At 32.8% G+C, this 241,877-nt stretch overlaps 2 protein-coding genes across 4 annotated transcripts; both read right to left on the bottom strand.

Moving 5' to 3' along the window:
- Nucleotides 1-9,700: 9,700 nt before the first annotated feature.
- Nucleotides 9,701-20,270, bottom strand: LOC143343493 (DNA damage-regulated autophagy modulator protein 1-like). 3 transcript variants are annotated; one of them, XM_076768464.1, is made up of 8 exons: nt 20,141-20,270; nt 15,261-15,355; nt 13,447-13,568; nt 13,136-13,362; nt 12,606-12,744; nt 12,383-12,540; nt 10,173-10,280; nt 9,701-9,970 (listed from the first exon to the last, which is right to left on the bottom strand). In XM_076768464.1, the coding sequence occupies exons 2-7, from the start codon at nt 15,329-15,331 to the stop codon at nt 10,212-10,214; spliced, it is 786 nt and encodes a 261-aa protein (XP_076624579.1). In that variant the 5' UTR covers nt 15,332-15,355; nt 20,141-20,270; the 3' UTR covers nt 9,701-9,970; nt 10,173-10,211. The 3 variants fall into 3 exon arrangements, with proteins under 3 accessions (XP_076624579.1, XP_076624569.1, XP_076624583.1); XM_076768454.1 differs by having other exon boundaries at nt 20,034-20,162; XM_076768468.1 differs by lacking the exon at nt 20,141-20,270 and adding an exon at nt 17,773-17,833.
- Nucleotides 20,271-28,420: 8,150 nt separating this feature from the next.
- Nucleotides 28,421-228,682, bottom strand: LOC143343082 (uncharacterized). The gene is made up of 8 exons (XM_076767625.1): nt 227,434-228,682; nt 44,272-44,457; nt 42,868-43,015; nt 41,539-41,815; nt 36,993-37,236; nt 33,824-33,961; nt 32,353-32,640; nt 28,421-29,276 (listed from the first exon to the last, which is right to left on the bottom strand). Exons 1-8 carry the CDS (start codon nt 228,680-228,682, stop codon nt 28,894-28,896), a joined length of 2,913 nt encoding a protein of 970 aa, XP_076623740.1. The 3' UTR covers nt 28,421-28,893.
- Nucleotides 228,683-241,877: the final 13,195 nt, after the last annotated feature.

Below are 241,877 nucleotides of genomic sequence, written 5' to 3'. Positions count from 1 at the left end.
TCCTTTATTTTCTTTAATATATCATCCTTCTTTATCTGTTGATCTAACAATTTTTTCTTTACATATTGCAGGTCTTTCATCAATTATAGGATCAATAAATTTTATTGTAACAATTTTAATAATACAAAATTATAATTTAAATTACGATCAATTATCTTTATTTTCATGATCTATTTTTATTACAACAATTTTATTATTATTACCTTTACCTGTTTTAGCTGGTGCAATTACAATATTATTAACTGATCGTAATTTAAATACTTCTTTTTTTTGATAAGGATATTCGGGTCGTGTGTAACCGATTACAGAAATCGACGTGCCGGGTGCAAAAATCAATAGAAAGCACGCGTCACGGAACACCGTTCTCGAAGGATCGAGAATATTCCGCGGCGCGTGCCGTGAACTTTTGCACCCGGCACGAAGAAAAATAAAATACAATCGGGAAGAGTATGCATATGCATGTACATGTATAAGAACAGGGCCCCCGATCACCCGCGTTAGTAGGGCAGAAGCGGCAAGGCGATTGGAGCGTAAGTGACGTGTAAATAAAATAAAATAAGTTATACATAGTCGCAAAAAATATATATGTATACAGGGTGTCCCGTAAATAGTGTAGGAGCCGGAAATGTGGGGTAGCTGAGACGATTCTGAACAACAATTTCCTTTGCAAAAATGTCGGATGGAGCTTCGTTTTTGAATTATTAACGAAAAACACTGACGAATCACGGCGCGTGCCTGCCGCGCGCTCAGGGCCGTCCGAACTAAGAGAGCCACCGTGTCGGGTAGGTAGCAAGATGTGCATCGGAGATACGTCGAGGAACGAATACAAATAATTAAAAATACTACCACTGCAACTGTTACCTCTGCGGATTGGATAAATCAGTCAGATAAATCGAATTTATTAATTATTTGTATTCGCTGTTTCCAAGAAAGAAGAAATAAAATGTGGGAAGATGCTCTCGGAATTTTAAGGAAATTAATTCTTCGCACCTGAGTGACGCTTCTCGCCAGAGTGTGTTAAAATTAAAATAAGAATTATTTTCAGAAAATTAAAATAAATACGGTAAGAACCATTTGTAATCGTTTGTTATTAAAAACTGTACTGGAAAAGCAGACTGGATTTGTGCGAACCGAAACATTTTTCGCATGCAAGGGGTTAATAGAGAATTAATTGAAATTCGCCTTACCCATTTACTTGCAAGTTGCAATAGGGCCAGTTAGTGCACCCCTGTCGATCATGGAAAGGTCGAAGACCCCAATAAAAATCAGCTGATGGGACGGCCCGGTCACTGCACCCGCTTCTTACCCCGAAAATGTAAAAGTGAAAAGTGCTAGTGACCGTACTGTAAAGTGTTTTCGGGGTAAGAAGCGGGTGCAGTGACCGGGCCGTCCCATCAGCTGATTTTTATTGGGGTCTTCGACCTTTCCATGATCGACAGGGGTGCACTAACTGGCCCTATTGCAACTTGCAAGTAAATGGGTAAGGCGAATTTCAATTAATTCTCTATTAACCCCTTGCATGCGAAAAATGTTTCGGTACGCACAAATCCAGTCTGCTTTTCCAGTACAGTTTTTAATAACAAACGATTACAAATGGTTCTTACCGTATTTATTTTAATTTTCTGAAAATAATTCTTATTTTAATTTTAACACACTCTGGCGAGAAGCGTCACTCAGGTGCGAAGAATTAATTTCCTAAAAATTCCGAGAGCATCTTCCCACATTTTATTTCTTCTTTCTTGGAAACAGCGAATACAAATAATTAATAAATTCGATTTATCTGACTGATTTATCCAATCCGCAGAGGTAACAGTTGCAGTGGTAGTATTTTTAATTATTTGTATTCGTTCCTCGACGTATCTCCGATGCACATCTTGCTACCTACCCGACACGGTGGCTCTCTTAGTTCGGACGGCCCTGAGCGCGCGGCAGGCACGCGCCGTGATTCGTCAGTGTTTTTCGTTAATAATTCAAAAACGAAGCTCCATCCGACATTTTTGCAAAGGAAATTGTTGTTCAGAATCGTCTCAGCTACCCCACATTTCCGGCTCCTACACTATTTACGGGACACCCTGTATATTCATATACAAGGTGTCCCGTAAATGGTGCAAGAACCGGAAATGTGGGGTAGCTGAGACGATTCTGAACAACAATTTCCTTTGCAAAAATGTCGGATGGAGCTTCGTTTTTGAATTATTAACGAAAAACACTAATGAATCACGGCGCTTGCTTGCCGCGCGCTCAGGGCCGTCCGAACTAAGAGAGCCACCGTGTCGGGTAGGTAGCAAGATGTGCATCGGAGATACGTCAAGGAACGAATACAAATAATTAAAAATACTACCACTGAGACTGTTACCTCTGCTGATTGGATAAATCAGCCAGCTAAATCGAATTTATTAATTATTTGTATTCGCTGTGTTCAAGGAAGAAGGAATAAAATGTGGGAAGATGCTCTCGGAATTTTTAGGAAATTAATCCTTCGCACCCGAGTGACGCTTCTCGCCAGAGTGTTTTAAAATTAAAATAAGAATTATTTTCAGAAAATTAAAATAAATATAGTAAGAACCATTTGTAACCGTTTGTTATTAAAAACTGTACTGGAAAAGCAGACTAGATTTGTGCGTACCGAAACATTTCTCGAATGCAAAGGCTTAATAGAGAAATAATTGAAATTCGACTTACCCTGACCTAAATCAAAACTGAAATCAAAATTGATATTTATATTAGAAACATATAAACGGTAATTTACTAAACACTATGCAAATAATACAGTTGAGAATCTGAAAGACTGACAAAAGAAGGTACCTAAAGAAATGTACAAAATCAAAATACTAATTACTCACAGAAATAACGAGATGTATACGGGTGTTCCACTACCCGTGGGAAAAATTTACATGAGCGATTCTAGAGACCAAAATAAGACAAAAATTAAGAATACTAATTAGTTTATGGAGGCTTCATTGCAAAGTTATTAACGTTTAAAGTTTCGCCTGAAACGCGGTAACTTGCGAACAGATGCGTAAGCGCGGTTAGGAGAAGGCGTGTTGGAGAATCCAAGCTTACCGACTTATCGATTGTCTTTCGTTTCTGCGTCAACTTCTAGGATGGCAAACGCATAACGTCGAATGGGATTCAACCTGTCTTATGAACATCCAGAGGGGCATATCAAAACTCGCCCGACAAGATGTTCACAGAGAGAGGGTGAATGCCTCTTTGAACACACACATTTTTTTATGGATAAAAATCACCTACACACGAGCATACTCGCATCGCGATTGTCCCGTCCGCGAATGTCCACGTGTACGCGCACTGCGATTGTCCCGACCGCAAGTGTCCACATACTCAAAGAGAACTGCACTGCCTCGCAGTAGATGCTCCACGTGGTCACCATTCTCTTGTACGCACAAGTGCATTCTTCTCTGGAAATTTCGTCGTACATTTTCCAAATTGGCCCCGTCTCTTGACTCAATAATGCCCGCTGAACAAGAAATCCGGTATTTAAGTTCTTCAAGCGAGTTTACTGGCGTTGAGTAAACTAAATTCTTCAAGTGGCCCCAATAGAAAAAATTAAGGGGGTTCAAATCAGATGAACGAGCAGGCCACGGCGAAAGTACTCCTCGTCCAATCCACTTGTTTCCAAAGTACGCGTTTAAATGCCCGCGTACTGCCAGTGTGAGATGGGGCGGCACACCGTCGTGCATGTACCACATGTTTCTGTTTACATGTAGTGGTTGATCCTCCAGAAGGTTTGGCAAATGTGTTTTCAACAATTCCAGGTATAATTGTCCTGTTAAACACTGTGGGAAGACCACAGGACCAATAATTCTATTGCCAAGTATTACTGCCCAAATATTGGCAGAAAACTCGCGTCGAGTATTTATTTCGAAAACCGCGTGTAGGTTTTCTTCTGTCCAAATATGGGTATTGTGTGTATTTACTGTACCGTAGCGATTGAATGTTGCTTCATCGGTAAACAGTATATTTGAGATAAAATCTTCGTTATCTCTAATCATGGTTAACATCCATGAGCAAACATCTTTCCGTTTTGCAAAATCACCCTCTTCTATTTGCTGTACCCGTTGAAAATGGTGCGTGTGCAGTTGTCTCTCCTTCAATACTTGCCAAACAGTCGAATTACTAGCTTGCTCGACTGCTGCAATTCTTCGCGTGCTGGTTCTGTGATTTTCTTCAATTCGTCCAACTATTCTTTCTTCTAATTGTTGTGGCTGTTGATGTCGTCCTCCAATTGGATGGGTCACGACCGACCCCGTATCTCGTAAACGCTGGAACGTTCTTGTAAATGTCTTCCTGTCCGGTAGTTGTCTGTCGGGGTACTTTTCAGCATAGATTCAGCGTGCCTGGCAAGCGTTCCTTTCTGCTTCACCATAGCACAAAATTATGTCGGATAGTTCGACTAGCGTATTATTTGTACCCGACATTGTTTTCTGTCCCGCGCCGCGCACTACACAACACAATCCGCAGACTTGCGTACTCGACGCACTATCGCACAACAAAAAAGTAAAATTGAAAAATATTTTGATTATACTTAATTACTAAATACTAAATGAAAGTTCTAGTAGAATCGATTGCAAGAGCTTTGCGATCCTTCTTCGTTGGCGGCTGCCTTCGAAATGAGAAAAGGCAAACAATGACGAGTGGCGAGGAAAGCAGACACATACTACTACAGTCCCGAAGTCGCAACCTACGGAACACGTGGTCGCGAGTTCGGTACTTTGACATCGAGATTGACGAAAGAAAAACAAGGTGAGTGTAAATCTTTCCTTATTGCTCTTGTATAACCGAAATCCGCCTGACGTCACCGGTATACGATTTCGAGTCTAATCTTCCCCAACAGTTACTAACGTCAGGAGTAAATACATTGTAATAATTTCCAGGTACGTCCTGGGTGTGCATCGCCGGAAAGAGGCAACTTTGATTAAAAAATAATTTATTATTAATAAAAGTGTTGGAAATTCCGACTCCTTCCCCCTAAACATAGGGCACGACGAGAGGCAAGGCGTCGCGTAGGCGAGCGGACCCCAGCGATGATCGCCAGGCCTGGTCATAAACCACCCCCGAAGGTCCTTGAGAGGCCTTCATCAAGAGAACTGCATGGGGACTTTTGTCAGACCAAGAAAGACATTTCGTTCGGAGCTATTAACACTAGGTTTACGGTACGCGTCAATTTGACGCATTCAGATTCTAAACTTAACGTTATAGGACTCATAAATATTATTTGTCAGCAATTTATGTTGAATTGAATTGATGTAATGATATGGATGTATCTTCTAGTTAAAAGAAAAACTGCATTTTAATGCAACTGTCAACGTAGCGAATTATAATAAAAATATGCGCAACGAGTGTCCGTAAACCTAGTGTTAACGGTGTTACATTGTGCACAGCGCAGCAGCATAGCAATATTGTTATTGTACTTTAGTCCTTTTCTTACAAAAGCCCCAACACTTTTACTTTCTGACTTATGTAGGCATAAATACGATAATGGAAAAAAAATTTCCAAAATTTTATTTACTATTTAACTATTAAGTAAAAAGAAATTTTTATGATCGGGGAGTTTTAAAACGTGTATTTCCGTAAACAAAATTTTAGAAATTTTGTAAGAAAAATGCTATTACGGCCAGGATAGTGATCGGGCGTTTTAATAAAATCAACACGAGGTGGTGTTGGAAAATTGATAAACACGGCCCAGCGGCTAAGACCCGAAGGCTTGTTTGGTGATGACAGGCCCTAGTCGACACGGCGCCAGAACCGTCGTAAATTACGGGCGGACCCATAAGGATTTTTCGCCAGCGTCGACACGAGCATGTTAGAAATGTAGAAATAAATAAATGCCTGAAGCGGGCCATGAGTTTAACTGCTTTGAAAAACGATATTTGTTTAATCTAACCGGTTTAAGGGATGATAATATTTGTTTTTCTCTAAATTATACCTTAGATACAACATTGTAATGAACAAAAACCGCATTTTTAGAAACAAATCCAATAAAAAAAACTAATTATTCTTGGTTAACCCGAAAAATATGAGCGTTAAGGGGTTAAAGGAGGATCGGCCAGGACATTTGGAAAAAGGAGGGCCGTACTGCCAAGGGTGCCCTCACGATCCCTGGTTTTCTATCAGGGTATATATATACAGAATTGTATTGGTTTTTGCCGCGGGCAGATATAAAATACAGTTTTAGAAAATCCACCTCGTGTTGATTTTATTAAAACGCCCAACCGCTATCCTGACCATAATAACATCTTTCTTATAAGCACTTTTCCCGGCCGGGAAAGGTAGTTCTTCCTGAGCATTTCACTGCGTTGCATCGTCCGGTGCTCAGCGAAAATACAAGCTCATTACCTTACTTCTTTTCTTACAGTGGACTTCCTAAAACTGTATTTTATATCTGCTCGTGGTAAAAACCAATACAATTCTGTATATGTATACCCTGACAGAAAACCAGGGTCGTGAGGGTACCCTTTACAGTACGGCCCTACTTTTTCCACGTGTCCTGGCCGATCCTCCTTTAAGAGGGGGAAACGCGCCAAGAAGAAGCATGGCCTGCTTCAAGCATTTATTTATTTCTACGTTTCTGACAATTTTTTTTCCATTATCGTATACCTATACCATTCCAGTATCGTATACCTATGCCTACATAAATCGGAAAGTAAAAATGTTGAGGCTTTTATTAATAATAAATTATTTTATGATCAAAGTTGCCCTTTTCCGGCGATACACACTTAAGACGTACCTGGAAATTATTACAATGTATTTACTCCTGACATTATTAACTGTTGGGGAAGATTAGACTCGAAATCGTATACCGGTGACGTCAGGCGGATTTCGGTTATACAAGAGCAATAAGGAAAGATTTACACTCGCCTTGTTTTTCTTTCATCAATCTCGATGTCAAAGTGCCGAACTCGCGACCACGTGTTCCGTAGGTTGCGACTTCGGGACTGTAGTAGTATGTGTCTGCTTTCCTCGCCACTCGTCATCGTTTGCCTTTTCTCATTTCGAAGGCAGCCGCCAACGAAGAAGGATCGCAAAGCTCTTGCAATCGATTCTACTAGAACTTTCATTTAGTATTTAGTAATTAAGTATAATTAAAATATTTTTCAAATTTCCTTTTGTGTTGTGTAGTGCGCGGCGCGGGACAAAAAACAATGTCGGGTACAAATAATACGCTGGTCGAACAGTCCGTCATAATTATGTGCCATAGCGAAACGGAAGGTAATGCTTGCAAAGCACGCCGTATTTATGTGGAAAATTACCCCCACAGACAACTACCGGACAGGAAGACATTTACAAGAACGTTCCAGCGTTTACGAGATACGGGGTCGGTCGTGACCCATCCAATTGGAGGACGAGATAAACAGCCACAACAATTGGAAGAAAGAATAGTTGGACGAATTGAAGAAAATCCCAGAACCAGCACGGGAAGAATTGCAGCAGTCGAGCAAGCTAGTAATTCGACTGTTTGGCAAGTATTGAAGGAGAGACAACTGCACACGCACCATTTTCAACGGGTACAGCAAATAGAAGAGGGTGATTTTGCAAAACGGAAAGATGTTTGCTCATGGATGTTAACCATGATTAGAGATAACGAAGATTTTATCTCAAATATACTGTTTACCGACGAAGCAACATTCAATCGCTACGGTACAGTAAATACACACAATACCCATATTTGGACAGAAGAAAACCTACACGCGGTTTTCGAAATAAATACTCAACGCGAGTTTTCTGCCAATATTTGGGCAGTAATACTTGGCAATAGAATTATTGGTCCTGTGGTCTTCCCACAGTGTTTAACAGGACAATTATACCTGGAATTGTTGAAAACACATTTGCCAAACCTTCTGGAGGATCAACCACTACATGTAAGCAGAAACATGTGGTACATGCACGACGGTGTGCCGCCCCATCTCACACTGGCAGTACGCGGGCATTTAAACGCGTACTTTGGAAACAAGTGGATTGGACGAGGAGTACCTTCGCCGTGGCCAGCCCGTTCACCTGATTTGAACCCCCTTAATTTTTTCTATTGGGGCCACTTGAAGAATTTAGTTTACTCAACGCCAGTAAACTCGCTTGAAGAACTTCAATACCGGATTTCTTGTTCAGCGGGCATTATTGATTCAAGAGACGGGGCCAATTTCGAAAATGTACGACGAAATTTCCAGAGAAGAATGCAGCTGAGCGTACAAGAGAATGGTGACCACGTGGAGCATCTACTGTGAGGCAGTGCAGTTCTCTTTGAGTATGTGGACACTTGCGGTCGGGACAATCGTGGTGCGCGTACACGTGGACATTCGCGGACGGGACAATCGCGATGCGAGTATGCTCGTGTGTAGGTGATTTTTATCCATAAAAAAATGTGTGTGTTCAAAGAGGCATTCACCCTCTCTCTGTGAACATCTTGTCGGGCGAGTTTTGATATGCCCCTCTGGATGTTCATAAGACAGGTTGAATCCCATTCGACGTTATGCGTTTTCCTTCCTGGGAGTTGACGCAACAACGAGAGGCTATGGGATCTCATTTAACGTACCACGTTTGCCGTCCTGGGAATTTACGCAAAAACGAAAGGCGATCGATAAGTCGGTAAGCTTGGTTTCTCCAACACGCCGTCTCCTGATTAACCGCGCTTACGCATCTGTTCGCAAGTTGCCGCGTTTCAGGCGAAACTTTAAACGTTAATAACTTTGCAACGAAGCCTCCATCAACTAATTGTTATTCTTAAGTTTTGTCTTATTTTGGCCTCTAGAATCGCTCATATAAATTTTTCCCATGTGTGGCCGAACACCCGTATACATCTCGCTATTTCTGTGATCAATTAGTATTTTGATTTTGTACATTTCTGTAAGTACTTTTTTTTGTCAGTCTTACAGATTCTCAACTGTATTATTTGCGTAGTGTTTAATAAATTTCCGTTTATATGTTTCTAATATAAATATCAATTTTGCAGATTCTGTCAGCAGACTCATCTCTTCCACTGGACCCCCAAACTTTTTTCTAGATTGTTTGATGTAACTAATTTAAAAGATCGAAGGCACTTTGTTTTCGAAGGCATTTAGTTTAAGCTTCGACGTTAATTTTCAGTCTGTATTGTACGTTTCAATTGTATCTCCACAACGTACTAAGTAATTATTGTATAAGTCGATTCTCTTTCTTTCTTTCCCTCGTTCCTGGCTTCGGCGACCGCTGTCGGCTACCATCTTGTGCAATACTATGAAGTTAAAAATACCTAGTTTCATTTAAAAATATAACAGAGAGCTTAATTTTTATCGAAAATCTTTTTGTTTTTAAATTTAATTAACTTCGATAGAAAACTTTTTTTATCAGATCATCGAAAGAGGCTGAAAAATTATGAGATCTAATTTGTGCTTCACCCTGTATATTACACTTATGTATATGTATAATATTAAATCTTGATACAATACACATATCAAGTCATACAATTATGCATTAAAAAAATCTGAAATTTTTGTTTATTTTAACATGTTACTATTTTTTAAGTCGATAGTATTTTCTATTGTAACTAGAGCAGAGATTAATTTTCGATATTTCTTTTCGTGCCATTTTGAACAAGATTAATAATTTTCAACTTTTTTCGGCTAATGTTAAGAACTTACGGTTTTTTCAAAAGAAATGTGTGGACAGGTTGGAGATTATGGGGAGTAAACAGACGCAAAGACAAATTTCACATTAATTTTATTATTTTTGGTACGTCATTTGGATAAACTTTCCATTATAATCACGCAAGAATTAAGTCAGTAAATTACTCTGTTACTGAAAGCAGTGGGTTTTCCATTTTTCCTATTTTATTGTAAGCCGTCATGTATCAATGTTTTTCTAGAAATAATATTATTCTTCTATAAATACTACAAAATTATGTAATTCGAGTCTGATAAAATTCAATTACAGGAAGGGTCTCGAACTTTCCCATAAATCAATCTCAGTGGACGTCATCCTAAAGTTAAATTGAATAATAAAATAATAGTTAGGGTTCTCATATTTGAGATTTAACATTGTTATACGTATACATAAAAGGGAAATTTTTTATCTGCAATTTAGAATTTACTTAAGGTTCTAAGTTTTCGGTTTTTTAACATTCCTGAATCTGCTTAATCGGTACAAATGATTTATAAAGGAATATTTTAAAAGTAATGTACCTCAGAATTTAGTTTTGCTTCCCAGTTTTAAGTTTTTTATCATTCTGGAATCTGTGAATCCAACTTGTACGACTTATTGATGTCTTGGTCCTTGTCCAAGTATATCAGCTGAAAACAGAGTATTCAAACATTTGTTAAAAATTGATTTCCGATTATTCTCGTTTAAATAATTTTTCACTCGATAGAGCGAGGTCAGTCTTATTTTCATTTTTTTTTACCTGGTATCGTGGTGAATTTTCATACTAGCAACCACATTTAATTTGTGGGTAATCAATAGATTGAATGCAATTGTACAAGAAAGTCGCTGTTTTTTATTTTTTAATATGCATATACTAGTTAAGGGTGAAAAGTAAAAGTCTTACTAAGATATCCGAGTACTCAAAATTTTCATTGTAAGTTTTGATTTGTGATTCTTCAAATGTGAAGCTTTTCTTATAGATGTAAATTCAGATTGAAGAAATCAAATATAAGTAAATTTATTAGTACAGGGAAACATCGATGTACAGTACTCTTACGTAAAATAGACAAATGTCCACTCAATGGCATTATTATATAATATGACATTATCTTCATCATATAATAATGACAATGGAAATTACTAAAAATTTTACAATTAGCAACAAAGTAAATACTAAAAGATCGTGTTTGTCACCGGAAAATATAAACAATCTGTTCTTCCTATATCCAAACAAAGACTTATTCTTTTCCTGTATAGAAACGTAACTAAAATATCTTGCTAAATATACAATATTTTTCGCATTCTTCGATCTTAATCATTTAATCTAACTTGCTCTCTCTAATTTGAATTCAAATGTATAATGCTTTTTATTATACAAGGTGTTCGGCCACCCCTGGGAAAAATTTTAATGGGAGATACTAGAGGCCAAAATAAGATGAAAATCAAGAATACCAATTTGTTAACGGAGGCTTCGTTAAAAAGTTATTAACGTTTAAAGTTCCATCTGTATTGAATTTTTTTTTAGAAAGTGAGTAGGAATTCGGGGGTAGGTCTATTCACCAAAAATTATTGTAAGTGACCCCCACAATCGAAAATAATTTTTCCAGAACGATTTGAAATTTTTTTTTTCGCCGAAAAATTTAGGCACCTACCCCCTGTCGATTTTGCTTCAAAATAAGTTTTTGATTTTTAGTAATTTTGTTTGGCGGCCTACAGAAAAGTTGTCTAATACTTTTTTGTAGGTATCCATGAGCACCACTTCAGAAAAAAGTTTCATTGAAATATATTCGCTATTGTAGGAGTTATGGACGTTTGAAAATTGGACCATTTTTATGGGGTTTTTTTTATTTTCCGGAGTCAAGAAACAACTTTTCGAATATTATTGGAATTTCTGCATATTCTACACTAAAATACGCGTAGTTTGCTTTTTTAAACATTGAAATCGTCCAATCCGTTCAGAAGTTATGACGTTTTAAAGATATGCATGGAATTTTAGGGAAGCATTTCTCTGGCCTCACATTAGATTTTTGGTAAACAATTTTTTTCTCGAAAATGCGTAGGATTTTGGGGATATGTATAATGACTAAAAATGATTGTAATTGCCCCCTGTAATTAAATATAATTTTTTTAGTATGATTTGAAATTTTTTAATTTCGTCTAAAAAATTTAGTACCTACTCGAATTTTTTTCTCGAAAGTAGATAGGATTTTGGAGGTATGTGTATTTACCAAAAATGATTGGAATTGACCCCCGCAACCAAAAATAATTTTTGAGAATGATTTGAGATTTTTTAATTTAATTGTTTAATAATTCTTTAACAAAGCCTCAATCAAGAAATTGATATTTTTGATTTTCGTCTTATTTTGTCCTCCAGAATCCCCCATTAAAATTTTTCTCAGGGGTGGCTGAACATCCTGTATAATAATGAACAAAGGAAGATACGCGATACTCAGATTTAGAAGTCAAGTTCGAATTATAATGAATATTCAGAGCACTGCCTGATTTCTGCCTAAAAAAATATAGTTCATCTAACTAAATAAACGATTGTAGTTTCACTAATGGTTGATTAATTTACTAACTCATTGTATATTCTTTGTACAAGTTTTGTAGATATTTTGAAAAATTGAATATGCTGCTTTGAACAATGTGAGTTAGTTGGATCTCACCCTGTTAGTAGAGGTTGCAAATTACATTTTTAGGAAGAGAATATTTGTAATTATTGTAAAGGTAGTAGAAAGTGTAACGAGTATACCGTGACCACAGGATCCTCGAAATTAATTGAACGAAATTCTGGTACAAATGTAAGGAGGAAAGCGCAGTAGACAATCGCCAGAACCCACTCGGAAATAGCGCTAGCAACGTGCCAACCCCAGCCACCGTCTGTTGGCAGCCATTTCTTGTAATCGTTGCCTGCAAAGGTACACAATCATGGATTATACAAATGTTTTTGTGTAAAGGAAATGTAGAAAAGTTACCTTGGAAGTCTAACATGGAAATATAGCCGGGGACAATTGTAGCTACTGTTAAAATTAACGTCGAAACTGAAAGGCACGCACGTACGTAAACAACGATTTTACCGTTCACAGCTGGCACCATTTTGTGACTTAAGTACGTCTGAAAGAACATTAAGCTCATTGTAAAATAATATTCAGATAAACATTAAACGGTACTGATTATATCTTCATTTCATATGTAACGTATATTCATTTATTTTTTTTTTTATAGGACAATAGAATATTTCTTTTGTGAATCTGTCGAAAAGGTCCACCTTCACCTATTTCAATACGGTTGATATATTTTATAATGAATATTACTTTGAGTAACTTTTATCTTTTTATACATATACGCTCCAGTGATATGGACCAGGAAAATTGAGCGTATATATACGCTAATGATGCAAATGGGTTAAAATGTAATTCAGTCTCAATTTGGTCGTCGACTGTCACATAAAAGCGATGGTTCTGGATTAGAGTGGGTTAAATATCTTCAGAGGTAGCTATTTTACCTGAAGGCAAAAGTAGACGGTTCCAGTCGTGAAGCAAGTCATTGCTCCGATCATGTGAGCTGCAATGACACGAGCTTCTTGAAAATTAGCCAGAATATCGAGACCAAAGCACGCTAAAGCGCCGCACCATGCCGTCGCAACAACAATCTTTTTGTTAACGAGATCGCTGCCCCTTTCGAAGTGCCATTGAGATACTTGTCGATGTCTGATGTAGACGCAACAGGCGACTAAAAGGAAACGCAAGTTATCATTATTTGCAGTTCCATGAACTTCTGGTGATTGGTTCCAACGCAAAACTTATCGAAATTTACGGAGCAGCGCGGCTATATTAAGGAACTGGGCAAATATACACGACTCCGGCGACAACGTGCCAGTTTCCGATATGTATGGGAATCCTGGCACCACGTGGTCCCACTGTACTGAAATAGTGTATCTGAAACACGAAAAATTTTCACGTGAAGAGGTATTTTTTTTTTTTTTTTTTTATTTATGAGCATTTGAAACCCTTCTGGGTTTATTTCGCTTTACAGGAATAAGTGGGTACAATGATATAGAATACAGAAATAATACAAGGAGAATACACTAGTAATACAAGTGAGTACAGTAACAATGTTCGTTAACACTAAATATGCAGATTACAATTTTTGAAAAAGGAATGAATACTAACACAAGCTTCAATATTTGACTTCGCTATGAGTGTGTCTACAAGTTATTAACAATTCAAATCGTTCTGGAAAAATTATTTTCGGTTGCGGGGGTCAATTACAATCATTTTTGATGAATACATATATCGCCGAAATCCTACACTCCTTCGAGAAAAAAATTCGGGTAGGTGGTGAAATTTTTCGGCGAAAAAAAAGTTTTTCAAATCGTTCTGAAGCAAAAATTGAAAAAGTACTTGAAACTGCAATATATTCTCTAGGGATTGACATTCAAAAAATTTGGTTTTAGTGAAAATTGTTATAATGGCAGCTATTTGTATTTGAAAAGTCGAATTTGAACGAAAAATTTGTATGTTTTTTGTTTATATTTTCCGAAGTAATTAAATCGGTTAGCTAGATCTCAGGATATCTTGCACACCGTTTTTGAAAAATTAGCTGGAAGCGATGACAAACGCAAACAAGGATCATTTTTTAAAAGAATTAACGCTGTTTTCCATAGCTCATACTATGGTAAATTGAACCACAAAAACTTATATCAATCAAATATTTATTTTCGTCTCTGCAGTTATTTATAGTATGTTTTACTTTTGAACGCGTCAAAGGGCCCTGCCCCTTTAAGAAAAATGTCAAAGCTATTTATTTGTTATGTACGATTATTTAAATAATTAGAAAGAAACGCTCACATAGTCAATTGTAAGATCACTATACAAATTAGTCTTTTAGTATCGAACTAACAGTCTCTGAATAGGAATAAATAATTTGTGAAATATCAATTTAACCCTTTGCATTCCACTGACACTGCTATGGCGACAAACATAATACGCACCATAGCTCGATTAAGGTTTTATTTATGATAACATAAATTAAATTTAGGAAATATATAAATAATATTTAAATCGTAGGTATTCATATACATGTTTGTAGAAAGAAGAGTATTTTTTTATTTTTAGAAGTCACATCACACGATTTAATTTGACATTGCTGGTCGTTCATATTAATAAATACTCTCGGTAGTGCAAAGGGTTAAAAGAACCGTTAAAGTATCTCGTAAAAGTATCTCGTCGTGAGTCATCGAATCAGTATTAAAATTAGGGGTATTTACAAAACGTTTCCCACGAAGCCTGCGTGAGGTAGCATAATGAATCAAAATAATCGTGATTTACATCATGGTAACAGAAACAAAACGCTCGGCTGTCGTAGTTTCCGATACCGTGGCCTTAATCGATCGTAAACTGATCGATGGCCATCGGTTCTCGATATTCCAATTACGGTTTCGTTTTCATCGTCAACCATTGTTCGAATTTGTGCCTCCGCCGGCAACGAAATATCTGTTCACATCGAAATTAAATGTGTATTTAAAATCTCGAAACATCATGTCCGGTTCAAAGTTTCCGACAATCCTCGAAACGAAGAAAAGAAGTGTTGTGTCTTATCGATGCTAGGATGTACCTCGTCAGACTTACGTAATCAGAAACGTCACTGGGATCAGGATGAACAGGCTCAACGGAATAACGTGCAACTTTCCGTAAGGCATCCTCGAATAGTTCCTTCAGGAGTGCTAAAAAAAATGTTCCTCTTATAAAGAGACACTATAATTAACCCTAGAACCATCGAACTGATCAAAATGACCCATTCGTAATTTCTAATACAAATTGTAAAAAATTTACTCGACTGGATTTTTGATTTCGTTACTCTTGAATTTTGTCTTATTTTTATTTATAAAATCCATACCAGCAGATTGTAATCAACAACTTGTACACAAAAAGTATACGATAATATTAGGATTCCATCAGAGTCGAGTAAATTCTATTCACGAATAACGGATAAAAACTTTAGATTTATTTGTAAACTAACTTTCATTTAAGTTTCATTCATATATTTATAAATTACAATTTATTAATAGGTTGTTTCTTAAATCAACATCCTGGCGAACGAATGTACAGCACAAAAAAAAGTGTATTCTATAAATAAAGCTAAGACTAAAATGTTCCATAACAAAAAACCCATAAATGCTTTGTTTAGAAGTTATTACAAAAATATGAACTGTGAAACTCGGTTGAGATTGAGGATATTAAAATAAGAAAAAAATTTATAATAAAGTAAAGTCAATCTTTTGTAAGCATTCGATACCGTGAATTTCTTTGCAATTTACTAAATATAAACTTGAATAATAGTTCAAAATTTTATGACAACAAAAAGTTATCATCGAAGAGAGAATGCTTCAGCATCCAAGGTAAATGATAGAAACTAAACTCTGATAAAGAAATGTTTAAATTATCCACATAATTCTACGTTAAAAATATTTTTTCGTGTCTCAACTAGCAGTTGCTCTCTTTAAACAAAATTTTTGTAAATTTGTTTGTTTAGTAACTAAACCAACATTACAGTTCATATTTTTGTTGTAACTTCTTAAAACATTTATGAATTTTTTGTTATATAACACTTTGGTCTTATTTTTACTTGTAGAAAGAACACACTGTTGTAGTGGGTACGGAGAAATGCGGAACACCCTGTATAAGAGAATGAATAAATATCGTTTTAATTTCTTTGTACAAATAAATACACCATAATTCTATTATCCTTGCATTGCATATTCTAATTGAAACTTCTTTTATAATATAGTATAATCGCAATTATTGCATCACAGTCTCATTCATTCTACGTTGTTAACAATTAGAGGGGATGGTTGTTAAGCAGTAGATGTAGAAGAAGCGATAGGTTGTCTCGATTATTGCACGAATTTTCTGCAATAATTGACGTTTCATTGTAGTAAAAACTAATTTTGATCATCACAGTCCATTATGGAACATGGAGCATCTAATAACAGTACCAAAACAAAATTAAGCAGAGCTAACCACAGAACAAGACAACCATATATGTAATTCATATGTTTAAAAATACCATATCATTAGCTAGAATGAAGACATCAAAATATTAATAATTCTAGATTGAAATGAATTCTTAAAAAGCAATTAAGACTTCCATTTTACTTTAGTTGGTAACTTTGATGCAATTGATTTATATAATAAAATTTAAATCTGTGAAAAATAATTTCATCGAAATTTACAATATTTGAAACATTATAATATATTTATTACAATAGTACTTCATTAAAAAAATATTATTAATCACGTCGGATATAGCGTTATCAGCTGAAAGGTCATTGTCAAAGTTGAAAATTATAGAAAATTACTTATGGTTGGTGATCAGTTAAGTAAAATTTTAGCTATTGTTGATTTTATCAAAAGAAGATCGAGATAGTGAATAGCTTATTTTATATTAATATCATAATGAAACTTGAATCTAAAAAGGCTACAAAATTAATTTACGGCTTATTTCAAACATGGGACATCTTTAACTAGAAAATTGTATTGATAACAATGGTCGTGTATTTTTATGTGTTTTTACCTTAAATATTGTATTATTGTCAATAATAAAATTTTGTTTAGATTGTACTTCTTATCCTATGAGCGAAAGAAACTACGTTTGCAAAATAAATTGATAATATTTTCCATTAGTATAATAGATTGTGGATATTTATGCACATAAGATATGCAAAGAACGTACATCATTCATGGACTTAAAATGTGTATTCATGCACAAAAATATATATTTACCGTGTAGAACATTGTCTAACTTATTGTAACTTGCTTTTGCTCAATTGCATATTTATTAATAATAATTTTTTTAGAACTTTCTAGAATTGGTATTTTTCTAATTTTTCAAGTTACTAAAACAGTAACATACTTAACGTTTCTTTATTGCAAACCAACGACGTGATTGTCAAATTACAAAAAATCAAATCTTTAAAACTTTTAGAAAGAACACCGTGTTAAAACTGACTGCGATCGAAATAAATTTAGATCGATGAATAAAACGTTATCACATTTTACGAAATTGTGAAGAAAATATTTTATCCAATTTACTGTAATTCAGCAACATAATATAAACTTGTAATTATAATTACTAACGTACCTCACGGCATAGAATTTAATGTTTTAATATATTATATTTCGTTCTGCGATAGACAACGATTTCAAACTATACAGGGTGTTCGGCCACCCCTGAGAAAGATTTTAATAGAGGATTCTTGAGGCCAAAATAAGACGAAAATCAAGAATACCAATTTGTTGATGGAGGCTTCGTTAAAAAGTTATTAACAATTAAATTAAAAAATTTCAAATCGTTCTGGAAAAATTATTTTTAGTTGCAGGGGTCAATTGCAAGCATTTTTGGTCAACAGACATACCCCCGAAATCCTACGCATTTTCGAGAAAAAAATTCCTAACCGAAAATATAATATCTGGTCAGAAATGTCTGCCCGAATTTTCATTCGAATCTTTAAAATGTCATAACTACTGAACGGATTGGAGGATTTTAATGTTAAAAAAAGCAAACTACGCGTATTTTGGTGGAGAATATGTACAAATCGCAAAAATATTCGAAAAGTTGGTCCTTGACCCCGCAAAATGAGAGAAACTCCATAAAAATGGTCCAATTTTCAAACAACCATAACTCCTACAATTGTGAATATATTTCAATGAAATTTTTTTCTGAAGTAGAGCTCATGGGTACCTACAAAAAAGTATTAGACAACTTTTCTGTAGGGTGTTAAACAAAATTACTAAACATGAAAAAGGAATTTTTAAGAAAAATCGACAGGGGGTAGGTGCCTAAATTTTTCGGCGAAAATGAAAAGTTTCAAATCATTCTGGAAAAATTATTTTTGGTTGGTGGAGTCAATTACAAGCATTTTTAGTCAACAGACATACCCCCGAAATTCTACTCAGTTTCGAGAAAAAAATTCGAGAAGGTGTGAAATTTTTCGGCGAAGAAAAATATTTCAGATTGTTCTGGAAAAATTATTTTCAATTGCGGGAGTCAATTACAATCATTTTTGGTGAATAGACATACCTTCGAAATCTTGCATATTTTCGAGAAAAAAATTCAATACTGTCGGAACTTTAAACGTTAATAACTGTTCACGAAGCCTCCATCAACAAATTGGTATTCTTGATTTTCGTCTTATTTTGGCCTCTAGAATCCCCCATTAAAATTTTTCCCAGTGGTGGCCGAACACCCTGTATAATCTCTTGATTTTAGAAACTAAATTTGAAACAGTTGTTGAAATTTGACATTCATTTGTCAATATTAATTTGTTCACTGTACACATGCTCCAATAGTGTTCCAATACACTTTTCAAACTTTTCGCGGTTTTTGAATCGTACTTCAAACAAATGTGCTACATATTGAGGAAATATACAGCATATTCGTGTGTAGGCCATTTAACTGAAATATGCAAATTGTATGCATTATGCAGAATATGCAGAATAAAAAATACAGTTGTAAACCCATCGAGTGACAAACCCAGTTTAACTATAAGTTGTATTTTTCTATCTACTTCCTACAAAAATATGCATTTATACGTCTATTCATGGGTATTTTGATTAATCAACAGAATTGATTTCCTACAGTACTACAATTACAGTATCGTGTGGTGTAATTGCACAATAATTAAACAGTTTATGATTACACCACTATTAGACAATTATTACTGTGTACTTACAGCGTATTAACGGTTTAATTACATGTTACCATATCGTGATAAATATAATTAGATAACATGTCGTTCGACGCTGTTAATCAAATCTATCCAGAAAAAGTACTTATTTCTGAAGGGATAAAAAAGTATGTAGAATAAGTGTTTAGTCGAACACGTGCAATTATAGAAATGAGATGCAATCGTAAAAGTATAATTTCTCCCGTGTAAAAACAAATAAAGAGTATTCGATTCCATTACATTTATAAGAATACAAATCGACTGTGGATGTTTATGCATTTATATCTCAGAAAACTACAGAATGCACTTAATATGCAAAAATATAAGAAATACTCAAAGTAAGATACGAATTATTATATTTAGGGATTGAGACAACCCGCTACAAAGGTCCCATTCCATTAATTCTATCAATAAAAATATGAATTTGCATAAAGATCCACAGTCTAAATATAAATCGTCCAATTCGTGGCTGTGAGTTTATCGTCTGATTTAATTCGAAGTAAAATGCCAGTGTAACGATCGTTGTTTACCGATTGACTGCTTCTGGAGAAACATAGTTATTCAAGTGACAAAGAGTGTTCCGAGAAGCAACGAAAGGTCGATTGGGACAGTGTTACGCGGATAGAAGCCGCGAACGATCGCTTTTAAGTCGTTTGAAAGAAGTCTGACACCTTACCTCGAGGATTCGATCGGGTCGCTGGTATCGCTTATGTGAAATAAAGTGTCTGGGGCTACGTGATGGGGCGCTTTCAGGCAACTGTCCGTCAGCAGCTCTTAACATACCTATTGCTCTACGTAACCTGCCAATCGCTGATTAACGCGTTCGATTGCGTTCCACTGAAATAAACGCACCGCGTGGATTCTATTCTGACCGCGGTTCGTTTCATTCGGACGTCGACGTCTAACGATATCCTTCCTAGGAACCATTCTTCCGAAATCCAGAATTTGGGTTCAACCTCGCGCTCCAGATCGCTATAACGAGACTTTCGAACTGGAATTTAAACACGGTGAGCAATTCAAATCGTAACCGTTAACTTGTTTTAGGGATTTTAACTGAAATGGTATTTGTTGACTTTTCCAGCTAGATTGGAATAAATATACTTTGGAGGTTTGTGAATATTTTAAGACAAGATAGACGAGAAGCAGCGTGTATTCTTGATGTTTCTAGTCAAAGGTTTAAAATTATTATTAATTCTGTGAGAACAAAATAAACTTCAAAGATTAATTTGAACAATTTCTTTCGGAAAATTCGAATAATATGGAAAGATCGATGGGTATCCATAAATCGTAGAATAAAAACATGAAAAATATTTTTATAATATAATATTGCAGATATTGCATATCTTCTCTCTTTTGCTATTACGTTCCATATCTTAAGAAGAATATATTTATTTGTGAAAGATAGAGTGAATTTAGAAATTATAAAACAAATTGGAACTTGTATAAATAAGAAATGGAGCTAAACATAAATGTTGATTGTTTATATTTACAAGCATTATTAATAAAAAAGTAAAGGAGAATAGAATTTAATATATACGAACAACATTCACATTTAATTGTATTTATATACTAAACATTCCTTATTTGTATAAAATTCAGTTTGTTTTCCAGTTTATTAAAGTTACTCTATCTTTTGCTAATAAGAAAGAAGTTTTGTATTTCGAGTATGTTTAGGTGTTTTCAAATTGAATGAAAGTTAGTTTTTAAATTTAAAAGGAAAAATATGGCATCTGTTGATTTTTTCAAAAAGATTGGAATAATTAAAAGCAAAATGAATTAATCCAATATTACTTACATCGTTTTAAACAATTGTGTTGTCTTAGACATTCCTTTTAAAAATGCTATCTCTTGATTTTTCTAGCAAAGTTGCAATATTTGTTCAATGTCAAAAAGGTAACAAAATGGATTAGTCGAATGTTACGTATAGTATGGCGATTAAATTTTTAGACATTTTCAGCATTTTGTATTATAATTATATCTGTTGAATTTTTCAGCCGAATTGTTCAACGTGAAAGACATTAAACTAAAACGAATTAGATGAATCTTAGGTATAGCAATGAAATTTCTCGACGTTTCGAGTTGCAATTGTTTTACATATTTTTTATTAAATGGTAATCGTTGATTTTCAAATTTTAAAATGATTTATTTCAATATTAAGTACAGTATTACGTTAACATTCTCTATTCTTTCCGTGGAGTGTTTCGTGAATTTTTATTACAAATTTTTAAAATGGTAAATCGTATATGCCAAAAAGGTAGCGTTTATATGTGTAAATCATGGAAGTATTGGTCAACGAGGATTAAATCGGTGTTATGGTTGGATCGTGACTAAAGCGAATTAGAATTTATCGCTAAAGTGTTGCTGATGCACAGTTGGCCGCGTTCGATAATTCTCGCATGCCAATGCGCGTAATAAACATTCGCATTCAACTATGTACATACTGGCTACCAAGGATTCGTAATTGAAATCGCATTATGGGTTTTACGTACACTCGTATCCTATTGGGATATTCGGCAACTTATTCTGTAATTCCAATTAATTTCTTTCAGCATGCTATCTATTATTTATTATAGATAAAAAATATTCTTTCCTTCTCGAAAAGCAAAAGGAACTTCTGTTCCCGTCTTTCTTTGGCGAATATATCCGAAACAATAGAATTTCCTAATTTAATTATTAATATCCTCTATACCTATACATGCAAGGTGTTCGATCACCATTGGGAAAAATTTCAATCGAAGATTCTGGAGGCCAAAATAAGACGAAAATCAAGAATACTAATTTGTTGATGGAGGCTTCGTTAAAAGGTTATTAACGTTTAAAGTTCTGCCAGTACTGAATTTTTTTTTAGATAGTAGGTAGGATTTCAGGAGTAGGTCTATTCACCAAAAATTATTGTAATTGACCCTCGCAACCGAAAATAATTTTTCCAGAGTGATTTGAAACTTTTCAATTTCGCCGAAAAATTTCAGCACCTACCCCCTGTCGATTTTTCTTAAAAATTCGTTTTTTATTTTTAATAAATTTGTTTGACGCTGTACGGAAATATTATCTAATACTTTTTTGTAGGTACCCATGAGCTCTACTTCAGAAAAAAGTTTCATTGAAATATATTCACAATTGTAGGAGTTATGGTTGTTTGAAAATTTGACCATTTTTATGGAGTTTCTCTCATTTTGCGGGGTCAAGGACCAACTTTTCGAATATTTTTACGATTTGTACATATTCTCCACCAAAATACGCGTAGTTTGCTTTTTTTAACATTAAAATCCTCCAATCCGTTCAGAAGTTATGATGTTTTAAAGATTCGCATGAAAATTCGTGCAGATGTTTCATTTTCGTCGACACCTTTCTGAATTTTTTTCTCGAAAATGCGTAGGATTTTGGGGGTATGTGTATTCACCAAAAATGATTGTAATTGATCCCTGCAACCGAAAATAATTTTTTCAGAATGATTAAAAATATTTTTTCGCCGAAAAATTTAGGCACCTGCCCCCTATCGATTTTTCTTAAACATTTGTTTTTCATTTTTAATAAATTTGGTTGGCGCTGTACAGAAAAGTTGTGTAATACTTTTTTGTAGGTATCCATGAGCTCTACTTCCAAACTAAATTTTAATCAAATCCATTCACTAATACAGGAGTTACAGCCGTTTGAAAATTGGGCGATTTGTATGGGGGTTTTCTCGCTTTACGGGGTTAAGTAATAAGTTTCCGACATTTTTGGAATTTCTTCACATTCTTCACCAAAATACGCGTTGTTTGCATTTCGAAACATTAAAATCCTCCAATCCCTTCAGGAGTTATGATATTTTAACGATTCGCATTTCAGGGAAGCATTTCTGGCCTCACATCAAATTTTCGGTAAAGAATTTTTTTCTTGAAAGTGGGTAGGATTTCAGGGGTATGTCTATTCACCAAAAATGCTTGTAATTGACCCCTGTAACTAAATATAATTTTTTTAGTATGATTTGAAATTTGTTAATTTCGTCTAAAAATTTCAGTACATACTCGAATTTTTTTCTCGAAAGTGGGTAGGATTTCAGAGGTATGTCTATTCACCAAAAATGCTTGTAATTAACCCCTATAACTAAATATAATTTTTTTAGTATGATTTGAAATTTTTTAATTTCGTCTAAAAATTTCAGTACCTACTTGAATTTTTTTCTCGAAAGTGGGTAGGATTTCAGGAGCATGTGTATTCACAAAAAATGATTGTAATTGACCCCCACAACCAAAAATAATTTTTTGAGAGTGATTTGAGATTTTTTAATTTAATTTTTTAATAATTTTTTAACAAAGCCTCAGTCAAGAAATTGATATTCTTGATTTTCGTCTTATCTTGGCCTCTAGAATCTCCCATTGAAATTTTTCCCAGTGGTGGCCGAACATCCTGTATATTGGAAATTGTATTTATTTTATTCTTTTCCATGCAATATAAAATTGTAATATAAAATTCTTTTGTATTGTATAATCAAACAATAAATTTATCAATGAAAAATCATGAAATGATATAATAACCAAAAGTTTTGGAATAGGGCTGGGAGTAACAAAGTAGGAAGAATATAACAATAAAAATAATGTTTATAACGAATAAGATATTAGTAACTTCAAGCATATTATCATTTATAATAAATGTTTTGACCTTTGATTTAGATTTATCATCAATTTTCACGCGACACCAACTAACTTCGGTTTTTTATTTGTTTCTCTTCTAAGTTTTGCGTCTCATGTAAAAGTGATCTCACCACTCCTTTATTTGGAGAGACTCCTCAAATTACAATCTTTATTTGCCATTGATAAACGAGTAACAAAGACTCCAATACTTACAAAAAAATGTAACACGCATTGCAACATGCGTATAAGAATATTTGTTTTATGGCATTGGAAAGTTGTAAACCGAAATTAAAGCTACGTTAAAATTAATGCCGGTAAAAGTGTGCTGCCGGCGATATTTCAGCTCCATCGAGGTAATTGCGAAGGAATGTACAGGTATAAAGTAGGTTAACGAAGGGAAACATAGTTGGGTTTGATGAATTTCATATAGACTGCACTACACAGTTTAATTGATCAGTGAATAAATTGTTTATTTTGTTCCATTATGGATATCACGAAAATTGCCCCTTTATTATTGTTCGCGGGAACAAATGTTATTGATAGACTGTGGATTTTTATGCAAATTAATATTTTTATTAATAGAATTAATGAAATGGGAGCTTCGTAGAGGGTTGTCCCAACCCCTAAATATAATAATTCGTATCTTACTTTAAGTATTTCTTATATTTTTGCATATTTAGTGCATTCTATAGTTTTCTGAGAATTAAAATTTCCCATAAATGCATAAACATCCGCAGTCCAGTTATTATAGTGCACGCCAGCGAATTGATTCTGTGTACGTTGCACATTTCGTTCTTATTAGCTTTTTAGGTTTTGAAGATAACGCGCAAAGAGAAAATAGTAGAACGAGGTAGTTGGTAAAATCACATTTTTGTATTAACAACGTTACAGTATTACAATATAGGCAGTTTGTTCGGTGTTGCTCGTTTTTGCTGTATTCCGCGGGATAAACGGCCATTCGTAAATTATTGTTCCTTGTACATATTTGTTTACGCAACGCGGTCGACTAGTTGTCTCGTGTTATCGTACTGGTAACGACGATACGACGAACGCAACTTAAAATGTTGCTCGTTTTATATTTTGCAAACGTGAAGCACCGTTAATTAAAAATATTTGATGACTGGATTATTTTTTTTTAAATATTCCAAATCTCCTTTCTCAATATTCACGATTTCCAATAATCTTTTTTCACGAAATTACATCGATTCCAACGAATAAAATTATTCAATTTTAAGGGTAACAATTTTTATTTCAACATTAATCCGATTTGTTTCAATTGTTTCATTTCCAATACCGAATTTCTTGCAAATTTTTCAAACATGATTAATCCAGAGCACCTTAATAATAATCTAGATCGTATTACCACACGCATGCGTATACGCTTATTACCACGTATACATATAAGTGAGTGTGTCTATGTACATGACATGTGTCTGTAATTACTAATATAAATAGTTTTATATATAAATAGTTATCTCTGGACCTTGTACCGTCCGCGGCTCATTCAATCGCCGAAGAGAAACGCTGCTCGTCGAAAAGCTCTCAAAATGTCTCGAACGACGGTACAAAGATAAATTCTTGTATCTGGCTACATACTTGTGTCGTTATACTATACCGCTTATCGTTGCATACGAGCTTCGATTGGACTAGTTTCAATACCTTCAGCTAGCTTCGCCTACATGTAAGCATCGACCTTTAATTTAACCGATCTCGCTTCAAAGAAGACTCTAGGTCACGGTTTATACATCGACAGGAATTAAACGATCACGATTTCTCATTTCAAAGTTTCACAATTATCGAGTTTAATTTCCGTTATATGACAATCGAACTCATAGTTCTTCGAACAATAGTTCTCTAATTCATATTCGATTTCAGTGTTGTTTCAAATTGCACTCAACTTACTGCAGGTTTAAGCGTAAATTAAATTAGCTATAGCTTAAAGGTCTCGATATTTCCCGCAGAAATGAATAGAAATAGAAAATATTTTTATCGGCAAAAATTCATTGACCTATAGAAGTTTTCCTTAGTTATTTCAAGACGAAAAATCAGAAATGTCCCATTCAACGATTATGCAAATAATTTATCCACAAGAGATACATTTATAATAATTTAATTGGCGAAGAAATAATGCACGTTCATCAATATGTTACAGACAACATTATTAGTCTAAAAGATATCGATTTTTAAAACTTATAAAATGACTTTTGATCTAGTACACTTAAAGACATTCTCTTCTTTGAGTATTTTATTTACAGGAAACGACGAGATTAAGAGTTCATCTTTGTCAGATTTTCTAATAAAACACACATTTTAAAATGGTATAATTAAATATCTAAATACAGGGTGTTCGGCCACCCCTGGGAAAAATTTTAATAGGGGATTCTAGAGGCCAAAATAAGACGAAAATCAAGAATACCAATTTGTTGATGGAGGCTTCGTTAAAAAGTTGTTAACGTTCAAAGTTCTGCCTGTACTGAATTTTTTTCTCGAAAATGCGCAAGATTTCGGGGGTATGTCTATTCACCAAAAATGATTGTAATTGACTCCTGCAATCGAGAATAATTTTTCCAAAACGATTTGAAATTTTTTAATTCTGTCGAAACATTTCACCGCCTATTCGAATTTTTTTCTCGAAAGTGCGTAGAATTTCGGGGGTATGTGTAATGACCAAAAATTATTGTAATTGACCCCCGCATTTAAATATAATTTTTCCAGAACGATTTGAAATTTTTTAATTTTGTCGAAAAATTTGTCCACCTACACGAATTTTTTTTTCGAAACTGTGTAGGAATTCGAAGGTGTGTCTATTCACCAAAAATGATTATAATTGACCCCCGTAATTGAAAATAATTTTTCCAGAACGATTTGAAATTTTTGAATTTAATTGTTAATAACTTTTTAACAAAACCTCAATTTTCGTCTTATTTTGGCCTCTAGTATCTCCCATTAAAATTTTTCCCAGTTGTGGCCGAACACTCCGTATATTTTTAAAATTAGAAGCTTCTATATTTTGCTTACTTTTTAAATTAATTCTAGTTTATCAGTTTTTAATTTCAACATCACCATTTTCAGCCTGTTTATTGGTCAATATCAGATATATCATAAACAAAGGATACCTATAAGAAAGAAATTATTAATTATCTTTTATTTGTAACGTATCTGAAGGTGATCAATAAATTGATAGAGAACGTTTACGTTGTCAATGAATAAAATTTATTTTCTTGGAAGACTTTCTTATTTTAGAATTAATTTAAAAATATATTTTTTGTCGAGAAAATTAAATGTATCTTTTTAAATCACTGTAAGCAGCTAATAATTTCGATAATGAACACTCCATCTTTGTTAAATCAGTAGAATTTTATTTACATTTTACTTGGTTTTAACTTGGAACTTCGCTTTCTGAATGGAAATTTAAACGAAATTTTTGCAAAAATAAATAGCGAAGTTCCGGGTTGGTTATTTATTTTTGCGTATGTGTAAATCGGTGATCGTTCAACCCGTGCATCTACGCGTGGCAGTGAACTGGCACGAAGCTTAAACAAATACGCCGACGCGAGTCGAGGTTACTCCCCTGTGGACGGAACGTTTCCGTGGTTCCTCTCGTCGAAAGCCGACGTTATTGTCCTTAATTGCACCGTGAATTAAGCGACCTTTACTGGAATCTTACGCCCTCATCGAATGCTGAACGCTGTATAGATTAGGTCGCCACTGTTCACAAACTATCGCTAATACCATTTCTAACAGTACCTTAAATCAAACAGGAACAAACAAGATGAATTTTAAAGGCAGCGCGATGATAACATAAATAAATCAATTCCTCTCGCTTCTTTCCAAGTCTAAATAATGCAACAGAGACGAACAAAATTCTGGTGCGGATCAAAATTTCGAATAACAAATAAAAGATATATAAAAATTACAATCGTATTATACGTCATTTCGAATCGTTATACTCAGTTTTCATTCATCTATTATTGCAATAAAATTCTGCCCATCTCTGTCGTGCTGCTAAATACGCGACCGGTTAATCATCTTTTAATCGGTCTTCAATTCATACTATATACTTGCACAATAATATCCTTCGTATCGAAAACCAATTCGTTCGTTGTCCAAAAATTCATGGCTCAAAATCACTTTATATATCTACAAAGTAGTACGGTACAAATTCGAAGAAAGTAACTGTAAATGTACAACTCGACAAATTAGAAAAGATCCCAGGGTTGGGAAACAATGGCCCCACTCCGTCCCCCACCATGTGTTCGTAGGGACTAGGCCTCTTTTGTACGTAGTTTCTCAATAGTGACATTTTTATACGATTTCAATTCGTATCCTATAATCTCGTATTTCCTTTATTACATGGAATTTTTCGAAATTCGAAAAGCCTGATTTAATCCGTTCCTTAGTGACTTGATTAACATTATGAAAGAGCTTATTATGAATTTAATGCTTCCTTGGTAATTCAGTTACACTTAATTGTAGAAAATGACAAAATGTAGAATTAAATGAACTTTTATACGAATAATTTGACGTATAAATTACAGAATTTAATGTTTCTTTTTCATAGTAAATTTTTCCTAAAAAATTCTATCGGTTAAACGAAATGTTTACCTTCTACTATCCAAATTATATTACGAATGTTAATAAATAACTTTTCAACTGCGTTCATTCGTGCAAAAATGCAAAAACTTGTAATTGATTTTTTTATTAATGGAATTAACGAAATCGGAGTTTTTTAGACAATTGTCTCAACCCCTAAATACAATAATAATTCGTATCTTGCTTTAAACATCCACAGATACTCAATTCAGCCATTCCCTCGGGGATCTAATAGAATTTGTCAAACTATACATTGAGAAAAAACAACACCTTCCACTAGTTACGATAGATCTTTTGGGTTCACCTTTACATCGCGATCCCAGGATCGTGTTACGCGCTGGCTTCGTCGATCACTGTGATCACCCTATTACTAGGAGGCACATTCGTGACGTGCCATTTCGGTTTGGAATTGGTTTCTTCGATCGACGGTTGAACTGCCATCGGTCGTTCAAAGTTTGTACGGCTGCCCTTGGAACGCGCCAGGGACCACCTTCGACCTCGACGATCAGTAATGATCGGCATCTCGGCGATCAGATTGTTCTCGAACTCCGAGAGCATCAGATAGTTCTCGACCTTGTTACACGAGGTTATACAGTCACCGATATAATCGAGATCCTCGAGCACGTTGTCCGGGAGATCCATGTCGGCAATTCCCTCCTCGGAGATACAGGTCAGCTCGGGTTTCTCCGGGGAAATTGCGTCGATCATCTCACCTGCGACAAAATGTTATTTGTCACAATTAAATCTTGATTTTATTTCGTCATCGTTAGAGTACGGTAACAGTTTTCATTTTGTGTTACGAGACGCAGTAGCTCCTCGATTCATGACGAAAATTAGAGCCTGTTAATCAATTCTATTTTAAAGCTAAACCCAGCTACGAAGCAGCCACGTATTAAAGAGAAAGCTCAATTTTTCAAAGATTAAAATTAATTATTACAAGTACTATACAAAACGATTTTAAGGTTAATCATTTTTTAAATCTTGGTTTTTGCGTACAGGAAAAGTAAAAAGTGTTTTTCCTGAACTTTTTAAAATTGTATAGTTACATAAAATTACGACATCCTAATATAGCTATCGGTATATGGAAACATAACGATTGAAACAAAATAGAAAGCTTTAAGTTTTAGTTCTACGTGTTTTTTTCGTTTTATAAAATATAAATATATTTTGTTCTTTTAAATATAAAAAAGATAGAAGTATGTAAAGTATTTTATATTTTTGTCGAATAGTGTAATTGCATATTTAGATAGTGATTACCTGTGGAAGGTGAAATTTCGGTTTAACGATAAGTTGTGCTTTTTTATCTACTTCCTATAAAAATATGCATTTATACGTCTACTCATGGGTATTTTGATTAATCAACAGAACTGATTTCCTACAGTACTACAATTACAGTATCATGTGGAGTAATTACACAGTAATTAAACAGTTTATAATTACACCACTATTAGACAGTTATTACTGTGTACTTACAGCGTATTAACGGTTTAATTACATGTTACCATATCGTGATAAATATGATTAGATTACATGTTGTTCGACTCTTTTAATTTCGATTAAATCTCAATTTTATTTCGTCATCGTTAAAGTACGATAACAGTTTTCACTCTGTGTTACGAGACACAGTAGCTCCTCGATTTATGACGAAAAATAGAGCCCGGTAACTGCCTTGACGCGAGGGTCGAAAATCAATTCTATTTTAAGGCTAAACCCAGCTAAGAGATAGCCACATATTAAAGAGAAACTTTTCAAACATTAAAATAAATTATTACAAATACTACACAAAACGATCTTGATTTGTTAATCTTTTTTTAAATTTTAGTTTTTGCGTACAGGAAAAGTAAAAGGTGTTTTTCCTGAATTTTTTGAAATTGTTTAGTTACATAAAATTACGACATCCTAATATTACTATCGATATATGGAAATACAGGGTGTTCGGCCACCCTGGGAAAAATTGTAATGGGAGATTCTAGAGGCCAAAATAAAACGAGCATTAAGAATACCAATTTGATCATTGAGGCTTCGTTAAAAAGTTATTAACGTTTAAAGTTCCAATATTTTATATTATATCGAAAGTACGTAGGATTTCGGAGTTATGTGTATTTACCAAAAATGATTGTAATTGACCCCCGCAACCGAAAATAATTTTTCCAGAACAATTTAAAATTTTTCAATTTCGCCGAAAAATTTCAGCACCTACCCCCAATCGATTTTTCTTAAAAATTCGTTTTTGATTTTTAGTAATTTTCTTTGACGCCCTACAGAAAAGTTGTCTAATACTTTTTTGTAGCTACCCATGAGCTCTACTACCAGACTAAATTTCAATGAGATTCACTCACTATTGTAGGAGTAATGAACGTTTGAAATTGGATCATTTTTATGGGATTTTTCTCACTTTACGGGGTTAAGGAACAACTTTTCCATCATTGTTAGAATTTCCATATATTCTTCACTAAAATACATGTAGTTTGCCTTTTGAAACATTAAAATTCTCCAATCCGTACGGGAGTTATGATGTTTTACAGATTCGTATGAAATTTCAGGGATGCATTTCTGGTCTTATACTAGATTTTCAGTAAGGAATTTTTTTCTCGAAAGTGCGTAGGATTTCGGGGGTATGCCTATTGATTAAAAATGATTGTAATTGACCATTGCAACCAAAAATAATTTTTTCAGAACAATTTAAAACTTCAATTTCGCAGAAAAATTTCAGCATCTACCCCCAATCGATTTTTCCTAAAAATTCGTTTTTGATTTTTAGTAATTTTCTTTGACGCCCTACAGAAAAGTTGTCTAATACTTTTTTGTAGCTACCCATGAGCTCTACTACCAGACTAAATTTCAATGAGATTCACTCACTATTGTAGGAGTTATGAACGTTTGAAAATTGGACCATCTTTATGGGGTTTTTCTTATTTTCCGGAGTCAAGAAACAACTTTTCGAATATTTCTGGAATTTCTACATATTCTACACTAAAATACGTGTAGTTTGCTTTTTTAAACATTAAAATCGTCCAATCCGTTCAGAAGTTATAACGTTTTAAAGATATGCATGGAATTTCAGGGAAGCATTTCTGGCTTTACATTAGATTTTTGGTAAACAATTTTTTTCTCGAAAATGCGTAGGATTTTGGGGGTATGTATAATTACCAAAAATGATTGTAATTGCCCCCTGTAACTAAATATAATTTTTTTAGTATGATTTGAAATTTTTTAATTTCGTCTAAAAATTTCAGTACCTGCTCGAATTTTTTTCTCGAAAGTGGGTAGAATTTCAGGGGTATGTCTATTCACCAAAAATGCTTGTAATTTACCCCTGTAACTAAATATAATTTTTTTAGTATGATTTGAAATTTTTTAATTTCGTCTAAAGAATCCAGTTTCTCCTCGAATTTTTTTCTCGAAAATTCGTAGGATTTTAGGGGTTTGTCTATCCACCAAAAATGATTGAACTTGACCCTTGCAACCGAAAATAATTTTTCCAGAATGATTTGAAATTTTTTAATAACTTTTTAAATAAGCCTCAATCAAGAAATTGATATTCTTGGTTTTCGTTTTATTTTGGCCTCTAGAATCTCTCATTAAAATTTGTCCCAGGGATGGCCGAACACCCTGTATAAACTAACGAGTGAAACAAAATATAAAGCTCTAACTATCAGTTTTACATGCTTTTCTTGTTTTATGAAATATAAATATATTTTGTTCTTTTAAATATAAAAAATATAGAAATATGTAAAGTATTTTATATTTTTGTCGAATAGTGTAATTGCATATTTAGATAGTGATTACCTGTAGGAGGTGAAATTTCGGTTCCAAGGACAAGCGCAGCTGCAGCAGCCCCCGCAGCTGCTACGTGTGGACCATCGTTTTCCGGTTCTTGACTGAACGATAATCTTCGGCGTTGTGGACAAGCGTCCGAAATACAGAGATGTTTGGTTCCGTTAGACCTGGTATGCTTATGCCTCGATAAGTTCCTTCTATGGAGATCTATGAAGAAGAGGGTGAAACTGCCAACGAGAACGCAGGTCGAGCTGAAATAGTATCCGGCCTTTCCACCGTACCCGACGTTTATGTATCCTGGAAAATATATGATCCTGCGTCTGAGCGGTTATACTTTTCCATAATTCCTTGTATTATTGGCAGAAAGAAAGATTAGTTTCGAGTTCAGAGGTATTTGGTACGATAAGTATGTAGAATGTGGATAACGTCGAGTAATTTTTGTCTACGCATGAGTCAATCAAAAGCTGAATAAAACGTCTGAGGCGTTAAAGACACATACGCCAAAATGCTAATTCGAGAAAATCAATTTGAAGGTTTCCATTCGAGCGATACTTAACACTTTAAACATGGAGATAATTTTGTTTTACATTCCATTTAGGCTACGTGTAAATGCACGAGCAGAAAATCTCATGTTTGTTTAAAATGTTTTAACGAAATCCATTAAAAGACTGTATGTTACATTGTATAAATATTCCATGTTAAGAGTGTATATTGTTTTATATTATATAAATTGTAAAATATTATTTTTTTAATATTATATTGCCGAGCCTTAAGAATCAACATAATGTTTAATGTGTTAATGAGAATTAATACAATTAAAACCAATTCTTTTTCTTAAGAGTATCATTCGTACTAAAAACAAAATGATTTAAAGATATAAGCTCCTTTTATAACTTTTAAAACATTGATATACATATCTTTTTTTTGTAAATCAGGTAAAATTGTATAAAAGTTAGCTTGTTTTTGTTTGTTAAATTAAGTATAATTTTATTTACTTATCGAGTTTCAAATATATATATATTTAAATAAAAAATCTTCGCAGGCTCATTTACATAGAATGTTGCAGTAAATTAAAATATATTTGTTCAGCAAGTTGGGATGTAAAATTATTTGCATTGTTAACATGATAGATTTTAGTGAATTTGAAGTATATTAACCCACGCTCAACGAACTCCGGGTACATTTAGACACATGCAGACTATTTCTTTTAAAATAGAATCCTTTAGATTTATAGAAAGACAGCTTTTTAAAATCCGTATTACCTCGAATAATAAATTAAAAAATTAAAAATTTGCGATAGAATTTAATTAATGAAAATATTCAAAATACGTCATGCAGATTTTAGCATTCATGAAGTTTGAAAATCATTCGAGAAAATTGACTAATGTTAAATGAAATTTATATCCTTCATTTTTACTTCATATGTACAATTTTTTTCTGATTGTTTTCTTTTTTTTTGTAGTGAGTCGTGTTTAATTACCAGAAATTGGAACTCCAATTGCGATCGGTATGGCTTGGGAACACTGCACGAAACCCCAAGTTCTTGCAAAGTTCCTCGCTCTCACTCTCTCGTATGTATACATTTTGAGGCTGTAGTGGTAACCGCCGCAGAAGATACCTGCAGGAAATGTACATTTTACTTTTCTCTAAAAGAATTAATATTTATACGTTAACAACGAAAATTTTAGACTGTTTTACATTATTTATATCAATGACGGCTCGTGAAATTTTATAATGGTGAGACCTACGACATTAGAGACATATTTAATTCAGGTCTAAAAGATGCTCCAATGCTTTGATTTCAATTTTTCCTGTAAAATTGTATTCTCTTGAAAATTGTATACTTTGGAAATATTTTACTCAATTCATTTTATTAAGCATTTTTAAATTTTACGAAGAAATAGAACCACACAAGTGTAAGATGCCCCAATGCTTTGATTTCAATTTTTTCTAGTAAAATTGTATACTCTTGTAAATTGTATACTCTGGAAATATTTTACTCAATTCTTTTTATTAAGCATTTTTAAATTTTACGAAGAAATAGAACCACACAAGTGTAAGATGCCCCAATGCTTTGATTTCAATTTTTTCCAGTAAAATTGTATACTCTTGAAAATTGTGTACTCTGGAAATATTTTATTCAATTCTTTTCATTATTCATTTTTAAATTAAATGAAGAAATAGAACCACACAATATGAACCTGATGAAAACGACAAATAACAGCTGTAACAACGTTAATTTCACTAATTTATTATCTTGGGTTGCAAAGCTATCATTTCAAATTACCAAAAAGAAATTACGCTTACTCACAATTTTCATTATACAGGGTGTTCGGCCACATTTGGGAAAAATTTTAATGGGAGATTCTTGAGGCCAAAATGAGACGAAAATCAAGAATATCAATTCCGTGATTGAGGCTTCGTTAAAAAGTTATTAAAAAATTTCAAATTATTCTGAAAAAATTATTTTTGGTTGCGGAGGTCAATTATAATCATTTTTGGTGACTAGACATACCCCCGAAATCCTACACATTATCGAGAAAAAAAATCGAGTAGGTACTGAATTTTTTAGGCGAAATTAAAAAATTTTTAAATCATTATAAAAAAATTATTTTTGGTTACAGGAGTCAATTACAATCATTTTTGGTCAATACATATACCCTTGAAATCCTGCGCACTTTCCAGGAAAAAATTCTTTAACGAAAATATAATTTCTGACCAGAAATGCTTCCTCGAAATTTCATGCAAATGTTTAAAATATCATAACTTCTGAACGGATTGGAGGATTTTAATGTTTATAAAGGCAAACAACACATATTGTAGTGAAGAATATGTAGAAATTCCAAGAAAATTCGAAAAGTTGCTCCTTAACACCGTGAAGTGAGAAAGACCCCATAAAAATGGTTCAAACTTTAAACGACCATAACTCCTACAATAGTGAGTGTATCTCATTGAAAGTTTTTTCTGAAGTAGTGGTCAAGGTTACCTATAGAAAAGTATCAGATAACTTTTCCGTACAACGTCAAACAAATTTATTAAAAATAAAAAACGAATTTTTAAGAAAAATCGACGGGTGCTAAAATTTTTTGGCGAGAAAAAAAAATTTCAAATCGTTCTAACAAAATTATTTTTAGCTAGGGGAATCAATTGAAATCATTTTTGGTGAATAGACACACCCTCGAAATCCTACGCATTTTCGAGAAAAAAATTCTGAAAGGTGGACATATTTTTCGACAAAATTAAAAAATTTCAAATCGTTCTGGAAAAATTATTTTTGGTTGTGGCGGTCAATTACAATCATTTTTGTTAAATACACATACCTCCAAAATCCTATCTACTTTCGAGAAAAAAATTCGAGTAGGTACTAAATTTTTTAGACGAAATTAAAAAATTTCAAATCATACTAAAAAAATTATATTTAATTACAGGGGGCAATTACAATCATTTTTGGTCATTATACATACCCCAAAATCCTACGCATTTTCGAGAAAAAAATTGTTTACCAAAAATCTAATGTGAGGCCAGAAATGCTTCCCTAAAATTCCATGCATATCTTTAAAACGTCATAACTTCTGAACGGATTGGACGATTTTAATGTTTAAAAAAGCAAATTACACGTATTTTAGTGTAGAATATGTAGAAATTCCAGAAATATTCGAAAAGTTGTTTCTTGACTCCGGGAAATAAGAGAAACCCCATAAAGATGGTCCAATTTTCAAACGTCCATAACTCCTACAATAGCGAATATATTTCAATGAAACTTTTTTCTGAAGTGGTGCTCATAGATACCTACAAAAAAGTATTAGACAACTTTTCTGTAGGCCGCCAAACAAAATTACTAAAAATCAAAAACGAATTTTTAGGAAAAATCGACAGGGGGTAGGTGCCTAAATTTTTCGGCGAAAAAAAAAATTTCAAATCGTTCTGGAAAAATTATTTTTGGTTGTGGCGGTCAATTACAATCATTTTTGGTCAATACACATGCCCTCAAATTCCTAAGCACTTTCGAGGAAGAAATTCTTTACCGAAAATATATTATGAGGTCGAAAATATTTCTATAACGAAGCCTCAATCAACAAATTAGTATCCTTAATTTTCGTCTTATTTTGGCCTCTAGAATCTCCCATTCAAATTTTTCCCAGAGATGGCCGAACACCCTGTATATCTCTCCCACTTAATCCTTGTATACATGTAGATCATGGCTTAGTGTGATTTGCATTGAATGCAACCCAGGAGATGAGTAATACTGATGCATTAATATGTACTATCTAAGATTTTAGGCGATTGATTACGAATTATCAGTTCTTCGAAGACCTTATTACAAAGAAACTGAAGTCAAACGATGTTTACAAGGTTGGACACTTGAGATCCACTAGCAGAATTATTGAATAAAAGATATAAATTTTAAATTGGCAAAGTTTAGTTTTATTTTACTGGAGTGTACCTTATTACACTCAGTATATAATTTACTGGTCTGTATCCTTATTAGTAACTTCTCCAGAAAGACGACGAGGATTATGAAAACCTCAAATCTTTGACTAGTGTCAGACAATAATATTTGCCCGTATTGGTAATTTACGTTTACGAAATTGTAGATGGATCTTTTTATCGTTTGATATTTTCAATGTTAACAAGAGTGTATATTCTACCATAAATCCACGCAAACATGACGTATCCGTGATAATTTCCTCGAACGGCGGTGAGGGCCAGGATGCAGAGTCCGCATACGAACACTGCTGCTTGCGTCAGATACTGTCGTGCTATCCTGCATTCCACGCTGCGATGGACCACCAGGAGTCCAAAGGCTACGCAACCAACGGTCCAGGCCAAACCCAAGTACGCCTGGAGCAAGATCACCGTGTCACCCAGACCTTCTTCCTCGGCTTGATGTGCCTGCGATCGAATAACACCAGTTAGAACTTGATTCGAGAGATTAAGTTTAATCTGATTCAATTTACAAGGGAAGAACAGGAACTATCCGACTTTGATTTTAACGTGCTTTTACAGAATGATAGTAGGGCGATCCCTTTTGATCCCTTAGATGTAGATATTCAATACTTTTTAAGGTATAAATAATTAAAATGGGACGATTATAAGGTCTGTGTAACCCTTGTCTTGTTTTCTAAAAATCTAATTATCTAATTAGGAACCAACAATCAGTCTTTTTCGCATTATAATAAGAGTTCCTCTGTTGGGGCAGGGCGCACAATTCAGGCAATGACACGAACTATCCGGCTTCGATTTTAACGTGCTTTTACAGAATGACAGTAGGGCGATTTCTTTTGGCGTATGCAAAATCTTAGACATAGATACTCAATACTTTTTAAGTTATAAATAATTAAAGTGGGTCAATTATAAGTTCTGTGTAACCCTATCTATTCACAGGATATCTTGTGAAATTTAATATTAATTCAATTCGTAAATTTTTCTATATATTATGCAATAGATTGAATTGTTTGTATGTGAGTTTCATTCGACTCTGGCGAATGCAATTCTCCTAATTGTTGCAGTATTGTAGCATTAATGAACTCCAACTTGGTACATATTTTCTTTCAATACAAAAATTGTATTGTATTGAAACAAAAACTTATCAACTGAATTTTTTGTGTATTTCTGTATTGAAAGAAAATATGTACCAAGTTGGAGTTCATCGATGTTACAATAGTGTAACAATTAGGAGAATTGACACCAGAGTCGAATGAAACTCACATACAAACAATTCAATATATGGACCGTTTATTTTGAAAGTGGTGTAAGTCCTTTTTTTAAAAAAAATGAGATATGATGTGATTTATGCTTAATTTAGTGTAAACTTTTTGTTTATAACTAGTTAGTATTTAATATCTTAAAAAATGCTAATGCTTTGTTCAATTTAAAATTTGCCGGTAAAAGAAATTACGTAACCATTGATTATGAAAGTGGTGTAAGTCCATTTTCCATATTTATGTTATTGCATATAGTGATACGTGTACTGGGCAAAATCGAAATTTACAAATGGCGTTGATGTGGTTGAGGGTTGTTCAGTCTTTGGAAAATAACATTGAGGTAATTGATTATCAATTTTTACTCTCCGGACATTCGTATCTTCCAAACGATGCAGATTTTGGTATTTATTACGAAAAAAGAATTTCCTGGACACACCACAGGATTATTATGACGTTATAAACCAATGTAGACGACATAATAAATTTATTTTACACGAAATGAAACGAGAGAATTTCGTTTCAACAAAAAATCTACAAAACACAATTAAAAAACAGATAAGAAGAAACACTAATGGAGGAAAAGTAAATTGGTTGCAAATATGTTGGATGAGATTCTGCAAAACTGCACCGTATACTATTTCATATAAAACATCAATGGAGGACACAGAATTTAAGACTCTAAATTTATCAGCTACATGTCGGGGAAGACCGCTAAAATTTGAAAAAATCGCCCTGGCGCCTTTGTATCACGATACCAAGCCTATTACATACGAAAAATATAAGGATATGCAGCAGCTATTACCTTATATACCTCCTGTGCATCATGAATATTTCAAAACACTGCCACATGAAGAGCATAAATAATTAATAATACCAATATCTTGTGTTAAGTTTAACAATATAGAAATATAATTAACGTTCAAAATAAAAAATGCTAATCCTATTTTATTTCTTGTTATTATTTATAAACAAAATTGGATTAATATGACATATATTTTAAGTGATATTTGTTATTTCAAAATTGAAATTAAATGATATTTACAATTGACTAATTATGAAAGTGGTGCAAGTCCATTTGCAGCCTGGAAATTGTACATTATTTTAGTTAAATTCGCCTAAAAGAAATTTATATAATTAAATTACATATTGATAAATTAGTACAAACATTCCCAGACTTCACATAATTAACCTATATTTTTTAATTGTCAGATCTGCTAACATTCAATTTTCTCGAAACAAAAGTAAATGGACTTGCACCACTTTCAAAATAAACGGTCCATATTGTATAATATATAGAAAAATTTATGAACTGAATTAATATTAAATTTTACGATACATCCTGTGAATAGATGGGATTATACAAATTTATAATGATTCCATTTTAATTATACATATCTTAAAAAGTGTTGAGTATCTACACTTAATATTGTAGGAGATTTGTATTGAATATTTGTGCCACGCTGTAGTTTTGTTAAATGTTAATTCATGTGCAAAAGGTTGGGGAGTGTTTTGTTCGAGAAGGAATGGGTAACGAGGGACAGCGAGAAAACGAGGAGTTGGAAACGAGTGATCGTGAAAGAGAGACGTGATTATAAGTTGTGTTGCCAATTAATGTGATTTGAATTTGCGTTGTTAATTGTTAATTGCTAATTTGTGTGTTCCTAATTCGTTTATTCAAATTATATTCTTTGTATATTTGTTCCTCAAATATATTTTCTCCGTTAAATCCTACAATATTTTAGTATTGTTCAATTTTGTGACACGCGTATTGCTCTACCGTAGGGGAACCCCCAAGTAAAGCTGGCCAGTCGGTCGCGGGGAATTCCCGTGCTTGTGTATTACTATCGAAACAGTTTTATAAAACATCTCTTCTTCGCTACCTTTATAATTTCGCTGTACGGTTTATTAGACCTAAATAAATTACATTTTATATTATTAGGTCGTCAAGTATGAAATGGAGCAAAAATGCACATAATTGAATTCGATTTTTTTCCAATAAAAACTTTTTATTTTTAATCAAAGTATGCACCTATATTATCGATACACTTTTGCCATTTTAGAGGTAACTCATTTATCCCTTTGCTGTGGAAGCCTGGATCACGGGAGTCGATGACCTTTTGAAACACCATTTTGACAGCCTGTGCGGAATTGAATTTTTTTCCAGATAAAAAGTTGTTTAAATTTTGAAAGAAATGATAGTCAGTGGGGGCAAGGTCTGGCGAGTACGGTGGGTGACGGAGAGTTTCCAACTTCAACTCCTATAGCTTTGACACGGTCATTCGTGCGGCATGTGGTCGAGCGTTGTCGTGCAGGAGGATTGGAGTCATCCGATTAACTAATTTTGGCTGTTTAATCGCAAGATTTCTCATCATTTCGTTTAGATGATAACAGTATACATCCGCTGTGATCGATTGGCCAGGTTCCATAAAGCTGTGGTGGATGACACCTGAGCCAGACCACCAAACAGTGACCATCAGCTTCTTCTGGTGGATGTCTCGTTTCGCACAGTGTTTTGGTGGTTCATCTTTGTTCAACCATTGCGATGAACGCTTACGATTATCGTACATGATCCATTTTTCATCACACGTAACAATTCGATTGAGAAATGGTTCGGCTTTGTTGCGAGGAAGAAGAGAAAGACATGCGTCGAGTCTTCGTTCCTTCTGTGTATCGGTCAATTCATGCGGTATTCACTTGTCCAGCTTTTTCACTTTACCGATTTGTGCTAAATGAGTCAAGATTGTTTGCTTTGATACATTGCACATTAATGATAATTCACGTGCACTTTGGCTGGGATTCGCTTCCACAGTGGCTTTCAGGACGTCATTATCCACCTGAGTCTTGGGTCGACCACGTGGTTCATTAGACAGATCGAAATCTCCCGAACAAAATTTTTTAACCCAACGAGCTACAGTCGCGTTTGTAGCCACTTGAATACTGAACACACTATTGATATTGGCGACTGCCTGCCGTGTTGTGGCTCCACGGTGGAACTCATACTTCATCAACACACGAATTTCGCTGATTTCCATGGTCTCACTTAATTGCCTATACAAAAAAAACTATTGCAAATTTTTTCAAACTGAAATATGAGTTAGAAAGAGGAAAAGATGTACCTTTCACACGAAAAACAAATTATGCCAAAATACAGCGTCTAAATGAGGTTGTGTGCGATTGAAGTAAATAACATGAAGTTTGTTCCATTTCATACTTGACAATCTAATATTGTCAGACCACAAATTTCGTAAGAGAGTTAATGGAAAATGAAAGTAAAATGATCGATCTATTCGAATGTTATAAAAGGGAAAAAGAAATGACTCAACAAAGAATTGCAATCTTATTTTAAAATTAATCGAACACAGAAAACAACGAAATAAGAGTTTAGAGATTTTTCAGTGAGCTCTAAGAGGGGTAAATGGAATATTTCTCGAACGTAAAGTATGTTTTTGGACAAGATAAACTTCCTCGAGTAGCATTATGGATTTTTTACCAAATAAAAAATTGGAGTGTTGATCCCGAAGGCGGATATTCCAGTAGACACCAACAGTATCCTGACGGTTTTGCTTTTCAGTGTGCTGAAGTCGAAGAACGGTGGCCTGTCGTCCGTCTTATTTTTATCCTTAATCTTACGCTTTTGATTTTTTAGATGCAAGATCGCTCTGCGCTGTGGATGATACAGGGATGCGCTTCGATAAAAAGTGCCCAAGATAAAAGTGAGAAAAACTACACCGGTCACCGCCTGAAGACCCAAACGCCAACCTATTTTGCTGGAAAGAGAAGCAACAAACATTTTTATGGATTTAAATCTTGAGGGAACTCGATCTTCTAATTTAACACCCGCTTGATGGGTCAATTTTGACTTGTAAAAATCCGAGGCTGAGTTAATTTTTATTTGTATTATTTTATGTCAGAAATTAAATAAATATAATTAGAGCTGGTTTCTCATCGCAGCTTTGTACTCATTTATATTTGAACTTCGTAACTAGATGTTCTTTTCATTACAATCGTGAGTTCCTAGTGTTACTTAAAAAAAGAAAAATCTTGAAGAATATAGTTTCAAAATATCAGGGTAAAAATCTAATGAGAAAGTTAATTTTTAGAATTATACATAAAGAATTGTACTAAAGATAAAACATTCAAACCACAATTTTAGAATACTATTACTAAGCGTTACGATACATTAAAATGTCGTAAAAAAAGAAAAAACTGAAAGACGATTTTCGTAAACAAAAAAAGTGTCTATATTTTTGTTATCTTTAGAAAGAGCATTTATAAATTAATATTCCTTACTTTTATATTAATATTCAGAAATTGTAAGCGACGATTTATTTTTCAACAGGACTAAATGTTAACAACGCGTTATTAAATGAAATTATTATAAAAATTATTATAAAAAGTTCATTGAAAATTTTATAAAATAACGTTTTTACGAACAGCGGACTCCGAATCCATTTTGACTCAAACTTGAACTTTATTACTTCACATTCTAGTATAAAGTTTTTGATTTAATTTTTGCGTTATTATATTTGTAAAATTCTTTATTTATTACAATCATTAATTTCACAAGCTTAATTGTTGTTTATTAATAATGTTGTTTATTAAACAATCATAACTTCAAATAGACTTGACGTTGATTGTTAATCCAATCACTACTTAATGTCAATGCTTTATAATTAATCAAGCATTTAAAACAACATTCACTGATCTGACTAATTGTATGGAATCACTGAAACTTTCACATTTTCGGTAACATATAACGATGTTCCGTTGTGAAATTAAGCTTCGCGATAATTAGTGTTTTAAAGGCATTAACGTGTACCTAATCGCTCCTTTTATAAAAGCCGACATTACAGCAATACCAAGGCCACTACCGGACACAATGAAAATCTCGACCAGCTCTCTTCTTCTCTTGAAATATTGCGCAACCATCAGCGTGCTGCAATCTCTCGTTATTCCGACCCCTATTCCTGCGTAAAATAATTAAATCCAGAGGAATAAGTTATTTATTTCGTTGCTGAAACGAGAAAATTAAATATTAGTGTTAAAAGAACTAGTTTATTGTTTTGGAAATGATTTTTATAAAGTGAAACAATTAAATATATTATCATTGACAACAATGTCTAATTAATAATTTATGTAACTGATAAGATTAAATTTGAGTGATATAAATTAAATTTATAGTATGAAAGCTCTTTTAATATGCTCAAAAGCCACCCTCTCTCAATAAGATATTTATTTCGTTGCTGAAACGAGTAAATGAGATATTAGCGTTAAAAGAACTAGTTTATTGTTTAGGAAATATTTTTATAAAGTGAAACAATTAAACATATTTTCATTGACAACAATGTCTAATTAATAATTTATGTAATTGATAAGATTAAATTTGAGTGATATAAATTAAATTTATAGTATGAAAGCTCTTCCAATATACTCAAAAGCCACCCTCTCTCAAGCGTGCAGTCATTTTAACGTCCCTCTGAAAGACTAACATCCCCTGGGGCGTTTCAGCCTTCACGTTAGAAATTGCTGCTCTAAAGCATGTAAATCTTATCTTTGTAACCGTCCAACAAAGTTGCTTCTTTCAATGTCTCTACGATTGGAAATGATGCGTGAGAAATGGCAAAAGTTGAATCATAATTGCTGACTGTGGATGAACGCAAAAAGTGACAATGCTAATAGAATAACTCAAAGTTACTAATTCAACGTATCGTATAATTTATAATCGATTGTCATCAATTATTTAATGCTTTAATACTTAATTTGTATTGATTCGTAGGAAAATAATAACACGTTATATTACGAACAGGATTCCATTAAGAGTGACATGTTAATATATTTAAATATTTTTAATAAAATTAAAACCGATGCATTTCATTTTTTCTGTATAAGGCATTTCGATTTTTTAGGAATAGTATGTAAGGTTGAGTATTTGAATACAATAAAAAAAGAAATTCATAATAATATCTAACTCAAAAATGTTTGGTCTTTTAAAAAACATTTAAAATACATTAGACTGTTTCTTCTATTTTACCAGTTAAATAGAATAAATAAGAATGTGTAAATTACTTGTACCACAAATATTTACTCTGTAGAATGAATCCGTTAATTAAGGAAACAGTTTTAATAAATCCGAACGTTTCCTTTATTTTTCTCTCGCGTAAACAGGAACGACTGGGCACAGACTCTGGTGTTTATTTGTTATTGTGGTTGTGTTCTAGCTTACCAACAACGGTGCCGTAGCTGAAAAACAACTGGTGGAATTGCGAGGCGAACGAAGTGAAGAGACAACCGAGTGCAGTAACGAGGCCACCCAAAACGGCCGTGAGTCTAGTGCTCTTCCTCCGACAAAACGCTATAGTTACAGGTGAAACCAGCAAAGCAACCCCCGTCGACATTGCACCTAACCATCCTGTGAAAAAAAACAATAGTTTCTTAATTCTTTCATCGACCAAATACCAATTAACATTTATAATATCTTATACGAATAAGGAGCAAGTATGTAATTCATTAGGTATCGTTCCTAATAACTAGACTTTTTGTTAATAGAATTATTGAACTGGGAGCTTTGCAGAAGGTTGTCCCAACCCTTAAATATAATAAATCGTATCTTACTTTGAGTATTTCTTATATTTTTGCATATTAAGTGCATTCTGTAGTTTTTTGAGATATAAATGCATAAACATCCACAGTCGATTTGTATTCTTATAAATGTAATGGAATCGAATACTTTTTATTTGTTTTTACGCGGGAGAAATTATACTTTTACGATTATATTTTTATTTGCATATAAAGAATAAAATTAATAGATTAATAGAACTATTGAACTGGGAGCTTTGTAGAGAGTTGTCCCAACTCTTAAATATAATAATTCATATCTTGCTTCAAGTATTTCTTATATTTTTGCGTATTAAATGCATTCTGTAATTTTTTTATATTATATTTTTATTTACATATAAAGAATAGAATTAATAGATTAATAGAATTATTGAACTGGGAGCTTTGTAGAGAGTTGTCTCAACCCTTAAATATAATAAATCGTATCTTGCTTCAAGTATTTTTTATATTTTCGCATATTAAGTGCATTCTGTAATTTTTTTATATTATATTTTTATTCACACATAATATATTTTTTTTTAATTTAAATATTTAATTACGTATATAATTACTATTCTAATTTTATGAACGGTATTTATTAAATGTTAATAATCGTGAAACATTCTCTACAACAGGAATTGTTCATAATAAAAGTGAGAAATCAACGGATCCAATATTTTAGCTGACGCCAGTTTTCCGATTTCGTTTCTCATATTGTCTTTCTTATTTTTCTGTTTCTCTTTTTCAGAGATCTGGTTATTTATCTAATGGACTACGTATTTAAATTCGTCATAAATGTCTTGTACCAGGGTCGGGGGAATGGATCAGAATTTATGACGTTCCCTTGAAACCACGCGTATAACGTATTCATTCCATAGAATTTCCGGTGATAAAGCTGTTTCGATGTTCGACAACCCTTATAAATTGATCGCTATCGTAATATGTATAGCTTAGAGATCCTTTCCCTTTTCATATTGATTGGCAGATTTCCTCGGGGAGTCTACTCCTGATCGATGAGACACCAAACGATCGAGATACCGAATACTATAATTCGATGTTTCGATTGGAAAGCACAGAAGCATGGAGAGACATTGATAAATATTAATTTAACGAAGATGGTGTGTTTTTATTGAAACTTCGATCAAAATGGCAGGTCAAATATTCTGTTCAGGATTGGTAAAGTGGCTGGGATTATGAGAACGTGACTTCTTCACTATTTTTGAAATTAGGAATTTTCCTGCAGATATGCAGCAATATTGTTTTTAATTAAATTAGAATTAGACTACCTGTATACTTATTAAATTATGGTAAAGAAGAAATTTATCCAAATATATAATGCAAACCTATTTTAAATATTTATTTTGTACAATACATTTTGAGTAAATTCGGACGTTTCTTTTATCTTAACACTAAAATTGAATAAAAAAGAAATTAATAATAAAAGGCCTGTTGGTTTTTCTCTTCTGAAAGAGAAAGTTTTCTTTATGTGACAAAAACCATCGACGCGCATGTTGCGTTACGCGTCTCGAAATACAAGTCAAGAGGGTGCAACTGTGTCCCTAGCCCGAGTCTGACTGCTTTGAAAAACGATATTTGTTTAATCTAACGGTTTAAGGGATGATAATATTTGTTTTCCTTCAAATTATACGTTAGATACAACATTGTAATTAATAAAAACCGCATTTTTAGAAACAAATCCAATAAAGAAAACTGATCATTCTTGGTTGACCCGAAAAATTTGAGCGTTAAGGGGTTAAGAAAAAATATGCGACATAAAAGAAAAAGAAATCTTACGTATAAACTTCAAAATACAATTTTCTATACATATAATGTAAAAATTAAAAGTACGTTACCTCGTACAAGAGAAAAAGTAAATGATATATTTGACCGGCCATGGTAGGAATGGGTATATTTATGTCGCATATTTTTTCTAAAAGCATGAATTTTAAAATTTGTACAAAAATATTCAATACTTTTACTCTAAATATACATACTTAGTACTTTAACTTCATACAGAAAATTTACAAACCAAGTCGAAGTTTTTAAAGTCGAACATACAACGCCTTTGAAAACGAATTTTGTTTCAAGTCAATATCATAGTTAATTTCGGAGAAAACAATTATTTACGAAAAAATGCTGGGTAATAATTACGAAAATATCCTGTACACAAATTTGAAGTGTCGGTAGGATTAGTGTTAAGGAATGTTAATTTGAGTTGAAGTATAATCAAGAACATGAACAAATTTATCATCTATCGCTAGATCTCTAACTCTCGGCTCTTTCCTAACTTTTATAGGGCTGTTACTACAAAGTTATATTTAATATTCTAGTTTGTTTGTACATTACCTTAGGAGATCATTCTACTTATTTAATATAACCATAAATATTTATAAATAAATTTCAAGATTCTTAAATGGAAACGAAACGTCAATGAATGATAAAGTTTATGTTGGTTTTTCTCTTCTAAAAGAGAAAGTTTTCTTTATGTGACAAAAACCATCGACGCGTATGTTTCGAAATACAAGTCAAGAGGGTGCAGCTGTGTCCCTTCTTTGGCTTGTTTAGACAAAGTATAGGACCGATTGGGTCTGAGGGTACGGGACGAATTTTTCGTCACTGACCTATTCATTCTGTATGTTCCTTTCTAGTGTTTCCAATAAAAGCTTAGTTAAAAGTTATTCCTTTTTTATAATTGTTTTTTTTTTATTTTAGCACCTATTTCCAATTGGGCCAAATATTCAATTTAGGATTGAAAAAGCGACTATTGTCGAATGAAGAAATTTTCTGCACATTTGTTGCAATATCGACTTATAATTGATTTATTAAATAAAGCAGAAACACATCATGTAAAAATTTTTCGTTACCCTCCGGGTCTAAAATTGACCAATTTTTACCATTGTCCTTTTCTTCTATCTTCAATAGGAACAGAGTACAGTTTCTAAACTCATTCTGTATACAGTTTCTTCCAAGTTCAATCATTCGTTTAGATGCAATCGTATTTTTTGAATAGTCAAATTGTAAGTAGAGCGTTTTAAAATAAAAATTTATATTAAAGTCCAAGTTAGAATACTTTCAAGAAGTAAAGAAGTAAAAATTCAGATCTAAAGTTACGTAGAGTCGTATAGGGTTAAACACGATGGAGAAAGCGTTCTTGTCTGAACTTTATTTCTTCTTAGATATAACAAAAAAATGGATATTTACGGTGCAATTACTCCTTGTATTCCTCTTCGTGTGTCACTGACAGGTACTCGCTTGCAAATATACAGGGTGTTCGGCCACCCCTGGGAAAAATTTTAATGGGAGATTCTAGAGGCCAAAATAAGACGAAAATCAAGAATACTAATTTGTTGATGGAGATTTCGTTAAAAAGTTATTAACGTTTAAAGTTCCACCCATACTGAATAATTTTTTAGAAAGTGGGTAGGATTTCGGAGGTAGGTCTATTCACCAAAAATTATTGTAATTGACAACTGCAACCGAAAATAATTTTTCCAGAACGATTTGAAATTTTTTAATTTTGTCGAAAAATTTCACACCTTCCCGAATTTTTTTTCTAGAAAATGAGTAGGATTTCAGGGGTATGTCTAATTACCAAAAATGATGGTGATTGAATCCTCTAGTTAAAAATAATTTTTTCAGAATAATTTGAAATTCTTTTTATTGCCGAAAAATTTCAGCAGCACCCCCCTTGTCGATTTTTCTTAAAAATTCGTTTTTCATTTTTGATAATTTTATTTGACGCCCTACAGAAAAGTTGTCTAATACTTTTCTGTAGGTACCTATGAGCTCTACTTCAGAAAAAAGTTTCATTGAAATATATTCGCTATTATAGGCGTTATGGCTGTTTGAAAATTGGACCATTTTAATGGTGTTTTTCTCATTTTGCGGGGTCATGGACCAACTTTTCGAATATTTTTGCGATTTGTACATGTTCTCCACCAAAATACGCGTAATTTGCTTTTTTATACATTAAAATCGTCCAATCCGTTCAGAAGTTATGGTGTTTTAAAGATTCGCATGAAATTTATGGGAAGCATTTCTGGCCTAAAATTATATTTTCGGTAAGGAATTTTTTTCTCGAAAATGGTTGGGATTTCGAGGGTATGTCTACTGACCAAAAATGATTATAATTGACTCCCGCGACCGAAAATAATTTTTCCAGATCGATTTGAAACTTTTTAATTTAATTGTTAATAACTTTTTAACGAAGTCTCTATCAACAAATTGGTATTCTTGATTTTCGTCTTATTTTGGCCTCTAGAATTCTGCATTAAAATTTTTCCCAGGTGTGACCGAACACCCTGTATTATAAGCAGGTAAATTAAGATATTAAAGACTTGAAAAGACCTTTACCTGTTACGATACCTCTAAAAATGGCTTTCTAAAAATGGCGATACTAGATAAAATATTTCTTCGTACGGCCCTGACTATGGTCTAAGGCCTTTAGCTGCTCGTATTTCTGTCAATTCATTTGTTTCGGGAGCTGAAACGTGTAAACTTTGACACCCACTCGAGTTTACGACCTCGCTATATTGTGGCCCGGACTATACAAATAAATATGTACACCATAATTGTCGACCTAACCCAGACCTAACCCAGACCTAAACTGGACCTGTTGCGATGTATGGATACTTTTTTCAACAGGAGATAATGATAAACAATTCTTTCTCAAAATTCGACATACCATTTATGTTATATGACATAACATGATAGTGTACTTCAGTAGAAAATGTCTAGGTAAAAGACGATAAACAAGTTTTACGTTAGAAGAATATGAAATATAAAGTTTGATTTGTTTCATGGATAAGTTCTATAAAGTTTTTTAGAGTTAAATCGATATTATATATTAATACAAATTCCATATAATACAAATCATGTAAATCATGTCAACTAGAAAAATGTCAAAAAAAAAACTTTGGCTACTAATGAAATTACTTCACTTGATACAATTACGCGGCACGGATTATGTTAAGATTTTACTGCACAGTATATTATTTTAATTGTATATGTTTTATTTATAAAAACTAATGAGAAGACAATAGGCGGTACGACACGTGTTACAGTACATTACAGACTGATCGAAAAATCAATACATGATCCAACAGGTGGCGATCGATTACCTGCTCTACTTTATCGACGCAAGTGAGATTTACGATTAAGTTTTGTCTTGTTACTCCTGACAGATTATAAATTCGTTTCCTAACAAAGTTGTAAAACAAACATCATTAGAATAAAATAATTGGTTTCAACAACAATCATCTAATTTAAAACAAACGTTTTCCATTGCTTCATAAGAAAGTGTTGCTGGTAGAAGATCAAAGAAAAGTCTTCGAGTGCAAATTATATTAATTATATATTTATAGATAGTTAGTCTCAATTAGAGATCCGTGGGGACATAGGAATTTCACCAAAGCAAAAATTAATTAGTAGGTAATGATCTTTGAAATTTTAACTCGTTAGAATCGTTGTTTGGTCCATTGTGCGATCGTCCAAGTCGATTTTCCACGACCGATCGGTGTTCTGAAGATTCCTATTAATATCAGTAACGTTACTAAACAGAAGTTGACTTTAGATCGAGGTTAAGACCGTTTTAATTACAGTCGGTATGAGCAGGCCGATTAGTCGGCCGCTCACGATGAAGTCGAGTCGTTTAATTAATTTTCACTGTTCCAACGATCGAAGACGCGGACGATGAGTGGGCTCGTCGATCAACCGTCCACGGAATATGCCTTCCATCGTAAAAGATATTTACCAGATTAGGTTCTTCGGATAATGGGGATTTCGAACGAGACGAAAACTGGTTATTAATCTTGCAATTTTTTCGATTATAATGAATAAAGTTTCTTTAGACTGTTGAATTTGAAAGATGTTTTTGGTGTAAAAAATTTTTTTAAACTCCTTTCTTATCGAAATATTAAACAGTCGCAGTTAAAAATATTTGTTCGAACTTTTGTGCATATTGAACGACGAATAGTCGATTTGTGAAAATAATTTTACTCTTTGAAAACCGTTTGAGAACTTCAGTCGTGTTACTTTGATTGCAAATATGTGTGATAATTTCTATAATATTTTTCTATGGGATAGATGTAAGAAATTTTACTATTTTGTCGGGAAATATTAGGGGTAGCAAACAGATCTCAAACTCAGCTCCATACAGAATTCCTTCCATAGTGTTGGCACCTAGATGGCACAAATGCTAGAATTTCGACTTTTAAAAACAGCAGATGTCTCTTGACTATTAAATCCGGTAATTACCGTAAGGACTATACAAAAAATGCTCTATAATCTACAATGCTTGATATTTATCTCTCCAAATTTAACAGTACATTCTTAAATATATATACTTTCAAACAATTAAATGAAAAAAAAATTGACTTTTTTTGAGGTCTCACATGAGACTGCCATCTTAAAGATAGTACAGCGTTCCCTTTTGATATCCATAAAATATCAGCCATAAATACTCTATAGTTTTTAAAATATAAATAGTTAAAATTAGTTTGATTTTTACTTGTTTTGATTTTAACATATTTTTGCACAACGATAGAAGAATGTTCCCTTTTGACATCTGTAAAATATTAGCTATAGATACTCTACAGTTTTTAAGATAAACATAAATAATTAAAATTATCCTAGGCCAAAATCGATACCTTTGAAACAAAACATCGATGAGATTATTAATCGCTGACGCCAGAAGTTACATTCAGTAACTTACACTGACTATAAAGAACGTGAATTGTATTATTGTTATACGACTTGGTAAATATTCTTTTAAGTGTTATTATATTTTTTACATTTATTGAAGTGATTACCACAGAAATGTATTTTTTAACACTAGAATTATCGAACTGGTTAAAATGATTTGTAATTTCTAATAAAAATTGTAAAAAATTTACTCGACTGGGTTTTTGAAAATTTTACAGTGGTTTTCTATAAGAGAGTGAATAAACATTTATTTCCATTGCATTGTACATTTCTTCAAGTATCTGTCATTTTAATTCCTTTGGTACAAATAAATACATCATAATTGCCGATAGTTTTAGTGTTAAAAAGTTGTTGTCTCCTATTGCCTGACACTATATTTATAAAATAGATAGAAAACAAAGGAAGAATTTAAGAAAGAAGGCAGTATTATAAATCAACCAAGCAAGGAAAATATTAAATAGTTGCAATTAAAAATATTTGTTCGAACTTTTGTGCATATTGAACGACGAATAGTCGATTTACGAAAATAATTTTACTCTTTTAAAACCGTTTGAGAACTGCAGTTGTGTTACTTTGATTGCAAATATGTGTGATAATTTCTATAATATTTTTCTATGGGATAGATGTAAGAAATTTTACTATTTTGTCGGGAAATATTAGGGGTAGCAAACATATCTCTTGTCAAACATGGGATGTAAGGGGTCTTTTTTACATAATACATATAACATGCACACCGTCAGACTACTTCTTTTATACCTTTCTTTGGCCTAAACCTCCACAAGGAAATTAATAGAGGAAGAAAGGAGACTCTGCTGAGAGTTTTACCTGCTCGTAACAATACCTCATTTATCAAAATTACTGGAAGGTTTCCTCTAAGCCAGTTGTAGTTTCAAAGGAAAAATAAAAAGAAAAAATATCTTTCCCATTATTTTCAGTTGAGAAAAATAATGTGTGTACTAAAAATGGTAGTGAATATGTGGCTTTCTAGACCAGAAAACTCTCTTAAAGTAGAATATCAGTGAGCATCATTCGCGCAACAAATCGACCGAAAATAAACGGGCGAATTCATTCTGGATTTGCAAATTTCAAGGAGCAGGTCCGGAGTATATTGTTGTGGCCATTATGTATCGTTTCCCATACAGTGGGTTTCTAGCCACCCTTGTCATCGATCAGGATTAAGGGGGTAGTTTCATGCGTACGTTGCAAAATTTAACCATTTTTATTAATTTTTTTCAACTAAATGTTACATCTAACGCTACAATTTATTTTCACAATTTACTTAACTATCCTTTGGGAATACAAAATAAATTTTTCAATAATTTTGATTGACTTTTCATATTTTTATTACGCAAACATGTGTTTAAACACTGGCGTAGGTGATTGCAGCTCTCAAGGTTGACTAAATCAAAAAATCAAAAAGATTTTTATTCGGTAGGTTTCCTGTTATCGCCCGTAGCAAAATAATTAATTTATGTTGAAAATTGGCAAAATGGCGAAAGCTTAAATTAAAAATTACAAAATTTTGTCATTTTTTCCGCAACTTTTTAATAAAAGTATATGATATACTCATTATAAAAATATAATTTTGGTACGGGTGAGAGCTATTAGTATGTGGAACAACGTGTAAAAATTTCAGAACAATCGAACGTATAGTTTTTGAGATTTTATCTACGCCAATTAAGAAAATTACATTTTGAGAGAAACGCATTTAAAGTCTGTAAGATCATACTAATCAATCTCAGCTCCATACAGAATTCCTTCCAGAGTGTTGGCACCCAGATGGCATAAACGTTAGAATTTCAACTTTTAAAAACAACAGATGTCTCTTGACCCTGTCGTAAACTTTTCGAAAAAGTAATGTCTGGGCTGTACAAAAAATGTTCTATAATCCACAATACTTGACATTTATCTCTCAAAATTTAACAGTACATTCTTAAATACATATATTTTGCAGAAATGAAATAGAAAAAGTTGATTTTTTTGAGGTCACACATGAAACTGCCCCCTTAATCTCCTCTAGAGAGAATTTTGAGGAAAATTACTTGCAGTCGTAGAGAAGACCAATGACTGTAGTAACATTGTAAATATCTCAAAATATACAATAAATATTAACACAAGTTTCATGTATATAATGTAAAATGACACTTCGAACACGTTCATCTATCATGCGTAGATAGGACGATATTAAATAACTGTATAACGAAGGAAATAACCTTTCGACATCCGAAAGTTAACTTACTACTTTAACCCTTTGCACTCCGAATTATATTTCAATTTTGTCACCAGCAGCTCCCAATGCTTTTGAATGTCTTATTTGAAATTTACGTTAACTACAAAATAGGGCAGTTTAAACAAATTCAATTAAGTATCTGTTTTATTTACACTATTGTTGTATTCTGTAATTTTCAAATGTATGATATCTCTTTGGTTTAGACTTGGAAAAATGTCGAAAAAGAGGGACTCGACAAAGAAGCTTCTGAGATAAAAACTGATGTTAAACAAAGGGTTAAAATTGCAATTAAATGCCCCTTTAGCTTTAAGCCTTCTTTCTTGTTTTAAATCTTCAATTTGGTGTTTCATACAGAAATGCTGATCGTTACAGAGCATTCATCAGCGTGTCATTAACGAAAATTTATAATTAAAGTTTATAAGTGCAGTCGGGGACAATTGTAACACCGGTAATCAAGGTATAAATATATCAAAATATTTAAAAGAAAAGAGGAAGAAGACAAAGAATATTATTACATTGCATGTAAGGAATCCTATAGCACAAGTAAACCTAATAAAAAATGGGTTCAATGTTGTAATTGTCAAGATCGTATGAGAAATGCACTGATGAAAACATTTGTGACGCCTAATAAAAGTTTCACCTTTTTATGTATCAAAACATTAATTTTCTTTTTTTCGTTATAGTTTCTCCTAATATCTTCATTTTCTAAAATTGAACTGTAATTAATAACTCAGATATTCATTAACACATAACAAAATAACTGTAATTCAATAATCCCAGATAAGGAGGTAACGTGTTCGTACTGTCGTGTAAGTGCAATTGTTTTTCTGTAATCTTATTCTAAAGTTCAAGTGTTTCGATGGTTATCGATTTACCCTATTGGATTCTACGCTCCTTCGAAACCGGAAGACGAATAAGAGGGAGAGTGAATTGGCGAAAGCGGAGGTCATCGACCATGAAAATCGCAAGCTTGTTTACCTAGCGTCTCTATTCAAACAGGAAGCTCGAATGTCTCGGAGGACTACCCCCAACAAATGTAGTCGAAGACGTATAATCGAAAACTCGCAAGGCCATGATATTCGTTCTCTAGAATGGCCATGGACCTCCTTCTTTTTCTTTCGAACACCTCAGACGTAGCTTCGAGAGAAGAAGAATCGACTTCTTCGATTTTCAGTGATACAAAGGTAGCTGGGGAGTAAAACTCCATTAAAGTGAGACGAATCAATTTCCTTTCTTTTAACACTTTTCCAACAGCACGTTTTTTCGAAACTATACGCAGAAACGTGGATTTATTTAAACTTTTATAACTGCTAGAATATGGAAATATTGAGAACATGAAATTTTTATAATAATACTCGACTTGTCTCTAATCATGAACAAAGTTTCTTGAAATATCAAATTAAATTTAGCTCTTGATGAATATAAAATATACATGGCTTTATAAAATTATCGAACGAGACTATGTTGTGTATAATTTTATCATTGTTACTGGAAATTATTTTTTCTTAATAAAAAAATTCATAGAATAACTTTTTTTTAAATGTAAATAAGGAATCTTGTGTCGTGTACTTAATCGAAATTCGACTTGCATAATTTTTTATTATGAATTCACTGTTTATATAAAGTTAAACTTTTGATTTAGAGTAAGCCACTGACAGAAATCAATAGGAGTAAGACTTGACGATTGCACAGGTCAAAGGACTAGTCTTCCACAGTCAGTTCACGTTTGGGAATAATTTACTGCATCGTTTGAATACACAGATCAGATAAATACTATTGACCTCCTATGTTCTGCAATGGAAAATCCGTTGTTATCCGTTTCATGTTGCGTTCAATATTTGCTTATATCTTTGGAACAAACCATTTATAAGCAACCTTCGTATCACATTTTTCTCTTACTTCCATTTATAGAATATGTTTCCATATGGTTGGAACAACTGTCGAAACGTTATGTGATTTATATTACATCATCAGAATTGAATTTTATATCAAGTTAGATAAACATTTTTGCTATTTTCTCCAGTAAAAAAGGAAATGTGACAAAATAAATAGTTAAAAAGTAAAAAGTGTTCTTTTTTCTTTGCTTATTGCAGGCGTAAAGTTAAAAAAAAGTTATTTTTCTGTGAATAACATTTTTTGAATACAAATATAATTCCTCTATTAAAAAGTTAAATCAGAATAATTCTAAAAATGCTGTGATTTGTGTGTTTAAAAAAATATTCTATTGATTATTAGTCACTATTTTCGATTAAAATATAATTAGGTTAATCATTTTGTATTTTATTTCCATATTATTTACCTGACTCAAACATCTTTAATAATGTTTGGAAAGATCCATTTTAAGGTACTTTCAATGTGTTTTTAATAATATTATATATACTTGATACACGCAAGCTTTAAATGCAATTTCGTCATTCTTGAATTTTGTTTTATTTGTATTTATAAAATCCAAACCAGCAGATTGTAATCAACAACTTGCACACAAAATATATACAGTAATATTAAGGTTCCATCAGAGACGAGATTTAGATTTATTTGTAAACAAACGTTCATTTAAGTTTCATTTGTATATTCATAAATTACAATTTATTAATAGGTTGTTTTTTAAATCAACATCCTGGTGAACGAATCTAAAACACAAAAAAGAAATATAAGGGTGACGAAATTCCGTTTAAAACTTGTGTGTATCAAGTATATGTAATATTATTAAAAACATATTGAAGTACTTTGAAATGGAACTTTATAGATATTATTAAAAATGTTCGAACGAACGTAAAATTTGTATTCGTGAATAAAATTGTCCAACTTTGGTTTCCACGAAGTGGTATATTGCCTTAAAATATCAAAAGGTTCCTCCCACTCCTAATCCAAGCGGTGGTCCACATAAACGAAGACTAAGGAGGGAAAGTGGAGCTCGTTAGCGAGTCAAAGTGGCAGCCAGTGAAAGGAACTCGAATCGCGAACAAAAACAAAACAAGTCGTAACAGGCGAAGTCGCGTTTACGGAAAGAATAATAACGTGTGACGGCTGCGATACCAGTTTTCGGCGCATTTCGTGAATAATAATAACGAGCCTGCTCCAACTTTTAACTCGCATCAGCGTTAGTTCTGTGAAACGTTAAAAGAATGGTTACAGTGATCGTTTCGTGAGCGTAAAACTGCTCGTAGGGGCAGAGTTTCTTTTCCTTTTGCCGCATAAAATATTCAAACGGTATCCGCCATCGTATTTTCGTTGGTTGCCAAGGTCTGCCGCGAACTGAACTCCTCTTGAATCCCTTTGTTTGTAACGGTACGGACCGTTTGCCATAAATTCAACAGTTACGGCCAAGAATGCGTAAACAATATAAGGGAATGTCACCTAGATTCGTATACTTTCGGTACAATTAATCGTGAAAATTGGTTGTCTCTATGCGAGATGCGTAAATCAGCGTTGTTAGAATAGGTTAGAATTTTCTATAGTTTCTCTGTGGGCCACCATTTTAGACCACTGGTTATTTTAGAATAATCTTAACTATTAACTAAATCAATACAAAATGATTCAGAAAGCGCCATTTCTTAGTCAAAAGTAAATTTTACCTTTACCTTTGAAGTTCAAAATATTACTTCTTTCAATAATAAATATTTATTGGGATAATAATTAATTTATATGTCTAAATATATACTGGGACAAACCCAGAGCGATGTTCATCTTAAGAATTATCATAATATTGCTCAAAGAGACAAACATATAGATGAACATAATATTTAATAATTTTCAGTAATTTATTACGAAATTTTTCAATCAACGTCGTACACTATCAACACTTTAATAGAATTCTTAAATACTATATAAATATACAGGGTGTTCGGCTATCCCTGGGAAAAATTTTAATGGGAGATTTTAGAGACCAAAATAAGACGAAAATCAAGAATATCAATTTTGTTGATTGAGGCTTCGTTAAAAAGTTGTTAACGTTTAAAGCTTCGCCTGTAGAACGGCAGTCTGTGAGTAGACCTTACATCCAATGTATTTTTTCTGCCCATTTTTCGGGGCTCTAGAGCTCCATTAATACGCATTGTTTGAATTTTCAATTATTAAAATCCTTGAATCCGTCCAGAAGTTATAATTTTTTAAACATGCGCATGAAATTTTGGAGAAACATTTCTGGCCACACAGTATATTTTCGGTAAAGAATTTTTTTCTGGAAACTGAAAAGGATTTCGGGATGTGTATTCACCGAAAATGCTTGTAATTGACTTCCGCAATCGAAAATAATTTTTTTAGAATGATTTAAAATTTTCTATTCCGCCGAAAAATTTAAGCACCAACCACCTGTCGATTTTTCTTAAAAATTCGTTTTTTATTTTTAATAAATTTGGTTGGCGCTGTACAGAAAAGTTGTCTAATACTTTTGTGTAGGTACCCATGAGCTCTGTTTCAAAAAAAAATTTCAATGAGATACCTTTACTATTGTAGGAGTTATGGCCGTTTGACAATTGGGCCATTTTTATAGGGTTTTTCTTACTTTACGGGGTCAAGTAACAACTTTTATAACATTGCTAGAATTTCTACATATTTTTCACTAAAATACGCGTTGCTTGGATTTTGAATCATTAAAATCCTTGAATCCGTCCAGAAGTTATAATTTTTTAAACATTTCAGGCCATACAGTATATTTTTGGAAAAGAATTTTTTCCTCGAAACTGCGTAGGATTTTGAGGGTATGTCTATCCACCAAAAATGATTATAATTGACCCATGCAACTGAAAATATTTTTTCCAGAACGATTTGAAATTTTTGCATTTCAGCGAAAAATTTCAGCACTTTCTCGAATTTTTTTCTGGAAACTGAGTAGGATTTCGGGGGTATGTGTATTCACCAAAAATGCTTGCAATTAACTCCCGCAACCGAAAATAATTTTTTTAGAATGATTTAAAATTTTTTTTTTCGCCGAAAAATTTAAGCATCTACCCCCTGTCCATTTTTCTTAAACATTCGTTTTCTATTTTTGATAATTTTATTTGACGCCCTACAGAAAAGTTGTCTAATACTTTTCTGTAGGTACCCATGAGCTCTACTTCAGAAAAAAGTTTCATTGAAATATATTCACTATCGTAGGAGTTATGGTTGTTTGAAAATTGGATCATTTTTATAGGGTTTTTCTCATTTTAGGGGGTCAAGGAACGACTTTTCGAATATTTTTAGAATTTATACATATTCTACACTACGCGACGTTTGCTTTTTTAAACATTAAAATCGTCCAATCCGTTCAAAAGTTATGACGTTTTAAAGATTCGCATGAAAATTCGGGCAGACATTTTTGACCAGAAATTAGATTTTCGGTAAGGAATTTTTTTCTCGAAAGTGGGTAAGATTTCGGCGGTATGTCTATTTACCAAAAATGATAGTAATTAACACCCGCAAACGAAAATAATTTTTCCAAAACGATTTGAAATTTTTTTTTCCGTCGAAAAATTTCACACCTTCTCCAATTTTTTTCTAGAAAGTGGGTAGGATTTCGGGGATATGTCTATTCACCAAAAATGATTGTAATTGACCCCTGCAAACGAAAATAATTTTTCCAAAACGATTTGAAATTTTTTTTTCGCCGAAAAATTTAGGCACCTACCCTTTTGTCGATTTTTTTTAAAAATTCGTTTTTTATTTTTAATAAATTTGTTTGACATCCTACCAAAATTTTGTTTAGTACTTTTTTTAGGTATCCATGAGCTCTACTTCCATACTAAATTTCATTAAGATACGTTCACTATTGTAGAAGTTATGGACATTTGAAGATTGAGCCATTTTTATAGGGTTTTTTCCACGTTATGATGTTAAGGAACAACTTTTCGAACATTATTGGAATTTCTGCATATTCTTCACTAAAATACACGTTGTTTGCATGTCGAAACATTAAAATCCTCCAATCCGTTCAGAAGTTACGATGTTTCAGGGCAACATTTCTGGCCACACATTATATTTTCGGTAATGAATTTTTTTTCTCAAAAGTGCGTAAGATTTTGGGGGTATGTCTATTCACAAAAAATGATTGTAACTGTCCCCCACAACCAAAAATAATTTTTTCAGAATGATTTGAACTTTTAATTTAATTTTTTAATAATTTTTAAATGAAGCCTCAATCAAGAAATTAATATTCTTGATTTTCGTCCTATTTTGGCCTTTAGAATCTCTGAACATCCTGTATAGCTATAAAATAAAGTTACATATAAGATTTATAATTGTGTCTTGCTCAGTGTCCAATTACTTTAACACCCCCTATATCAGTAATAATTTCTATATCTTTTTTGAAAACAGTAAAAATTAATATATTAAAAATGTTCCAGCGACAAGGTTAAACGATTTCAATAATAAACGCTGCCGAGTATAGTAAAATATTGAAATTTGAAAATCGGATCATTGATCCTTGTATATCGTACCTACGTTGACTAAGGGTTGTCTGTATCGTTTCGTTCCTTCCAACAGCAGCCAGGATCCGACAGCCCCGTGAATTCCCGTGGCAAGAATTTGCACCATAACGCCGGTTACAACGACCACCCACCCCCAACCACTCTCTGGATAGTAATGTTGTCTTACGGTACATCGTGCAATGTATCTACAGCACGTAAAAATAAGTGCCAATTGGAAAACCGCTCGCTCGTTCCAATTTATTCACGTTGTCTATAGTTATGCAATATCTTTTCAGTATGGGGCTACAAATAACAAATTTCTTAACGGATCGCGTTAAAAAATATTTCTAATTTTCGAATTCTGATTTTGATAACAATTTCTGTTACGAGAACGACTGAAAAATCTATATTTAAAAAAAAATTTACGATTTAATCTTTTCCTTTTATGTTATATCACATGCTTTTAGAATAATATTACATACTTTTTCCTATAGAAGATCAAAGTTAATTGGTTTAGATCTTGAAGAAAATACAGAAATGATTTTATCTTATAATAACTGATTGTTAAAATATTACTAGTTCAAGTATTCAAGTTTATGAGAAGGAATCTTAATAATTTCAAATAAAAAACAGCTTTTATCCCCATTTCGATTCACAAAATTATTTAAATAAACTCTGAATAAGTATGAATTAAGTCAACTAAAAATTGCGTGTTAACATAGAATAAAAACAATCACAGCAAAATAAGTTCTGTAATTCGAATAGAACAGGGACACTCTAGCAATTTCGAATGATTCTACACTATTCAGTCTTCTAAAAGTATATGTATAATCAGTTTATATGTTTCAACTTAATTTTCAAAATTATTTCAGCACTACAAACAGAAATGTTTACAAAAGAAAATTAACTTTACTTTATTGCAAGTTTAACAGTATTTTGTTCTACGTTCAGTTTTATTTAAAAAATCATGAACACGATTAAAAAGAGTTCTGTTCATCAAATTAATGGGGTGATAACTTTTGACAAGTTCATCCCTATATTTTTTGAACGAGACATTTGACGATAGGCAACACTCTTTTCGAACTCCTATACTAAAAAATTACAATAAAAATATTTGACGATAGACAATGAACTCTTTTCGAACTCCTGCACTCAAAGATTACAATATAAAAATATTTGTAGGAAAACAATTGATCGACCGCCATTGATTATGAACGTGTTTTTATGGAACGCGAGCTCGCACGATCGAACCTAGGATCTCGATTCTCGTCCTCCTCGTTTCCTATCGGCAGTTGAGGCTTTTGCGGAGAAACATTTCCCTCGGAGTCACCCTCGAACGAGTTGTCACCGAGCTCGCCGGAAACCGCGACTCCGCTGTCCTCGAATACGGGACTCTGAACGCCATTTCTTCCGTTCAGGACTCGAGTCTTCATCCCTCGCGCGGTTATTCCCACCGAAACTCACCGAAACTCATCTTTTGTTTCTCATTATGAACGTTCCCCGCACCGTTTCGATCCACTGTCGCCGCTGTAATTTATCGTTTACGTCCGGAAACGAAACAAATTGTTTTACGCGACCAGCACAGCCGTTCTCACTCGACGAGTACGAAGCGAATTAGTCGATGCGTACTGCGAATACGGGTCGATGTTTGGCATATTTTCGCAACACGTACGTTAATTAAACCATGTCGAGCGTTCCAGACGATTATCGGTATTCGATGAATTTGTTCCGAGTACTGCAAATGCAATAAGTCGATAAATGTAACACTGGTTCCTCTACGAGGACGTCGTTCGTTGCATTGCATCGTACAATGTGCAAAACGTGGACAAAATGTAATTCAATGGAATTTTCCGAGCTAAATAAAAATTAACGAGAGAACTTGAGTAAATGATTGATTAATCATAGTTTTATCACGGTTTTTATTGATTAATGATAACATTACTATTACTTTTCTCATGGTGCTTAACATTTACGATTTTGCGAACAAAAATCAGTTGACTAACTTGTGTGTGTGAGAATGAATTGATTTTATTGTGAATGAACGGTGAAGATATTTAGAAGGCGTATTTTGACGATGAAGAAATGTGTGTTTAACAAAACCAAAATTGTTATTATATCAAATATATATTGGTTATATAAAAACGTGTTATTTTATTCCTGTTCCATCTATAACATGTATTTTCACTAAAACGTGGATACACAGTAGTACATACACTGGTTTTGCATGGAAATGACTTCTGAATACGTCTATAATAATATCCAAAAAGAAAATCGTGTTTTAAATGTAAAAGACCTGTCTCGAATTTATTAGTTAAGACAGAAGAAAATATCTAGAATAAATATCAGCTTCCTGTTTAAGGGTTTATCTACTAAGACAATTTTTTTCTACAGTTAGCGTTTTATAAGCGATTCAATAATTGATTTATCGACGTTCAAATCGATTACTTTATCGATTTGATTTTTATCGATATCAGAGAATTTAATGAAATTGACATATAATGTAATTTATGATAAATAAATGGAGGTTTAAATCATCGTTTTCTTGATCTGAAAGTGATTTTAAAAATACAGGACTCTCTATGTTGGGATTATTGTCTATTCGTGTAAAAACTTTACAAATGAATTTTTCTCTTTCGAACTATCGATCGTATCGAGTTCTCTTTTTTCATCTAGTAATATTGGTCTAGAAGAATAAATTTTCTCCCAAACTGTTTTTTTATCGTGAAATATAAACATATTCTCATTTTCTAAAGTTTGGGATTAGAAAGAAATGTGTAAAATCTGGAAGAAATATGAATGTGCGTCTTGAAGCAGTATCAACGAAGAAAAGTTATTTTTACACGGCCATTTAATAAGTGAGACTGTAATGCGTTATTTTACATCAAATTAATGACATTTTGTGATCAATGTTAGGGATTTGGTGAAAATATGAGTTGGCTAATGAAACAGGGCGCACTAAGCGTCCTGTGACTGCTCATTATCATGTTAATGAAAGTACACCCACCTTAGAAAATTACATTATAAATACATTATACTCTACAGAATGCTACACGTGATACTGCCAAAAAAGCTACTTTATTAGGTCATAAATTCGATATTTCATTGCATTTGTATATTTAAAAAAGTAGACGTGTCAACGTTTGGTTAATCCCTTAGAGTAGAATGTTATATTCGAATTCTTTTAACAAAATTTGGAACAGTTCTATTGTATTATGATAGATATACAGGGTGTTCGGCCACTCTTAGGGAAAATTTTAATGAGCAATTCTATAGGCCAAAATAAGACGAAAATCAAGAATACCAATTTGTTGATTGAGGCTTCGTTAAAAAGTTGTTAACAAAATCATTAATAAAATTTGTTTACCTACACGAATTTTTTTCTCACAAGTGCGTAAGATTTCGGGGGTATGTCTTTTGATAAAAAATGCTTGTAATTTACCCCTGCAACTGAAAATATTTTTTCCAGAACGATTTGAAATTTTTGAATTTCACCGAAAAATTTCAGCACTTTCTCGAATTTTTTTCTGGAAACTGAGTAGGAATTCGGGGGTATGTGTATTCACCAAAAATGCTTGTAATTAACCCATGCAACTGAAAATAATTTTTCAGAATGATTTGACATTTTTTAATTTCGCCGAAAAAATTTCTATTCAGTATGGAACTTTAAATGTTAATAAGTTATTAAGGAAGTCTCAATCAAAAAATTGGTGTTCTTGATTTTCGTCTTATTTTAGTCTCTAGAATCTCCCATTAAAATTTTTCCCAGGAGTGGTCGATAACCTGTGTAGTTTCTATCTTCATCTTTTATATGTAGTATATTAAAACAAGGTATAAATATAAGTATTAATATTAATAAGTATTAATATTAATTAATAAGTATTAGTAAATTTATATGAAGCATATTAAAATTTATTTAAAACTACATAAATATATGTTTTTCATTAAGTAGCATTAAACAAATCCGACCTACTTGGCTTCCATTGGCTATCATTTATTAGCTTTTATGAAAGCAAAATAAAATGATCGTTATAACTACAAAATAGTTTTTAATAATAATGTAAATCATATTTAAACAAGAGGAATATAATTTTATTCTATGGGGTTCGCCAAAAATTTTCCTCTATCGAGTTCACAGGAAGGTGAAGTTTCAGAAATACTGAGGTAACATATTTTTTCAATTTTTCACTGCGTCCTTGAAATGTGCATAGATAAGTATGTGCATTTTAAAAAATCTATCATTAATAGCACTTGAATGAAAAATTCATCAAGAAACGCTGATTTTTTAATTATCTAAATTAAAATAATAAATTAAATATTAAATCTTAATGAAATATCACTAAGCATATTTTTCATATTTGCTAATGAAATATACCTTTTTTTTCGAAAGCTCAGGAACCTTATTTCGAAAAACGCCTGATCTAATTCTTCACGGAATATATTCACGACTTCCCAGATTTAAAAAGTTTCTCATTCAATTTCAAGTTTAAAAGATACGGATATGTTTACAAGTTTCTTGTCGTAGAAACAACTTTTGAATCCAAAAGAAAATCCTAGATAGGCTATTCTTTCTCGATGAAAAAAGAAAAGAAACTCGGTACTTCCTTTGTACAGTTCTTTTCCACTTAAATAGACAAGAAGCGAAAAATTCAACAGCCTGCATTTTCAAACCGAATTTAAAGTCAGCTAAAGGATATTTTAGTCTACCTTAATTTTACCTAACCTATATCATATGTAAACATTAAAATTCCTCTCAGCGAGTGATTACAGAAAGTAATTGGATGGACATTTAACAAAAAACGATGTACAATTTAATTACAAGTAATTTTTCAAATGTATACTATTAAAAATTAATATTGTGTATACTACTAATAAAGTTCATAGATGCAGTGCTCAGAAAAAAAGGACAGACTTGTTTTACGAATACTTCGTCAATGTGAAAATTTGTTGTTTTTAATACAGGGTGTTCAGCCAACCCTGGGAAAAATTTTAATAGGGGATTCTAGAGGCCAAAATAAGACGAAAATCAAGAATACCAATTTGTTGATGGAGGCTTCGTTGAGAAGTTATTAACAATTAAATTCAAAATCTTCAAATCGTTCTGGAAAAATTATTTTTGGTTGTGGGGGTCAATTACAATAATTTTTTGTCAAAACATATACACCCGAAATCCTACGCATTTTCGAGAAAAAAATTCCTTACCGAATATCTAATGTGAGACCAGAAATTTCATGCGAATCTTTACAATGTCATAACTCCTGAACGGATTGGAGGATTTTAATTTTTTAAAATGCAAACAACGCGTTTTTAAATGAAGAATATGTAGAAATTCTAACAATATTGAAAGAGTTGTTCCTTGACCTCTCAAAGTGAGGAAAACCCCATAAAAATGGTCCAATTTTCAAACAGCCATAACTCCTATAATACTGAATATATTTAAATAAAACTTTTTTCTGAAGTAGAGCTCGTAGGTACCTACAAAAAAGTATTAGACAACTTTTCTGTAGGACGTCGAACAAAACTATTAATAATGAAAAACGAATTTTTAAGTAAAATCGACAGCTGCTGAAATTTTTCGGCGAAAAAAAAAATTTCAAATCATTCTGAAAAAATTATTTTTAACTAAAGGAGCCAATTACAATCATTTTTGGTCATTATACATATCCCCGAAATCCTACGCATTTTTGAGAAAAAAATTCAGTACTTTAAACGTTAATAACTTTTTAATGAAGCCTCCATCAACAAATTGGTATTCTTGATTTTCGTCTTATTTTGGCCTCTAGAATTTCCAATTAAAATCTTTCCCAGGGGTGGCCGAACACCCTGTATATTAGACTTTAGAGTTCTCGTGCAATTATTGAAATTCTATTGCATACACAGTCATCTGTTAAAAATAATCTAAAAAAACTTTCTACATCTGTATGATTGATATCTTTGCATCAGTGGTGTCGGTTCACTTATTCTCAATAAATCTATTTTAAAACTACAGCTAAACATACTAGATAATGTGTTCCAGCAACATGAGTTTTCGTTTTTTGTATTCTTCTCTACGAGATTCTAGTTTAAAAGTTAATTAAGGTCTTCCTAGAAGAACACGAAGTTTAAGTTTTTTTAACCCCCCCTGAAGAAATGTTGCGTAATATATTAACGTTTTATTGGAATCTGTCGTGATCCTCGCTCGTTTCCCTTTCTTTTACGCGCAAACGTAACGTAAAATATACACGTTCGAAATAAACTGGGGTCTTTTAATACTCAAGGGTCAGATGAGGACGAAGATAAAAGCGGGAAGGTCGAAGATCCATCGTTCCGCGACTACTCTATAAATAAATTTATTTCAAAAATTTGTCCAATCGAAGATTTATCGTTTCGAAACTACGGTAAAAATAGATTTGTCCCGAGAATTTTTATAACCAGTCCAGAACGAAGAGACGTCACGTCCGAGACCAATGACTCCGAAGACTCGCCGAGAATGTTGTTGTTGTTTTTGATAAACGTGTATCGAGAACTACGTGGCCCTGATTTCGTGATATTTAAAATACAAAATCTATCGACGCGAAAATATATTTGGGGCTCTATTCTGGTCACGTTGAAGATTAAATTGTGTAGATCCTAGCGAACGGAATGTGGTCACGCAGATACAGTTGGAAAACTAAGTAAACTTCGGTGGTATAACTTTCTTTAAGCTGCGAGTCGCACTGGATGTACCTCGAAACAAAGCTGCATTTGAAACTAATACTAGGATTACAGAGCTGCTTTTCGAAGCATTCTTTGTACCTAGTACATGGACCGAGAAACGAAGAATAGTATTGTCTAATGCCATTTCTGACCTCCTTTCTTTCTAAATAGATTCAGAATATGTAGCTATAGCGATACTCCATAATTTCAGAAAGAATTTAGAAAAAATACTATTTTAGAAAACGCCCTGCAAATAATAATTGAACTTGTTACGCATGTTTATATTGGATCTTTGTTGTCTGTTAATATAAATAATCTACAATTATTAAATCAAATACCAGAGTAGTTAGCAATAACTTAAATTAAATGAAAAGTAGGTCTTGAAAACAGTTTTTCTATATTTATTGATGAATGAAAAATATAAACGTTTTTAAAGATACATTAGTTTTCGTACATTTCTACAAAAGTAAAAAAATGTTAATGAATATAATGAAGACAAAGAATAAATATAATAGAAAAAGTACTGAATCAAAAAAAATAGATTCTTTGCATTTCAAGTACTGTCAAACGTCCATTTTTTGCCACATTTTTTTTCTAGTTTCGATTATAATCACGTCCATACTAAGTAACATGCTTTTCGATTTTTCCCATTTTTTATTTGTAGAAGGATTGGAATTGTGGCAATCATGGTGTCACGCTTTACTAAAATATTGAATACTTTTGTATGGAAAAAATTGTAGATATTCTTCAAATATAGATCTAAATATACAGAGTGTTCGGCCACCCCTGGCCAAAATAAGACAGAAATCAAAAATATTAATTTGTTGATGGAGGCTTCGTCGAAAAGTTATTAACGTTCAAAGTTCCGCCCGTATTGAATTTTTTTCTAGAAAGTGGGTAAGATTTCGGGGGTATGTCTATTGACCAAAAATGATTGTAATTGACCCCTGCAACTGAAAATAATTTTTTCAGAACGATTTGAAATTTTTTAATTTTATTGAAAAATTTCTACTCATTCTCAAATTTTTTTCTCGAAAGTAGGTAGGATTTCGGGGGTATGTCTAATGACCAAAAATGATTGCAATTGGCTCTTCTAGTTAAAAATAATTTTTTCAGAATGATTTGAAATTTTTTTTTTCGCCGAAAAATTTCAGCAGCTACCCTACCCCTTGTCGATTTTACTTAAAAATTCGTTTTTCATTTTTAATAATTTTGTTCGACGTCCTACAGAAAAGTTGTGTAATACTTTTTTGTAGGTACCCATGGGTTTTAGTTCAGAAAAAAGTTTCATTGAAATATATTCACTATTATAGGAGTTATGGCTGTTTGAAAATTGGACCATTTTTATGGGGTTTTCCTCACTTTAAGAGGTTAAGGAACAACTTTTTCAATATTGTTAGAATTTCTACATACTCTTCACTAAAATACGCGTTATTTGCCTTTTTAAACATTAAAATCCTCCAATCCGTTCAGGAGTTATGACATTTTAAAGATTCGCATGAAATTTCTGGCCTCACATTAGAGTTTTGGTAAGGAATTTTTTTCTAGAAAATGCGTAGGATTTCGGGGGTATATATTTTAACAAAAAATAATTGTAATTGATCCCTGCAACTAAAAATAATTTTTTTAAAACGATTTGAAATTTTTTAATTTCGTTGAAAAATTTCAGCATCTACTCGAATTTTTTTCTCGAAAGTGGGTAGGATTTCGGGGGTATATCTATTCACCAAAAATGATTGGAATTGAGCCCTGTAATCAAAAATAATTTTTTCAGTATGATTTGAAATTTTTTAATTTAATCACCCATTAAAATTTTTCCCAGGGGTGTCTGAACATCCTGTATGTGTTGAAACTTGATACAAAATTGTTTTACCGTTTCCCCTAAAAAATTCCAAAGATCTATAATACTTAAAAATGGCATCCTGGAATAGAACAGCCCTTACGTTTTAAAAAGAATCGACAAGAACATTCGGAACGTAGTAAAGAAAATATTGCGAAATGAAATGTATTTCCTTCGTGTAGAACAAAGGATTACTCGGTTCAATCGTGTTAAAGAAATAAGGACGAGTGACTAGTAAGGAATACCGATGTAACGACAGCCAAACAGAGTTGGAGTCCTATAACTTATGTGTTTAACGGTAACACGTGTGTATCGAGGTCAGAGGCTGCTGAATTGTTTCTTCTCTGAATTAGAGTAAAAGCTCGACAAACAGAAACAAAGGACAAGGGGGTGCGTTGAGCAAAGAACTCAATGTGTAAATGTATGTATTTGTCGTCCATTGTAAGTGGAGTCCAACGAAACGATGGACAGTAAAAGTTTGCAAATTTATCGAAATCGATTTCCAACGCGGACCATGAAATTTCGAAAGTAAACGATCCGTGACAACGGGGCGGTTCAGAATCGAAAGCTTCGTGTCATAAGTCATATTTATCGATACAAAAATTCATTCAACGACGATCATTTGGATCGTTTTTATACAAGTACTAACCATACTCATTTGCAATTAAACTTAAAAGTTAATTTTCAATCAAATCGTTTTTTATTTTAATAAAGAAATGCATGAAGTATTAGGTCGTCCCATAAGTTTGTACCGTTTGATATTCTCATGATTGACTGCGATTAAATTTGTGAATTAGAAGGAAAATACAAAATTTGTCGTATTGTTTAAACATTTTTTTCAGTTTTTTTTTCTAATAACTGAAGCTTTCATAAACTAGTTAATATCTGGAGGTGAAGAATGAATTTTATACAAAAATCTTTGGGCTTTTTAGTGGATGAATAATTTAAAAATGTTAATATACTAAAGGACAGCCTTGATCAACGCTTTAACACTAGATTTACGGGCATTGATCGCACGTATATTTATTGATACCTTTCATGTTGACGATTACCTTAAAATACGATTTTTCTTTTAATTAGAATATGTATTCATGCCATTGCATCAAACAAATTCAACGTAAGTTGTTAAAAAATAATATTTACGCGTTCTGCAATTTTAAATATGGAATCTGACATCCGTCAAATTGATGGCTTCCGTAAATCTAGTGTTAATGAAAGAAAAATTAAAGAAGTTTATAGTAACGATAAAATATGACTTCGACGAAAAAAGGGGAAGGAGCCTTTTACTGATTTCTATAAAATTCCATATGTTTGAAATATTGCTTAGAAATATTAGTACAAAATGATCTAATTGAAATGAACACTCTGAAACGTGAAATTTTATTAAATATACATGTACTCGGTTTCAGGTTATTTTTATAACTTTTTATCATGCGTGAAAGAATAATAGTGAATCGATGAATTGATTTCAGATGTTCACTTGGATTTTATCCATTTTTATTTGAAATAATAGAAGAATATAAACAATCACTAATAAATAAATGAAATTTTTAGTATTTGCAAACGTATAAAACGAAGTCGTAAATTCGTCAGATTGTGTCATAAATATGTAAATTCTTTCGAGATTTAAATGTTTTGAACTTCCTGTATTATAGTTTTTCATAAGTCTTAAGAATATTACTTTTACATATTTCACGAATATATTCATCTTTAATAAATTGTGTCAAATTGTATCAAATATGATTTTATAAATATATAAAAATATAGATCTTTTTATTTAATTATTTGATGTTTCAGTTACAGGGATTTAGCCTTCAAGAAATTAACAAAAGATTAAATTAGATTAATATTAATATCAAGATTAATATACATGAACGTAAAAGACATCTGTGTTGTGGATTGCAATCAACACGAAGTGAAAATGTCTTGTTAATTACAAGTATTTATATAACATCCATAACATTATTATCGTTAATTACAAGTATTTATATAACATCCATAACATTATTATCATTAAATAAAATAATCTAAGAATTCGTCTGATTATTCAAAGTCTACTTTCGAATTAGTAAATTTGAAATGTAAAATTTAATGTTTATTAATTAATGCAATAATAATTATCGCTATATGATATAAAACTATATTATGGTCAACATCACGACAAATTATATGTATACAAAAAAAAAGAAACATATCGTATTATCGACGTTAACGTTAAATTGTTAGAAACTTTTGCAATACTAATTTCCATGCGTATTTGCACAGCATCGCAAACTATCTGAAATTGCAATTTCAAATTATATTTTTACAATTATTTTTACTAATTTAGCTAACGAATAGGGACTTTAATGTTTTCAATTTACATACGCTAATGTCTGTGCATATATGTACCTTTACTGCGCGTTCTCGGTGAATATTATATATCATAGCAACATGTGTGCGTGCGCGCGCGCGCGTGTATGTCAAAGTAAAAGCATCGACGATATCCCCACCTCAAAAAACCGGCAACTTTTGAATTGATTACTGCGTGTTTGCTTCAATATTTTCAATTTACATTTGCCAATGATTGTGTTAGTGAATGTTATTTATTATAGTAATAAATGCATTTTTTAACGTCAGTTCAGTTAAAAAAAGCCAAATTGACAGTCCTGGCAATATGACATACGGTCCAAAGCATAAACCCAATGGTTCAGAGGACCAGAATGAGAATAACAATCAAAATCATAATAAGACTAAGAATCAAAATGTGAAACAATTTTCAGGGTAAATTAACAACGAGCGTCAGTATATCTGCGTGTTACTAAATTGTTATTATTAAAATATAATGATGCGGTTCGTACTTCATTTCACGATTTCTCGATAAACAAAAATTCACGTAATCTTTATAGAAAGTCGAGTAAAAAATTTTTCTAACATTGTCCTCTGTTCGACTGGCAAAAATATACTACTCTGGCTGATTTCGTTCTGAAAGGGGTCAACGATGCTACGTGCCGCTCAACCGGAATAAGAATTCTAGAAACTGTATCCTGTACCAAAACCTGTCACGCTTTGCCACGCTTCAACTTCTCACGCTACTGGAATCTATTTTACTATTTTCATTCAAAAAAGCTTTTCTTCGTTAATCTTTTCTTTCGTTCGTGACGAGTTTTGTACTACAACTTAAAGCAATATTTTAAATATACTATGGAATTTTATGTAAAACAATAAACCCCTTCTTCTTCGACAATTCCTCCCCTTCCTTCAGCAAAACCATTGCATCGTCACTACAAAACTTCTTTGATTTTTGATTAAAATCTAGCTCAACGCTTTTCATTAAAACGTTGACATTTTAAAGTTGTTTAATAAGCCTGGAAATTGCTGTATTTTATTTCTTATAAGGTTTGGTTTTATTATGTGCTAATAAAAATATTCGTGCAATCAGGCTCAAACACGATCAAGAAAATTTCTGACAGATTTTGTTTGTTTTCTATTAAATTACAAAGTTTATCCTCGTCAGTTTTAGAATATCGAGCGACACGTTATTTCTGTTCTTTAGAACGTTGATATTTTTAAATTGTTTACCCACTAAAAAATCTGAAAATTGTTGTACAAAATCCATTTCTTATCACCAGTTATTAAGTGGTTTAAATAAAGTTCGATTTTATTATACTCGGAGAACACTATTCATGGAGTCACACGATCAAGAAAGTCAGCATGTTCCATAAACCAATGTGGACTTCATAATTCGTGCTTTGACCTAACCCTCATTTGTTCAAATGTCTATAAATTGTTGATGTTAGTGTGTTTAATATTTTTGAAATCTCCTGAACCGAGAAATTATGTTTTCTTCCCCTACTAAATTACGTATACAATCCTCGTCAATTTTAGAATGTCGAACAGCACGAATTTATGGGATGACCTGAAGAATATATTCTTCAGTTTATGGAAAAGCAGGCAAAGAATGAGTTTAATAACCCTCTATAACACAAACCTCCTATATTTCGCTATATCTCTCAATTTACGAGTGATAGTAAAACATCATTTATATGACACCGTGTACAATGTGAATTTAAATAGGGTACGTTATCAGAAAATCACAATAGGTTATAGAAGGTTAACACTAGATTGCACATATTTTTATCAAATCCCTCCCATATTGACGATTTCATTAAAACGCGGTTTTTCTTTTAATTAAGATTAGACTCATATTATTACACGAATAAAATTCAACATAAATCACTAACAAATATTTCGTCGAATTAACGGATTGCGTAAATCTACTATTAAATGAGAAAAGAGATTCAGCGGCGACAGTGTTTTCTAGTTTCCAAGTGTTCCCATAGCTGCTATTGGATCCCACGTGCAACGTAACACTTTAAAAGCTATATGTCCCGAAAGTCCGTCTGTGCGTTAAAGATCGAAGATTATTTCTGCTGAAAAATGAATTTATTTCTCTGAACTGAACTTGACTGACGTTCCCGCGACAGGAATCGCGAATTCCGAGCGTAAGGTAACAAACGACACGCTAGACGAGGGACGCGGTGCCGAGCGCGAACTGGATCCAGTTAGACGTTTCCCAGAAGAGGTTCGCGACGAGCTTGCGTAGGGGAAACCAAACGGGCCAATCCCCTCGTCCTCCGACCTCGCCACGTGCTTTCGCGGCCACACGTTCCCCAGCGGAACTCGCGGTCAACCGACGCGAATCCTCACCATTTCGGAGTCCACATTGCGCACCACCATTGTTCCTCGGCTTTATCAATTTTCCATAGGCTATCTCACAACCGAACGACATCAACTGTCTCATTTCGATTTTACAGTGGCAGTCTCATGTGTACTTTGCAAAATTTGGATAAACTTCCGAAAAGGACATGGTTTCGATTTTTTTTATACTCTGGATTCTTACGTATTTTGACGTGCTGATTACGAGTATGATAGTGAAAATTGAGGCAAATTTTATATTATACAGGGTGTTCGGCCAACCCTGGGAAAAATTTTAATGGAGGATTCTAGAGGCCTAAATAAGACGAAAATTAAGAATACCAACTTGTTTATGGAGGCTTCGTTAAAAAGTTATTAATAATTAAATTCTTAATAATTAAGTTCTGGAAAAATTATTTTCGGTTGGGGGGGTTAATTACAATCATTTTTTGTGAATACATATACCTCCGAAATCCTATCCACTTTCGAGAAAAAAAATTGGATAGGTGCTGAAATTTTTCGGCGAAAAGAATTTTGAAATCGTTTTAAAAAAATTATTTTCGGTTTCGGGGGTTACTTACAAATATTTTTGGTCATTACACATACCCTCGAAATTCTACGCACTTTCGAGAAAAAAATTCCTTACCGAAAATCTAATTAGGTGCCTACATTTTTCGACGAAAAATTAAAATTTCAAATCGTTCTGAAAAAAATATTGTTAGCTGTGGGGGTCAATTACAATCATTTTTTGTGAATAGACGTACCCCTGAAATCCTGCGCATTCTCGAGAAAAAAATTCAGTACGGGCGGAACTTTAAACGTTAATAACTTCGTAACAAAGCCTCCATCAACAAATTGATATTCTTAACTTTCGTCTTATTTTGACCTCTAGAATTCCCTATTAAAATTTTTCCCAGTATAATATGTATAATAAAAAAACTATAAAAATCAGTTTTATTTACTTCCGTAAATAAGGGGAATTTTTAAAAATACTTCAGATAAAAGTTGTAGACATCATCAAAATACATATTTTATGTTCTATTGATTTTTGTCATAAAGACAATAGTTTTTGAGAAAAACGATATTAAATGTTCAAAACTTCATACATATAACTCATCCAACACAAATCAAGTTTTATTGTTAATTTCATTAGTTAATACTAAAAAGGGATACAGAAAAGCTCCTTCCTCGCCCACGTGTTTTCTGTATCATTGGATTTTTAACTTTCCACACGTAGCGAGATCCACCCTCTGCGGAAAGCTTCATCCCCATAAGGAATAACCCAGACTTAAACTTAAACATTAAATTAAACAACTGTTCGTTATAGAAGAAATGAAATAACTTCATATAAACTAAAAAATAAACCTGTTTGTTCTAAAAAACGAAAACAAAGCGGATAGATCAATATTATGAAAACTAAAAAATAGTTTGCAATACTAAAAAAAAAAAAATAAAGTGAAATTACTACACGAAAACTAAAAAATAAAAGTATTCGTTTCAAAAAACAAAAAATTTTAAGCTCTGCACAGACAAAACAATAATAAATTCAAAATGTCCCAGGATAAACGGTTTTAATATCTATGATTAATTGTTCGAAAGGATCACGTTTTAACTTTTTCATACGATGTCGCCATAAGAACTCTGAAAGATCATTTTTTTCAGAAAGTATTAATTTTTATGACAGAAGTTAATAGGGCATAAAATATGTATTTGGATGAGGTCTACAACTTTTACCTGAAGTATTTTTCAAACTTCCCATTATTTATGGAAGTAAATAAAAAAACCATGATTTTTATGGTTTTTTCATGGTTTCCGCTATGAAAATAAAAGCCAATTTTCACTATCATACTCGTAATCAGCACGGCAAAATACGTAAGAATCCAGAGTATAAAAAAAATCGAAAGTACGTATATCCTTTCCGGAAGTACACCCCAAAATTTAACCATCTTTATTAATTTTTTTAAAGTAAATGTTACATCTAACGCAATAATTCACTTTCGCAATTTACTGAACTATCCTTTGGGAATACAAAATAAATTTTTCAATAATTTTTATTGACTTTTTGTTTTTTTTTTTTTTTTTTTTTTTTTTTTTTTTAATTCGGGTTTTACGTCGCATCAACCCACGGGTCATTAGCGACGATTAGGACTTTTATTTCATTCTTCCCTGTCCGGTCATATCCAGTGGTAAATGTTGATGTCTTTTAGGTAGTTTAGGGTCTTTTCTACGTGCTTCTTTGACGCTAGAGCTTCTGCCGATGTTATTTTATATCTTTTCCTTTGGGTGTTATATATTGTACATTCGAATAGCAGGTGGTTGATTGTGATGATCTTCATGCAGACAGTGCACATTGGTGGTTCCGTTTTCTTAATTAGGTACTCATGTGTGAGTTTGCAATGACCAGTTCTCAGCCTGGTCATGATTATCCTATCCTTCCTTCTCATATTGCTGCTAGGCATTATTTGAAAGAAGTCTTGGGTAACGTCGTGTGTTTTTATTTTCTTAGATGTGGTCCATATGTTATTCCATGATCGTTGTTCGATATTGCGTAATGCGACAATGAGGTCTTGGTGAGGGACTTGTCTGTCTGTGCTATTTGGTGGAAGTGCTGTTGCTTCTTTGGCGGCTGTATCAGCTGCCTCGTTCCCTTTGATGCCTTGGTGAGATGGAACCCAGGCTAGGGTTATTTGTTTGCCGTTGTTTATGAGATCCGTATAGGTGTCTTGGATGTCTAGAATGACTTCATGCTTGGTTTCGGGATTTGCGTTTGTTATTGCCATGAGTACACTCATTGAGTCGGTAAAAATGATGGAAGGTTGGGCATTGAGGTTTCGTATGAGGTTAAGAGCTTCAAGAACTGCCCAGGCTTCAGCTGTAAAAATGGATGAAGTTACCGGGAGATAGAATTTTTTGATTGTGGTGTCGCAGATGATGGCCGCTCCTACTCCCTGGTCAGTCTTTGATGCATCAGTGTATATCGTTTGGTGGTTTGGGTATTTGTTGCATAGTTGTTGGAAGTCAAATCTGTGTTCTGCGCTGCTTATTTGGTCTTTGGGAAGTTTTGCGAGGTCGACGTTGGTTTCTGGTGTTTTTAGGACCCAGGGAGCTGTTTTCCTGAATTTACATGGAATAGTTGCTGTTGGTATAATCACAGTGGAACTATCGTAATTGGCAATTCTTCCATAGAATGGAATTGGAAACTTGGGTTTTTTAGCTTGCAGGTGGGTATATCTGTTTGTAAATATGTTGCTGTATGTGGGATTATTTGGAGTGGAGGACATTTTGGCTGCGTATTTTAGGCTTAGGTATTTCCTTCTTTGTTCTAATGAAGGTTCTTTTGATTCAAACAATATGCTATTTATTGGACTGGTCCTGTAGCTTCCAGTGGCTATTCTTAGAGCGGCGTTATGAATTGAGTCAATTGTTTTCAGAATATTTGGTTTAGCCGAGTTATAAACTATTGACCCGTAGTCGAGTTTGGATCTGATTAAAGCCTGGTAGGTTTGTATGATGATCTCTTGGTCAGCTCCCCAGTTATAATTTGACAAAGCTTTTATGATGTTCATTTTTTTTGTGCATGTGACTTTTAAATATTTCATATGTGGTCCCCACGTTAGCTTATGGTCAAAGATGAGTCCTAATATTCTAATACTGTCTACTCTTTCGATTTCAGTATTTCGTATGTGGAGATTAGGGGGAAGTGTGGTTAACTTGCGTTTTCTAGAAAAGATGATGTATTTTGTTTTTTGCGGGGAGAATTTAAGTCCTGATTTTTCAGACCATGATAGAAGGTCGTTGATGCTTTCCTGTAAGAGCTCAATGATAGTGGATAGGTTTTTCCCGCTGCAGGTCATTGTTAGATCGTCTGCGAACAAGCTACCTTGAATTGGCGGCTTGATGCTATCTAGAACGTCGTTAATTACTATCAGGAAAAGCGTAACGCTGATTACCAAACCTTGAGGAACTCCATTGTGTATGGTGGTTGGTTTGGAGAAGGTTCCGTTCGTTCTTACTTGGATGGTTCTGTTTGTCAGGAAGTTTTTGATGAAAGCTAACATATTGCCGTATAGCCTAGTTTTAGTTAGGGCATTGATGATTGTAGTCTTTGGTATTGAGTCGTATGCCCTTTCAATATCCAAACATAGTGTGACGAGGAATTCGTTTTTCAGAAATGCTTCGCATATGCTTGTCTCTAAGTTTATCAGTACGTCCGTGGTCGATCGGTGCTGCCTGAATCCGTATTGGTTAGGTGATAGCATATTGTTTGATTCAAGGAACCATCTAAGCCTTTTGTTAATTATTTTTTCTAGCAATTTACACATGCAGTTTGTTAGGGCGATCGGTCTATAGCTTTCGGGTTTGCTTTTGTTTTTACTTGGTTTAGGTATGGGTATAACTGTAGCTTTTCTCCAGTTGTCCGGGAATACCTGGTGCGTCCAAATACAGTTGAAGATATTGAGGAGATGGTTAATGCTGATTTGTGGCAGTTCTTTTATCAGCTTGTTAGGTATATTGTCGGGCCCAGGAGCAGTATTATTCGTGGCGCGGAGAGTGTTCATTAGCTCTTCTAGGGTTATGATTGAATTTAGAGTGGATTTGGAAACGGGGTCCACTAGCTGGCTGTTGTCGCTTTTTGGGTTTGTGTGGGGCGGCAAGGGTATGTGGACTATTTCTTCGTGGCTTTTATTTCCTGAATTTTTTTGGAATGTCTCTGCAAGGGTGTCGGCTATATCCTGTGGATTAATTACAAATTTGTTATCTCCTAGATCGAAAAATTGGATTTCAGTGTAAGATTCTATTCCATTAATATTTCTGATTTTTTTCCACAGGGTATTTGTCGAGGTTTTGTTTGTGATGGTTGATATATATGATTGCCAAGAATTTCTTTTACTTTCTTCTATTGTCTTCCGAAATTTTGCTCGAAGTTTTTTGAAGTTGAGTAAGTTTTCTGTTGTTGGTTGTCTCTTTGCTTTGTTAAAGGCCCTATGGCTTTCTTTCATGGCTGCGTGACAATTTTCATTCCACCAAGGAGTGTTTCTTTTTTTTATACTTTTTGGTGTCATTGCCCCAGAGGATTCCTGCGCTGCTTTTTTAATAATTGTTTCCAGTAATTTGATTTCTTGGTTGATACTGCTAGGATCGATTTCGCTTTTTATGGCTTCTTGGAGGGTATTCGTGATTAATGTTTTGTATATACACCAGTCTATTTTTTTAATGTTCCATTTGGCCGTGGGCTTGCTTTGCAGTTGTGGGGTAGAATCTAGGTATGTAACTTTTATGGGAAAATGATCGCTGTTGTAGAGGTCTAATAAGGATTCCCATTCTAGGGATTGCGTCAATGTACTACTACAGAGTGATAGATCGATCGCACTAGTTTTCCCAGTACTTACTGTAAAATGTGTTGGGCTGCCTGAGTTTAACAGAGTGATGCCGGGGTCTACCAGTAGATTCTCAATTATTTTCCCGCGGCCGTCTATTTTGTCCGATCCCCAAATATGATGGTGGCTATTGAAGTCGCCCATTAGTATGAAGGGTGTTGGAAGTTGGTTTATAAGCGTTTCTAAGTCAGTTAGGTTCAGGGTATGGCTATTCGGGAGGTAGATGCTGCATATGTGAATCTTGCTTGGAAGTAGTACTGTGACTGCGATTGCTTCTAGGTTTGTGTCTAACGGGATTTCGACGGCATTGAATTTTTCGGATACTGCAATAAGTACTCCCCCACTTGCATGGTTATCGCAGTCTCTGTTTTTGTTGAAGATAACGAACCCTTTGAGTCTTGGGAGATGTTGTTTTTTGAGGTTTGTCTCTTGTAAGCAAATGATGGATGGATTGTGTTGGTTAAGAAGGAGCTGTAGTTGTTCATATTGCGTGTAAAAGCTATTTATATTCCATTGAATAATATGCTTCATTGTGATTAAGAGGAGTCACTACTCTCTATTTCCGATGACCAATTAGCGGCTGTTTTTGTTGAGGAGTTCTGGGTTATTTTTTTGTGTAGTCTGTGTAACCTGTTTTTCATGCTTCGTTCCTTAAGCAAGGGGTGGATTTTTCGGATCATTTCAGCTAAGGCGAGGGTGTTGGTTGTATATGTTTTTGAAATTTCTAACGGGTTTGGAGCTGTGATTGAGTTTTCTAGGAAGCTTTTAAATTGTGTGTAACTTAGCACGTGGTTGTTTCCTTGGTCTTTAATGTGGTTTTTGGCTGGTTCCAGCATGTCTTCAATTTTATCTAGCGAAAAGACAGGTGGTGGGGGCTGTTTTGTTTTCTTAGAGACTGGTTCGGGGTTTCTATGGGATTTCTTTGGAATTGCGCCTGGTAACTTGAATTCAAGATCGCTTAGTTTTACCGGATTTATGTTACTTTCTTCTGAAGTTGTGGATAACTGTCTTTTGCTTCTTACTTTATCTGCCATCGAGTCTTCTACTGTTCTTGCTGTTGGTTCTGCTGTGTTAGAGTCATCTAGCGACATTGGTTCCATGTGTTCTGGTGTATTTGGCAATTCTGTTTCTACTTCCTTTTCTTTAGGCCGATCTTCGGTGTGGGGCGACGAGAAGGGTTGAAGGTTGGCATTTTTTGGTGAGCTGGTTCCGTTTGAATTTTGATTGTTAGGACATTGCGTGGCAATATGTCCTTCTTGGTTGCACCTGAAGCATGTCTGTTTTTCCGTGGTAACAAATATTCTGTAGGTGTTATTTTCTACCGTAATAAGAAAGGAGCCCGGGATTTGTTTTGCATCTTCTGGATCTACGTAGACTTGTCTCCTGAAACTTAGAATATGCGCAAGGTCCGGGTCGACGATTCCTGCTTTTAGTGGAGTTATTTTCGAGTATAATTTGATATTATTTGTTCTAAAAACGTTTTCGATAGCTGCGTTGGGAATTATAGGTGCGATATTTGATAGTATGATTCTTTTGGCCGGTAGTACCATTGGACGGATTTCTATAGTTACGTTATTTATTGCAATTGTTTTGTGTTTAGAGGTTAAGTTTGCAACCGTTTCCTTACTATCTAGGTACATACAGATTCTTCCATTGGAGATCCTTGATAGGTATTTTATAGCTTTGGGTCCTGTTATGTTACCGATTGCCCGAGCATACTCCTTAATGGTGATTCCATCGATTGACTGCAGAATAATCGCTTGATCTTGGGTTGGGGTGTAATCATGTTTTGTTATGTTAGCGTATGAGGTTTTGGTTTCGGTCATATTGCATTTTTGGGTTATTTGGCCATTTTCTGATTCGATACATTGGTTCATGTTAGTTTGGAAAGGATACGTAGATTGGCATTCGTCATTGTATTGGTTTACTGACTGTGACATGGTGATACGCACGGCGTACGTATACCTATGTCAGAAGTTTATGTAGTGGTGATATTATTACCACTACTTTCTTATGTTTTGTTTCGGCACTCACACACTGAAAACTACGGCACGCGTGACGGCACGAGCTAAACAATAACACGTCCGATTGATTCCGCAGTCGGAGCGAGACTGACTTTTTGTTTTTATTACGCCTACAGTAAACATGTGTTTAAACACTGGCGTAGGTGATTGCAGCTCTCAAGGTTGACTAAATAAAAAAAATCAAAAAGATTTTTATTCGGTAGGTTTCCTGTTATCGCCCCTAGCAAAATAATTAATTCATGTTGAAAATTGGCGAAATGACGAAAGCCTAAATTAAAAATTACAAAATTTTGTCATTGTTTCCGCAACTTTTTAATAAAAGTTTAATATACTTTGTAATAAAACTTTTTAATATGATATAATCAGTATAAAAATATAATTTTGGTACGGGCGACAGCCATTAGTATGTGGAACAACGTGTCAAAATTTCAGAGCGACTGAACGTATAGTTTTTGAGATTTTATCTATGCCAGTTAAGAAGGTAATTTCGAAAGAAGCGTATTTAAAGTCTGCAAGATCATACTAATCAATCCCAGCTCCATATAGAATTCCTCCCATAGTGTTGGCACCCAGATGGCACAAATGCTAGAATTTCGACTTTCAAAAACAGCAGATGTCTCTTGACTATTGAACCCGGTAATTACCGCAAGGACTATACAAAAAATACTCTACAATGCACAATACTTGACATTTATCTCTCCAAATTTAACAGTACATTCTTAAATATATATACTTTCAAACAATTAAATGAAAAAAAAATTGACTTTTTTTGAGGTCTCACATGAGACTGCCCTCTTAAAGATAGTACAGCGTTCCCTTTTGATATCCATAAAATATTAGCTATAAATACTTTATAGTTTTTAAAATATAAATAATTAAAATTAGTTTGATTTTTACTCGTTTTGTTTTAACATATTTTTGCACAACGATAGAAGAATGTTCCCTTTTGACATCTGTAAAATATTAGCTATAGATACTCTACAGTTTTTAAGATAAACATAAATAATTAAAATTATCCTAGGCCAAAATCGATATTTTTGAAACAAAACATTCGATGAGATTATTAATCGCTGACGCCATAAGTTATATTCAGTAACTTACACTGACTAAAAAGAACGTGAATTGTATTATTGTTATACGACTTGGTAAATATTCTGTTAAGTGTTATTATATTTTTTACATTTATTGAAGTGATTACCACAGAAATGTATTTTTTAACACTAGAATTATCGAACTGGTTAAAATGATTTGTAATTTCTAATAAAAATTGTAAAAAATTTACTCGACTGGGTTTTTGAAAATTTTACAGTGGTTTTCTATAAGAGAGTGAATAAACATTTATTTCCATTGCATTGTACATTTCTTCAAGTATCTGTCATTTTAATTCCTTTGGTACAAATAAATACATCATAATTGCCGATAGTTTTAGTGTTAAAGACTTGTTGTCTCCTATTGCCTGACACTATATTTATAGAATAGATAGAAAACAGAGGAAGAATTTAAGAAAGAAGGTAGTATTATAAATCAATCAAGCAAAGAATTCGGAGTCTTGACAGAGAAAAATAAAGACACTAAAATCATTTGTGTAGTCTGCCTAAAAGACATACATTCTGGATTACTTTGAAGCTGTTCCACATTTATATGTCTTTTTATACACAGTTCGGCACTAGGTGTCACTTATTATTGTTTAAGAATAGCATTACAAAGAATAATGTCGTTTTTAGTTTAAAATTACAATAATGTCTCCTGTTTTGATTTATTATTTTAATTATTTGTATTACTGACATGTGATTCGTGCATCAAAAATGAATCTCTTACGTTTTTCTATTTACTCAAAGAAAACCTTAAGTGAATTAGTATTAATTGATTAAAAGAATAAAATACATATAGACAATTTTACAAATGAAATTACTGGAATTTCTCATCTTTGGTAGTATTAGAGATAGGTGAATCTAAATAAAAACCAAGGACCCAGTTTTCATTTGAGAGTATGAATGGATTTACTGAGAATATGAAATTTAATCACTCGATTAACCTTTATGCTCCATTTATTTCGATCAAATTCGTCCTCTTTTCAAATCGCCATTATTCATTCCGACGTACAGGGTGTTCCGCGACAAACTTTTGATGCATGCTTGGCAGGTTATTCTGAACTGAAAATATTGCATGCCCTGTGAGTATAGTTCTTTCCGTTGTCGAGGTACAACAGACGTAACATATTATACGAACCTACAATAAAATGACAGATTACTTATTTTGTCTTTTTCATTATTGGACTGTCCTTTTTTGTGGTTTAATATAAAGTCTAATCATACTGTTGTAATTCAAGGCCTCCCATCTATAAACCATATGTCCATTAATGTCAAATTATACATTTAAACAAGTATAATATTGCTTTGTTTGATCGACAGTTTACAAATAATCAAATATAATAAAAAAAATTTTTTTAATTCACACATTTTTCACCATACTTAAACTTGGAAAATAAATGTCTTATAATTAGTTATTAATTGTTTGCATTTTAAAGTAAAAGGTAAATTTCTTTGGAATTAAATTCTGATATGTCATGATTTAAATAAGTCATGCTTCCAAAAATATATAACATTTATTTATTACTATTGTCTCACATTTATCATCAACGAGTATTTAAAGTGGAAACAATAGACAGTAGAATCAATTGTTATATATTCTTCACATATACAAACAAATTTCGTAAAAATTATTGTTTACTTTCAAGTGTAAATAATTAAAATTTAATTATACGAAATTTATTTTCTACGTCTGAATGCAGAGAGGAATGTGTAAATTAAAAAACTTATTTTCTGTTCTTTTTTTGGTTGCATACCTTTTCGAAGACTGGAATTAATTCGAATAGTTTCTAAAACATTTTCAACTATGTATAACTAAAAATAGTCCAAACAATAGGTTTGGGCATTATTGAAATGATGCATTCGAGAAATAAACATTAAAATAATGCATTATTTTATTCCACCAGATTTTTCTCTAAAGTGTTTTGCCATTTGACACTGGAATTAAATAATTTTGCATTTTACTTTCTATTTATTATTTCAGTAAACTTTTATTTAAACGACTTCTCAAGTAATTCAGAAAGTTTTCGTATTCTAAATTTATTGTGGTGAAAACGAAAGTTATTTCATCGAAATAAAATAATAATCTTATCCCAATCAAATTATTTGAATGAATTAACTCAAATAAAAAATTATTTCTCTTATGTTATTTATAAAATAAAAATAACAAAGCACTTGAAATAATTCATTATTTCAAATTATTATTTGTCATTTTATTTGATATAAAGTTTGTCTAAGCCGGCTGGTGAAAATGTAATGAGAAATATAAAAGTTTTTATTATGCATTAGTAGCAGCCGTCAGACATAATCTGAGTTTAGAGACACTGCAGGGTGGTAAAATGGTACGCCTGTCAACAGAGTGACCGTAATTTAGAACCGGCTTGGAGAAATTTCTTTTAGGAAAAAAATTTTCCGCCGGGAAAAACCAATTAGCGGTTCACACCCAACGAGGGTATCGCTTTACGGTCCTTTCGAAACTGACATAATGAGATCAGCTTAAGACTATCGCCGCACACTAGGCTACAATTTTCAAAGTCTGGTAAAGAAGTAAATAAACTTTTTAAATTTCTACGAAGTTTAGAATATAAACATGTTTAGGGCTGCAAATTACTAATTTCCAAAATTCGAAATGACGGATTTATTATGGCTGTCTTATACGCTACACAATTTTCAGATTTTTATGAAAATTATTGATATATGTATAAGGATTTTTAATTTTGAAGTAGAAAATAAATTAATCCTATTTTTTTGTATTTTTACTTTTTTCTTGGATTTCCACTGTGTAACGTCACACTAAAAAAACGAAACAAACGGACAACAAAAATTTATTTATCACTAATGCCTTAACAAAAACACTCAAAAGTCAAAATGTCTTTTCAAGTCTCGTTTTCAAGGTACAATCGATTAAAGAGTTTAAATATGTCTTAAGATTAGTGAAAGTGAACAAAAATGTGTATAAAGGTAAATTATTCTGGCAAGTAGGGTAAAACAGAATGTCTATTGAATTATTTCACATTTAAAATTATAAACATAATATTGTGTACGAGGTCTGTTCAAAAAATAACCGAACTTTTTTAGTTGTGACTTTTAGACTTTTTTACAAATTGTTTACATCTTGTTTAGTTTCAGAGTTATTGCTATTTGAGTGCAACGTGCTTCACTGTTCGTGGCGATTTTCGCAATGTCCGAGTTACGAGAAATTTTGCGTAAAACTGGGGAAAACATTCACGGAATCGTTTGAACTTTTGAAGCAAGCTTACAGAAGTGATGCTTTTTCTCATACGCAGTGTTACGAATGGTTTATCAGATTTAAAAATGGTCGTCAATCAATTGAAGATGATTCTCGATCAGGAAGGTCTTCGATTTCAACTGATGACATTCACATTCAGAAAATCAAAGATCTTGTGTGTATTAACCGTCGTCTGACTATCAGAGAACTTGCAGAAGAGGTTGGATTATTAATTAGGTCATGTCATGAGATTTTGACCGCAAAATTAAACATGCATCGAGTTGCAGCAAAGTTTGTTCCTCGTTTGATGACCGAAGTGCAGAAGGAACATCGAGTGAACGTTTGCCAGGAACTCCTTAAAAAAGCCGACGATGATGAAACAATCATTTAAAGGATCATCACGGGGGACGAGAGTTAGGTTTATGGATACGACATTGAGACGAAAGTCCAGTCATCACAGTGGGTTAACAAAGGATCTTCACGCCCAAAAAAAGTACAAGTTCGATCCTCTGTCAAGGTGATGCTCACCGTTTTTTTCGATTTCAACGGAGTTGTGCATTTTGAATTTTTGCCTCAAGGTTAAACAATCAACGTTCAGTACTATGAAGGCGTTTTAAAAAGGTTGCGCGAAAAAATTCGCAAAAAGAGACCACAGTTGTAGCGAGACAACTCATGGTTTCTTCACCATGACAATGCGCCTGCCCACTCAGCCTTGTTAATTCGCCAGTTTTGTGCCAAAAATCAGATGACTGTCCTCCCCCAACCTCCCTTTTCCCCAGACCTTGCTACCTGCTACTTTTTCTTGTTCCCAAAATTAAAATCAGTGCTGAAAGGACGCCGTTTTGACTCAATTGAGGACATTAAGAAAAATTCGCCATAGGCATTGAAGGATGTTCCAAAAGAAGCTTTCCAGGAATGCACCATAAAATGAAAACATTGCTGGAACAAGTGTGTGAATAGAGGAGGGGAGTACTTTGAAGGAGACAAAGAGCAATAAGTTGTACATTAAATAAAAAAAATTTTATTAAATAGTTTGGTTATTTTTTGAACAGACCTTGTATGTCGCTTGTCATATTCAATCACGGGCGCTTTTGTATTTTTCAGAAATTTTACAGGAGATCTCAAAATGTGCTAAACCATGCTTTTTCCAAATATCGATAATTGATGTAGCATAAAACTATAATTCAGTCTAAAACTACATTAAGCTCGGTAGCCCACATTCCTGCCCTACTGAACAAATCGTTGAAGCAATTTAACTGATTTCCCACGTAATAATAAATCAGCGTCAATCCGGAGGAACGTGTTTATGTTGGGAAACTGAATCACTCGTTACAAGAAAGAGGGATAAGTTTCAAAAATCTGGAACCACGTATTAATGACTTCTTGATTATGATTACCAGTATTATATTTCATTTATCTTCATTTAATATATCACTGTCAAATTAACGAGTTCGCTAATTTCACTCCGCGATTACTTTGTAGCAATTTACACATTGCCACATTACGTGAAATATATATTATCTCCGTATCTGTATGTAATCTACATTTGCAGTAAATCAGCTACGTAGGAAGAAATTAATTACAAAAACTGAAAAAAAAAACGGTGAGAACGGTACAGTCGTAATTAGATTTTGATTTTTCAAGAACAGCTTCGACTGGTCGAAGATAAGAGATACAATGAAAGGGGTCGTATTAATATGATCAGCGAGGGAACCTGTTTTACAAGCCTGATAAGATCTGAAAGTTTACATGAGAATGATCGATAACATTTATAATCGATGCTGAATATCGATTTTACTGTGGTAATCGACCGCTTTAAGTTTATGTTTGAAAATGCTGTTGACTCTGCAGTGACCTATTTCGGAAAAAGCTTAAATTATAGGAGAATGCTTTAACAATAGTAATTTGTTGCAAGGTTAAAATGATCCATTAAAATGTTAGTATTCAAATTTACCAATAGTTTCTCAATACGATATTTTAGGTACAGGGTGATGTTTGTTCAAAAAATATGAAATAGAATTTATAGGCTTTTTTAAAATTATAAGGGAGGTGGAATCGAATGAATGCATTGCAATATGTTTCTGTGAACTGTTCTAGTATGCGTGTTTATGTGTATGTTTTTGAGAAAATCAATTTTGAAAATTCTATAACACAGACGATATTCGTGTAAGCATATACATATTCTTCTTTTTCTATGGCCAAAAAGATTTAATTAAATTGTAAATTTCTTTTTTAAAATATATCCAAAAGAAGTTGAATACTGACTATTCTTAATATTGATATCTATGTGGTTGAAAACGTAAGAAATCTCAGAAATTGTTGGTGTTTTGAAGGTATTTCTAGTCACACATATTTTCGGTAACGAATTTTTTTTTCTCGAAATTGCGTAGTATTCCGGAGATATATCTATTCATAAAAAATGATTGTAATTGACCCCTTCAATCAAAAATAATTTCTTTAGAATGATTGGAAATTTTTCAATTTTGTCGAATTTGTCCACATACTCGAATTTTTTTCTCGAAAGTACGTAGGATTTCCAGGGTATGTGTAATGATAAAAAATGATTACAATTAATCCCCATAGCTGCAAATAATTTTTTTAGAACGATTTGAAATTTTTTTTTCGTCGAAAAATTTCAGCAGCTACCCCCTGTCGATTTTACTTAAAAATTCGTTTTTCATTTATAATAAATTTGTTTGACGCTGTACAAAAAAGTTGTTTAATACTTTTTTATAGGTATTCATGAGCTCGACTACATAAATAAATTTCAATAAAATACATTTACTAGTGTAGGAGTTGTAGTCGTTTGTAGATTGGACCATTTTTATGGTGTTTTTCTCATTTTCCAGGGTCAAGGATCAACTTTTCGAATATTTTTGCAATTTCTACATATTCTTCATCAAAATACGCGTTGTCTGCATTTTGAAACATTAAAATCCTCCAATCCGATCAGAAGTTACGACGTTTTAAACATATGCTTGAAATTTCAGGGCAATATTTATGGTCAGATATTATATTTTCAGTAAGGACTTTTTTTCTCGAAGATGTGTAGGATTTAGGGAGTAGGTGTAATGGCCAAAAATGATTGTAACCGACCCCTGAAACCAAAAATAGAATTATTGGAAATTTTTCAATTTTGTCGAATTTGTCCATATACTCGAATTTTTTTCTCGAAAGTCCATTGGATTTTCGGGGTATGTATAATGACCAAAAATGATTATTATTAACCCTCATAGTTACAAGTAATTTTTTTAGAACGATTTGGAATTTTTTTTTCGTCGAAAAATTTTAGCAGCTACCCCCTGTCGATTTTACTTAAAAATTCGTTTTTCATTTTTAATAAATTTGTTTGACGCTATACAGAAAAGTTGTTTAATGCTTTTTCGTGGGTATTCATGAGCTCTACTACATAAATAAATTTCAATACAATACATTCACTATTGTAGGAGTTGTAGTCGTTTGTAGATTGGACCATTTTTATGGTGTTTTTCTCATTTTCCAGGGTCAAGGATCAACTTTTCGAATATTTTTGCAATTTCTACACATTCTTCACCAAAATACTCGTTGTCTACATTTTGAAACATTAAAATTCTCCAATCAGATCAGAAGTTGCGACGTTTTAAACATATGCTTGAAATTTCAGGGCAATATTTATGGTCAGATATTATATTTTCAGTAAGGACTTTTTTTATTTAGGGATTTAGGGAGTATGTGTAATGACTAAAAATGATTGTAATCGATCCCTGCAACCAAAAATAATTTTTTCAGAATGATTTGAAATTTTTCAATTTTGTCGAATTTGTCCATCTACTCTAATGTTTTTCTCGAAAGCACGTAGGATTGTAGGAGTATGTATATTCCCCAAAAATGATTATAATTAACCCCCATAGTTATAAATAATTTTTTCAGACTGATTTGAAACTTTTCAATTTGTCGTTCTACAGATCGAACTTTAAACGTTAATAACTTTTTAACAAAGCTTCAATAAGAAAATTGGTATTCTTGATTTTAGCCTCTAAAATCTCCCATTAAAATTTTTCTCAGGGGTGGCCGAACACCCTGTATGTCGGTTATTCGGACATTCCGTTCATAATCAGAACTCTACTGTATTTTATTTCCAACGTTAATATCGTCATGATGATCGAAGCGTTGTACAGATTCATTTATTGCAAGTAATATATCTAATTTTCATGCGAATATCTTTTGTTATAGGTTCAAAGGCCAAAGGAATACTATAAAATTAAAAAATAAAGACAATGTTCTTTGATATTTATTTACGTGAAAAAAATGATGATATTCTAAAATCCCAACAGTAAGAATAGATTCAAGTGAATTTATTTAACTTATTTAACAAGATAGATTATTCACAATGCAAAATATAATTAAAGCTTTAAACCAATACTCGTTTTAAAGACTAAAGAAATACTGTACAATTCACAAAGTTATTAAAGAGCGAAAAGGAAATAAATTCATATGTATTTCTAAAATCGTTTTGATTTGTTTGTCGACGATATTTGAAATCGTATTTACTCGAAGGGAAACAATTAATTTGTAGAATTCTCTTTTCATACAGTTGCATTAATTTGAATTATATGTAAGAGAGGAAACATTGATAGAGAAATAGTCGAATGTCGTCGTTCGTTTCGACAAATGGCTCTGTCTTATGGCCGTCCATTTAGTTTCGTCTAACCAATCTCGTCGAATTCGTTGAACTGTCAGGGTTAATGGTGATCTAGAGCCACACGAGGCACCAGTCGACCGACAATTGGCATAACAGTAAGTCGGAAAAGTCGCAATGCCAAGGTTCCACGAGATAGCAAACGGTGGATTCATCTGTCTGATCTGTTCCGAGTCTACGATGATGAACGGAAATCACGCACCAATCTCATTTCGGTATTTTAGACTCGGTTCAGAGAAAGCTTCGAACATACTTCGAACATACTTCATTTATGGAACAAATTTTTTGTTATTCGAAACTTTGTAACTGAATTTTTCAAACATTTTACGAAAACCAATTTTTAATAATTCGTCATTTTAATGATGGTTTATACTGTATAAATTTAATTTCTCTGGGGATATTTCACCTGTTTTTCTTATATCGTTAATTATATTAACTTCTTTTCGCTTGTTCTCAGATAGTTTAGTTTTAAAATCTTTTATTTATTTAATGTTCTTAGATGACTCGAACTTGAGTCAAAACGTTCACAAAATAAAATGTTTAAATTTATTTTTATAAAGCAAATAAATACCGCTATTTTAAATTATTTATACCCTAACAAAATCGTTACTTTACGAAATTTCTCAATAGCACCAAAATTTTAGATACTTTTTGTATTTTATTATTACATACTGAGAATTTGAAATATAAAAGTTTATATTTCCTCCTTCTCCTTGTGTTATGCAAATTTATTTGTTCCAATCCTCTTCTCTGTAATTTTGTACTAATCTTAGACGAAGTGATATTCCAAATATGTCGTATTTCTGTAAAAATTTAATATTAAATCTTATTTGGTTTCAATAAAATAAATCTTATTTAAGTTAAAAATTATAAGGTGATAATGTTAGGTGGTTCATCTTGCATGTTCCATAGATTTCTATACTGTGATTTATATATTAGGAAAAATTACATCAAATTTTGTGCTCACCAAAACCGTTCAACTTTTTTCTGAAACATTTTTTAATATTATCAACAGATAAAATAAAGTGATACGATACCAAACAAACATTTTACATACAGTAATTGATTTAACAATTATAAGGTGATAATGTTAGGTGGTTCATTTTGTACGTTTCATAGATTTCTATACTATGATTTATATATTAGGAAAAATTACATCAAATTTTGTGCTCTCCAAAACCGTTCAACTTTTCTCTGAAACATTTTTTATTATCACCAGATAAAATAAAGTGATACGATGCCAAATAAACATTTTACATAGAATAATTGATTTAAAAATTATTTAAGATGATAATGTTAGGTGGCTCATCTTGCACGTTCCATAGATTTCTATACTATGATTTATATATTAGGAAAAATTACATCAAATTTTGTGTCCACCAAAACTGTTCAACTTTTCTTTGAAACATTTTTTAATATTATCAACAATTTCGAAAATATTCAATTGTACATGGAGCATTGATGCCATTAAAGTTTTGAAAAGAAATTTAATTATTTGTGGTGTTTGTTGATCTCTATTGAGCTTTATATCTCAGAATTGGTTTATTAAAAATTTATGAAAATTGATATAGTTATTTCCATATATGCGTAGGGACATTATCTTTTTGTAAAAAAGATTAAAATAATTTTCGTAGCTTTAATTAAAAACTTTGTCTATTTGAAGTTAGAAAATTTGAATTGTTCAAGGATGTTAATCCGGAAAATTCTACAAGTATGTCAGTTGTCAGTACTTCTTTTAGGTTTTTATGTAACAGTATTTATCTATACTTTTATAAAACGACTAAGTTATTTCAGAAATATTGAGTAATTATTTCAAGAGGAATTATCAAAATAATAACACGGCGGGCATAAAGTATGCTGTTTTATTCTTTTTCATTTCCAATAATATTGACTTTCTATCTTATTAAAAATTTATGAAAATTGATATAATTATTTTTATATACGTGTAGAGACATTATCTTTTTGTAAAAAAGACTAAAGTAATTTTCGTAGCTTTAATTAAAAACTTTGACTATTTGAAGTTAGAAAATTTGAATTGTTCAAGGATGTTAATCCGGAAAATTCTACAAGTATGTCAGTTGTCAGTACTTCTTTTAGGTTTTTATGTAACAGTATTTATCTATACTTTTATAAAACGACTAAGTTATTTCAGAAATATTGAGTAATTATTTCAAGAGGAATTATTAAAATAATAACATGGCGAGCATAAAGTATGCTGTTTTATTCTTTTTCATTTCCAATAATATTGACTTTCTATCTTATTAAAAATTTATGAAAATTGATATAATTATTTTTATATACGTGTAGAGACATTATCTTTTTGTAAAAAAGACTAAAGTAATTTTCGTAGCTTTAATTAAAAACTTTGTCTATTTGAAGTTAGAAAATTTGAATTGTTCAAGGATGTTAATCCGGAAAATTCTACAAGTATGTCAGTTGTCAGTACTTCTTTTAGGTTTTTATGTAACAGTATTTATCTATACTTTTATAAAACGACTAAGTTATTTCAGAAATATTGAGTAATTATTTCAAGAGGAATTATCAAAATAATAACACGGCGGGCATAAAGTATGCTGTTTTATTCTTTTTCATTTCCAATAATATTGACTTTCTATCTTATTAAAAATTTATGAAAATTGATATAATTATTTTCATATACGTGTAGAGACATTATCTTTTTATAGAAAAGACTAAAGTAATTTTCGTAGCTTTAATTAAAAACTTTGACTATTTGAAGTTAGAAAATTTGAATTGTTCAAGGATGTTAATCCGGAAAATTCTACAAGTATGTCAGTTGTCAGTACTTCTTTTAGGTTTTTATGCAATGGTATTTATCTATACTTTTATTTTTACAGTATTTATCTTATTTAATTTAAATAAAATAAATCTTATTTAATTTAATATTAAATCTTTACAGAAATACGGCATATTTGGAATATCATTTTGTCTAAGATTAGTACAAAATTAGAGAGTAGGGGATTGGAACAAATAAATATGATTATCACAAGAAGGCAGATAAACTTTTATATTTCAAACTCTCAATATGTAATAATAAATATTCATATGTACAAAGTTCTCGATATTATCATCGACACGATCGTGATGTTTACGCTTTGAAATTGACTATAAATTCGAACAAATAAAACGATGCACCGGGCGTGAATCTTATCTATCCCTTCGCGCCACAATCGAAAACGAGAGACAATGAAGATAGGTACATTTCGAAGAAAGAGGAACAGAAAATAGCGTCGTCAGCAAGCGAGAAAAAGAAGAAGAAGGTGGATCAAGGACGAAGGACGATGATTCCTGATGGATACATGTGAGTCACTCGCATAGATTGCCAAAATGTCCTTATACATTTGGACGAATGGCGGCCGATTCCAATTTTCTAGCTTCGAATTCCCGGCTGATTTCTATGCAAAGTGTTTCTATCGCCAGTTTCACCAAGTTTTATATCTTCGAAACTTCAGATTACATCGAACATTCTACATTTTGAAGCATCACGCGAGTGTCATTCAGAAGTTCTACACGAAATGGAATATTTTATTAATGATTTATTGTTTCAGTGACATCTACGCGTGTAATTTTATCAAATAAAAAGGACCACTGGTTGGAAGTGAAGGCAAAAGCAACGAAAGACTTAACAACAATAGCAATAATAATCATGTTAATAATATGTCTTCACTGTACCAAAGTAAACGTTAAAAAAAAATTGTGAGTATAGTTATACACTCGGTACAAAGGCGAAGTATAGCTGTTATTAACCTAATCTTGAATTAAATACATTTTTTCAATAATCTTCATGTTTGTTTTATGTGAACGAGTTTTATATTTTTAATGATTTTATTCATCGAACAAATACAGAAAAAGAAAAATGTATGAAAGAACTATATCAAGCAAGGTGAAAGGCCGAAGATAAAACCCTGAAGCGAGATTCTACGTATAAAACCAGTTTTCCAATCTAACTCGACTTAATCTTAACTTGTAATCTAACTTAAACATGAATGAGAATATGTATTTTGCTATACACAAGAAGAAGATAGAAAGCCAATATTATTGGAAATGAAAAAGAATAAAACAGCATACTTTATGCCCGCCATGTTATTATTTTGATAATTCCTCTTGAAATAATTACTCAATAATTCTGAAATAACTTAGTCGTTTTATAAAAGTATAGATAAATACTGTTGCATACAAACCTGAAAGAAGTATTGACAACTGACATAGTTGTAGAATTTTCCGGATTAATATCCTTGAACAATTCAAATTTTCTAACTTCAAATAGTCAAAGTTTTTAATTAAAGCTACGAAAATTACTTTTGTCTTTTTTACAAAAAGTTAATGTCCCTACGCATATATGGAAATAACTATATCAATTTTCATAAATTTTTAATAAACCAATTCTGAGATATAAAGCTCAATAGAGATCAACAAACACCACAAACAATTTTTCTTTTCAAAACTTTAATGGCATCAATGCTCCATGTACAATTGAATATTTTCGAAACTGTTGATAATATTAAAGAATGTTTCAGAGAAAAGTTGAACAGTTTCGGTGGGCACAAAATTTGATGTAATTTTTCCTAATATATAAATCACAGTATAAAAATCTATGGAACATGCAAGATGAACCACCTAACATTATCACCTTAAATAAATTTTAAATCAATTACTGTATGTAAAATGTTTGTTTGGTATTGTATCACTTTATTTTATCTGTTGATAATATTAAAAAATGTTTCAGAGAAAAGTTGAACGGTTTCGGTGGGCACAAAATTTGATGTAATTTTTCCTAATATATAAATCACAGTATAGAAATCTATGGAACATGCAAGATGAACCACCTAACATTATCACCTTAAATAATTTTTAAATTCATTATTGTATGTAAAATGTTTTTTTGGCATCGTATCACTATCACTTTCATTCGGAAGTTAATCGAATTCTGTTGTGAAAAAGTAATAGTGTACACGTACCCTAAGGCTAATGTCTACTAAAATACTAATGAACAAAGTTTTAACGACGCAAATACTTTAACACTAAACCTACCACGACCGGTCAAATGATCGTTTTTAAAATTTCGTTTAGAATTTCTAACACACAATGATATTTTAGCGCCATTTAACTTCACGACTTTTCTTATAGTATACATACAATGAATTTTTCAATATTCACTTCTATTCTTATTGTTTGTTTACTGAGGAAAAATATGTAGTCTGTCCTGTCTACCATGACTGATCATCTGACAGGTTGAATGATTTATATCTTTTTTAAAAACCTGAACACAATTTGGTATAAAATTCTGGTCACCCTCTGATGTAAATTGAAATTTATAGCAAAGATGAAAGGAGAAAATCTTCAGTTTCCACTATCTTAGAATAGTGTAACAACGCGTATTAAAAATAGTTAAACTTTACACACACGCAGTTTCGAAGCTACTAGTGTTTTCTCTATAATTGAATCACTGTTAGAAATAGCAAGGCCTCCCCTTTAAAATGGCTTTCGATTTATGTCGATCTGACTTTTCGTTTTGGAGATATCGGAATTTATGTAAAGGGGTAATTTTTTTAATTTGACTATTTCTGTCTCCGTTTTACACGTCGGATTTCTTTCTTGCACGTACACCGAGCTGACTTATCCCAACATCGTGACTGAGAGACGTAGTATTTCTAAGAATTTACTATCTACTGTTTACTATTTACTCATGCGGTCAATGACCTCGCGTCGATGTCAACAATGAAAAGTAAACAAACGCTTCGAACACTTATATCTCCGGAACTAATTAAGTTATCGAGTTGAATGAATACTCATTTTCAAGGGCGTTTTATCTTCTATCCGATGAAAATTAAAAAATTTTTTAACATAAAAGAGAAGGATATCTTACGAATGAACATCAAAACACAACTTTCTATTCATATAATGGAAAAATTAGAAGTACCTTGCCCCGTAAAAAAGAAAAAGAAAGACTGGTCATTTGACGGGTCTGAAACAAGTTTCATTTTTCGGACTCTTCATCTTCTATCCGACAAATATATCAACTATTATTATTTATGCTGTCTTCTATATTTATTTTGACATCTGCTTTTGATTCTACCTGCCCAAAGAAGTTTCAGCAATTCCTATTGATCATACGACTGGTGGGCGATAAAACTCGATTATAAATTGTTTATTTAATTGAAAATGAATTTAAAGTTGTATACAGGATGTTTGCGTAATTACAGCAGTTTTTCGTAAATAATAGTTTTCTCTGGAACTAACTATGGTATCGACTTGAAACAAAATTCGTTTTCAAAGGCATTTTATCTTCAACTCTAAAAATTTCGACTTGGTTTGTAAATTTTCTGTATGAAGTTAAAGTATTAAGTATATATATTTAGAGTAAAAGTATTGAATATTTCTATACAAATTTTTAAAATGCACGCTTTAAGAAAAAATATGCGACATAAAAGAAAAAGATATCTTACGTATAAACTTCAAAATACAATTTTCTATACATATAATGTAAAAATTAAAAGTACGTTACCTCATAGAAGAGAAAAAGTAAATGATATATTTGAAATATATTTATAATATTTATAAATAAATTTCAAGATCCTTAAATGGAAACGAAACGTCAATGAATGATAAAGTTTACTATAAAATTTTTTTAAAGAAGCACTGTGACTAATATAGTTTGAATTTGTGCTTAATTGACTGTGGAAAGACCAACAAATTATGTTTAATATTTTACATTAAATTACGAGTGATGTATCTAATTGTCTTAGGGGCAATTAAGAATGCTATCCGAAAATACTTTCGTTTCTCGATTCTGTGGGAGAGTAACGTCGATATTTGTACATTTATTTGTCCAGTACTGACCGCCATTGTTTGGAAAGTATGTATCGATTCGATTTCAGCGCTGGCGATACATCGTGGGCTCTGTGTATTTTCTGCTACTAGGGGTTGAAACTCCGAATAAACAATCGCGCGACGTCCATTGATGGACGACCTAATTAATCATCGATATTTGACTTAGCAATTAATTATCATCGATACTTTGGAGGTTGGAACGAATATTCAAGCAATTACAATGTTTCGTACAATGACATTTTGTAGCTTAGCGAACTAAGAATTATTATCGTAATGGGATATATAAATTTAACACAATGTGTTTGTTTCTATCATTTGAAATCTGTAAATATTTAAAATTTTAATATTATCGAGATCAATGGTAAAGCAAACATTTAATATTCTTATAAAGACACAATGTAATGGTATTTTTAACAGCATTTGTACCTTCTGTGTATATTTTTTAACTGTTATATGAATATCGATGGAACGGTTAATAAATCAATGCTAATAATTCAGACTGCAGTTCGTATTTTACTAATCCATTTTTTTAAATTTTGTTAGATAATCATTTTCATTTTAGATATTTTTACAGATACTAGGTACTTCCAGTAAAATATACGACGTGCAGGTACCTACTTGGCCAAACTTGCAAGTTTCTATAGTCGATAAAGAAGGTCTCTCTTACTCGATTTCCTGCCTTCAACTTATCTGAACCAGATAAGCTTAAGGGAGAAATGCTTTACCACACGTTGGAACTTTCTTTCTTTGCAGAAAGTCAATTACTTCCATTCGAAGCGTTTCCCCTGAGGCGACAAGATCACGAAGAATTGATACAATAGAATTTGTTGTTTTGAAAATCTTGCAACATAAGAATCTACACTACCCATAAAGTTTTCATGAACGAACGATAGTCGTTTATTAATTTCTTCTATGTAAGAAAAACTAGATCAGCTTTATTTATGACGTTCTTATGTAACTTTTACTAGTAATTCAATTAATTTTATTCAACTGCTTTGTCATATTCTAAATACAACGAGTATTCAGGGAATAATTGTCTAAATATTTTATATGTAACAGTAAATATACAAAAGCCTAAAAATTATTTTAATATGTTCGATTCCACCACTCATAATAGTAAGGTTAAAGTATCTTTCAAATTAATAATTCTTCGTTACAAGTGGCGTAGTATTTTTGTGTAGGGAATTACGAGTTACGCTAATTGATATAAAATATATTTATAAAAACAACGTTAACCTTCATATAATGTATACGCGTCTTGTTTTAAAGTTTTGATTTGAACTTCTATAAAAGCAACCTCTGGTGTTCCGGTCGCACTCCTTTATAACTATACAGGGAGTTCGGCCAGCACTGGGAAAAATTTTAATGAGATTCTAGAGGCCAAAATAAGGCGAAAATCAAGAATACTAATTTGTTGATTGAGGCTTCGTTAAAAAGTTATTAACGTTTAAAGTTCCGTCCGTACTGAATTTTTTCCCTGAAAATACGTAGGATTTCGGAGGTATGTGTAGTGACAAAAAATGATTGTAATCGACCCTTACAACCGAAAATAATTTTTTAACCCAATTTTTTTCTTGAAAGTGGATAGGATTTCGGGGGTATGTGTATTCACCAAAAATGGTTGTATTTGATCCCAGAACCTAGAAATAATTTTTTTAAAACGATTCGAAATTTTTTTTTCCCGCCGAGAAATTTAGGCACCTACCCCTTGTCAATTTTGCTTAAAAATTCGTTTTCCGTTTTTAATAAATTTGTTTGACGTTGTACGGAGATTTTGTTTAATACTTTTTTGTAGATATCAATGAGCTCTACTTCAGAAAAAAATTTCATTGAAATATATTCACTATTGTAGGAGTTATGGTCGTTTAAAAATTGAACCATTTTTATGGGGTTTTTCTCATTTTGTGGGTTCAAGGATCATCTTTTCGAATATTTTTGCGACTTCTACGTATTCTCCATTAAAATACGCATTGTTTGCCTTTTTAAGAATTAAAATCGTCCAATCCGTTCAGGAGTTATCACATTTTAAAGATTCGAATGAAAATTCGGGCAGACATTTCTGGGCCTCACATTAGATTTTTGGTAAAGAATTTTTTTCTCGAAAATGCATAGGATTTCGAAGGTATGTGTAATAACCAAAAATGATTGTAATTGACCCTTGCAACCGAAAATAATTTTTCCAAAACGATTTGAAATTTTTTTTTTCGTCGACAACTTAATTAGATTTTCGGTAAGGAATTTTTTTCTCGAAAGTGCGTAGGATTTGGGGGGTATGTGTAATGACCAAAAAGGATTGTGATTGACCCACGCAACCAAAAATAATTTTTTCAAAACGATTTGAAATTTTTTGTTTGCGTCGAAAAATTTCACATCTTTTCGAATTTTTTTTCTCGAAAGTGGGTAGGATTTCGAAGGTATGTCTAATGACCAAAAATCATTGTGATTGACCCCTGCAACCGAAACTAATTTTTCCAGAACGATTTGAAATTTTTGAATTTAATTGTTAATAACTTTTTAACGAAGCCTCCATCAACAAATTGGTATTCTTGATTTTCGTCTTATTTTGGCCTCTAGAATCCCCCATTAAAATTTTTCCCAGGGGTGGCTGAACACTCTGCATATATTTTTTCCATTTTTGGGTGTCTGAGTAAGAAGCATCTATTTGATCGACGCCTTACGTACATTTGTAATTAATATCCAATATAGTTTCTAAAGTCTCAACCAGCTTAGTCGTTAATTGATAACCCACATGTCTATTTAGGAAAAATTTCTATCTGTTCTACCTCTTTTTGAAATAATTTCAATTTTGTCTGAAACATTTTTTAATATTATCAACAGTGATAAAGATATTAGATAGGCCACCCAATTATATATTTAAGATTGTCGTAATTAGTTTTGTAAATGCCGCCGGGCAGATGTCGCCAGGTCCTGGCCGCGGATTTTGTTCTTCCGGCCACGCGTGGTGTTCGGCAGAAGTCTGGCGCGCCCGCCGTTGAAGATTCGCGAACAATAAAGTTTAATTTTTATACTACAAGATATTCAGTTTGTGCCCGAAGAGGACATTTAACATGGTTCCAAATGTTGCATTATAAACTAGCCAATAATCTTTTCTATGTTTCTTATTACCAACAAAGAGTTTTTCTTTCCTCGCTAACTATTAATTTTCAAAATGTACAAACAAAAGGATAAATGTTATTAATTTCACTATTGCTTCTATTAGGGGATAATCTTTTGTGAATGACATCGGTGGTGATTTGGTTGTGGAAGTTGGCAGTGATGATGAGTGAGGAATACCGTGTGTATCGAGGAGACAAAGGAGTCACGCAGAAAAAGAGAGTTGCACAGTTGTTAAGGTTTTAGTTAAGGTGTTTTTTTTTGTATATTATTATAAATAAAGCTGTACGTTTTAAGAAAGAAATACAACAGCTTCTTTGTAAACCAAGCACGACTAAAATTGTTTTCTATCTCGACCTGAAGGTTCATGATGCCGTTAGAGCAGTCATCGGTGTATCCCATATCGTTTCGAAAGCGAAACAGCATTTTCACGGAGAAAACTCGCCGCTGACTCAAGCTGCGATTTGTTACCAGACGACCGGTTTTCACAGAAGGAAACCTCCGACTTGGAACTCGTCACTTCCATGGAAGGCGTCCGAGTCATTTGCGAAAGCAATGCCTCGAAAACAGATCCAGACGCTCGACAAACGCGATGACAGTCTTGATTGAACGTTCGCAAAGATAAAGACACCAACGAAAAAGGACCTCTGACACTTTTTTGCGTCAAATATTTTTTCTCCACGCGGCAGCTACAGTCACGAGTTTTTGCTTTGGGATTTTCGGCATGGAAACGATGCAGTGCCTTTGACAGAAGGCGTTGCTTGCGTACATCCGATGACGAAGTGGCCAAAGGGAGACACCAAGAGGAACGACCACCCCTCGACATGCCAGATCAAAAAGGTCAGCTGCGTGATACATCGACGATAACACTCCACCAGCCGGAGGAAGAAATATCATGGAAATTTTTATGGCGATCTCTTTGCGATACATCAAACTGTCGCCCACGTTTATTACACAAAATAACGCGTTCACTTTCTGTTGCCTTCCACAGAGTTAGTTCCCGGTTACTAAAATTCCAAACATAGTAGTTTATTAATAACAAGTACGGCAGTTCTAAATCACTTGAGACTATGAATAATTAAGAAAATGAATCAACAGTGAAAAACCAAATGCAATCTTAAACAGAAAACAATCAAGACGGAATTTAATAAAGAAAACTCAGCAATCACTTTCAACAGAAAAGGACAAATATTAATAAATCGTCTCAGATTTGGATATTCCAAATTAACACATTTGTATTTGATGTCGAAAGAAAAAGACCCAAATTGCAAACACCTAAATGACGTTGAATCGTGTAAAAGAATATTGAAATTTTAAAAAGAAATAGGAATATTGTGAATCTTACATAACCCACCTATTTAATGATTAAATATAAATCTTGTATAGATATTACACTATACAGGGTGTTCGACTACTCCTGGGAAAAATTTTAATGGAAGATTCTAGAGAAAACCAGGAATATCAATTTCTTGATTGAGGCTTCGTTAAAAAGTTATTAAAAATTAAATTAAAAAATTCCAAATCATCCTGGAAAAATTATTTTTGGCTGTGGGGGTCAATTACAATCATTTTTGGTGAATAGATATACCCCCGAAATCTTACGCACTTTCGAGAAAAAAATTCGAGTAAGTGCTGAAATTTTTCGACGAAATTAAAAAATTCCAAATCGTTCTAAAAAAATTATTTTTGGTTGCAGGGATCAATAACAATTATTTTTTGTCAACACATATACCCTCGAAATCCTACGCATTTTTGAAAAAAAAATTCCTTACCTAAAATCTAATGTGAGGCCAGAAATGGTTCCCCGAAATTTCATGCGAATCTTTAAAACATCATAACTTCTGAACGGATTAGGCGATTTTAATGTTTAAAAAAGCAAACTACGCGTATTTTAGTAGAGAATATGTACAAATCGCAAAAATATTTGAAAAGTTGGTCCTTGACCCTGCAAAATGAGAAAAACCCCATAAAAATGGTCCAATTTTCAAACGACCATAACTCCTACAATAGTGAATATATTTCAATGAAACCTTTTCTGAAGTAGAGCCCATGGGTACATACAAAAAACAATTTGACAACTTTTCTGTAGAGCGTCAAACTAATTTATTAAAAATGAAAAACGAATTTTTAAGAAAAATCGACAGGGGTAGGTGTCTAAATTTTCCGGCGAAAAAAAAATTTTTAAACCGTGCTGGAAAAATTATTTTTAGTTACAGGGGTCAATTACAATCATTTTTGGTGATTAGACTTAACCTCAAAATCTTATCTACTTTCGGGAAAAAAATTCAGTAAGTAGACAAATTTTTCGTCGAAATTATAAAATTTCAGATCATTGTCAAAAAATTATTTTCGGTTGCAGGGGTCAATTACAATCATTTTTGATGAATAGACATACCCTCGAAATCCTACTCACTTCCGAGAAAAAAATTCTTTACTGAAACTATAATGTCTCACCAGAACTTATTCTACTGAAATTTCATGCGTATCTTTAAAATATCATAACTCCTGAACGGATTGGAGGATTTTAATGATTCAAAATTCAAACAATGCGTATTAATGGAGCTCTAGAGCTCCAGAAAAATGTTACGGAAAAATACATTGGATGTAAGGTCTACTCGCAGATTGCTGTTCTACAGGCGGAACTTTAAACATTAATAACTTTTTAACGAAGCCTCAATCAACAAATTGATACTCTTGATTTTCGTCTTATTTTACTCTCTAGAATCTCCTATTAAAATTTCTTTCAGCGTGGTCGAACACCCTGTATACTACATATTCTATGCAGAACAAATGAACTACACTAATGTAGCTGCTAATACCTCAAAATAAATAAAAAAAAAAAAAGACAGATATAAAATAAAATGTAAAATACTCTAATGTTCTTGAAATAATAAAAATTGTACAACAAACTTAACCTTCAAAAACTCCAATGTTTACAGTAAGGTCAAAACTGTCTTCTAAGAGACCAAAATTTAGATTTTAAACAATTGTAAACTATATAAACTAAAATTTGTTTAAGTACTTATTTCTGTAACCTTGATCCTGTCTCTTATTTCCTTTCTCAATTTGGAGAATTAATTTTTATAGTGCCATAGTAAAAATTGTTAAATGTTATCGTATGATAAGTTTGTGTAACTAAAGGTTCTTAGATTTCTGTGATAATTCTGAAGTTCTGTTTAAGCGGTTCTCATACTGTACAGAGATCCTGATTTGCCGAATTCTCGGAAACTTCTTGGCAAGAGGGGCAAGATAGGCTACTTAGTCCGCCTAATCCTCTCTAGAAATCCTCGCCTTAGGATTCTTAGCGATCACACTCTCTCGATGTTTCTTCTTCGTGACCTTCGTCGCGCGGTACCTGTGGATGTAGTCGACTTAGCCAATAATGACAATTCGTGCGATTCCAAGTGCTACGGATTATTTGATTCCTCGCCAATTTACCATCTCTCCAGAGCACATGCACATATACAGGGTGGTCTATGCAATTTCTGCAGCTCCATAACTTCCAAAATATGCGTTGCCCCAAAAAATTTTGAATAAAAAAGTTGCCAAGATTATTTCTATGTTATTCATTCCTAAAGTTTTATAAATTTCACACAAAAATTTTATTCCTTTTGAGGTCCTAAATTCATGTTTGAAAGTTGTCTAGTTATTTCGAAAGCACTATGCCATTTAAAACAACAAAATTGATCTTCTAAAATGCCTTCACCTATAAAAAAGGCAAATGCACTTCTTCAAACCATGCAACTTTTTTAGTCAAAATTTTGTTGAGTAACGTATATTTTGGAAGTTATAGGAGGTGCACAAGTTACACAGACTACCCTATATAGATTTTCCACTCCAAATTAACCCTTTTATAAATCATATTCACTATAAATTAATCTTTTTACAGATCAAATTCACCCTTTAGCAAATCAAATTTCCTTACAAATTTATTTTTTTAAGCAATTGTAACAAACACAAAATCCCATGTAAAATTAAATACTTAAACAAAATATGATATAAAATGCCATGAAATTAAGGAAAAATATTTATACTAATGAAAACACATATAAGATTTATCGTGCGATGAAGAATCCCATAATTACTCATTTTATGCATTTAATTTTCATTATACAAGGTGCTTTTGAATTAACTAGACTTTCAAACATGAATTTAGGACCTCAAAAGCAACAAAATTTTTCTGTTTTATAGAACTATAGGAATGAATAACATAGAAATAATCTTAGTTTATCCCCTTTGTTGTTTTGCAATACGATTATTAAATATTTTGTTGAAACTGATGGACTGACAATGCGCGTCTGTAATTCTTTGCAGCATAGCTAGCTCGAATGGCCACATAAAAAAGTCCATTCAAGTACAGTAGTTAACATTCGAGCACTTGGTTCGCCATCTTGCAAGATTATCACATTTTCATAGTAGTCCCTTCCTAACCTGTTTTTTTTATGATTTCCATTTACCCTCCCTGTATATATAAGGTTTTAAAGTTACTCAAATTTTTGTGCTGTGAAGAGTTAAGATGAGAATTTTTCTAACGTTTGAAACGAATATCTCCTTTTGTGAATTATTGGTATTGGAAAACTTAAATAAAAAAATTACAGCGCCGAATGGTGACATTATAATACTTTTAACGAAATAATAACGATTTAGAACATTCTAATTCGTTTACTGGAAAATTATGATTTCTGAGTTACAGCATTATTGCAGTAAATGATTGGATGTCTGTAAATTATGTTAGAAAATATTGTGGCGACACAGTCCACACTCATTTTAAAAACCCGTTGATTATTATATTCGCTACAAAGATTCCAAGCAATTACCACGTTTTTGTTTAATAAAGTTTATTGTAATAAATTTTAATGAGGGATTCTAGAGACCAAAATAAGACGAAAATCAAGAATACCAATTTGTTGATGGAGGCTTCGTTAAAAAGTTATTAACGTTTAAAGTTCCGCCAGTACTGAATTTTTTTCTCGAAAATGCGCAAGATTTCGGGGGTATGTCTACTCACCAAAAATAATTGTAATTGACCCCCGCAATCAAAAATAATTTTTCCAAAACGATTTGAAATTTTTTTTTCCATCGAAAAATGTTACACCTTCTCGAATTTTTTTCTAGAAAGTGGGTAGGATTTCGGGGGTACGTCTATTCACCAGAAATGATTATAATTAACCTCCGCAACCGAAAATAATTTTTTCAGAACGATTTGAAATTTTTTTTTTTCGTCGAATTTAAGCATCTAATTAGATTTTCAGTAATGAATTTTTTTCTCAGAAATGCGTAAGATTTCGGGGGTATATCTATTCACAAAAACTGATTGTAATTTACCCCTGCAAACAAAAATAATTTTTCGAGAACGATTTGAAATTTTTTAATTTAATTTTTAATAAATTTTTAACGAAGCCTCGATCAACAAATTGGTATTCTTGATTTTCATCTTAAAATTTTTCTCAGGGGTGGCCTTGTATATGAATTATTACATTGATAAAATTATGATATTGCGAGTGTGCAGGTAAAGTCATCGTACGAATAAGTTAAAAACTTGCCCCTAAAAACGCAGACACTAATAAGCCAATCTTCGCGAAATTTAATTAACACTACCGACAATTATGATGTATTTATTTGTATCAAAGGAATTAAAACGATAGATATGTGAAGAAATGTATAATGCAATGGAAATAAGTGTTTATTAATTTTTATTAAAAATTACGAATGGGTCATTTTGACCGCTCTAGTAATTCTAGTGTTAATGTATAAAGTAATATGTCTTTATAGTTGCGACCATAGAGAATAAAATATTTGCAAAAATGACTCATTCCGGTGACTTACAGATGAAAGCAAATATACGTTTTTAGGCCTAACAGTAACATAAGATATGTACCAACAGCCCACGTGGCAAATTGTACATTTACTTAATCATTAATAATAAAAAAACACAAATAATAATGAGCGACGCGCAACATTGACAGAAAATAACTGTCGATTCTAGAGAGTAGCAGTCGTCATTGATAGATCGACTTCTCTTTTTATTCACGCGATCTACGAGAGATACGTATACCTGTCGAAACGTCCGAAACGAGAATGTTGCCTTTCAATGCCAACTGTTCTGACTCCACTTTGTATACACGGTATCCCAGCATCGGTGGTACGTTTGTAAGAGAGTGATTTTACATGAAAAAAACGAAGCGAATATGAAGAATAAAATTTTGTCATTTGAGGTTTCGTTGTCGAAAAAATCAACTGTGAATATTCACTATGGCTTAGATGAATAGATTTCGATACAGGCTTTTATTATGTTTCTTGCGCTACTATACAGGGTGTTCGGCCACCCCTGAGAAAAATTTTAATTACCTCATACCTAACGTGAAACCACAAAAATTAAATCAGAGTTCGCCGAGAACAAACTAGGAAAACAATTATTGTTCAAACGGATATTTGTTGAGGCGTGACGAAAGTGAAATTGTTGAAACAAAGCTTCCTAGTAATAGGCAAGTATTGTGTGTGTTATTTTAGAACGTACGGAAAATAAAATTGGATCTCAAGACAAATGCCACGATCGTGATTAAAGCTCAAAAACTATTAGCATTGCTTGAAACTTAGTGTACAAGAAGAACGGAAGATTATGATTGTGTACTTAAAAAATGGTTTCTGGGGTCTCCTCTTCAATTAACCCAGCAACCAAGCAGCTTTTATTAATTCTTGTAAAAAAAGGAAAAGAATCTTTTCCTAGCACGATGCAAAGCAACTTAATTTTTGGACACATGATAGTATGTGTCTCCTTGTCCTTTCAATTGTAAACAATCGTATGGCAAAACGTAGCACACCTACATTCGGTTTTAGTTTCCATAGATACGGAAAAGCCACGAATTATGACTCACTCCCTATTTTATATGCGATGTTTAATAATAAATTGAATGATAGTATTGGAGATCACACGTAATGTTATTATTTTACACTAAAGGAATTATAATTTCATCAAAAAATAGAGGTTAATATGGCCGCACGATGGCACTTTATGTTGGAGTACTGGTCGACCGTAGGGGAATCCCCAAGTAGAGCTCGCCAGTCGGTCGCGGGGAATCCCCGTGCTTGTGTATTACTATCGAAACAGTTTTATAAAACATCTCTTCTTCGCTACCTTTGTAATTTCGCTATATGGTTTATTAGACCTGAATAAATTACATTTTATATTATTATCGGACCACATTTCGAATAAAACGATACAAATACATTCGACTCTAATGCGAGATCGTTATAATTTCAAAACTTCGATTCAAATGTGGCGCGTGTTCTAGTTGTCCAATCACGCTAAAATTTGGCATAAATGATTTCTTCATCAAGCGTCATAATCTATGGGGGTGCGTCACAAAAAAAATTAAAAAAACATTTTTACCCCTGTAGCTAAGGACCACCCTATGGAACAACCCCTATTATTTTTCGCTGCGAACGATTGAAACTCTGCCTTTACTTTCGTTCGTTTCAGCCGATTAGTGATACATCGTTGGAGAAAAAGATCGTCCGTATTCGAGATCTGGATCAGCCGCGCGTACGGCTATTAACTTGTAACAATATCGTTCGATGCGTGAATCCTTCCTAACGTCGCTATTAAATCTTTCGAGTTTAAGAGAGTACTTGATAAACGAAATGATCCCCGTCGTAAAAACGGATTTCTATTCTGAACATCGAGTTTGCCGAACCGTTCGAAACGCCGATGACGCAATTGGACGGTAGCTGCGATTCGGAGAATCCAAGTTTCATATTATCGACATTTTATTCGCACTTGCCGAGTTCTTTTATAGATTGTTCGACTATCGCCGACGAAACATGCACTCGAAACGAACAGCTTCATACGAGTAAATCTTTTAGAGTATTGGGTCAATGGGCAATTTCAGCCTTTTAAAATTTTATTTCACATTGCTGTTTGCAATTTTTTTTCGATGATTACTGACGTCCCGTTTCTTTATTGCGAGATTAGTATTTCTCTCAATTCCAAAATTTTATTGTTTATCGGGACTTTAAAAATAAGATAATTTATTTTCAAGATTAGGTTTTTTTAGAATTTATTATAGTACTCTGATGAGGTAATAATGCAATAATTAAATTTTTGTTCGATTCTGTATGTAATTTAATTATAAGAAACGCATTTGTCACAGGGATAATGACTTCCGATGTATTAGTAAGATTGGTACGAATGTAAGTGTAGGTTAGGTTAGTCGTATAAGATAGATGTAATAATGAGCCGTTTATTTTGAAAGTGGCGTAAGTCCATTTTCCAAAAAAATCGAGTTAGCTACTTTAACAGTTACATTTTTACATGATCGTTTCATTCTGAAGCAACTTGTTACTAATATATTTAAAATCATTAAGATTTTGTAACACGAAAATTTACTGGTTAATGAAGTGATGAAAAAGTTTATTTTGAAAGTGGCGTAAGTCCCATTGCGAGAGTTTCAAATGGATATGGAAAATATTATGCAATAAAATTTTATGAGATCCCAGCTTTTTTATTTTGTTGCATAGTGTTATTAAAGTATTATCAATGTGCAATGAATTTGTTATAAACACAGAAGAGTGCCTGTCCACAGAAAGACAGAAACTCGACTTTTTAAAGACTAAAAAATACTGACGATGAATGAGTAAATTGGTTTAAAATATGTTGGATGAGATTTTTGAAAAGCGATCTATATAAATTATTCTACAAAACGATAACAAACGAGGATGCACCATTCAAAACATTGGATTTACTATCGCAACGGGGAAGCCCGAAAAACTTTAATAATATCAAGTTGGCAACACTATACAAACAAAATGAGACCACTCACAAATCTAAAATAGAAGGACTTAATGGATTTATTACATTATATACCATCATAATTATTTTAAATCCCTCCTGCATACACAAACTGGAGAAGACTGAATAATAATTAATAAAACAATATCAATTTTAATGTAAAAATTATTTAACAAAGAATTAAAGTTGAATATTTTTTTGATTTTATAACATAAAAGTGTATACATTTATTTTTATTTCAAGGGAAATTTAGTTTTCCTATGGACTCGTGCTCTCTTAAGAATTGAAAACGTTATTTCATTGATTTTGAAAGTGGCGTAAATCCAATCATAGCCATCAAAAACATATTATTTCTTAAATAATGTTAATTATGCTAATTGGGATAATAAATTTGACACTCTTAGAAACCCAAAAACGTTATTTTACTATGACATTTGTTACCCATGTTTTTAAATTTAATCCAACGCAAACCCTTTGATATCTCGATTCGAACATAAATGGACTTACGCCACTTTCAAAATAAATGACTCGTATAACATGAGACGTGCGTGCTTTGTAAGAATTATTAAATCATAAGGCGTAAAGAAATAAAAAGATGTGACGAAGATATTACCAAAGAGAAACAATTTACTACAACAATAAAATAAGAAAGGATATTAACAACAGTATTCGATAGGACAATAGAATTCTTCACGAAGTTTTAAAAAATAATTCCTCATGAAATAAAATAACTGACTTTGTTTGGGAATTATTTTTTGAAATTTTACATTCAATCAATACGATATAAGCACCGTTAAATTTTTGTTAAACATTACGAACGTTACAGCTGAATTAGAAGTACACTGTTGAAAATGTAAATTAAGTCGTTGTACCTTATAACCACGCACCGTATGTAATGTATATTACTACTAGAATTGATATTAGATTTTTAGTTTATCCGCATTAGAATTTGTTCTACGAGTAGAATTAAGGGATCGAAAAATTGACAATTTGTGAATTGATGTACCTTTCTAAAGGCACATTAAACAACACTCAACTCGAGCTCATTTTATAACTTGGAGTCTTTACTTTCACATCAGTGAATAGACGTTTCCTCTATAATTTTGTCACATCAAACAGCAGTGTGAAACACTATAGGTAGAATGCGAATGACGACGGGACACTTTTTATTGAAATTGCAATAAAATGACGAAAAAAAAGAATCGCATGTCAGCTTTGAAGAGGTCGTTGCGAAGGAGAAATCTCTTTTTATAACCACATTGTAAACTGAATTGTAAAAAAATTACAGAAAGAATTTTTTAAAGAAAAAGTTTTTTAATTTTTATAATCCAGGTTTTTATTTTACTCTTTGATGCATGGAAATTTTCGAAAATAGCGGCTTCAAGTTATAAAATAAGCTGAAATTTATTGTCGTGCGATGTGTCTTTGCAAAATTACAGCGGTTCAAAGATTGTCAATTTTTCGATCCCTTAATTCTACTCGTAGGACAAATTCTAATGCTGATAAACAAAAACACTAATATAAATTCTAGTAGTAATATACATTACATACAGTATGTGGTTATAAGGTACAACGACTTAATTCATATTTTCAACAAATGTATTTTTGATTCAGCTGTAACGTTCGGAATGTTTAACAAAAATTTAACGGTGCTCATATCGTATTGATTGAATTTAGAATCTCAAAAAACAATTCACAAACAAAATCAGTTATTTTATTTCGAATTATTTTTCAAGACTTTGTAAATGGTTCTCTTGTTTGTTCTATTGTAAAGAGTTGTATTGATCCATTAATTTAGCTCGATTGTATTATTTTATTTTATTTTATTTATTCGATAAACGTGAACCCTCATTAGTGTACAAAGTAGTAAAACATGGCAAAGGTAATTTTAATGTGAATTAGGTAATCAACGTAAGAGCAAAATATTAAAAATGTTTAAATACACAGTTTTTGAATGATGTGTCCGCAAAAAAAAAATAAAATTATATAGAGTAACCAATGCCGTAACGATACGGAATTTCAAGTAAAGGATTAGGTTAAAGAATTTACGTTTTACAGAGAATAGAGAATTTACAGAGAATAGGAACAGTGAACCGCTTTAACTTTGAGAAACAAGCATCGTAGTCGCTTGAGAAATCTCGTTTTACAACCACATTGTAAAGTGAATTGTAAAAAAATTACAGAAATAATTTTTTACAGAAAAAGTTTTTTAGTTTTTATAATTCAGGTTTTTATTCTTCTGTTTGATGCATGAAAATTTTCGAGGAACATGTGTTCATATGTGTGAAAATAGCGGCTTCAACTTATAAAATAAGCTGAAGTTGATTGTCGTGCGATGTGTCTTTGCAAAATTACAGCGGTTCAAGGATTGACAATTTTGTCGATAAAAATTGTTTGATCCGTTAATTTATGCAGGATTGTTCAGTCCACAAGTAATGGCGTTAAGCAATCATAGAAATCAGGCATTAGGCCTGCGTTTTTCTTTTGTTTCCGCGGCCATGATGCCCATTCGTCATGTGATGTACTAATTTGTTATCTACATTAATTATACATGTTTTTTCGACTCATTCAAGTAAACATGAGTTTTGTACTGAATAACCTCAACAATTTAGCTTGCGAGTGTATTTTCTATTTTATTTTATTTATTCGATAAACGTGAACCCTCAGTAGTGTACAAAGTAGTAAAACAAGACAAAGGTAATTTTAATGTGAATTAGGTAATCAACGTAAAAGCAAAATATTAAAAATGTTTAAATACACTACTTTGAATGATGCAATAGTGCCCGCAAAAAAAAGAATAAAATTATATGGAATGACCAACGTCGCAACGATACAGAAATTCAAGTAAAAGATTAGGTTAAAGAATTTAATACGTTTAAAGGATTTGCTCGTTAACGTATCGCAGAGAATAGGAACAATGGATCGCTTTAACTTTGAGAAACAAGCATCGTGGCCGCAAGAGAAAATAACGAATATAACCGGAAATAATAGACGGAGGCTGGCATAATCTACGTAATGTATTTCAATTTATTTAAAGATATGAGCAGCTAGGCGCATCGAGAGGGAAACTCCAGTATTTCAGTAGAAATGAACTTAATTACGCCCGGGAGGACAGACGCACTAAATATCAAGGGAAACTATATTAAAAATTATTTACGACCGACGGCAAACAGTATAATCAGCGAAAGCAAATTGAGCACGACTGCGAGAAAAAGCATAACTGTCACGGGAAAGACGAGTTCGTTTTATCATGGAACCGAACGTTCATTTTTATAGCGTTTAAAAACAGATACAAGTCGTATCGTCGCATACGACTACCAAAAGACGTTTAATTCATTTACGCGTCGTTTTATGTCCCTCATTGCGACGTCTGTTTGGTCTAGCTTTTTTCTCGTCGGACGTAAAACATAAATAATCGGCAAGTTAAAAACTAAATTTCTTTTCTTCGACAGAGACAGATCAGAAACATTCCTTTTTATACGGTTACACAAAGCATAGGCCGTTCGCTATGAAAATGGTGTAAGTTAATTTTTGGAAAAATTTCTGCGTGCAAAGCTCGACAAATATTCTGTCTTCTTTTTTTTGTATAAAAAAATTTTAACGTCGACGAGGTAAAACTTACTCATGATCGTGTTGAATAAAATTCATTTACTGAACAAAAGGGAGACGAATTTGTTATAATTTTGATATAAATCACGTAACACGAATAAAATATTAGGACATATTGGACTTATACAGGGTGTTCGGCCACCCGTGGGAAAAATTTTAATGGGGGATTCTAGAGGCCAAAATAAGACAAAAATCAAGAATACCAATTTGTTGATGAAGGCTTCGTTAAACAGTTATTAACGTTTAAAGTTCCGACCGTGCTGAATTTCTTTCTCGAAAATGCGCAAGATTTCGGGGGTATGTCTATTGACCAAAAATGCTTGTAATTGACTCTCGCAACCGAAAATAATTTTTCCAAAACGATTTGAAATTTTTTTTTCCGTCGAAAAATTTCACACCTTCTCGAATTTTTTCTGGAAAATGAGTAGGATTTCAGGGGTATGTCTATTCACAAAAAATGATTATAATTGACCCCCGCAACCGAAAATAATTTTTTTAGAATTAATCAAAAAATTTTTTCTTCGTCGAAAAATTTAGGCAACTACCCTCTGTCGATTTTTCTTAAAAATTCCTTTTTCATTTTTAGTAATTTTGTTTGATGCCCTACAGAAAAGTTGTCTAATACTTTTTTGTAGGTACCCATGAGCTCTACTTCAGAAAAAAGTTTTATTGAAATATATTCACAATTGTCGGAGTTATGGCTGTTTGAAAATTGGAGCATTTTTATGGGGTTTTTCTCATTTTGCAGGGTCAAGGACCAACTTTTCAAATATTTTTGCGATTTGTACATATTCTCTACTAAAATACGCGTAGTTTGCTTTTTTAAACATTAAAATCGTCCAATCCATTCAGAAGTTATGACGTTTTAAAGATTCGCATGAAAATTCGGTCAGACATTTCTGGCCAGAAATTAGATTTTCGGTAAGGAATTTTTTTCTCGAAACTGAGTAGGATTTTGGGGGTACGTCTGTGGACCAAAAATACTTGCAATTGACCCCTGCAACTAAAAATAATTTTTCTAAGACGATTCGAAAGTCTTTTTTTTCACCCAAAACTTTCAGCACTTACTCGAATTTTTTTCTAGAAATTGGGTAGGATTTCGGAAGTATGTGTATTCACAAAAAATGATTGTAATTGACCCCCGCAACCGAAAATAATTTTTCCAGAACGATTTGAAATTTTTGTATTTAATTGTTAATAACTGTTTAACGAAGCCTCCATCAACAAATTGGCATTCTTGATTTTCGTCTTATTTTGGCCTCTAGAATCCTCTATTCAAATTTTTCCCAGTTGTGGCCGAACACCCTGTATAATGGAATAAAATGATTTCAGTGTCAATTACGGAACCTATGATCATGTTGAATAAAATTTATTTGCTGAATAGAATAGAGAAGAATTTGTTATAATTCTGATATAAATCACGTAACACGAATAAAATATTAGGACATGTTGGACTTATGGTCTTATGCGTTACATATCCAACACGATTACATATTTCCAAACTCTTTATTGTAGATAATAATAAATAAAAACACATATTTGAATTATAGCAACAGTAAAAAGAGAAATAAATTATCGAAATTAAACGAAAGTATATTATATCGATTTGTTATCAACCATAATCTAAAATTTAAAAGCAAGCTACCTCGGTCAATGTCCGCTCAAAGTTGAGCAAATTTCAATGTTTAATCTATTGATCAAATTTCATTTTACTGAAAGAATGACTTTGAAAAAAAAAAGATTTCTATGTCCTTGCTACCATTAATTCTTTCAAAGATACTTTTTACATTTTACCTATTAAAACAACATATTTAAAAATATCCTTTAAAATTCATTTTACTAAAAGACATTCTAACTCAATAAAAGAATATAGAATTTACTACTTTCAACACTTATTGTTAAATTAGATTAAATATTTTATATAATGGATTTATTTGATTAAAATATGCTTTTTTTATCACTTCTAGATTTAATATATCACCAAAAACAAACATATATTTTTATTTACAAAGTATTCTAGTAAGCATGGCGAGGGGGTAGTAATTTAAAGAGATAGCAAAAGAAAATTTGGAATGTAGGACGATGTGAATAACTCAGATATTCCTTTTTATTAATACATTGACCATTAATGTGTCACAATAATTAGAGTATATCTTTCTTGAATCGTTTTGAATCTACCAATAATCTTGAATGTAAAAATTTTTCTTTCTTTCGACGGAACACTTTTTAAGAAATTTAAAAACCACTAGTCTATATTATTTAAACGTCTGATTAATTCTATTAATTTTACCAATATTTACGAATCCAGTAAAACGCAAATCTTGTTCTTCGAAACACAGATAAATGAACTTGTACCACTTTCATAATGAATGATTGATACTTTGCGATTAAAATTCAAAAACTTGTCTATTTTATTATTAATTTAACATTCGAATCTTCCTGTCGTTAAATTACAATTTGAATTCAATTCATCCTCTATTACAGATTCTTTTTTGCATCAGTTCGCATCGGTAGTCTAAATTTCTAGGTCACGTAAAGCAACTAAACAGCTTATTCCCTAGGCGGAATATGGTTATTAAGTTTAAAATGTGATCAGCAGTCGTCGGGAAATTGCCTTGCAATTACCTTGAAATCAATTACAATGCAGTAGCAGCTGTAGCCGTAGTTGCATTAGATTCGAGTGCAGTTAAACGTCTCCGCTATTAAATATACTCGCGCAATTCTCGGGGCAACGATACGAAAGAAAGAACGAAAATAGGCAGAGAATGGCGTAAATTTGACGAACAGAATGGTAGGAAATCCCACAGAGTAACGATCGCGACAGAAAAGATGAAGTCCCACTGGCAACATGCAAGTCGTTACGTTCCTCTAAATTCGAAGGATTTACGAATACGTTTTAAGCCTGAGCGCCTGTATCCCATAACACGGGGGAAATTTGCGCTTCTTTACGAGTCCCTCGATGAAATTTAACTTCAAGGCGACAAACTATGATTTCTAGGAAGCGTTCTTCGATTTGTTATTTTTGGATCGACATCAAGGCTTTCAAAACAAAAGATATTCTCTGAACACCTGTTTTACATAGAATGCTATGGAAAAGCTGGAATCTGTTTTTCTATTCAAATCTGACCATCTATTCATTTATATATTTATGTATTAAGTCGTTCTATAAGTTCGTGTCGTTTGATATTCTAAAATTGACGAGGATAAACATTGTAATTTAATGAAAACAAACAGAATTTGTCAGTTCAGGAGATTTTTGTAATTTTAAACATACTAACGTCAACAATTCATAGATATTTGAAAGAAATTTTCTTGATCGTGTTTGAGCCTGATTAGACGAATATTTTTGTTAGCATATAATAAAACCGAACTTTATAAGAAACAAAATACAACAATTTCCAGGCTTATTGAACAATTTGAAAATGTCAAGGTTTCGATGAAAAGCTTTAAATTAGATTTTAATTAAAAATCAAAGAAGTTTTGTAGTGGCGATACAATGGTATTGTTAAAGGAAGGGGAGGAGTTGTCGAAGAAGAAGTGGTTTATTGTTTTTCATAAAATTCCATTGTATGTTTAAAATATTGCTTCAAGTTGTAGCACAAAATTTAGCACGAACATATAAGACGACCCAATATGTATCTAATGACCTTGCTATCTATCTATTAATCTTTTTCTATTACCCATCTATTTAAGAGAATAAGGGAAAGTTTATGACAGCTATATTGCCCCGAGCACGTGACCTACAACGTACAAGATAAAAATCGTTCAAATGTTCACAGCTCAATGTTGTGCCTTTTCGGGCTTCTAAGTCCATCCACTTTTGCTCTGGGAGTTATCAATCATTCTATAAGAACTATGTCGGTGTGAATATTTGTATGAAAATGAAATTATACATTATTTAAAAAAGTTACCTATAATATAGTTGTGTAACAAAATTTATATCAAGGAAAAGAAATTGAATTGTAGAAGTGTCTTTCTTTAAATTCAAAAAAAATTTTTTAGAAAGAATGAATAGATACAGATAGAGTGTCTGCTGGTTCTTAGTTTTGTTATTCAAATCAGTTGTTCGAATAAACCTGTTAAGTCATGTTTAATGACAAATATTGTGAATATTTATTATTTTCTATTTCATTTTTATATTTTAATTTTAGCTAACAGGGATCATCATAGATCTTTTAATACTTTGAAAACTTAATGAAAAGAATTCTTTCCAATTTGATAAGGAAATTGTAAATGATTTGTGCTTCATATGTTCTTATACCATCTCGTAAGTTTGCAGAGTCATTTATCGTTCAGTCTAAATATGAATCGATTCACGAACGTTACATAAGAAATAATTTCATTACGTAATTTTCGAATAATTTAAATAAAATTCATGCAACCGAGGATTAAATGTGAAATAGGTAAATGAAATAAACAATAAGCAAAAATAGGTAGACAAAGAAGGGTAGATAAATGGAGTCTGCACAAACTGATCGAACTTCGATAAAGAAGTGGGAAAAAGTTTGACAACTCTGAAGACATTGGAACAATTCATCAAAGTCAAGTACCATTAAGATTTTGAAAGTTATTCGAAGGGATCGATTTACTCAATTTATATAATCCTTTTTTATCACTATAATTTTTAAAAACGTTCACTTGTCGTGCTTCATGCCCCCGTACATGTACAATTCAACTTTTGCTATAAGCTTCATAATAAATTAACCGCGCAAGTATTTTAAAAATATTTCGAACGCAATTTCTAAATATAATCGTAATATTGCAACAATATTTCTCTAATGTTTCGCGGTGTGTGGGCTCGAAATCCATCGTTGCTCTTCCTACAGAAATACTTTCCTCTTTTCCTTTATCGATTTGGTCGTATTCGCGTCGAACGTTCTCCAATTATTTTCGTAAGCGGTACGTTTGCCCCTTTTGGGTCAAATTAAAATAATCAGCTCGACGTCTCGCGTTACACGCGTTCCGTGCGATTTCGCGCGTTCTCGCGCTCGGAAGCGGCAACTTCTCCGCCATCTTTATGCCCGTTGCTCCGATAAATCTACCTTCTTTTACCGAACCCGACGACTCTGTTGCGTGTTTCTTCACCCTCGATTCGGCCTCGAACGTGCAACAGCCTCGCTGTTCGGTATTTTTGCACGGTCCTCTCGTATCTCTCATTACTTTATGGCGGGCAATTTGCGGCGCGCTGCTATTTTACAGTGCTCGTGGCTCGTGGTTAGTCACTCGCGCCTTTTCTTTTAATTTTTACCGATAATTCACCACTTGCACTATAAATAATTTTCTATATACAGTTACGAACAAAACTGAATGGACAAGTAATGTAAATACACTACCAAACAGATAAATAGCACACGCGTGTCAACACTGTTATAGCTTTAAAAATAAATAATATTCTTCAAAGAAATTTTCAAATTGTCGTAAATTGCTTTAATGCATTATATTCTACATTTTTCAAAATGCAATTATCAGAGGTTTTCAACCTTGGTTAAAAATAGAAAATTTATTTAATTTTTACAGTAATCTGTCATAGTTACTTAATTTTTACCGATAATTCACTACTCGCACTATAAATAATTTTCTATATACAGTTACGAACGAAACTAAATGGTCAAGTAATGTAAATACACTACCAAACAGATAAATAGCACACGCGTGACAACACTGTTCTAGCTTTAAAAATAAATAATATTTTTCAAGGATATTTTCCAATATGTGGTAAATTATTTTATCGCATTATATTTTACATTTTTCAAAATATAATTATCAGAGGTTTTCAACCTTAGTTAAAAATAAAAAATTTATTTAATTTTTACAGTAACCTGTCATAATTACTATTTCTTCTCTGTATGATACGCTTGAAAACAATTGCCAAGATGTAAAGGAATTTTAGAATATTTACATATATTTATATACAAGCTGCAGTGTCAATAATTAAAAGATGAAAAAGAAGCTGAAAATATATACAATTTTTTCAATTCGTGAAATTTCTATTTTGGTATTTATGCAGAGAAATTGACCCATTTATAGTATTTTTTAAAATTTATTTTAATATAGATACATGAAAATAACGGTTGATTGATAGTATGTGCATCATCCGACACCAATGTGTTAATATAACTGAAAAAGTCTTTAACAGGATAAAAAAAATAAACCACATCACATTTTACTTTTACAGAGTCAGAAATATTTAAGTGGGTGTATAAGATTCTCTAATAGCAAAGGCTGTTGTCATCCAGATAAACTTTTTCTTAAAAATTAAACACGTTCATTTGTGAAACATTATGTATAAAGTTTTTTCTCTTACATTTTCTATACACTTATTCGACTACCGATTTAAGAAATCTTAGACAGTAATTCTACATTCAAAAACAAGTCAAAAGTTAAGAATAACGAAATTCCATTTGAGGCCTTTTGTTAGACTCATTAATTGCTGAATATACACAAGAATAATAAAATTTTATTTAATTTGTTCCCTATTAGAAAAGGTAGAAGAAAAACTTCTTTAACTTTTATATGTAAAGTATAATTCTGTTTAAAATTTATTTCGAATACTTTTTTTAATATTTATGAATGACGATTATACAGGATGTACTAATAATCGCAGCATTTTCGAGAAAATCGACTTTGAACATTAATCGGGTTCAAGTGCAATAGAGTATACAGTATACCTCCAACTTAAGTAGAAATGGTGAATAATGGACAGACGCACCAGGGAAAATCGTATTCAGTCACAAGCATAACCCACAAACTATCAAATTCATTTATCTCGAAAACAAGGTATTGGATGAAAACATTTTATTTAATATTTACGATTAACTTTTTTATATAAAATCATCCCCTGCCTAGTTGTGTTATGATTACTGACCCGTCTTGTACATTAAGAAACCAAAAAACGAGATAATCATCCATAGATTAATTTTATTCAAAAACTAAACACATTTTAAGATGAAAATATAGAACTTATATATAAAGATGCATTAATATTCTTGTTAAAAGATACAAGTAGAAATAGATTGTGTTTTGTTTAAAAATTTATAACTTGTTATTTAACAGACTATTAGACTGTTTTATATGTATAGACAATTATTTTATAAAAACTTGGGTTTAAGATCATCCCTCTTTATTAGCCCTCTAAATTGAAAGTTTACTGTAACTGTTTTGTGCCATTGCACATTACTACGAAAATTCAAAGTTACGAGTACTATCAAGAAAATAGATATTCTGTGATGCATTAACTTAAATCAAAAGAAAACACAAATCTAATATAATAGATTTATTAACCTAATGTAAAGTCGTTTAATTAATAGAAATGAAAATGTCACAATACTTTTTTACACACTACTTTAATACTATATATTTTAATTTTAACATTTTCATGTTAAAATATACATTTTTCAGTTTTCATTATTGAAAGTGTTACAGGTAACATCGTATAAATTTGATCAGTGACGTCACGACGCTACTTTTTGTTACTGTTAATATTTACGGTTGACAGTAACGATGTCGTGCATCGTGAGGCGTAACGGGGATAAAATAGGCCAATATTTCGACCGTGAAAGTAACTCTGAACCGAAAATAAGTTCGACCGGTTGTATACTTAAAGGTCTGCTCAACGTTTTGTTTGCCGTTTCAATAGCTGAATCTTTGTAAAGTCCCCCCCCCCCCCAAATGAAACATTACTTTTGTAACCAATGCATTATATGCTTGTAAAATGGTAGTGTTTTTTCAAATAAATGATTGTACGAAACTATTTCTTCTTACACTTTTATCTTAACAAGCAGCATTACAATTTATTACTCCATTTTACATGCAGACTCTATCGCGAAAATTCTTTTATTTACTTTAAATTTTCTTCAACAATTATTCTATATATTATTATAATTAGTTTATTTATTTAGAGTAAAGTAAGCATTGTTATCTTGGGCATTAAAAAATTTAAGCATCGTACTGTATGCACGTCGCAACTATGTAGATAAATCAGTTTTTTTCCAAGAGTAATAGTCTGATGTACGTTATAAAAAGAGCGTATATAGCCACAATCTTGGTATGTATTTGCGATCTTCATGAAAATGTAGTATTTCTTTATGCTCGATACGAAACGATGGCATCAAAAAGTTCTCCAGAAATAGCATCGTGTCTACGTAAACACATCGAAAGCGTTGTTGGTAATAAACACAAAAGTTAATTATTTGTAATGACACATGCTTATGTTGGTCATAATTATAACATCCTATTATCATTGACACAAGTAAAACTAGTTCAAAGTGATGTTATAACAACAAAAGCCATAGAACTTATTTTTATCGGTATATTTTTCTACTATTGACGTTACTCAAGATTCTATCTATTGTATAAAACCTACTTCATATTCCAAAAAGATTATCTTTGTGAAATGGAAAAGAACGAATTCCTTTCAACTAAACCAGTGTTTTAACACTGGATAAGCATAATCTCCAGAGAAAGGGCAGTTGACAATCTTCAGGGCATAGATAACTTAAAATTTTTTTCTCTTAATATTTTATTTTTTTATCAACACAGTTTAAAATATCCTTTGAGACTAGTACTCTTGAAAGAAAATTAATAATCTCGAAAAATTCACTAAATCTACGGTTACAAATTTTTATAGAAATATAAATAAATGTTGAAGAAAAATTTTCTTCTATCATTTTAAATCTACCATTTATTTTGGGGGCAGAAATTTTCTTTTCTTTTAGGCCTGTGAAAAAGATTAAACATCCCTAAACTAATTTATAGAAATGAATAATGTAAGATTCGAGGATTTATTTGAATGCGAACATTAAGAATTAATTTTCTGCATAGATTTTATAAATCAGACGCTTTTAAATTCCAGATAATTAATTTTCGTAATGCACAGCATATTAAAAAATTACTTCATCAATCTTTGTAGAGTGTACCGGAAAAAAATTGCAATGGAAGAATGAAATAAGAAAAATATGTTTCACCGATGACAAATTGTTTCATCTGTTCTGCTCAGAAAATTTTATAGCCTCAGTCAACGATGGTCTTCTAACGAGGAAAATAATACAACTTTTAATATTTCCGTAAACAATATTATTTATTCCGTTTCAAGTAAATTCTTTTAATAACTTGAAATAATTTCACTTGTTTAAGTGTTTGGTAATATGAAGTAATTAAACCAGAAAATCGAGAAAGAATATATTTTATATATTTATTACGCAGGTCTATTATTCATTGAAGACAGTATAATATTCATAAAATTCACACATGCTAATTGTGATAAAATGTCATCTCATTTACAAGAGTAAAATATTTATGCAATAATTAAAAAAAAGTGACCACTAATTGAAAGGAGACATTAATATGGACGAAATCTTTTTCCTTAGTTTTAATTTTACTTTATAAAACATTCATATTCAAAAAAAAAAGTGTAAACCACTTTATAGCCAATATTGTATGTGTAACATTAACGTTTACAATAATATAAATCAAGGTATTGTTCATAACAAAACGTTATACCCTAATACTTTCAATCGTTTTCTCATAAAATTAAAAATTTTCGTTATTTGTGTTTGTGAAATTTACTTTGTGCTATGCACCATAAAACGTGTTTTAATAACAACAATGTTGAGAATAAGCATTACATGCATGTATTTTTAATGAAAATTTATATCCATTAGTGCAGCCCCCCCCCCCCCTCCTGCAAAGGTCAGTACTACCTGAAGAGGTCACTCGTTTATTGCACCCCCTAAGCGTCTCGTTTTTTTTTCCGAGCCTCAAACTCAGTTAACAGAAAACCGTCAAGCTAAGAATAGCATTTTCGTTTTGTAAAACTGCATTAATTAAATATATACTTAGGTTGAAACTCTGTCGTATTTATTTAGCAAATAAATATTCAACAAACAGTAATAAAAAACAGCACGTTTCCCAAGTCGAAAGGTGGTAGCCTACGCAAGTAAAGTGGCTCGGTTGGATCAGGGTAAGAGATTTCTGGAGACGATTTAGTCGTTTCTACTCGGATCGATTCGCGCCAGACGTAATATCCAAAGCTGCGTCGCAAGATGGATTCCCGCGAGGATAAAAAAAGGAAGAAAATATATTCGTAACCGATGCGAAGGGTGGTTATTCTACGAGATCCGTGGTATTTCCGTCCGATTGTTAACATCCGCGAAACGAGCGTGGTTCCATCGTCGCTGATACCAGAATCCTCTTACCCGGGATTCTCTTTTCTCCCGCGGAAGCCACGTTTCTTTATCTACGCTGTTACAATAATCCTCATCTCGAACGAAAACTTCCCCAGGAGGCGTCTGAACGAAAGCCGTGTTCTTAACAAACGGGAATTTCGACGCAAAAAAAAAAAAGAAAAAGAAGAACGGAAAGGGAATAAAATGTATGGCGAGCCTCGGATCTCGCAACAGGACGATATGGCTTTTAAAAAAAATTCCTGTCATGTTCTTCTCGGGGCTTCCCGCTCTCGTATCTCGCGTTCCGCAATTCGCGCGCGACGAATTCCACGACGACGCCGCGCGTATTTCACGTCTTATCGGAAGCGAATTCCCCAGCAGACGGCAGACGCCACAGAGAAAAGAAGAAGACACTTCCAGAAACCAAACATTCTAAAGGGCATCCACTTCAAGATCCTAAAACTTATCCTCCGTACAAAGAGATCATCGTCATCTCCTTCATTTATGTCTCCCGTTGGGAATTCCAACAATTTATAGGACACGTCACTTAGTTGACTATTACTTAAATTACTTGATTTGGTAATCTGGCAATGTACTTTATGTTACAAAACGAATTGACATACTCTAAAGCCATTAAGCACACCGTACTTTGGGCCTATTCATCTGCCCTTTGGGACCGCAGACGCCCACCCTCGTACAATGCTCAGGGGGTGGGATTTTGAGTGTCGAGAGGACTGGCCCACGAGGGATGGGCAAAGTTTTGATTGGTTAATAGAATCTCTGCCTAATTTGACATCAGTACATAATCACGTTACAAGTTACAATCAGGATACTTCAAGTTACAAGAACAGAACCAAGTTACGAACAGAACACTTAAGAGTATCAGAACAGTTACAGTTACACAAAAACATTGAAATGTTACGGTCAGAACATTCAAAAGTTATAAGAACATTCACAAGTTCCAGAACAGAATCGAGTTAGAACAGAACAGTTACAGTTACACAAAAACATTGAAATGTTACGGTCAGAACATTCAAAAGTTATAAGAACATTCACAAGTCCCAGAACAGAATCGAGTTAAAACAAAACAGTTACAGTTACACAAGAACATTGAAATGTTAATTGTTAACACCTGTAGATACATTTGTTAATAAATTTAAAGTATTTGTAATTAAGTATTGGACTTATCTATTACTAAATAACTCGGCTCTACGAATCTTGTGGGAGCCTACATCTCCCTTTTCCTTCAACCGAACGTCATGCATTGCTTTTTTGTTGAAGCGTGGCTTGTTTATGTTGATATACGTCTGCCTGTGGTCCAATTTAATATCGAGGATTTTTATTATTTGTAATAATCCTGAATAGCTATCGTTAAATTGAATTACGGCTAAATAAGTTGTCGATTGGACCACTTTAGTCGTATATCGGTACATTTCATTCACACCACTTACCGCTCTAGACTAAATACTCTTGATTCACATAGTTATCTCGACCAAAACACTTCCTATTTATATGAAACCTTTACCACAGCAGAAATTGTGGTCGATAGTAATATAAAATGTAATTGATTCGGGTCTAATTAACCATAGAGCGAAATTACAGAGGTAGAGAAGAAGAGATGTTTTGTAAAACAGTTTCGAATAGTAATGCAACAAGCACGAGAATTTTTCGCGACCGACTGGTGAGCTACACTTGGGGGGGGGGGGGCTACGGTCGACTAGTACTCACAAATGCGTGCCACAATTAAAAAAATATAGGATGAATATTTTCATATCCTGGATCACAATTATTTTTAAGTTCATTAATACATGTAAATATTTCATCAATCTTAAGAGAGAGGCTTGAGATATTCATATAGGATGGTTATTCACAATCAATTCGATTATCATAATCAATATGCTCTGAATACAGAGATTCAAAAAATTCAAAACCATTAATAAATGCCCCGAAGTAAAGAGTAGTTAATTTCAAGCGTTACGTATATTACATGTTCTTCATCTGCTAAATCTTCTGTAACTTTGTCATTTTTGCGAATTTTACTTTAATATTTTTAAGAGTCATTCTTAAAATCCCAAGCGTTGAAGAGTTAGAAAAAAAATTCTAGTTTTTTCAATTTGTCACCGTGGTTCCCCCCCTTAAGGGTTTTTCTTCGCGCTCCTAAAGGTCTAGTATTATAGAACTTTTAATTCTTTACGGAAAAAATTAAAAATGGAAGTTTTATTTTAACGCTGTTACGCAAAAATCCCCCCTTAACCCTAATCGTACCACGTGTTTTTATAACGAATCATACCACGATGTGACTCTCAGTCATTTATGAGAATCATGGGAATAATGTTATTGTTTTTGTTTATAGTTTAAATTCATTTATTTATCCAAACAAGCTATATATAAACATAAAATAATATACACGGACCATATATTTTTTGATTTCGAATTATATAAAAGGATTTAAGCATTAACCCTTTGCACTCCTATGTAGAGTGTAACTCGACATCAGTTTTTATCTCAGAAGCTTCTTTATTGAATAACACTCGACATGTTTTCAAGTCCAAAGCAATAAATGTCGAAGAGATATCATACACTTGAAAATTACAAAATACAACAATAGTGTAAATAAAACAGTTTAAATTGTGCTATATTTTAGTTAACGTAAATTTCAAATAAAACATTTAAAAGCGTTGGGAGCTGTTGGCAACAAAATCGAAATATAATTCGGAGCGCAAAGGGTTAAGTTCTTTCCTAAATAATGGGCTTCAAAATAATAAATGAAATTCGCGTTGCGACAGTAAACGCGGAAAACTAAATAAATCGATAAATAAAGACGACGCGCGTATTTCACGTCTTATCGGAAGCGAATTCCCCAGCAGACGGCAGACGCCACAGAGAGAAGAAGAAAACACTTCCAGAAACCAAGGTTGGATCGTGGATTACCTTTTAATCCAGTTGCACCGAGCTTGTCTCGCGCTCTCGCAAATTAGGGGATTCTTGTAACTCTATATGACAGAGTTAGGCAACGGAGGATATTAAAAAATACCCGTTTTGTGTCTCCCAAAAACCAAAAGATATCCTTATCGCTTGTTAAACAATTAGCTCAGAGTAATAAGTGGTTTTAATAAACTTCGATTAGCGTTAGTTCTCATATGTTATTTAATTATCTGTATCGTAATATTATAGTTTCCAACGGATGAAACCAGCATATCAAAGAATCGAACAAAATATGGACTATAACCACCAGAACCAGAATCCAAGACGTATGAAAAACACTCTTACAAGAAGAGTGCAAGTCTTTCGGGTCACCGATTTAGTTGAAACTTTGCACGTTTGTAGATTTAGTTGTCTGGTTCCAGAAAATATATCATTATAGGCGCAATTGCTCAATATTTTCTGAAATATTTACGATTAAAGCCTTCTTATTGTTTCACTACAGATTTATTTTGATTAATTATCGAGTAATGTTATGACTTATAGATAACATTCGGAGATTCCTACGCTTGGGGGCCGCGGTTCGAGACCCGTCCGTAGTTTTTTTTGCAATTTATTATTTATTTTGTATTAATTTTTTGTCCGTGAAAATTTTAAATAAATTGTAAATAAACTTTCTTAATACAAAAATTTATTTTCTACGCCTTCTCATAGTAGTATACAGAGTGTTCGCCCACCAAAAATGATTGTAATTGACCCCCACAACCAAAAATAATTTTTTCAGAATTAATTAAGAATTTTTTTTTCACCGAAAAATTTAGGTACCTACCCCTGTCGATTTTTTTTAAAAATTACTTTTTCATTTTTAGTAATTTTGTTTGACGTTCTACAGAAAAGTTGTCTAATACTTTTTTGTAGGTACCCATGAGCTCTACTTCAGAAAAAAGTTTCATTGAAATATATTCACAATTGTAGGAGTTATGGCTGTTTGAAAATTGGACCATTTTTATGGGGGTTTTCTCAATTTGCGGGGTCAAGGACCAACTTTTCAAATATTTTTGCGATTTGTACATATTCTCTACTAAAATACGCGTAGTTTGCTTTTTTAAACATTAAAATCCTCGAATCCGTTCAGGAGTTATGACATTTTAAAGATTCGCATGAAGTTTCTGGCCTCACATTAGAGTTTCGGTAAAGTACTTAATTCTTGTTGATTACAGCAGTGATACTTATCGTAGAAACATGAAAGGCATAGGTCGCATCGACATCTAGCACATTGAATAAGTGCAGTATTATTATATGAACATCTGCTTGAATGGCTGATGAGTTGTTAATTGTCAATTCAAATAGCAAAATTTATTAGTTAATATTGGTGAACAATAAAATAAATTGAATCTATTTGATATCTGAAATAATTTTTGCCCAGATTTGGTCAGAAAGTTTGTCAGGGTGTAATTAATATTTACATGAGCGATAGATTTTGTATTTCCTGTATACATATGATGATAATCTATATTTTTATGTTCTTTCTGTAGTATATAAAATTATTATAGGAAACTGTTCATCTTGCATAGTATTCCTATTATTTTGTAACAAATACATACTAGTATGAGAAAGACAATAAACAATAATAAAGCTTTAATCATAAATATTTCAAAAACCATTGAGTAGTGGTGCCTATAATGGTATATTTTCTTGAACCAGACGATTAAATCTACAAACGTGCAAAGTTTCAACCAAATCGGTGACCTCGAAGGACTTGCACTCTCCTTGTTAGTTATCTGCAAGAAACGCAACTTGCTGACAAGATACAAGTAAAGGAACCAAACTAATAGGACAGTGATAACAATAATATCGATGGAATACTAAGTTGCATTTAAAAAAAAACTGTAGATCAGTATTGTGTGGATTTAGTTCCTACCTATTTGTATAACTTAATGCCTAATTCACAATTTCGTAACCGATGGTTGCATTTGAAAAAATAAAAGATCGTAACGCGTTCAATAATTCAACACCAGATACCATCAATCACAGCACGGATAAATAAACTGACATGGAATATCGATATTCCTTTGGCGTCCGAACGCAATCTATTTCCAACTTTCGACGCTTCTGAAATTACTATAAAATCACGCGAGCCAATTATTTTGCATAAGTACCTGAGCGATGCATCAAAGACTCGCGATCATTTTCACGCAACAAGGTTGCAGTGTCACTGGAAGAAGTCAAACATTTAATTTCACATTCATTCCAACAGTCTTTCGTCCTCACGATTTTAATCGATGTTCGTTTCTTTCAATCTGTTCCATTTGTCGTTTTATCAATCAGAAATTCTGTTTTAATTACACAATTTAATACGTTGAATACCATAGTGATTACTGGTGATGGACACTTCAAACTTGGAACGTGTTTCAAAATTATTTATAATGAAAGAACCCTGTTACTTGTAGAATTTTAAATTACGCTATTGAATTACCGAATATTTCTATTTGTCATATTATAATTTGAATAAATGTCGAGGACATCTCTAGATATAGTAAATTATGGATTTGCATGAACATCTGCTGTCTAGTAACATTAACTGCCACGTTACCCATATATGGGTGACATGATTTTTCACTAAAGAGCTAAAATAATTAATTCTCAAGATCAAATGTTACAAAAAATAAATCTAGATGGGACTCTTGAATTTTAACGAGTCTGTAAAAATAAGTTCAATAACAAATTATGAGTATGCTAGTTTCCAGTTGTCTGAAAACAAAGTTTCGTTTCCTTGGACAATTTGAGGGGTTTGGTCTGGCAGTCAACGTGTTAAACAGTATTTAAGTATAGTTATAATTTAAAATAAGATTAAGATAAACATCTTTATTATCTATTTTGTATCTGTTGAAATTCCCCTGTCTATCCCTGTTTATACAGCCTTTTTTATCATTTATAATAATTCTGTGATGACACTTAATATAGATATATTTCCAGTTAAATTTACTCGACTGGATTTTTACAAATTTACAATGGTTTTCTATAAGAGAATGTATAAACATTTATTTCCATTGCATTATATACATTTCCTCGAGTATCTGTCGTTTTAATTTCTTTGGTGCAAATAAATACATCATAATCGTCCGTAGTCCTAGTATTGAAGCATCGACAGAAATCGTTTCATAATTCGTATCATCGATCTTACACGGATTTGGTCTCCCTCCGCCGAGAAGTTTCGACTTTCGCGAGATCACGAGGAATTAGTTCAGGAGTGACAAACTTCTTCATCGAGAGCCACGATAATTCCCTCACCAACGCTACTAGTTAGATACCCAGCGAGCCTTGGCCTCAACTCTGCAGAATAGGTACATATAGCGGGGGGACAGCTTCTTCTACGCTTGAACAGAACAGAAGAGTGGGGAAAAGATCCACAACTGGCTCGCAAGTCACTACACCGGTTCATCACCCTTGAATTAATCAATCGATCGTTGATTTTCGCTTTGAATCGTGCTCTAGTCGGTCATGGGAGCGATTGGCCCACCTGGCAGGTGAGTGGAGCTGTGTTCTCTACAAGCGAACCTGTTGAAACGTATTTGCACACACGTTCAGTGTGAAGAGCACTTTCTCGAACGGAAACGGGATCAACGCTCGAACCTAAGTCCGTTTAGCTGACGCTAGACTCTAGTTTTATAGAACACGCTTTTAATATATTCTTAAGGGGGCAGTCTCATGTGTACGTTGCAAAATTTAACCATCTTTATTAATTTTTTTCAACTAAATGTTACATCTAATGCTACAATTTATTTTCGCAATTTACTTAACTATCCTTTGGAAATATAAAATAAATTTTTCATTAATTTTTATTGACTTTTCAAGTTTTTATTACACAAACATGTGTTTAAACACTGACGTAGGTGATTGCAGCTCTCAAGGTTGACTAAATAAAAAAAATCAAAAAGATTTCTATTCGGTAGGTTTACTGTTATCGCCCGTAGCAAAATAATTAATTTATGTTGAAAATTGGCAAAATGACGAAAGCTTAAATTAAAAATTGCAAAATTTTGTCATTTCTTCCGCAAATTTTTTAATAAAAGTATATGATATACTCATTATAAAAATATAATTTTGGTACAAGCGAGAGCTATTCGTGTGTGGAACAACGTGTAAAAATTTCAGAGCAATCGAACGTATAGTTTTTGAGGTTTTATCTACGCCATTTAAAAAAGTAATATTTCGAGAGAAACGCATTTAAAGTCTGCAAAATCATACTAATCAATCCCAGCTCCATACAGAATTCCTTCCAGAGTGTTGGCACTCAGATAGCACAAACACTAGAATTTCGACTTTTGTGACTTAAAATGTTCTGCAATCCACAATTCTTGACATTTATCTCTCTTTAACAGTACATTCTTAAATGTATATACTTTCAAAAAATGAAATAAAAAGAAAATTGATTTTTTTGAGGTCTCATATGAGACTACCCCCTTAAAACACTTTTCCGTATAGTAGAACTCCATTTCTACAAATCCAACGGAGGGACATCGATTATCTTTGTTACTTGAAACTTTTCAATTACTAGTTCTAAAACTTTTCTTTGGACTTAATTTTTTGTTTCACTGTAAAGCTTTACCGCAGAAGATTGATTTATTAATAGGTACTCCAAGAAGATACTACTTATTGTCTATAATCTATTATATTATAGATTATTTAAATAACTACAATTTAAGTACACATATCCATGTCCTAAGCTTTGTCTTAATACTTTAAAATAATAATAAAACTACTGTTTCGTTTATAAACTAGAATTTATAAATGGATTTTGTAAACTAATATTCAGGCATATTAATAAATTTGAAATTTATATTCGTTTACCACGAATAAAATTTGTACAACTCTGCATTAATATCGCATAACGATAACATAAATTTATTATGTTAGAATAAATTTTAGTTATATAATTATTACAGAAGTTATTTATTTATTTATATAGAATAAATCAGCTTTGTTATTTGAAAGTTGTTCTCTATTGTCTTATTATAATCTCAAAATACCAGAAAAGTTCCAAAACAAAATTCAATGCAGTGATAATAAAATATGATAAAGTATACTGATATTTCAAAAATTTGAAACAGATGCGTACGTTTCATCTGCGCTAGTTTTGCAAGTAAACTTTATGATAATTGAATAGTTGCCTGTTTTCCAAGTTCGATTTGGCTTCTGGTGTTTCGATAAGAGAATGCGCACTTCTGTTTCAAGAGATAACTGGGGCCATGTGTGAGAAACACCAGGAGACCACGCGCCATCTCTTTAGAATTGCGAATATTTCCTAAGGATTATTAGACCCAGCCAGCACCATCGCAACCCCGTTTAGGTTTTCCCAGTGGTTTCATCCTGACGTCAACTATCGCGTAAACTTTACCGTGAAATTTCAGTTCCTCTATCATGAATGTATCTTAGATTTCTACTGCAGACAACAAATTCATACTGAATTATTTTATAATTATATATAACACACATACTAATGATATAAATCTTCAAAATGAAAATTATTTTATTGTTTACGATCCGCTAAGATCAAAGTAATTTCAACACGAACGTAAACACTTTATTTGAAAAAGTGAATTACACATTTAGAATTCGTTACGTCTTCAATTATTAAACTGCTTAATATAACACTTGAAAAGAGATTCAAATCGAAAATAATTGAATAACTTCCAGGAAAAAGAAATACCTAACTACTTTCATTGATGGAAATACAGAAAGAATATTTATGGCACCAATTGTAGTACATAAATTACAAAGGATGAAAAGCATTTTTTAATGAACAAATGTTTAACAAAGTTAGACATGGAGGTCGTATTGTCGTATATATGTAAATAAATATGCGGTTTCTAATAAGAAACAGTGGTTTAGAACCAAATAATTGGATAATCCTAGGTTCTCATTAGAAAAAAAAAATGATACACCTACGCACGAAATTTTAGATTTTAAATGTGTAAATGAAAAAAGAACTTAATGATACGATTGATAGTTTCGGAGATAAAAATTCAATTGTGTTCTATATTCATGTAACTGTCAATCCAGATGAAATAAAGATAATTGAATTTAATAAAAGACTATCACATGAATTAAGTATAATAATTATTTTTGATAGTAATAAATTTTGAGTTTCAATATTAGTTGAAATTCTTCTGTAAAAATATGTATTTTCACACAGAATAAAAGACAAAATTTAGAAATAATAAATAAAATTATTTAAAATTTTAATATTGATATTTAGTATTGTGGGAGTATACAATTCGTCAAATGTTTTTTCTCGAATAATCATTGATATTCGATAAATATTGTTTATTCAATATAAATCAATTTGCAACAATCGTAAGTTTGACATCTTGTACTTTTTAAAATAATTTGAAATCAACAAAATTATGACTTAAACCTCCCACCTCACAATTTTATGTAGACTAGAATATATTTTAATTTCGTAAAAATCTCTTATAAAAGATATTTGCAATCGAGAGCAAAAAATTGATCAATTTCACGTGGAATGGACACATTATCACTTTGCAAAATGCATAACAATGCTGGGAAAATTGTTATTCTCTAACGTATGCACTAGTGAGTCGATTGAAAGGTATGTATAAATGACATCAGATTTTATTTACTAGGTATAAAACAATACATATTTGTTGGTTGGAGTATATGTTAAACCTCACCAGACTACTTTACACTTAAAGATCATTTTCTAATAAAAATTAAGGGGAATGTGATTTGATATTTCGTGAAGAAAATTTTCAAGAAATAAAGTGAAATTACTCATTAGTTATTAGGTTTAGGAATAATACAGATCAATACTTTTTTACTAAAAATTTGATATTTTTCCATATTTTGTTATAAAAAGTATAGTATTCCATTTAAAAAAACAAAGTTTACCTTCAAATCTCCGAAATGCCTACACCTAGAAAAAGACAAATGCACTACATAGTGTACCTCTTCAAATCATGCAACTTTTTTATACAAAATTTTGGTCAATAACACATACTTTGAAAGTTATAGAAGTGTACATTTGCGTAGACCACTCTGTATATTCGATAGCTCTAGGCTAGGGTGGTTCTTTTGCAACCAAAAATAATTTTTTCAGAATGATTCGAAACTTTTCAATTTCGCCAGAGAATTTCAGGACCTATCCCTTTGCGATTTTTCTTAAAAATTCGTTTTTAACTTTTAAAAAATTTGTTTGACACTGTACGGAAATGTTGTTTAATACTTTTTTGTACGTATCCATAAGCTCTACTTCACAACTTTTCATTGAAATATATTCACTATCGTAGGAGTTATAGACTTTAAAAATTGGACCATTATTATAGGATTTTTCTCATTTTATGGGATTAAGGAACATCTTTTCGAGTATTCTTGAGATTTCTAAATATTCTTCACCAAAATATGGGTTGTTTGAATTTTGAAATATTAAAATCTTAAAATCTGTTCAGGAGTTATGACATTTTAAACATATGTATAAAACAGGGGAATTATTTCTGGTCAGATATTGTATTTTCGGAAAAGAATTTTTTTGTCGAAAGTGTGTAGGATTTCGGGGATATGTCTATTGACCAAAAATGATTGGAATTAACTCCTGCAACCAAAAATAATTTTTTTAGAACGATTTGAAATTTTTCAATTTCGGTCGGTGTGTTAGTGGGATTGGGTCATGAAAGTCCATAAAGTGTAAGGTCTACTATCGCGTGCATGCAGCAGTTCGCATTTTGCCGTTCTACAGGCGTAACTATAAACGTTAATAACTTTTTAACGAAGCCTCAATCAACAAATTGGTATTCTTGATTTTTGTCTTATTTTGCCCTCTAGAATCTCCTATTAAAATTTTTCCCAGGGGTGATCGAGCATCCTGTATTTTTCAGCTCCAGACGCTGCATTGTATAGAATTCTAAATATAACAATGAAAATCACACTTACGTTATTGTATTAGACATAAGGAATTATAATTTCACTAAAAAAATATCAGTCGACAACTGTGGTGTAAGTTTTTTTTTGGGGGGGGGGGGGGGGGGGGCGGCGTCAAAAAAATAATCGAAAGTCGAAAAATAAGAACCATCCTAGTGTCCCAGCATCGGTGGTACAAACGTAAAGGGTGTAATTCTGCAGAAAAAGGCAAATCGAAAATAAAGAATAGAATCTTTTAATTCGAGGTTTCATTGGCGAGAAAATCAATTGTAAATACATATTCATCGAGTACTCGTGCATTTAACTATGGGATCAGATGAATGGATCTCGATACAAATAGCACCAATATGGTGTGCTGCGTTGCCTCTATTTATGGATTTAGAGAGTTAACTCATAGGAAAATTGTCCATTGTGCTGCATACACAACATTCTCTCCGAATTAGATTTCATTGAATCAGAATTGCAACATTTTATAGGACACGTCATTTAATTTAATATTATTTAAATTACTTGATTGGTAATCTGGCAAGTACTATTCAGAGATGACTTGTTGGCTAGGCACCCACAAACTGAACGGAGCAAGGGCAAGGAGAGATCTTCGCGCCGCCTTATTCCCACTACAGAGGCGCTGCATAGTAGGGTCTCCATAACCACGAGAGATACATTTTTGTTCTATTCATGGCTAGTATTTTGAGCGTACAGTTACGCCAATGCTTCTCAGTCTTGTCCTATCTTACTCTGTCCCTATACGTTTCGTTCGTGTCTTTTGTCAGGCGATGGAATTGTAGTTGTGAGCAGCCCAGCCAATAACGATAATGCGTGTGAGGACGGGTGTCGCTATTATGCTACAGCCAATCGGCGTGCCTAGCCAACAAGTCATCACTGGACAGTACCTTATGTTACAAAGGAAATTGACGTACCAGTAAGCCATTAAGCACACCGTACTTTGGGACTATACCTGCCCCTTAGAACCGCGGACGTCTACCCCCATACAACCTTCAGTGGGTGGGATTTCGAATGTCGGGAGGACTGGGCCACGAGGGATGGGCAATGTTTTGATTGGCCAAATAGGATCTCCACCTAATTTGAAACAGGTATATAATCACGGGATATAACATTGAACAGTTAGAACAGAACTCAGAACAAAACATTTACGGGTTTGATTACGTACAGTCACAAGAATATTGCAACGTTACAGTTAGGACACTTCAAGTTACATCAGAATACTTAAAAGAACAAAACGCAGTTATATAAGAATACCGAAACGTTAATTGTTAAACACCTGTATAATATTTGAAAATAAATTCAAAGTGTTGTAAATAGTATTGGAATTATCTATTACAAAATAAAACGGTTCCACGAATCTTGTGGGAGCCTACACATTCTAATGTATTCCGCACCTTTAATTCTTCAAATGCCAAATGATTCCCGTTTTTAATCAAGGAATGCATAAAATACTCTTCTTAGGATCGTTCGAGCGTCGAAAAGTAATGGAAAGTCGCAAAATAAGGACCACCCTATCCTAAGCATTACCTGACGAACGCTCAGAATGTAATGGCATTCCAGCGTGTCGTCTCGTCGGGGCGCGTTGGAGAATTAAACGGGCGGTGAGAAGGTGTCGCATATAATTAGCGCGATTCATAACCCGTTTATTAGCGGCAGCTGTAAGATTACTCGGCGACACTCGCGGCTGTTGGCTGACCGCCAAAGCACAATATAGGTACAAGCATGTTAGGTTCCGCGACGGGAAACGAGAAATTGTCGCAGGGACAAAGCGGTCGTGCGGCAACGCGGTGAAAGATGCATCGCGATTTTATCCTCGTTCCACGCGGACAGCCGCAGACATCGGGCAGCTGACGCGCTTTAATTTCACCGACAGTTCTCACGGCCGTGGAACTTTCTGTTTCCGAGTTGGAGAACGTTTGCCGGTGCTCCGCGCTCGCCTCGAAACTCATGAAAAGTCTATCGACCAAGGAACACGGTAATTTTTCTCTTGATTTTCAAACGAGAAACGATTCTTCGATCTTCTCGTTCGATGCTCGTTTAATCGTTTAACTCCAGCGCACTCTCGGAGAGAACCATCAATACGGATGTCACAAGTAGTTTTCTAAGCTATTTTTAATTTACTTAACTTGAACATTCCTTCAATAATTATTGGTAATATAATACGTCTTTTGTAGATATTGATAGGACTTGCGAGAGCGTATTTATACGTCTTCTGTATACATATATTAACGCATTACCGACGGTAATCAAGAATTCTCGTTTTATTGAAATATAGTATGTATACAGGGTGGTCCACGTAACTTGTGCAGCTCTATAACTTCCAAGATATCCGTTGCACGAAAAAATTTCGTATACAAAAATTACATGGTTTAAAAGCGTACATTATTTAGTGCATTTATTTTTTTTAGACGCAGAGGCGTTTCGGAGATTTGAAAGTCAACTTTGTTTTTTTAAATAGAATGCTATATTTTTTGTATGATAATATGGAAGAATATTGGATTCTGAGTAAAAAAGTATTTAACCTTTATTAGCCCAAAACCTAATAGCTAACGAGTAGTTTCACTTTATTTCTTGACAATTTCCTTCACGTAATATCAAATTGGAGAGTCAACCTTATCACAGATTTCTGTAGAACAGTGACAATAATCAAGGACTAAAGTGAAATTACTTGTTAGCTATTAGGTTTAGGGCTAACAAAGGTTAATACTTCTTTACTCAGAATTTGATAATCTTCCATAATTTGATATAAAAAATATAGTATTCTATTTGAAAAAACAAAATTGACTGTCAAATCTTCGAAACGTCTCCACATATAAAAAAAATAAATGCACTACATAATGTACCCTTTTAAACCATGCAACTTTTGATAAAAAATTGTTTCGTGCAACGCATATTTTGGAAGTTATAGAGCTGTACAAGTATTATAGCTGTACAAGAAACGAGTATTCTCGTTTTACAAGTATGTGTTTTTCTAGTAATTTCTCTGATAACAGTATTATTTATGACAATGGTGCATTTTTACATTTATTCTACGGATTGTAACATATATTTTGTTAGTGTTTTTCTGACAGTTGAATACATCCTAGTAGTTAATTTAAAAGCTTATTTTTGGTACAAATATATCACCCGTCCTATGAGAAAGTTTCAATAAAAAGGCTCCGTTGTTAATGTGTTAATAGACTTACAAGGGCGTTTATATACGCCTTTCATACGCGTATACCAATATTAGAACTATCAAAGTAGTCAAAATGACCCAGTTATAAATACTAATAAAACTTGTAAAAAATTTACTCGAGTGAATTTTTGAAAAACCGCAATTTTCTGTAAGAAAATGAATAAGCACTTATTTCCATTGCATTATACATTTCTTCATGTGTCTGGTGTTTTAATTTCTTTGGTACAAATAAATACACTATGACTGTCGATAGTTCTATTGTTAATAGACTTGTAAGGGTGTATATGTATACAGGGTATTCGGCCACTCCTGGGAAAAATTTTGATGGGAGATTCTAGTGGCCAAAATAAGACGAAAATCAAGAATATCAATTTTTTGATTGAGGCTTCGTTAAAAAGTTATTAACAATTAAATTCAAAAATTTCAAATCGTTTTGGAAAAATTATTTTCAGTTACGGGGGTCAATTACAATCATTTTTGCTCATTACACATATCCCCAAAATCCTACCCAATTTCGAGAAAAAAATTCGTTACCGAAAATATAATGTCTGATCATGAATGAATGATTCCCCTGAAATTTCATGTATTTCAAATCGTTCTGACAAAAATCTTTTTAGTTGCAAGGATTGATTACAAACATTTTTGGTGAATAGACATACCCTCGAAATCCTACGCACTTTCGAGAAAAAAATTCGAGAAAGTGTGAAATTTTTCGACAAAATAAAAAAATTTCAAATCATTCTAAAAAAATTATTTTCGGTTGCGGAGGTCAATTATAATCATTTTTCGTCATTAGACATACCCCCGAAATCCTACGCACTTTCGAGAAAAAAATTCCTTACCGAAAATCTAATGTGAGGCCAGAAATGTCTGCCCGAATTTTCATGCGAATCTTTAAAACGTCATAACTCCTGAACGGATTGGACGATTTTAATGTTTAAAAAAGCAAACTACGCGTATTTTGATGGAGAATATGTACAAATCGCAAAAATATTCGAAAAGTTGGTCCTTGACCCCGCAAAATGAGAAAACCCCCATAAAAATGGTCCAATTTTCAAACAGCCATAACTCCTACAATTGTGAATATATTTCAATGAAACTTTTTCCTGAAGTAGAGCTCATGGGTACCTACAAAAAAGAATTAAACAATTTTTCTGTACAGCGCCAACCAAATTTATTAATAATGAAAAACGAATTTTTAAGAAAACTCGATAGGGGGGTGTGCCTAAATTTTCCGACGGAAAAAAAAATTTCAAATCGTTCTGGAAAAATTATTTTTGGTTGCGGGGGTCAATTACAATCATTTTTGGTGAATAGACATACCCTCGAAATCCTACCCACTTTTTAGAAAAAAATTCGAGAAGTTGTGAAATTTTTCGACGGAAAAAAAAAATTTCAAATCGTTCTGAAAAAATTATTTTTGGTTGCAGGGGTCAATTACAATCGTTTTTGGTGAATAGACATACTCCCGAAATCTTGCGCATTTTTGAGAAAAAAATTCAGTATGGGTGGAACTTTAAACGTTAATAACTTTTTAACGAAGCCTCCATCAACAAATTGGTATTCTTGATTTTCGTCTTATTTTGGCCTCAAGAATCCCCCATTAAAATTTTTAACAGGGGTGGCCGAACATTCTGTATACGTTTTTCGTAGTCATTTTTCATTATACAATGATCATCGCAGAATACATGATATGGCGGAATTTGTGGTACAATTAAAAAGAAGATAAAAAAATAAGCGAATAATTTGGCATGAATCTTTTGCGTTTGGAGTTTCGTTTTCGAGAAAACGGTAATGAACATAAAAATTGCGAGACTGAGATTAAAATAATTCTTCCTTCTTCGCATTTCGTGATAGATATTTTAAATCTTGAAAATTTTTTAAATTAAAGAAAAATCCTGAAAAAAAATATCAAATACTAAACGATTTGTCTAAATGCATTTTTCGTAATTTTCCTATCATTTCCAGACAAAATTGATGTTACACTGTTTGTTTCTAAGGATGTGTAGAAATATACTATGAAAGAATTTTCTGTTCCCGATCATGGCTAAAAATCGTCGATTTTTGACATTGTCCTTTTCTCCTGGTTTCAAAACGAGAAACAATTCTTCGAGCAGTCACCTTTTTCGTTCAATGCTCGTTTAACGGACGAACGGTTTGATCGGGTCACTTTTTACTATTATGTACGATGCTCATCGCAAAATACAAGATGTGGAGGCATTCGTGGTACAACCGAAAAGAGGATGTCTCTGAGATGAAAAATGAACATATAATTTGGCACGAAGCTTTTTCGTTTGAAGCTTCGTTTTCGACGAAATAGATTTTGAATATTTGTGTGCATTGTAAACGAAACAATAATTCAAAGATGGTTTAAAAAGTTTCGTTATGGAGATTTTCATTTGGCCGATATTAATACTAAGACTATCGAAACCGATAACGATTGAAGATCCACGTTAATTGTAAGTCATCAATTAATACAAAATATTGGTAAAAAATTGTAAATATCGGAATCTAACCTTAGAAATCATTCGTATCAATTTGGTATAGTTTCTCAATTTGTTTGGAGTCTTCATAGTTTGAGTGAAAGGAATTTAATCAAGCAAATTTTAGTTTGACATTCTCTTTCGAAATGCTATAATAATGAACTACGTTTAAAATGGATATATTGAATTATCCCACGGTTAAAGAGAAATGAATTGTTTATAATAATATGGTATAAATGAAGACATTAGGTTAAGCCAGAATGAGGTCTGGTTAATACCACTCCAAAGGCAGGTTTACACCCCAAGAAGGTCATGCAATGTATATGGTGAAATTAGTACGGAATACTGTATTATAAACTTCCGCAGTCTAATCTAACCATTAATTCTGATAAGTATTGTTCCCAATTGGAGCAACCGAAGACAAATATTCCAGGAAAAACGGCCAGAACTAGTCAACAGGAAAGGAGTAATCTTCCACCAAAACTATACGTATTTTTGCAAACTTGTCAAAAATTTAAAAAAATGAATTATTTAAATGAAATATTAAATGATTTGATTAAATGATACCATTTGGTTTCAAGCTGTGCAAAATTGGAAGCTATGAAAAGATAGAATTAAGAAATTGTAAAGAAATGATTAATACGTTGTTTAATAGAATTTTCTATATTAAAAAAAAGGTTTACTGTCTTTTACTAAAAATTTCAACATTATTTTCTGACCAATTTCAATAATTCAATAGTAAACATGTTTATCACGATAATTTTTATAATTTAAAAGAAAAATTCAAAGGAAGTAATTGTATGGCACGAAGGAGCATTATAAGTAATGAACTTTGATCGAAATACAATATTAAAGTGGTTTGCGTATGTGTCGAGATGAAGTCGAAAAACATTAAGCAATCGGTACAAAACTATAGCACCATTTTCATTGTAAATATATTTTTCAAGGGTGTTTGTCTTAAAATTTTCATTTAACGAAGATTTTTATAGTTTATTTACATAAATAGTACTGGAAAACAATTTGTTGCCCTTTTATTCGTTCGAAGAACCACATTTCTTGGATGTGCCAACAAGATAATGATCTCATACATAAAAGTCGAAGAACAATGGAGTGGTTTGAAAGATTTAACATTAAATTAGTGAAGTGGTAAGTATGCTCTCTAGATCAAAATTCGTTAGAAAATCTGTGGGGTAGGTACAGTGTATTTATGCACACAATCGAGTATTTTCAACAAGGCTCTACTCATTATTAAAATTTTTCATTCCATTCACTCAAATTATAACTAAATCATTTCATTACAATTTAATATTGTTATTACATTATAATTGCATTGGTGCTATAATTGTGCACTTGTAATATACTTATAAATACCATATTATTATTACATTGCTAGATTTGTCGTTTTTTCATTACTATAATTTCATTTTAGCTCGGCTTGCGTAATACTATTAATATTTAAAAATCATTAATTGATACCCCAAAACTTTCGAAAACTCTAGTGATGCTTAACGTATAAATATTTCTTAGCGACTATACGTATGTGGGCGGAGGAAAAAAGCTTGAGTGGGGCTATTATAGAGGATTAAGGCGGGATTCTCATGTAACAGCGTTAAAATTAGTTTCCTTTTCAATTTTTTTCGTAAGGAATTAAAAGTTCTATTCTACTAGACTTTTAGGAGCATGAAGAGAGACTCTTAAACAATACGAAAATATTTATTTAGCCCATTTTTTATTATCTTTTATTAAATAGTAGTTAATTCTTTTTTGGTATAAAAAGTTTTTTTCAGGACGCTATAGTTTTTTGAATTTTTCATATGTTTTGTTTAAAATAGATTCAGTTCCAGTGGAAACCAACCAGCTTTAAGAAAATTGTTCGTTCGTTGCGTTCTGATCTCATGATCGATGCTACACTGTACACCAATTATGGTTACATCCTCGGATAGGATCAAAAGGCTTAACTCCTATTTAATAAAAGATAATGAAAAATGGGGTAAAAAAAAATTCGCATAGTTTATGGGGGAAATCCCTGTGACGACTGAAAATAAGGGCAATTTTCAAGAATATTTCTCTTTTCGTGCTCCTAAAAGTCTAGTACCATAGAATTTTTAATTCTTTATGGAGAAAAATTAAAAAGTAAAGTTTAATTTTAACGCTGTTACGCGAAAATTGTATATGTATACGTTGATAGGCACGTTGCGTTACGGACAGGCGAAGATCAGTATGTATTCTCTAAAAGAATGTTTGGGTTCACGTGTACGTCCGAGCCCCACGACCCTCAGTGGTCCCGACTGAAAAAGGACCTGACTATGGTCTAAGGTCTTTATCTGCTCGTATTTCTGTCAATTCGCTTGGCTGGGTAGCTAAAACATGTTTACTTTGACGCCTATCTGATTTTACGAACTCGCTATATCGTGGCCTGGACTATACCATTTGTGAATAACTTTATTGTTATTATTATTGTTGTTGTTCTTGTTATTTTACATTTTACATTATTTAGTTACTAACTCCATGCCCTCTCGATCTAATTCTTTTATTTTTTTATTGCGTATATTTGAAATGAACTGTTTTTGATCTCTTACCCATACATTTCAAATATACGCATAAAATCACGCAATAAAAAAATAAAAGAATTAGATAGAGTGGTCATGGAGTTAATAATTAAATAATGTAAAATGTAAAATAACAAGAACAGCAACAACAACAAAATATTAGAAATAGTTTATTTATTTAAATAATTTTTTGTCATCGCGACAACATCAGGGAAGAAAGTGTGTCCCCAAGCTGTGAGAAATGTTTTACATTCTGCTGAAATCTATGGCAGAACTGCGAGAAGAAAACCATTCATAAATAATACGAACAGGGAAAAGCGACTAGGTTTCGCTAAAACATATCCAAATAAACCGATAGAATTTTGGAAGCGTGTTATCTTCTCCGATGAGTCGAAGTTTAATATTTTTGGATCTGACGGCAAGATTGGAAGCGTGTTATCTTCTCCGATGAGTCGAAGTTTAATATTTTTGGATCTGACGGCAAGAAATTCGTTTGGAGAAAACGTAATGTTAAATCTCATACCGATTGTCAAACATGGCGGAGGACACGTGATGTTATGGGGCTGCATGGGATACAGTGGTGTAGGCCAGATTGCATTTATTGAAGGGAATATAAATACCAGGATGTACATCCAAGTGTTACGTAATAATTTGTGACAAAGTGCAGTCAAACTGGGCTTGAATGACAATTATTACTTTATGCAGGACAACGATCATATAAAAACAAAAAACAAGAGAATGGTTGTTGTACAACGTCCCTAAACAACTTACTACATCGAAAGTTTATGGCAGTTGTTGGACACAGAAATCAGGAAACGGAAGATATCAAAACAAGACTGATTTGAAACGAGTTATTCTAGAAGAATGGGCCAAAATATCATATAAAACAACTAAAAAACTACTGGAATCAATGCCACGATGATTGCAAGTTATTATTGACGCCAAAGGGCCGCACACGAAATATTAATTTTACTGTATAATTAGAATAAGCACATACATGCTGTCATAATTAAAGTGTACAAATACTTTCATGACTTTCAAATTTACGTATTTCCCGTATTATTCTTTTGCAATACATTATTAAAAATTATTATCTTAGCACATAGTAGGCTCTTAATGAATACAGTTTTTTTTAAATGAAATTTGTATCCATCGGTGCAGTCCCTTCCTTTACAAAGATCAGTACTGCCTGAGAAGGACACTCGTTTATTGTACCCCCTGAGCGTTTCGTTTCTTTTTTCCGAGCCTCAAGTTCAGTTGGCAAAAAACCATCAAGCTAAGAACAGCATTTTCGTTTTGTAGAATTACATTAATTAACACGTTGACTGTCGTGGGGGCCACCGGTGACCGGGTACGCGACGCCATGGGCAAACCACGTAAAATGCGCGCGACAGTCAACGTGTTAAATATATACTTATAGATCGAAACTCTGTTGTATTTATTTAGCAAATAAATATTCAACAGATTCATTTGTTTATATAAAGATATCATTACAAAATAAGGTGTACAAATACTTTTTTGACCCACTGTACAAAGTCGATTGACCTTTAGAGAAGCGGCGACAAAACGAACCTGATTCCGGGTACGCGTGGTGGTCAAACATCCCCGCCACCTGCTGCAGAATAACACCGCTACCTCCGTGTATTCCGTGCGAGAGGACCTGCACTAGTACCCCGACGAACACCACGACCCATCCCCAGCCACCCTCGGGATAGTAGTGCTGCTTGAGCGTGTGCAGCTGTTTGAAATCAGCCACCAATTGCTTGGCGTTGTGGGGGTGGCCCGCGGCTGGCGTGTGCTCGTTTCCGCTGCACCCGACGCCGCTGTCGTGCACCGATAACCGCGGCAAGGACCTGCTACGATACAGAGACACCGCAACAGGGGTGCTGGTGTTCTCCTGCCTCGATTCTGCCGAGACCCCCCGTACGTTCGCGTCCATATCATCTCGCGCGACCCCCTCGTTATCCAGATATCCATAGTACTTGCGCAGATAAGGTAGCCTCTCGCCGCAATTCTCGCACTTGGTTTGCCCCGGCTGGCTTCTGGCTTTGTGAATGGACGTCGCGTTGTTCGGGGATCCGACCTTGATCGTGTCCTGGCCACCCAGATTCTTCTCCTCGCGTCTTTTTATAGTCGTTTTGGACGCTGAGTCTTTGAGGGATTCAACCAGTTTACGAGGTACTTCGCTCCCGTAACCCCCGGGCAAACCGTCGACCGTCTCCAGGATCATATCCACGCGATTCTGCGATGCGTGCACCGAATCACGCGACGAATCCTCGCGCTTAGACCGACGATTGCCCGGACCGACCAATTTATAGATAATCCTGCTGGCGGAGATACTTTTGTTACACTCGGAACTATTATCCGACCTCGCGGCTGCTCCTGGTCTCTTAATCTGTACATCGTCGTTCAGACTTTGTCGATCCAGCGACCGATACTTGGATGCGTGGCCCTGCGAGACGTTGCGATCCTTGGTCTCCGCATCCAAAGTTTTCGGCTGGTCAGCAGGTTCGGTCCCTCTGCTCGCGTTATCTTGTTCGACGAACGACTTCTTTTCGTCCAGGCCGTTGCGATCCATTGTGCTCGCTCCACGAGCCAACCAACCCGCGTCATCGTTCGGTACTTGGCGATTCTCGATGAATCTTTCCGTGCCCTCAACCTCGTTGTCAGCATTCTGACGTTCCACCGGAACGTCATCGGTTTTTCTCGCGCTTGAATCCTCGGAACAAAGGATCGTCGATCCGCTGGCAATCATTTGGTTGTCGCCAATTTCCGAATCGACGCGAGAAGCAGCCATTATCCGGGTCTTTCAGGCCTCGAGGCGTCCTTCAACGTCGCGTCCTCTTCTTCCTCGTCGTCTTCGCCGTCTTCGTCGTCGTTTCTCTGCTTCCTCCGTCTCGTCTGTCTCTTCCATTTCCTTTCCACCGGGGAATTCCTGCTTCGTTGCTGACTGATCCTTTAATCGATCCAACTAAGAATCCTCCTGACCGAACCCTTCACGAAACGACGTTCACCGAAGATGGCAGGACCGTTCATTTTATTTTTCAGTAGCATTGGCTGCTACCACGCGTCACGATTCAACTTTCGTACTTCGATTGCTTTTAGATGATTCTCGGTTGTTTTCAACACTATCGAAACAAAATTACTCGCGACTCTAGAACATCATCGAAGTATGAAAACGTTAAATTCACGATTTAACGCACAATTGTAACACCATTGAAACGAAAGACTAGAAAAGATCTTTCGATGGAATAATTCCGATTTACACGCGATTTCGGTGATTAGAATTTAATTGGCAGTGAATCAGGTACAGGTATGTATCTCAGCGTGGATCTAAGGTTGTCGAGGACACGAGTGCGAGGAAGCGACCGTGCGCGGCACGCTCAGCACGCAAACTGGCCGAGAACCGCGACGTCGACGGCGAAGAATCGTGTGGCCTGTCCGCGACAGCTGCGCTTCTGGAGTCGGCCGCTCCGGATCAACCGATGCCCGAGGAAACCCTCTCTCTTTTTCTCAACTCCCTCCCAAACGGTTGTTTAAGACACTTTGTGTGTTCATGGACTGTTCAGAATTTAAATCGCTGATCTGTGATGACAGAACTCCGACGCGAACGCGTTTAACATCGCTCGTGTGCTCGAGGGAGGATTCGGAAACGTTTAAAATCACCTCCTCTTTAATTGGATTTTCTGAAAGCGCGTGCCCTACAAAATACAGCCTGAGAATTCCATGTTGATACAGTTGCCGTCAAAATTAAGTGAACAGGTAGAGAAAATTGGTATGAATTAAATTTGAAAAAAATTTTTGAGGATTTCGATATTAAATTATTGGAATGGCCGGCACAAAGCCTGGATTTGAATCTAATCGAAAACTTATGGAGCGAGAGAACAATTGCTTTAAATATTTACGATTGGCATTTGAGAATATTGATAAAAATAAATAGCATTCCACGGCGTTTAAAAGCAATTGCAGTAAAGGGTGCATATTTGTGTATATTTTGTTACCTGTCTATTTATTTTTGTCAAGACAATTGACCAATATTTTCGATAAATATACTTTATTTCAACACAAATGTAAATATTAATTTCAATTATACGTTAAATAATCTATGTGCCATAAAGATATATGTAGGAGATTTGTATTGCATATTTGTGCCGCTCTATAGTTTTGTTGAATGTTAATTTATGTGCAAAAGGGTTGAAGGTGTTTTGTTCATGAAGGAATGAGTAACCACGGACAACGAGACAACAGGGAGTACAAAACGAGTGGTTGTGAAAGACAGATGTGATTCTTATATAATATTAATTTGTGTAAAAAGATTGTGTGCTTAGTGTGTTTTAAATTTATTTATATAATTATATCGTTTGTACATTTGTTCCAAATACAATTCTCTTTATTCAGTTTCCTTTATCTGTCCAACTAATTCTGTCCACAACTGTATATAAGAAATATAGTGGATTAACATTTTTAGGATGTCAGTCTAGATTAGGCCATTCTATTATTATACAGATATTTCTACTGCGTCATTGAGACTCAAGGATTGAATAACAGTATGATATTTATACTAATACCTTTATCATATCGAAATTGATATACTACCGAATACCGAAATAAATACTGGTATTATTTTGGTACTCTGTTTGAGTAAGAATAAGAGGAATTTAATATTTAATGTAATTTGATCTAATTTGGTAAGGTTAGAAAAAAAATCATGAAAACATAATAAGAATTATATTTACAAAATTCAAACAAAACATATTACGAAATAAGGGAAGAATAAATTAATGCTAATTGTAATATAATATTTGTTGAAAATCATACTAATAATATTTATTTAAAATCATTAGGAAAAATCAGTTTTCTTTTATAAACATTGTTTGCAACTAAGAAAAATCATTGTTTGGTCATAGTTTGATGTAAAACACATAATATAAAGCAAGAATATTGCATTTGCAATTATTTCTAACAAAGTCATTCACAACACACCAAAACACAAAACTAAATAATAATCCTATCGCAACAAGCATTAGGAGGATAACCTGCTAAAAAATTTTATTCTCGCCCTGTCAAGGAATCCCTGTTAAGATTCCTGTTCATTTTTTCACGTTTTCTGTAATTTATGATTAAACTTATTTATTCTGCGCCTGCAAAATTCCATAAAAATTCGTAGAAAATAATATGTACTACGAAATAAATTTTTGTATTATTTACATGCATATTAAATTAGTATTATGCCTATTTATAAAAATACTGCTTTCCATTTGGACAAAAGAATAAATTTACTTATAGAGAATAATTTATTTAATGTAAAATTGTAATACAGACAATTTTTAATAATTAGTCGTTGATCGGTTACGTTTAATCAATTGCTAGATTCTTGTTTTCATACTGTTAAAGTTTTTTGTTAAATTTTGATCAATTTCTTCCCATGCATTTATAATTGCTATTTTTCAATTGAATGTTTTGTATTATTCCTATTGTTGCAGCCACAATACAGTCATTACAGACATATAAAAAATTTGGACATTGTTAACCCTCATTATTGTTATTGTTTTTATCGTTTGTTTAATAAATTATTACTGCAAACCAAAATCGATTGATTTGCTAAATAACTGCGAACTGATTACGGAGTTAACACTTATAAATTCGAGAAACAAGTATTTGCCAAATATTTTCTTTGGCGTTGATGTCCGGCGAACGTGCTGGCTACTTTAAAAGTGTTATATTGTGGTCCTGGAACCATTTTCGTGTGTTTTGACTAAAATGAATCGGGGCATTATCTTGCTGAAATATAAATTCATTTCAAATATTTTCTTATACATAAGAAACCAAACATGATTCTAGCATTTTTTAATATTTGCAACTATTCATTTTTGTTGAAATAGAAATAATAGGAAGCTTTCTAGAAGCACTGAAAACTCCCTGTATCATTAAACTGTCCCTTCTAAAATTGTAACCAGTTTTAAACGACGTCTTCAACCGATCTAATAACATAAAATTATCACCTTTATTTTTCATTCCGATTTGATTGCTAGTTCAACAGTCATAATTTAGTGGACACAGGATAACATTATTCTCCAAAGAGCTGTAAAATTAAGTTTTAAAAACTTTGAAAAATCCTTCGGGATACCTTTATTATGACAGGTAAAGATAATTTTACATATTATGAAAATGGTTTTGGTTCCAAGGAGTTTCTAGACAGATTGAAGTCGTTTTACTTCTCTTTAAGTTTACTTTACAACTTCCATAGATATTTCATACTAAATAATATTTCTTCGAATCGCCCATTCTTCCTACTTTTACTCTTTTCATCATAATTTCAAAATATTTTAACTTGTACGTATTTAATTATTTACATATGAATACCTATCAATTTCATTATATTTTACCTTGGATTGATTACAAAACAACCATTTCTTAGTACTTAGAAATCTTCTAAATCGAATCATTATTTTATACATTTTAAACTTATTTAAAGCATTGTATAATAATAAATTCTTGTTATTCAATAGCGTTACAAAAATTCTTACTATTCAACTTGTATACAAAATTATCCCATTACAAATAAAAAATACAGTGAAACGTATTTTATTATTTTTCACAGAAGTGGAACGGAAAGTAATGAATATTATAATTACAAAATATTAATTCTACATTTGATTTTCTAAAATGCTTATCACGGTTGTTGAAAGAACGCCTAACATAAATCCGAAGTCAGGGATAAAATGTTATTAGAAACAGAAACTATAAGTCGAATTCTCGAAACAGTCCTCGAATGTAATCTACCCTTGTCCCGTATCGTTCTACGCAGTCTTCCACAGTACTGTTTTTATAGCATTACATAATTATATACCTCTACAGGGATCGCCGAGAATTTTATCAGACTGAGGGTAAAAGGCTAAATCGCCGCGATGATCTCAACTTTTTCATTTGTGCCGAAATGCTTTTTCGTCTGACAGCGCCTTCGACGATATCCTCTCGCCCCTAAATCTCATCCCACTGTGGCCCTTCGTCTTCCCCTGCGTTATTTTCTCGTTCGTCAGAATATATGGATTCATGAACGCGCGTTTGCTTTATGCCTTTCGACGCGTATCATCAGTGGGCATTACGCGTACGCCTTTATAACGCACCACGGGCAATAAACGCCAACTAAGCACCACATTCTGTTCGTCAATCGGTCCTAACAGGTGCGAGATAGTTGTTACAACCATGCAATTTAATCGTTTCGTATTAGGATAATTTACATTTCTCGATACAAATTTAAATGCTAAGTAAATAAATTTCGAACGATACAGTTTCTGATTTAGATCGCAATTCTCATTTTTATCATATCGAATATATTCAGCATTAATTTCTGGAATTAAGCACACAAAAATCCTTTAATTCAGAGTGTCGGTTCTTTTTTCAATATTAATGATCGACGTGGTTTTTCTAAATAAAAAAACATATTTTTAACCTCTATGAGTGCAGAAATAACAATGTTACGATTGATAAAGATGGTATTGAGATAATTAATGTTTCTTAAAACGAATTTAGATATTGTATAAACTCCTTTCAAACGATACAGTTCTTGGCTTCGATTACGATTCTCATTTTTATCATATCGAATATATCCAGCATTAATTTCTGGAATTAAACACACAAAACTCCTTTAATTCAGAGTGTCGGTTCTTTTTTCAATATTAATGATCGATGTGGTTTTTCTAAACAAAAAAACATATTTTTAATCTCTATGTATTACAGAAATAACAATGTTACGATTGATAAAGGTGGTATTGGGATAATTAATGTTTCTTGAAACGAATTTAGATATTGCCTATACTCTTTTTAAACGATACAGTTCTTGGCTTTGATCATGATTCTCATTTTTATAATATCAAATATATTCAGCATTAATTTCTGGAATTAAACACACAAAAATTCTTTAATTCAGAGGTTTGGTTCTTTTTTCAATATTAATGATCGATGTGGTTTTTCTAAACAAAAAAACATATTTTTAATCTCTATGTATTACAGAAATAACAATGTTACGATTGATAAAGGTGGGATTGGGATAATTAATGTTTCTTGAAACGAATTTAGATATTGCCTATACTCGTTTTAAACGATACAGTTCTTGGCTTTGATCATGATTCTCATTTTTATAATATCAAATATATTCAGCATTAATTTCTGGAATTAAACACACAAAAATCCTTTAATTCAGAGTGTCGGTTCTTTTTTCAATATTAATGATCGATGTGGTTTTTCTAAATAAAAAAACATATTTTTAATCTCTATGTATTACAGAAATAACAATGTTACGATTAATAAAGATGGTATTGGGATAATTAATGTTTCTTGAAACGAATTTAAATATTGTATAAACTCTTTTCAAACGATACAGTTCTTGGCTTCGATTACGATTCTCATTTTTATCATATCGAATATATTCAGCATTAATTTCTGGAATTAAACACACAAAAATTTTTTAATTCAGAGGTTCGATTCTTTTTTCAATATTAATGATCGATGTGGTTTTTCTAAATAAAAAAACATATTTTTAACCTCTATATATTACAGAAATAACAATGTTACGAAAGATAAAGGAGGTATTGGGATAATTAATGTTCCTTGAAACAAATTTAAATACTGCATAAACTCTTTTTAACGATACAGTTCTTGGCTTTAATCACAAAACTCATTTTTATAATATCGAATATATCCAGTATTAATTTCTGGAAACACACACAAATCCTTTAATTCAGAGGTTCGGTTGTTTTTTCTATATTAACCCCTTAACGCTCATGCTCGAGTCCGTCTACTATGAAAAACGATATTTGTTTAATCTAACGGTTTAAGGGATGACAATATTTGTTTTCCTTCAAATTATACATTAGATACAACATTGTACTTAACAAAAAACAGCGTTTTTATATAGCTTGGAAAATAAGTCCAATACAGAAGACTGATCCTTCTTGGTCAACCCGAAAAATATGAGCGTTAAGGAGTTAATGATCGAGGTGATTTTTCTAAATAAAAATTTTCAACTTCTGCGTGTTATAGAAACGACAATGCTACAATCGATAAACATGGTATTGGGATAATTAATGTTTCTTGAAACAAATTTAAATATTCCATAAAGTCTTTTCAAACGATACAGTTCTTGGCTTTGATTACGATTCTCATTTTTATCATCGAATAGTATCTACGATTAAATATCGCGATACAGGGTTAGAGAAAATCGAATCGTTCCATCAATGTTGACCGATACCCTCGTGGAACGTCGAGAAAAGAACCAGCTGCTAGCTATTACATGTCAAGATGACGTGCTGTGGTTCACGAGACTTATAATCCCAGCAAGAAACAGCTCTAGATCCCCCCTGTGGGTTCTAGATTATTCTACTAATGATAAAATGATACAATCACTAAGATCACTCTCAGATTACTCAAACTACCAAGATTTCATTCTTATCTAGCGGTTTTCAAACTTTTTGGAAAGTACTTTTCTTAAAAAAGATCATTTCTGGCTCTAAAATTTATAGACAACAGATTTTGGTGACGTTTATTTTAATTACTTCAGAATTACAATCTCTTTCTATCAATTCTGATTGATTAAAATTGTTTTTCACTTGTTGAATTTAAAAAATGATTTAACGAAAGTCCATAACTTTTAAATGTTAAAAAAATTCTGGTGATAATAAATAAATAGTTGAAAACAGTGTGAAAAACAAAATATCGGGAATATTTGATTCAAGAGAAAAATTTGTTTTGAAGTAAAATTTAAAGCGTAAATAAATTTGTTAGGGCACTCAATGTTATTTTAATATATCGTTAGAAACTATTCTTGCTTTTCAATAAAAATTACAATTCAAAAATATTTTTAAAAAATTCCATTAATTCGTCATGTCGTTTTGGTTTTATTTATTTTTGTTTAAGTAGAGTTTTCGACATTTAAAAAAGTTTCAACATGTTTGGAACCGACTTTTAAGAAGAGAAAAGAAAACGTGTCATTATTCATCAAATTCTAATTATATGAGTGTAAAACTTACGTTCATTTAGTTGCGTATCTAAAAAGCGAAAATGTCGATTATAAAAACGCGTGCATAGTAACTGAGTCCTAAAATAAAAAAATACCTCAACTGTAGAAAGACTTTTTTTACAATAAATAAAACATTCAAATGTTTTATAAACATCTAAAAATAAAACTACAACAGAGATTTTAAGAATGGTTGATTCTTTTTCTAGAAAAAGATACTCTTTTTTGCCCTGTTATCGTCGTGTTCTGCCTTTGAGGGAGACACCACCCTGAACGTCTAAAAATAAGTAAAATTTTACAATTTTTCTTATAAGTAATTATTACACGAGAAGTTTAAATTTGTTCAAAGTACATCAAACTAACTTTTAGCTTTATTTCTCAAGTTTTTAAAACTAAAAATATTTCAAAGTGGCGAAGTTATTTACGATTTTTAAAACCTCTTCTGCTGGAATATCGATTGATCGCCGTTATTCCTGGCATACGATTTAAAGGAAATTTGAATAATTATGGAAATGGTTGCAGTTTGAAGGAGAAAAATTAATTTTAAACATTTTTTAAAATAAATTAGATATATCTTACACCGCGTCGCTAAAATAATATGCAAATAGCATATTTTTATCAAATTTGGAGAAAATCGGATTAGTAGTTTTGGAAATTCATTATACAGAAATATTGAATTATAAGAGACCCCCTTCTCCCTAGAAAGTCATAAATTAGTGTCTGTATATCAACAATCTCTTTAATCTGGAAAATGTAATACAATAATATTCAATTATTAAATTTATTTGCGATTCTATTGCAAGATCCATGCAACAAATACATATGCTACTTATTCTGGAGGTTTACTTTGTAAATGTAAATTTTTTCCACTTCCAAAGATTGAGTTTCAAACACTTCCTTTAATTTCTATTGTATTGAATTTAATTAAAATAATTAAATTCACTTGTGGATGTATTATAAACCTAAGTTTCTTATTTATTTTAATCCCCGAGAAAACAACTTCTTTGACTAGTAAAAGTTTTTATACCTTGGCTGCTATAATCTCTGCAAACGTGGCTTGCGATACTTTTTACTAATATTAACAAATATCTAATCAGAAAATCGTAACGATAAGGGATTTCGTTCGGAGTTGAAAGAGAAGAGAAGCAATTGACAAAGTCAGGTGGAGCCCAAAATCAAAATCTCCGCGCCGGAATATCGAAGTCTTGAATTTTTTTGCGTGCAACCTAATTTCCTGTAGTGCTCCATCGATGGATAAAAAAGAAACTCGTCGAAGGCAATTTAATCCGTATCGACTGTATTCTTTGCCATGGTGGTGTTGCGTTCGATTCGAACGTAGAGTGCGCTATAATATTCTGCGCGTTTGTCGGTAATTCAGACTCGAAGACGTAAAAATTCCCTAGATCTCGCATGATAATACGATGTAATTATTATTAAAACGACGTCAGTGCCTCGAAACGTCAGTCATAAACGTAATACCATAATAAAAACACTACCGCGGGCTACGAAACGTTGAACCAGTACTCAGCGTTTATTTATAGAAACAATCTTTGCTTTCGAAGTGTCGTAACATTACGCAACACTTTGATATGTTTTATTAACGAAAAGGTTATTAAAATTCTGATCCACGAAAATGCAAAGATTAAACTCTGATTACAGCAACAGTATTTTTTTATATACCTATTACATTGAACATATTTGTATAATATGTAATATTAATTTTTCGCTGCATCGAACAATAATTAAATCAGAACTTCAATATACGTATGGTAATGGTAATATTTGTAAATTTTGTAAATTATCCAGTAACAGCTAACTCTCCTAACCCCAACTTGAATTCGCAACTGTATAAAATGTTTTAAATGTCCTATGCTAAGCAAAAATTATGAAATATTCAAATTCTTATAGAGTTCTAAATTGAAGGCTTTGATGAATTAAAATATTATTAATTGAAACATAAGTTAATCTTTATTGACAAATATACTGACTGATACCAAAATGATGGTGCTAATAAGATTGATCGAGTTGGAAAACTGTGATAAATGCCTTTCATAACTGTCGTCGCAAGTTTTCCCAAAAAAAACTCTCATCTCACATATTGCCTTTAACAAAACCCTGAAAGAAGGGCGTAAAGAATAGAAAGAAAGACAAATCGTTGTAGAAGAATCGCGGAGTCGTTAAGGCTCGAAATGAAAGAAGCTTTTGTTGATTTAACCAGTTCAAGAGTAGGTCAGATGCTAGAATAGATAATTTTCAATTGTTTTAGTCTCCAAAATTATTTACTTTCATCAAACTTTTACAATAAAGTCGTGCTTATCTCTAGTTTATTCCAAGACGTGCTTAAAAAGTTATTATTGAAGAATGAAGTAACTTCTGACAGTTTCAATTCAAAGATAAAACTATAATCAACTACTGTCACTTGTGACCAATATGTTAGTCTAAATCGTTGGTTCCAACTGGAATTCGATTCTCTATTTTTACTGTTGAACTACAGTTGTGTTAGAGTTCAATTTTTACATAAAACCCAATTTTAGTTATTTTATATCAGACGATATACGAGTGAGGAGAAAGTATGGAAACTCTTAAAATGTTTATCATCGTAATTTTCATATTACTTTACATCGAAAGGTGGCTTTAACATGATCAGAAACGTTCATGTACGAAATATTATTTAAATTTGGCGACTACATGCATGGGTGCTTTCAAAACCTATATGTTTTTAAATTTTTATGTATATTATATAGGGTGTTCGGCCATCCCTGGGAAAAATTTTAATGGGGAATTCTAGAGACCAAAATAAGACGAAAATCAAGAATAACAATTTGTTGATGAAGGCTTCGTTAAACAGTTATTAACGTTTAAAGTTCCGACGGTACTGAATATTTTTTTCGAAAATGCGCAAGATTTCGGGGGTATGTCTATTGACCAAAAATGCTTGTAATTGATTCCCGCAACCGAAAATAATTTTTCCAAAACGATTTGAAATTTTTTTTTCCGTCGAAAAATTTCACACCTTCTCGAATTTTTTTCTAGAAAGTGGGTAGGATTTCGGGGGTATATCTATTCACCAAAAATGATTGTAATTGACCCCCGCAACCGAAAATAATTTTTTCAGAATTAATTAAGAATTTTTTTCTCGTCGAAAAATTTAGGCACCTACCCCCTGTCGATTTTTCTTAAAAATTCCTTTTTCATTTTTAGTAATTTTGTTTGACGCCCTACAGAAAAATTGTCTAATACTTTTTTGTAGGTACCCATGAGCTCCACTTCAGAAAAAAGTTTCATTGAAATATATTCACAATTGTAGGAGTTATGAGTGTTTGAAAATTGGACCACTTTTATGGTGTTTTTCTCATTTTGCGGGGTCAAGGACCAACTTTTCGAATATTTTTATAATTGCTACATATTCTACACTAAAATACGCGGCGTTTGGCTTTTTGAACATTAAAATCGTCCAATCCGTTCAGAAGTTATGGTGTTTTAAAGATTCGCATGAAAATTCGGGCAGACATTTCTGGCCAGAAATTATATTTTCGGTAAGGAATTTTTTTCTCGAAACTGAGTAGGATTTCGGGGGTATGTCTGTTGACCAAAAATGCTTGCAATTGACCCCTGCAACTAAAAATAATTTTTCCAAGACGATTCGAGAGTCTTTTTTTTCACCCAAAACTTTCAGCACTTACTCGAATTTTTTTCTTGAATGTGGGTAGGATTTCGGAGGTATTTGTTTTCACGAAAAATTATTGTAATCGACCTTCGTAATAAAAAATAATTTTTTCAGAATGACTTGAAATTTTTTAATATCGTCGATAAAATTTATCCACCTACCCTCTGTTTATTTATCTTAGAAATTCGCTTTTGATTTTTATTAAATTTGTTTGACGCTGTTCGAAAAAGTTGTTTAGTATTATTTTATAGGTAGCTCTACTTTCAGACTAAATTTCAATGAAATCCATTGATTATTATAGGAATTATGGTCGTTTGGAAATTGATCCACTTTTATGGGGTTTTTCTTACTTTACGGGATCAAGGGACAAGTTTTCCAACATTGTTAGAATTTCTACATATTCTTCACTAAAATACGTGCTGTTTGCATTTTTAAACATTAGGATCCTCCAATTCGTTCAGGAGTTATGACATTTTAAACATACGCATGAAATTTCAGGGAAACATTTGTGTGGTCAGATATTAGATTTTCGGTAAGGAATTTTTTTCTCAATAGTACACAAGATTTCGAGGGTACGTCTACTCACTAAAAATGATTGTAATTAGCCTCCGTAACTAAAAATAATTTTTTTAGAATGATTTGAAATTTTTTAATTTCGTCGAAAAAAGTCCTCTTACTCTCTGTTGATTTTTCTTAAAAATTTGTTTCTGATTTTTAATAAATTTGTTTGATACTTTACGGAAATGTTGTTTAATACTTTTTTGTAGGTATCCATGAACTCTACTTACTACCAAAATTTCACTAAAATATAGTCACTACTGTAAGAGTTATGATTGTTTGAAAATTTGACCATTTTTATGGGGGTTTTGTCACCTTACGGGGTTAAGGAACAACTTTGCGAATATTCTTAGAATTTCTCAATATTTTTCACCAAGATACGCATTGTTTACATTTTGAAACATTAAAATCCTTCAATCCGTTGAGGAGTTATGGTTTTATATATACATATACGCATGAAATTTCGAGGACACATTTCTGGCCACAGATTATATTTTTGGTAAAGAATTTTTTCCTTGAAAGTGCCTTGGATTTCATGGTATGTGTATTCGCCAAAAATAATTGTAATTGACCTCGGCAATGAAAAATAATTTTTTTATATTACGCACACACTACAGCTGTCTGCCCATGAATACTAATTCAGTGAAGAGTTTCTCAACTGACCGTCATTCATGAGAAGAAGACGCTAAAATCATCTCCGAATTTTCAGGTCTACTTTTCGAGGTCTACTCGTACACCTCGTCTGTGGTTCGACTTTGCCAATTAAAACAGAGCTTCTATAGAAAGCAACACGGAATTCCGTTGAAATTTCGACACTCTGTGCCATAAACAACTAAAACATCTGCTTCTCGTAAATATTGGATTAGACACTAAACCGAGCACTAACTCGCATAAAGAAGTGGTATTTTCTTTCATCTTCGACCATCAAACGTTTCTTGGTGACGAAACGGATGAAAGCAGAATTCTAATTAAACGTTTGTTGTGCCCGTTTGCGAACCAAGTGAAACAAGCATTCCAGTAACAAGCAATTTATGGGAACAACCGTCATACTGATAGATACTTCCCAGAATGATACAATGAATACTAAAATTTTGTACTTGGTACCACGATGTTACCAAAAATAAAGTGTTTCTTGTTCTATGTTTAGAAACATCGCATTTCACCGTGGACTGTTTTATGTTTTATCGCAGTTAAATGTTGCGTGGACGCAATAACAATGTATTAGCTGTTCCGTTTATTATTATATTGCCTGACAAATATTTTTGATTCTCTGAATTTCACGTTTTCACTCTGTTCAGAACACTGGTTTCTTATAAATGTATACTGATGCTATGTAATATGCAATTTCTTTAAACTTTGAACAACTAAACTTTTTGATATATAGACCACCATTGTTTGTTAAATTACACAAGCCCTATCCGTATGATTATCAGTAGTAAAATAAATAACACTTTAGTACTTATATAAAATACATAAATAATTGATCTGTTTTATTCAGTACCACTAATAAAACTTTGATGTTAGATAAAATAAAGACTACAAAAGATAATTGGGTGCTCGTTGTTTTATTATACATTCGATAAAATAAAAAAAGTATATATTCGAAATGTTTTTGATTGTAATTTCGTTTCTTAGACATATACATAAGTCTGAATGTAATAATATTTGTAAGAAGGCTACTCATATGGTGAAAACTTGAAAATAATTTTGTATTTTCGGTTTTTTTAAACACAAGAGGAGTAGATTTGTACAATTTCTTCTTTAACGAACCTTAAAAATAGTGTACAAAACGTGTTAAGAATCGTTGCAGCACGTATTCGCGTCAAGTTCGTTACCGCGAACATAAGACGCGGTACGAATTACACATTATATTATCTAAACCATAAATTGCACAAATATTGCACGTGATATCTGAGAGCATTGAATTCATTCAGATAGATATTTGTAACAACCGATTGATATTACATATATTTTGGCTACGACGATTAGTTTGAAATTTTTGTGGTCAAATATGTCAAAAAATGAACATAAATTGAATAAAATAATGGTAAATTGTCTGAATTCGGAGATCATTTTATTATTTTTGGAATAATAATTGCAATTGAGATATACAGGGTGTTCGGCCACACTTGGGAAAAATTTTAATGGGAGATTCTAGAGCCCAAAACAAGACGAGAAACAAGAATACGAATTTGTCGATAGAGGCTTCGTTAAAAAGTTATTAACGTTTAAAGTTCCGCCCGTACTGAATTTTTTTCTAGAAAGTGGGTAGGATTTCAGGGGTAGATCTATTCACAAAAAATGCTTGTAATCAACCCCTGTAACTAAATATAATTTTTTTAGTATGATTTGAAATTTTTTAATTTCGTCTAAAAATTTCAGTACCTACTCGAATTTTTTTCTCGAAAATGCGCAAGATTTCGGGGGTATGTCTATTCACCAAAAATAATTGTAATTGACCCCCGCAACCGACAATAATTTTCTTAGAACTATTTGAAAAATTTGTTTTTCATCGAAAAATTTCAGCACCTATTTGAATTTTTTTCTCGAAAGTGAGTAGGATTTCGGAGGTATGTCTATTCACCGAAAATGATTGTAATTGACCCCTGCAACCGAAAATAATTTTTCCAGAACGATTTGAAGTTTTTTAATTTCATACTTTTAATACAGAGGAATCATTCATTCATGGTCAGACATTGTATTTTTGGTAAAGAATTTTTTTCTCGAAAGTGTGTAGGATTGCGAGGGTATGTCTATTCACCGAAAATGATTGTAATTGGCCCCCGCAATCAAAAATAATTTTTTTAGAACGATTTGAAGTTTTTTAATTTAATTTTTTAATAACTTTTTAACAAAGCTTCAGTCAAGAAATTGATATTCTTGATTTTCGTCTTATTTTGGTCTGTAGAATCTCCCATTAAAATTTTTCCTAGGAGTGGCCAAACACTGTATTTAACCGTTGAAAGGTTATTAATACATTTCACTACTCGTTACATGTCACTACTTCCTTCAATACTATTGCTAAGAATGTGCATAATTTGAAAGATATCCATGGGGGGGGGGGATGATTTCGTTTTGTATAAGGCCTTTTAGCAAACTGAAGTTCTTACATTTTGAAACAGAATCGAATAATATTGTAATATTGCTCTACATTTTGTCCACTAAGTAATAAATGCGTGCAATCATTCATATTCGAATAGAGCAATTGAAATCAAACTATGTTATAGGTTTTCACTTTCTGTTGATAGAACTAATCAGCTAATGCATTGGTTTGAGAAAAATCATGAGCAAGTGGCTTGAATTCAAATGAATCGATAAAAATCACTTTGGACGATTGTTCACTTGTTCAAGACAGTTGTTCCCCTGGCGATTCCCGCCCGGTGAATCTCTTCTGAAACGAAAGGTATCTCTTCTTGCTACATGTCCATTCCAACCAACTTCGTTTAAAAAGTGGTGCACAACTCTAACATGAATTTCTCTATCGAAATCTATTATTATTTCTTGACGATTACAGTGTTCAACAAATTTAAACTTTTTTTTCCGGCTTTGCAATATGAATTGGGTGATTTTTAATTTATACTTTGAAATTCAGTCTGCAGTCGTGGCAAGACAAACTTATAATATTTGTGAAGAAAATTAAATGAATTAACAGACGACACAGAAATAATTCAAATAATTTTAAAAAAGTAACGAAACGTTAAAACATGATATCCATGCATCATTAGTTAATCTTAATGTATTAAATGAATTAGTTATTTTCTTAATTTAAATAATTACTAAAACTTGATTAGAGTACTATATGTCTTCCTTCAGAGCATTCAACTTTTATTTGAAACATTGCTTCGTACAGGAAATAATTAAGGAGTTACTTGAAGTCGTTGCGTTACGAAAGTTACTCTGTATATGAATCTAATACCAAACCAAAAATCTTTCACCACCGAGTTCTCCTAAGCCACACACCCACTACGTTCCATCCCCACAAGTAATTTGAACAGCCGTCTTAGCCAGACGCTGTAAGCGTATTAAACTGAAAACTATCCGCCGTGCACGTTCGCGTTTCAAGATTCATCAGCTCCAGAAACTGCACCCGGATGCAACCGCAAGCGATATCTATGTCAGCGTATATGTATACTGTTTCATGTATCAAACATTTCATATACGTATATTTGGTAAAATGTTAAAGTTATTACGAATAAACTGCATTTTTATTAAAGTAAACAAAACAAAGCCAGCAGCGCTTTCGTTTTCGAAGCTCGATGTTCTGAAATTTTAAGTGGACAAAATGTTATGGCACTCGAGCGCCTAAGTGTGCCAATCTGTGGAAATCTATTTTATAGAAATAAGTTATTAGTATAGGGTTTATAAATATTATACAGGAAAAGTAAGCGTTAAGCGAGGATGAGAAAATTAAAGGTTGGATCGAAACTATATGTATAAAAGTTCTCGAAAAAGAATGATTGAAATGATGTAAAAAAATAGTCCACGCATTATTAAAACATTAAGAAACAATGTAACTTTATTTTGATTCTAATATTCTTATTAGCTTAAATTTCAAGTGCCCCAACATTTTGTACATGCTGAATTTCGTTTTTCCTGAATAGATAACAAATGGACTAAAAAATTAATTTTATTTTATGGTAAGTAATACAAAAGTTAGTACTTTATTTTGTTGTGTGTTCATTTGCAAAATGATAAAAAATAATCGAGCGCCTTATCATTTTGTCCACCAGTGTAGGGTAGGCCGATGACGGTTGTAATATTTTAAATATCTCAAAATATATAATAAATACTAACACAAGTTTCAGGTACATAATGTAAAATTATATTTGGAACACGCGCTCATCTATCATGCTGAGATAGTATCCAATTGTTATTAACGGATTTTCTTGTGTTAAAAGTGAATAAAGTTCCCTTAAATTATTTAAAATTAAACGTCCTGAATATGCATTTTTAAACCATTTCTTTTAGTAGAAATTAAATCATTTTCCCCAGTTATGATTCTAATAATCGTCATTTATACGACAGAGCCCTGACACCGCGTTCGCTACAATTAATTTTCATAAGGCCAATTTTAAATTGTCCATGTTTTTGCAAAGATGTCTGTCAAGAGGACAAATGAGGCTATGTTCTCATTTTTGTTTTAATTTTTAAATATTTCCTCGGTACAAAAGCAGAGCATTTGTTTCAAACAATTGTAAAAAAAAAAAAAAAAAAAAAAAAAACGGTGACAAACAATTCTTTTTTAATCGGTACAATTTTTATTTGGTACTCTAATGTATTCCCTACAACCAGCCAAAAGCGCATTCTAATCCGTTTGTTAATTCAGCAGCTATAGTTTTTTTTTTTTAAGGGGTAGCATCCATCTTTACGCGTTTGTAACTTTAACAATTTACAAAATTTTGAAAAATCCTTTGAGGTACGTTCAAACACCGCTAAGGACTACAACATATCTACAGTTGAACATAGTTTTAAAACTTATTCCAAAAAGTGTTTGATTGCGCGTAGAATGACTCAACTAAAATATTCGTTAATATGTATGTATTGTTGGGAATTTTCAACATTTATTAACGAACCTCAGTTAGTCAATATTATATCAATTTAGCGTACACCTTATTAGTTAAATTACTTAATCAGCACTTTGGTAACTTTTTGTATCTTATGGTACAATGCAAATTGCCGTACCATAACGCCGTAAAGAAACCATACTTCGGGACCATACCTACCCCTTGGGACCGCGGACACTTACCCCTGCACCACCCTCAGTGGGTGGGATTTCGAATGTCTGAGGATTAGCACACGAGGGATGGGCAGGGGTTTGATTGGCGATTCCAAATCTCCACCTATTTTGGAATGTGTATAAAAACGCGAGGCATGAGTTTTTAGAGTTAGAACAAGTAAGAACACTACAAAAAAACTAAGAACATTGAAATTAAACTGTTAACACCTATGTAAACATTGTAAATAATATCAAGTGTGGTAAATAGTATCAAACCTTCTATTTACTAAATAAAACGGCTCTACGAACACAGTGGAAGCCTACATGTATATTAACAAAATAATTGTAATTCAATAATCCCAGATAATTAGCATGTTCGTACAAAGCACTGTCGTATAAGTGCAATAGTTTTGTAGGAATGGATGTGCCATGTGAATGTTTATTGATTGGTATGGCTGTGAAATGTGTTGAATGAATCTATTTGCAAAGCGAACGCAACGTGTTTTGGAAAGATTGGCCGAGGTGTGAAAGAACTTTTTTTCACCAAGTGTCACATTCTGGGGGGGGGGGGGGGGGGGGGGTCAAAAAGCAATCGAAAGTCGAAAAATAAGGACCTCCCTAGTGATCACCCAGGGCTCCAGTCGAACCTGACCGAATGTGTTTCTCGAATGGCTGATGACTGTGTCTAGGATGAACGAAATAAAGTGAACGAAGAATGAAAGAGAGAGTGAAAGAAAATGAATTGGAAGAAGCATATAAACTTCGAGAAAAGCGCGCAACGAGAAGAGCGTGGAGAGTGTGTTTAGCAAGTAGAAAGTATCGTTTAGTGAGAGTCGTGAGAGAATTTTCGTGGGTATTTGTGGGTTTTGTGAGGGAGTCGTGAGATTTATCGTGAGTTCCAAATAATTAATAAATAATTAATTCCAACCTCAATTCCCATTTACAAGGAATTTACTATAATTGCTACAGTTTTTATGTAATCTTATTCTAAAAATTCACGTGTAAGAAGCGTCATCGGTCTACTCTACCTATAGACCAAGTATTATCAAACTCACCAGCGGTGTGCAACGGATGATGATAGAACTTGACGGTGGCTGGCAGAGCCAGGGTCGCCGGAATTGACAGTTGCAAACCAGGTCCCAGGAGATGCACTAGAGCGCCTACGACTGTCACCACCCAACCCCATCCGCCTTCGGGGTAATAATGTCTGGATAGAAGTCGTCTAGCTTGCACCTGAGGACTGCCATCCTGCGGACGAGAGCGTCTCTTCTGCTCGGTATCTTCCTTGGGCTTCTTCGGATGGTCCTCGACGACGATACCGTTCTCGGGTCGACGATTCCGTTTCGCTGGTGCCTCAAGAAGCGGCCAAGATCGCGCTCGCGATATCGACATGATACGCGAGTTTCTGTTCACCGTCGGGCAGACTACGTGCCCGTGTCGTCCTCGCTCGGTCTTCTCGTTCGCGCAGCTTTTGTCGCGAGCGTTCGTGGCTCGCGCGACACCCACACGCTCCGATCCGTCACAAGCATGCTGACGATCCTCCCGAAGGCACCGTACGCCCTTGTCGCGCGTCTCTTCCCGTTAACGGGTTCCTCGATCTTCTTTGCTCTCCGCCGTCGACGATCCTCGCTTTTGCCTCGCGTCACAAACTATCTATCGCTCAAGTGTATCTGTCCAAGAGACGCTAATCCCTGCCCCTATCCGGGCGACAAAGTTCGCTGCGTTAACTGACAAGGAGACCTTACAGTCGTGGGCATTGCTTTTGAAATGATAGCAGGTGCAAGATATAGTTGTTAGAAAGAGGGACGAATATTCTCAGGCACTGTCCAAATGATCATCACCTGCTGAAACAAACACCATGATCTCGCGAGCAATTCCAGCTCGTCAGATTGTTCAATTACATCGCTGCGATCGTCGTCTATTACGTCATTGTATGTCTATCGTATCGTTTCTGTATACCGCATATTTGATTCGATAAATTTCTAATTTGTTCGTTAAGTGTGTCGGAGTTTATTATTTCGTATCCTGACCTCATTAACAATAGTATATACCTGGTATCAAAAAACCCTAATAGGTTTCTTCACAATGGGCCTTCATTTTCGAGATATTCTTATTTAACAAGTTTTGGGTAAGACGGAAGAGCGATTAGCTCTACGAAGCTTTTGGTAGTGAGTTCGAATCCCCGCCAAGTTACTTTTTTTTTTTTTTTTTTTTATTATTTTGGAATGCAAAAATATATTTTATTTAGTATGTATATACGATGTACAATAGTAAAATAGCATTATATGTCGCATATATTTTTCATATTAGTCATTATCAAGTAAATTTAATATTAGTCTTTCGTATCGTCTGTATCGACGTTTCTGATTTTCGGGCATATTTTAAATATAGAATTTATTTGATAATGATTATGACATACATATAATGCTCTTTTACGACTGTATTTAGTACTGTTTTTTGTATTAAAAATTTAAGGATTGTTTGTTTTAATATTTATGTCATATATACATAATAAATAGATTATACTTTTGCATTTCAAAATAATAAAATAAAAAAAGGAACAAAAATAGTAACTCGGTGGGGATTTGAATCCACTATCAAAAGCTTCGTAGCTAATCGCTCTACGATCTTACCCAACACTTGTTCTGCAGAATAAATTCAAGTAATTCTTTTATCACGTGTGTACCAAACTTTAAATACAAATATCTCGTAAACGAAGGCCCATTGTGAAGAAACCTATTAGGGTATTTTGATACTAGGTATACTATAACTTGCACCTGCTATGTTTTCAAAAGCAATTTTCATGGCTGTAAGGTCTCCTTGTGAGACGATTTTCAGTAAAGAACCATAGTAAAATTGCTCATTTTTGACATTGCTTGCAAGAAACAAATTCATGCAGGACCCTTCATAGTCTTCCAAAGAACAAACAATGTCGTCCTCACTTCCCCAAAAGACGATAAGAAAAAGCTGATAAAAATCGATCAAAAATATAAATATCATGATCGACTCACTTGTTTATTTCATCGTTTTCTTTGAATATCGAACCATTCTTAAAATAATGAACGAGGAAATCAGTGAGCAAATGAATTAAGGCTTGAATCGAGCAAATCGAAAGTACCATATAACATCCAACTGTATGGTATTTTAGGTTTGTTCGATTTCAACTTAGTTCATCTCCCTGTTGATTTTCTTATCAATTACTCCCAAGACGGTTCAATATTCGAGAAAGGAGATACTGTTTTTCAGATAAGTGATAAGGATATTTCTTATTTTTTCAGAGACTCTCTGAAAGATTCCGCATGAATTTTTCATTTACAAGCGATTCCAAACATTTTTTAACATTCCTCTTTGCATTCAAGCCGTTATCCATGATATATATGCATATATTTAAGTTCGAACATATTGTGTATCGTTCAGAGAAAATATTAACACTAAACCTACCGACGCTTCAAGTATACCCATTCTTACTATGACCGGTCAAATAACCAGTTTCTTTTTTGTCTTTTTTACAAGGCAAGGTACTTCTAATTTTTGCATTATATGTATAGAACGTTGTGTTTTGATGTTTATTTATAAGATATCTTTTTATTTCATGTCGCAAATTGCTGAAACTTCTTTGGGCGCATAGAGTCAAAGCAGATTTTGAAATAAACATAGAAGACAGCATAAATAATAATAGTTATTATATTCGTCGGATAGAGAATCAAATGCCCTTTAAAATGAGTGCTCATTCAAGTTGGCAGCGTAATTAGTTCCGAAGATATAGCAATTTTAATTTCAAGTCGATCACGTGGCTAGTTCCGGAGATATAAGGGTTCGAAGCGTTTGTTTACGTTTCATTGTTTACATCGCGAGGTCATTGCCCGCACGAGATCGTAGTAAACAGTAAAATGTAAACATTACGTCACATTACGTATCCCTTCATTTAAATTACGATATCTCTAAAACGGAAAGTCAGATCGACATAAACCAAAAACCATTTTAAAGGGGAGGCCCTACTACTTCTAACAGTAACTTAATTATTGAGAAAACACTAGTAGTTTTGGAACTGTACGTGTGCAAAGTTCAGCTATTTTTAATATGCGTTGTTAGATTGTTCTAAGACAGTAGAAACTACATATTTCGTATTTACATTGGAAGCTAACAAGAATTTGATACCAAATTTTGTCCAGTTTTTTTTACAAAAGAATATAAATCATTCAACCGACCAGATGACGTGGTAAACAAGACAGACGATCGTGGTAAACAAGACAGACTGCATATTTTTCTCAAAAGACAAATAATAAGAATACAAGTGAATATTGAAAAATTCGTTCTACATATACTATAAGGAAAGTCGTGAAGTTAAATTGGCGCTAAAATAATATTGCATGTTAGAAATTTTAAACGAAATTTTAAAAACAGTCATTTGAACGATCGTGGTAGGTTTAGCGTTAATGCTGAAAATTGGATTACTGGAAAGAAGAATAGACATTCGTGGCTCCCCCGCGTCGACTAACGGTTAAAAAAGAATTTTACGAAAAGAACGTTTTATCGTTTTAAAGAAAATTCACCGATCGAGAAGATCCTCCGGGCTTTCCCACGAAATTTAAAGTCAAAGCTCGCTTTAATCGTCTTGCGATTCACGGCGCCAAATTCGTTCCCATAAATCAACGTGTTCGATCGGTTCCGTTCGTTTCTCGGCGCGCTTCTCAATGCATCATCAACGCCAGGAACAAAATAACCAAAAGAGGAACGGGATCAGCGATTTACGTAACACCTACGTGGAAACTTTCCTCGGAAACTTGTAAAGACGGATTAACGACGTGCACGGGCCCTTTCGAAGTGGGCCATTATAAATTACATGGCGGATCTTTAACATTACGACACCGTTTTATCGTTTTACAGTTTCGACCACGTATTAATGCACCTGCCCTCGGGGGTGGAACCTCGTAATGGCCGATTTTAATAAATTTTCGGCTCATTGTACACCGCGACGATTTATCGCGTACCGTGAACGTGAATTTTAACATCGGTTGGTGTGCACCAAAACGTACCTCGACTGCATTAACACTAGATTTACAGATGTTGATTATATAACTATTTTTACCGAAGTAAGCCAATTTGACTCATACAACAAAATTCAAGTTGTTTGCAAAAAAAAATAGTCCTAAATCATGAAAACATTTTTCACGTACTTTATTTTTAAGATACATTTAACAACAGAAATTTTTTCTGATTTTTTCCAACGATGGCAACCCTACGTAATTAGATGTAAAATAAGTATCAATTGAAATACTGTTACCGCCGTGCGACGCGTGAGTAGCAGTTGGCAGCCGTGTCCGTTCTCCCCCTCTACTTTCTGTACGTTCTCTTGTCACAGGGAGAGCGGAACACCACGTTGAGTTCCTCTATGTATAATGACAATTATAGAATATAGATTACCGTGCCTTTAACCTTTGTGTTATTATATTCCACTCGCGCCTCGACTCCTGCCATCAAATACCTTTTACAAATAAATATCGAAATTACCTTGGTGGACCAAATTATTTGACAAAATATTGATTTTATAAAATTATATTATTTCACTAAAAATGCTCTGTTTACGCGCGATGTATAAATCGGAATTATGAAGGACCTTTTTCTGGCCTCAGCTAACTAATAAATTGACAAGATTGAACATGAATGTGTATGCATGAGATGTTTTTAGAATTCTGATAAGAACTTTCTTCATGTAAATCATAAATTTTATGTGTTTAAAACAATTAACTGTTAAATCATTTTATAAGTCAAATTGGCTCACAACCGTAAATATAGATATACCACATTCGATAATGCGAAATGAAGGGGTCTACGGGGGAGAGGAATCCATATTTGCATATATTATTTCATTACGTAACTAAAAACCAACTTATGTTTTAAAAAAATAATATTTAAGTTTTATATATAATATATAGTAATCAAATTTTTTATGAGTCAAATTGTCTCAGTCCGTAAATCTAGTGTTAAAGGCTGAATTGACATTGAATTTTACGACTTGATATTCTATTATCGACAATATCGATAAATCGAACCAAACCTATTCTTGATATCACCGGTAAAAAGTAGATTTCTTATGTTGAATGTGTAAGATAATGAAATCGAGAGTAATTCCAAAACTTTCCGCGTCGTCAGAGTTCTACATAAATACAATTGAACTACCTCAGTAACTGTAATTACAAAATGATTGAATCACATCGTAATTCAATTACATTTGTAATTAGAAGACAGTGATAGTGTCGTGATCATTAGTTTTATTATTGCAAAATTTAATAACTAAACACTCAAAATGTTTTAGTGTAAGTGAATTTATTAAAAAATGATATTGATAAAACTTTTGACAAATGATGCCAAATTTCAAGCAAAAGATATTTAATTTTCCTGACCTCTGCAATTTTAAATTTGATCATAAAATTTAATAATAATATCTAGCATTAATGTATTCTTATAATTTTTTTAAATCCACTGAGAAAAAATAAATGTAAAACTTATATTTTCAGATATACATAAACGGCTCCTTGTCATTTGTTAACACTTTTTCTATTCATAGATTTTTTGTCTGTAGTCCAAATTCATATGTGAGTTTGACAACACTGTTGTATACTATTTGTAACAGTTTAGTGTTATTAAATTTTATTTAATTATCAAGTGGTTATTGTTACTATTTCTTTTTCTTCGTAGAAAGAGGCAATATTTCAGCGCAAGAATTTTTTATGCAAATTAAAATTTGAACAAAAAATAATCGAGATAGGTAGAAACATTAATTTGACCTTCAGAGGGAGTTCTGTTACAGATAAGGTTGGTGAAAAGCAAGCCTCGAGGGGGACCCAAATCTGTTTTAAATGGAAATCGATTGTGAGTGTTACGATGGAAGCTAACCCATAAACGATAAATCAAGGTCCTCCAACAGACATACTATTATCATTGCGACAGTTTCTCGATACTAATATGTTTTTAATACAAAAATTGAAATCGAACTACAGTTTTACCTTACGCTGATAAGCCAATCAACTAATGCATCACATGTAAAAAATGATAAAATTCAAAGTAACGCTACCCTACGCGTATTTGACATTTCTATTCACACGATACAAATTTTTGAAAACCAAAAGTACAACATTCAAAAACTAAGCTCCTAAAATTTTAAGGACTGATTCGTGAAAATAATAGATTTGCAATTTGAAAACTTTAAACGCGTCTTTCTCAAAACGACATTCTTCAAATTGACGTCTAAGATAACTTAAAGACTAATTGATTTATCAAATCCAAACACGTCTCATTTTATTCGTCATACATTTCTTCAGTGACTGAGTCTGAAATTTTAATTTTAGTTTTCAAGTTAATTTTTCATTGAAGTACTATAAACTTTCCAATTTTCCATTTCATTATTTTGAATATAAATTCTATACGAGTGTGAACTATTTAATTGTAACAGAATTGTTTATTGTAAGTCCCAATTAAAGACTAATTGACTTATCAAATTCAAACACGTCTCATTTTATTCGTCATACAATTCTTCAAGGACTGAGCCTAAAATTTAAATTTTAGTTTTTAAGTTAATTTTTCATTGAAGTACTATAAACTTTCCAATTTTCCATTTCCATATTTTGAATATAAATTTTATACGAGTGTGAACTATTTAATTGTAACAGAATTGTTTATTGTAAGTCCCAAACAGGAATTACATTGTCGAAGGAATACACAAGACGTTAAGTAGTAAGTAACATTAAATAGCAATTAACAGGAAAAATCGATGTTAAAAAATTATTTACTGTAAATTGAAGATATCTCCTTATAACCTCAGGACAAGTTTTATCTAAGTTAACAATAGCTTTTTCAAAAAGAAATTATAAATATGAGTTAATTTTAGAGCTGCTACATGAGAATCCCCTACACGAGTATATTCTGCATTTGGGATTATAAATACTGTGACTGTCACTTCAAATCGTACACCTAGCGGTTCAGCCGATACTGTTTCAATAAAATATGAAAATTGTACTAAATTATTGAAACTCGTATAGAGGTATATAGTGTAATGTTTCTTTATTTGATACATAACAACAATACAAAAAAATCTTTAATAGTACTCAGTAAATTAAACAAAATGTGAGGTTGCGTATGAAGCTTAGCTGACAATAAAAATCGTACACTGTTAGTAACATTGGAAATCTGATGAATCCCCAATTGTTTTTTGTGTAACAATGCTTAGCAACGATTGAATCTAGCTGATTTAGCAGCATTCTGATAGTTATATGCGTTATTCTGCCAAAAAATCAATAAAAGAGACTTAAAATGCAGCAAACTACAGTAGCGGAGCGTGAATTAGTTATTTATCACTATAAAAACAAAAAAAGTTATAATGAAATTAGTAAAATTATTAGTCGAAGTAGAAGAACAGTTCAATGTATAATAAAGCGATACAAAGAAGAGGACCGTGTAGTGAATAAATTAAAAGAGGTCTAATAAGAAACTGAATATCAGGGATGAACGATGGATTGTTAGAAAAATTAAGGATGATCCGAGGATTAGTGCTCCAAACTTAGCGTTGGAAGTTGAAAAATATTTAAGTAAGAAAGTAAGTGACTGAATCATTAGAAGAGTATTAAGAAAACAGAAGTATCATAGTAGAGTTGTTCGAAAAAAGCCGTTCATAAGTTTACAAAATAGGAAGAAGAGGTACGAGTGTGCTAAGAAGTATATAAAGGAACAGTTTACTTTTTAAAACAATGTAATTTTTACTGACAAATTGAAATTTAATATCTTCGGTTCGGATGGAAGAAAAATTATTTGGAGAAAACCAAATACAGCTATGAATATTAAAAATCTCCGAGCGATAGTTAAATGTGGCGGTGGATCTCAAATAGGTCTGGGGTTGCATGTCAGCATCTGGCGTCGGAAATCTGATATTTTTATTGATAATATAATGAATAAGTGGCCGTATTTAAGTATATGAAAAAATAATTTAAAGGAAAGTGCCGAAAAAATGAGAATTTTAAACGATTTTAAATTTTACGTCGACAACGATCCGAAGCACAGTTCTTATGTAGCGAAGAGTTGGCTATTGTATAACTCCCCTAAAGTTTTTCAAACGCCCCCATAATCTCCTGATAGCAATGTGATAGAACATATTTGGAACGAATTGGACGAAAAGATAAGATTACACAATATTACAAACAAGGAAAGCCTTAGAAAAGCTTTGCAAGAAGAATAGTCGAAAATAACACCTGAATTTTGTGAGAATATAGTAAAATCAATTCCTCAAAATGCATTTGGTTACCCAACTAAATATTAATATAAACAATTTTTATTATATATTATTCTGAAACTGTATCTTATTTCCTCTGTACTATTTTGTACTAACAGCTAAGTTTTATACGCAACCTCAAATTTTATTTAATTTACCGAGTACTACTAAAAGTTTTTTTATATTGTTATTATGTATCAAATAAAGAAATATTGCACTATATACGAGTTTCAATAATTTAGTACAATTTTCATGTTTTATTGAAAAAATATCGGCCGAACCGCTAGGTGTACGATTTTAACTGACAGTCACTGTGAATATGTTTCGCCATTTTCATTTTTTATTGCCCTCTCTCTGCGCAAATGATTTAAAAACTACTAAAATTCTTGTACCATAACGAGTTAACAGATGCTCCATCGAGGGGACGCGCGATACGAAACAAGTTTTCGCGCGTGAAATCGCGGCGAGCAAATTCTTTTTCGCGGTGTAATCGATAATGCACGCGCGAGCGCGAATCCGCAGAGAATTAGGTTAATGCCGTAATTGATGGTTATCACCGTGGCGAACCTTTTCGTTTTTTAAATTTCCTCGTCACGTGAGCGCGGAGGCTGCACTCGAGATTGCAAGCCACTTTTGCTTTTAATATTTTGCGAAACGTAATTGCGGAGAAAGCTCAGGCGATTCGTTTCTCTGATTGAATCGTTGTTTCTTGCATTTCGCTGTTATGCGTGCACGATGCATGCTCGTAAACGTAATTAAATCAACGTTTTATCGCTGAAGAAAAAAACGAAAATGCACGCGTTATCAATATTAGCAGTAATCACAGTCGAGCAAATTTTATTTCTAAATAACCGATCAAAATTTGTAATTTATAATAATAATTCTGCGATAGATCGTAATTGATCAATTTATTTACGAATGAAACGTACTCAAAGAATAGTTTATGAATGAATTTAAAATTTGAATTTGACAGTAATTCGATCGAAAACCGTACGTAAAATTTTTTGACACAAAAGGTAACAATCATGACATTTAATAATGTATACTAGCAGCTTCAAATATACCAATAATAACGTCGATCGAAATTGTTATTATTGTGCCATTTTGTTCGCGTATGATGATCCCAAAGAAGTCTACTAGCAATTAATTTAATTCCAAATTGTCGAATCTCTGAATATCAAATAATACCACAATGATCATATATAACACAAACGTGCTAAAAAATTTGTTTACGTAAAGAAACCTGCAACAAACACGATATATCATTTTGTCGTTGAATGGGAAGTTGCGCGCAATCGCCAATTGAGAGATTCTAACCTCTCAGGCACGAGGTTCGTTTCGATGTCAAACGATATGATTCAATTTTTTATTTGAATTTGTATTTTTAAAAGAGTTAAATCACAGAAACTGGAACGTACGACGTATACTACACCATCCTCGGAAGATAAAGTTTGTATTTATAAATTAGTCTATATTCGTTTTAAAAGAATAACATTCGTGTGTCTACATATTAGGCCCTTTTTAATAACAAACCCGTTGACTGTCATGGTAGTCAATCTCGATATTATGAAAATGTAAATAAAGTTACTATCATTAAATATCAAGCCATCGAACTATTAAATAATTATATCCTTCGCACTATAATTGGAAAAAAAATTTCGAGAACGTCTCTAGACATAGTAAAATCGCAGTCAACGTGTCGATGTAAAAAAAGTTGTATCATGTATGTGACAGATTTTCGTTTAATTGTTTAAGATAAAGTTCGACTCGTAAGCACAAATGTACACTACAAACCGTTGATTGTTAACGAAGGTTCGTGGATTGGTACATTGTACGAACGTCGGATTCGAAGGATTAACGGAAGTGACGTTTATTCGCTCGATCTTTTAAACACGATCTTCGTAAAAACTGCCTCTAACGCGACGTTGTTTCGTGAACATGCTTGATCGCGAATCAATTTTGCGCGTTTTACGGTGCAGTGGAATCGTTTTGTAAAGTCAGAACACGACTGATAGAAATTTAAAGCGTCGAGCATCGCGCGGTACCGGCGACTGATGCTACAGCGACGACAGCCAGCCTGTCTTCCCTCACTGTTGCCGCTTTGCCCGATTCGTGTTCCGACTTTGCACGACCGCCGCCCGATTCCCGTCGCCATCCAGTGTCTATCCTTGCGTGGCCGCAGATAAACTGAATTTGCAAAACTCATCACGTGGCAATCATAGTGAATATTAACACTAGGTTTACGGACTCTCGTTGCGCATATTTTTATTATAATTCGCTACGTTGACAGTTGCATTAAAATGCAATTTTTTCTTTTAATTAGAGTATACATCCATATCATTACATTAATTCAATTCAACATAAATTGCTAACAAATAATATTTATGAGTCCTATAACGTTAAGTTTAGAATCTGAATGCGTCAAATTGACGCGTATCGTAAACCTAGTGTTAAAGGGCTTCTTTACTTTGTAGTATTAAAAAAATCGAATTTTTTTTAGCATTTTCTTTTAGTATGTAGTCTCGAAAATATATCTACCAAGTATTAAATTGAAATTCGGAAAACTAACGATATTATAGCCTGCTGAAATGTACCACGCGCAGGTATAACAACTGGACGTAAAACTTTAAAGCGGCTTTTCTTGAAACTACATTTTTCGACACTGCGTAGACAATAACATGTAAACTATTCAAGATATCAACATCAAATTTATGCAGTATCTTTAGAGCTGGCCTCTCTATTGCATGAACTAAGATAACTGCGACATATGCAATACTTTTTTTTTTATTAACAAAAAAGTAACCGAATATATGTAAATATTCAGTACCTTTTCGTAAAATAACTACTATTGTGCCATTTTCCGTTTTTTTGAAGAGATATTAGTTCACGATATAACCAAACTTATCTATATTAAAAATGCCTTTGGTTTTTGGATTTCGAATAACTTGTTCGCAAAATATTACCTACACACATGGGCACTGTACGTAACAACTGTTTGTTGATCAACAAAAACTACGTAATCAATAGATATTATGCGTTAAAAAAATTCGTAAATATAGTTAAATATACAGGGTGTTCGGACAACCCTGAGAAAAATTTTAATAGGGGATTCTAGAGGCCAAAATAAGACGAAAATCAAGAATATCAATTTGTTGATGGAGGCTTCGTTAAAAAGTTATTAACAATTAAATTAAAAAATTTCAAATCGTTTTAAAAAAATTATTTTCGGTTGCGAGGGTTAATTACAATTATTTTTGGTCATTAGACACCCACCCAAAATCCTACGCACTTTCGAGAAAAAAATTGCAGTAGGTGCCTAAATTTTTGGGCAAAAATGAAAAATTTCAAATCGTTCTAAAAAAATTATTTTCGTTTGCGAGGGTCAATTTCAATAATTTTTGGTCATTACACATATCCTCGAATTCCTACTCAGTTTCAAGAAAAAAATTCCTTACCTAAAATATAATTTTTGGCCACAAATGTTTGCCCGAATTTTCATACGAATCTTTAAAACGTCATAACTTCTGAATGGATTGGATGATTTTAATGTTTAAAAAAGCAAACTACGCGTATTTTGGTGGGGAATATGTACAAATTGCAAAAATAGCCGAAAAGTTGGTCCTTGACCCGGCAAAATGAGAAAAACCCGATAAAAATGGTCCAATTTTCAAACAGCCATAACTCCTACAATTGTGAATATATTTCAATGAAACTTTTTTCTGAAGTAGAGCTCATGGATACCTACTGAAAAGTATTAGACAACTTTTCTGTAGGGCGTCAAACAAAATTACTAAAAATGAAAAAGGAATTTTTAAGAAAAATCGACAGGGGGTAGCTGCTGAAATTTTTCGGCGAAAGTGAAAAGTTTCAAATCATTCTGGGAAAATTATTTTCGGTTGCAAGGGTCAATTACAATCATTTTTGGTGAATAGACATACCCCCGAAATCCTACCCACTTTCTAGAAAAAAAATCGAGAAGGTATGAAATTTTTCAACGGAAAAAAAAAATTTCAAATCGTTTTGGAAAAATTACTTTCGGCTGCAGGGGTCAATTACAATCATTTTTGGTGAATAGATATACCCCCGAAATCCTATCCACTTTCTAGAAAAAAAATCGAGAAGGTATGAAATTTTTCGACGAAAAAAAAAAAATTTCAAATCGTTTTGGAAAAATTATTTTCAGCTACAGGGGTCAATTACAATCATTTTTGGTGAATAGACATACCCCCGAAATCTTGCGCATTTTCGAGAAAAAAATTCAGTAGAGCCGGAATTTTAAACGTTAATAACTTTTTAACAAAGTCTCTATCAACAAATTGGTATTCTTGATTTTCGTCTTATTTTGGTCTCTAGAATCCACTATTAAAATTTTTCCTAGGGGTGGCCGAACACACTGTATAATAAATATATCCACAAAACCCGGAATTAATCGTTCTTTAATACCCCATAAAAAAAATCACAAAGAAACATCTTTTTTTCTTGTCTACAAGGTAAGAGCGTTAAAATTAAAAATTCCTTTTTAATTTTGTTCGTAAAAAATTAAAAGTTCTATTGTACTAGACTTTTAGGAACGTGAAGAGAGACCCTTAAACTATACGAAAATACAGTGGACATAATTATTGGCACAGCACACGATTTGGTATAAAAACGTTAGAAAGTATTGAAAAAATTGTTTATATCACTTCTTTTTTGTACGTACCTTTATTTACAATATCTTATTTACTTATACACAAAGGAAGAACAAAATTAATAAAATAGAAAACATATAATTAATGAAAATCTGTGTTATCATTGTCTGATACCTGGATAAAAGTATTAGGACACATTTGAAAATCTTTATTTACCAACACTGTCTTAAAAATATAGCATTAGTTTCCTGTTCAAACAAATGAAGTCGATCCCAACAGTCATTTCAATCGTTGTTTGCGAATCTGATTGTGTTTTTAATTGTTGTTTTCACGATTCTTTTGAAAATGTCAAGAAAATGGAAAGAAAGTATACCGAAAAAAAGAAAAATAATATTTAAGTTATATGAGCAAGGCAAATATTATTCAGAGGTAGGAGAAATAGTGTAAAAAAATCGTTTTACGATTCGAAGCATAATTGAAAAATTTGCAAACACGTTAAGTATTAACAATCACATACGAGACAGTCGTCCCCCGAAATTATCGGAAAGAGAGAAAAGGAAAATAATTAATATAATAAAACAAAATCCGTGAATAAATTCTTTAGAAATTGCAGAACTATTTGCAAAAGATTATGATAAATATATCAGTTCGAAAACAGCTCGCAGAATCTTGAAAATCGTACATCAGTGAAATGAATAAAAAGAAACAATTAAAGTTTGTAAAAGAATTTTTGAATCAAGATAATGATTTTTGGGACCAAGTTTTGTTCTCTGATGAAAGTAAATTTAATATTTTCAAATCAGATGGTCGGGTATTAGCATGAAGGAAACGCAATACATATCGAATTGAACGTGAAGAAGTTTCAAGTTACTGTCAAACATGGAGGTGGTGAAGTCCGTATATGGGGGTGTATGTCATCATCCGGACTTGGGAAACAAGTGTTCATTGAAGACTCAGTAGATACCAAAACTTATTTAATATCTTAAAAGAAAATTTAAAGAAAAGTGCAGAAAACTTAAAGTTACCGGCAAACTTTTATTTTCAGCAAGATGATGCACCCGCACATATGGCATATACAGTTCGTCAATGGATTGTTTACAACAGAGCACACACTTTAAGAACACCTCCTCAAAGATCTTAGTCCAATTGAAAATATTTGATATCAATTGGAACAAAATATTCGTAAACACCACATTTCGATTAAATCGGAATTAAAACAAATAATTTTAGCAGAATGGTCTAAAATCAGCAGTGATTTAACAAAGAAGTTGGTCTATTCTATGCCAAATAGATTAAAAGAATAGTGAAACGAAGAGAACGTATTATAAAATATTAAATTATAATTTAATACGGCGTTATATAAAATGTGCCAATACTTTTGTCCTGGTATCACATGATAATACAACAGATTTTCATTAATTATATGTTCTCTATTTTATTAATTTTGTTCTGCCTTTGTGTATAGATAAATGAAATATTATAAATAAAGGTACGTACAAAAACAAAGTGATAGATACAGTTTTTTCAATAGTTTTTAACGTTTTTATACCAAATCGCGTACTGTGCCAATACTTATGTCCACCATTGGATTTTTTTAGTTCATTTTTTCTTATCTTTTATTAAATAGTAGTTAAGTTTTTTCTTCAAAATGCTATAGTTTTTTAAATTGTCCATATTTTTTGTTTAAAATAGTTTCAGTACTAGTGAAAACTTGAAAAAAATTCATTTTACCGTTACGTGTATTCCTTGAAACTGTGTAACGTTGTCTTGAAAAATTTTCTTTATACAACAATAAATAAGACAAACATTTAGGTGATCCCACTTAGTCGAAACACTTTGTACAAGAAGTAAACTAGTGCTGTAAAAACGTCAAAGTTGAAATTTATATTGTATGAAAATTTTACGATTGCCAAGTTATATTTTTATTTATATAAATTCGGAATGAATCCGCCATCAACTGAACGACATTGTCTAACGTTAGACTGAAGGTTTGCTTTTGTGTTAAACATTAAATTCTGCACGATATGGTTTCGAACCAGTGACTCTTTATATTTTGAGCATCCTATGAATAAGGGACGATAAGATTCTTATGGTTGATATCTCTAAAAATAGCCTCGTATGTAAAATTTGACATAAATTCGGAGGGGTTAAATTGCGGGATTCTCTTATCAGTCCCTGAGGGAAAGAATCCCCAACCTTTCAATAATATAATACACACGTTGGTTGACTTCATATTAGTAAATCATACTATGTATTTGTATGTGTATCCTCCTCTCACGTCTTTTTCAATATAAATATGTATGTATATTTTTGTTTCGAGAATAATTCAATAAAAATTTCCCTTTAAGAACGTTTCAACTCCTTCTGATTCAAGAATTTAAGTAGCACAGAAAAAAAACAAAAAAGGAAATAAAGAATTTATTTACATTCCTAAATAAAAAAGACACTTCTATCTGCTTAAGACACATGTTTGAAATTTTCGGAAAGAAACAGTTGTTGATAGGATAATATGGAACTCTTGCAACGTGATGCAAAGTATGGAATAAATCAAACAAGTAGAACAAGTATAGAATAAATCAAATAATTGAAACAAGTAGCCACTAATGAATACAATTGCTTTCCTGGAGAGTACAAGGATTTTTAACGATAAACATCGATAAGGAAAAACCGTGCTAAAAATGTGAAATTTTTGCAAGTTTTAAATGTCTGGATAAATTGAAGAAAATCTTTTAACCAATCATTTGTTAATTACCAATCACCACCTTAAGCATTCGATACTACTTAAAAATTGATTAAATCATTTTGGCATTACATTATTATTTGATACATTTAATACAACCGTAACCTGAAGTATTTAATTAAAAGTGTAAGTCTGATTCTCTGAACATGTAATATAATATTTCGATAAAAGTATTTAAAAGATGAACAACGGTGAACCCGATTGTGAATATTGGCAATAAAAAATTTTTTTTCCAGCTACTGATAATTTTCTACCAATGTATCTATCAAATACACGAATCGTACGTAAATTCCGAATAACCAAATTATAGTTTTTTTCTAATACTGATTCCGTGCTGGCATAAAGAGTGAAATCTAAGACCGTCATGAATCGCCGGAAGCGGCCATCATCAACCTGCCCTCCTAAACTGTTCGATGTACGAACCACGACGTACGACCAGCATATTTTCTCGTCGTTTCTCCCTTTTTTTACAGCCACGATTACTCATGAAAGCCCGCGAGACAAGGTGCCAAAGATATAATATACGGCGTGTCGCTCGCGGCTATCTCGTCGATATGCATTTCCTGCCGTCAGGATAGGATTAGACGAGAATATTTTGCAATTTTATATTTAGCGCTTCTTACGCGATCGAAAAAAGGGAATCAAGTGGCTTATACGTTCATCTCGATGCTATGCCCAGCATCCATTAACTCTTTGTGGCATAAATACTTGAATAAGTTCGAGACCTTTCATCAGAGATGAATAAAATTGTGATTTAGATCAAGATTTATCAAGGGAAACCATATGCGAACAAATGAGAGAATCGTGGAGCCATAAACTTTATGAGTGGACCCGAGGTTTATTTCGTTCGATTAATTTTATTTTGAAGATAATTAATTGTGAATGTAGCGGTGATTTCTGCAGAATTGAAAGACGATGATACTTTTGTAAACAATTACAAGAGGGCATAAAACTGTGATTTAGCGATGTAATAGATACGAATGTTCCAGACTCGGTTGTAAAACTGTTTGAAATAGAAATAAACAAAGTTGATAATACCCGCTCCAGTAAAGTCTTATTGAATTATGGAATGATACAAATGCTCAAATAAGATTCAAAACTGGAGTAGACAATTTTTGGCTAAATAAATAAATACTCCCAAATTATTTTTTTATTTCATAGAATCTGGTTTGACTATTCCTTTCCAGCATTTTCCACCCTTCTAATTTTCCTTCAAACTCCGTCCACCTTCCCCAGTTCAGCTGTCCAATTATTTTGAAAATGAAAACATAAATGAAAAAATTTTACTGTTTATTTTCGATTTGATTTTCCACGTGGAAACATCCTATTCTCGGTTGTACCGTCGATACTGTAACACCCTGTATATTAAACTAGGTAATTCATAGCAATTCCTCCTACCTTCGCGAGGTTCCGTTACTTATTTATCATTTTGTCCGTTTCTCTTTAAACCGTGGCATTAATATTACAGAGAAAATGGTTACGATTATAGCGGAGCACCCTCTCAATAAAATATTCTTAATATTTCCTGTTGCACGCGACGCATGCCAATTAATCATAAAATCGTTAACGAGGAAACTAAAATTAGCTACGAGCCAGAGACAAGACGATCGCGGGCTCCCATTTATCAAGACATTCGTGTCAGTTTCGAGCCCCGAAATGCACTCATAAATTCTCTGACACCATGTTGGGAGCATCCTGTATAAATTAAACGATTCAGTCGTAAGTTTCGTCCTGTTGACGATCGCGCGACCAGATTATCAGACTGCTTCCAACATCGCGGCAATCGTTACTCAGCATATAAACGTGCCTCGCGTTGGCGATTGCCTCTCGTAAAGAAACGCGGCGGTTTTAACCTGCCAGAGAGTCGCGTCACTCTGAATCATCGGTGACGATGTCGCGCGTGCAATCGCGGTTCGCTGGATTTGGCTAGATCAACGTTGATTTGGATATAATCTATCACAGATGACAATCGAAATCCAGATCTATGTATGCTACAGCTTAACCTCATAGGCTTTCAACACATTTTTCCAAACAAAATTTCATAGACTCCAGCTGTTCTGAAATTAATCGAAACAAATTTTTAAATTAACAATATTATATAGAGTACCTGATGGGTATTTGTCGCCCATTTGAATCGACTTGTGAGCGACTGTTTTTGTTTTAAGTTCGATATTTTATTGTTATATCTTTCGTTCGATCTCTGTAGAATAAGGTTTTTGTAAAATGTATTTCTCATAAATATAATTAAGCTGAAGCAGGCCAGCTAAATATATTTTCAATTTTTAATAACACGATAATTCGTTCCTTAATTAACATGGATTCGAACAATGAATTATATGCAAGCATAATTTCTTGTGTACGGTTATTCTCAAATTTTGTCAAAGTCATGGGCATTTTTTTTATCAAGGAAACTTATATTCTTTTGTATTGCATTCGATTGACCAGTTCCGGATAAAATTCATTCAATTCTGTACAAATTTTTCTAGAGTTTGTAGCTAAGATTTCAGTTTTATCTTTTGATTATAGTATTTTTTCTTTTTTTTGTCAACAGCATAAGCTTGACATTCTTTGGAACTCGAGTTCGAGGATCGAAACATCACGAGAGATTAACCACAAACGCAAGGAATTTTTGTTTGCTTTAGAACGTTCTTGCAATAAATAAGTAAGGTGTTTCGTGCTTTAGGAATAATCCTATTCAACCGAATTTCCGAGTTATTCGTGGCATCCACGTTGCGCAAACTGCTGTCCGCAAAACTTTTTCCAAGTCGGACTTAAGTGATGCCGTAGACGAGGGGAAGGTTGCCCGATGGAATGAAGTTTCCCTCCCGACAGAATTTATCCAGCAGTCTTCATCTAAAATCAAATGAGCCGCGGATTAAATGCGGCTCGTTTTGCTCCAGCGACAGCAAAGTCGAGTGGATGGGCCGATTTGCGTTTCTCGTGCGTACTGTTTGCAATCCGCATTCCCGGTCCGCGATATTAGCCCCAATTAGGCGAAAGATTTTCCCGATTGGCAACCAGATCATCCTATTTTCTTTTTCTTTTCGATTGTAATTGGAATTCGGTTGTTTCGCAATTCGATCATGATGTTATTATAATCGAAGGCTCACGATTTCGATTAACAGTTATATTAATTCCATAAAATTGCTTAAAGCAAATCTAAAATTTTTGGAAATCGCCTCTCGAAAAAGGACGAAAATTTCTGCACGATAGATATATGGTTTAAATGGTACAAGAAAAATATATTTCAACAGTTATTATAGTGACAGTCAAATTTTGTTTCATTTTAGATAACAGACAAAATTATTACAGTGAAAAAAAGTCACAATGTAAAGAAAACGGTTTAAATGGTACCAGAAAAATATATTCCAACAGTTCTTATAATGACAGTTGAATTTTGTTTCATTTTGGATAACGAAGAAAATTACTACAATGAGCAAAAATAACAATCTAAAGAAAACATGATATTATGCATATACAGGGTGTTCGGCCACCGCTAGGAAAAATTTCAATGGGAGATTCTAGAAGCCAAAGTAAGACGAAAATCAAGAATAGCAATTTCTTGACTGAGGCTTCGTTAAAAAGTTATTAAAAAATTAAATTAAAAAATATCAAATCATTCTAAAAAAATTATTGTTGGTTGCAGGAATCGATTACAATCATTTTTGGTCATTACACCTATCCTCGAAATTCTACGTATTTTTGAGAAAAAAATTCCTTACCGAAAGTCTAATGTGAGGCCAGAAATGCTTCCCTGAAATTTCATGCGAATCTTTAAAATGTCATAACTCCTGAACTGATTGGAGGATTTTAATTTTTCAAAATGCAATTACAACGCGTATTTTAGTGGAAAATATGTAGAAATTTTAACAATGTTGAAAAAGTTCTTCCTTGATCCCGTAAAGTGAAAAAAACCCCATAAAAATGGTTCAATTTTGAAACGGCCATAACTCCTACAATAGTGAATATATTTCATTGAAATTTTGGGGGGAACTAAAGCTCATGGATATCTAAAAAAAAGTGTTAAACAACTTTTTTGTACAGCGCCAACCAAATTTATTAAACATGAGAAACAAATTTTTAAGAAAAACCGACAGGGAGTAAGGTACTAAAATTTTTCGACGAAAAAAAAAATTTTAAATCGTTCTGGAAAAATTATTTTCGTTTGCGGGGGTCAATTAGAATAATTTTTGGTGAATAGACACACCCCCGAAATCCTGCGCATTTTCGAGAAAAAAATTCAGTATGGGCGGAACTTTAAACGTTAATAACTTTTTAACGAAGCCACCATCAACAAATTGGTATTCTTGATTTTCGTTCTACTTTGGCCTCTAGAATCTCCCAATCAAATTTTTCCCAGTACTTTTAGTGAGAAAAAAAATGTTTCTCTTTGCTAATTAGATATGTTTAAAATAGTCCAGCAAAAATGTATTTACTTTTCCAAAACACATATATGCGAAAGATGTATTAAAACGGATTCAAACAAATATTAATTTCGTTTAACGAACAAAATTACGAGAGTAAATTATTCTTTACAATACTAAAAATAGTTTAACAATATATAATGCTAAAAAAATACGAAAGTCATTTAAATTGGAAAATTTGCAACTTATTAAACGACCGTTTGACTCCTCGGATCTAAACTTTATAGAAAAATGGGGAATTCTATCAACAACGATATACTGAAATGGTAACCATCATAGAAGTTAAAGAGCTTGAAGATATTGTAAGACACAAGTAAAATGGAATTCGCATTACGACGCTAGAAAAATTAGTTTGTAATATGAATAATTGGATATTTAGGATTCCTCAATTTTTTGTATCAATTTATCGCGCGTATATATCACTATTGCATAAATTTTATCCTTCAGAGTTCTCCAAAGATAAAAGTCAAGTAGCGTAAGATGTGAATAATTACGACATTTTGTTCTAATAGTTACGTACAGTAACTATTATTTTTAGTTAATATACTAATAGTATTATTACTAGTATAGTATAATAGTAAAACTATTACACTAATGGTTCTGGTAGAAATTAATAATCGATAGCTCCAATGACCTCGGATAGTAAGTGTTAAGCGGTGTAGCAGTTTGCCGCCTCCCATCATTGTTAGGCGAGGTTTATGGTAGGGCAAAAATCCTTCGACCGCATGTAAAGCCAAGATTCTTACATTTGCGTGCCAGCACACAGCCCTACCATGAACCTCTGAATTTCAAACCGAAGGAAAGTATTACCTGCGAAAACGGTTACTTTCTCCAACGCCCCCTTCAGCGACGTTTTCACTCAGTGTGGCCAGATTTGGCATAATTGAGTGCATCGACGACGACACTAGTAACGATGAACTTCCTTTAGTTCCTAACTGAGTGGTGGAGAAACTAGACACGTGTATTAGAAAAAAATTAAGAAAGAAAAAAAGAAGAAAAGAAGACTCTGCTTCTTTTTTTCTTCCTTAAATTATTCATAATATCGACATTGAAATCGTAGTATAATAATAACTTTTACTGTGATGTAACATTACTACTGGGGAGTAATCTCCACCGGATAGTGTTTCCTATCTTGTCGTATTTATTCTATACAGAAATTCAATATTTAATTCCAAACTAAAAATCCTCTGATGAAACCCGATTCTTCGCTCTCATCGAGGGAAAGACTTTTATCGAATTCAACTCGATAGAATACCGAATGCTTACTAAAACTTTCATAGACTCTAATTAAAACATACTTCAGACCTGGGACGACATCAGCATGACTCATCTCAAGAAGCAATTGACGAACCTGTCAGAATATCTTGCTCTTCTACTAAAGAGTAGAAGTTCTAAAGAGAACTCTAGTGAAAAATAAAGTGCACCCTGTATAGGTACTCGAGTACCCCGATTATTAAACAAACGCATAAGTATATTTTAAGTCCTTGTACTTGATAGTTTCCTAACGAATTTTTATTTAAAAAACGCAAATAAATGTAGAATTGTTCAAAAAACGAGGATCCAAAGCGATTTTGAAGTATTAAAAGAAGCAGACTACACATTTTTTAGTTAAATATGGGAAAGAATACCCTGGTACCAGATTATTGACAAAAGGATTAAACAAAAAATTGTTTACCTCGTTTCTATCAAGAGTTCTACGATTTTTACACTAAAATATAAGTATAATCTACGAGTGTCCTTAAGTCCTTAGAAAATCCAAAACCTGACGTTCGTAGCATCGAAAATGGTTTGTTTTTAGTAAACATCACGACTCACTAGACAACTGTCAAAGTTCCAGTTATATCCACCACATGGTTTCATTTTTATTGCCGATTGAAGCAAGGAACTTCCTCTTGCATCAAGACAATGTGCAATTTCGATGGCCAAAATCATGGAATTAAACTTCAAATTATTACAACATCCACCGTATTCACCGGATTTGGCCCCCAGTGACTTTTTTCATTTCCAAACTTAAAAACCGCCCAAACAGATGCCTATTTTGAAGACCTTTCGAAATCTTATTTTTTAGATTGCTTAAAAAAGTTGAAGAAACGCTTGGAAAAGTGTATAGAGCTAAAAGGAGATTACGTTGAAAAATAAAAAAAAATCTACCTAAAATAATTTGTTTGTCTATTTTTTTCTAAGGATTTATTGAACGACCCTCGTACCTCAACGTGTTCGTTTCATTTAATTATGATAACGATTTACGGATAAAATTCTTTCCCCGGTTTGGTAAGAAACGGTCAACGATATTCATTGTCGGAAGAAATTCCGCGCATTGCAAAGTTTTAATCATGCAACCGGCCAATTGAGGGGAGAGGGGAGAGGGGGGGGGGGAGGTCTGTTTCGTCGTGAACCAATAAGGAAAAGAGGAACGAGGAGACTCGTCTCGAGGCAAGAGTCCCTTGCGGAATGAAATACCCTGGTGGAAACGACGTCGGCGGGGCGGGAGGGGGAGGGGGGCGAATAAGAATAAAAAAAAGAAAAAGAAAAACGGCGTACGTCTGATAAGCTCCCGGCAGCCAGGGAGAACCGGGGCCGGCACTTTCACCGAATGAAAGTAAAACTCGATTCTGCGTGCACGAGCACTCGACCGTGCAACAAAAACTCTCGCGAGCGCAACGCGTGTTCCTCGAGATGTCATTAACCGACCTCGCCTTGCCTTGCCTTTGGCTTCCATCTCGTCCTCCGACCCCGTCTCGCGTCGCGATCGAGCACCCGGCAATAAAGCTTCCTGCGCCTAGCAGAGGCCGTGCTGTGCTGCTCTCTTCCTAATAAACTTTTACGACACACGGATCGGTAACGAGCAACGTCTCCGCGAATCGGCACCATATCTACACAGCGTCCGGTTTAAACGGGCGTTAGGGTGACTCAGCCCATTGGAACGGGGTGACCAGTTCATGGCTGATGACAAAAAAAATATCGGAGAGATCGAACCCGGCTTATTGTTACCCTTCCAGCAGGGCGCCCGATAAATACGTTAAGGCATCCATACTTAAAAGGGCAGTCTTATGTGTACATTGCAAAATTTAACCACCTTTATTAAATTTACTTAACTATCCTTTGGGAATAAAAAATAAATTTTTCAATAATTTTTATTGACTTTTCATATTTTAAAAATCAAAAAGATTTTTATTCGGCAGGTTTCCTGTTATCGCCCGTAGCAAAGTAATTTATTTATGTTGAAAATTGGCAAAATGGCGAAAGCTTAAATTAAAAATTGCAAAATTTTATCATTTTTTCCGCAACCTTTTAATAAAAGTATATGATATACTCATTATAATGTGGAGCCATTAGTATGTGGAACAACGTGTCAAAATTTCAGAGTGATTGAACATATAGTTTCTGAGATTTTATCTACGCCGGTTAAGAAAGTTACATTTCGAGAGCAACGCACTTAAAATTTGCAAGATCATACTAATCAACCCCAGCTCCATACAGAATTCCTTCCAGAATGTTGGCACACAGATAGCATAAACGTTAGAATTTCACAATACTTGACATTTATCTCTCAAAATTTAACAGTACATTCTTAAATATACATATATACTTCCAAACAAATTAAATGAAAAAAGCTGATTTTTTTGAGGTCTTACATGAGACTGCCCCCCTAAACTCTTTTTTCTCTCGGACCACATAGATTGTATGTCTGCTTCTTTACAGCATGACAATGTAAAAATGAAATGGTCCAGATTTAACATTTCCCCCAAATATTGCGCATAATAATAACGAAAATGGGCACGTGCATCATGAAGTTCGAATCTTTCTAGGTTTCTCTGTTTCACTCACTCGCGAAAGTTCGAAAGTATAAAGGGTGAAGTTCTTTACGAGATTTCGTTGCTCCTTTCTTGCTTACGAAGGAGTTTCTGTTACTCTTGGTTATTCCAACGTGTACGTTTCTATAGACACGCAATAAAACTAGAGTGCACATTTAAATATATTGAATACTATCAATGTGTTATCGCTGTTGTATCTACTTCAGTAAAACAGAAGATAAAGTGATTCGATTATCTTGATTCTATTAATGTTTTATGCTTCTAACAAAATATTATATTTCACGAATCAACTTTATTCGATGATTCTTCACTTTATGCAATCTTAACAGTAAATCTACCACGACTGGTCAAATGGACCGTTTTTAAAACTTTGTTTAGAATTTTTAACATGCAATGTTATTTTAGCGCCATTTAACTTCACGACTTTTCTTGTAATACACGTACAATGAATTTTTCAATATTCACTTCTAAATATTTTTTTCTGAAAAAATATGTAGTCTATCTTGTCTACCACGAGCGATCATCTGACTGGTTGAAGCATTTTGTAATAAAACAGGACAAAATTTGAGATCAAGTTCTAGTTAGCTTCCGATATAAATAGGAAAATAGCAAAGATATATTAAAAATCCGAAGCTACTAGTGTTTTCTCCATAATTGGACTACTGTTGGAAGCGACAAGGCCTCCCCTTGAATGTGGTCTTTTATTTATGTCGATCCGACTTTCCATTTTGGAGATATCATAATTTAAATAAAGGAGTAATTTTTAAACATTCCACTCTCCTCCTTACAAGAATCTATTAATGCGGATTAAACCACTGTTAGAAACGGTAAAGCTTCCCTTTTAAAATAGCTTTTGGTTTATGTCGATTTGACTTTCGGTTTTGGAAATATCGTAAATTAAATGAAAGGGTAATTTTTTAATTCGACTATCTCTATCTCCGTCCTACGCGTCCGACCTCTCTCTCGCACTGGATCGTGCTGACCTACCCCAAGATCGTGACAGTCGTGACCGAGTGACGTAGTATTTCCAAGAATTTACTATTTACTGTTTACTACGAGCACGTGAGGTCAATGACATCAAAAAAATCGAAACAAAAATCATTATATCTCCGGAACAAATTACGTTATCGACTTGAAACAAGTTCCCCTTTAAAGGACTCTTCATTCTCTATACGTCAAATATATCACATATTATTATTTATGCTGTCTTCTATGTTTATTTTGAAATCTGCTTTGATTCCATGCGTCCAAAGAAGTTTGAAGAAGAAAACTGAATTACAAATTGTTTATTCAATTGAAAAGGAATTTAAATTTGTATACAGGATGTTTGCATAATTACTAGCTAGCATTTTTTCATAAATAATAGGTTTCTCTAAAATTAACTACGGTATAGACTTGAAACAAAATTCGTTTTCAAGGGCGTTTTATTTTCTATTCGATGAAAATTTAAAAATTTTGACGTAGTTTGTTAATTTTCTACATAAAGTTAAAGTACTAAATATGCACATTTAAAGTAAAATTATTGAATATTTTTGTACAAATTTTTAAAATGCTTTAAGAAAAAATATGTGACATAAAAGAGAAAGATATCTTACGAATAAACTTTAAAACACAACTTTCTATGTATATAATGCAAAAATTAGGTGGAGTCTTGGTAGGAATGGATATACATGAAATGTCGATAGGTTTATTGTTAAAAACATTTTCCTTAGCTTCTTTCCTACTACATATGGATCGAGACATTACGTTTCGGCTCTGCAACTGTTTGTACATATTTCTTGCCAATTCTGGTTGAACCATATATAAACATACATACATACATGACCAACTTTGAAAATAATTGTAAATTTGATAATCCTTTTATTTTTAAAGTTCCACACCACGTAACTCATAATAAATGCTTAGTCAATTATATTTGTGACTATTTCAAATTATTTTCAAACTGATCTACATTAGGTATATTACTTATTTTAGTCGTGACTCGATGCTATATAGGATTCCTTGAAAATCATACACCTAGTAAAGACCAATGCTAGTTGAAAGATATAATAATGTTGGTTTATTACTTATTATTTTATTAATTTGATTATTCGTGCTATTTACTTGCAATTACCGCTTTGCGAATATTATTATTTTACATTTATTTAAAGAAAACCTTAAATGTCCGCCATTAGGAGAATTTTTATCCAATCAATTTTTATACAGGTTGCCTTGCATTTTTTCGTTCGTACTTTGACAGTGTATTTTGCAAGTATAACTAAAATTAAAATATCATGTAACAAAATGCCCATAAATACTTTGTTTAGAAGTTGTACAAAAAATTATAAAATATTATATAAACGTTATAAATACCTACAGTGGATCACAAAATTACTGGTACAAGTATATATTTAAAAAGGAAAGCAATAATTTCTTTTGCAAGAATACTTTCAATACTTTTTCTACCGCAACATACAGTAACTCTTGAAACTGATCACATGGTAGCATAGTTTCTACTGTTTTTGGAATATAGATTTTTTAAAACGGTTAAATATTCAAACACCGCCATTTAAATTGATTATTTGCATTTTCTCAATATAATGTCAACTTTTCCTTTAACTGTATAGTTTCAATACTTTGAATAGTAGCAAAGAAAGATTAAGCAGCCATCCACTGGATTATTGCTTTTAAGCACTAATGTTTATGTCCCCATACAAATTTGTAAATCGATATGCCAAGTGAATTTTTTAGAAGATTTTAATTGTCTTCGGAAGCACCTTTACCTTTTATGATCTATAAAAATATCGAACAAAAAATATAGAATTTCATTACAAAAAAATGACCCTGAAATCTTGTAAAAAAATTACCTTGAAAGAAATTCAATTTACCGTTACGTGTGTTCCTTGAAATTGTGTAATGTTGTCTTGAAAAATTTTCTTTATACAACAATAAACAAGACAAACATTTAGATGATCTCATTGTTAATCGAAACACTCTGTACAAGAAGTAGAAAATTTTTCTTGTAACTATCGATTAAGAAAAATGAATTTCTTTTAATTAAAACCTTACGATTCGTTACGATTGTGTCATAACGGTTTATAAGATTGCAAGGGTTCAAGATATTTCGTAGATCGAGAGCCTCCAATATAAGAATTCTCTGTTGGATAATGGTAGTAGCAGTTTTCTCCGGGAGTCGTGCGAAAGGGTGAACTATACCCTCGAGGGTAGTGAATGGACATTGGTAACGACGCAACAACGTCGTTTGTCTCTTCTAACCACTTTTGGATTTTTTTTCCTAGCATCTGACCGCCAGTGTGAAGCTTAGATACGCGTCAAGTTGCAGCCTTCTGATTCGTTCCTGCGAGAACGTCTCCAATGTCTCGGACGTATGTCGGTGACGCACGGCCGCTTCAGGATCATAAAAACTATCTTTACGGTTTACACCTCGGATAACGCGCAGAAATGCTCCTGGTTCTGCTGACGCGAATCGGCTAGCAGTTCTTTGGCTTAGTTTTTAGTATCTTGCATTAAAGTTACAAGGCACATCCACCCCCTCTGCAGCTAAACGAAAATATTGATGAAATTTTACACGCTGGAAAAATTATGGATAACATTCGACGCATATTACTTTTCTGGCTTTAATCGAATATGATGGAAAGAAGTATCGCTGTTGACTAAAATTCGGGGCACCGTAAATCCAAATGTAAAGTTACTGGTAAGGAAATGATGTAACTACGTAAGGATGCTCTTTTCTCTTTTACACGAAAGGAATACTTTATCAGAAAATTGAATTGGTACGATGGACTTTTATATGTAGATTATGGCTAATATTAAATTTGACAAAAGTGTGATGGGGTGAATAAATGAATTTTTATCATTTTTCGCCTGTGACCTGAATAATTTTTGTTATTTTAGCTATTAAGAGCGATAGAAATCGTGTATTCTAAACTAACACTGGGAAATTCAGCAACAAATTGCCAACTTTCCATTTTTCGTGATAAATTGTAAGAAGTGCATACAGGGTGTTCGGCCATCCCTGGGAAAAATTTTAATAGAGGATTCTAGAGGCCAAAATAAGACGAAAATCAAGAATACCAATTTGTTGATGGAGGCTTCGTTAAAAAGTTATTACCAATTAAATTCAAAAATTTCAAATCGTTCTGGAAAAATTAGTTGCGGTTGCGGGGGTCAATTACAATCATTTTTTGTGAAAACAAATATCTCCAAAATCCTACCCACTTTCGAGAAAAAAATTCAAGTAAGTGCTGAAAGATTTGGGTGGAAAAAAAGACTTTCGAATCGTCTTGGAAAAATTATTTTTAGTTGCAGGTGTCAATTGCAAGCATTTTTGGTCAACAGACATACCCCCGAAATCCTACTCAGTTTCGAGAAAAAAATTCCTTACCGAAAATATAATTTCTGGCCAGAAATGTCTGCCCGAATTTTCATGCGAATTTTTAAAACGTCATAACTTCTGAACGGATTGGACGATTTTAATGTTTAAAAAAGCAAACTACGCGTATTTTGGTGGAGAATATGTACAAATCGCAAAAATATTCGAAAAGTTGGTCCTTGACCCCGCAAAATGAGAAAAACAGCATAGAAATGGTCCAATTTTCAAACAGCCATAACTCCTACAATTGTGAATATATTTCAATGAAACTTTTTTCTGAAGTAGAGCTCATGGATATCTACAGAAAAGTATTAGACAACTTTTCTGTAGGGCGTCAAACAAAATTACCAAAAATCAAAAACGAATTTCCAAGAAAAATCGACAGGGGGGTGCTGCTGAAATTTTTCGGCGAAATTGAAAAGTTTCAAATCATTCTGGAAAAATTATTTTCGATTGCAAGGGTCAATTAGAATCATTTTTTGTCATTAAACATACCGTCGAAATCCTACCTACTTTCGAGAAAAAAATTCGAGGTGTGAAATTTTTCGACAAAATTAAAAAATTTCAAATCGTTCTGGAAAAATTATTTTTGGTTGCGAAGGTTGATTACAATCATTTTTGGTCAATAGACATACCTCCGAAATCTTACGCACTTTCGAGAAAAAAATTCCTTACCGAAAATCTAATTTGAGGCCTGATATGGTTCCCCGAAATTTTATGCGAATCTTTGAAACATCATAACTTCTGAACGGATTGGACGATTTTAATGTTTAAAAAAGCAAACGACGCGTATTTTTGTGGAGAATATGTACAAATCGCAAAAATATTCGAAAAGTTGGTCCTTGACCCCGCAAAATGAGAAAAACCCCATAAAAGTGGTCCAATTTTCAAACACTCATAACTCCTACAATTGTGAATATATTTCAATGAAACTTTTTTCTGAAGTGGAGCTCATGGGTACCTACAAAAAAGTATTAGACAATTTTTCTGTAGGGCGTCAAACAAAATTACTAAAAATGAAAAAGGAATTTTTAAGAAAAATCGGTAGGGGGTAGGTGCCCAAATTTTTCGACAACAAAAAAAAATTTCAAATCATTCTAAAAAAAATATTTTTGACTGCAGGGGTCAATTACAATCATTTTTGGTGAATAGACATACCCCCGTAATCCTACCCACTTTCTAGAAAAAAATTCGAGAGGGTGTGAAATTTTTCTACCGAAAAAAAAATTTTAAATCGTTTTAGAAAAATTATTTTCGGTTTCGGGGGTCAATTACAATCATTTTTGGTGAAGAGACATGCCCCTGAAATCTTGCGCATTTTCGAGAAAAAAATTCAGTACGGTCGGAACTTTAAACGTTAATAACTGTTGAACAAAGCCTTCATCAACAAATTGGTATTCTTGATTTTTGTCTTATTTTGGCCTCTAGAATCTCCCATTAAAATTTTTCCAGGGGTGGCCGATCACCCTGTATGTGTTTGAATCGTGGGAGCGTTATCGTTGGTATCAATGAGCGAAGTATGTATTTAGGTTTAGGTCAAAATGCGTTCGGGAGTCTGCTCCTCGAACGTGTATAACAAAAGAGGTCCTCCGTATCGATGACCTCATTAGTTTATAACATGTAGATAGGAGTCGAGAGGGTTCGACTTCGACAGCAGGAAGACACTTTGCATCTAACTTTGGTCGAAAGAAGTCGCTTATGATTTTTACGATTGTGTCCTTTATGTACGTTGTGTCAAATAGTTTGTATAATATTAAACAATATAGTTATATATTCAAATTAAAAGCGTCCGAATGTTTGAATCTGACCACACGCCAGTTAACCATCTTTGACATCCTTACAAGATAGCTTATTAATTTTATTTTGTAAAGTATTAAGAGTAGTCAATAAGGGTTAGAATCCCTAGTTATTGGGAGGTCGAGTACCATAACTTTCTTATCAGCATATCATTAGTAAAATATTAAGTAACACAGTAGAACGTTGTAACATCTAAAATTGAACGACAAACATCAACAGAATATTTTCGAAGTCAGATTAATGTTAATTTTGACAAAGATCAATGCATCATTATTCTTCGTCTCGTCTGGTTTTAATGCACGTTTTGCTATCGCTTCGATCGCGACGAGACGTTTCCGCGATCAGAAGCAGAAGCAACCTACTAGGTAGACACTCCTTTAGCATGGCTGCTTTGCATTCGTCGCGGCTAAAAGACATTTGTCAACGGCGTGATTCGGTCGAGTCGAACGACTTATCGATCCATTACACCGACAGACGTTTCTTACGCGGTAGCATTAGTCACGTTGGCAATAAGGTTTCCGCGAATTCCCGGATGCTCCGTACACGCTGTAAGCTGGAAAAGCTTTCTGTTAGAAAGTCCTCGCTATACCGGACGAATTTAAATCAACTCCGTTACGCTTTGCCAACCGTTCCTCCGACGATCTTTAATCCTCTTCGTCTGTTTCTAGAAGGTAATATGTGCCACTACAGTGGCTCGCCAAAGTATTCTCTATTAAAACTTTAAGGCATTTTTATGTGAGACCTCAAAAAAATCAATTTTTTGAAAGTATACAGGGTATTACGTTTAAGTGCGAATGGTGGAACATCTCATGAGGAATTGAAGGTACAAAAAAAAGGATTCTTATGAAAGTTGTTTTATTTAAAGGGGCAAATTATGTGGTATAAATAATTTTTGTATAGGTTGAGTGGTGGGGGAGATTTCAAGGTCAAGCTAATTTTTTTAAATGGATGATAGCATTCGTTGGGACAAATTCAACGACCTACTACATGACCTACTATAGAACCATAATTATTGAGACGCAAAGCAGTCAGATTAATAAAGATGGTTAAGTTTTGCAACGTACACATAAGACTGCCCCCTTAAATGATAAAAATATGTGTTCCGTCAAGCCGAACCACAGGTAGATAAATTCATCAATTACATTTAATTGTATATCGTCATGCAAAAGTTTAAGGATTAGATTTTTTTCATAATTTTGGCATAATTTTACAAACTAACTTCCAAATGGTGCATTTTCGGTGTATTATGCTGTTATATTTTAAAAAAGGAACAAGCGAAACGCAAATCTGTACAAATGTATGAAAAGTGTCACCTAAAAACGAATCAAAAGTAGTTTTTTAACACGTTTAATGCACATGAGGATCACCGGTGACCGACGACGTTAGAAGAAATACATAATTAGAATAATTATATAGTATAATTAATAACTATTAGGATAAGTAAAACAAAGAGGAAATTCTTTCATGGTAGGAAATATCTTTATTGAATAATAAATTTTACGTTCTAACTTCTAACCTTTCCCATCTTTCAGATAGCTTCATAATTCCCATAAAAAGCTAAACAAGCGCTATTTAATGAGCTCTTACGAATTAAAGTTTTGTCCACTGAGGGGATTTTACAGAGAACATTATTTTAAATGAAATAAAAATGTTTAAAAAACTATTTTTAATTCGTTTTTTGGTGACGTTCTCTCCGCACATTTTACATAAATTTGAACAGGTTTGCGCTTCATTTGTTCCTTTTTCAAAACAAATATAACAGCATAATATGTCGAAAATGCTCCATTTGGATTTTCATTTGTAAAATTATGTCAAAATTATAAAAAAAATTCAATCCTCAAACTTTTTCGTGACAATATATAATTAAATGTTAAATATCAAATAATCATATGCTTTTAAGATTTGAACTTAAGTTTTTCATAGCGCTTGAAGATAAGTATCGTCAAAATTCGCATGAAATATTTGGTCAACCTAATATTAGTAAAAATTATAATAGATAATTATGAATGTAACATTAATTAAATAAGCAAAATGTGTTATACTATAAAGTCCAATTCGATTCCACTTCTTTTAATTAATAGAAATACAAAATATTTGAAACTCTCTTCCGATTAGAATACTAACAAATGTTTAGAAATTAACCTTCTATACTTGATTGCCACTTTAATGTATCTTATTCGATGTTTTTAAGAAATTATTTAAATATTTTTACTGTAAGGGGACTCTATAAAAAATCGAAACATTGTACACTGGATAAAAAAATAGTTTTCTTCTATTTCATCCGTTTCTCAAAAGTCCCAGAAGTAAGTTTTCTTCGAATAATACAGGACGAATCTAGTAATTGAGCTAGATTCCAATCATAAAAAAATTTTTTGCATAAAACAAAGATAGATGAAACGATATTTAAAGAATTTTCATTGGAAAGCTAGAATTACACTAAAAGTGCTAATAATAAAATTAAGGATATGAAAGGCTTATTTTTCTGAACAAAAATAATGCTGAAAAATTAGAGAAAGTTCAATTTTAGTACACAGAAAATGAATTTATAAATAGTTTTTCCATTATTAACATAACTTTTTACCAATTTAAGCAATAAATGTAATCTTTCTTTACTATTTAAAAAATATTTAAATTAGTTTCATATCTGTTTTTATTTCTTTATACCTATTTTCGTGCATTTTTAATGAGACATCGCATATATTTAATTACTTTCAATAACTTTCGAAAATGATCCACCAAGATTATTTTTTAAAACACTGCTCTTTTTCACACAGTAAAATAATTACTCTTCTGATGTTATTTTATTTTTCATTAAAAATGAACTTATTACTATATCAATTATATAAACTTTCTATCAATATCGCAGCTTTATAAACAGACAAATATTCTATCTTCGAATATCTGGAATGATTAAGCAAAATAATTTAAATAATTCTTCAATTATTATCAGCTGAAGACTTTGCATTAAGAAGGATGCAATTCCATTTTTGACAATTCATAAGTTATGATGTGTAATATACACGGTGTTCGGCCACCCCTGGGAAAAATTTTAGTGGTAGATTCTACAGGTCAAAATAAGACGAAAATCAAAAATACTAATTTGTTGATGGAGGCTTCGTTAAAAAGTTATTAACGTTTAAAGTTCCACCCGTACTGAATTTTTTTCTAGAAAGGGAGTAGGATTTCGGGAGTAGGCCTATTCACCAAAAATTATTGTCATTGACCCCCGCAATCGAAAATCATTTTTCCAGAACGATTTGAAATTTTTTAATTTTGTCGAAAAATTTCACACCTCGAATTTTTTTCTCGAAAGTAGGTAGGATTTTGACGGTATGTTTAATGACAAAAAATGATTCTAATTGACCCTCGCAATCGAAAATAATTTTTCCAGAATGATTTGAAACTTTTCAATTTCGCCGAAAAATTTCAGCAGCTACCCCCTGTCGATTTTTCTTGGAAATCCGTTTCTGATTTTTAGTAATTTTGTTTGACGCCCTACAGAAAAGTTGTCTAATACTTTTTTGTAGGTATCCATAAGCTCTACTTCAGAAAAAAGTTTCATTGAAATATATTCACAATTGTTGGAGTTACGGCTGTTTGAAAATTGGACTATTTTTATGGGGTTTTTCTCATTTTAGGGGGTCAAGAAACAACTTTTCGTATATTTTTAGAATTTCTATATATTCTACATTAAAATACGCGTCGTCTGCTTTTTTAAACATTAAAATCGTCCAATCCGTTCAGAAGTTATGACGTTTTAAAAATTCGCATGAAAATTCGGGCAGATATTTCTGGCCAGAAATTATATTCTCGGTAAACAATTTTGTTCTCGAAAATGCGTAGGATTTCGGGGATATGTATAATGACCAAAAATGATTGTAATTACCCACTGTAACTAAATATAATTTTTTTAGTATGATTTGAAATTTTTTAATTTCGTCTAAAAATTTCAGTACCTACTCGAATTTTTTTCTCAAAAGTGGGTAGGATTTGAGGGGTATGTATATTCACGAAAAATGATTATAATTCAGCCCCGCAATCGAAAATAATTTTTCTAGAACGATTTGAAATTTTTGAATTTGATTGTTAATACCTTTTTAACGAAGCCTCCATCAACAAATTGGTATTCTTGATTTTCATCTTATTTTGGCCTCTAGAATCTCTCATTAAAATTTTTCCCAGGGTTGGTTGAACACTCATATAATAAGGAAATCTGCATTATTTAGTTGAAGTTTCATGCAAATCTGAATTATAATCATAATATGACGGACAGTTATAAGAATAATGTCATCTTGTTATGTCTACACACACTTCTAATATATTTTTCTCATATTGCAGAAACAGGATTACGGGAAACTAGGGAAATAATTTTTGGACAAGGATTGTCTTCAATGTGGCAGATGCAGCAGTATAGTGACCCAGTGGTCGTCACGACTCATTATTTATAGGAAGTTCGTTGCTAACCGCGAGTAGGCCTAATAAGCGCGCGGGCGTTTCTAGAAACTTCGATTATCAAAGGACGAACGTACTGATCGGTAGCGACTCTAACTTTTGAGATGATAATCGATTTCGCGAACGTTCGATGGCAATTATAGGCGTCGTATTATTACAATATTTAATTTAAAAACTACAATATATGAATCAATTGTGTTCAGCGAAATGCAACTATTTTTGCTTGCAAATAAAAACTTCTGAACTTAATAACCCCTAGTCCTTGTATAAGAATATGTACTTTTCTATTAGGAGTATGTTTGTTAATGTTTAACAAAGCCATTGTTATAAAAAGTTTTTTTTAGTTTACAACTCAACAACCACTAGAACTTGTATAAGAATATGTACTTTTCTAGTAGGACTATATTTGTTAATGTTTAGTAAAGCCATTTCTATAAAAAGTTTTTTATAGTTTACTTGGAACTAGTAAAAATGGAATTGCATCCCACTTGCTGCAAGGTCTCAATTTTTTTTTGCATCATAAAAACTTCAGAATAATCTTATAAGTATGTTCTTCCGTTTCGCAGTCTTATCTCGAGAATTCGTACCAGTAATCGTTTCTGGGAACAGCGAAGCATCCTGTGTAATTAAATGAAAGGAAGTAGAAAGGGATTTTCTTCAACTATTCGCGTCATTAGTTATTTTATCGTTCGGAAGGATTCATTGAATTCTTGTGGATTAAACAATAACCGATTCGCATTTGTAAAATATTGATCGATGAAGCCATTATCAACGCATGAAAACTTGATTAGAAATCCTAATGCGACTAGACGACTGCCTTTTATGATTTTCAGCTTCAATCTAATTCAAATCGTCGCGTCGGTAGCTTTATTAGAGATGTAACTCTCAGTACGATAATAAATTGAATCAAGTTGCTTTATTTACAGACGTGAACAATTCCACGATTTGATTCATTTACTTCGATTCTATCGATTAGATTTATTTTTGTAATAAATATACAATCGAATGTTATGAATTTCTTCAAACGCTACTGATAATTAAGCAACAACTTATATCTTTTGTTAATAAAGTACGTAGCAACAGGAAATTCGTTTAATAAAACTAAATTTTCATATAAATAATTTATTATAATTATATGTATCCTAAGACGAATAAATCAAATTTCGTAATTCAAGCTATATTTCTTTTAATTTTATACGATTAATAAATTCTATGTAAAATAGAATATTTATTATTTTGTTCTTGCTTCTATGATCAATAACGAGGAAATTATGTGAATAAATGATCTGATGACACTGATGAGCATAAAAGACTTATGTGTATATATTTAGTTTGAATTATGAGTCTCATTAATACTGTTTTTTATAACAAAACAATTCTTGTTAGATTGTAACGTTATTTACTCCCGGGATTTTAAGATTTGTCATTTCTAAGGATATTAAATGCAACTGTTACTTGACGGGATCGATAAGTCATCGATGGTTGGTAAGGTAGAATTTCACTATGCATTACAAAGGATTCACAAGAATACAAATAAGAACAATATGTGCAATAGATCTACTGCTTTATGGAATTTTGTATCACTTTCAAAGTATTACAATTCAACTGCGTTTTGTTACAAAAACTGAGGTATCGAACTCATGAAAAAAACCAATGATTTTGTTGCGCACTCTACGTTTAGGAACGGTGGCTGCGAGAATTATTCGAATCGACCGCTGAAGTCGGTAAAGATAGTAAACGCGAAAAAAATTGTCCACTGCTGCTACATCGACGATAAAAAGCTTGAAAGCTGCGTACGTAGGTGCCAACAAGGGTGGCGGAAGTGGCTTTCTCTAAATGATTTTTAAGGAGAATACCTAATATTAGATTTTTATGCTATCATCACAGACGAGGTATATGAGTAGACCTTCCACCCAATGTATTTTTTCGGCCCATTTTTCTGGAGCTCTAGAGCTCCATTATCATTTAGACTTCGCTCACATTACCACAGGCTAGAGAAAGCGACTATAGCGCTTCTTATGGTAGGAAATAAAATTATAAGCATTCTTTTGTTTCCCAACGGAGTGAAAGAAGACTCAGGCTGCCGAGATTCACAGCTGATTCCTGGACCCTACCCAAAATATCAAACGCGAAAAAATAATCGCAACACTAAAGACAATTGCGATCAAATTCATATTACTTGCAACTTGCAACTTGCAATGCGATTAATATTCGTATTTCGTAACCCTACTGCAATTCGAGATTAATGTTTATACGAACTCTATACTGGAAAAGCAAACGCGAAAATGTTCATTACTCGCAATTCTAAAGTTAACTACAAAATTAATTATAACACTAATGCAAACCGCGATTTACCCCAAAATACTGATTGTTGTAATATAAGTACCATCTGAAACAGTACAACTAACTACTACAACTACAGACAAATACAGTGACAAAGTAGTAACAGAGAATGACTTTCCATCCTCATCCAAAGATGAAGATGAAGAGCCATTTGTTGTAGCCCACTCTTGAGACAATTTGTCAGGGCCTCTTCGACTCCGCAGAGCCTTTTCTCTCTTCGGCGGTCCTGCCGAAGCCTGAAACTTAATACTAGGCTCGAGATTCCGTGCAACATACAGTCCTTCAACGATTCTAGGAATCGTTATCAGAACAGATATGACGAAACTCGAGCGGGACGAGCGTCACGGGAAACCTACCGCGAAAAGTGACTGTAATGCCGCGCGATTCCAAGAATCGAAACTAAAACCAAAACAACCGGTACAATCCGTTTGGATCGGTTAACGTTTTGACTCTCCAAATCGAGCTACAGGAATAGGTCAGCCACGGAAATAAAATTCGTGACAGTTCTGCTCTGACTCTACCTACTTAAATCTAACACACATACCAGAAAGTTAAGTTACCTACCTACCTAACCCTGTATTTCAAAAATTCCAAAACTCATTCTCGCAAGCAAACACTCCACGGTTCTCACACATAATGTCCGGGCGCAAGAGCCTAAACTAGAGAGGATTCCCCGGGGTTCCTCCGACACCCGAACATTTCACACAACATTCACTCTCTAATGTACGTACCGATTTCCTGAAATCAACTGACAAAGCCAAGTGGCCATTGCGTATTTATATTAGATGTATTTCGTTATTTTCATCTAGTAGAATTTTTGATAAAATATGTTATTATATAAATGATCGCAATCGATTTTCATTCTGTTATTTAAGATCAAGAATCTAATTGCCGCATATATTTGATTAAATATTTCATATTATGATCTTTGTGTATGTAAAAAATATGTAAATGGTAAAATAGAATTTTTATAGTAAATTATTATGAACTTTTAAAACGACGCAATTACACAGCCTAACCACAAACACACACGTGTGTAAATTGCATCGCGCACGATACACTAGCGCAATGTCAGTCGCACATATATATTGTTAGAAATTTTTATAAACTAAATCATCGTGCCCATTGCTTTCACTTACCCAAGTAGCACCTGGGCACTTGAGTGAGATTAGGCAATGAGCACGGAAAAATGATCTGAAAATCCTGAACTAGAAAAGTGATTATAGTCAATAATAACGAATAACGAAATTGTATTTATTTATTTACTTTACTGAAATGTCTATTTGTGATAAGTGAGGAACAAACGTTTAATATACATTAATAATGAAAACAATTATTAATAATGAAAATTATTCTCATTAAAATTGAATTATTTAAAAGAAAATATTTTAATCAAGACTTTACGATAAAATAATTTACTTTAAAAATTGAAGATAAATTATTCAAGCAAACTAATTAAAATATTCAACCCTCGGGCAATTCTGTCATCAAAGCATATTTTTTAAAGATGAGAATAGTACATAATGCTTGATTCAAGAATTTATCCGTCGCGAAATGTTTTCTTGTGCATAAATTGAAACATATTTTTCAATATGTAAGGAAAGGCTTTGGTATCTTTGACACAAAGTTACTAAATTATATTTACATCCGAGCCATGAACAATATCAAAAAACAGTCAATATTCAAAATTATATATTCAATAATCATTATTATAGTAAATGTAATTAAGTTAGCACAATAATTTAATTAAGTAAAATAATTTATAATACTATGGAGAATTCATTTGTCTAATTAGAAATCGCGGAGCACAAGAAAATCCTAGCCTACACTAAAAAAAATATAACAGTACATGTTACTACTCACGGGTATGATTCATACCCGTGGTCACTGTATTCGTCAAAGATTGAACGTATACAACTGGTCACCCGCGTCGATTCGGACCTTTTTGTCCTACGACGTGATTAGGGACCAGAGGAATAAAAATTGGCATGCAACTCACCAATTGTAGAGTACAAGCACCCGCTCGACGATGTTGGCCAGTAGGAGGCATCAGCGAAGTCATCACCGAAATCAGCAACGTAGTCAGCAGCGAAGTCATCCAAGAGGTTCCTGGATCCGTAAGTACAATAGGTATACGTTGATGGGATTTTAGGATCCTGTAAAAAGAAACAGCAAATATAACATCCTATTTCTTAAATTGTAGAGATTTTAATTTTAATAAAAAAATGTCTGCTAATATTGAAAATTTGATGTAGCAACATATCAAAGAAACAATTGATTTCTAAACGTACTCGGAATAAAGTAAGAAGATACTTACATTTTTTGCTCGTGGTCATTGCCAAATGCATACTCCTGTTCAGTGGCGCACTGATTCTACTATCGCGATTCATGAAGCAAAAAGAGCCCCGGTGCTCTGACTAAAATTCACGGTAGCTCAATATACACTGACTCGAATTTCACGTGTCTCTGAAATCGAAACGATAATTTACTAGAAGCCACTGTGCTACGAAAAAAAAGAAACTGTAAACGACGCAAGCACTGAATTTACTGACCGCATTGCGCGCGATCATCAAAATTTCTAAAAGATAAAATGAAAATTTAGGATTAGAAATAACAAATAATTTAGTAAACACACAGATCTGTCAATCTATCGGTTTAGTATTAAATTTCATCGATAAAAACACAAAAAATGGAAAACATATATGGGTATATACTCACTTGTTATAACGAAGTTGAATTTACCAATATTGAATTCCGTAGTCCCGTGATTTGCGATTTCCAAGCATCAATGGCATCCATCCATTGCATGCCGGTGGCGTCCCTTCCAGCCGAATTGCAGCAAAGTCTGTAACAGAAATAAAACAAAAATGACGATCCGATGCGCTAAAATAAATGCATCTACACCTTAATTAAAGATCGACTGAACGCGAAATATGGTCTATGAATTGATAATTACGTTTGCAGATATCATAATTGATGCCGATTAGACATGTAAGAAAATGCACGATACTGACTCGACTTTTTTCACGATTTCGGCCGAATTTCTAGTAGGTACGTATTAATATTACATGAAAGCACCAACAGAGATTAACGAAGAGTACTGCGAACGATTTGGGACATTCAGATGACAATAATTAAAAAATTACGTACCTAATTAGTCGCGAAACTGTCAACGCACTTATCATCCCACTTTCCAGACGAAGACTGACGAACAGGATCGGACACGTCTACTGTGCGAGGAGTGGGGAGTGGGGTGAAGGAGTCACGTACTTCGTCTCGATTCTACTTCGGAGGAAAAGTTATACCTTATATTTCGAATAACATTGATTATATACATATTTAGGATCTGTGGTTGTAAAATAAATATACAAATATATCAGAGAAACAATTAATTACTTAATGATGTATTATCGTCATATTCTTGTGACGTCATAATGCAAGCTTCTCATTGGCTCTGGTTGAACATCGATACATTCGATAAATTCGATAGTGTCTCTTAAAAATGACATATCGATGTATTATACTATTCATGGGTAATTAAGTCGATCGAAATATCTACTTAGTAAGATGTAAATATATTAATGTTTGATCGAAAAATTAGTCAATGCTTTTCATGTAAATTTTGTAATTTATGTATAGAATACACAAAAACATTAATATTCACAATGTTTGACTAAATGACTGTTCTAATCTATTACTCGTCTCTACCTATTTCTTCTGTATTCTAAAATATTTCTTAAAAATAATTTTATTCCTACCACTGCTAGCATTCGTAAACCAGAGACACTTGTGCTTTGGAAACTCGATCGGTCCGTGTTTTTCTTTGTTCGCCGGCCTCTCGACTTCACCTTGGAGCGGGCTCATGATTTCTTAGTCGCGTGGCACAAGAAACTATGCTTTTACACGTTACTCGATGCATTATCTGTGTCGTTAATCCGTGTGTCACGAAAAAATTATTGGTGCTGACATCTGCCTGCACAACAGATTACCCTATGGTATCGTCACAGAATCACCATAGGATTTTATGTAAATCTAGTGAAAATTGGGACAAATAATTTTCGAAAATATACTATACAAAAAAGGAGCATTTGTATAAGAAACTGACTGAAATTTAGGTTGAAAACTAATATTAACACATTATATGCGTCTATGATTAGAATTAATATATTTCAATCGATCTAGTAACTTGTGCATCCAATAACAGGTCGATATTCAATGTTCAAGCAGAGCCAATGAGTGGCTTGCATTCTGACGTCACAAGAGTATAACGTCAATTAGCTAATTGTTTGTTTGGTATCTTCTTGTATTTATTTTATTTATTTTTCGTACCTACTTAATTTTCAGTTATTCGAAATATAAGGTTTAACTTTACGTTCGAAATATATATTGAGAATCGAGACGAAGTACGTGACTCCCTCACCCCACTCCCCACTCCTCGCACAGTAGACGTGTCCGATCCTGTTCGTCAGTCTTCGTCTGGAAAGTGGGGTGATAAGTGCGTTGACAGTTTCGCGACTAATTAGGTACGTAATTTTTTAATTATTGTCATCTGAATGTCCCAAATCGTTCGCAGTACTCTCCGTTAATCTTTGTTGGTGCTTTCATGTAATATTAACACATACCTACTAGAAATTCGGTGGAAATCGCGAAAAAAGTCGAGTCAGTTTCGTGCATTTCTTTACATGTCTAATCGGCATCAATTATAATATCTGCAAACGTAATTATCAATTCATAGACCATATTTTGCGTTCAGTCGATCTTTAATTAAGGTGTAGATGCATTTATTTTAGCGCATCGGATCGTCATTTTTGTTTTATTTCTGTTACAGACTTTACTGCAATTCGGCTGGAAGGGACGCCACCGGCATGCAATGGATGGATGCCATTGATGCTTGGAAATCGCAAATCACGGGACTACGGAATTCAATATTGGTAAATTCAACTTCGTTATAACAAGTGAGTATATACCCATATATGTTTTCCATTTTTTGTGTTTTTATCGATGAAATTTAATACTAAACCGATAGATTGACAGATCTGTGTATTTACTAAATTATTTTTTATTTCTAATCCTAAATTTTCATTTTATCTTTTAGAAATTTTGATGACCGCGCGCAATGTGGTCAGTAAATTCAGTGCTTGCGTCGTTTACAGTTTCTTTTTTTTCGTAGCACAGTGGCTTCTAGTAAATTATCGTTTCGATTTCAGAGACACGTGAAATTCGAGTCAGTGAATATTGAGCTGCCGTGAATTTTAGTCAGAGCACCGGGGCTCTTTTTGCTTCATGAATCGCGATAGTAGAGTCAGTGCGCCAATGAACAGGAATATGTATTTGGCGTTGCCCACGAGCAAAAAATGTAAGTATCTTCTTACTTTATTCCGAGTACGTTTAGAAATAAATTGTTTCTTTGAAATGTTGCTACATCAAATTTTCAATATTAGCAGACATTTTTTTATTAAAATTAAAATCTCTACAATTTAAGAAATAGGGTGTTATATTTGCTGTTTCTTTTTACAGGATCCTAACATCCCATCAACGTATACCTATTGTACTTACGGATCCAGGAACCTCTTGGATGACTTCGCTGCTGACTACGTTGCTGATTTCGGTGATAACTTCGCTGATGCCTCCTACTGGCCAACATCGTCGTGTGGGTGCTTCCATTCTACAATTGGTGAGTTGCATGCCAATTTTTATTCCTCTGGTCCCTAATCACGTCGTAGGACAAAAAGGTCCGAATCGACGCGGGTGACCAGTTGTATACGTTCAATCTTTGACGAATACAGTGACCACGGGTATGAATCATACCCGTGAGTAGTAACATGTACTGTTATATTTTTTTTAGCGTAGGCTAGGATTTTCTTGTGCTCCGCGATTTCTAATTAGACAAATGAATTCTCCATAGTATTATAAATTATTTTACTTAATTAAATTATTGTACTAACTTAATTACATTTACTATAATAATGATCATTGAATATATAATTTTGAATATAGACTGTTTTTTTATATTGTTCATGGCTCGGATGTAAATATAATTTAGTAACTTTGTGTCAAAGATACCAAAGCCTTTCCTTACATATTGAAAAATATGTTTCAATTTATGCACAAGAAAACATTTCGCGACGGATAAATTCTTGAATCAAGCATTATGTACTATTCCCATCTTTAAAAAATATGCTTTGATGACAGAATTGTCCGAGGGTTGAATATTTTAATTAGTTTACTTGAATAATTTATCTTCAATTTTTAAAGTAAATTATTTTATCGTAAAGTCTTGATTAAAATATTTTCTCTTAAATAATTCAATTTTAATGAGAATTATTTTCATTACTAATAATTGTTTTCATTATTAATATATATTAAACGTTTGTTCCTCACTTATCACAAATATAAATTTCAGTAAAGGAAATAAATAAATACTATTTCGTTATTCGTTATTATTGACTATAATTATTTTTCTAGTTCAGGATTTTCAGGTTATTTTTCCGTGTTCATTGCCTAATCTCACTCAAGTGCCCAGGTGCTACTTGGGTGAGTGAAGGCAACGGGCACGATGACTTAGATTTATAACAATAATCTATATATGTGCGGCTGGCAATGCTAGTGTATCGTGCACGACGTACTTTCCACATGTATGTGTGGTTAGGCTGTGGGAGTTCGTCGTTTCAAAAGTTTATTATACAATTATTTTGTAGATTTTAATTTTGTAACACTAGATTCTTATCAATTATAATAATAATATAAAATTATCATTTACCATTTATTTGGTAATAGTTGATATTGCATACACAACAGAAATATTATAAAATGCTTATAAGTTAATTCCCAATTTTACACATATTATATTTTATTAAAGACAATATTAAAACGTTCTGTATAAATGCTTATCTACATATACATATAATAAAAACACGCAATGGTCGTTAGTTTTTGTCAGCCGATTTCAGGAAATGGTACGTATCTTGGAGTATGAATGTTGTTACAATGCGCGGGTGTCGGAGGAACCCCGGGGAATCCTCTCTAGTGTAGGCTGTTGCGCCCGGACATTATGTGTGAGAACCGTGAAGTGTTTGCTTGCGAGAATGAGTTTTGGAATTTTTTAAATATAGCGTTAGGTAGGTAGGTAACTTAACTTTCTGGTATGTGTGTTAGTTGTAAGTAGGTAGGGTCAGGATAAAGCTGTTACAGATTTTATTTTTGTGGCAGACTTATTCCTGTAGTTCGATTTGGAGAGTCGAAACGTTAGCCAATACAAGCGGATTGTACTGTTTGTTTTGGTTTTAGTTTCGATTCTTGGAATCGCGTGACTTTACAGTCGCACTTCGCGGTCGTGGTCGCCCGCGGTAGGTTTCCCGAGACGCTCGTCCCGCTCGAGGTTCTCCACACCTGTTCCTCAAACAATTCGTAGCATTGTTTAACCCTCTATGGACCGAATTTGTTTCTTGAATATAAACTTACCAGCCACTTACTTTGATATTTGGTGCTGCCAACCGTCATCAATATTGTTATTAGTAGACTGCGGATCTTTATGCAAATTCGTATTTTTATTAATAGAATTAATGAAATAGAAACTTTATAGAGGGTTGTCTCAACCCCTAAATATAATAATTCGTATCTTACTTGAAACATTTCTTATATTTTAGCATATTAAATGCATTCTGTAGTTTTTTGAAAATTTACATTTCCCACAAATGCATAAATATCCGCAGTCTAGTTATTAGTTATCTCAGAAACATTAAATAATTAATACGTACACGTCATCTTGTGAGAAAACTATAATTATTTAATAAAATGTCGATATATTAACATGTGACCTGAAAGTTACACGGGCCCATAGAGGGTTAAGGACTATGTATTGTACGGAACCTTGAACCTAGTATTAAGTTTCAGGCTTCGGCGGGACTGCCGAAGAGAGAAAAGGCTCTGCGGAGTCGAAGAGGCCTTGACAAATTGTCTCAAGAGTAGGCTACAACAAATGGCTCTTCATCTTCATGTTCGGATGAGGATGGAAAGTCATTCTCTGTTACTACTTTGTCACTGTATTTGTCTGTAGTTGTAGTAGTTAGTTGTAGTTTTTCAGATGGTACTTGTACCACAACGTCCAATATTTTGGGACAAATCGTGATTTGCATTAGTGTTACGAAATACAAATGATCATGTTTGCCTTCAAGATAGCGTTGCGAATATCGCGATTCCATTTAGCGTTGCGAACTGAATATTTTCGCGTTTGCTTTCAGAGTAGTGTCGCGAGTAAGCACTGATCGTGGTTTGCATTAGAGTTGCGAAACATAAATGTTATTCGCGTTGCTTGTCTAGTTATTTTTGCAAATAATTAGTTTTATAGTTAACTTTAGAGTTACGAACGATGAGAATTTTTCGCGTTTTCGTTTAGAGTAGTGTTGCGTATGAAAACTGATCTTGGATTGCATTAGTGCTGCAAAATGAAGGTATTAGCGCGTCGCAAATATCCCAATTTTGATGACTTTTAGAATTGCGATCGGTTATATTCCTCACGATTGCTTTTGGTGTAGCGTTGCGAATAATCACTGATCTCGTTTGTTTTAATGTAGAGCTGCGATATAGAGAATGCCTCAAATATAACACAGGTACCTACTTGCTTCAGCATCAATTCATCCAGCCTGGAACGACTGTCCTCGTTAACAAAACTAGTGTTGCGCATTATTTAATACGCGACTTTATTAGTGTCGCGAAATATCAATATTGATTGCGTTTGCTTGTTGGATAGCGTTGCGATTAATATCAATATATCATGATTACTGTTAGAGTTGCGAATAATTAATATTTTTGTGTTTTTTTTCAAAGTAGTGTTGCGATTAAGAACAGATATTGTTATTAGCGTCGCGAAGTATAAATTATTCGCATTTCTTTGTCTAGTTAAAGTTGAAAATAATTTTCATTAATTGTATAGTTCTATTTAGAGTTGCGAATAATGACAATTTTCACGTTTGTTTTTCCAGGGTAGAGTTGCGTGTAAATATTAATCTCGGTTTGCAGTAGCGTTGCGAAATACGAATATTAATCGCGTTGCAAGTTGTAAATAATATAAATTTGATTGCGATTGTCTTTAGTGTTGCGATTATTTTTTTCGCGTTTGATTTTCAAATAAATTTCTGGTAGCTTGAAATGTTGAAACCTACGATAACCTCGACGAGAATTTTTTTCTCGAAAATGCGTAGGATTTCGAGGTTATGTGTATTCACCAAAAATTGTTGCAATTGACCCCTGCAACCGAAAATAATTTTTTCAAAGTGATTTGAAACTTTTCAATTTCGCCGAAAAATTTAGGCACCTACCCCCTGTCGATGTTTCTTACAAATTGATTTTTGATTTTTAATAATTTTATTTGACGCCCTACAGAAAAGTTGTCTAATACTTTTTTGTAGGTACTCATGAGTTCCACTTCAGAAAAAAGTTTCATTTAAATATATTCACTATTGTAGGTGTTATGGTCGTTTGAAAATTGCGTTTTTTAATCCGTTCCATAGTCAACTTACATGTATTTACGCATACACTACAGCTGCTGCCCATAAATACTAATTCAATGAATAGTTTCTCAACTGACCGCCATCCGTGAGGAGAGGCCGCTAAAATCACCTCCGAATTTTCAGGTCGGTATGACAGTGAGATTGGACCACGAAAGTCCATAAGGTGAAAGGTCTACTCGTGTCTGTGTTATCATATAATATCGACAAAGTTATTTATTAATCGTGTGATAAATCGGGATCTGGTTCTTAAGAAATATGAAAAGATGACTAACAGAATTAGTTTCTAGATATGATAGCAATCAGTCATTAGAGAATGAATCATTGATTGGGTACCTTTATTCTTCTTATTTTACAGCTTTAGTATTACTATATTTTAGACATACTATTTGTAATATAATATTCAGTGACGTTTAATATCACCTTAGAAATAAATATTTGAGGAAATTAGCCAATTTTCCATTTGTAATCTTTGGTCCTTTTTGGTCAGTTTTGGTCAAAATAAATTTCTTATTTTGTACGAATAAAATAGATGTGTACTAGTACTCATCGTTGAGTATTGTAATGCTAACGGCTCGGACAATTTTCAAAGTAGAATAAAATTCTACATCAACTTTCGAAAAGGTCGTTGGAAAAAAGGAACTTGAATCTGTAAATCCATCATAGTTTTAGATGGGTAATACATTTTTCATACTTTTAAGGGCCATTTAAATCTGGTACATTGCTTAAGAGTAGAATCATCTTTTTCACTTGCATTCTAATGTAAAATAATCTCCAAGAAAATTCAATCAAGAAATGTGAAAAATGAAAATTCTTCAAAATAATACCCGAAAGATTATTGGACGACGTGGTCCAAATATTTATGAGCAGCAGTATGTCAATTACAGAACACGTTCAAGTTCTTCGAGCCAATTAACCTTTCCATAAATATAGACACTCGAAGTACAATATTTAAATAATTTAAATAATTGGTAATGAAAATGTTTTCAAGTATTTATTGTTTTGATTCGAGTATTCTTCCAAGTTCGTCAAATGCAGCACAAAAGCATCGGGCCATAATCCTTAAGTTTTTACAGCAGCGGATATAACCGTCGTAAAATGCGTTCCATTTTCTTTATTTTTTACGACGACCGAGACAAACGGTTTTCCAGATTTTCACATTTTCCTGCAAAAGATTTTGTACCTTTCCAAAATCCATAAACATGAGTTTCCACCGTGTTTACGAAGCACGATATTTTTGCTTATTCCAACAAATGCGCTTCGTAGAGCTTTCTAATCGCCGCGAGAAATATTTTCCACAACTGGAAAATCGGTTTAATTTTCTTCAAGCCACGCCAATGATTGCAACCTTTCAGCTTTCCAATAAAACCGTACCCGGGGAACATAAATTCCCGAATAATTGAAAATTCCGCAATCTCGTCCGAAGGATCTCGAAAATCCATTAAACCTTTATCTCGACTGATGCTTTTCCAATTTTTACACAAGTTCGATTTTCTTCAACGCGTTCGACAACCGGGTCTATTCGCGTCCGTCAATAAAAGAACATTGGAGATGCGAATTTTACAAACGATTAGGTTAAATATGCCGCTTAAACTGACACGCTGAACGAAATCTAAAACTACCTGTATCGAGCTCGGAAACTTTTAAATTGGAAAGGCGACATTTAAAGTTGTTTCAAAATTCTTTAAATTGTAAGAATTGTAATAAAAAATGATGTCCTTTGATGGGGAAAAAGACAGTTTTATATCGATTTACGATATTTGGGAAATTCTAAACAAAAGTTTCGACAAGTATTATCCTCCGAGTCGATATTAACATATTAACACTAGATTTACGGATTGAGCCAATTTAACTCATTTAGAATTTTGTTGCTATATGTATGTATAAAAAGCTTGAATATTATTTTTTAATAACATATGTTGGATTTTAATTCCGTAATGAATTATACATAAATATGAATTCCTCCCCTCGACTTACCTCCTCATTTCATATTGTCGAATGTGGTATACCTATTTTTACGATTGTGAGTCAATTTGACTCATAAAATGATTTAACAGTTAATTGCTTTGCAAATGAAATTTCTGGCTTACGTAAAGAATTAGAATTCTAACACCAATTTCAAATTCTAACGCGTAAACATTCATGTTCAATCTTGTCAATTTATTAGTTAGCTGGGGTCAGAAAGTGTTTTATTTACCCACCTTTTTCATTATTCCGTTTTATACATCGCGTGTGAACAGAGCGTTTTTAATGAAATAATATAATTTTATAAAATCAATTTTTTGCTACAAAAATTTTGTCCACCAAGGTAATTTCGATATTTATTTGTAAAAGGTATTTTAAATTATTGATGCACGGAAGAATTGTCAAGTTCAAGTATCATGCAGGAGAAATAGAAGTAAGGGTGTTTGTGCTAAATGTAATAAAAAAATCTGCGGAAAATGTATTTTAAAAACAGAATATATATGCAAAAAGTGTTTTGAATAAAGTTTGTTTATAATAGAATTTTATTTTTTTAAAAAAGCTTCATTTTTTATGTTTGAGTCAAATTTACTCATTTCAGGCAAAATAGGCATACATATAACCAACATCCGGCAATCTAGTGTTAATAAATAACACTCATAACAGTTATAACTCATGAATTTGAATCTCCAATCTATTTTTTTATATTTCCAATGTCTTTATATCATTGTGTAACAATTCTGTAATTAGTAGTATCAACAAAACGTTAAGTTATTTGATAAATAGAGGATAGTGTTCCGTCCCAGATACAAATAAAGTCATCAATAAGGTTATACTAACAACAGATTTTGCTTCAGTTACGCTTTCTCGTTAGAAAACTGTCCTATATTTCGTAGAATTCAGAATAAACGAAGCAGCGTCAAAAGTAGCAATGCAGTAACCTAATTTATACTTTAAGACCAATAAACTTAGGAATAAGAAAAGATAGCTATCAAAAAGCCTAAATTGAAAATAATTATGGAAAGAAAAATCTTTTCAGCCAATACTCCGTAATTAAAATTTTAATATTAGTAAAGGAGATTTTATTTATTCTGTTACGATCGATAGGACAATTTCCTTTATTAATATTCAAAACCTTATATTAATATATAAATTCCTTTTCTTTCCATTATTTTAAAACTAGTTTAGCGTAATAAATGTGACAAAGAAATTACTTTACGTAGGAGTAGCAACATTTAGTGGTAATAAAATGAAATTACACATTTGATAAATTAAAACTAAATATCTGTTTATTCGTTATCCGTTAAATAAAAATAAAAATTTCTATTGTACTAGGTCTATCAAAAAACTTTAGTCGTTATTTAAGTAAAAGAAAATAACAAAGTATGCTGTCCATTAATATATCATTTTATGTTAATAATTTCTTCCCATCTTGGCAAAAAATAAAAAATACTTTTTATACTAAAGTTTTCTGCGTGCCTGAAATAATTATATGATAAATGGTCAGAACTTTTCAGTGGACTTAATGGAATGAAATATTTCATAATGAACGAATAACGACTTAACTGTTCAATTGAATAAATTGTTATGTATTAATTTAATTGGTTATCTATTATTTCTCATATCTAGATTTATCTAAGAGACTAAATGTAAAAGTCTGGACAAGGATTAACTGAAAGGGTTGGTCATAATTCATGACTGTAGATTTACCATAATCTACAATCGATTAACGAAGCTGGAAGATAAATTATAAAACGTACCACGAAACTATCTTTGTCGTAGCATTTAATTACGATCGATCGTTGCAATAGTTGGTTTCATGGTGATCTCCCTAATGACATCTTATTTTACTATTCTTCGTATCGCGTGACATCCAAAAAGAAAGGAAATAAATAATTAGGTAGGATCAACCTTATGAATAGATTGCGAATCTTTATGCAAATTCATATTTTTATTAATATAATTAATAAAATTGAAGCTTTCTAGAGGATAGTCTCAACCCCTAAATATAATAATTCCTATCTTATTTTATGTATTTCTTATATTTTTGCATGTTAAGTGCATTACGTAGTTTTTGAGAATTAAAATTTCCTATAAATGCATAAACATCCGCAGTCTACTGATGAATATTCAATTCTGGTAAAAAAATCCGTTTTTAATGGAAATTACTAGTATCGATTCGCTAAAAAACCGAGTCATAAAAAACAAATTTTTTGAAAATCAGTATTCTAATTATTGACTCTATCTCACATACAATTTCAAATCTTTACCTTAGATCTATATATTTGTATTTAAGACGTTACAAGGAAATAAATTAATATGTATTAACCATTTATTGAACGGTTGTGTTTAAAAATAGCAAATCTTGCAGATGGTCGGATAATATTCGGCTGAAATTGTTGACAGTAATACTGCCTGACATTATTTAGAATTCACGAATACCCTATCAGAAATTTCGTTTTCAGGAAAATCGAGTTTGTAGTAGTAGACAGTAATGAACAGACGCTCAAGTCAAATCGTATTAGATGAAAAAATGTCATTTTACATTTTCAACTTTCTGTGCCATGAGAAATCACTCCCTCGCTGGTTCTACACTCTGTATAAAAAGTTATTTCTTTTCTAAACCGTAATTCCATATATTCTCGTAATCTTGTTACCTTAAAGAAATTATTCAGTGCGCTTGTCTTCCCACGCTTAAAGTATGACTCTTGTGTTTGGAACCTCCATTATAATAAATATTGCACCCTCTTAGAAAAAGTACAGAACAAACTTCTTCGATATGTTTCTTGTGAGATGTAATTTTTTACAAGGTCTAACTTCTTTTGAAAAGTAGACAATTGCTTATTTGTTTCCAGTGTACTAAATAACTTTATCTCCATAAATCCTGGAATTAATTAATCTGCATGCACCGAACGTAATGCAAAGGAAACAACCCATATCATACGATAAGACCTGTTGAATAATTTATGGTAAATCCGATGGTATTAATCGAATATGCGAAAATGTAAATTCTTATTGCGACGGATTAAACGTTCTTCAAGAATTGTTGCCTTACTTTCAATGAATTTTATATGTGATAATGAGTAGTTAATAATTTTTATTCTTTCAGGAATTACTTAACACATCTGAATCTGAGGAGTCCTCTGTGACATCTTTAAACAATTGATATTTTTTTTTCCATTTTTCGAAAGTACATATATTAAAGAATGCACTGTTAAATTTTTAAAGAAAAATCTCGAGTATTATTTAAGTAATGTTTCCAAAAATTTAGTACCTTTCTCGAAATATAATTTTTTTACTTGACGTAGATAATATCTCGAAAACTACATGACTGATTGCTCTTGTTGGTATCAGAATTATAATATTTTTACGTTGAGTATACCGTAGTTTTTTTTATTAAAGAATTGACGAAAACAAGGTGTTATTCTGGAATTTCCACTTTCAGCATTCGTTATTCAGCCAATTTTCAATATATAAATCATTTATTTTGGCATGGATGTTGATGATAAACATAGTAATTAAAAATCTTTCCAGGTTTTTGACTTTGATCTATGCAAATGATTTTTTTCTTTCTTTCTTTTTGCGAAAACTTTACACCTCTTTTGATGACTTTATTAGTTTTTGCAAATGAAACACTCTTATCAAAATATCCTCGATATCATTGACTTTATCGTCGCTGTTTATTTTGAAATATTTGTTGTTAAGAAGTAATGAAATTATTTTATTATTTGAACTGCCTTGTATATTATATTATACGGGGTGCTCCGCATTTTTCCGTACACACATCAGCAGTGTGTTCTACAAGTAAAACTAAGACTAAAATGTTACATAACAAAAAATCCATACATGCTTTGTTAAGAAGTTATAACAAAAATATGAACTGTGAAACTCGGTTGAGATTCAGAATATTAAAATAAAATAAAAAATTATAATAATATAAAACCAACCTTTCGCAAGCATTCGATATCGTGAGTTTCTTTGCAATTTTGTGAACATAAACTTGAACAATAGTTGAAAAAAGAATACTTGAGCACCCAAAATAAATGATAGAAACTAAACTCTGATAAAGAAATGTTTAAGTTATCCACATAATTATGTATGTATGTTATGTTATGTTATGTTTATGTTTGTAAGTAAGCTAATCAAAGGTCATATTTCGTGTTCAACGATTATACAATTGTTTCCTTTGTATGTACCATCAAGATATTTAAGAAGTCACTTTTTATTTTATTCTGAAAGTTACCGCACAACGTTTGGATCTTAGAAGTGTGTAAATAGAATGATTAGACATGCAAATTTTGTATACACTAAAACTAATTTCATTGAACAATTATTAGAAAGTCCACAATTATCCTTGCAACGTATTATAAATTAATTTATTTTGTTAAATTTTATAAGCCATAATGTTTGACTATGTAAAATTCACATCTGTAGTTTCTTATGTTACATCTTTGTACTAAAGGATTTACTCCAGTTAGAAATGAATAATAATAATAATAATAATAATAATAATAATAATTTTATGTAAAAACTATTTTTCAGGCCTCAACTAGCAGTTGCTCTCTTTAAACAGAATGTTAGTAAATTTGTTTGTTTAGTAAATAAAAGAATATTATTTTATATTTTTATCATAACTTCTTAACACATCATTTATGAATTTCTTGTTATACAGGGTGTTCAGCCACCCCTGGGAAAAACTTTAATAGAACATTTTAGAGGCTAAAATAAGACGAAAATCAAGAATACTAATTTGTTGATGGAGGCTTCGTTAAAAACTTATTAACGTTTAAAGTTCCGCCCGTACTGATTTTTTTTATGGAAAGTGGGTAGGATTTCGGGGGTAGGTCTATTCACAAAAAATGTTTGTAATTGACTCCTGTAACTAAATATAATTTTTTTAGTATGATTTGAAATTTTTTAGTTTTGTCGAAAAATTTCACACCTTTAAGAATTTTTTTCTCGAAAGTGGGTAGGATTTCGAGGGTATGTCTAATGACCAAAAATGATTGTAATTAACCACTACAATCGAAAATAATTTTTTCAGAATGATTTCAAACTTTTTAATTTCGCTGAAAAAAGGCACTTACCACATGTCGATTTTTTTTTTAATTCGTTTTTCATTTTTAATGAATTTGTTTGACGCTCTACAGAAAAATTGTTTAATACTTTTTTGTAGATACTCATGCACTCTAGTTCCTCCCAAAATTTCAATGAGATATATTCACTATTGTAGGAGTTATGGCTGTTTCAAAATTGAACCATTTTTATGGGGTTTTTTACACTTTACGGGGTCAAGGAACAACTTTTTCAATATTGTTAGAATTTCTATATATTTTCCACTAAAATACATGTTGTTTGCATTTTGAAAAATTAAAATCCTCCAATCTGTTCAGAAGTTATGACATTTTAAAGATTCGCATGAAATTTCAGGGAAGCATTTCTGGCCTCATATTAGATTTTCGGTAAAGAATTTTTTTCTCTAAAGTGAGTAGGATTTCGGGGTATATTTATTCACCAAAAATGCTTGTATGTGACCTCTGTAATTAAATATAATTTTTTTATATTTGAAATTTTTTATGATTAGAAATTTTTCAATTTCGCTCAAAAATTTCAGTACCTACTCGAATTTTTGTCTCGAAAGTAGGTAGAATTTCAGGGGCATGTGTATCAACCAAAAATGATTGTAATTGAGTCCCGCAAGCAAAAATAATTTTTTTAGAATGATTTGAAATTTTTTAATTTAATTTTTTAATAACTTTTTAATGAAGCCTCAGTCAAGAAATCGGTATTCTCGATTTTCGTCTTATTTTGGCCTCTAAAATCTTCCATTAAAATTTTTCCCAGGAGTTGCCGAATACCCTGTATAACACTTTAGTCTTATTTTTAATTGTAGAACACACTGCTGAAGTGTGTACGGAAAAATGCGGAACATCCTGTATATATAGAAAACAGACAAAATTTTGCATTAAAAGTCACTCGACGTGCACGCACATTTTAAATAAATAATTTTGAAAAGTCAAAGCAGAGGCAGAAGTTGGGCGAGAGTTCAAAGATTGATAATCGATTCGATGGAATCAATTTGCTAGAAAATCGATTAAAAATCAAACGTTTCTAGAGGGGCTGTGAATCAGTCAGTTCATTGGATACGGTTTAGTTGACGTTAGGTCTGGGTTAGTAAATTTGTATGTTTAGTATACAAAAGAACATCACATTTTATATTTTTGTCGTAACTTCTTAACACATCATTTATGAATTTTTTGTTATGTAACACTTTATCTTATTTTTACTTAAACAAAATTTTGCATTAAAAGTCACTCGACGTGCACGTACATTTTAAATAAATAATTTTGAAAAGTCAAAGCGGAGGCAGAAGTTGGGCGAGATTTCAAAGATTGATAATCGGTTCGAAGGGATCAATTTGCTAGAAAATCGATTAAAAATCAAACGTTTCTAGGGGGCTGGGAATCAGTCAGTTTATTGGACACAGTTTAGTTGACGTTAGGTCTGGGTTAGTAAATTTGTATGTTTAGTAAACAAAAGTACATCACATTTTATATTTTTGTTGTAACTTCTTAACACATCATTTATGAATTTTTTGTTATGTAATACTTTAATCTTATTTTTACTTAAACAAAATTTTGCAATAAAAGTTACTCGACGTGCACGCACATTTAAAATAAATAATTTTGAAAAGTCAAAGCGGAGGCAGAAGTTGGGCGAGATTTCAAAGATTGATAATCGGTTCGAAGGGATCAATTTGCTAGAAAATCGATTAAAAATCAAACGTTTCTAGGGGGCTGGGAATCAGTCAGTTTATTGGACACAGTTTAGTTGACGTTAGGTCTGGGTTAGTAAATTTGTATGTTTAGTAAACAAAAGTACATCACATTTTATATTTTTGTTGTAACTTCTTAACACATCATTTATGAATTTTTTGTTATGTAATACTTTAATCTTATTTTTACTTAAACAAAATTTTGCAATAAAAGTTACTCGACGTGCACGCACATTTAAAATAAATAGTTTTGAAAAGTCAAAGCTGTGGCAGAAGTTGGGCGAGGGTTAAAAGATTGATAATCGTTTCGAAGGGATCTATTTGCTAGAAAATCGATTAAAAATCAAACGTTTCTAGAGGGGCTGTGAATCAGTCAGTTTATTGGACACAGTTTAGTTGACGTTAGGTCTGGATTAGTAAATTTGTATGTTTAGTAAACAAAAGAACATCACATTTTATATTTTTGTCGTAACTTCTTAACACATCATTTATGAATTTTTTGTTATGTAACACTTTAGTCTTATTTTTACTTAAACAAAATTTTGATTAAAAGTCACTCGACGTGCACGCATATTTAAAATAAATAGTTTTGAAAACTCAAAGCGGAGTTGGGCGAGAGTTCAAAGATTGATAATCGGTTCGAAGGGATCAATTTGCTAGAAAATCGATTAAAAATCAAACGTTTCTAGGGGACTGCGAGTTAGTCAGTTTATTGGATACGGTTTAGTTGGCGTTAGCATCGGAATCGATAAAACGATCCGAGGGCGCGTACTAGTTTGCCAAGCGATTGCACGTGTATCTAGCCGCAAACTCATGTAGGTTAAGAGTGCACGGTCGTGTGCAATATAGAACAGAACTCGTAGAAGCCGCGAGTGCAAGTTACGGTAGGTAAGTACCGTTCGCCGGGACGACAGTTGCCGTACAGGTGTATGGAATCGTTTACACGCTGCGCGTATCTCGCCACTAAGCTTACTCGTTTCGCGAAAAGTTTCGCCTCTTATCGGAGTGCTTCGACCATTCCTGCCGAGTGGATGCACCCATTTATCGGCCCTTTCGACTTGGATGATTTTACTCTTTATGCCCCACTTATCGGATCGCTTGGACAATTTCTGTGAAATTAAAATACGGTTAAATTCAAGGCGCCATCGTAAATTCGTTTCCCGAGCAACGCAGTTAACCCCAGTAAGGGAACGACTAATCATATTTATATTTAAACTTTCGATTTTAATATACAGTTGCGGACAAAATTAAGTGGACAGACAGGGAAAATAGATATGAATTAAATTTAATCAAAGTACTATAACTATTACGTACTTAAGTTTGATATATTATATATCTTTATGCTAAATAGATTATTTAGCGAATAATTAAAATTAATATTTACATTTGTGTTGAAATAAAGTATATTTATCGAAAATGTTGATTAATTGTCGAGGGCCAAAAATAAGTGGGCAGGTAATAAAATATACAAAAATATGCACCCTTCGCTGCAATTGCTTTTAAACATCGTTTAAATGTTCAATGATTCTTCTTAGTCGCAAACAATTTTTATAAAAGAAAACTGATTTTTCCTAATGATTTTGAATAAATATTATAATACAATCGGCATTAATTTATTCTTCCCTTATTTCGTAATATGTCTCTTTTTTAATTTTGTAAATATAATTCTTGTTATGTTTTCATGATTTTTTTTATGATAAAGGTATTAGTAAAAATATCATATCATTATTCAATCCTTGATTCTGAATAACGCAGTAGAAATATTTATGTAATAATAGAATGACCTGATCTAGACTGACATTCTGAAAATCTGAACCCACTATATTTTTTATATACAGTTGTGGACAGAATTGATTGGACAGGTAAAGGAAATAAGTATAAATTAAATTTAACCAAAGTAGTATAACTATTATGCACTTAAGTTTTACATATTATATATATTTATACCAAATAGATTATTTAGCGAATAATTGAAATTAATATTTACATTTGTGTTGAAATAAAGTATACTTAACGAAAGCGTTGCTTGATTGTCGAGGGACAAGAACAAGTGCGCACCCGTTCAAGATGATATTACAATGCGAAAAATGTAAACAAGCGCGAAGTATTCCTTTCACTTTCATGCAGTAGACTCAAATGAACTATTTGGTCGATGTGTAAGCTTTGCATAAAACAGATTATTTGTAAGAAAACAGCAGGATGTCAGTAAAAAAAGAATTTTCAAATCAAATTTGTAATTTGATTATAACGAACTGTCGAAAAAGAGTTACTGTGCAGTAGCAAAAAAGTACAGTTTTTCTAAAAGTACGGTCGGTATTCAAGTATCTTAAAAAATTGACAAGCCAAGTCAAGGTTAGCTTGGATTCTTTAAATCAAATCAAGTATTTGATCGTTTAAGCAATCTTGATTATCCAAGTATAATTGATTATTCAAACAAACTTGATTACGTTGTTATGAGTGCAAATGCAAGATCCTGGAGTCGGTCGAGAGCAGTAAGTTTGAGTAGTTTTCTCACTGGCAAGTAAATAGAAGTTATCAAATGATTTAAAATTTTTAATTTCTTTAAAAATTCTCCCTCTGTGACACGTCTTCGATTATTGTGGACGAGAGAAGCGACTTCATAGATATAGGAGCTATAAACTGTACCTACTCTCATCAGGAGATGGCATTATGATTGACTCACATGCTAAACGTAAATGAAAATTCCTAATGTCAGAAATAGTCTTCGTGTCATAATTTGTATTGTTCACGTATTTGTGTGTACGTCAACAAAAGTGCAAGAGTTGCTTTACGCGTACAAAATCGAGAGATGAGTGTACTTCCATCGGCCCAGATTATGTAAAGAAATGTTTCAGACTAAATTATTCATTGTAGCCGATATTAGTATTCTTGTATAATTATATGACTGCAATAAAACTTGGGACTGGTCGTTTTAAATTGTACGAGATAATTGCAAGTGTCCTCTTTCTGATGAAACATCACGCATATTTTGAAACTCGAAAGCGAACTGACCAGACAATTATTTCTTTCAGGCAATCGCAGAAAGAGATCCAATCTTCTCGTAATGCAAACGTGCGTTCATATTTACAACCTGACTCGACAACAACATTCAAGACAGTAATTTATATAAAGTTTCCAACGTGACCTAACTATGAATCGCTAAATGGGTGGGTCTGCACAGAAAGCATAAACGATGTGATATGTATTTTTCGTTTAACGTCAACCTTGACTGTTATGGACATTGATGTCCAGTCTTGTCCCTGTTTCAAATGATTTTCAGTTTTGGATTACCAAAAGAAACGCTCGACGAGGATATTTAACACTATAACTACCAATAGTTATAGTCTATTTATTTATAATAAAGTAATTAAAACAATAGATACTCGAAAAACTCGTTCGTTTATAAAAAATTATAATAAATTTTCAAAAAACCAGTTTAATAAATTTTGTACAATTTTTATTAGAAATTACGAATGTGTCATTTTGACTAGTTCGGTAGTTCTAGTGTTAGGAATTTAAAAATTATTTTAAAATAATTCGAACGTTAAGGACACATTGAAGGAAGTTTATCGAACACGTAAAGAAATTATGCATGCGTAGGAAACGTGTTTGTAGTAGTAGAAGGCCAGGAATAATTTGAAAAGTATTAAAAAGAGCGAAGATGTAACATAGGGTATTAAACATAAAGGTTTACTAGCAATTATACTATTCAGATCGTGCAAAGATTTCAGCGCGAAGCAGCTAAGCTCATTTGTAACGCCGGCTGGTACATGTCGAGCGGTATCATCCGCCATGATCTCAGAGGATCTCCGCGATTAAAGAAGAAATTACCAACTACGACAAAAGAATATCATACACGCCTTGGAATCCGCAAGAACCTGCTTGCTGTAAGCTTATTGAACCCCAGTGATCACAACAACAGACCAAAAAGACAGAATCTGATAGACCTATCCAGCGGATGTATCAGCAGTAATCTTGATTCTTAGTACATGCGAACATTTCGCGCGTTCGAATCGCGATTACGAAAATATTTAGGTATCCACATCTCTTGTGATTCCAACGTACATCAATATGTATTTATAATTTTTAAAAAAGAATTTATAAATACAGTGCCAAGTTAAGGGGGCAGTCTCATGTGAGACCTCAACAAAATCAATTTTTTTTTCATTTAATTTTTTGAAAGTATATATATTTAAGAATGTACTGTTAAATTTTAATCCTTGCGATAATTACCGGATTTATTGCTTCGGGTGATTACCTTGTACAGCCCAGATATTGAAAGATATTGAATTGTAATTACTGTTTCGAAAGACATTGAATTATCATTACTGTTTTGAAATGTTTACGACAGGGTCGAGAGACATCTGCTGTTTTTAAAAGTCGAAATTCTAGCGTTCGTGCCATCTGGGTGCGAACATTCTGGAAGGAATTCTGTATGGAGCTGGGATTAATTAGTATGATGTTGCAGACTTTAAGTGCGTTGCTTTCGATATGTAACTTTCTTAACTGGCGTAGATAAAATCTCAGAAACTATACGTTCAATCACTCTGAAATTTTGACACGTTGTTCCACATACTAATGGTTGTACATTATAATGAGTATATCATATACTTTTATTAAAAAGTTGCGAAAAAAATGACAAAGTTTTGCAATTTTTAATTTAAGCTTTCGCCATTTTGCCAATTTTCAACATAAATTAATTATTTAGTCAACCTTGAGAGCTACAATCACCTACGCCAATGTTTAAACACATGCTTACTGTGGGTGTAATAAAAACTTGAAAAGTCAATAAAAATTTATTTTGCATTCCCAAAGAATAGTTAAATAAATTGTAAAAATAAATTATAGCGTTAGATATAACATTTGGTTTGAAAAAATGAATAAAAATAGTTAAATTTTGCAACGTATACATGAGACTGTCCCCTTAAAAGAATAAAAATGGAATAAATATAGTTATTCCCGACATTATTGGCAAATTCAAAGATGAACCGAAGCGAAGTGGACGATGAAATATCGTAGACATTTATATGAATAAATAAAAAAATGTTTCAAATAAAAGTTGCATGACCTGAATAAAACTATAAAGATTAAGGTCGAATATTTAACTTGAAACCTATATTTTACACTGTATATTATTCTAGCCAGCATCGAGACGTTTTCCAAACATTCATCGAAATAATATTTCGAAATATTTGACCGCGGAGATTAAAATGGTATATCCTAAATAGAATCCAGAGTAGAATGCTCGATATTTGTTAAATACTAACGGGTGAAGGATCTTAAATTATGCAGCATTAACTATGCAACTTTACATATAGACAAATAATTTTGGAATCTTTAATGGTGACATTTTCATATTATTTTGATTTGAATTCTGTAACCACTTGTTTCCAACTACCAGCGACATCAAAGAACTAAACATTGCAACATATTATGTGTATGTAAAAGTTTTAGTCTTTCTTTAAAAATATAAATACCAACTGAACAAATATACAAAAAGGAGAGAAAATATATTTTTTTTTAATAATTGACCTAGAACGCTTTAAAAAGGTCTAAAACTTAATAACAGCTTCCGAGGTTTAAATAATTTTCGACGTATCGCAGTATAAATTGAATATTGCAACAACTTAAAGAATAGAATTTTTGGGATGTGAATATTGATAGATTTAGAAGGTCGTAAAGTATAAAATGTTGAAATTTCCCTATTTTGGCAATCAGATACATGTTATTTTAAATCTCATCATTCGGGTTTATCTCTGCAACTTGCAAGATCACTCCCTTGAGAATCTTTTAACTCGTCGCGTTATAGTATATTCCTAAGGGTACCGTTTTCCATAGCATTCGAACCAACATTAAGTACAGTAGAATCTTCTGTGTAACCCGAATAGTCTACCATCGAAACTCTATTATTCGAATGCAGTTTATTTAAAATTAACATATAAATGTTTCTTTTAAACCTCAAATCGTTAAATCGTAAAATACTAACTTGGTCGTAAAAAAGTAAAGAATATAAACAGGGAATAGCTTTATTCCGAATAATTTTCTTTTTATTTCAGGTATTGATTTTTCGTCCCTTTTAGACGAAAATCATAATAAGGAATTTAAAGAATTGCAAGCGCTGTCATATTAATAAACAAAATTTATAATAACGGTACATTTTGTAAATCTCAATTTATATTATTATTAAATATCTTTGCATAATAGTAAAGTACAATAGATAATATTCGATCATTTCACGCCAAATCGATTACTCGATAAAAAATTCAATACGTTTGGTAAGTTATGAATTCTAGAAGAAAAGCATATAAAATTTTTTCATTTCCTTCGTCGAGATTTAAGATTTTAAAAAAAGTAAAATCCGATATCTTTCAAATTGCGATATTCAACATTATATTTTATCCAAACAATTAATATAAATTATTAGAATTCTAGGATCTGTTTTAATCCATTGTGCTATACATTTTAAGCTCCCCTTCTAAGAGAATGAGTTCTTAAGAATAAAAGAACTACACGTTTCAAGCGATTCTTCAAATTCGACAATGTACTTACGCCAGTTCACAGACCACGAGGGCCTATAAATTAAGAAGCTCATCTCCACCACCCTAAAACATACTATGCTCTCCCTTAGATAGTTTCTATCCCTCTTTGCGACTTTCTACTTGAATTTCCCTTTCTTTGCTTTTTCTTATATACACTTCCCCCTTGCCTTGATCCCTACCAGCAGATTCGTTAAATAAACCGTGATCAATCGTATCCAACTTTTTCCATCTAACACGGATTTCTCCACCCATCAGAAGCTTAGTTGTTACATTAGTAACAAATCACCAGTCAAACATTCAACGATGCTCAAGAACATTTGACCTTTTTATATTTTATGTTTGCTTAAATCTACTTTGTTTAAGTATTTTATATAGAACGATACAATGATAACAAGTGTGCAATCAAATGTAAAATTTGTAATAGAAATATTTGTATAATTAATTCCACAACACATAATGGTATTTTGTGTATCAGTTATAAGTATTGAAAATTTACAAAATGCTATTAGTATGAAGTGAAAATATAAGTTCCTTAGATAAAACATTATCTTCTTTCTAACAAAAAGAAGTAGTTATTTTCAAAATTTTTTAAATTTCATGGTTCATATCATGGATACTAAATATAATACAGAATGTAATACTTTTGGATGAAAAAAAGTTTAATCTTTACGGCTCGGATGAACACAAATATTATTGGCACGACTTAAGAAAAAATAAAACCGTGAGCATGCGTCGAAATTTTGGCTGTGGAAGTTTTATGGTTTGGGCAGCATTTAGTTACAATTCGAAAACGCCAATTAGTAACGACAAGAATGAACGCAGAAAAATACATTGATCTTTTGAATGATATTTTAATTTTATTTATTGAAGAGCATCATGAAAATAATGTTATCTTTCAAGAAGATAACGTCGCGGTACACAACGCGAAGAAGACTCAGGAGTGGTTTACACAAAGAGATTTGCTACTACGAAGTGGCTCTTTCGTTCTCCGGACCTAATTCCAATGTAGAACAAGTGGGGAATTTTATCACGTGCATTACATAAAAATGGGAAACAATACAGTAACATTAAAGAGCTAGAGAGTGCAATAAGATACGAATAGAATAAAATTCAAAAAACAACATTACAGAAACTAATTAATAGTATGAAAAACAAAATATTTAATATGATTAAGAACAAGGGCGGTAGAAACAAATTTAAAAGACTATTTTTATACAAAGGGTATAGCCGAATAAGGGGGTCAAATGTGCCCCCAAACCGAATTGAACGAATGATAGGTCATTCGATAGCTTATCCAAAAAAAACCATGTGTGCAAATTTTTAACTTGAAATCTCGACCGTGGGGGTAGTAATGGGGTGAAAACGAAAATCATGTTTTTGAACAATTTCTCTTAACCTATTGAGTAAAAAAATGTAAAAAAATTCAGAGACACTTCGGGTACTGGGACACATATTTTGGGAGATTTTCAGATTTTTTGATTGAAGAACCAGGTAGTAAAAAATAAAAAATCGCAAAAAATGCCGAAAAATGCCAATTACGTATTGAAGGAGGCCCGGAACTACTTTTATACTTTTACAGTAAACACGTATTGCTATTACTATTATTCTCAATTTTTTTCAGATTTTTCATTTTGGTGCGCCGCAGTGAAAAAAAATAAAAACCGATTTTTTTCGCATTTTCTGCGTATTAGAGTAACTTACACGTTGAATTTTTATGCATTCTTCAATGTACGAGTGTTTTGTACACTGTTTAATGTCTCTACACTAAGCAGAATTACATAACAATTGAAAGAAACAAAATAAACCAACCGTTGAGCGCAACATATCCTAAAAAATCAACGATGTTTTCAACGACATCGTTGGCGCAGCGTTAGAGTGTCCGACTGTGGAACCGCTGGAAGTTTTTTTACCGTAGGTTCGAGTCTCTCTTTGGGACTTAGAATTTTTTTTTATTCGTTATTTTTTTTTCAAATTCTAACTATATAACAATGGTTTATATTTATTTCTAAATATACTAAAGGCATTTTACAAATATTTTAACCTGAAATATGTATAAATATAATTTTGGAGCGATTTTTGCATAGGATGATTTTCTTATCTCCACATCATTTAAAAATAACTTCAAAAAAATTAAGGATACATATTGTTAATCTATAGCAATATTTAATATACTGTTAAAATCCAAAGTGATTTGAAAATTCGGTTTATGACACAGTTTTCTGGTACATTGTAGCTATTAGGAATGGTTTTTTTCGTAAAATTATTTTTCGTTATTAGTCACTCTTTAGCAAGTTACTCTGTAGCAAACATTCATATTTATCAAAGAAAGAGAAAAAAAAGGAAAGATCTGCTTGATCGAAGGGGGAGAAGAAGTAATAGTAAGCCAGTATAGAAGCTTCTGTTCTAATCCATTCACAATAGTCAAAGGTAAGAGATTTGAAAAGTAACATTTCACATTAATTTCAGTTTAAGAGATGTTAAACAATAATCGTGGTTGACAAAAAAAATAAGGACGCAAAGACGCTCCAAAATTATATTTATACATATTTCAGGTTAAAATATTTGTAAAATGCCTTTAGTATATTTAGAAATAAATATAAACCATTGTTATATAGTTAGAATTTGAAAAAAAAATAACGAATAAAAAAAAATTCTAAGTCCCAAAGAGAGACTCGAACCTACGGTAAAAAAACTTCCAGCGGTTCCACAGTCGGACACTCTAACGCTGCGCCAACGATGTCGTTGAAAACATCGTTGATTTTTTAGGATATGTTGCGCTCAACGGTTGGTTTATTTTGTTTCTTTCAATTGTTATGTAATTCTGCTTAGTGTAGAGACATTAAACAGTGTACAAAACACTCGTACATTGAAGAATGCATAAAAATTCAACGTGTAAGTTACTCTAATACGCAGAAAATGCGAAAAAAATCGGTTTTTATTTTTTTTCACTGCGGCGCACCAAAATGAAAAATCTGAAAAAAATTGAGAATAATAGTAATAGCAATACGTGTTTACTGTAAAAGTATAAAAGTAGTTCCGGGCCTCCTTCAATACGTAATTGGCATTTTTCGGCATTTTTTGCGATTTTTTATTTTTTACTACCTGGTTCTTCAATCAAAAAATCTGAAAATCTCCCAAAATATGTGTCCCAGTACCCGAAGTGTCTCTGAATTTTTTTACATTTTTTTACTCAATAGGTTAAGAGAAATTGTTCAAAAACATGATTTTCGTTTTCACCCCATTACTACCCCCACGGTCGAGATTTCAAGTTAAAAATTTGCACACATGGTTTTTTTTGGATAAGCTATCGAATGACCTATCATTCGTTCAATTCGGTTTGGGGGCACATTTGACCCCCTTATTCGGCTATACCCTTTCGCCATATTTCCTTGTGTTAAACTTTAATATCTTGTTTACGATAAAAATGAACTATTTTCTCCAGATCTCTGTATTACTTTTCCAGTTTCTATTACACCTTAATTATTTCCTAGCATTCCTTTCATTATATCATCAAAATTATTTAAATTCTTATTAGAAACCATAGTGTTCTTATAGAAATTTCGACCACCGTAGTATCACGGCGTACGATTTTAAGTGACGACTGTACGTGTATGATAATAAAATGTAGGATGACGACTATATGGCGACATACAAGCGCAACGGTAAAACGTATAATGTCGGCTGTACGGCGACATTCGAATGCAAAGGGTTAACCCGTACCTGCATGAGCAACATCCTCGTGAAATCGTTCCGAAGCGGGAGCGAGAAGTACTCCGGAGCCAAACTGGACACCGTGACAAATCAGTTGTACAAGAACGACGATCAGTACGATCACGTGCCCCCATCCACCCTCGGGATAGTAATGTCTCTTCAAGGTGATTCTCTTTCGAGCGTTTATCGCGGTGAGAGACTCCTCCTCGGCACCCTCTTCCAGCTCCTCTACCAGATCCTCGTAATCGTGTACGCTGCCCAAGCCACCCTCGAGGATCAGCTGTTCGGAAAACCGTCTCCTCATCATCTTGGGTGTGATGGCGACGCTGCTTCTTCGACGTTCGCTGGGACTATCCGCGTTGTCTCTTCTCTCCTTTTTCGGTTGCTGAGCGAAACGTCTGTCGGTCGGGGGTTCCCTGGCCGGATCGGTCTCGTGACTTTCATTATGCAAAGACGGCCAGGACTCGTTGGTACCGGAGCCGGTGACCTTCCCCGGAAAAAACCGCGGACTGGTTCTCGCGACGATTCGTTTCGTCGTGGTCGCGTCGACGCCGCTGGCTCCTCGAGCGCAGCCGGTGGCGTCTCTAGCGAGCGTTTGCTCCGAGTGTCTGCGGTTATCGATGCTGGAGATCTTGCAGCCGCGTGGCGCCTGCGTTTGATCCGAGTGCCGACGCTGGATCACCTCGGTGATCCTCTCCCGAGGATCGTTGCCGCGATCCTCCTTGATCTCCTGGAACAGACTGGCGACCGAATTCCTGCCGGAAGACGCTGGCAGAATGCTCTGGCAGGTGGACACCGAGTACCCGGAGTCCTTCCTCTTGAAACCGCCAAGAATCGAGTGATCCTTGCTCGAGCAGCTAGAGATCTTACGACGATAGTATTGACACTGGCTGCACCGACACTGGCACTGACACTGACACTCCGACGAAACGGAGAACTTGGCCGTTAGAACGGAACGGCACCTGGTCAGTCTGGCCAATAGTTCCTCCGGTATCTCGATGCTGTCGTTCCAGGATCTGCTGGTGTCCGTCGACGAGGTCCTGGTCAGGTCTCGTTTCAGCATCGAGCTCTCCGTGGACCAGGTCTCGGACTCGAGGCTCAAATTGTCCGCGAGTTTCGTTCGCTGAGACTTTATCGGCGGCTCCGTACGACGACCGAATTCTGATGGCTCGTCTATCGCGGCGCTGTACGAGTCGCGACGCTTACGATACGTATCTTCGTTCGATGGATTCGATAAACCAGTTCCTTCGTCCCCCATTCTGCTCACGGATTTCTAACGATCGTAATTATGATCGGATGACGATATATCGCCCAGCGCGGCGAAGATATTGCACTGTCGGATGAGGACTACCGCGGGCTGACGATTTTTCTGAAACGCTCTCTCCTCGGGCGAGAAAGATACGTCGAATTGATAACGAACAGCTGCTTGTTAAGAGATTTGTCGATTTACGATGCACGTTGCTACGCCACTATTGATATATTAACGAGTGATGCTCACGACGGGTTTGATAACTCGAAAGCTGGTTTGCAAATGAACCTCAAATTCGTTCTTTACTCTCTGCACGATACCACGTTACGGGTTCTAAAATTATCCTTGAGCGCTGGATGAGAAATAGTCGCGCAAACGTTCCTCGTTTGTTCGCGACAGGTAACGACGCAGCCATCCAACAAACTGCAATCCACCACAATTAAGCCGAGCAGCACAATATTACTTCAAACTTGTTTCGCACTTCATATTTCAACGCCACTGTGCGTGCAGATCTCCTGGCAATAGCGTAAACGTTAAACCGGCTAAAATTGAACGCACCAACGAATTCGCGGACCAACAAGACTCGATTACGAGCGAAACCACGCTCAGCCACGCTCAGCGTTTCGCGACCCACCCGTTGAGATTGTTTGGAAACGGATCGCGCGTTCGCAGCAATAGTTGCGCGTTAACTGTCGAGGGCAAACAAATTAATACTCGTGTCAGTCGAAAGATGGTCCTTCGCGGTAGGTGCATCGCGATGCCCTGCACGACTGACGACGTCGTACGTGATACTCCCGGACTCGCTACGCGTCCAGACTGTCGATCTGCAATGTCCCGATTTTCCTTGACGCGCGTGGCCGAGAACCCGATGTCGCCACGCACTTTCGTACGCTGGAAATTAAATAATCACACGATATACCAGTAACGTGAAATGTTTACCGCAACCGTGGCGCCGTGCCGACCTGGAACACCGGCTTCTTTTACGGTCACCTCGACTATTAAGTAACGATTACGTCTTCGTTCAACGCCACGAGGTTTCTGTAACCGCGCTAGCGTGATAACATTCGTCTTTCTTCCAAATTGGAACCAAAATGTTTTTTTTTTTAGATGGATTTTTTTTTATTTCATTTCAGATAGTTTCATTAGCAACTTCGGCCACCTTTGGGAAAAATTTTAATGGGAGATTCTAGAGGCCAAAATAAGACGAAAATCAAGAATACCAATTTGTTGATTGAGACTCCGTTAAAAAAATTATTAACGTTTAATCGCTCGTAGAACGGAAATCTGCGAACAACTGCGCAGTGTTTGCATGTTGAATCATTAAAATCCATCAATCCGTCCAGAACGATTTTTTAAACATACGCATGAAATTTCGGGGAAATATTTTTGGCCACAGAGTACATTTTCGGTAAGGAATTTTTGCCTCGAAAGTACGAAGGATTTCGACGGTATGTCTATTCGCCAAAAATGATTGTAATTAACCCCCGCAACCAAAAATAATTTTTCCAGAACGATTTGAAATTTTTTCTTTCGTCGAAAAATTTAGGCACCTACCCCCTTGTCGATTTTTCTTAAAAATTCGTTTTTGGTTTTTAATAAATTTACTTGACGCGCTACGAAAATGTTGTCTAATACTTTTTTGAAGGTACCCATGAGATCTACTACCCTCCAAAATTTCATTGTACTATATTTACTATTCTAGGAGTTATGGCCGTTTCAAAATTGAACCATTTTTATGGTTTTTTTCACATTATGGGGTTAAGGATCAACTTTTCGAATAATCTTGGAATTTCTACATATTCTTCGCTAAAATATGCGTCGTTTGCATTTTGAAACATTAAAATCGTCCAATCCATTCAGAAGTTATGATGTTTTAAAAATATGCCTTTTCGGGGTGACATTTCTGGCCACAGATTATATTTTCGGTAAAGAATTCTTTTCTCGAAAATGATTGTAATTGACCTCCGGAACCGAAAATAATTTTTTCAGAATGATTTGAAATTTTTTAATTTAATCTTTTAATAACTTTTTAACGATGCCGTAATCAAGAAATTGATATTCTTGATTTTCGTCTTATTTTGGCCTCTAGAATCTTCCATTAAAATTTTTCCCAGGGCTGGCTGAACACCCTGTATAGAATGGGCGAAATGTCTATAAGAACACTATGATTTTTAATAAGAATTCAAATAATTTTGATGATATAATAAAAAGAATGCTTGAAAATAATTAAGGAGTAATAGAAGCTGGAAAAGTAATATATAGATCTGGAGAAAATAGTTTATTTTTATCGTAAACAAGATATTACAATTTAACACACGAAAATATGGCGTTTGTATAAGAACAGTCTTTTAAATTTGTCTCAGAGACAAGTTGTGAAGAATTTCGACAAAATCGCAATCAACTAAAGTCAACAATAAATTCAACAGTATGTAAATGCCAAAAGTGTCTCAATAAAGGCGAGCATCACTTTGAAATGGGAACAGGTATATTCAACAACGTTTGCATCACATTTCATATTTTTGTCATAACATCTTAACAAAGCATTTATGAATTTTTTGTTATATAACATTTTATTTGTAAAACACACTGCCGACGTGTGTGCGGAAAAATGCGGAACATCGTGTGTACGGAGATATCTGTCTGCGCGCTATACCGCGTTTTACACTTAGAACCATATACCGGGTGAGTCTCATAACATAACTACAAATATGTGAAGGTATTTCTTAATAAATAAATAAATCTGTAACTCGTGAATAAAATAATGGATACTCTCTTTATTTCTACAACGTTATCGATTTCCTCTCTCAACTGTCTCCCCTTTCTTATCATTTGTTTATACATATCGGTTACAGTAACATTTTTAAACATATACATATTTACATATCGATAGACATTACCTTACAAATAATTTCAATTATTTGTTATGCGAAAAAATATTTCAGAGATCGTACTGTAATCGATTTTATGTTATTTTGCTTTTTTATCAAGATATGAAAGTCAGTTTTAATTTTTTAAATGAAACGATTAATACTTCTTCCCGAATTCGAATAAAACTTTATATACTATATAAAAAAGTATTATACCAAATAGAGTCTAGAATAGATAGTTACTGAGATACTAGCATAAATAAATTATCTTGTATTAGAAGAAACCGGCAATTAAAATGCAGTAAAGCGCCAATTATCTGAAACGTTGATTACACGAGTGTCGGTAATCGGCAATTATGTCGATAATGACCAATTATCTCAATATAGAATGAGACAAGTGTAAAAAAAAACTATAAGACACTCATGAAAATTGCGAAAAATTTTATGTGACTTGGAAACTTATTCTTCTATCGCTGGTAGTATTATTGTTTACACTCTAAAAAAGTACTTATATAACTCCACTCTACGAAATACGCATGTCAGCGATCTCGAGAATTCAGAAAAAAAATACAAACATGCTACTCGATAATAAGACAACCTCCGGTAAATTGAACATTACGAAAAGAGATTTTCGTTTCCGACTGCTGTTATTAGACATACAGTATTTAAAGTGACATTGCGTGTATAATAGTTTTTGATTCTTCAAAATGCTATCCGGAATAATATTAAATGCAACGGATATAGACATAATTAATAATTTAAAGAGGGAAAGCTATTCAGTACGAAAAGTTGTTGTGCAGTTTATAACTATTTAAGGAATAAAGAAAAATATGTTAAAAATCATAAAGATGGTCGTCCAAAATCAACAACTATGCGAGAAAGGCATGGCTCGAATTCTACAATGACAGCACGATAAATTCGATCCGGTGTGAAAACGAGTATTAAGACAGTACAGAGAATAATAAAAGCTTTTAAACATATAAAAAGGCTTAAAATGAAGAAGCAACTAACTGATAAACATAAAAAAAGTCAGACTGGAATTTCCAGAGTAACTTATACATTGTCGTAAAATGTAGAAAAAAGCGATCTATTCTGATGAAAAGCGTTTTTATTTAGGTGAACCTGAAGAGCTAAATTATTACTTTCTTGATCCAAGGAAAGAAGAAATCGCGTGACGAACGCGGAATAATGTGGGCCGCTGTAGTATGCGATGGAAAGACTGATATTGAATTTGTTTTTACAAAGATAAATAATAAAACGTACGTGGATATCGTTAATAGGCAACTATCGGAATATGCACAAAGAATAGCTAAACAAAAGTATATTAACATGATAACGCAATTGTGTATACTGCAATAATAACACGAGCTTATTTCGAAGATCAGAATACAGATATTTCAGATCTATGAAATATCAGGAATAATGTATAAATATTTGTTGTACCGTTCGCAGTCTCCACCGAATATTAAAACAAAAATAGTCTCTGGCACACAGAGATGCCAACTGTAGGCGTATCAGTATCATCTAGGCCATTATTCCTTTTTTCCAATCTGTTTTTCACACGGTGACAAAAAGAAAATAAGTTTGATCAACGATGATCACTTCGCGTTTGGAAAAATTAATCGAATGAAAAAGTTAATAAGAGAGACAGGAAATTTAAAAAGTAGAACATTACGAATACGGTCGTGGGATTTGTCTGGAAATTTTATATTATCTGAATCTTCTTCGTAATAGTTAAACGTAGCATAGGGTATAATTAAAAAACGTCGTAACAGAGTATAGGGTATAATTAAACAATGTATTAAGTGCAGATTGCCGTAAACCGAAACATCGTAAAGGAAGGTATGCTTGTAATCGCTTCGGCTAAATTACTGCGATTCTAGACCGTGGAAAGGCTTTTTAAACAATATAAATATACGAATAAAAGATTTAATAACATTAAAAATGTGTCTCGTATAAACAATTTTGCTTAAAAAACGTAACAATTATCATATTCTACTACTTATAGCCTATGCGTAAAATTTGTTGATGGAGACTTCGTTAAAAAGTTATTAACAATTAAATTCAAAAATTTCAAATCGTTCTGGAAAAATTATTTTCGGTTGTGGGGGTCAATTACAATCATTTTTGGTGAATAGATATACCTTCGAAATTCTATCCACTTTCGAGAAAAAAATTCGAGTAAGTGCTGAAAGTTTTGGGTGGAAAAAAAGACTTTCGAATCGTCTTGGAAAAATTATGTTTAGTTGCAGGGGTCAATTGCAAGCATTTTTGGTCAACAGACGTACCCCCGAAATCCTAACTATTTTCGAGAAAAAAATTCCTTACCGAAAATATAATTCCTGGCCAGAAATGTTACCCCGAAATTTCACGCGAATCATTAAAATATCATAACTCCTGAACGGATTGGACGATTTTAATGTTTAAAAAAGCAAACTACGCGTATTTTGATAGAGAATATGTAGAAATTCCAAAAATATTCGAAAAGTTGATCCTTGACCCCGCAAAATGAGAAAAACCCCATAAAAATGGTCCAATTTTCAAACAGCCATAACTCCTACAATTGTGAATATATTTCAATGAAACTTTTTTCTGAAGTAGAGCTTATGGATACCTACAAAAAAGTATTAGACAACTTTTCTGTAGGGCGTCAAACAAAATTACCAAAAATCAAAAACGAATTTCCAAGAAAAATCGACAGGGGGTAGCTGCTAAAATTTTTCGGCGAAATTGAAAAGTTTCAAATCATTCTGGAAAAATTATTTTCGGTTGCGAGGGTCAATTAGAATCATTTTTTGTCATTAAACATACTGTCGAAATCCTACCTACTTTCGAGAAAAAAATTCGAGGTGTGAAATTTTTCGACAAAATTAAAAAATTTCAAATCGTTCTGGAAAAATTATTTTCGGTTGCGGGGGTCAATGACAATAATTTTTGGTGAATAGGCCTACTCCCGAAATCCTACTCCCTTTCTAGAAAAAAATTCAGTACGGGTGGAACTTTAAACGTTAATAACTGTTTAACGAAGTCTTCATCAACAAATTGGTATTCTTGATTTTCGTCTTATTTTGGCCTCTAGAATCCCCGATTAAAATTTTTCCCAGGGGTGGCCGAACACCCTGTATAATAGATACACTGTCACATGCCGTATAGGTTACGACAGACCTAACAACATGATTGTTAATGTAAATTATTAGAGAAAATAAATTTAAATAGGATATATGAGTTTCGATTACTAAATTATTGTAGATTACTGTACTATGACAAATTTTAGATTATGCAGTTTTCAGTTGTCTAGAAATAAAATTTTGACCGTGTAAAAAACGTCATGGTCATTGGCGTGGCAGTGAACGTTTAACCATAATGTTTGATCAGCAGTTTCTTTTAATTTTTTTTTAGTTGTGTCTATACATAGAAAATTTAGTACAATAAAAAAGTCTTTAAATTTCATTTAAAAAAAAAATTAAAATACTTCTGTTATGAAAGCAAGTATAAGCGAAATATCATACATTGTGTAGTTAAACTCTCTTTGAGCAAAAATTTTGTTATATGAGATCCTTTCAGTTATTTTCGAGAATTAGTTGCAAATAAATTGACACAACTATTTATCCTTGTTGAATAGAGGCGTTACGATAAATAATCTATTCTGTTTCCTGATAAATACGAAATAAAAAAGCGATGGTTAATTTTCAATTAACCTGAAACGAACAAAACAAATAAATAGATGAAAATTCTGTACGAATATCTTATAAACTACAAATCTAACAATAAGTCAAAATCGCCTGATAATTTTACAGTTACAAGGTTACAGTTTTATTTATATAGAAGATAACACAATATTAACCAGTTAACTGATTCTGACGACACAAAATTTTGTGTTATGACGAGTATATTCGTCATGAGTAATGAGTAGTGACAATTTGCAGTTTAAATTGCAATTTTAGTAAAAACTAAAATACATTTGTAAACTGCAAGATGTTTGAAATATTTTGAGACCCCATCGAAATAAGAGGAACAAATAAAAGTTTATAAATATTTAATATAAAAAAAACCGCATATAGTATGAATTATTTTTCGTAAATGTATCGTTGTCTTTTATTAATCATCACAGAAACAATGTTTTAAAAATAATATTCGGAAAGAATCGCGAAATTGGTGTTCAACTTGCAAAGTTCCATTATGCATTGTACCATGCTTTGCCCAATACTATTCTCTAACAGCAAATTAAAATAATAAATTCATTTTTCATGTTTCTTTTCGTTCATATGGAAAATAATTATGTTAATTGAAGTAAATAAATAAATGTGAGTATTGAAATAAAAAAATAAGTCTTTTTATTACAACCTAATTTCATATTACACATACTCTGTATTTGACGAGTATACTCGTCATTGCTAAATTTGTACGATGCAATTTAGATATGCATTTTCCAAAGAGGTCGAAACAGTCAACTGGTTAAAAACTGCGGGCAAAGGAAGACGTTTAATGATCTATTAATGGAAACAATTCAAACTATAATATATTATTTGTTTATAAAAAGTTACTACAATATAAAGTTAAACGTGTAAATACTTCATTTAGTAGGTGTATATCTCGTTCGAAGATGCGAAGATCACCTTGATTTCTTCGATAAGGTAGTCCATACTGTCGATTTCGCGTGGCAGAGATAAGGCATTTGCCGTTCAAAATATTGACCATTTGCGGTAATGCATTGTACGAGTTGATACTGCTTCGAACGGTGTTCGACTCCGCTGAGTCATTAAGAGATCGTTAAACACAGTGGGGAAAAAGAAACGCGTGGGAAGAAAGTTCGTTCGAATGCAATTCTGGATTCTTAACGATGGACTTCGAGAAACGATGTTTTTCGAACGATCGATCCAAGTTATGACCATTTTCGATGATCGTTTCAACTTTCAAAAATAAAATAATATCTTTATCCGAACCTTCGTTATTCAAATCATCCACCATCGGAATATTTACTATTCGAACTTTTAAATATTATCCAAACTTAGCTTAGCCATGCAGAATATCCCTCTTTCTATCGAAACATTCTTTTAAAATAATCTTGTACAAGCGATAATGTAAATTCAACACGGAATAATTAATAAATTGACAATATAACAATATAAACTGATTTTGATAGTTTAATCAAAAGAATGTTTTAAACGCACGATAAATAAGCATTATGTATTTTTTTATGCAAATAATTTCCAAACTTTTTTATGCTCAGAATCAAATTAGTAAGAATAAAGATCATTCCGAGGCGCTACAATTATTACAAATGTTATTATCGTTACTGTCTTATATCGGAGAAAATTTAGGTTTAGTACAGTGAATAATTTTAATTTTAAAATGTCCGACCATAGCGCTAAAGATTAAGAAGGGCTCCTCGAGCTCAGAAATGACTCTTAAAACACGTATTTTATGATTAACGTTAGCTTTGTACGTAAAGAAAGTAATAATATGAACCAAAAATAGAATGCTGATTTTATACGAAATTTAACTTTTAATTATTTAAGAAAAGAATACAACAAGAAAATGATCACTATAACCATTTATTAAATTATTCCAAATCAAATAATTAAAATATTTTCTTTCCTTTTATTTACTTATTTAAATGGTGGAAACTTTCTACGTAACGATTACACTTTGGTCACAACGTTGAAATTAGTCGATATGTAGCACTGGATTTTATGTGTTTTAATATTTTCCATAGCTGTCGTTTAAATGAAGAAATTGTAACATGAAAAGAAATAGCTTGCTGTGAAATTGAAAAATTCGAGCTACCCGAAACGTTCTCAGCGTGAAAACCCGAGTTCTGTTCTGTTTCAATTTCAAGCTACTCGAAATTACTCGAATATTTCAAATTTTGGACCAGGCTTGCACTTGTTTGTCATATATAAGAAACCAAATACAAATATTATTTTTAATAAGAAACTGAAAAATGTATAAAACGATAATAAAAGTTAAATATTAAACAACGATCAGACTGTAAACATTAAAAGTCATCTAAGTATAGGTAATGTTCGTTTCAAATGAGTATAATTATACCTTTCATGTGTAAAAAAGAAATTTTAATTTTTAACAAACGGAATTATAATCAAACTTATTCGTATCACAACTGAATAATTGATAATTAAAACTTTGAACGCGTTTTTCTCGAAATTAATATTTTCATATTAGTGCTTTCTTTTCTCAGAAACTGACCTAACATTTTAATATTCATAACATTTTCTATTGTTTTATTTACGGATTATTTGTTTTTCGAATACTTTTCCAGGAAAGCTTCAAAAAGTATTATTTTCCTAATGCCTATTGTAAAACTAAAATTATCTCTTTTAAAAACGTTATATTTCTAAACAAGCTAATATTTTTAAAAATCGCAAGTACAACGATAGCAACATTAATTTCATTTTTAAAAAAAACTTATTTATATTTATATTTAATCATTAGAGCCAGTGAAACTAAAAATAAGACGAAAATCAAGAATATCAATTTCTTGACTGAGGCTTCGTTAGTAAGTTAGTAAGTAATTAAAACATTAAATTAAAAAATTTCAAATCGTTCTGAAAAAATTATTTTCGGCTGCGGGGGTCAATTACAATCATTTTTTATGAATACATATACCCCTGAAATTCTACCCACTTTCGAGAAAAAAATTCAGGTAGGTGCTGAAACTTTTTGGCGAAAAAAAAATTTTTCAAATCATTCTAAAAAAATTATTTTCAGTTGTAGGAGTCGATTACAATAATTTTTGGTCATTACACATACTCCCGAAATCCTACGCATTTTCAAGAAAAAAATTCAAGAAGGTGCCTAAATTTTTCGACAAAAAAAAACATTTCAAATCGTTCTGGAAAAATTATGTTCGATTGCGGGGATCGGTTACAATAATTTTTGGTGAATAGACCTACCCCCAAATTCTACCCAGTTTTTAGAAAAATATTCAGTACGATCGGAACTTTAAACATTAATAGCTTTTTAACAAAGCCTCCATCAACAAATTAGTATTCTGAATTTTCGTCTTATTTTGACCTCTACAATCTCCCATTAAAATTTTTCCTAGGGGTGTCTGAACACTTTATATACTGCAGTGCCTTATTTTACATTTAAATTAACATTCTTTCATGACACTTATCACAAATAATTATCAAAGTATTCAATTTCAATGCATATATATGTCCAAACATTTCCATTAGAGATTCCGTACCGAAAAGAAGAAATTCCTCGATATTGTTCTCTTATTTTACCTTTGAAGCGGTGCTCTTCCTTAATTGCCTTGGACGTCGTTTATCTTAATTGGTAGTTTGCTTGTCGAATAAGATTATTAATCGATCTCGGGGACTCGCGCGATTTTAGGAGCTAGCCGATTGGCTGATTCCGCACTTAGCCATTCATAAATCAAACGTTTTTGCCGTGTTTTATTTCCTTTTTTCAGTGGCACGTTCGCGCTCGTTACGGCAGACTGTGCAAATATTTGGCGCGTGAACTTAATGATAGAGACTCGAATGGATTGGAACTTGGGTTTATAGTTTGCTGATTGCGGTGACGGTTGATGTGGGGTTGCAAGGTCTTTTTAAACACCAGAAGGAATGGAAAGTAACTGCAATAGACGAGGTTTAATCCTGCTGCGTTCCTCGATTCGACTATACATTTCGACACAAAAATATCCCAAATAAGCGAAATTAGTTTTTCAATTTTCCTATCTAGCTAGAAAATTAAAGAAATTTATATTATACAGGGTGTCCCGTAACTGGTGGCACAAGCGAGTAGGGGATGATTCTATGTGAAAAATTGAATCGAAAAAGTAGAATAAAATTTGTTCATATGACTCTTTATTTTCGAAAAAAATAAGTTTGATAATTTGTCGAGTACGCGTGCACTTGGACCAGCTTCAGAACGACGGATTTCATTGTAGATCATCTCTATTCTTGTTCGTCAACGTTGTCAATGGATCGATGCACAGATTTCCAGAATTCGTCTAACTTATGAACTGTTGGAAGTGATGTCCACTGTGCTCTCATTAAATTGCATCGAACGTTTCCTAATGTGTTGTTGTGCAATTTTAATTGTTCAAACGCTATAATAATTTTTTGTTTTAATTGTTCAATGCTCGTCATGTCATCACTGTACACAATCACTGAAGCTAAATCAAGTACACGCGTACTCGACTTTTCAAACTTATTTTTTTCGAAAATAAAGAGTTATATGAACAAATTTTATTTTATATTTTCGATTCAATTTTTCACGTAGAATCACCCCCTACTCGCTTGTACCATCAGTTACGAGACACTCTGTATACATACACGTTATAATAGTGGTACTTTTTCTTTCACAGACCCCATTTGATAGTCTAATGAAGTTCATGGATCTTTTCTATGTCATATTCCTATACATATATTAGATAAATCATTTTTTATCTAGTGTTGAAAATTCTGTCTTACTCAGATATAACGTACCAAAAAGAATAAACATTTACACAGATTTCATAGCAAATCTTTGGTTCTAGGATCGAGTTTATCCTTAGTTAGGTCTGCATCTTTCATAGAATTGATATTAGATAAGACAGTATTATAGATCGATGTTCAATTTTAACATCATCGAGAAAAAAATAACCGTTAAAAGAGTTTTGTCATTTTCGTAGCTGTTTGCAAAATTCGTTTCTTAAAAAGATATTGTTAGAGAATTTTGGATCTCAACTATTATATCAGTAGCTTAGCTCATAAAGTTGTAATTTATATGTACAAAACATAAATGGTATATTCTGAATATTAAATAGAAAGATTTATTTTAATTAAAAAGTTATTATAATTTCAAAGCATTGAAAAATTAAATTTGATATTTTTGGGCATAACGTGTTCAACGAAAATAAATTTTTCAAATTTTTGAATTCAATTTCGCGAACCACCAGTTAACAATTAACTATGTTATAATATCTTTTGTTGTAAAAAAGTTACATACGTTAAAATTATTTATTTGTAACAATTTTTATATGTTTGATTATGTTTTTTACAGATAAATTTTGTACATTTATGGCATCTTTTCACATAAATAATATTTATTCCTCTTTTTAGGGTTACATATTGGATAAAAATTGAATTACAAAAACTGAATCTACAAACTGTAACTAATATCTGTAAATAAACGTAACTATCTCCTTTAACGGTTGCCTTAGCACTGCGAATTCAAGCAATTAGGAATACGTCTTCTCGGTAATACGGCGAATTGCTTGTATTTTGATACACAAAATATCGAGACCCAGTAAGTCAGAAATTACATTATACATGCAGACATATTTTTTGGACTACAATATTATGTATATGGTATAAAAACTCAATATTCTCTATACGATACAAAAAAGACATCAGCGTTTATTTTATTTTCGAATAAAATTATCCCGAAGACCTTAAGTGTATAATCAATCATGAAAGTCTTCGAACGCCCCATAAAAGGATAATTTTATAGAAAGTAAACAACAATTTCGAATAATATTACATTTGTTGATTAACATGTGCGATATTATTAAATAACCTATATAAAAATATATTATTTTTTAAGAACATTTTATACAATGAGGAAGAAACGAAATATGTATATCACAAAAGTGTTCGTACACTAATTGTAAGAAGTTAGTACATCTGGTAAATCTAGTAAATTTGTATTACATTTATATTTTGTTAGTTCTCTTTTTGTCTCTAAAACTACTTTTAATCGTCTTGGCATCGCATCAACTAATTTTACTGTAAAATCAGACGGAATGGTTTTCCATTTCTCTTCCAAAGCAGTTTTAAGGTTTTGTTTATTTATTATTTTGTAATTCCTAATTTTGCATTCTAAATAATCTTATACGTATCCCATAGCATTCGAATCTGGTGACTGAGGTGGTAAAAAAAGTTCTTTTGGGACATTTGTACAGTACCCATTCCAGAATAGCATTAGCTGTATAGCATTAAAATTCACTGATTAAGGCTTTCCTCCGTAACACACGGCCACGATATTTTTCAAAAATTATTTACTTCTGCAGCTATGTTTGAAGCATTTTTGAACATTGCCGGACAATTTGCAGTACAAATCGTACATCTCTATTACTTAAGATCTTAGGACGATCACTACGTGTTTTATTTTTACATTTACCAGTTATTTTTAATTTTTTCATTGCGTACTGAATAGTAGAATGTTTTCAGTCCACGATGTTTATAATTTCACAGAGATTTCTTCTCCTTATACATATAATTTAACAATTAATTCACACATTTCAACATTTGTTTTCCTGCTACTAGCACTCATTTTCATTAAACGACTTTTAAACATCTTTCAACTAAATCACGAGGTCATAG

This window comes from Colletes latitarsis, chromosome 1, assembly GCF_051014445.1.
Source record: "Colletes latitarsis isolate SP2378_abdomen chromosome 1, iyColLati1, whole genome shotgun sequence".
Classification (NCBI taxonomy): domain Eukaryota; kingdom Metazoa; phylum Arthropoda; class Insecta; order Hymenoptera; family Colletidae; genus Colletes; species Colletes latitarsis.
This window is presented reverse-complemented; position numbering and strand designations above follow the sequence as displayed.

Excerpts from the sequence above, each read along its gene's own strand:
- LOC143343493 (XM_076768464.1), bottom strand. The coding sequence starts at position 15,331 with ATGCCTTACGGAAAGTTGCACGTTATTCCGTTGAGCCTGTTCATCCTG. Across the intron at positions 12,541-12,605 it reads TTCCATGTTAGACTTCCAAG|GCAACGATTACAAGAAATGG; the intron begins GTAACTTTTCTA and ends GTACCTTTGCAG. Across the intron at positions 10,281-12,382 it reads TCGAGGATCCTGTGGTCACG|CTGATATACTTGGACAAGGA; the intron begins GTATACTCGTTA and ends CTCTGTTTTCAG.
- LOC143343082 (XM_076767625.1), bottom strand. The coding sequence starts at position 228,682 with ATGGGGGACGAAGGAACTGGTTTATCGAATCCATCGAACGAAGATACG. Across the intron at positions 43,016-44,271 it reads CAGCTACGGCACCGTTGTTG|GAATAGGGGTCGGAATAACG; the intron begins GTAAGCTAGAAC and ends TATTTTACGCAG. Across the intron at positions 32,641-33,823 it reads AATTGGAGTTCCAATTTCTG|GATACATAAACGTCGGGTAC; the intron begins GTAATTAAACAC and ends TATATTTTCCAG.